General features: G+C 48.9%; 6 protein-coding genes, 1 long non-coding RNA gene and 1 other non-coding gene across 10 annotated transcripts; 4 read left to right on the plus strand and 4 right to left on the minus strand.

Annotated features, from left to right (window-relative positions):
• Positions 1 to 13414: 13414 nt before the first annotated feature.
• On the minus strand, positions 13415 to 24602 carry LOC144269608 (uncharacterized). Its single transcript, XM_077825386.1, has 4 exons — positions 24110 to 24602; positions 22165 to 22494; positions 21796 to 21962; positions 13415 to 15961 (listed from the first exon to the last, which is right to left on the minus strand). The coding sequence occupies exons 1-4, from the start codon at positions 24600 to 24602 to the stop codon at positions 15917 to 15919; spliced, it is 1035 nt and encodes a 344-aa protein (XP_077681512.1). The 3' UTR covers positions 13415 to 15916.
• A 42825-nt stretch (positions 24603 to 67427) lies between these two features.
• Positions 67428 to 190591, plus strand: TESK2 (testis associated actin remodelling kinase 2). Of its 3 annotated transcripts, XM_077825442.1 has the most exons (12): positions 67428 to 67642; positions 68276 to 68370; positions 82863 to 83173; positions 102925 to 103046; positions 115664 to 115712; positions 151632 to 151778; positions 165903 to 165985; positions 167984 to 168059; positions 169835 to 169918; positions 173459 to 173545; positions 181231 to 181378; positions 185430 to 190591. In XM_077825442.1, the coding sequence occupies exons 3-12, from the start codon at positions 82952 to 82954 to the stop codon at positions 186431 to 186433; spliced, it is 2022 nt and encodes a 673-aa protein (XP_077681568.1). In that variant the 5' UTR covers positions 67428 to 67642; positions 68276 to 68370; positions 82863 to 82951; the 3' UTR covers positions 186434 to 190591. The 3 variants fall into 3 exon arrangements, with proteins under 3 accessions (XP_077681568.1, XP_077681567.1, XP_077681569.1); XM_077825441.1 differs by lacking the exon at positions 68276 to 68370; XM_077825443.1 differs by lacking the exons at positions 68276 to 68370; positions 173459 to 173545.
• Positions 102440 to 102544, plus strand: LOC144269703 (U6 spliceosomal RNA). Its single transcript, XR_013347009.1, has one exon. It is a non-coding gene; the product is annotated as a U6 spliceosomal RNA (small nuclear RNA).
• Positions 172263 to 181082, minus strand: LOC144269640 (uncharacterized). Its single transcript, XR_013346962.1, has 3 exons — positions 176831 to 181082; positions 176397 to 176545; positions 172263 to 173385 (listed from the first exon to the last, which is right to left on the minus strand). It is a non-coding gene; the product is annotated as an uncharacterized LOC144269640 (long non-coding RNA).
• Positions 190592 to 202276: 11685 nt separating the features above from the next.
• Positions 202277 to 209429, minus strand: TOE1 (target of EGR1, exonuclease). Its single transcript, XM_077825387.1, has 6 exons — positions 209375 to 209429; positions 209141 to 209181; positions 207590 to 207748; positions 206269 to 206528; positions 204945 to 205116; positions 202277 to 203125 (listed from the first exon to the last, which is right to left on the minus strand). The coding sequence occupies exons 1-6, from the start codon at positions 209427 to 209429 to the stop codon at positions 202277 to 202279; spliced, it is 1536 nt and encodes a 511-aa protein (XP_077681513.1).
• A 551-nt stretch (positions 209430 to 209980) lies between these two features.
• On the plus strand, positions 209981 to 227401 carry MUTYH (mutY DNA glycosylase). Its single transcript, XM_077825444.1, is given in 21 exon segments — positions 209981 to 210103; positions 212115 to 212230; positions 212233 to 212628; positions 212631 to 212671; positions 212673 to 212731; positions 213826 to 213941; positions 215391 to 215524; positions 216897 to 216936; positions 217489 to 217562; positions 217736 to 217777; positions 217881 to 217952; positions 218181 to 218294; positions 218757 to 218854; positions 219848 to 219992; positions 221933 to 222020; positions 222657 to 222851; positions 224844 to 224989; positions 225432 to 225605; positions 225913 to 225963; positions 226203 to 226374; positions 227191 to 227401. Coding segments are annotated over 20 exon segments (2340 nt in total). The 5' UTR covers positions 209981 to 209990; the 3' UTR covers positions 226329 to 226374; positions 227191 to 227401.
• A 2129-nt stretch (positions 227402 to 229530) lies between these two features.
• HPDL (4-hydroxyphenylpyruvate dioxygenase like) lies at positions 229531 to 230775 on the minus strand. Its single transcript, XM_077825417.1, has one exon. The coding sequence runs from the start codon at positions 230773 to 230775 to the stop codon at positions 229531 to 229533; it is 1245 nt and encodes a 414-aa protein (XP_077681543.1).
• A 7224-nt stretch (positions 230776 to 237999) lies between these two features.
• LOC144269469 (selenoprotein Pb-like) lies at positions 238000 to 243073 on the plus strand. Its single transcript, XM_077825167.1, has 4 exons — positions 238000 to 238208; positions 238531 to 238743; positions 241051 to 241186; positions 242783 to 243073. Exons 1-4 carry the CDS (start codon positions 238000 to 238002, stop codon positions 243071 to 243073), a joined length of 849 nt encoding a protein of 282 aa, XP_077681293.1.
• Positions 243074 to 274657: the final 31584 nt, after the last annotated feature.

Raw genomic sequence — 274657 nt, forward strand, 5'->3', positions numbered from 1 at the left:
AACAGCCAAGGAAATAAATAGCCTGTTAATGAAATTCATTGTTGGTGCTAAACTGGGAATAGCAGCAGCCAGGTGAGTCATCGAGGAGAAACAGAGCAGAGACACAGGCAGAAAGTGCTCCCGCGTCAGTTAGTTCGTATACTTGGGGAAGCGTAACCACAGTTCCCACCCTGGAAGGGCCAGGAAAGCTGGGCAGCGGTGACCCTGCTAGAGACCTATTGTGGTGAGAGTGGATGCCATGTTTAGCATGATCTTGCAACAGTGGATGGCTGCCAGAAAGGCTGGTGCAGGATGTGAGTGGTCCCTCTCTAAGTGACTCTGGTATGACCCCAGTCACCAGACTGGAGTCAGTGCTAGACATCTCCTTACCAGAACTTTATTCCCAACCTGGTAGGAGGTCAGAGAGGAGCAACGGAAATGAAAAGGGGCTGCGGGGACTGACGGAGAAGCAGAGGTTAGCTCTGCGAATGAGGCAGGGCTTGGCTGAGTGACGACGGGTGGGGGGGGTGGAAAGGCAGGAATTACTTCAGGCACTAATACAATGTGCCTCTCACGGTGGTAGCTACATCTACTTTAGAGATTAGGCTGAGAGCAGTCAGCTTCTCCTAAATGGGGAGCAGCTGCTTCCTAACTGCCCAGGACCCAGCTCTGCGTCCTTGGGGAGGACCCCAGGGAGTGAATGGCAGCTACTAGATTCTGGTTGGGATACCAGAGGCTGCCTGGATGGAGGTGAGCCTGGTTGGGACTTGCTGCTGTCTCATGGCCCTGGATTCTAGAAACTAAAACTGGACAAGACCCTACGGAACGATCGTGCATTGCCCAGCACCTGGGCTGGATGGTCTCAGAGCTGGCCTACAACTAGGCTGCCTGAAAAACGAATGGGGTGGTTTTCCCTGAAAGCTCTGCACAGTCCCTTTGGGAAGATGCCTGATTCCCCTTCCCTTCCACCGAAGCAGGTGCAGACAGTGTTGTACGGGTCTCTAGTATTTACACCTATGGAGCTCACAATGCTTTACAAAGGCAGGCAAGCATTTTCAGCCCCCTTTTACAGATGGGGAAACCAAGGTACGGAGCAGTTTACTAGTGAGTTGGGGCAGCGCTATGATTAGAACCTAGGAGCCCTGCACTAATTTCAATTGTCTATAGCTGCGTCCGATAAAATACTTCTTAACGAGTTGCTGAGTCACACTAATGGCTTAAAACTGACTGAGGGATGCATTCCAGAGTGTGCGAGCCTTGTCTTGTTCCATGCCCAGCCTGTAATTTAGCATCTGGAGTTTTTGTGGTGCTGACACAACAGGTTGTTAAGAACACATCAAATAGGGCTGATGGCTCTCGTCTCCCTTCAGCTCCGGGGAAAGCCTGTGTGAACGGGGACACTCGCTCTTGCCTGCCAGAACTGCACGGGGCAACCAGCGTGTCCAATTTCAGGGGAAAAGTGCTTCAAAAGAAGAGAGGATTAAAAGCGGGGGAGGGGGAAATTAGCCTGTGGGAGATTAAGTCAACAGATGTTGCATTACAGTTGACAGTATTGGTAAATGGCCAGTCCTGCAAGAAAATATTAATTCTGGGCAGTTTCTAACAGGGAGACCTGGTTTACAGCTGCAGGAAGTACAGGGTAACTTATTTACTTCTTCCTTTACCTGAGCTGGGCTGGATCTAACTGCAAGTTCAGAGGAACTGGGAGCTCTGCAGAAAGTGTCTTTAATCCCTTATGGCTGTGACTGCCATTGCATCTGTGATCAACACCGTGCTGGATTTGTGATTGAGGGGGCTACTATGTGAGGAAATGATTACAGATGAAATGAGGCTAAAAATTGTTAACTACTTCCGTGCGTGTGTGTGTGTGAAACAGCTGCTAGCCCAGGGCCCTGTCTGTGCTCAGATCAGAACGGTGCTGACCCCCATCTTATTTAAACATGGTTATTTCTAGTAAGGGCCTATTGATATTGCAAAATCAACCTTGACAGGAGACCTGATCGCAATCTGGGTGTCACAACCAACATTAAACAGGATTCCTGTTGTACAATGAACAGAACTAAGTGCTTGAACCATCTTCTCAGATCATTCTAAAGTCAGCTGCCAGACCTGGCTGATTCTTGTAGCCAAGGTGGGAGCTAGCATGCCCTCCTCAGCAAAGTGGCAGGGCAGCAGGACTCGTCACTTAAATGCAGGAGACCCAAGAGGGCAGCGCTAGCATAATTGGCTCACAGGATTCTCAATGCAACAACAACAACAAAAAATCCATTCCCATTGATCAGGATCTGTGAGCATTAACGGTCTAACCCTGAATGCAGCACATAAGAGTTGGGGCCTGGGGCTGATAAGGCCCATTGTTAGGCCATTGCATTTCTCCATCTTTGTTTTAAGCGTTGGCACCCGGTCACTTGCTGGAAAATCAGCCTGGTCACTGGTTTAGTCCTTTTACAGATTATAAACAAATGATTCCTTCTCTGTTTTACAGGGGATGTGGGGAAGAGCAACCCTCTTAGTCCGTGCTGCAACTGATCAGAGTTATGTCAATTACATGGGGAAACACTGACACAGGTTGGGCAATCTTTTTTTCCTGAACCCACATTTGTAGAGGGTTCAGGAAAAGGGAACAGTATAGTGCTGCTGTCCCCAGATTTCCCTTTGGGCTTATATGAAATAGTGCTGGGAATTCTCCATGCTCAAGGGAAAAACTCTATAGAGTAAGAGCCCAGAGCTAATGGCATGGTTAAAAAGTCCTGCATTTCACACACATTCATAGGACCGAACAACAAAAGGAAAGTTCCCTACTTTGCCTCTCAATCTGGTTTGAGCTCCTGCTCCCTGAAACAGCAGTGCATGGTAAATAGGGCAGAAACGCTTTTATAGTTTCGACCCTCAGCATTGATCTGTGGCTGTGGCTCACAGGAGGAAGACTCTGTATTTGTGACACTTGCTCACAGGACAATACAAAGAAGAGGTTACTCACTTTGTGTAGTAACTGCAGTTCTTTGAGATGTGTGTCCCTGTGGGAGCTCCACTTAAGGTGTGCATGGGCCTCAAGTCCTTGATCGGAGATTTGTCATCGGCAGTGTCCATTTGCCCCCCGCCCCACACACACACTCTGTACAGCGTCACCCCAAGGGTACATAGCGCTGTACAGGCGAACTGCCCTCAGTTCCTTCTCTAGCCAAACGTCCAACAAAGGGCAGTCCAAAGCAGAGGGGACGGAGGGCAGTTAGTGGAGCACCCATAGGGGAGACCTCTTGAAGAACCACAGTTACTGCACAAGATGAGTAACCTCTTCTTTGAGTCGTGTCCCTGTGCGTCCTCCACTTTCAGGTGACTCCTGAGCAGTGTCCCCCACAGGGAGGAGAGAACTTTGGAACGGAGTCCCAGACTGAAGACAGTACACCGGTACCAAGCGTCGCATCGGAGCTGATGGCATGGACTGAGGCATAATGTTTAGCAAGAGGATGCACTGTGGCTCGCGTAGCCGGCCTGCATATCTCCAAGACTGGCATGCTGTTGAAGCTGTGGCAGCTGCGTGCGATCTGGAAGAGCGTGTTGTTATCTGGGGTGGGGGTAGAGCATCGTCTGCGTCGCAGCAAGCGATGATCCACCCGGAGATCCGCTTCCAAAGTCTCTCTGCAGAGATCGTGGACCCATGGATCTCTCTGTGGTGCAGACAAACAGTGTAGATGATTTCTGAAATTGCTTGGTCCTATCTAGATAAAAGGCCAATGCCCATCTACCACCTAAAGTATGACAGGAGGTTTCACGCTGAGATTTATGTGATTTAGGTGTAAGCAGAGTCAGGGTGGGCTCCACCCTGACATCTGGTGGTGAGGTGTGGCAAGTTGTGGAAAAGAACTTCAGGGGCTGATCTCATTTGCATAGGCACACCCACCCCGCCTAGAATGAGGCCATAGCTGCCCAAATGGTCACTTTGGCTGCTGTGGGATCCCCAGTGTCTCTGTCATTGGGGCAGGAAGAATAAATTGTTATTACCCTGATTATGGGAACTGTGCTGGGAACTGTACTCGGCCTTTTGTTATGATGGAGGGACTCACCATCAACTAAGTATCACTCACTAGGCAAGGGTCATGGGTTCCAAAGCTCTGTGAATTGAGAGAGGCTGGGAACAAGTATTAATACTTGATGGCAAGGGCCCCTTGGTGAGGGCCTTACATGCTAATTGCACTTTTTCTTCTCTCCACTGTGGAATATCAGAGCTAATTTTGATTCCATTAGGAGTCTAGTTACAGGTTGCTGAGCTCACTTTGGGCTGACAGTGCACCAGCACTGAGGCTCCCCTACTACAAGCTGAATTCACCAAAGAGCTGAACTGACTAGGAGCTGAAATCAATGAGTGTTATGTTAAGTAGTGGGGGAGCCTGAAGATATATGCAAAAAGAAAAGGAGTACTTGTGGCACCTTAGAGACGAACCAATTTATTTGAGCATAAGCTTTTGTGAGCTACAGCTCACTTCATCAGATGCATACTGTGGAAACTGCAGAAGACATTATATACACACAGACCATGAAACAATACCTCCTCCCACCCCACTCTCCTGCTGGTAATAGCTTATCTAAAGTGATCACTCTCCTTACAATGTGTATGATAATCAAGTTGGGCCATTTCCAGCACAAATCCAGGTTTTCTCACCCCATGAGTTTGTGGGGGGGGGCAGAGGGTGAGAAAACCTGGATTTGTGCTGGAAATGGCCCAACTTGATTATCATACACATTGTAAGGAGAGTGATCACTTTAGATAAGCTATTACCAGCAGGAGAGTGGGGTGGGAGGAGGTATTGTTTCATGGTCTGTGTGTATATAATGTCTTCTGCAGTTTGGTTAGTCTCTAAGGTGCCACAAGTACTCCTTTTCTTTTTGCGAATACAGACTAACACGGCTGTTACTCTGAAACCTGAAGATATATGGTGGAGCAGTTTGCAGGACGGCTGGAGTGCCTTGTGGACAGGCTGGTGGAGCCGTTTGTGGGACGGCGGGAGCTGCTTGTGGGACGTGGAGCAGAGCAGTTCGTGGACCGGCTGGTGGAGCAGTTTGTGGGACGGCGGGAGCTGCTGGTGGGCAGCGGAGCGAAGCCGAGCGAAGCAGTTTGTGGGGTGGCTGGTGGAGCTGAGCGAAGGCCTATGGAGCTGTGGGGTGGTCAGCTTCAGATCATGTAAGGTGCCCCTTACCTCTCTCCCCCCCCCCATCTCCACTGAGGTTGGGAGGTAAAGCTCTGCAGATAAACTTTCGAACTCTGGGGCTCCCCTGACCAGGGAAAGAGACTTTTGGGTCATTGGACTTTTGGGACTTTGGGTGATTTGGGGTTGCTGGACTCAAGAACCAAAGGGAAAGAACATGCCGCAATTTGCTTGGGGTGGGTTTTTGCTCATGGGTTGTGTTACGAATCCTGTTGGTGGTGTTTCCCCAACATAATGCCACATTGTTTCTCTCTGTTATTAAAAGGCTTTTGCTACACTCGGACTATATGCTTGCGAGAGGGGAAGTATTGCCTCTTGGAGGCGCCCAGCGGGGGTGGTATATATTTGTCCCAGGTCACTGGGTGGGGGCTCAAGCCGGTTTGCATTGTGTTATTGGAATGGATCCCCTAGATACTGAACCCGGCCCTTGTTGCTGCCAACTCTGACGGGCAGAAAGGTTACATAGGGAAAAATACTGGTAGATGGATGGCCTGGTTAAGATGTAAATCTGACAGCACCTTAGGTAAGAATTTAGGGTCTGGCCATAAAAAGACCTTGTCCTTGGAAAAATACCATAAAAGGGGATTCTGCCATCAAGGGCCCCATCCCTGTAAGTTGACGTGATAGCTTGTACAAAAGCTGTCTTCATAGATAAGTAGGGCCCTACCAAATTCATGGCCGTGAAAAACGCATCACGGACGGTAAGATCTGGTCTCTTGTGTACTTTTACCCTATCCTAGACAGATGTCACAGGGGAGACCAGCGTTACTCAAACTGGGGTCCCGACGCAAAAAGGGGTCACAGGGCGTTGCAAGGTTATTGTAGAGGGGTCGTGGTATTGCCACCCTTACTTCTGCCCTGCCTTCAGAGCTGGGTGGCCAGAGAGCGGCGGCTGCTGGCCAGCTGCAGCGCAGAAGTGAGGGCGGCAATGGGTGGCCGGAGAGCGGCAGCTACGGGCTGAGGGCCCAGCTCCGCAGGCAGCAACTCAGAAGGAAGGGTGGCAATCCCCTACCGGGCCATCCTTACTTCTGCGCTGGTGGGGGTTGTTCTGCTGCCTTCAGAGCTGGGCTCCCGGCCAGCAGCTGCCGCACTCCGAAGGCAGCGCCCGTCAGCAGCAGAGCGGTAGTAAGGGTGGCCATACCGCGACCCCCCCGATAATAACCGTCTGCCCCCACCCCTACTCCTCCCTTTTGGGTCAGGACCCCTACAGTCACAACACCGTCACACTGGTGGAAGCTGCCAGATGAGCTAGTAGCTATAAATGGTTCCCTCCTGTAGTTTGGGACTGCCTTGAATTGTCATGACCAGATTTGCCAAGGTCATGAATCTCTCCATTGGAAAGAAGGCTCTGGCTGCTGCTGAATCCAAGAACACCCCTTGTATTCTCTGTACCAGAGCTAACACGGATTATTTACATTTAGTTGGAGACCCTAGTCCTAGGAGAAAGCAAGAGATTTCTGTGTGGAGGTCAGTACTGCTTCATAAGATTGGCCCTTGAGTCATGAGTTGTTGAGATACGGGAAGGCTAAAATTGCCTCTTGCTGAAGGTAAGCAGCCACTACTGCTAGAACTTCTGAGAACACCTTTGGAGCTGAAGAGAGGCTGAAGTGAAGTACTCAGTATTAAAAATGCTCCTGTCCCATGGTAAAACAGTTATTTCCTATGTGCTGGGTGAATCGCTACATGGAAATAGACGTCCTGTAGGTCGAGGGCCAAAAAACAATCTCCTGCCTCTAGAGAAGGAAATATAGCTGCCAGAATCACCATCCGGAACTTCTGAGACTTTGCAAAATCTTCCTCAATGTCCTCCAGTGGGGAGGCCCCAGTAGAAAAAGGAGGAGAGTACTGCAGTACCGGGAAGCAACAGTAATCCAGAGACTGGGGTCTCGGTACCAATAGTCATTCAGTGACGATACCCATAAACAGTGACGACTCCGGCTCGTCTAAACCTGACAAGTCCCTGGTGCAACAGAATGCCTGTGGTTACCAACGAAGCAGTTGAGTTGGATGGTATCGTTACCTGGAGCACATAGATGCTGGGGCCGAAGGTGTCCAGCACTTCAATTTTTCCCAGTACTGACAGTGCCAAGTGAGAAAGCACCGATGGTAAGTCTGATATAGATGGTGCTGTTCTAGAGGACTGTCTGTCCTGGACCTCGTTGTCCTTCATACGTGGTACCATATGTGGTACCAGGGGCCTGCTGGAGCTGTGCTTCTCCAAAGCATTCTGGGATCTCCTGGTCCTGCCAATACCAGAGGAAGAATCCTTTGCCTTCACGGTACCAAACCAAGAAGTCGAGGCCTCCAACAGCACAGACTTAGTGGGAGATCAAGGCCTTCTGGGAGCCGCCATCTGCCGGTGGGAGACTGAGCTCCTCTTCTTCAGAGCTTTCCCTGAGTCCTCTGAAGTCTTCACCCTCTTAGGGGAGACTGGAGCCAAGGTTGAAGGGGCACTGGATCCTGTCTGGAGACAGATATACAGGGGACGTGGGGGTGAGTCTCCTGACCTGACTCGGAAGCAGGTCAAAGGGAGCATGCCATCATCAGAACCTCAGTTTGGTCTCCCGATGCGTCCGTGCTCTAGATTTGAGATCTAGGCGAAAGTTACACTTTTGACAGACATCAGACTCTCCCAAGCAACGGATACACTTAGACTGCCCATCACAGATGGGTAGCTTCTCGACAGGAGAGGTAGTGTTTGAAGCCTGATGAGCCAGGCATGCCCAGCCAGTCCAAATAAGCTTCCTGGAAAAAGGAGAGGGGGAAAAAAACCCAAAGCACTCATTGTATCTAATTCTATACTGGCAACTAACAGTAACTAGACACATGAAACTAAAAGAACAACTGTAGAACACACTCAGGGACACACAAGGCTTCATCTCAGGCCGAGGCTGTAGAGAAGGAACTGTGGGCTGTTCGCCCGTGCAGATCTGTATACCCTTGGTGTGCAGCATGAGGTTGTATAGACCGTGTGCGCGGGCAGAACCCAAACTGCTAACAGCAAATCTCCGATCCAGGGCTCGAGAGGCATAGGTGTGTCTGGAGTGGAGCACCCATCAGGATGCTACTCGAAGAGCCTGAATTTTATATCACTTTTAATTGGAAGGAGTTTTATAAGCTATACACTGTGATCGTATCCCTGTTACAGACACCCAGAAACGGGAGAGGAAAAACAACCATGTAACTGTGAATTGTATTAGACAAATCTACCAATTAAAATTATATTTTAATTATAATTTAGTGGATAAACAGCACTAGGTCACTACTCCCATCCTTGAGCAGGGCAGGATTGTTCCCTACAGCCTATTCATAGAAAAGTAGGGCTGGAAGGGACCTCAAGATGTCACTTAGTCCAGCCCCCTGTGCTGAGACAGGACCAAGTAAACCTAGACCATCCCTGACAGGGGTGTGTCCAACCTGTTCCTAAAACCTCCAGTGAGGAGGATTTCAACCTCCCTGGGAAGCCTGTTCCAGAGCTTAGCTCCCCTTAAGAGTTAGAAAGTTTTTCCTAACATCTAACCTGAATCTCCGTTGCTGCAGATTAAGCCCATTGCCTCTTGTCCTGCCTTCAGTTCCTCTTTGTAACAGTTCTTAACACACATGAAAATTGTTACCAGGGCTTTGTCCAGCCTTGTTTTAATGGTGAACTGTAAAGGAGGGGGAGAGTGGTTGTGCTCTGAAACCTGTGCTCCTTTTGTGTCTTTATGATGCGGTAACAAGAGAAGGGTGTTCTTATTTCCCTTTGTGAAAGGGGTTAGTAGTTCGGGCTGTTTACCTGTGGTGTTGCGTGGGTGATGCAGGTCAGTGTGAATGATCACAGTGGTCCCTTCTGGCCTTATAATCTATGAATCTGCCCTAGAAGCTGGTATGGCTGGGTGGAGAACCGGTAGGATTACATCACGTATGCCCTGGCAGGGAAACCAGACTGAACGGGGGTGTGGGCGTGTGAATATTTCTGTTTAAAACTGAGTGTGCTTTGTTGCTTGAGAGAGAAATTCTCCCTGTTAAGGATTCAACACCCTGTTTCTTCAGTTAAGCGCTGGAAGATCTCCTGGTCTGCACGTCTGACTCGCCAAACACGTCTTCAGACCAAAAAAAGGGGGTGGGGGTGGGGATGGACATTCCTGTTTTTTTTTAAAACTCTCAAGCCTTCATTCTAACTCCTAAATAAAAGTCACCCACCCTGCACCCGTATTTCCTGCTGTCCTGTAAAGCTTTCAAGCGGTGTTGCCCATTTCCCTTGGGAGACCCTCTCAGTATAGACAGTCTTGCCCTCTGCAGGTACTTCCTAATGTGGAGCTAAATTGCTCTCTGCGCCATCAAGTCTCGGTAGAGCTCCTATGCTCACCTGGAACAACTTCTCTACAGTCTCATTCACAGGTTTCTCTTCTGCACGGTCGCAGGGCGAGACATGCTCGCTTCAAACTTACCTGCAGCTGGTAAACTCTGATGGGCAGCCCATCATACAGGCCATTGGTGCAGGAATCTCAAGCCCTACAGCCGCACAGGGAGCTATCCTTTGACCAAGCACCTTTCAGGACTAGTTGGCCTTTTCCCCCCTCCCTTCAGAAAGTGAGCTCCCACCAACAAGCAAGGGAGGCGGGTGGGTCACTGAGGCTCCAATCTCTTTTATCTGCACTCCATCCCCACTTCGGCTTCAAACGTAACTGGCCTGATTGATTTCTGGCCCCTTGCTACAGAACTATATCGAAGCCTGGAAAGTGCACAAACCAAACCCAAAGATGCCATCGAAGGCCTGTGCTGTGTGCAAAAAGACACACACAAGCTGGCATCATCAAAAAGCTTGCTCAGCTGGGTGGGGAAAATCAAGCCCAAGAGGCCCCCACATGACTCATCCCAAGGGGCTCACAGCACCAGAAACTATCTAGATGCTAAGTGGGAGGCCCTGAATCTGGTGGGTCACAGAGGCAGAGTCTCCATGCCTTGTGGAGATGGTTTCCTACAGGTCAGGACAGGGGGACACTAAGGTGGTAGTAAGAAGGAAGCTTGGTCCACTGCTGCCCTGTGGCACTTAGTCTGTGGTTAAAGGTTCAGTACCAAGGTCTTTCAGGAAGGCTGAGATTTTATCTGCATTGTGAATTTGCCCAGATTCTAGCCCCTGGTGTAGCTGCCCTCCTGCAAACCCCAAGCATAGCCAGAAGCAGCCATCCGGTGCTCTGGGGTACTTTAGCGCAGTTTCAAGGGTGGCTATTTAATGGGGCAAACCCCAGCATAGACTGGGTCTGAGTTTGTTCATTCAAGTGCTGGCTTGGGACCTGCAAGAACTTCTGGCTCACTGTGGTGTCTGTCTGCACCGTACACTAACTCTCACATTCTCAATGTCTTTATTCTTGCTTGTGCCCTAGAAACCTACTAGCCCGATTCCCAGCATGACGTCTTATGTGCAGTGGCTTGCAGGGAGCTGTTTAAAGGGCACCTGGAAGCCCAGTGGAATTGTGGCAGCCATTTCTCCAACTTCATTCCAAAGTGTCAGAGAATTGGGTGTTTCTGACCCCTGAGTCCAGGAGACTCAGAATTTCTTCATCAGCCCAGGTGCTCCCGAGTGCTCTCCTGGGCCCAACCAGCAGCATTGGCATCACGGCCTCGTTTGGGGCCATTGTTAAATCAAGATGAGTTGCAATCACGGATGGGAGAACTGGTGAGAAATCATGCACGACAGGATCCCAGGGGCAAGGCTTCCAGTTAACGGGATGCCAGGACCGTGGAGTTCAGTAATGCAGACCACAGCAGCCCCCAAAGGTGTGACCAGGATATTGTAGGTCACGAGGGGATGGGGAGGAGGAAACCAATTGCAAGATGTGAGCTAGTGGGCTTGTGTGTCTTGTCTCCATTAGCGCTGTATGGCTGCAAGCTAGCACACAATGAGACTAGCGTAGTGAGATGATCACACCAGGGCTAACCAAGGTATAAAGATGCCGTTAGAATGTTGCAAAAAGAAAAGGCGGACTTGTGGCACTTTAAGAGACTAACCAATTTATTTGAGCATAAGCTTTTGTGAGCTACAGCTCACTTCATCGGATGCATGCAGTGGAAAATACAGTGAGGAGAATTATATACATAGAGAACATGAAACAATGGGTGTTACCATACACACTGTAACGAGAGTGATCACTTAAGGTGAGCTATTACCAGCAGGAGAGCGGGGGTGTGTGTGTGTGTGTGTGACCTTTTGTAGTGATAATCAAGGTGGGCCACTTCCAGCAGTTGACAAGAACGTCTGAGGAACAGTGGGGGGTGGAGGGGGGGAATAAACATGGGGAAATAGTTTTACTCTGTATAATGACCCATCCACTCCCAGTCTCTATTCAAGCCTAAGTTAATTGTATCCAGGCCTGTCCTATAGTAGATGACTTCTGGGTACTCTTCTGGCTCTGTCAATCTGTTTCTTCACTTCAGCAGGTGGGTATTGTAGTTGTAAGAATGCTTGTGTGGTGTGGTCTGGAGGAAAGCTGGAGGCATGTAGGTAGGAATAGCAGTCAGTAGGTTTCCAGTATAGGGTGGTGTTTATGTGACCATCGCTTATTAGCACCGTCGTGTCCAGGAAGTGGATCTCTTGTGTGGATTGGTCCAGGCTGAGGTTGATGGTTGATCCCACCATCCAGCTCTTACCCAGACCACACCACACGATCCATTGTCTACAGCCAAGCTCTGCGATACAACCGCATTTGTTCCAACCCCTCAGACAGAGACAAACACCTACAAGATCTCTATCAAGCATTCTTACAACTACAATACCCACCTGCTGAAGTGAAGAAACAGATTGACAGAGCCAGAAGAGTACCCGAAGTCACCTACTCCAGGACAGGCCCAACAAAGAAAACAACAGAACGCCACTAGCCATCACCTTCAGCCCCCAACTAAAACCTCTCCAGCGCATCATCAACGATCTACAACCTATCCTGAAGGACGACCCATCACACTCTCAGATCTTGGGAGATAGGCCAGTCTTTGCCTACAGACAGCCCCCCAACCTGAAGCAAATACTCACCAGCAACCACACACCACACAACAGAACCAGTAACCCAGGAACCTATCCTTGCAACAAAGCCCGTTGCCAATTGTGTCCACATCTCTATTCAGGGGACACCATCAAAGGGCCTAATCACATCAGCCACGCTATCAGAGGCTCGTTCACCTGCACATCTACCAATGTGATATATGCCATCATGTGCCAGCAATGCCCCTCTGCCATGCACATTGGCCAAACTGGACAGTCTCTACGTAAAAGAATAAATGGACACAAATCAGATGTCAAGAATAATAACATTCAAAAACCAGTCGGAGAACACTTCAATCTCCTCTGGTCACTCGATTACAGACCTAAAAGTTGCAATTCTTCAACAAAAAAAACTTCAAAAACAGACTCCAACGAGAGACTGCTGAATTGGAATTAATTTGCAAACTGGATACAATTAACTTAGGCTTGAATAGAGACTGGGAGTAGATGGGTCATTACACAAAGTAAAACTATTTCCCCATGTTTATTCCCCCCCTCCACCCCACCCTGTTCCTCAGACGTTCTTGTCAACTACGGGAAATGGCTCACCTTGATTATCACTACAAAAGGTTCCCCACCCCCGCTCCCCTGCTGATAATAGCTCACCTTAAGTGATCACTCTCATTACAGTGTGCATGGTAACACCCATTGTTTCATGTTCTCTATGTATATAAATCTCCCCACTGTATTTTCCACTGCATGCATCCGATGAAGTGAGCTGTAGCTCACGAAAGCTTATGCTCAAATAAATTGGTTAGTCTCTAAGGTGCCACAAGTCCTCCTTTTCTTGTTGCGAATACAGACTAACACGGCTGCTACTCTGAAACCTGTTAGAATGTTGGATGCCTGTCTGTTCTTTATCCCTCCTTGTTTAAAATACCAAAGGGATAAGTTTCAAAGGCACAAGGGGCTGTTAGGTGCCCACTTCCACTCACTTTTAGGTGCCTTTTGTGCTTATTACAAAGTCCCTGGTCCCTAACTGCCCTCTCCCTCCCCCGCCCCGGGACCAGAGCAGTCAGAGACTTTCCTTAGCTTTGCTTATCATTGGTTATGTTGCCGTCTGCAAATTCTTCTTGCCCTGACGAGATGTCATTTAACCATCCCAGGGTTTGCTGTGGAGCGGATGATCGACTCAGAGCAGTTGCTGGAGCTACGTGCAATCACCATACATGAGGCCTTCAGCATTTGTAACTTTATTGCAGAAAAACCCACTATTAACATATTTTACAAAGAAAGTTGCACTTTGGTGTTTGGCAAGTTCTGTTCCCCCATCATTGGGGGGCAGAGATGCAGCCGTGCCTGGGGCAGCCAGTCCTCTCCCTTCAAGCTGTGTGCAGAGCGTCTCGTTCTGACAGCAACAGCTCCATAGATACCCATGCGCCAGTTCCAGCCAGGAGGAAGTTCCGCTATTTCCATCAGCACTGTCCGTGCCTCTGTTGGTGCTAAACATTGGCCGCACCCTGCCCCCCGCCAAGGAAACAAGGCTGCAGCGTCAGTGAAATTTCTGTGCGCAGAAGTGTTCCGACTTGGCAGTTTGATGCCTGTGGAAACTGCCCTCTAATTTTCACACAACGAGAGGGGGGGGGAAAAATCACATATATTCCCTCCTGCATTTACTTTTGGGTGTCTCTCATCACAGGTAACAGACCCAAGTTTACAGCCAACAGGAAAACCCTAACTACTGCATGATCTCTTCATCAGCTACTCCCAAAGCCACAGAGCAATGCAGGGAGTGGGGAAGTCACCTTCTCCAGCTCGTCTGCCCTGGTTCCAGACTACCAGTTCTCTGGCTGCATGGCCCAAATAATCTCCATTAAAGCCAACGCTAGGACTTATATATGTCCTGCTGGTGGGAGACTAGGCCCTCCCGAAAGCTAATGTGGGCACTAGCATGGCTGTGAAAATGGTACAACTTCATGGGGCAGGGGCCTCACCGGAAGAGACGCAGGCTGCCCACAACTCCCCCAGACTTTGCTGGCCTGAGGGAGCACAAGCGCTGGCTGCTTCGAACCAAGACAGCAGGCTGAGACCTGAGGAAAAACAAGGCTTTTGTTTTATACCATCTATCCCAGCATCACTCTCAACAGCGAGACCTCTCCAACCGCTGCCCCCAGGTCCAGCTGAGCGGGACCCCAGAGGAGCCTTCAAAAGGCGAAACAAGATAGGAAGTAGAAATAAGCAGGAGCCACTGTATGGGAAGAGAGAAGACCCAGAAACCCCAGTGAGTGAGTGAGTGCGTGTGTGTGTGTTGGAGAATGGGGACAGGCGGTAACACAGAACAGAAAAAAGACAACCACACAGCCTCTCTTCAGCTGCACCCACGGAAGAGACGCATCCTGCCCCACACACTAATGTCGGTCCCTAGGGTGCCCAAAGGCAGCTGGCTGTCTCCAGACCCGCTCCTGTTTGTTTGCTTATTATGCAGCCGCAAAGGCACCCAGGAGACGCAGGGGCAGAGCTAGCAGCCACTGAGATTGTTCAAGGAACTTGAGAAGCAGGGAAGCAGCATTTCTTGACCTCCAAACCCAACACACCGGCCTTCGTTTATATGAATGAGAGTTCTGAGGCGGGGGGACAAGGCACAAAACAATGGCAAAGGCTGGTTCGGGGGCGTGGAGCATAAAGTGTCCTTGAGAGCCACCAAGCAGCCTCGGCAAGGCCCTTGCCAAGGGGCAAGGCTATTTCGATGGTGAACTAAGGAGCTCCCAGCTCGCGCTAGCGGGGAGGGAAGTCACGGTGCAGGCTGGGCAGGGCAGCCTCCGGCCGCCAGAGCTCAGAGCAGGTATTAAGTGCAACAAGTGACTCTGATACGCAGGAGAAGGGCCTGCATGTTCCCTTCCCACGCTGAGGCGACCGCGGGCCAGTCTGCCTGCGGGGAATGGGTTAGGCTTGTGCAGCTGCCTCGAGGGAGAGAACAAGGGATTTTGTTTTCTTTTGAGACAGACAGGAGAGTCCCACCCAAGACAAGGCTACACAAGCCCCAGTTACGTTTGTTCCTTCCCTCTGCAGCGTGATGAAAAGTCTCCAGCCTACCCCGCCCCTAGCAGCGCGTTCTCCTTTCGCAGCCACGGGGCTGTTTTTCTGGGCGGCAAGGAGGGGAGTGCAGTTTACCGCGGTCCTGCTAGATTCTCTGGGAATTCAGGAATGGATCCCACTGCTGAAGCTGAAATAGAAACAACATGTGCAAAAAAACCACAAAGCAAGAGGGAGCCAGTCTGCTCCCCACCCTCGTCTCCCAGTAGGAAGTAACAGTCTCCTTTGCTTGCCTTGTGAGGACCGACACCGCATCTCCTGACACAAGACGCGCTTTGAGAGCAGTAGCTTCTGAGACTTCCAAGCGAGTCCTCTCCAGAGATTGTCAGCTAAACATCAGCTCAGCCACCAGGGTAAAATGCAAAGTGAAAAGCCCCTCTCTTGTCTCCTCAGCATTTTGAGGAGGGTCAGGACACTCGGCGTACGGAGAGCAGAGGGAAGGGCCAGTGCTGGGCTCTAACTGGCTCCAGCTCTCGGATTAAACCCTAAAACCAAACTTTTACAAAAGTTTTTAAAACAAACCAACCCACCCATCTGCAATGAGTGTTTCAGTCAAGTGCAAAATCAGAGCCACCTTCCCTCCATCCTCAGGGGATCTTCCTGGACCAGATCCTCAGGGGCCTACTGCTCAGGGAACTCCAGCGCTCCCCCAAACCTGGATGGAGGGTCCTCTTCTTGCTGCCTAGTAGCTGTAGAGGGAGAGGGGCGTATCCTCCATCATGTCGTCCTACGAGCAAAGGAGAAACACACACATTAGTATCTGTCACGTCATGGCATGAAGGGGGGACTGGTTTAGATCTGGGGTTGTTCTGGGACCAGACTCCCTTTCCCTCATCCCACCCCCTCAAGGCCACCACCAGTCCAGCCAGGGAGGTCCCCCACCAGCAGGATTCATCAAACAGAGGGGTGGTCTCTGCGGAAGGACGCAAGGCAAACACCACATCGCTCCCAGGCCAAGCCGCGAGGTCCTAGGATGGTGAACATATCACTGTTCCTCTGTGGCATCACTAGGCTGGACGACTGGTAGGAAACAGTTACTTACTGTTACTGTGGTTCTTCGAGATGTGATGCAGCCATGTGTTCCACTCAGGTGTGTGCACGCCCAGCGCACCAGAGCTGGAGAAATTTGCCTAGCAGTACCCGAGGGGGCAACGCTCACGCCTTGTGGCCATAGCCCCTCCCCTGGCTACTCTCCCTCAGTTCTTTCGCACTGAATGCCAGGGCCCGAGAGTCCAGTGCAGAGGGGATGGAGGGTGGGTTGTGGAATACACGCCTGCATCACATCTCAAAGAACCACAGTGACAGTAAGTAACCGTTTTGTCGTCTTCGAGTGGATACGGATGTGTATTCCACTTAGGAGACTCACAAGCAGTACCTCCCCCCTCATCCCCAGGAGGTAGGGCTCAGAGTCTACCAAAGCCTGCATCCACCCTGGAAGATGCAATTACGGTGTAATGGTTTGTGAACATACGTATCGACGACCACGTAGCAGCCCTGCCAACGTCCAATATGGAAATGTCACTGAGGAAGGCTATGGGAATTGTTTGCACCCGAGTAGAGTGAGTTCACACCTACTGATAGCCTCAGCTCTGCCCCCTCAACGGCTATTTCATAGGCTGTCTTGATGCAGAGTGTTATCCATTTGGAGATCATCTGTGAAGAGATCACTTGACCCTTCATGTGATCTGCATATAACACAAACAGGCAGACGAAGCACGAAACGGTTTAGTCCAGTCCAGACAGAAGACTAGACATCACCTGACATCTACAGTATGGAGACATTGCTGCTCTGGAGACGAATGCAGCTTAGGAAGGAACACAGGTACTGCCTGGTTCCAATGAAACTGAGAAGCCTCTTTAGACAGAAATTTTGGATGTGGTCGTAACGTCACGTTGTCTTTGGAGAATTGTGTATAAGGAGAATCTGCAACGCTCATGCTCTCCTTATGGAGGTCCTTGCTACCAGGAATGCAGTTTTCTGACCCAAAAGTGGGACAAGATGCTAGGGGCTCAGATGGAGGTCCCATTAAGGCCGCTAGGACTGAGTTAAAGTCCCACAGAGGAACCGGCTCTCGGACCGGGGGATGTAGACGAAGGAGCAATTTTAAAGAATCTTGCTACTATGGCACGGAAGAAGACAGATCTTCCCTGAATGGGGGGATGAAATGCTGATCCTGCTGCCAGATGTGCTTTCAATTAACTAAACACAAGCCGGAGTGACTGAAGATGCAGCAGGTGCTTCAAAATGTTCCCGATAGAGACCAGTGATGGTTGGATTCTGCGAGCTAATGACCACACCAAAAATTCCTTCCATTTAACTGAATAGGCCACCCTGGCCACAGTCTTCTACTGTTAAGGAGGACTTGGACAGCTGCCGAATGCTGCTCTTTCCTCCCACACTGGGAGATCCAGGGAGCTGAGCACTGGATGCAAGGCGTGGCCTTGGTTCTAAGTAAGTTGGGATGGGGAGGAAGCAGTATGGGAGGCTGAATAGACAATGCAGGAAGGTCGGAGAACCTGCAGTCTTGGCCAGGCCACGGCAATGAGAATAAGCTTGGCCTGATTGGCCTTGAGGATGACCTCAGGGATGATCAGGATCGTGGGAAAGGCATACAGGATAGGCAGCTGCCAACTAGATGGAAAGCGTCAGACAGGGAACCTGTCCTCCAAGGCCCCCCTTGAGAGCACAACAGATGACATTTCCTGTTGTCCCTTTTAGTGATCAGGTTGATTGTCGGGATGCCCCAAGCTGTGAAGATGACCCAGAGAACACTTGTCTTCGAGAACCACTTGTGATTCAGGGAAAAATACCCCCTGAGACAGTCCATGAGATGATTCTGAACCCTGGGCAAGTGAACGGCTATTGGATCGTTCTCCTTAGCACAGAACTGCCACAGCTGGTCACCTCTAGGCAAAACAACCTGGAGTTTGCTCCCCCTTGTTTGTTCGCATAACAGATCATTGTGGGAACTTTGGGAATCTCTTGATAGGCATAGCATGCACTGTAGATGGCCCGAAACTCCAGCACATTGATATGAAGCGAGGTCTCCCGCTCCAACCACAGTCCCTGTACTTTCAGCGCTCCCAGGTACACCAACCCAACCCATCAGGGACGTGTCAGTAACAATCGACCTAGTTGGCAAGAGCCAGACAAAGGAAACGCCTTGGCAAATGTTCTCTGGACACATCCACGACTGCAAGGAGTCCAGGACCAGTGGAGGAAGACAAATCAATCTATCTAGAAGGCGAAGAGCAGGACAGTAACCTTGCAAACTGGACCACCTGCGTGCAAGCAGAGAGGTGACCCTACAGCCTCAGACACGTTTGAACTATTGCGGGAGGCTGAGTCTGCAGACGAAGGCAAAGATGGCAAATTGCCTGAAAATGGTCGGTTGGAAGAAACATTCTCGACATCGTGGAATTTAACAGGACCCCAATGACCTCGATTTTCTGAGTGGGAGCCAAGGTTGACTTTCCAGTGTTTAGAATGAGACCCAGCTGATGGAGGAAGCGCACTGTGATGCCAACGTGAACAAGAACTTCCCCTCCATAACCAGCCGTCCAGATACAGGAAGATGTGAATTCCCTTCTTCCTGAGAGATGCTGTAACAACCACCATGCATTTGGTGACAACCCGGGGGACAGAAGAGAGGCTGAATGGAAGCACTGTGCACTGAAAGTAGTGTTTCATCACAATAAACCAAATGAACTTAATGTGGCTTGGCAAAATTGCCACATTTAAGTAGGTGTCTTGAAGGTCAAGAGCAGCAAACCAGTCATTCTGAGACCATACAGGGAGAATAGTCAATAGGGACCATTCAGAACCTCGTGTACCAGATATTTGTTGAGGCTGTGAAGGTCGAGGATGGGTCTTACTCCTCTCATGGATTTGGGTATCAGCAAATACTGGGAGTAGAAGCCATGACCCTGGTGTTCCAGCAGAACCTCCTCCACTGCTCCTAAAGCCAGCAGAAAATGAATCTTATGAGACGGTCCCTGAAGAGGGGTGGGAAGGAACTGGATAGCATAACCCGACATGACGGTGCTTAGGACCTAGCTACTGGTAGCAATCGAGCCCCAAGCATTGTGAAAGTGGGCCAGCCTGTCCCCAAAGGGGGTAGACGAGGAGGGAGGAGCAACCACTGGAAGAGTGCTCTGGACCAAAGGGTTCCAGAGACGGCATGTGGACTGGCCGAACCCTGAGCCTGACTGCTTCCTCCTGTGGGAACTATGCCCCTTTCTGGGGTAGCCCCAGTGCCTTGGAGGAGTGAAAGTCTGCTGCTGGTGTTGCATGTCTCTGGATGATTGGCCCCCAAAGACCGCAGGGAAGTCCTGGAGTCTCTGAGGGAGTGCAGCATCTTGTCAGTTTTGTCCAAGAATGGTGTTTGGCCGTCGAAGGCCAAATCCTCTATGGATTACTGGACATTGCGGCAATGACCAAATTCTGCTTCGCCACAGGCATACCGAAGCCAGCATGCTTAGCCTGTTCAAGGAGCGTATCGCTGATAGGGAGGATGAGTCTCCCAGGGGCAGATGGCTGCAGGATGTCCACCAATTTGTGAGTATTCTCTTGCACGAACTCCACTTGGATACTGCAGGAAGCAGCTACATGCCACAAAAGGTCTTGGCACACCTTAAAATCCTCCGGTATTGAAGGCAAGGATGAGCCAGGCAACACAGCATTGTCTGGAGACGGAGACAAAGCCCTCAACTGAACCAAAGCTGGATCCTGTTTATAAGGCTGATGGACCTGGATGGGACGACTACAGAGGCTATACTGGTGCTTGGGCCTGCAGCAGATCGACAGTCACCACTGCAGGCCTGGCCAGTGATTTCGCCTTCAAGCAAGACAGAGTGGGACCCCCGCAAAGGAGGAGCGTCCCAAGGATTCCATGGAGGCCACTGGCACGGATAAGGCATTGGTAGCCAGTAGACACCGGGCTGGAGAAGAACGCCAATCTTGGTACCCATAGTGGTCTGTCAGCGGTCCCCAGTGCTGGTCCGGTGATGGAGCGCGGGAGGATGACAGCGCCAACTCGGAGCTTGGGGAGCCTCGGGATCCCGGTGATAAGGGTGGAGCGAGACCAGAAGACGCGAGTAACCGACTCGTCCATTGCCCAGAACGAGGCAGGAAGCGGCACTGCCCATGGAAGTGGTACTGTTGGCACTGAGCATGCTGGTGCTGGAAGCAGTGTCAATCCCAAAGGAGAGGTCGGGACCAAAAGGCAAAGGCGGTCTATAGCTGCCTGGAATGCTGCTGACCTGGAAACAGCCGGTACTGGCATCTCCCTCTTTGGTGCTGGACTCAAAGGACACCCAGGGGCCAGAACCGGAGTCAACGGTCCAGGGTTTCCAAGTTCCCCACTCAGAAGGGTTAGAAGTACTCGCGCCATCCCACAGGCCGGTACCTACTCCGTGCCAGTCCATGCTTTTCTTGGAGGAGGCAGAAGAGTCACCCCGAGATCTGGAGCAGTCCGGATTGGTGGTATGCAACCTTTTCCTTGGCACAGGAGACAGGGAAGGGCTCCTCTGTTTCTTCGGAGAGGCAACTGCTCCGGAACGTGAAGCAGCAGCCCTTGGAGTCCGCGGGCACTCCCAGCCCGGCATGCGCCTCGGGACCGAAGCAGGTGCTGCGTCAGGCGAAGGTCCCAAGCCCCTTGAGCCTGTCCCTTGAACGATGTGCAGATCGCACAACGCTCTTTAATGGGGGCCTCGCCAAGACAGAGCAAGCACCGTGTGTGAGGATCACTCCCCCCGCCCCCCTCGAAGGACAATGTTTAAACCCTGGTGAGGGCATCATCGTGGAAAACAAACAAATACAACTAACACGAAGGGTACTATCTATCTATATATCTATCTAAGAGAAAAGCTAAACTTATTGAGAGGTTAAGACGGTTAAGCTCTGACTCCAGCCGAGGGGGGATAAGAAGGAACTGAGGGAGGGTCAGGGCAGCGCTGCCTCATGTAGCCAGGGGAGGGGCTTTGGCCATGAAGTGTGCGCCTGACCCCTATGGGCACTCCTAGGAGTGGAATACACGGCTGCATCTACTCGAAGAAGAACTTTGTATCTCAAAGGCTACATAGAGTGTTCGCTTCACCCACCATGGAAATGCAACCTCCTCTGGGGGGGGGAAACATAGCAGCTGTTTAACAGCCGTCCGGGAACACTGCATAACACATCAGGGCAGGAGTGAGGAAGAATACTGAATCTACTTGGAACCCTAAGGGAACCATGGCACACGATGTCGGGCTGCCTTCACACGGTCTGTCTGTCTTCTGGAACAGGGCTGGCAAGGTGGATCCTGTTGCTAAATCTCATGTCACCTGACGTCATCCTGGCAATGAACCTTGGAGGAGGCTCTCCAGACCCCACCCCACACTCCCCTCCCAGCCACAGGTACCTCTTCCTTTGCAAGAGGAATGAGCCGAATTCCCTCTGTGCGGCTTGTCTAGCAACGGCTGGAAGGGGAGCTGCACTGTGGCCTGGTCACACAGCTGGGAGCCAGCCAGCAGCTCCAGGCACAAAGGCCCTGGGCACGGCCGGCAGGGGGCATTGCTCACCATGGGCAGGTCCTGCAGGCGCCGGAAATCCATCCGGCTGTTGCGCTGCCGGTATCTCAGGAAGCCCACCAGGGCCAGGATCCCCACCATGACGACGAACATGGAGATGACACCGATCACCAGGGGGTCGGCCCCCATCGCGCCGGCAACAGCGGAGCTGGGCAGGTCTGCAGGGAGGAGGAGACGGTACCGAGAGGGTAAGGTCCTGGGGCAGTCAATCCCAGTCTCTCCCTGGGCTCTGCCCTACCGCACCACAAGGGGCTCCCCCCAGCTCAAACGCCTCTCCCATGCCCCTGCACTTGCTGCGCTCTCGACAGCCAGTTAGGGAGAGCAGAGATCGGCGCACGTGGGAGCCTTGAGAGCATTTACCTTGACCATCGTCGTCTCCCACATCCAACACAGAAGCCTTCTCATGCACAGGATCGGCTGATGGCTGCATTACAGCTGTTGTGGCTGCCCTGGTGGTGGAGGAAGCTCTGGGGGTCACCGTGGTGGTGCTGGGGGTGGTAGCTGCAGGTGGGCTCCCTGTTGTCATGGCAGCAGGCACAGTAGCGGGCCCTGCGGTGCTCTCCTCTGTGGCGTTGTCCTGGGCTGTTTGTGGCGTGGGTTCAGGGCTCTCTGCGGTGGGTTCAGGGTTCCCTGTCGTGGGCCCCAAGGTGCTGAATGCAGAAGGCTCCAGTGGGGAGCTGCCCGCTGTTGCTGCACATAAGAAAAAGAGGCAGTTATCTACGAGGCAAAATCCTGCGTCTGCCCATCCCCACCCTGCATGGCCTGGAAAGGGCGGTAGGCATCCCTGCTGGCACCTAGGGGACATGCCCAGCTCCTGGCATGAGCACAGAGCGCTCTCTGCTCCAGGTTCTCCCTGGGATCCTCAGGGAGGCAGCGGAGAGGCCCTGAGCCCCTGCTGTTCTGTGTCGAGCTGTTCAGAAGGCCACTAACTGGAGCCCTGGAACGTGGGCAAGGCTTGGGAGGGCATCTCAAGCCTTTTCAGGCTCGCGGCCCGATTCCCCCATCAGAGAAGATTCTTTAGCACCCCTGAAAATTTACTTCTTCAGCAGGTTGAGAGATACCTGAAAAGGCCATTAACCCTGTCTCGTCCTCCCTGTGGCTACATCCCATCACCTCCACATGGCCACGCAATGGTGCTCATCTCCTAGCAGAGGAATCCCCATGACAACGCCTCAGAAGGAAGAGCAGGGATCCCCGCTAGCCTGCGGACATGCCTGACAGCTATGGCCCTGAAAAGGGCAATAGGAATAAACTCTACGAGCCAGGACAGCCGGGGCACTTCCCTCTGGGGTGCCTGCCCGCTGCTCACAGTGACAAAGGCCGTACAGATTAATCGACAAATCAGTTTGTATTTCACAGCCTGTCAGAGCCAGAGAGCCCTGTCAGAGCCCAGGGCGTGTCGAGGGGAAGGTCTCTGAGCTGAGAGCCCCTCTCCAATCAGCAGCAAAGCCCAGAAAACCAGGTCAGTGAGAGTCCCCATACCAGGCAATGGGATTTTAGGGCAGCGTGGCAGACCAGGGCGCTCTTGGCCACCCTCCCCTTTAACGCGAGGCCGAGAAGCAACAGCAGTAGCCTCCCTGGAAATGTCGTCAGGCCAGAGAAGAGAGATTACGCTGGCAGCTGTGCCCTGCCGCCATTAAGGATCCCAGCATTGCTCAGAGCCACCTAGCCACACTGCATGCTGGGATTTTTCTCACAGTTTCTGGTTGATGACGGAGGGTAGCTTCTATCTATCCCATGCTACGGAAGTTAGGGGTTGCTCGGGCAAGCTGCCAGCCTCAGCTACCGGCTGGGTAATACTGCTTTAAAGCCAGCCGGGCCAGGTCCTGCTCTCACTGATACCGGTGTGACATCACCGCGGTCAGGAGACCTGCTCTGGATTGACGCGGGGTTAAAGGAGAGCAGCGTTCGGCCCCTGGGTGAGTGTGCATGTGCCTCGGAAGGAAAGGGTTAATTTGTACTTTTGAGGAAAGATGTAAGGGCCTTTAGCAGCAAGGCTCCCCCTCGCAGGACAGCTGGCTGATGTGGTAAAAGTCAGGGAGCAGCTTCCCTGTCTGCATATGAGAGAGGAACCAGCAGCTGCTGCAAACCTTTCCCGCTTGCCCTAGCGCCAGGATCCTGCTTTCACTTACCACGGGCCCAATCGTGTGAGGTGCTGAGTGCCCCCGACTCCAGGCGAAGTCAGCGAGAGTAGAAAGGCACTCGGCACCGCAGGGGCCCAGGCCCTAAGTCCCCAGGCTGGGTGTGCTGTGGGAGAAGGTGCCCCCTACACGCGGGTGAGCAGCGGGGTAGCGAGAAGCCTCACCCAACGCGTCCTTTGGTGGCAGAGACGTTGGAGCCATGGTCGCGGCGCCAGTCGGCCCCGGGGGGCTGGAGGGCTCGGTTCCGTTTTGGCCAGGCGGGTTTGTGGTGTTGCCAGCCAGAGCCGGAGAGGGGAGCACCGACAGGTTCTGATTCCGAGGCCCTGTCATAGCATCCGCTGAGACGGCTGGGGCAGAAGTCTGCAGCCTGGTGCCCTTGGTGGTGGTTGCGTTGGGATCGGGTGGGATGGACTCGTCCAGCTCGACAGCGCGGGGGCTGCTAAAACTGGGGTGCGGGGTGGCAGCCCCGTCCTTATCGGCGCTAGTCACAGGAGGGGCAGTCGCCTCTGGGCTGAAGCCATCAGCCTCATGGAGTGGAAATGAGCCTGGCTCGGTGCTGGGCTGAGCTGGGGATACCACCCGGTCAGTCGGGGTCTCCTGCCCGTCTCCTAGTGCAGGAAAGAACGAGAGAGAAATGCTGAACGGGGCGATGTCCATGCCACACGAGAGGGGACCAAGGGTGTAGGCGGGCTAGGGCGGGAGGGCAGGAACCAATCCCCAGCTGGCCTATGCTGCATACAGCATCGCACAAACACCAGGGACCAGAGAAGGGGTCCGGGCGCAAGCCTGCCTCTGGAGCAGCAGGCACTGGTCTCTACTGAAGGCAGGATGCCTGAGCAGCTGGAGCCCCATCAGCTCCACTGTCAAACCTCCCGCTCCCATTGCACTGTGCAGGATGGGCGTGACTCTGAAACTTCTCCACCCTCACCTCAAAACTGGGAGTTCAGTAAGAAGAGTGTGTCCGAAGGCCAAAAAGCCACACTTCCAGTGTCAACAAAGAGGATGACCACAAAAAAAAAAGCCCACCCTGGTTCAATAGGGAAGTGAAGGTGAAGGTACAAATAAATTAAAAAAAAAAACGTAACAAAAGGACAAAAAGGGGAAGTAGATAGCAATCATTACAAATCAGAGGTTATGAAGGGTAAAATATTGATAAGGGAAGCTAAGGACACGAGGGCGAAAAATTAAAAAGGTGTCTAAATATATTACAAACAAAAGGAATCTTCACAATGATAGAGGTTCATTACTACTAGATGGAGATGGTAATATGAGGATCATAGGAGGATGATTAACTACTTTCCAGGCCTTTGGTAACTGGGGAGGATGTTAGCATCTACGAGTAATAGACATTTTAAAATCAGCAGTACCAGATACCTTGCATCCAAGAATTCCAAAAGAGTTGACTGAGATTTCTGGCCCATTAATGTTAAATTTTAATAAATCTTGGAATAGCAGGGAAATTCCAATACTTGAAGAATGCTAATGTTGGGCCAATACTGTATTTAAAAAGGGCAAGTGGGATGAACCGGTTTACTATACGTTGGTTAGCCTGTCATCTATCCTGGGCAAAATAATGGAAAAGTTGATGCAGGATTCAATAAATAACTAATGGGAATATAATTAATGCCATTCAACATGGTTTTATGGAAAACAGGTCTTATCAAAATGAAATCAGATTTGTTTTGACAAGCTTATACAGTTGGTTGATAAAGACAACCATGCAGATGTAATAAATATGTTTTGTACTGCATTTAATTCAGCATCATGTCACTCTTATTAAAATATTAGCACTATACAATATCAAAACACGTTAAATGGTCTGAGAACTGACTGACAGATCTTAAAACACTGGGGAACTATCATTGACTGGGGGTGTTTCAGGGTTCTGCAGGGATCCGCTAGGCCTGATGCTATTCAATATTTTCATAAATGATTTGGAAGTAAATATAAAATCACTGTTGATAAAATATGCAGATAGCACAAAGACTGGCAAATGGCAAATGATGAGAAGGACAGGGCAGTCATACAGAGCAATCTGGATGACTCAGGAAGCTATTCTGTGAAAACAAAATGTGTTTTAATACAGCCAAATGCAAAGTTGCACAGCTAGGAACAAGGAATGCACCCTATACCTACAGAACGGGGAACAATATCCTGGACAGCAGTGACTCTGAAAATACTGCAAATACTTATTCATGCTCTTAACTTTAAGCACATGTATAATACCTAGGGTGACCAGATGTCCCGATTTTATAGGGACAGTCCCAATATATGGGGCTTTTTCTTATATAGGCACTTATTACCCCCCAACCCCGACCTGATTTTTCACACTTTCTATCTGGTCACCCTAATAATACCACTGATGCCAACTGCACATACATATTTGCAGTATTGCGGCCATAGAGGGAAGCCCAAGTGGTGCACCGTACATAGTGAGTGGCCAGACGATGTAAGTTATACTCACATAGGTCTTGCCCTCATTCCAGCCATCAGTGGCCTGGCACCAGTACAAACCCCTAGTGTGGGTAAAGCTCACTGCAGTTTGCATCAGTCCAGCTTTGGCTGGTTTCAAGAGCTTAGACCCCCCGCCCGCAGCATGTCTCCCTTACAAATCTGGCTCCCGAGAAACGCTGCCAGCATCGTGTTGGGATCTCTTGACAGATGCCAGTGACTCTGGTGACGCAGCAAGGAGAGACTGCATGTTAAGAAGGCATGAGAGAGAGAGAGTGTGTGTGTGTCCCCAACAAAAGGCACCAAGCTGAGGCCTTAGAAGGGAGAGGCTGATGGAGCTAAATTTATACAGGCTAAAGGAAATGGTATTTATGGGATTGTGAAAGCCCTATAAATATCTGAAGGGAAATACACGGCAGAGGATGAAGATCTAGTAATAACAGGGGTGAAAAATACACCGGAGTAGTAGGGCTTAGAGACTGGCAGATGGACCCGCTAAGCTCACTCTGTGGGACGATCTAAGACAGCCCAGGGGCCCCCTGACAAGAATCAAGCTGGTGTGTGCCTACCACTACCCCGCCCTACTCATAAGCACTAAGTAAGAGGCCAGAAGCTCCTGAAGCCATGCTAGGCAGCTCTCAACCATCTAGCCTGGAAATAAATAGCTCTTCCCATCACCCACCCACTTCCACCCACACCGGCTCTGAGACGGCACTGTAAACAGGCCGTACTTGTATGGGGGCAAGAGGAAGGGGTGAGAGAGGAGAGGGGCGGGGGGGCCAGCTCTGCAGCGGGCTCACAAGGCCTGTTCCCCGTTTGGAAGCTGCTCAGGGATGCATGCAGACGCTCACCCAGCCGGCTAGCAGGAGAAGGGGGAGCCGAGGGGGCAGGATCGGCTTTTCCTTTCCAAGGACAGGGCAGTCTCCCAGGTGGAGGCCAGAAGAGCAAAGTGCCCCTAGAGCCCAAGCTTCAGAGAACCAGCCCGGACCAAAGCAGGGTGCGGGGTTAACCCACGACCTCCCGCCTCTCAGGTGCTGGCTGCGCAACTGTCCAGCCCTCATTGCCACTGCTGGCTGGACGAGCCCTGCCTCCCACGGGAAGGAGCGAAGCTGCGTGCTGAGCTCCCGGGCCCTGGGGCTGAGTTCCCCAGTGCTAGGTTTGGGTGCTGTGGTTTCAGGGAGGGGGGGAGGCCAGGAAACAGTTTTGCTCTCAGACCGGACGGGGGGAGGGAGTCAGGGCACAGCGCGGAGCAGCCGTGCTGCTGCTCTGAATCTTGGAGGAAGGCCTAAGCCACTTGAGGCTGGCTGAGCCCCTCTCGGAGTAGGGAAAGGGACAGCCTGACTCTCGTGCTTTCCATGGCAAAGCATGCTGGGAAAGGAGCGGAGCTGGGGGCCCTTGAAATACCAGCTCCTCTCCCTTCTTTTCAGCCAGCTGTAGGGAAGTTGGCACCGGGGGCTGAGGGTGTTGGCTTGGCTGACCGAGCTCTTGGGAGTCAGCAGGTGTTTGGGGTGCAGGTAGGGGCTTGTCTACGCTAACAGCCTTCGGGTTTTAGCTGCTGCTGGGCTGTGGGAGCTCCTGGAGATTTATATTGCTTGGGGGAGCGGGTCTCTGCTGTCTCATGGTGCAACAGATTCCTTGGGTACAAGAAACCTCTTCATCTGTCCCTGTGTACCCCCTGCCCACTTCCACGGCGGGCGGGGCCCTCCTGTCACTGCTGGGGGTTGTGCTGTACCCAGGACACAGAACTTACAGAGTCTGTATCCCTGGAGAGAGCCACCTGGCTGTGCTGAAGGAGCAGACGGCTCTCAGCAATACCCCCCCTCCCCCCCACACAACAGCTGGAGGGGTCCTCACCTCCCTTCAGGAGCTCTGCCTGCAGGCCTCCCTGGGGAATATGGAACTTGCGGGGTGGGTCTGGATGAGACGGGCTGGGCTTTGTCTCTTCTTGCTGCCCCAGCAAGATCACTGAGGTGTATGGCCTGCAGGGAGCTTAAAGGTGCAACCGTCTTTGAGGGGCTCCGTGGTGTTAGTGGGAACCTGCCCTCGGAGCTGTGGTTTAGAGGGCATGGTACAGGGAAGCAGCACGTAAGGGGCACTTGAAGGCATTAAAAAAAGCTGTGTGTAGCTGGAGCCGCTGATCCGTTCAGCTGTCCCGGGGGTGCACACCGAGGCTACTCGGAACGTCAATGCGCAGCCAGGGCAGAACTCTGAGCTGTCTGCTCCAAGAAGCAGACCCCTGGGCCCTGAGCTACAGGAGGGGCCTTGCACCACCGACAGCAAAAAACTCAATCCTGCTCCTAACCAGTACACAGGTACAGCCAGCTCCTAGCAAAGCTGGCTGAGCAAAGCACGGCCTTTACCCTTTAATGGCATGCGGTGGCCATTAAGGCCAGACGAGATAGTTTAGGAAGAGACGAAGATGGTCCTGGGGGCACTTGGCATCTGGGAGAAGGAAGGTACAGGGCAATCCCAGACAACTGTTCCCATAAGGGCCTGACACCAGGAGCTTTGGAGAGAGGGCAGGGCACGGCTCCCCTCTCTCCCAGCCAACACAAACAGGAGTGGGGTTATTAAACCCACCTGGAGAGCATCAAGAGACTGACTAGCTGACTGAGTGGGTGACTCAAAAAAGGAGTCTCCAAGCTAAGCCAAGGAAGAAGCTCCTGAGACCAAGAGGAAGAACTCAGCCAGGCCCTGAGGGGAGAGGCTACAGGACAAGAAGGGCCAGGACCGGAACTGCACAGACCCAAGGAGGAGGGCTGTGAAACCCTGAATCTATGGGTCTGTCTATACTGCAGCGTAAGCCCAGGGCTAGCAATAACTTCAGGCAGCAGATCCAGAGTTTCTTAACCCAGGGCTCTAGCATCTACACTGCATTATTGGGCCGAGTCCCACTTCCCATGTCCCAGACTTCCTCGCACCCTTCCAAGATGTGGCTGCTCTAGCCCTTTGTTCGTGGTGCAGTAAGTGAAAACTTGACTGTCCAGAGGCCAAAGGAGAATCAGCCTGTGGGATACTCTTGGTGGACTCCAAGAACACGAGTCCAGTGGGGCCGCACCTACACTGCAAAGCAACAGGGCTTGAGCCCTGGGTCCCAGCTTGACTCTGACTCAGACCCTCCACCCTCATGGGGTCCTGGGACCCTGTGTCGGAGTCCTGGGTTACAGTGATTTGTGTGTAGACAGAAGGGGGGTTAGGCTTGAGCCTGAGTTCAAACTCTGGGCTTACACTGCAGTGTAGACATACCCTAAAAGGGAGCGAGAAGCTGGTTAATCTGAATCAAATAGTCCCAAGGCGGGGGGAACATTGTACTCTGGATGTAGGTGTGTGTAAGTGGGTTATTCTCAGAATTGAAGGGGAAACTGAGGCAGGGTGCCTGCAGGGCCATTCCAGACCCTGAGGCAGTGCTCTGGGACTGCACCTACCTACGACACGCAACGCTACAGCATTTCTGTCTGTAATGTGATCACTTCTTAAAACTGCCTCTGATCAGTTTGGAGCAACAGCTCAGCAGCATAACAGCTGCCCCACTCATTTCACTGGACATTAACTCTGAAACCTAATGATGACCAGTCAACTATTTTCTGTTGAATACTAAATGTATTGTAGAGCCCTTCTCCCACTACTGGGTTCAGCCTCTCCCTTCGAGGAAAACGGCACTTCAGGAAAGGCAAAGAGCATATCAACACAAGCAAAGATGCAGCTCCTTGCAATGACCTCCGGCTGGGGAACCAGAGGGGATAGAGCTTCCAGACCAAGAGGAGCCCTAGAGGAGGAGGGTTGTAACCATCTGAGAAAAAAAATGCACCCTGTTTCAGACACTGGTGGGAAATGCACCCCACTCCACGGTGAGAGGCGAGGGCTAGCTGCTAAGGCCAAGAGCCATCTAGGTATTGCAGACGGCTCTGTGGTGCAATGCTGCTACAATACTAGATCTCCAGCATGAACCTGAGCTGACACCAGCTCTGAGGCGAACACCCGTAGTACAGCAGAAGAAAACAGGAAGCCAGCTGAACAGGAGGTGCAGAGGCTTAGCTCAGACTTCACAGCTGTGCAGTGCGCCAGGCTCAGTGATTGAGGGGTTTCTGAATACATAAGAATCGGTAACCAGCTCCAGATCTAAACTGCCTCCTGGGTGAGGCTGGAGAAGTCTGCACCAGGGGCATGAGCAGAGCTGCTGCTGGGCCTTGTCCTGAAGGCTTCTGCTTTGCGCCTGTGCTTCCCTGGAGAGTCCAATGTAAAGCGTGCTTCATCCCCCATCTCCCAAGGTCTGCAAGGCCATTCCAAGGACAGGGAGGGCTGCTGTCACACAGGGACAGACGGACTCCCATCTGTGTGAGGAACCAGAACCCGCCACCCAGTTCCGTGGGCCTCGTCTCTGAAACAAGGCTACGGCTCTTGGAATCCCAGTCAGGAGCCCCCCTGCTCCCTTTCGGGAGCAATTCATCAGCCAGATCCAAAGCTGGAAGAGCCACGCTCTGAAGTAAACTACAGAGTGGCCAGCAGCAGCTGGGCCTGGACTCAGGGCTCCCTTCCCCAGCTGAGAAGACCGAGGAAGCAGGGTCCCCCTGTGAGCCCTTTGATATTGAGCGGCCTGGGAGGCACAGCTGGCTCCAGCCTGCAGAGACCTGGTCTAGATTTAAACGCAACCGCTGTCAGAGACTCTCAGGACACCCAGCATTCTGCTGACAAGCACTTAGCAGCTCCATGGGACCCTTCAGCCCCCGAGCAAGGCCTGTGCCCTCCCAGCTCCCTAAGTGAGGGACAACGGACTTGGATCTTCCTCCAAACGTCAGGGACCAGGAGTAAATCCCAACAGACCCTCATGCAGATATTTCCAGCTCCAGTCAATAAAGCACCAGCAGCCCGGTGCAACCCCAATGGATCAAACACACAGCAAGGGTCGGAGGGACTCCGATGTGTATCTGTTACACGGGGGGCAGGTGACTGACTCATCTGATGGGTTTATGGGACCTTCAGTATAGAGTGGTCTGAGAGCATCTTTCTCTTGTTCGGAGACTCTTTTGTTCTCTAAGTTCTTCCCATTGGAATCACTGCTGGGGACAGGTGCAGGCTTGTCCCCTCTTTATCCACCGTGCAGATACAGCACATGCAACGGCAGGGCAAGCGGCCTCTATGCTCCCCCTCCCAGTGCACCTCAACCCTGCCCTGGGAAGACCACGCACAGGGATGCGCGAGGCGGTCAATCTCCTTGACCCATTCACTCTGTGGCACTTCTTCTGATTCTGCCAAGGGAGCCAACTGGTACCAACTGAGATGGGTTGTTAGAAGGGACGCCTGCCCACCAGGCATGGACCTGCCCCAACAGCTCCTGATTTGGGGGACCTTTGGGAAAGCTTCCAGGCACTGCTGGCCCGGGCTGGATTTGAACTGGCAGCCTTACGGCGAAGGCTGCACGTGCCCTCTCCTTTATCTGCAGCACCGAGGTGCTTAGATCTGGAGGGTTTCAGCAGGGGGAGGGCAGCACACGCACGGAGTTCCCTCCGAGACTTCTAGCAATTGCAACTCGCCCCCTCCACCCCACCCTCCACGCTTGATATGCTCCTGGTTACCCAGGCCAATGATCAGTGGTCATTAAAGGACTATCCAGTGCTTTCTCGGGGTCCTCGCTCCCCTGCCCAACCTAGGAATCTATCAGAACAGGCCACTGCTAGCCCCCTGCCCATGAGCCCAGGAAGCAGAACAGACCCAGCCCCTGCACTGTAGCACAGATGGGAATACAGCAGCTGGCTCTGAGGAAACCCCATCACTCAGCATCAAGATAAGTAAGTTAAACCTCGGGCAGCAGCTGTGCTGGAGGAGTTTGTGAGCATCAGCAGCTGGCATTAAGGAGCCTGGGCATGTGCAGGAAGTCTCTGTGCCTCTTCTTCCTCCCCCGCCCCAGAGCTCTGCTTCTCCTTCCACCTGGAGCTCTGCCCCAGTCTGGGGGAGGAGCTGTGGAAGTGGGGGCCGGTATAGACAATGGCAGGGGCTCCTGGCGAGGGTTTGCAGGTGGGAGTACTGGACTGGGGATGAGGGTGCAGAGATGTTGGCAGAGAATGCTTGACCAGTCCCTGGCAGGCAGATAGCAGATGTTGGCAGCTGGGGGCTGTGTCCAGCGGGTGCAGGGTTTCACAGCCTTCTCCCTCAGAAGGTGATCAAGGAGTCCATGCCGCAGCCCTAGGATTAAGGCTCTTCTGTCAGAGAATCCTGCTTTAGTTAAAGGTTGCGTCAGTAACCCTGCACTTCCTGCAGCCCATGGTAAACATACAGCTCAGTATAACTAGTGAATGCACAGCCATTCTCCCCAACCCGCCCTCCCCCACACCAGGGGAAGTCAGCGTTCAAACAACTCTAGCTGGCATCCTATACTCCAGCCCTAAAGACACTTTCTGAACCTGACCACACTTGCCCAGACAAGGTTTCCTGCGTGTGCAGCCTGCAGCCAGGAAGGCACTAGCTGGCACAGCGGGGAAATGCACCACCTCAGGCTGCGTGACCTGCTCAGTGAGGAGTTCAGTGGAACCGGTCTCGTTTCCACTGAATCCAGCCCTCAAACCAAAGGCACAGGGTAAAAGTGGCCGTGTCTGCTCAGAGCCCCGGCACTGGAATAGCAGGGTGGGCAGGGACGGAGGCACACGGGAGAGCTGCATATCAGGAAAAAACCTGCACACCCCTAGAGCCAGGCCACCAGCCCCTTCCGTTCATGGGCACTACAATTATCCAAGCAAACATTTAATGAGATGAAGACCAGGCTAATGAGTTACTCATAGTCCTAATGAACCAGACACAGCGCCTGGGCTTGACGACAAGCCCGGAAGGAGCAAGCATAACAGGCCTGGGAGGGAGACAGTTCACATATGTGACAGTCTCAACAGCTGCTGAGTGGAGATCCAGGAACTGTCTCCTGACAATGGCAGGGTAGCGCCTTGTAAAACCAACAGCACCGGTCCCCCGGGTGCTAACGCACCCTCCCAGGAAAGCTCACAGCACGCAGGGGGCCTGGAACAATTGGTATCGTGGGGGTGCTGAGAGCCATTGAACCAAACTGTAAACCCTGTCTATGATGGAAACCATTTCAAGCCTGGGGATGCTACCACACCCCCAGCACCCCTAGTTCCAGCACCTGTGTCAGCACGCTTGCCAGCAGGAGAGTCTGACTTCCTAGCCGGCGCCTACAGGAAGCAGAGTGCCAGTGGACAGCCATTTCCCCTCTCACATGCATTTCAGCCCTGGCTGGAGGAGGTATCTTGCACTGAGCCCTTCCAGTGGGGTGCCAACAAAAAAAGACAAGCGCCAGGGACCAGCCTAGAGACACCAGCGGTCTGATCGGGTATGGAAACACTCAGAGGCGGTGTCATGGGAAGAGCAAAGCTCAGAAGCTTGTTTGCGATGCTGAGCACAGGTGTGAGGGTCAACAAGTATCGCTTCAGAGGAGGATGCAATGGCTTAGCAGGTGGAGACCCCGCACCTAATGCTGAGATGAAGGATGGGAAGGCCTGGCTCAGCGCTGCTCTCGTTCAAGTGACGTCCTTGCTGCCAGTCAGCAAAAGATCCCGGGAGAGCGTGACGCCCTGCTCCTCACAGGAGACGGATTCTGGGAATCTCCTCTTGCCAAGCCTTGCACGACTGTTTAGTTCACACCTGGGTACTGTCCATGGGCCAAGTCATAACGAGTGGGCTCTCTTCCCCACAAGGGACTGCTGAGATTGCACTCCAGGTGCCCACCCAGCTGGGATTTTCAAGTTGGTTCTTTGTTGCAACTTGCAAGCTTAATCAATCTAAAAGTAGACAGAAGACTTGGCGTCAGCTGAGACCTGGCCTTGAGTCTTAAAATACAAGAGTCAGAGCCACCAGCAAGAAAGCATTCGGAGTGTTACCAGAAAACTAACCGCCACAATGGGGCCCCTATGCATCAGCAGGGAGGCCAGCCAGCTATAACTCTGCATCCAGCACCACAACAAGTACAAGTCTCACCCACCCCCCCACTACAAAACCAAACCCCAGCAGGGGAATGGGATGATCCAGAGGGCTAGGGGACGGACTACAGCATCAGTCACTTCTTGACTGCTGCTCCAAATCCAGACCTGGGTGGTAAGGACCAGAGGTCACTACCGTCTGATGGCTGCTTGGGGACCAGTGTGAAATGAGCTGGTGGTTTCATAAGGGGCTAAGTGTCCACATCACAAAAACGATCCCCGCAATTGGCAACCTTGCTGGTGTTTCCCACAATGGTGGCCAAGGGTTTCCTGAGCCGGGCAGGCAGGGGAAACAGTCTGCTCCTCGGCACTAATGCACTTCTCATCAGCAGATCTTCACGTGCTTTACAGTATCCACAGCCCCCTTTTACAGATGGGCAAACGGAGGCACCGGAGGTAAAGGGGCTCACCCAACATCACACAGTAAGTCTGTTGCTACCTAGCACGGTGCCCCCCTTAAATTCTCCTGTTCCCTTGGAGCCCATCTCAGCTCACCCTGCAGTGTCACAGGGTGGGGTCCCTGCTCCCCAATCTTACTCCGAGCTCCTTCTTCCTCCACCTTTGAGCACTGCTCGCTACCCAGACAATTCTGGTCACTTCCCTCACTAAGACATACGCCGTGGGAGGAGGGCTGACTAGCTTTAAAACAGCACTAGCCTTAAAACAGCACTAATAAATTTCACTGTTAAAGGAAACACTGGTCACCCTTCATAACAAATCGTGATGGATTGATTCAGGGACGGCAGAGGGGTTACAGCAGAGCCACTCGCATCTCCCACCATCACCGGCCCCCTCTACTATCCTCGTCTCTGGAGAGACTCTCTTGCAGAAACGTTCCTCCTGCCCGCGCACGTGCTAGGTTATTGCTCCCTGTGGAGAACGAGGGAGCTTTGCGCATTAGCTCTGAAGTGCCTCAGTTTGCCTGTTGGAGGTTATCCTGTTTGATGGCAGGGAGCTAAATTAAAGGAGGCAGTTAGGAGGAAGCGAATCAATGACAAAGATGTGACACAGGCCAGAGAATACCAAGGGTCACAGAGGAAACAATGGGGCAGGTATTAATTGGGAAATGTCCCCTGCCTGACTAGCAAGGTGTATTCTTCCCAGACCTGAAGCTAGGCTCAGAGGGGTCACGCAAACCTTGGAGATGCTGGCCCAGGGAAGAAGGGAGGGTTCAGCGGGCTGTCAGCAGCTGCTCCACAGGAGATGCTGGCAAAGGCACTAACTGCAGCCTAGCGAGGCAAGGAACGGCTGAATGGGACTTTCTACAGTGTGCAGTGAATGACTAAGGCTTACCTAAGGGGAAAGAGGTGGACCGGCCTTGCTCTGACTGCCATGCACGCTGGGTGAATGAATGAACAAGGCTTTGTTCTGAAGAGGCTGTTTGAGTCCCTTTAATCGGCTGCTGTCACAGGCTCCTGGAGGGAAAAAGGCTTGCAGGTGCAAACTCCCTTGGGCCTGTCAGTTTGACAGTTGGTGAACAGGGGGTTGGAGCCCACAGAGCTAGCCTAGGACTGGTAGGACCATGTGGTTTCCACCCAGAGAGAGAGGAAGGCAGCAAAGGGGTGCCCTCAAGGGGGACTAACAGGATCTAAAGTGCAGCCTCACCCTGTAACGGTGAGCCTCCCCAAGTGGAGTTTTTAGAGCGGGACTCTCTCTCTTCCCTTCCTGGGGGGTAGGGGGGGCACATTCCTGCCCTCCAAGATAAGCTCTTCTGTCTAGGCTGGGCTGTAAACTCAGGTTGTTGTAGATCACAGGCCTTCCACCTCCCTTGCAGAGCTGGCAAGGTGAGCTAGCGCTGCCCGTTCCACCTTAACTACTGTGCACAGGACTCGTCTACGTATCTCTGGCCTCAGGGCAGCAATGAGACCGCATGGGAGGGAGCTGGAGCTGTGACAATCCAAGCTTTATGCATTGCTGCTGCCCCTAAGGCCCAGACTGCTCGTGGAGACTTCTATCCTGGGAGCAAAACAAACAAAGCAACCCCAACACAGCCCAAGGTGGCGGGGGGGAACAAGCTGGCTTCATGGACCAAAATACTCTACAGATTTATTTTTAAAATCAAGCCCAGTGCTGCTGAAGGAAGCGGATTTCCAAAGGCTGCAAAGAAAGACACTATTGAAAGAAGCTAACGCAGGCCAAATCCTCGCTCTCTCAGCAGAGAATGAACGGATGAGTTATAACAAATCGCCCGCAGCAGCCGGAACATTTCCAGAGGGATCCTCCCAAGTCCCTTGGTTTTTTAACAAAAGAAAGAGGTCTATAAATGGGTGTGCATGCAGGTCTCCAGTACTTTAAATATCTATCAGCGGGCAAAAAGAAAAGGAGGACTTGTGGCACCTTAGAGACTAACCAATTTATTTGAGCATAAGCTTTCGTGAGCTACAGCTCATCTGTCCTATCTCAGGGCCTCTCCTTCTGCCCCTCCACCCCCACGAACATGATACAGTTCCGTAAAAAGAAAAAGGAGGACTTGTGGCACCTTAGAGACTAACCAATTTATTTGAGCTGTAGCTCACGAAAGCTTACGCTCAAATAAATCGGTTAGTCTCTAAGGTGCCACAAGTCCTCCTCTTCTTTTTGCGAATACAGACTAACACGGCTGTTACTCTGAAACCTGTCAGCAGGCAGACTTTGCCAGAGTTCTAGCTATACTGCAGGAAGGGGACCGGATAGGTACAAGTGTTCCTACAAGTGTTAGCCATGTAGGAAGTCCTTGGTTAGGCACACGGGCTGCTGCCCCAGCCATATTTACAAGTGCCATGTAGCCCTGCTCAGCTTGGTCTCGGGCAGAGGTCTCAAACACACAGCCCGCAGGGTTATTTTCTGCCCCCCCCCGAGCGCTTACCTAGAGCAGCTCCGGCCTGGCACGCACCGGGGGCAGGGCAGGTTCCCCACCTGCCTGTCCTGCCCCCGCGCCGCTCCGGGACCTGGGGGGAGGATGGGGAGGCACAGGGGTCTGTGTGTTGCCCTGGCCACTCCCCCAGGTATCTCCCCCAAAGCTCCCATTGGCTGTGGCCAGGGCAACACACAGACCCCTGTGTCCCCCTGCCCCCACCCAGGTCCCGGCCGCTTCCTGCCTGCCCTGCCCCCGGTGCACGCTGGGCCAGACCTGCCCCCCCCAACCCTTCCTGCAGCCAAACCCCCTGCCCTGAGCCCCCTGTCGCACCCCACACCCCTCCTGAACCCCGACCCCCTGCCCTGAGCCCCCTGCCGCACTCTGTGCCCCTCCTGCACCCCAACCCTCTGCCCTGAGCCCCCTCCCACACCCACACCCCTCCTGCACCCCGACCCCCTGCCGAGCCCCCTGCTGCACCCCGCACCCCAGCCCCCTGCCCTGAGCCGCCTGCTGCACCCTGCACCCTGACCCCCTGCCCCACTCTGCACCCCAACCCCCTGACCTGAGCCCCCTGCCACATCCCGCACCGCTCCTGCACCCCAACCCCCTGCCGCACCCTGCACCCCTCCTGCACCCCTTGGGGGCAGGGAGGGGGCAGAGTTGGGGTGAGGATTTCGGGGAAGCGGTTGGAATGCGGGCAGGGAAGGGGTGGGAAGAGGCAGGGCCTCATGGAAGGGGTGGAGTGGGGTGGGGCCGGGGCAGCGGGGGGTGGTGGTCAGTGGTGCGGCCCTCAGGCCAATGTGCTACTCCTCACGTGGTCCTCGTGGTCATTTGACTTTGAGACCCCTGGTCTAGGGGGAACATGACAGAAGCTCCCAGGGCCTGGTCTACATAAACTTTGTACTGGTACAACTATGTCAGTTGGGGGGGACTTAACTGAAATACGTAAACCAGTAGAAGCCCTAATGTGGACACAGTTACATGGACATTAAGGTGCCTTGCACCAGTAGGTTATTCTCCTTTCCATACAGGAATAAGCTATAACAGTGTGAATTTGTGTGGGGGGGTGGAGGGTGAGAAAACCTGGATTTGTGCTGGAAATGGCCTAACCTGACGATTACTTTAGATAAGCTATTACCAGCAGGACAGTGGGGTGGGAGGAGGTATTGTTTCATATTCTCTGTGTATATATAAAGTCTGCTGCAGTTTCCACGGTATGCATCCGATGAAGTGAGCTGTAGCTCACGAAAGCTCATGCTCAAATAAATTGGTTAGTCTCTAAGGTGCCACAAGTACTCCATTTCTTTTTGCGAATACAGACTAACACGGCTGTTACTCTGAAACCTATAACAGTGGTGAGGCACTTTTATACCAGTATAATTTTGCTCATGCTAAACCTTGTACCAACACAGTTAGAGCAGAAAAACTCTTGTGACTAGACAAGCCAGAGTCTCGCTGAAAAGTTCTGCAAATGGGCATTAAGGACTTTAGAAAGTTTCACCCCGAAGAGCAGCACTTAGCACCTGCCGAAGCCTCACCTGCAGGAGGGATCCCAACATTGCTCGTGCTGGTGGAGTGGCAGCAGGGTGACGACTGCTGGGAATTTTTAGAAAGTTTCCTTGGTGGAAACAGGGTCACAGAGGCCAAGAGGTTCAAAGGAGGTTCCAAAAATCCTGACTTCTAGATGACACGCACTAAAACCTACATTAAAAGAACATGAACACTGCAAAGCCAAGAACTCCAACGTTAGGAAAAGTCAGAATTAAGGCTGCTCATGCAGCGTCCTTGTGCAGATGCGTTACGACACAGTCTTCACTCACATGACCAGACATAATTTTTTCCACAGGACCTCTGCCTCATTCAGGGCACAGGACGGATGGCGCAAAATCAATGAACAGCTATTCAATATTGTTTTCTCCTTATTGTTCAATGTATGGCCCTGGGCCTTATTTACTGCACACTATTCAAAGCCTGCTCTGAAGACAACATTATTCATTTCCTCGTGGGCTCTTCTGTGATGCCCATCAGTATGGCATCTGAGTGCTTCACACACTGCAATTACTTTTCCCAACCCCTGTGAGATGAGGAAATGCTATTATCCCCATTGTAGAGATTACTCAAAAAATATCAATTAATTGAGATGCCTAGCATGATATAGCACTTTGTGTGTTCAAAGCACAGCTCCCACTGACTGCAGCTGCAACTGCTTAGTCCTTCAAATCAGACCCCAGGGTCTCAAGTCAGTTACCCAGAAAATGAGGAACACACGATTAGTGACCTCCTGTGAAAAGTCTGGTTTAAGGTGATTTGACTAGCATCCCATAGGCACACAGAGGCAGGGATAGAATCCAATTCTCCAGGGCAGCATTCCACTGCCTTAACCATGACACCATCCTTTCTCTTCCTGCATCCCCTGCCGCATCACTACAGACCTTCCACAACAGATGAGGCAGGGATCCTATAGACAACAGCCTCCTTCACGCACAACTCTGCTCCACCCCAGAGCAGGTCCATTCTGCGCAATGAATGAGGCAGAGGTCCCATGGAAAAAATAGCACACAATTGTGTAGTTAAAGAATGGATCATAAAGCATACACACAAGAGGACTGAATTATGGTTGCATGAACAACTAAATAAGCAATACTGCCAAAAGGGGTTTTTGGTAATATAACCGAGTCTACACTAGGGGTTTTGCAAGGACAGCTGTGTCGGTTCCTCAGGTGGTGACATTTTTTCACATTCCCAACCAAAGCAGCTATACAAGCAAAACGTTTATGTGTAGACGGGGCCCGACTTTCAAGCTCACACGGGAAATCAGTGGCAGAGCAAGAACTAAATAGTTTCCCCCAAATCCGAGACTAGTACCTTCGCTGCTGGAACGTCCTTTATCTCATTCACAAGCTGTCTAAAAATCCTGCCTGACGTAACGATAAACCTTCCTGTCCAGGTCATAAGCTGACCAGTGGCTAACTGAGAAAGCAGCTAGTAGGAAAAAAGCCTCCCATACAGACAGGTTATTCCATAACTGTCCACCTCAGGATGTGTTGCAGGTCCTTTGAAGCAACTGGAACTGGCAACTGTCAGACAAGATACTGGTCTAGATGGCCACCGGCCCAAACCCATATGACAATTCCTAGGATTGTGAGAGGAGCTTGGTAGCTTACCATACTCCCCCAGACACACTACTCTGATGTGGTTATAGCCGATACGGGTCAATGCATGCACACAGGACTTTTTCCCAGTGCAACTGGGCATTGGCCATACACCCACCACACTGTGTAATTGTGCTGGTGCATTCTGGGAAAACACAGGCAGTTCTCCTTTACTGCCTCAACTGCGGGGGCCAAGGGCAGAGGCCTGCGGGTACCTCCCACAGTGGATTCTTTTCAGGTTGTCCCCCTGCACAAAGAGCTAGGACACTCTCACCTCACTACCCAGGCACTGTTAGAAGGCCGAATTCGTAAGGCAGCAGGGCTGTTAGGACCAGGATGCAGCCTGAGCGTTGTGCTACGATTATGCCATAGCTGCATGGTTAGGAGGCAGGTGTTAACATGGATCGTGTGTTAAGTCAACCAAGTTACACAGTCAGGCTATGTCTGCACTGCACAATTAATCCACTTGGATCAGCTGCCTGGTCCAAGCACTCAAGTTAGTTTAGGCCAGGAGTGAATATTCCCACTGCAAAGCCAAACCCATGTTACTACGTCCTCCCATCTCTGCGCCCACCAAGGTGTGTCTGAGGGCACTGCAGTGAGGACCAACAAGAAGAATTACACAGATCTAAGGTAAAGAAGGCTCAGCTGAACAGGGCAGTTTCTACATGCAAGTTTCTGATAGCCCTGCAATTCTACAGGAAGTGAAAAGTAAATGGGGGGAAGTTTTTCTCCCCCCGACAACTGCTTCCACATCATGCAAGGCACAACCCAGTGTCCTCCTCAGTAGATTTCTCCTCCCCAGGAGCCTCAATTCTGAGCGACCCCGCATCAGCCACCACACAGAAGCACAGTTTGGCAGGGGCACGGAATGCACAAGTCACATTTGGGGCAGGGGTAAGTAACAAACAGCTTTTCACTCGGTCCAGCGTGAGGTAGGAGAAAGGTGTGACATCCCTTCTGGCAGAAAATCCAGTGAGACAAGCTCCTCCTCTGACAAACGGAGCATCCGAGACTTCTGGGGGGTGAGGGCCCCTTGCACCAGTCGGGGCTTGGCCCCTTGACGTAAAGATGGCCCAAACTGCAAAGAAGTTTGGAACCTAACCAGAACTTCCCCAAAGTTCAAGAGATTTGCATCTCAGATTCTGGTTAAGGATCCAGGAACATAGAACCTGCCACATTCAAACAGACACTGAGGCAAACTAACCGAGGCTCCAACAGTGGCCGAAAGCAAATAATCAAAAGAATGAAGAATGCCACATACTGTACCTGGCTGTAGCCCAGAAGTGGAGATTTTTCTGATCTCCAGCTGATCACCCACTTACACCTTGAAACAGGTTACCAAGGAGCTAGGGAGGAAAGAAGCCTCATGTGATTGGGTAACTACCCCACACTGGCATTAAAAGTGTTAAACTGGAGCTAGAGAGCTTAATGAAGGCACCAGGTTACACCTGGAGGGTGGGCTGGGCAGGCCCACCTGAAGATGAGGCCCAGCTGCAGGAGAAGGTGGGTGATGAGCATAAAGGGAAGAAGCCCAGAGGAGAAAGGATCCTATAGTCTCTCCCTAGCGGCTAGAGATTGAAGGAAGGGCCTTAAGGGAAGCAGATGTACAGAAGCCCAGGAAGAGGCCATGGGGAAGGCCACAGGAGGAAGAAGTCAAGGGAGGCAGCAGGAGCAGACCTCAGCTGTTCACTGCAGGGTCCCTATTTGGACTGGAACTCAGGGGAGAGGAAGGAGCTGGGTTCCCCTGCTGACCACAGGGAAAGATGGTACAGAAACAGCCTGATGGGGGAGAAGCACTGTTGAATTAGGAGCTGGGCTTCAGGGAGAAAGCCCTGGGAGGTGTTGCTCAGCACCACGCCAGGAGACCAACCCTGCAGACTAGAGCCCTACAGAGTCTGCCAAGGAGTGAGCCCTACTAAGGGTGAAGAGTTATGTTTGAGTCTAGGTTATTGGCCCAGAAGAGAGCAGTCAAAATCTGACCTGGCTGGATGGCTGGCATGAGAACACTACAGGGCCATAGCTGCTGTCAATGGGGAGCACTAGATGGGGGAGAGTCTGCTGTGCTATGCCATGCCCAGCTGTGGGGGGTGAACGTTCCAGTGATGTGTCAACCCATCCATACCCTCCTTTAGCGTTATGTGTTACACACGCCACCTGTCATTTCAGCACATTCGTGGCTTAGGACCAGCTCCAAAGCCCACCGAAGTCAATGGAAGACTTTCCCCTGACTTCACTGCGCTGAGGATCGGGCCCTCGTACTTCTCCATCTCTGCCACATCTTCTTTCAGAAGGCCCACAGAGACCAAACCCTTCCCCCAATCATTAGCTTCCCCGACAGCGTGAGCCCCTAGGGTGTGCTCTGCTGATTACTAACACACGCCCAGGCAGGGCTCTGATGCTGTGGCAACGAAAGTTCTCTGAATGCTTAGATCCAACGGACAAGGACAAATCCCACTACTGAAATAGTGCTTTAAAAATTTATTCTCCCTTCTGGAATATGGAAACCTTCACCTAACACTTAAGTAGTCTCACTGATATGGGGTCAACTTATTCTGTAACATACAACTTTTAACAGTGATTATTCATTCACCATGAGTTTTGGGAGTACCTGGTAAAAACTGCAAGGACGAAAGAATGCTCTCTAATACGCATAGACATCGAGCACTTTTTTAAAATTAGCATTCCTGTTTTTTATCCCCTAGGCGTAAGAACTACATACAACTCTGAGTGAAGAACGCTGGTCGCTTTTCCAAAGAGTTGGGTTTACTTCACCCCAACTCTGTGCTGGTAAATGGTGGGTATGGGATCCCCTGAAGGGTCCACGCTGGCATCGCAGCAAGCAGAGGCAGGTACTTCAGTTATTGCTAATTGTTTGGCCCTTCTATAGAACCTTCAATCCACAGACTTAGTGAAGGTGAATGACTCAGCCCTGTTAAGATACTGTTCCCACCCCCACAGATCGGTCCGGCTGGACCTACAGAGAACTCATGTCTCCTAACCCCGCAACCCCAGCCTTGTACTCTAACTGCAAGAGCAACCCCCCCTTCCAGTACACTGAAGGGACACACATGCTGTGTTTTAGGAGGCATTCAGCATCACATGAAGGTTTTCTTAGCTTTGTTGATCCCCCTTTAAACAATTTGTATTTGACATTTTAAAAGCCTGATCCATGGACCAGGACATCACTGTGCCAGGCGCTGTACAAACACAGAGCAAAAAGCCACTGCCCCAAGGAGCGCACAATCTAAGAATAAGCAAACAGGGGTGTACAAGGAAACAAGCGGCAGGCATTGATCAGCCCCATGAGCAGCAGTGTCTTGTTCGGCACTCACTGATGTATGTTGTAAGAAGTCCAAAAGAGTTGCAAGAGGCAGGGGTGAGCACCCTGGGGCAGAAAGCAGAAGCAGCAAAATCTATAGACTCAGCCCCAGAAGGATCTAGATCAGTAGTTTTCGAACCGGGGTACGCGTATCCCAAGCGGTACAGAAGCTCTTGGAGAGTACACAAGCAAAATCCTGTAATGGCGGACAACGCATGGCATGTAGTAATCACAGGGTCACAACAAGACACCTATCTCCGATGTGGGTATGGGGTAGACTGCATTATTCGGAAAGGTGTACACAGCCCAAAAAGTTTGAAAACCACTCATGTACACGTCTCAAAGGATGGCAGGGCCACCTAAGAGGTGGAGAGACATTACCAGCAGGGTAGTGACTGGGCCAACCTCCCAGCGGGAGCTTGGGGGGAACAGCCACTGGCCAAGGGAGCCTGATCCTGGCCTCCTGGTGGCGTTCGCCAGGTGACCCGCGTACACGCCTGCGTTGCAGGAGGGGACTGGACCCAGGTGATGGGAGAGCCGCGCCAGGCACTCGGCTCTGGCACCCCGTGCACGCATCGCTGGAGGGGAAGCCCCAGGCCCGGTGCAGACCTCGGGGGCCGGCCACCCACCCAGCGGTGCAGAAGGCGGCAGGCTGCACTGCCTGGAGCTGAGGCAGTGGCTAGGGCTCAGACCCACAGGGGTGGTGAGGGCACCGGCCCCCAGACCCACACCCCCGGCAAGCCCCCTGGAGGCCATGTGACTGCCATGGCCGGGGGAGGAAGGAGAGGGTGCCCCTCCAGCCAGAGTGGGGGGGAGCCTGGCCGGCCAGCCAAGGAGTGGGGAGGGAGCCGGCGGTGCCCCCCCCCGCAGGCGGAGAGAAGGGGAACCGGCTGGCTGGGTTGCCCCCCCCGGGCATGGGCGATGGGGGGAAAGCCGGGCGGGGGGGGGGGGGCGGCGGGCTGGGTGCCCCCCCTCCGGGCACGGGGCCGATGGAGGGGAGCCGGGCAGAGTGGGGGGGCCGGCTAGGTGCCCCCCCCTCCGGGCACGGACGATGGAGGGGAGCCGAGCGAAGTGGGGGGGCCGGCTGGGTGCCCCCCCCTCCGGGAACGGGCGATGGAGGGGAGCCGGGCGGAGGGGGGGCCGGCTGGATGCCCCCCCCGGGCACGGGCGATGGAGGGGAGCCGAGCGAAGGGGGGGGGGCCGGCTGGGTGCCCCCCCCCTCCGGGAACGGGCGATGGAGGGAGCCGGGCGGAGGGGGGGGCCGGCTGGATGCCCCCCCCGGGCACGGGCGATGGGGGCAGCCGGGCGGAGGGGGGGGGCCGGCTGGATGCCCCCCCCGGGCACGGGCGATGGGGGCAGCCGGGCGGAGGGGGGGGGGCCGGCTGGGTGCCCCCCCGGGCACGGGCGATGGGGGGAGCCGGGCGGAGGGGGGGGGGCCGGCTGGATGCCCCCCCCGGGCTCGGGCGGAGGGGGGGGGCCGGCTGGATGCCCCCCCCCCGGGCACGGGCGGAGGGGGGGGGCCGGCTGGGGCGCTGGCGGCGGCGGTACCTGGCAAGCGGCAGCAGCAGCCCGGCGAGGAGGCAAGCAGGCGGCGGCGAGGCGGAGCAGGGCGCGGCCGGGCCCCTCCATGCCGGGCTGGGGGGCGGCGGGCGGCGCGGGGGCGACAGGGGACCCGGGCGGGGGCGCGGAGCCCGTCGCGTCTCGGAGCCCGGCGCTGAGTCAGGGGCAGGCGGCGGCTGCCACGTGGTTCGTTCCCCAACACGCGGGGCGTGTCCGCGCTCCCCGCCCCCCGGGCCGCGCCCCCTGCCCCCCCCCGTGCTCCCCGCCCCCATCCTGCCCCCGGACAGCCCCTTGTACCCCCCGGGGTCCCCCGCCCCCATCCTCCCCTCCGTGCTCCCCGCCCCCCGGGCCGCGCCCCCTGCCCCCCGTGCTCCCCGCCCCCATCCTCCCCCCGGGCAGCCCCTTGTACCCCCCGGGGTCCCCGCCCCCCATCGTCCCCCCGGACAGCCCCTTGTACCCCCCGGGGTCCCCGCCCCCATCCTCCCCTCCGTGCTCCCCGCCCCCCGGGCCGCGCCCCCTGCCCCCCCCCGTGCTCCCCGCCCCCATCCTCCCCCCGGGCAGCCCCTTGTACCCCCCGGGGTCCCCCGCCCCCATCCTCCCCTCCGTGCTCCCCGCCCCCCGGGCCGCGCCCCCTGCCCCCCCCGTGCTCCCCGCCCCCATCCTCCCCCCGGGCAGCCCCTTGTACCCCCCGGGGTCCCCGCCCCCATCCTCCCCTCCGTGCTCCCCGCCCCCCGGGCCGCGCCCCCTGCCCCCCCCGTGCTCCCCGCCCCCATCCTCCCCCCGGGCAGCCCCTTGTACCCCCCCCGGGGTCCCCGCCCCCATCCTCCCCTCCGTGCTCCCCGCCCCCCGGGCCGCGCCCCCTGCCCCCCCCCGTGCTCCCCGCCCCCATCCTGCCCCCGGGCAGCCCCATTGTACCCCCCCGGGGTCCCCCGCCCCCATCGTCCCCCCCGGACAGCCCCTTGTACCCCCCCGTGCTCCCCGCCCCCATCTTCCCCTCCGTGCTCCCCGCCCCCCGGGCCGCCCCCCTGTCCCCCCCCGTGCCCCCCCCCGTGCTCCCCGACCCCATCCTCCCCCCGGGCAGCCCCTTGTACCCCCCGGGGTCCCCGCCCCCATCCTCCCCTCCGTGCTCCCCGCCCCCCATCCTGCCCCGGACAGCCCCTTGTACCCCCCGTGCTCCCCGCCCCCATCGTCCCCCCGGACAGCCCCTTGTACCCCCCGGGGTCCCCGCCCCCATCCTCCCCTCCGTGCTCCCCGCCCCCCGGGCCGCGCCCCCTGCCCCCCCCGTGCTCCCCGCCCCCCATCCTCCCCCCGGCAGCCCCCTTGTACCCCCCGGGGTCCCGCCCCCATCTTCCCCCTCCGTGCTCCCCGCCCCCCGGCCGCGCCCCCTGCCCCCCCCGTGCTCCCCGCCCCCATTCCTGCCCCCGGACAGCCCCTTGTACCCCCCGGGGTCCCCGCCCCCATCTTCCCCTCCGTGCTCCCCGCCTCCCGGGCCGCCCCCCTGTCCCCCCACGTGCCCCCCCCGTGCTCCCCGACCCCCGGGCCGCGCCCCCTGCCCCCCCCCGTGCTCCCCGCCCCCATCCTGCCCCCGGACAGCCCCTTGTACCCCCCGTGCTCCCCGCCCCCATCGTCCCCCCGGACAGCCCCTTGTACCCCCCGTGCTCCCCGCCCCCATCGTCCCCCCGGACAGCCCCTTGTACCCCCCGGGGTCCCCGCCCCCATCCTCCCCTCCGTGCTCCCCCGCCCCCCGGGCCGCGCCCCCTGCCCCCCCCCGTGCTCCCCGCCCCCATCCTGCCCCCGGACAGCCCCTTGTACCCCCCGTGCTCCCCGCCCCCATCGTCCCCCCGGACCAGCCCCTTGTACCCCCCGTGCTCCCCGCCCCCATCGTCCCCCCCGGACAGCCCCTTGTACCCCCCGGGGTCCCCGCCCCCATCCTCCCCTCCGTGCTCCCCGGCCCCCGGGCCGCCCCCCTGTCCCCCCACGTGTCCCCCCCCCGTGCTCCCCGACCCCCGGGCCGCGCCCCCTGCCCCCCACCCCCGTGCTCCCCGCCCCCCGGGCCGCCCCCGTCCCCCCACGTGTCCCCCCCCGTGCTCCCCGCCCCCGGGGCCGCGCCCCCTGTCCCCCCACGTGTCGGCCGCCCCCCTCTGCCCCCCTGTGCTCCCCGCCCCCATCCTCCCCCCGGGCAGCCCCTTGTACCCACCGGGGTCCCCGCCCCCCGGGCCGCGGTCCCTGCCCCCCGCCCCCATCCTCCCCGTGGCCACCCCCCTCTGCCCCCCCCGTGCTCCCCGCCCCCATCGTCCCCCCGTGCTCCCCGTCCCCCGGGCCGCCCCTCCTGCCCCCCCGTGCTCCCCTCTCCCATCCTCCCCCCCGTGCTCCCCGCCCCCAGGCCGCCCCCCTATCGTCCCCCGTGCTCTCCGCCCCCGGGCCACCCCTCCTGCCCCCCCGTGCTCCCCTCTGCCATCCTCCCCCCCATGCTCCCCGTCCCCCCGGGCCACCCCTCCTGCCCCCCCCGTGCTCCTCGCCCCCTGGGCCGCCCCCCTCTTCCCCCCCGTGCTCCCCGTCCCCATCCTCCCCCCGTGCTCCCTGCCCCCCGGGCCGCCCCCCTCTGCCCCCCCGTGCTCCTCGCCCCATCCTCCCTCCGGGCCGCCCCTTGTCCCCCCCCGTGGTCCCCACCCCCCGGGCCACAGCCCCTGTCCCTCCCCCGTGCTCCCCGCCCCCATCCTCCCCCTGGGCTGCCCCCTGTCCCCCCCGTGTTCCCCGCCCCCTGTCCCCCCCCCGTGCTCCCCGCCCTGCAGGCCGCCCCCTGTCCCCTCACCCCAGGTTTACACTGGCCCTGGACTCCTCTCTCGAACCTGCCCCTCACCCCCCCCCCAGCTCCCCCTCCCTCCTCTGCTGGGGCCTTCCCTGCACTGATCTTCCTCCCCCCAGCGCCCCAGAGGGCAACCCCCTGAACTGCCCTCCTCACCCCACAACCACCCCTTATGTCCTCCTGTTCCACCCATCACCTTTTCTGACCCCAGGCAGGCCGGGCACTTTGCCATTGACCCGAGCTGCCTTAATTGCCGAAGCCGGGGAAAGCCCGAGGTGTTACCCCCTGGCCCTGACTATATTATATAAGGCTTGGCTAAAGTGAGGGGGGGTGGACACTTAGTGAAGGGGTGAGATAGGAGCCTTATTACGTGCCAATGTTTCGCCCATTGACGGCCCCCTTCCTTTCTTGGGGTAGAGGAACAAGGATACTTGTTGCACAACATTTTGACAGAATGCTCAACGTCTTCAGAGAGATCTTCATTGGCTGACAGGGTTCCGTGTAACGTATGCCCCTAGCCCTCTTCATTCCCAGATTATTCCCCAGGTCAACGGACACATTTAGCTGCCCTGGGGCCAGGATTTAGAAGGTGGTTGTGGTAGGGTTTTTCACCCCATCTCCCATCTTATAGGAGAGATCCTTTGGGAACAGATCTCTCCCACGCCCTAGTTATCTGCAGCCAGGATTTTCACAAGTGCTCAGCACCTGCAAGTGGGGATCCAAATTCCCACTGAGGCATCAAAATAAGTGAACATCTTTTCCAAAAAGAATGAGGAGTACGTATGGCACCTTAGAGACTTAACAAATTTTTTTGGGCATAAGCTTTCGTGGGCTAAAACCCACTTCATCGGATGCATGCAGTGGAAAATACAGTAGGAAGATATATATACACAGAGAACATGAAACAATGGGTGTTGCCGTACCAACTGTAATGAGACCAATTAATTAAGGTGGGCTATTATCAGCAGGAGAAAAAAAAACTTTTGTAGTGATAATCAGGATGGCCCATTTCAAACAGTTGACAAAACGGTGTGAGTAACAGTAGGGGGAAAACTAGCATGAGAAAATAGTTTTTACTTTGTGTAATGACCCATCCACTCCCATCACTGTAGAGACCCACATCTCTCTCCCTCCTGACCAGGGGTTTTCCAGGCTGAAGGGTTCCCTGCCTACACTGGGATTTCCCCGCAAGCCAGACTGCCCTAACAGGCCAGTGTCTGCACTTTGCTTTCTCTTTGCAACCTTGTGAACAGCAGAGTTGCCAGCTGTTATAAGTTACCACACAACCCTTTCTAACAAAGCACAAGTTATTCCTGAGGTAAAAGCGTTAGACAGAAAACATATTTAAATACAAGTTCCTACAAGCATGCTAAAAGCTTACCAGAGGTCACCCATTGGTCTTAGGGGGCCTCTGTAGGCCAAAGACCTTTCCAGGAAGAATTGGGGGACAACTTGGACAAAAGGTCCTTTCCATTGGCTGGATCAGAAAGCAGGCCCCCATGCAGTTTAAACTCAGGCTATTTGTCCAATGCTCATTTCTTTGTCTGTTGGTCTCTGGAGAATCCAGTGTGAGCCAGTCTAGGCAAGTCTTTCCAGGTGCCGGGACTTCGCTGGAGGCGTTACCGCCTGAGTGAATTTGCCTAATCACCTCCCAACTTTCTTAGTCCCTGGAGAAGCCCTGGTTCCCCTCCCACACGCAATCATGTACAATCCCTGACTCACAATGATACGTAACCTTCATAGGGTAAGATCTCCCACAGATATGGCAGGAAACTGCCCTGTTACACCATGTATGTGCACCACTGCCCTCTACTGGATGTACAACTTTGTTTGATGTACAACTGGATGTACAACTCTACTGCCAGCAGCTAGTTTGTAGTTTTGGAATGACAGCATCTGAATTTTTTCCACCCCAGTATTCTGAGTGGTCATGGTGTGCAACATAAGGACATCTAGGTAGATGATTTAAGATGGATTCAAGGGCAGATTTTTCCTAGGAAGTCACTGCCAAGGATGACTGTATAAGGCTCTTCTGCCTCTAATACCCGGTTCAAATACGTGCCAAGGTCTTGCAAGCTCCTGACTCCTCACTTCTCAAGAAGGTGGTCTCTCTGGAGACACTGAAACTATATACGTCACAGCTGTCGTATGGACAGAGAGGCCTTCGGTTGTCCAGGTTACTAGTCCATTTGCTTTAATTAAACAGTGACACTTGGTACAAGATATTTTCAAGAGCACAGAGATTATGGAGAGCCTTATGCTGCTGTCGTGCCCTAGAGGCAGGTAAAAAATATCCTGAAAAACATGTGCAAAGGAGACCCCCTACAGGTCACTGCTAGAGTTTACCAGTTCTGCTCATTATTAATTATTATTAATACACATAATTGAGCACTCTCAGTATGTAGAATACAGAAAGTACAAGGAAGCTACTGTACCGAAGTAACACCACCTTTGTGATGACACTTACTGCTCTTCCGTCACTGGAGAAACACTAGAAAGCTATTTTTCATTCTATTACTGGTGCAGAGGTAGTTATTGTGATTCAATAATATTATCATTAGATGTTACAAAACAGCACAGTAATCAGCAGAAGATACAAAGGAACGTGGAAGCTACAGTGAATCTAGTCTGTCCTTCCATTTAGCAGAAGACTGGGAGTTCACAGCTTGAGGCAGGTAGAACGACAATGTATACAGAGAAAAAAATATCATGTGGTCTTCGAAGGAGCTTCTAAAATAGAGTTACACACGCAATGATCAATGCATTGACTCCTGCCAAAGTCATGCAACAAGGGAATTAGAAAGAACAGGAGAGAGACAAACTTACCAGGGTGTAACTATGAGAGACACATAAATACAGTGGTGTGACACTGGCTGCTATTGGAATGGTTCAGCTGTGTGTCACAGGCCCCCTACAGTTAACAGTTATAAGATATTTTCCTTCATCACAAGCAGAGCTGAAGACACTGAGTGTTATTCTCACTGCTGTCGTGAAATTCCAAGCGGTCACTGAATGCAACTTAATGACAACTGTGAAGTCCTCAGTGGCCACAGATTGGTTGCACCACAACACACAGGACAGCTGTTCAGACATCAGACATGGAGATATTGTCAGGGACAAGATCAGGATAGGAGGCTGCATGGAAGAAGTGGGGAGAGAGAGCATTTGGTGCATTGGCAAGGAGCAGCAGTTCCAAGCACTAGACTGGGATTTAGAAGATCTAGATTCTATTCCTGGCTCCGCCGCTGACCTGCTGCATGACCTGGGGCAAGTCAATCTCACTGTGCTCTATAGCTATATAGATGAATGAGTGGGATTCTATTCTGCCTCATGTGCCCTCAGTAAAATTATTAGCTCCATTCTCATCGCAGAATGGTTGGTGGCAATCAGGATTCATCTTTGATCAGACAGACATAACGACGTGGCACCCAAACTGTGTGCATTACATATCCCTTCTGGAGGTGCTATTCAAAAACCTGGGGTGCTACTCAAAAGTGGGACTGTTTATGGCTGAGTTATAAACCCTCTGCAGATGGGGGATTCTGTTAGCAAAGGGAACATTGCTGGTAGCAGAATAACAAAAGCAGAAAAGATAGCCCAGGTGATTATTTTTTGCAGGGTCAGTGCATAAGACAAGAAAGTTTTGATAAGTGGCAAATCACAACCCCGGGAGAGGAATTTGTCAGAGAAGGGAAGATGCTCCCAGGTCACTAACAGAAAAGCAAAAGGGAGCATTTCCTCTGCATTTTCCCAGACTATTACATCTCCTCTGTCATTGCCTCTGATGTGGAGAGAGATGCCATTAATCTATTTTTGATAACTGTGACGCGAGCAGTCAGCCTGGCTACAAGGCCTCTGTCTATCTCTCCTCATGCATCTTTGTCCCCACAAGGACTCTTCATGGCTGCGTAGTCTAGGGGGAAGGAAGAATGGATAAAAGCAGTTAAATAAAAGAGATCAGACAGAATAGCTCCAGAGTAATACTTGGAGGGCTATAACAAGCATGGTGGCTCTGATGACTCAGGGGATTGGACCTGGGCTAAGCAGCTGGCAGGCTGGGGGAACACGAGGTCTGGCAGCTCAGCCACAGGATAGGGTATCCTTTTCCTCCCTACCCTTTGGGAGGAAGAGCAGGGGAGTTCAGCTGAGGAACCGCTGTGTGGTGCTTTTCCTCCTCAACTGCACAGAGCTATGGAGGAATCCAACAGCAGCAGACCCTAGAGACAGACAACAACTGAACATGTTTGGGGCAACTAACATCGGGTCAGGGTTTGGATTCGAGCGACTTGCGGCAGTGCAGCCTACCAGCCCCTCTTGCAAACTGCTCTCTTGTTCTAAAGAACCTCAGCTTTCAACTGGAAAAAAAAAGTCCCTAGCTGCAAAGAAAATGTACCGAATGTGAACAGAGTGCAAGGAAAGCAGACATGAGTCTACAGACAGCCTTTCAGAGTAGCAGCCGTGTTAGTCTGTATTCGCAAAAAGAAAAGGAGTACTTGTGGCACCTTAGAGACTAACCAATTTATTTGAGCATGAGCTTTCGTGAGCTACAGCTCACTTCATCGGATGCAGACTGTGGAAAATACAGAAGATGTTTGTTTTTATACACACAAATCATGAAAAAATGGGTGTTTATCACTACAAAAGGTTTTCTCTCCCCCCACCCCACTCTCCTGCTGGTAATAGCTTATCTAAAGTGATCACTCTCCTTACAATGTGTATGATAATCAAGGTGGGCCATTTCCAGCACAAATCCAGGTTTTCTCCCCACCCCTCCCCCAACCTCCCCACAAACCCACTCTCCTGTTGGTAATACCTTATCTAATTACAGTGTGTATGATAATCAAGGTGGGCCTGCAACCCTGACTCTGAGAGGTGGGAGCTGCCCCCTTCGTCTCAGAGAAGTGTTAATTCAGCTGATCCCTGGGGAGAGTTTAAATCTCAACACTGTTAACGATTCCATTCCTCGTGTGCGAAAGGAGGAGCAGGTGCCCAGACCGCACCATGCACTGACTCCCCTCTCAGCGTGATGCCATGTGGTGCTGGGGAGTTACCAGCACTTACTGTCTTTCCTCCAATCGAAACGCTGCCAAGCCCAAGGAGCTCTGCCGAATCCATGGGCACATTCAGGCCTCCCAGGCTCGGGGAGCCCAGGGGAGCTCAAGAAGCTGCGTGACCATCCTTGGAACGTCCACACAATCTATGGCGACTCATATGGCAGAGCATGGGTGGAGCTTGGAGAAGTCTGTTTCCGCTGCCGTTTTCCCTCCAGTTTGACCCCTGCATGGGAGAAAGATTCTGCTCCTAGCCTCGGGGGCTTTGAGTCAGCGAGAATTCCTCTTGGAACGTGCACGTGGTATGGCAGGTCCACCTTGGGAAGGGTGAAGAATGCTCCTCCTCTTGTGCCTGGCCTCTTCTGCAGGCTAATGGAGAGGGTTGGGGCCATGCCCCCCTGCCACCATCCTTCCCTCACTGCTTACAGTGGAAGTGTTAGCAAACACATGAGACTCTGGGACTCTGGCTAGCCCCTGAACAGGAGCTCAAAATAGAGGGTGAGGTTTTTGTGCCCTCACGTACACCATGAGGTTGCACCAAAGCTGGCTCACGGATATCACTCCCCTGCTGTGACGTTTCACTGCCCCAAGCTGAGCAAAGCGCAGACCATAAACCGCATAAGTGGTGCAAGATGATATCTGCTTTTTCAAACTCCTTCAGTCGAGATCATCTTGGGTGTTATTGGTAACAACATTTCAGACTTCTAACCTGAACATGTCCCATAAAATGGGGTGAGGGAGAAATACAGTGATCCTAACCCCTATCAAGAATACATTGTCTCAACCCAGCTGATGTTATTGCATTTTAATGTATTATTTGTATTGTGGCAACTCCTAGGACCCCCACCCATAGACCAGAACCCCCTTGTGCTAGGCACTGCACAGACAGATAGTCCTTGCCTCAAAGACCTTACAAGTATAAGACAAGAGACACCAGATGGGTCTGACAGAACACCCAGGGGGAACACCAGGAAACAATGAGCAAAAAGCCATGCTCACAACACACCACTTGCCTAGCCATTAATGACAGGTTTCAGAGTAGCAGCCGTGTTAGTCTGTATCCGCAAAAAGACCAGGAATACTTGTGGCACCTTAGAGACTAACCAATTTACTAATAAATTTGTTACTCTAAGGTGCCACAAGTACTCCTGTTCTTCTAGCCATTAATATCTATCTGCCCAGTAAGTTCTTTGTTTGTTTCTAATCCAGGCTTTCCTCACACTGCAACAAACCTCTAGCTACCCAAGGCAGGTCTGTAAATAGAAAAAAAAAAAAAGTCCTGCAGCAGCAAATCTCAGAGCCTGGGTCAACTGACTCGGCTTGCGGGGCTAAAAATACCAGTGTAGATGTCTGGGCCTGGGCTGGAGTCTGGGCTCTGAGCCTCTCCCCCTCACCGGGTTTCAGAGCCCAGATGCCAGACCCGAGTCAGCTGACCTGGGCTCTGAGACTCACTAATGCAAGGCTGGGTTTTTTTTGCTGTGTAGACATATGCTTAGGGCTTGTCTACACTAAAAATGCTACAGTGGCACAGCTGCGTTGCTGTAGCCCTTGAGTGTAGACACGGCCTACGTTGACAGGAGGGGTTCTCCCGTTAGCGTGGGTAATCCACCTCCTCAGGAGGCGGTAATCAGGTTGACGGATGAATTCTTCCATTGACCTATTGCTGTCTACACCAGGGTTAGGCTGGTATAACTACGTTCCTCAGGCGTGTGGGTTTTTCACATCCCTGACAGAAGTAGCTATGTAGATGTAAATTCTAATGTAGACCAGGTCTTAGGCTTTTCTAGACTAGGGGAAAAGGAGCGTTGTTAGAACATGTTCTAACTAGTAATATGTGTGAAAAGTCTAGTGTAGACAAGGTGCATTGCCTTTAACATGTGCTAAACCAGTTGAGTTAAAGTCTACTTTAGGCCTGGTCTACACCAATGTTCCCACTAATTTTTGACAGGCCGTGTGCGCAAAAAAAATTCTGTGCAAATTGTTGTGCTTCTGTGCAAATGTTTGTGCGCGTGGTGTTTTGCCGTGTGCGCAGGGTTTAGGATCTGTGTGCATATGCACACGCGCACAGCTTAGAGGGGACAGTGGTCTACACTAGGAAATTAGGCTGGTATAAATACATGGCTCAGGGGTGTGAAAAATCCACACCCCTGAGTGAGGCAATAAAATGACCTAGCCCCTGGTGTCGACAGCGTTATGTTGACAGGAGAATGCTCCCATCAACCTAGCTACCACCTCTTGGGGAGGTGGATTACCTATGCCAACAGGAGAACTCCTCCCACCAGCATAGGTAGCATTCGCTGAAGGGTTACAGCAGAGCAGCTGCACTGGTTTTAAGTGTAGATACACCCTTAGCATGTGCTATGCTGCCTTCCCCACACTGGACTTTTCAAACATGTTAATTAACAAATGGTAGCTTACACCTTCTATCATCAGAGCTGTAAATCCAAGTCTATAGAAGGCCCACAGAGGAAAGAACTCAAACTGCCAAACAAACTCAGAATTGTTCATGTGACTAGAAACATGCAAACATCAAGATAACTAGGCAGGGTAAGGAGGACCAAGTGTTGCATCAGCTCTGAGGTCTACCACTTGAAAGCAGAGTGGGAATTCTTCTTTGTCTGCAAATAAATCTCATCTCATCTGAAAAGCTCACCTGGAATCACATCAAGGGATGTGGAATACATAAAAATATCTTCCAGAGGAACTCATCAAGAAGGCTTTTCAAATCCTGAGAGTTTGATCTGTTGCCTAAACCCTGCAGGCTTAATTCCCCATGCTGTCCTATTTGATATTCAGCAAGGACAGCAGACAGTAAAAGAACAATGTCAAAACAAACGAACAAAACAAAACAATCAACACACCACATGGACCAAATTCTTCACAGATGTCCGGGTGTAAATCTATTGGCTTCAATTTAATTACTCCAGATTTACATTGGTGTAAATAAGAGTGGAATCTGACCCATTACATTTAAAAACAAAATATTCCTTAACAGTGTTTCTTACACAGAAGATTATCCCATAATAAAATCATGTTAAAATGTTGATTTTCATCACTGAAGGCCATGATGCCTCTGCACCTCTTATGTCCCACTACAGGTCTCTGCACAGGAACGAGGTGATTTTCACCTTTTGTTTGCTATTTACACTTCCCTCAGCTTGGTCATATGGAAACCAGATTAGTCTGTTTTTAGTCAGTTTCATTTTGTGATGCACACTCACTAATACAGTGCTGTGGTGTGCTGGTTGCAAACATCCTATGGGGATATTTAAAAACCTCTTTCTCCCCCAAAATATGTTTCCACTGCGGGGGAAGAAACAATTTTCATTAAAATGTGTCTGGTCTTATTAGAATTTATAAATACTACATTTTTCAGTTGCTTAGTACAATGATTCTGGTCCCTGTTTGGGATCCTTAGGGCCTACCCAAATAGAAATAATCAAGAGCAATATATGTTGGTTCTAAATTACTTTACAATGTCTGTTTAACATTTTTCCATTGAATTGGGCCTGTTTACCTGCGGAGAATTTTTGAGACGTCTGAGTGCCGTATTGTCCCCTTCTGTGGAGAAGTCCAGGAACTCTCGGAGCTTTCATTCCTAGCTTGTCTATATGGGGAGGTTATCCCAGTATAAGGTAGGGTGTGAATTTAAAGTAAAAAGAAAAGGAGTACTTGTGGCACCTTAGAGACTAACCAATTTATTTGAGCATGAGCTTTCGTGAGCTACAGCTCACTTCATCGGATGCATACCGTGGAAACTGCAGCAGACTTTATATACACACACAGATCATGAAACAATACCTCCTCCCACCCCACTGTCCTGCTGGTAATAGCTTATCTAAAGTGATCATCAAGTTGGGCCATTTCCAGCACAAATCCAGGTTTTCTCACCCTCCACCCCCCCCCCACAAACTCACTCTCCTGCTGGTAATAGCGTATCCAAAGTGACAACTCTCTACACAATAAGAAAAGGAGTACTTGTGGCACCTTAGAGACTAACCAATTTATTTGAGCATGAGCTTTCGTGAGCTACAGCTCACTTCATCAGATGCATACCGTGGAAACTACAGCAGACTTTATATATACACAGAGAATATGAAACAATACCTCCTCCCACCCCACTGTCCTGCTGGTAATAGCTTATCTAAAGATATCTTTAGATAAGCTATTACCAGCAGGACAGTGGGGTGGGAGGAGGTATTGTTTCATATTCTCTGTGTATATATGTAGTTTCCACGGTATGCATCTGATGAAGTGAGCTGTAGCTCACGAAAGCTCATGCTCAAATAAATTGGTTAGTCTCTAAGGTGCCACAAGTACTCCTTTTCTTTTTGCGAATACAGACTAACACGGCTGTTACTCTGAAACCTCTCTCTACACAATGTGCATGATAATCAAGGTGGGCCATTTCCTGCACAAATTCAGGTTCTCTCACCCCCTCACCCCCCTCCAAAAACTCTGTGTGTGGTTTTTGGAGGGGGGTGAGGGGGTGAGAGAACCTGAATTTGTGCAGGTAATGGCCCACCTTGATTATCATGCACATTGTGTAGAGAGTTGTCACTTTGGATGGGCTATTACCAGCAGGAGAGTGAATTTGTGTGTGGGGGGATGGAGGGTGAGAAAACCTGGATTTGTGCTGGAAATGGCCCAACTTGATGATCACTTTAGATAAGCTATTACCAGCAGGACAGTGGGGTGGGAGGAGGTATTGTTTCATGATCTCTGTGTGTATATAAAGTCTGCTGCAGTTTCCACGGTATGCATCCAATGAAGTGAGCTGTAGCTCACGAAAGCTCATGCTCAAATAAATTGGTTAGTCTCTAAGGTGCCACAAGTGCTCCTTTTCTTTTTGCGAATACAGACTAACATGGCTGTTACTCTGAAACCTGAATTTAAAGTGTAAGTCTCCATGTAGACATTCCTATTCCCATTTACAAGTGCTTTTTTTGGTGTCGTTTAGGTTGCTTTGGCTCAAGCTAAACTGAAAAAATAGAACTCTCTTAAACTGGACTAAAAATGTCTACACAGGGAGTTATGTTGGTATAACTATACTGGTATAATTATACCAGTTAAACTGGTAAAACTTTCCTATGTAGATAAGCCCTAGCTAGTGGTGCAGTTATGTCAGACATAAACAGACACCTCATTTTTGGGGAGTGATGGCAGAATTTAATCTGAATGAGAAGCATTCAAGCAACCAATTCAAATTAAATATGACACCCTCACCCCGGCCTTCAGTACAAACGTTCCCCTTTTTCAGGATCTGAACACGTTCTCTTAACTTTTCACATCATTCATTGCCATTTTTGTGCATCTCCCCAGTTTCTGGTACCAGGGCAGGGACTGTGGGATTTCTCTATCTGCAGGGAAGTGGAAGGTCCAAAATGCCTGGACTCAGGTTTGTTCTCATGGTACTTCCAGCCCAGCTGGAACCAGGAACCACCATGGAAATCCTGTGTCCTTGGGAGAATCCTGTAAACCTGAGAGGCTGGCAAAGCACCTGAACTTACCCAAACAGAACCTCCAAACTTTGAGGTTCAGCTGCCACTATTCCATCATATAGGTAGCTACAGAGACACTGTTTTTGAAGTAAGGCTCGAGATCAAAGGGAGGTGAGGTGGTCTCATGTTCAGAGCAGGGGCTGGGAGTCAACACTCCTGGATTCTATTTCCAGCTCTGGCACCCCTCGGCTGTGTGAAAGCAAGTCATGGCCTCGCTTTGTGCCTCAGTTTCCCTACCAGACAAATGGGAATACATACCTACCTTTGGAATACATTCCAGATATTTATATAAAAGGTGTTATATGAATGCAAAATAATCATTATTTTAACAACTCCATGGCTACTGATGACTAGTTACTACTGTGGTCATTGGTGATTTTGTGGCAACAGCAGGAATAGAACTCAGAGTTTCCTGGTACAACAGCGTAGGCCCCTGCCATTTGAGCTAAAGGAAAAGTGCATTAGCTCTTAGTAGTATAGGATCTATGATACAAGCTGAGTAGGTCTATCCAGTACAGAGTAATTCTGACAGACACTTATTTTTAACTTGTTACTCCTCTGTCGGTCTGTCTGTATCCATCCATTGTCTCGTCTTATACTTATATTATCAGCTCTTTGGGGCAAAGACTGTCTTTGTGTTCTGTATTTGTACAGCACCTAGCACACTGGGGTCCTGGTCCATGACAGGCTATGTGACAGAGTACTGAGAACCAACAGCTGAAGCACACTGGTCACTGTAAATCCAATTAGTTTCTCCGAGAGCTCCTGATTGAAGGGCGGTTAATTACTAGGTCAGCCTGACCCGGGGAGAGCTAAGGAAAGAATTAGCCCATTAACTGAAGAGTAGAAAAGGAGCACAGGAAGGCCATGCAGGAGAGAGAGGCTAGCAGGGGTAGGCTAAAGTGAGAGCTCAGGCAAAAAGTAAGGATGCTTGTATGACTCTGTAAATAGAATTGCGTCATGGGACTGTGAGAGGGGAGTGGTTGGTAAAACACAAATAAAGTACCCAGCAGTGGTTACAAACCAGAGGTGTCAGAGCTGTTTGTGCAAGAAGACAGGAGTGGAGAGCCGTGGCTCCTGGGCATTACGATAAAACAAATATAATAATAATAATTAGTGAGTTTATTATAGACGTGATCCTACAATGTGCTGAGTGCTCTGGCCCCCATCCAGCAAGGCACTTATGCAGCTGTTTAACTTCAAGTACATCTTAAGAGCTTTGCTGGGTCAGGCATGGCAGCATCATTTAACGCAAGTGGGTTTGTGATCACATCTACAGTGATTAGGATGTTGTGGTATCACTCCAGGATACACAGAGTGTAGCTGTTATGATTACCAGAAGTGATCTCCTTCTATTAAGAGATTTTCAAGGCCTAGAAGGGACCACTACAAGAGATCCTAACCCAGTGGGTCCCGTATCATGCCCATCACTTTTGGTTGAGCTAGCGCTGATCTTTTTAGAAAGACATCCAATTTCCATGCAAAGATTTCAGCTGATGGGAAATCCATCACCACATCCCTAGGAAAGTTATTCCAAAGGTTAACTCCCTCACTGTTAAAAATGTGCACCTTATCTCTTGCTTTAATTTGTCTGGCTTCAGCTTCTGGCCATTGGAGCTTGTTCTGCCTTTGTCTGCTAGATGAAAAGTGCCCTTTACTATCAGAAATTTTCTTCTCATTTAGGTACTGGGATCAAGTCAGCTCTTAATCTTCGCTTTGCTAAGCTTCTTTCATTTCTCACGAATGAAAGCACAGTTTTCAGACCTCAAATCATTCTTGTTGCTCTTTTTGGAACCTTTTCCAATTTGTCAATATTCTTTACGAATTGTGGACACCAGAACTGAACACAATATTCCAGGAATGGTCTCACTTAGACAGCGGTAATAACACTTCCCTACTCCGGCTTAGTATACCCCCCAGCTTATGCATTCATGTTAACAGCCATCTGGAATTTATGGGTAGTCAGAGATTTGATTATTTTGTAATGAAGAAAAGTCCTTCTTTCATCCCCCTCTCCCAGGTGCATTTCAGATGCTCTGAGGCAGGGAGTTCCTCTCCTGTCTCCTATTACCAGAGTTCTTTTTATGTCTGTTTTTAGTGCCACTGGGTGCGTTAACCGTTGCCTGCTCTTTGCAAGGCTGTGACACTCAGACAGATACAGGGATCTCTCTGGGGAAGGCAGTCATACTGAAAGAAGAAAGACCTAAACCACAAACCACAGAACTGTGTTCTGGAGTATTTGATCTTTAAGTAGGACAATCGACACAAGAGCAGCAGGCGGGGGAGAAGGGGGAGCACCCATAGTGAACAGAGCTTCCTGTAGTGGTGTGTTCAGGATGTGTAACTCTTGCCTGTTCTTCCTGAATGCAAACAAAAGATCATTACAAGTAAAGCAGCACTGTGATCTCTGCAGACCTTTCTCTTTGATCTCTTTCCATCCAACCTTAGTTTTCCTCCTTCCAGGAAACAATGGAAAGCTCTATAAGCCATTCACCTTCTGCAGGCTTTAGTGCCAGAGTTTTAAAAGTGTCGCTCAGACCTGTTCACCAGGGGAGCTGCAAATAGTCAGCATGTAACTTTGGTTTCAGACAAGGCTGTCGCTGTTGATTTATGTACACATGTGGTCATCAGCTAAACCCACACTCTTCTGCTCCAGGCCTCTAGCACTTGAGGTAAAGAAGAGTTTCCTTTATGTGTCAGCAGTCTTGGGGCTCATAACAATATCCCCTTTTTAGGTCCTCTCACAAATGTGGATCATTTCCTCATGTAATGATGAGCATAATGCCACATGTGATGGGCACATTAAAAATACTTAGATAGAGCAGGGGTGGCCAACCTGTGCCCTGGAGCCACATGCGGCTCTTCAGACGTTAACATGTGGCTCCTTATACAGGCACCAACTCTGGGGCTGGAGCTCCAGGCGCCAACTTTCCAATGGGCCAGGGGGTGCTCACTGCTCTACCCCTGGCTCTGCCACAGGCCCTGCCCCCACTGCACCTGTTCCCGCCCCCTCCCCTGACTGCTGGGAGTGGGGTGGGGGGGCAGGAAAGAGCTGATGTGGGGCTGCTGACATATTACTGGGGCTCTTTGGCAATGTGCATTGGTAAGTTCTGGCTCCTTCTCAGGCTCAGCTTGGCCCCCCGGAGATAGATGAACAGTGTTTCCACAAATGAGGCTTGTGATGACTAGATTACACTGGCATAGGGTAGTAATGTTACTCCACAACCCCAGTTCATATAAGTTTCAGCACATTAAAGTTGCCAACAAAGACATCTGTAGGTATATTAGAGACACACATTGAAATCATGTTGAAATACAGCAACTGGGTGACATTTTTGGAAGGACAGAGTGGGTGAAAGAGAATGTTTTTGCTTCAGTATAATAGGCATGATATCCCAAATAGCTGGAATGGCTACCACAAGGTGTCACCTTGGAGCAAATTAATAACAGCTTTAAAATACCAATTGGTATAAGAGAGTTCTGGGGAATAGCTAGATTAAAAAAAAAAATTGTCGCAGTTAGTTTCACTGAGAATGAAGCAGCAACGAACACTTGATTCTAGAGGATTCCCACCAGGCTGAATATTCATGATCTGCTGCATGGACATGAAAACACTGAGATGTTTAAGAGTTTGGTGTTCATATTCTTTTAAATGTTGAATGAACTGTTCAAATAAACTGCACTTGAATTTAAAGCCCCAAAATGTAACTTAAGGGAATTTCGTTTGAGTAAAGGGGCCATTCTTGAGCTCATGCTGCCAAGAGGGCAAACGCTTGCAATTTTGCTACAAAGGCATCTATCTCCTAGACCTAGAGCATCAGAAAACAGAAATAGCTGACAGATCTGAGTAGTTCTGTCTGCTTTATTGGGACAGCTGAATTAGGTTCTGATGAAGAACTTAATAATTCTCTATGTTTAATTGTAGAAATTGGATAGTGCTCTATGGCTGAGAGGTTAGCAGAATAGACATTGGGGTATGTGGGGAATGTGTGAAGTTTTGAGTTTGTGGTGACTGATTTGGTTTTTTTTAGCTAGAGGAATTCAAAAGAAAAATGAGGAAAAATAAGATAAAATTTCAAAAAAAGAGAGTGCTTTAAAAATGTCTCCTCTGCAAAAGTTAGTAAAGATTTTTCCATTAAATTTACATAGAAAAGTCAATTGAAAAGTTGTTGTGCAAAATTTGGAGACTAAATTTAGTTAGTAAAGTGTAAAACAGACTTTAATCATGCTTTAAGTGTAAATCTCAAAGCAACTTGAACAATGGAGTTGCTACTGATGGTTCCATTATGAATGTGAATCGAACTATTTTTAGACTAAATTAGAAAGAGTAGACTGTACTAACAATACACAGAGAAAATATCATATATTGTAGACAGAATTGATAGCATTGCGATAGTTATGGTTGCCTAAACAACGAGGAGTCCTTGTGGTTCCTTAGAGACTAACAAATTAAGGTTGCCTGACACTTCCTGTTCTGAGATGCTTTTTTAACTTGCTTGTAACTTTGCCAAACTTGAACTGTTCAGGCTGAAATTTTATGTTGTTTATGCATCAAAAACAATTAACTGAAACCCAGGACAGGTAGGTCTCCATTAAACTGTAATGAAGTGACATTTGTTGAGAGACTAGCCCTGCAGAAGTCATTCAAAAAAGAATTAAGCAGTGAAGAGGTTTTTGCAGTCAGCTTTTCCTTTGGTTTAAATGAGTGTGTATGTTTATAATATTTTGCCTTTGTGAATTTGTGAATGTCAAATCACTTTATAGACATTAATTAATTAAAACTTACAACCCATTGTGAGGTTGATAGGTGTCATAATTCCCATTTAACAGATCGGGAAACTGAGGTACAGAGGGCCAAATTTGTCCCTGCTATAAGTCCAGTGAAGGCAATGGAGGCAAGACTGGGGGAGAGCTACTCTTCACAGCATCATGTCCCCACAACCTGAACAGATTTTTACAGTGCAAGCTAGTACAGACTCTGTATTACTCTGTGCATGTTTCCCTCTGTGCACAAAATGTCCACTTCCAGGTTGGTATTTGCTATCAGGCAAAATTTCTTCCCTTGCTTCATGTGTCTGACTACTCCCAAAATGCTGAAATCATTACATTCCCCTCAGAGGATGGCTGATATGTGACCTAATACATCTCTCCCCTCTTATTTTCTATAAGAGAAAAGGAGTACTTGTGGCACCTTAGAGACTAACCAATTTGAGCATAAGCTTTCGTGAGCTACAGCTCACTTTTCACTTTAGATAAGCTATTAGCAGCAGGAGAGTGGGGTGGGAGGAGGTATTTTTTCATGCTTTGTGTGTATATAAAAAAATCTTCTACACTTTCCACAGTATGCATCCGATGAAGTGAGCTGTAGCTCACAAAAGCTTATGCTCAAATAAATTGGTTAGTCTCTAAGGTGCCACAAGTCCTCCTTTTCTCTTTGCGAATACAGACTAACACGGCTGTTACTCTGAAACCTATCTTATTTTCTATGTAATTTCTGTCACCACAGATGTTCATTTGTTTGAGCACTAGGTGTCACCATAACTTTATACTCGAGCCAGGATACATGTAGCTTGGCACACGTGGTAGGAGTAAATACCCTCAAACAGGGGCATCTAAATTTTGCTCACATAATGGAACCATGCTGACAATTTTGCAGAAGCCCAACTAACTTATGTAAAAGGGATAAGGCTGCAGGTATTCTGATATTTAAAGTAGAGGTACGGCCCTATGGAGACAACAGGTCCTGGCATGCAGAGCTCTGTCTCAATCTGAGCAGAGATGTGGCCCATAAAGATGGCAGGTACCAGCAAGCCATTACAATACTTCTGGCTTAAATGCATCTGCCTGTGCCTTTAGGAGCTGTCTGCAACAAGGATAACAGCCTGCTACCTGCTCATAGCTCAGGGAACTCTTGAACTGAACTAGTAGAGAGAGGTTTTGGGAGCTGAATGATCAGAGTTCAACCAGGGGTGATTTACCACAAGATGCACCAGCAGGGATGTGAACTAGTAGGAACCTTCACCACTTGGGACCGTGTTGTCTGGGGAGAAATATGTGATAACCACGCATAATGTAGTGTATGTCCCCTGGGATTATAACAACTCACGGATTGCTAACACTCATTTAGCACAAAAAGAAAAGGAGGACTTGTGGCACCTTAGAGACTAACAAATTTATTTGAGCATAAGCTTTCGTGAGCTACAGCTCACTTCATCGGATGTAGCTCACGAAAGCTTATGATCCAATAAATGGGTTAGTCTCTAAGGTGCCACAAGTCCTCCTTTTCTTTTTGTGGATACAGACTAACACGGCTGCTGCTCTGAAACCTGCCATTTAGCACAGGTGCTACTCAGCCTTGTGTGTTTCGCGCTGAAAGTCACAGGACTGAGCCCTGCAGAAACCCCTGGGTGCTTGGCCAAGGCCAGTTACACTGGTAATCCAAACAGGCGGCTTCCCTGTTGTCTGAGGCAAAGTGCATCAGGGCCCCCCCGCAGGTCAGGCCCTGTCTCCCTCTGTGCCCCCCCTTGCACAGACCATGTCTCCCCCTATGCCCCCCCACAGGTCAGGCCCTGTCTCCCTCTGTGCCCCCCCCCTGCACAGACCATGTCTCCCCTGTGCCCCCTCCCCCTGCAGGTCAGGCCCCGTCTCCCTCTGCACCCTTCCCCCCCCCGCACAGACCCTGTGTCCTGCTGTGCCCCCCCCCCCAGGTCAGGTCCTGTCTCCCCCTGTGCCCCCTCCCCGCACAGACCCTGTGTCCCCCTCCCCCCCTGCAGGTCAGGCTCTGTCTCCCCTTGTGCCCGCCACCGCAGCTCAGGCCCTGTCTCCCCTGTGCTCCCCCCCCCCGCACAGACCCTGTGTCCCGCTGTGCCCCCCTCCCACTGGTCAAGACCTGTCTCCCCTGTGCTCCCCCCCCTGCACAGACCCTGTGTCCCACTGTGCCCCCCGCACAGGTCAGGCCCTCTCTCCCTTGTGTCCCCCCCCCCCCCGCAGGTCAGGCCCTGTCTCCCCCTATGCCCCCCCCCGCACAGACCCTGTGTCCTGCTGTGCCCCCCCCACAGGTCAGGCCCTCTCTCCCCTGTGTCCCCCCCGCACAGACCCTGTGTCCCACTGTGCCCCCCCTGCAGGTCAGGCCCTGTCTCCCCCTGTGCCCCCCCCTGCACAGACCCTGTGTCGTCCCCCCCGCAGGTCAGGCCCTCTCTCCCCCTGTGCCCCCCTGCACAGACCCTGTGTCCCCCCGCCGCAGGTCAGGCCCTGTCTCCCCCTGTGCCTCCTCCCCGCACAGACCCTGTGTTCCCTCCCCCCCCGGCAGGTCAGGCCCTGTCTCCCCCTGTGTCCCCCCCCGCAGGTCAGGCCCTCTCTCCCCCTGTGCCCCCCCGCACAGACCCTGTGTCTCCTCCCCGCAGGTCAGGCCCTGTCTCCCCCGTCCCCCGTCCCCCGCCCCGCAGGTCAGGCCCTCTCTCCCCCTGTGCCCCACCCCGCACAGACCCTGTGTGCCCTCCGCAGGTCAGACCCTGTCTCCCCCTGTGCCCCCGCCGCACAGACCCTGTGTCCCCCCCCGCAGGTCAGACCCTGTCTCCCCCTGTGCCCCCCCCGCACAGACCCTGTGTCCCCCCCCCCGCAGGTCAGACCCTGTCTCCCCCTGTGCCCCCCCCGCACAGACCCTGTGTTCCCCCCCCCCCCGCAGGTCAGACCCTGTCTCCCCCTGTGCCCCCGCCGCACAGACCCTGTCCCCCCCCCCCGCAGGTCAGACCCTGTCTCCCCCTGTGCCCCCCCCGCACAGACCCTGTGTCCCCCCCCCCCCCCGCAGGTCAGACCCTGTCTCCCCCTGTGCCCCCCCCGCACAGACCCTGTGTCCCCCCCCCCGCAGGTCAGACCCTGTCTCCCCCTGTGCCCCCCCCGCACAGACCCTGTGTCCCCCCCCCCCCGCAGGTCAGACCCTGTCTCCCCCTGTGCCCCCCCCGCACAGACCCTGTGTCCCCCCCCCCGCAGGTCAGACCCTGTCTCCCCCTGTGCCCCCCCCGCACAGACCCTGTGTTCCCCCCCCCTGCAGGTCAGGCCCTCTCTCCCCCTGTCCCCCCCCGCACAGACCCTGTGTCCCCCCCCCCCCGCAGGTCAGACCCTGTCTCCCCCTGTGCCCCCCCCGCACAGACCCTGTGTCCCCCCCGCCCCGCAGGTCAGGCCCTCTCTCTCCCCCTGTCTCCCCCCCCCCGGACACAGCCTGGCTGCCTCCCCCCGCCCTTAGAACGGGGCGGCGCAGTGCATGCTGGGTCCTGTTCGCACCACAGCTCCGGACCAGGCTCTCGCCCTTCACCCCTCCCACTCTCCCTCCCGCGCCATCGATGCACGGGCCCTGTTGACAGCTTCACGCCACTCACCTCAGAAATAATTTCTAATTGGCTCTCATACTTGTCAATCACTGTCAGTCTCACTCTCATTGGACAGTCTTTTATTTACTCCCGCCTTCAACTGCTGGCCAATCGGTTTGAGGCGCCCCTAGCAACGCCCCCTCCATTCCCTCCCACTTTCTTCTCCTTCCCTTACTTCCTAGTGGGTCCGGCTGCTGCCGGAGTTTTGTTGCGTTTCATTGTGGACGGCCGAGAGGGCTGTCAATCAAATAATTTTGTCCAACCATCAGGGGGAACTCTTTGATTGGTCCAGCCGGGCCTGTCCATCAAGCATCCAGCGGTGCCGATTGGACGCTGTGGCCGGGGCGTTCATCGATGGGGGCCGCCCCCTGAGTCGGGGTCTGGCTGGCTCGGGCTCGGGCGCGGGCGGGCCCGCAGTGGCGTTGAGGCGAGGGGGGCTGGGCCGACGCGAGGCGCTGGCGGGGTGGAGGCTGGGGGTCAAGGCGTGAGCGCAGCGGCCCCTCCCCTTGGGCCCTGCTGGTGGGGGGGCTCGCCCCACATGGCCCCCCCTCGCGTGCGGCGGGGGCCACGGACCCTCCCCGGGGCGCTGAGGGGCCGGGGGTGCCGGCGCGGGACGCGGCGATGAGAGACCTCCCGGCGCGCGGGCCCCGCTGCCGCCCGGGCCTCGCTGCAGGTGAGGGCGGGGAGCTGCCGCTCGTGTCCCTGCTGCTGCTGCCGGGGGAGCCGGGGTGGGGGGTGATCTTGCAGCCGGAGGGGACAGCTTGTCACGCGGCGTGGGAGCAGGAGGTTGGGGGCAGATTGGGGGGGAGCAGGGGGAAGGGCAGCTTGTCATGGGGGTGGATTGGGGGGAGCAGCTTGCTTGACATGGGGGCGGATTGGGGGGAGCAGGGGGGAGCGCAGCTCGACATGGGGGCGGATTGGGAGGGAGCAGGGGGGAGCGCAGCTTGTCATGGGGGCGGGGGGGGGGAAGGGCAGCTTGCTTGTTATGGGGGCGGATTGGGGGGGAGCAGGGGGGAGCAGCTTGCTTGTCATGGGGGCGGATTGGGGGGGAGCAGGGGGAAGGGCAGCTTGTCATGGGGGCGGATTGGGGGGAGCAGCTTGCTTGTTATGGGGGCGGATTGGGGGGAGCAGGGGGGAGCAGCTTGCTTGTCATGGGGGCGGATTGGGCGGGAGCAGCTTGTCATGGGGGAGCGCAGCTTGTCTCGGGGGGCGGGTGAGAATCAGTGGGCCCCGGGGAGCAGCTTGTCCCCACGGGTTATTTTGTAGTCTGCTGCCGAAAGCCATAATACTGGGCTTGGTTAACCAGGTGCACGTGGATCTGTTTGCGCCAAGATATTTCGATGAAAGGTGCTATTAAAATCCATAGCATTATAGTGGAAGCTTCTTAAGGAGCTAACTAAGGTACGAACACAAATCCAGTCATTCTGGTAGGGGGAGGGTTCATCGGAGCCGTCCTTGGTGCGGGTTTCATTGTTAGTATTCTTTTCTGTTGTTCTTTCCCTACAGCTGTAGCTCACGAAAGCTTATGCTCAAATAAATTGGTTAGTCTCCAAACTTCTGTTAATGACAGACTCGGCCATGCAGGTGTATGTTTATATATTTGTTTTATGGTTTTCAGATAAAAGATGCTTTTTAAATTTAAATGATAATTCTTAGTGTATGCCATTCCAGTTAGTGTGGAACTTTTAAGTGCTCAGCTGAATACTGAGTCTTGCCAGTTGAAACAATTGCAGTTGTTGTTTGATGGAATTGTTTTTGTATCTTATCCTGAGTTCTCTGAGACTTTTATTTGTATTTTATGTATGGTAATAGGTTGAAACTTATAACCATTATTTAGGATAATATATGAACTATTCTTTAAAAATGAACTTTACATATCCTCTGAAGTAGTAATCATTTTTCATAATCAGAGATCAGATTTCTAGCATCTCAATCTGCGGATCAGTAAATTTATAATCTGCACATGGATGCACTGGAATTTATAACTTTAGAAAAGTGTTTTATGGGAAGGTCTGACATACCAGTGAATGTTCCATAGACATTTGTACTAAGTCTTTTTGGCTTGAAAATGTGTGTATTGTATAATCTGCTAAATCAATAGAAGGTGTGTGACTGCTGTCTGGCCCTTACTGCCTGGCCACAGACATCTGCTGTATAATTCCACCTGCACTAGTTCTGGCTTCATGTAAACAGCTGCATATAAAACACGTTTAGTTTGTACTGCCGATCTTTGTGGCATTGTCCAACACTTGATGGAAAGTGTATGCTGTCTTTTTAAATTCATTGTGCTAAGCCATTCTTGTGCCAGTGGATCACCTGTTTCTACTCTGAAGGGTTGAGGTATGGGATGGGGGAGAAATGAGGATCCCTATTTCTTGCTTCAGTGTATAATATAGGGAGGCACATGGAAAAAATGAAATTAACCAACATTGAAAGTATGCAGTGCCTGTAACTTAAAACATTATCCTTTATAATAATGATGAAAAGGTTTTACTATTACAAGATCCACTGCATTGAAACATGTATGTTTATAATTGTGGCTTTTTATGCAACTGATTATTACAGGTCACTGTTTTGCAATGAATGCAAAAATGACATGCTTTTGGGGGGAAAACCAGTAATATTTGTGTAGAGCTCTGAAAATGTAAATTATGTAAGCTAACCTCTGCTCTGGCCTTCATTCTCTCTCCAGATTTTAATATATTATAAAAAAGGAACTAACCAAACTGCATATGTAGCAATAAGTATATCTCATGATTGGTCACTTGTATCCCTCCCACTATCCCCATCTGTTGTCTAGCCTCCCTGTGTTATGTCTGATTTAGATTGTAAGCTTCTTGTCACAGGGACCTGTGACTTTTTTATTGCATACCTACCATGCTAAATAAACAATGTTCTTTATTGTTTTTATAGTTGTTGTAAATAGTTGATATGCAGAATTTCTGTGATCTCTGTAGCCACAAGCTAAATAACTAAAACTGCCTGTGCTTTTCAAGGCGTGCTTTTGAAGGCATGCTTTATGTGTTTCAGCTATGTGAGTTTATAAATGACATATAAAAGCCAAGTCTGCATTAGGAGTGAAATCAGGAAGGCCAAATCACACTTGGAGTTGCAGCTAGCAAGAGACGTTAAGAGTAACAAGAAGGGTTTCTTCAGGTATGTTAGCAACAAGAAGAAAGTCAAGGAAAGTGTGGGCCCCTTACTGAATGAGGGAGGCAACCTAGTGACAGAGGATGTGGAAAAAGCTAATGTACTTAATGCTTTTTTTTTGCCTCTGTCTTCACAAACAAGGTCAGCTCCCAGACTACTGCACTGGGGAGCATAGCATGGGGAGGAGGTGACCAGCTCTCTGTGGAGAAAGAAGTGGTTCGGGACTATTTAGAAAATCTGGAAGAGCACAAGTCAATGGGGCCGGATGCGCTGCATCCGAGAGTGCTAAAGGAGTTGGCGGATATGATTACAGAGCCATTGGCCATTATCTTTGAAAACTCATGGTGATTGGGGGAGATCCGGACAACTGGAAAAAGGCTAATGTAGTGCCCATCTTTAAAAAAGGGAAGGAGGAGGATCCGGGGAACTACAGGCCAGTCAGCCTCACCTCAGTCCCTGGAAAAATCATGGAACAGGTCCTCAAGGAATCAATTCTGAAGCACTCAGAGGAGAGGAAAGTGATCAGGAACAGTCAGCATGGATTCACCAACGGCAAGTCATGCCTGACTAATCTAATTGCCTTCTATGATGAAATAACTGGCTCTGTGGATGAGGGGAAAGCAGTGGACGTGTTATTCCTTGACTTTAGCAAAGATTTTGACACGGTCTTCCATAGTATTCTTGCCAGCAAGTTAAAGAAGTATGGGCTGGATGAATGGACTAAAAGGTGGATAGAAAGCTGGCTAGATGGTCGGGCTCAACGGGTAGTGATCAATGGCTCCATGTCTAGTTCGCAGCCGGTATCAAGTGGAGTGCCCCAAGGGTTGGTCCTGGGGCCAGTTTTGTTCAATATCTTCATTAATGATCTGGAGGATCAGCAAGTTTGCAGATGACTCTAAACTGGGAGGAGAGGTAGATACGCTGGAGGGTAGGGATAGGATACAGAGAGCCTTAGACAATTTAGAGGATTGGGCCAAAAGAAATCTGATGAGGTTCAACAAGGACAAGTGCAGAGTCCTGCACTTAGGACGGAAGAATCCAATGCACTGCTCAGACTAGGGACCGAATGGCTCGGCAGCAGTTCTGCAGAAAAGAACCTAGGGGTTCAGTGGACGAGAAGCTGGATATGAGTCAACAGTGTGCCCTTGTTACCAAAAAGGCCAATGGCATTTTGGTATGTGTAAGTAGGGGCATTGCCAGCAGATTGAGGGACGTGATCGTTCCCCTCTATTCCACATTGGTGAGGCCTCATCTGCAGTACTGTGTCCACTTTTGGGCCCCACACTACAAGAAGGATGTGGAAAAATTGGAAAGAGTCCAGCGGAGGGCAACAAAAATGATTAGGGGACTGGAACACATGAGTTATGAGGAGAGGCTGAGGGAACTGGGATTGTTTAGTCTGCGGAAGAGAAGAATGAGGGGGGATTTGATAGCTGCTTTCAAGTACCTGGAAGGAGGTTCCAAAGAAGATGGATCTCGACTGTTCTCAGTGGTGGCTGATGACAGAACGAGGAGTAATGGTCTCAAGTTGCAGTGGGGGAGGTTTAAGTTGGATATTAGGAAAAACTTTTTCACTAGGAGGGTGGTGAAACACTGGAATGCGTTACCTAGGGAGGTGGTGGAATCTCCTTCCTTAGAAGTTTTTAAGGTCAGGCTTGACAAAGCCCTGGCTGGGATGATTTAGTTGGGGAGTGGTCCTGCTTTGAGCAGGGGGTTGGACAAGATGACCTCCTGAGGTCCCTTCCAACCCTGATATTCTATGATTATTGTGACATTAAGTAAAATCATCTGTTTCAGCCAGCTTCTTATTTTCTCTGTGGCTGAAATGTTAGGAGAGATTTTAATCTTATGTTTCTATTCTGTACATTGAAAAATAAAAGTTAAAATGATTATCCCTCATGAATGGGAATAACCTAAAAGACCTTGTGTTTCCGCCCTTTTTACACTCAGGGATACATACGGGTACATCTCTTCATTTTATCTTTCCCAGCATTTATTTATCTTTTGTTCCTGCCTTTGTTGTGCTGGATTCTTTAATGCCTTATGGCTCATTTGCATTGGCTGATGCGAAGGGGCTGCAAAGTATCTGAAAGCTGCTTCCTATTTCCTGAGAATACTCCAAATGCAGAGGGGGATAGCCCCTAGTGAAGGGGTGGGAAGGCATATGGCCAGTGCATTCCTAGGCCTTGATTATTAGGGGTCTTGGCCTCCAGGGCATTATTTAGAGCTACCCTAACCTGTGCTGTGCCTAAGGAAGCCCCAGCAACTCCAGAATCCAGGAGGCAAAAGCAACTTCCTCTCAGTAAAAAGAAAAGGAGTACTTGTGGCACCTTAGAGACTAACCAATTTATTTGAGCATGAGCTTTCGTAGCTCACGAAAGCTCATGCTCAAATAAATTGGTTAGTCTCTAAGGTGCCACAAGTACTCCTTTTCTTTTTGCGAATACAGACTAACGCGGCTGTTACTCTGATTCCTCTCAGTACTGCTCTGAGCTCTGCACTATCTATGCTGCTTTGTGTAGGGAGGGACAAACGGGTCATTATGCCTTCTAGACCTTTCCTGCCTCTCAAAAGGGATATGTACCTTGCCTGAAATGGATTATTTAAATACAGCAACCATGTGTTGTAACCAAGCTAAAGCAAATCATATACCCGTCTTTAGTCTGTTTAGCATAAGGTCTTGTGTATGCTACAAAGTGGAACTGTTACAACCAGGTTAGGGGACTGCAGGTGGTTACCAAGTCCCTTAATGGGGTTACCTTTAAATTAAATGGACCTTAGAAGTTATTGGCAGGAACACTAAGGACAAAGCATTTAGTATTTCAGGGTTGTTGTTGTATTTACATTTCCTGAATGGGTGTTAGATGCTTAAAAATGTTTGTGACCATTGTACTTGGGCTTGAATGCCAGGTTCTGTGTAAGGGGTTAAGGACCAGTCAGTCCCGTTTACTGAATTCAGACTTGGCTGGATTCACAAATTAGGTGAGAGGTTTGTTTCAGTTCAGCCTCTTTTGGAGGTGTATTGGCATCACAAACTACCACGCAGTTTAGCCAACTGACAGTCTCTGGAGCAGGGGTAATGCAGGTCACTTCTGAGGAACTTGTGGTCTTTTTGTGGAAAGCATACATTATAATAGCATTGACTAGAGTCAGAAAGTGGCTCTTTCAGGAACAACGAAGATCAGAGAAATATAATATGAATGTAAAATTAAAAATCCAGGATTTAGCATTTTTTCAAAGCTCAATATCCTGAGTTCATCAGGGCCGAATGTCTGATGTCCTATAGAGCTAATGGTGGCATTTGTGTATATTTGCACTTTAGTGGTTTTACAGTGTTTTGAAAATAGAACTAATTCTCACAGCCCCGTGTGAAGGAGTAAGGTAGATATTATCATCATTTTACTGAGTTGGGGGTGGGGGAAAAGAGACAGCAGTTAAGTTACTTCCTTGCATGGCCACTGACTGGATGTGCCATTTCAGCAAGCACGCTTGAACTCCCAGCTTCTAGTTTCATGCTGAATCCACTACAGTATACAAGCTTCTGTAGCTGTACAATCAGGGGCAGCCTATGGAAATTCAGTGACACTGGAGCAACATTCTCAGTTCTTGATGTTAAGTCTACCATATTTCCAGGTTTGACATGCAATTAATTATGCTTTACTAACAGATGTGGACCACTAATATTGTGGACCAATGTTTGGGCTGCGTGTGGTGATGCATAGGGAAGAAGTCACTGCTAAATCTTTGCAAAGGTAGTTGTGTCTGTGTTCCCATAGCTAAGGACTCTGCTGCAAAACAAGAAGTGGATGGGAATGACGTGCATCCCCATGTCATCTATGGAGGCAGCTGAGGTGATGAGAGAGGAAATATCCTTGGGCTGTCTGATCTAGGAAATTTATATTGTATTAGAACGCATTAACTAACATGATGTATAACATTCAGTGTAGACAAGTGCTCTTGGGTTAAATGTGACAGCTCTTGTCTACATTATGTATTTTAAGTCATGTCAGCCAGCCCAGTGTAACTTCCTAGTGTAGAAAAGTTCCACAGAGCCCAGTCTATTTCCCATTACAGATTCCCATTGACTTCAGTGGGAGTTGGGTAAGGCCTCAGTGCTGTATGAACTTTGCCTGATTTCCCCCTGCCCCTGGTGAGATGGCCAATATTATTTTCATTTTACATACTGGGAAAATCAGACATAGAGAATGACTGTCACACAGGGAGTCATTGGGAACAGAATTCTGGAGTTCCAGGTTCTGAGCTCTTTTGGTCTCTTATGCTTTACCTCCTTCCGCTTCTCATAGATTTAGGGAACCAAGATCCTCAAAATGCACTTCTTTTGACTTAGTTGATGTGTGAATTTTGACCCCCTGTACAGAGATTGCTTTTTTCCCTTATAGATAACATTGCTAAGTGACCCTTGGCTACCTGCTTCTTGTATGTTCTGGTAGCACTGTGGATTGAAGTTGGATCAGGAACACGGTTTTAGAATTGGGAGTCTTGTGTCAAAGCTTGGGCATCTCATTCTTTGGAAAACATTTTAAAATTAATAACAGGCACCTACCAGATCTTCTCCTTTCCAGGCTAGATGCCGAGCGACAAGTCCTGTATGTGTGTAATATATAGACATGTCGTTAATGGTTGCTGCTGTGTAGTTAGAGAGAGCAGTCAATTTTCTAGTAGAAATTGTGTCTTTTTAAGATTGACGTGTGTAAATGTGCACATGCTTAAACTTGCCTGAATCTTGTAGTAGAGACAGGCCTGAACCCGTTTATTTGGGAGAGACTTTGTTTTGTGTCTTGAGGCATTAAAGGGACACTGTCAAGGTGGGAGGCCTGAAACTTGACCTATTTTATCTCTTTGAAAAGAAATAAAATGCAAAGCACTGGGTTATTTAGTCTTTTGAGCTGCCTTGCAAGTGCCCTGGGAGATAACTCGATGTGACATAATGGGCTTTTCTGTCGATATTTTTGAAACAAAAGCTTATGTCTGTAAACTCAAACCTCAAGTGAAATAAATACAAACAAATTCTGCAATCTTTTGTAAGCAACCCTACAGTAATAAATTGGTGAATTAATGCAATGGAGGCAAATGTTGTAGTTATTTAAAAAAAATTCAGTTCAGGCTTCCAAAAGACTTTGAACTGATACATAGTTTAAAAAAAAATAATTTAAGATACCTAGACAGTGTCTTTTTTAGCAAAATGATAGATGGTTGGGCAAGGCAAGGAAGCATTCTGGAAGACAGATATTGTAGATATTTCCATACCTAAAGACACTGACTTGGGGTTGGGTATTTCTACCCTCACCAAATGTATAAGAATACCAAAGACAGGAGTTTGAAAGCCAGCAGTTAAGCAGAAAACACTTATAGCATGTTCAGTGTTTTAATAGGCTATTGAGCACAGTTGAACAGTTTTCCAGGCTGAACGTTAATATTAAAAATGCTCTGGTTTTGCAACGGGATTCTTTTGGATTCTGTTCAGTGCACTTTAATTTACTACTTGCTATGGTTAATTAAAGTACGTCAGACTTACTAGACAGTTAGTTAAACCTTGGATGATTTAATTGAGAATGTGATCATTAGTATAATTGGCCAAAATGACACTAGGCCTGTTTGGAATGCTTCCTGCTTAAATTTTTCCTCTTTCTAATGCTGCATCTACAAACCTAGTGAGAAAATGAGACTAATACAATTCCTACCCTAGCAATTTCCATGGATATTTTTTGCACTGAGTAACTGTCTGGAAATTAGACTAGCTTTAGCTGGCCAAGATGAAGGAATGGGTTACTTGAGAATCCAGATGGTAAAACTTTTGAGGTTTTAATTTTTCAGTGTGGGACTTATATAGACCTTCTCTAACTAAGTTCATCATGTGATTTCAAGTAATAAAGGATGGTGCATGTGTAGTTCTTTTTTTAAAAGAACAAACTAATAGGGAAAGCATAGTGAGAGACTGATATTTTTTTTTTTTTCTTTTACCCCTGGTTGGATTTTGTTCACAGAATTTTCAGGTTTTTTTTTTTTGTACCCAGTTGCTTGTGGGTTTTTTCCTGTTTCTCTCCTGCTTGATCAGACATCACATCTGTTGTGCTTGATGATTGCTAGCATAGGGGACAACAGTACTCTCCTGTATCTTTTATTTTTACACACACACAGTTTCACCTATGAACTTAACAAACCATGTCCCTGAGCCTGCGAGGAACTCCAGTGGATGGACCCCTGTGCCCAAGTGGTGCCTGACTGAAGTCTGAAGAGCTCTGTGGGTATGTATGTGCTGCAATTAGACGCCCATGCGAGTTGACTTGGGCTAAGGGCCTGTTTAATTGGTGTAGACATTTGGGCTTGGACTGCAGCTCAGGCTCTAGGACCCTGCAAGGGCCCCAGAGCTTGAGCTCAACATCTACACCACAATTGCATCTTAGTTCAAGCCCTGTGAGCCCCTGTCAGCTGGAATGGGCCAGACGCAGGTGTCTAATTGCAGTGTAGACATAACTTGTGCAAATTCAGGGGCTTACTTCATGTGAAATCCACTGAAGGAGCGGGGCTTTGGTTGTAAGCCCTTTGGGGTAGGAACTGTGACAATCCTCTGTTGAGAAAGCACCTACCACGTTATGGGTGGGACTGCAGCATAAATAAGTCATACCCCAACTTTGTGACTTCCTCTAGTGCTATTTTATCTAGTCCTTCTCTAAAGATGGACTCTGTCTGAATAGGAAATATAAATGAGTTGCTGTTGCATTTCCTCTGCACCTTGTTCGCTGTTCTTGAGCACCTTCCTCTTCATCTACTTTCCTAGTGCTTCTTTAAATCAACAAAATGTTTGTTCAGATCTCAGTTGGAGCACTAAGAGTTATTATTTATTTTTAACCTATCTCAGAAATTGTGTCGGGGCATTATCCTTATTATGGCTCGGGGGGGATGGTTTTCAGAGGTGTCGGTGCTGTTCTTTATCAGTTGCAGTGATGCCAGACGTCATGCCCGTGCTGCTGCTTCTGTAGCACTTCCAGACCCTAATAGCTCTCAGAGCAAGAATATGAGGTTAAAAATTGAGCCTTGATCTCCTGCATATCAGTGGGCCACCACAGCATGATAGTCAATGAGCACAGAACCCAAGTGTGGTCAGCTTGCATATGCTGTGGGAATTTGCATGGTAAATTCAGCTTAGGAAAGTGTTTATAGAGTTCTATAGGAACACCACCATATCCTGCATTGTGGAGATCAAGTAATCCCTAGCCAATGTTGTTAATACTTTCTCCCTGATTTTCAAGGACTTAGTCAAATACGTGGTAGGTACCTGAGCAATGCAACATATTTTTTTTTATTCTGTAACTGCTTCTTTCCTTTTTCTTGAGTGTAACCTGAATGTTGTTTGGCATTGCAAAATAAAGTTCACTATTGAACAGAAAAGGGGTTACCATCTGTTTTGTTGGCATTTTGGCACTGAAGTAACATCTATGAACTAAGACATGCATTGCATACAAAACATGCTTATAAACAATATTGCTGTGTGTCCAAGGGACAGCTGGTGAGCCTCTGTTTTTTTGAAATGCTCTTTAAAACTCAATAGACTATTTTTAAATTGTCATTTGTAACTGTTTCAGGTTTAGGGCTCCTACATCTGTGTAAATAGAAGTACAACTGCCTCATCTGTTCCTTGTCTCATTAGTGACTTCACTTGTCCACTTTTCAATATAGATCACTGTTTTTTCTGCAAAAAAAAAAGGAGTACTTGTGGCACCTTAGAGACTAACCAATTTATTTGAGCATGAGCTTTCGTGAGCTACAACTGTTTGAAATGGGCAGGAGAAATGTTTGTCAACTGTTTGAAATGTTTGTCAATTGTCATTGAAATGTTTGTCAACTGTTTGAAATGGGCCACCCTGATTACCACTAAAGTGATTTTTCCTCCTGCTGAGGATAGCACACTTTAATTGATTTGTCTCATTAAAGTTGGTAAGGCAACCCCCATCTTTTCATGTTCTCTCTCTCTCTCTCTCTGTATCTTCCTACTTTATTTTCCACTCCATGCATCTGATGGAGTGAGTTTTAGCCCACGAAAGCTTATGCCCAAATAAAGTTGTTAGTCTCTAAGGTGCCACAGTGGGGGGGTGGAGGGTGAGAAAACCTGGATTTGTGCCTAACCTGAAGATTACTTTAGATAAGCTATTACCAGCAGGACAGTGGGGTGGGAGGAGGTATTGTTTCATATTCTCTGTGTATATATAAAGTCTGCTGCAGTTTCCACGGTATGCATCTGATGAAGTGAGCTGTAGCTCACGAAAGCTCATGCTCAAATAAATTGGTTAGTCTCTAAGGTGCCACAAGTACTCCTTTTTTTTTTGCGAATACAGACTAATACGGCTGTTACTCTGAAACCTGTTTTTTCTGCTTCAGGCTCCCCTCTTTTTTCCTTCTCTTTACCCTTAAAAATCTATTCACTCTGTGATGAACTCAGATTCTCCAAGGACACACTGAATTGCTGTAAATAAGCAGTTAAATATGAAAAGATGAACAACCTAGTGAGCCTAAAGGTTTAAACAAAAAAGTAGGCCACCTGTCAAGTTTGCCAGTGCAAGTTTGGTTTGATAGGCTCCAGAGTCATCCTGATTACTTCATTGTCCTCTTTAAAAAAAAAAAAAAAAAAATCCGTTACTGGTGTTTTTTCCTTTTCTACTTGGCAAACATACAGTAGTGTATTTTCTGTATTTTGAATTGAATGTAAATTAATGTAGCTTTAAATAAAGGAAAAAAGAACCCCAAAACCACTCTGGAACTTTACCTTGAGTGGGAACATCATTGATGTTATAATAGACTTGGGGCTAAATCTTCAACTGTCATTGCTCTGTTGACTTCAGTGGAACTGTGGGCAGGTCTACACTATGGCAGGGATTGAAGCTCTGAGATCGATCCACCAGCAGTCGATTTAGCAGGTCTAGTAAAGACCCGCCAAATCGACTGCAGATCACTCTCCAGTTGACCCGTGTACTCTACCCCCAACGAGAAGAGTAAGGTAAGCTGACGGGAGATTTTCTCCTGTCGACCCCCTGCGGTGTAGTCCCCGTGGTAACTCGACCTAAGGCATGTCGACTCCAGCTATGTTATTCACATAGCTGGAGTTGTGTAGTGTAGGTCGACTTATCGCGGTAGTGTAGACATAACCTGTGTAAGTTATCACAGGTTGAGGGACTCAGAGTGGTAGCTGTGTTAGTCTGTATCAGCAAAAAGAACAAGGAGTACTTGTGGCACCTTAGAGACTAACAACTTTATTTGGGCATAAGCTTTCGTGGGCTAAAACTCACTCCATCAGATGCATGGAGTGGAAAATAAAGTAGGAAGATACAGAGAGAGAGAGAACATAAAAAGATGGGGGTTGCCTTACCAACTTTAATGAGACAAATCAATTAAAGTGTGCTATCCTCAGCAGGAGGAAAAATCACTTTTTTAGTGGTAATCAGGGTGGCCCATTTCAAACAGTTGACAAGAAGGTGTGAGTAACAGTAGGAGGAAGAATTAGCATGGGGAAATAGATTTTAGTTTGTGTAATGACCCATCCATGTAAAGTACACAATTTACAAACTAAATTACACAAACTAAAAACTGTTTCCCCATGCTGATTTCCCCCCCTGCTGTTACTCACCTTCTTGTCAACTGTTTGAAATGGGCCACACTGATTACCACTACAAAAGTGATTTTTCTTCCTGCTGAGGATAGCACACTTTAATTGATTTGTCTCATTAGAGTTGGTAAGGCAACCCCCATCTTTTCATGTTCTCTGTGTGTGTGTGTGATATATATCTTCCTGCTGTATTTTCTACTCCATGAATCTGATGAAGTGGGTTTTAGCCCATGAAAGCTTATGCCCAAATAAATTTGTTAGTCTCTAAGATTCCACAAGTACTCCTCATTCTTTTTACAGGTTAAGGGTGTTGGCTCTGAAGTTGTAGTGTATGGAAACCTGAATAAAGGATGTAGGTGCTGCTACTGACAGCTAATGAAGATCGTCCTTTATCTGATTTTAACGTTGTGCTGTGTCATAAATATAAAGGGAAGGGTAACCACCTTTAAATCCCTCCTGGCCAGAGGAAAAACCCTTTCACCTGTAAAGGGATAAGAAGCTAAGATAACCTCTCTGGCACTTGACCAAAATGACCAATGAGGAGACAAGATATTTTAAAAGCTGGAGGGGGGGAACAAAGTGTTCTCTCTGACTGTGTGATGCCTTTGCCTGGACCAGAGCAGGAATGCAGGTCAGAACTCCTGTAAAAAGTCAGTAAGCAATCTAGTTAGATTCTGTTTTGTTTAAAGAAAAGGAGGACTTGTGGCACCTTAGAGACTAACCAATTTATTTGAGCATAAGCTTTTGAAAGCTACAGCTCCGATGAAGTGAGCTGTAGCTTACGAAAGCTTATGCTCAAATAAATTGGTTAGTCTCTAAGGTGCCACAAGTCCTCCTTTTCTTTTTGCGAATACAGAGTAACACGGCTGCTACTCTGAAACCTGTTTTGTTTAAATGGCTGATAAAATAAGTTGTGCTGAATGGGATGTATATTCCTGTTTTTGTGTCTTTTTGTAACTTAAGGTTTTGCCTAGAAGGATTCTCTGTGTTTTGAATCTGATTACCCTGTAAGGTATTTACTATCCTGATTTTACAGAGGTGATTCTTTTACTTTTTCTTTAATTAAAATTCTTCTTTTAAGAACGTGATTGGTTTTCATTGTTCTTAAGATCCAAGAGTTTGGGTATGTGTTCACCTATGCAAATTGGTGAGGATTTTTATCAAACCTTCCCCAGGAAAGGGGGTGTAGTGCTTGGGGGGATATTGGGGGGGGGGCGACGTTTCCAAGTGGGCACTTCCCCTGTTCTTTGTGTAACACTTTGGTGGTGGCAGCGTTTAACCTAAGCTGGTAAGAATAGGCTTAGGGGGTCTTTCATGCAGGTCCCCACATCTGTACCCTAGAGTTCAGAGTGGGGAAGGAACCTTGACATGCTGTTTTTGGTCCAGGGATCCTCAGTCAAGTCTTAGCGCAGAGTGGTTTTCTTGTGGTGGCAGCAGAATTATGGGAAGTGTTCATTAACTGTTACTCTAGTATGGTGAAGCATAAAACATTATTTTTCTCGCCGGGTTCCTAAAACTAGTCTAGTAACTCTTCATTTAAAGTTGGCCTGGTTAACGCTGTTTCGTTGCTGATCAATTAGAGAACATGCTCATTTAAAGTTGTGCAATGCTGCCTTATAATGTTGTTTGGCAGCCATCTGCTTTGTCACTGCTTGCAGAAAGAGCAGCCTGTTGGCGCTAGCTGGTGGGGGCTTGGAACCTGGGTGGACCGTCGGCCCCCACATCAGCTTCTCGCTCCCCTAAGTTCCCTGTGCGGCAGCTGCCCAGCAGGCTATCAGTTGCTGGCAGTTCAGCTGCCCCTCCCCCATGGCCATGTGCTGCTCCTGCCCTCTGCTTTGGAGCTGCTGGTGGGAGCCTCCTGCTTGCTCTCCTGCTGGTAATAGCCCATCCAAAGTGATAACTCTCTTCACAGTGTGTATGATAATCAAGGTGGGCCATTTCCTGCACAAATCCCACCTTGATTATCACGAAAGCTCATGCTCAAATAAATTGGTTAGTCTCTAAGGTGCTACAAGTCCTCCTTTTCTTTTTGCGAATACAGACTAACACGGCTGTTACTCTGAAAACTGTGAAGAGAGTTATCACTTTGGATGGGCTATTACCAGCAGGAGAGTGAGTTTGTGTGTGGGGGCGGAGGGTGAGAAAACCTGGATTTGTGCTGGAAATGGCCCAACTTGATGATCACTTTAGATAAGCTATTACCATCAGGACAGTTGGGTGTGAGGAAGTATTGTTTCATGGTCTCTGTGTGTATATAATGTCTTCTGCAGTTTCCACGGTATGCATCCGATGAAGTGAGCTGTAGCTCACGAAAGCTCATGCTCAAATAAATTGGTTAGTCTCTAAGGTGCCACAAGTGCTCCTTTTCTTTTAACAGTGTGTTAACCCTTGAGGGCTCAGTTGAGTGCTAGTTCATCATTTAGCACTAAGGCATTATCCGGGAAATATCCCACCCTCTGACTCCACCATCTTAACCAAGCTTCACAATCGTCATTGCTGTGTACTGTATTAAATTGTGAAAAAAGGTATACTGTATGTATATATATAGTGTGTGTGTATATATATGTATACTGTGTATGTATATGTGCGTATATATATATAAAACTTTTTGTCTGGTGAAAAAAATTGTCCTTGGAACCTAAACCCCCTCCCCATTTACATTAATTCTTATGGGGAAATTGGATTCGCTTAACATCGTTCCGCTTAAAGTCAAATTTTTCAGGAACATAACTACAACATTAAGCGAGGAGTTACTGCAATATTAAAAAAATCTTAGTGAAATAGAGAATGTATTTTATTTGACTAATTTAAAAAAAAACCTTGTGTAGGAATAGAAGGATTTTTCTAACTGTGTTTGGGGCCCAATACTTTCAGTATGTGTCTCTTCAATCTTATAGCCAGAAATATAAGGTATTTCTGGAATCTAAAGACAGAAAAGGCCATTTTAGGCGGTCCAGTCCATCTCTATGTTGTTCCCTTTTGTATGCTTACTAGGATTCTGATTATTTTTCCTAATGAGAGTTAAATTTGTCAGGCTAAAGAGGTGTGACTGAAGAGATGGACTCTTTTTGGGTATGTCCCTGATAGTAGTAGCTAATGAAGTGTTTTTCTTCTTGTTTTCTAGCATCCCACCAAAGCAGAAGAAAAACTACTTAAGCACCTAAGATGTGAGAAGATCCTTCCTTTTTCAAAAGGAACCATTTATTTTCCATAATGGATCGAAGTAAGCGGAATTCAATAGCAGGATTTCCACCACGCTTGGAGCGCATTGAAGACTTTGATGGGGGTGGCGGAGGTGATGGGACTGTGTCCCAGGTGGGGAGAGTTTGGACCTCTTCGTACAGAGCCCTGATAAGTGCCTTTTCCAGACTTACACGTCTTGATGACTTCACCTGTGAGAAAATAGGCTCCGGTTTCTTCTCTGAAGTGTTCAAGGTGGGTGGCTAACCTTAGTGATTCTCCTCTTTCAAGTCGATGATGCAGTATTTTGTACAGAGGCTGTTTCCTCGTTTCTGAATGGGGGCCTCTCCTGGTCTGTTAATCACCTGAAGTTTTTGTATGTGCTTTGCCTAGGGGTGGGTAAGTGGTGGGGATCTTGGCAAGTAGCATAACGTTTTCCCCAACCACTTACAATATGGTGTGTCATTTATTTTAGGAAAGTTGCAGAGGAGGATGTGGGAAATGGTGGAAAATTTTTGGATTGGCTTTTTGTTTCTTATCTATGTTTTAGTCAATGCATGCACACATTAAATATTTATCTCTTATACGCCGGGGAACCTGTGGTCTGGATGTTTTCCATTTGGCTTTCTAATTGGGCCTGCAGAACTGCATTTGTTTCTTTAGTACAGGTTGCTGATCTTCTTTGCTTCCTAACAGGAGAAGTAGACATGTTGTGATGTTGGCACATAATTGTGGAATTTGAAACAACATGCTGTAGTTTATTGCACAATGCCTTTGTACCCTCCTCCTCTTTTCTGTTTCCATCTCTTCATTCCCTGCTTTCTTTTTCTTATTCAGTTTTTCAATAAAAAGAATCTCTTATTCTTTGAGCAGATCTGTGGTTGTGGCAGTCACCTGCTTCTTCTCAGTGTTTACAGCGTCTACTGACTTTCCAAACTGTAAAGCCAAGATGAGATTGTGCAATCTCAAGTTTGTGTCAGCAGTGTTCTGCCGTTCTGGCTCTTCTAGTAAGGTTTATAGCCATTTTGATTTTTGCTAGGTATTAGGCCAAGTAAAATATTTTTAAAGCTCTTAACTTTGCTATAGGGGAATTGATAAATGCATTGACTTTTAGACTTTAAGGTGTTGCAGAGATTATTGGCTTCCTTCCCCGATTTTATGGCTTTGAATAAAGTCATAGTCCAAATTGTATTTACATCTCTGTGACATGAGATATAGCTTTTCCAGATGTTACATTAGTGATGTAACATTTCTTTTGTACTGTATATTTTAAAATTGTAAAAGCTCCTAATTCTGTGGTTAAATGCTTAAATTACAAATTTAAAATAAAGATTACATTACATAAATTATGATTTTTAAATTTTGTTTACACCTCTTTGCCCAGAAATGTTCAACACTCCATATGTAGCTATCTGCTTCTGGTGCAAAGGCATAGCAGTGCAAGGAGTAGCCTCTCAGTAACTGGAGAAAGTGAATTCATGTTATAACGGTACACAGAATGATGCTGTTTCTTGTTTGCATTTCTAGGAGCTAATGTAATCTCCGGCAGGCCCTGTATGTGCTGTGCAAACAGGCTTTTTAGATTAAATTGATTGTTCTTAATCTACCAGCCAATATTGATGGATTTAATGGGAAAAGTTTCACAAGGCGGAGAAGGCAGATGTTCCAGGTGGAAGAGGCAGTATGGAAGAATGTCAGGAAACAAAAGTGGGTGAGGGCTTTAGTGGGAGCAGTTAGGAGCAAGGTGTGGGCAGAGGAAGGATACATTACCAGCATATGTGCTAGTTGATCTGCTGCTTTAGTTTTCTAGAAGAGATGATCTTATCATGACAGGCCACACGGAAGATCTTTGCTTCTATATACAGTTTAGTGAAGGCAAATAGTAGCTGCCACTGAGCTTCGTTTTTAACAATCAATGTGCTTGACATTCTCTAGTCCTTTGTCAAAGGTATTTAACTTGTAACTCCACTGCAGAGTCAGTCTCTTGAATGAGCATGTTACATTAGGCACGTGTTTGACCTATGGTGGTGATGTGGTTTTAAAATGTAATATCTCTGGGATCTGTTCCTCCAGAAGTGATGGCAGATCATCTGCAGGGAGTAAAGGATGCCAAAATGGTGGAGTCTGGTTCACATTCTCTTCTCTTCTCACCCCCTCCCCCCCAAAATTACTGTGGAGCAAAAGGGATGAGAAATGTTTTAAGATGATATCCTGTGATGCAGTTTTAGTGCTTACTTGGGTGATAAGTTTGTGCTCTGCTATGATGTCAGTAGGGCCACCTATGTTATTAACCTAAGTTCACTGGTGCTCTGATTTCATATTAAGCTTCTTGATGTATGTCCAGTATGGAGACCATTTCATGGTTCAAAGGACTAGAAGTTCATCTTGGTATGCGGTCTCTAAGGTGGAAAATCAAAGTCAAGAAAAATCCAAGATAATTCTAGTCTTTTTTTCTGAGGCAGCTTTGTGAGTGGGTAGAAAATACAACTTTCTAGCTTAATGAAATTATATGAAATAAGAGCTTTGGTGACACCATTCTGAAGTATTCATCAAACATTGGATTAAGAACATAAGAACGGCCATACTGGGTCAGACCAAATGTCCATTTAGCCCAGTATGCTGTCTTCCGACAGTGGCCAATGCCAGGTGCCCCAGAGGGAATGAACAGAACAGGTAATTATCAAGTGATCCATTCATTCCCTGTCACTCATTCCCAGGTTCTGGCAAACAGAGGCTAGGGACACCATCCCTACCCATCCTGGCTAATAGCCATTGATGGACCTATCCTCCATGAATTTATCTAGTTCTTTTTTGAACCCTGTTATAGTCTTGGCCTTCACAACATCCTTTGGCAAGGAGTTCCACAGGTTGACTCTGCTTTGTGTGAAAAAATACTTCCTTTCGTTTGTTTTTAAGTAGGCTTTGTATCTGTAACACAACCAGGGATACTTTGAAAGGCTAACTGGTTGCAATATGGTCAGTTCATTTTATTTGTCTAATTTCTGTGATTAGTTGAAAAAATTCTTTTCCAAGTACAATCCATCACAGTGGATGCAATTGCTTGCTCTTAAATTGGGGGTTGTAATAAATACTAGTTTAAAAGAAAGTACCTTTATGTATAACACCTATTAATGCAAAATCATGAGAAAAACATAACTAGCAGCAAGTACAGCACATGTTGGTTTTGTTTTCTATTAATGGTTGTGTGCCCAGGCAAATCTTAATGCACTATTGAATTCTTGTTTTATACACTTCCTATAATAATTGCAGAAAAAATTTCTAGTGGAACTTTAAGGGCTTTTAAGTGACCAATGCATCTGAAGAAGTGGGTTTTTTTTACCCACAAAAGCTTATGCCCAAATAAATCTGTTAGTCTTTAAAGTGCCACCGGACTCCTTGTTGTTTTTGTGGATACAAACTAACATGGCTACCCCTATGATACTCAATAGTGACAAGTTACTTAAATCCAGATGGATGTGTTTTGGGGTTTACACAGCATGGAGTATTAATCTGGCATATTATTAGCTAGCAGTGTAGCAATTCTTGCATCCTTAACATCATATAATATAAAATTAGAGCTTAATATTTCTCTGAGCTGTCATACTGAAATAGCTGGTATAGTTAGAAGTAGTTGGCTAATAATTGGCTTCTGGCTTAGACTCCAAAGGCCTGTGCAGAACATGAAGGACGGTTCTCAAATTGGGCTAGGCATGAAAAATCTTTTATTAATAAAACAAGTTTTAAGTTTCCAGCTAGGAGGCAAGTGTACGGCAAGACCTTCAGGTACTGACAGAGCTATAATTCAACGTGGGGGAGATGTGCGTCAGACACTGAAACTAAATCCTACACTATGAAACACACGCTGTTCATTATACAATACAGTAAGACTGAAGTGAACAATTAATTTGTCTTCTGTTCAGAGCTCCTTCTGCGAAAAGTGTTTTGTGCTGTTAGCTTTATACAAGGCCTTATGTATTCTGCAGCAAGCTGTACCTAAACTCTGTGGTAAGGCTCCTGAATTCTGTGACAGACTGGAAATTCTTCAGCCGCCTTGGGTGAATTTTAAAATCAGGCTTTTTTCTGACCAAAATACAGTATGAGTAATACAACTAGCCCAGAATGCCCTGGGGCATTCATTTTAATATTGATTCTATTTAATTCACTCTGCCCATGAATTTTCAGTTTCCAATGTGTGGAAGATTTTTGTATTGACAACATAACAAACTGTCTTGTGGAACCTGTTATTAGGATTCTGGAGTTTTGGGAGCTATGAAGGGACAATAGAGGGTTTTGGAAGCCAGGAAGGAATGAGAAGTAGATTGGGATTGTGGAATAAGCACACTAGCTGGGTTTCCTTGCTAAAATGATCTTCAGTGAAGCAGTTAATGTTGACAGTTAAACACCTTACAAATGTCTACATTACATCTATGCAGTTACTTTTATCAATCAAACTTGTAATCTCTTCAAAGAATGAGATCAGGTTTGTTTGAAAAGACCTATTTTCCATAAAACCAAATTGACTAGCATTAATTACATTCCTATCCTTTAAGTCTTTATCAGTTGAATCCCGTATATTTAGCTTAAAATGTTGCTCTTGAACAATCTGCTGAGGTTTCAGTATATTCTATGTCATACTGGCATTTGATACCCTTCTAGATTAATTTAAAAGATATAATCTTCAGACATATTAGTTTTTCCTGGTAATCCTTATTACAGCCCTCCTGGTAATCCACCCCCTCGAGGGGAATAGTTCTGAGCACTGGGAGCCTGTCCACACTCGCTCTTTAAAGCGCTCAGACTTGCTGCGCTCAGGGGGGTGATTTTTTACCCCCCTGCCCTCCCCCGAGCCAGCAAGTTAGAGCGCTATAAAATGTAAGTGTAGACAAGCCCTAAATGTCACTTAAAGAAGAGCATTCACAAGGACTTCCTTTAGGTCTAAGCTAATACATACTAGATACACATACACCCAGTGCAGTCTGGCTATGTGACTTCCTTATAATTCATACAGAAAGTTTGTAAATCTTTGATAGTTCTCTTATACGTAGAACTAAAAAGAAAGTAAATTTTGTAATTTATTTTGTTCATGCTTTATTTTTGTATATATGTATAGGCACATTCTTGCACCTCTTGCTGAATCCATGAATAACAGTGTACGTTCTTTGAGTAAAAGCAAAGGACTAATCAGTTTCGCTTTCTAATTCCATGATCTTATGAGTTCGTAATGTTCTTTTATTTTGAAAGTAAAGTGGCCATATGATCTGGTGGCTGAATCCTCTCAGATGCCATGGTTATTGGTGCGGCCAAACATGGGACTTGTAGCATCAAAAATGAGAGGCCTCTAATACCTGTTCCATTATTCAGTGTGTCACTCTCCCCAGCTTTCGTGAGCTATAGCTTACTTCATCGGAATGTAGTTCACGAAAGCTTATGCTCTAATAAATTTGTTAGTCTCTAAGGTGCCACAAGTACTCCTTTTCTTTTTACGGATACCGACTAACACGGCTGCTACTCTGAAAAATCTCCCCAGCAGGCTGACAACTCAAGCCAAGGCAGCAGGCTAATTCACTCACATGCGAATAGAAAGAAAAGAAATGTTAAAAGGTCATAGTGTGTTCAAGCCGATTCACTTATTAGAATAGAACAAATGAGGATGTTATCACATTACATATACATGGCATATGCCTGATAATTACATTTGCCCTAAATACTTGAAAACTAGTGAAATGCTAATGTTGTTCTCTTCACTCATCTGAAACTTGTTGATTTACATTGCAGTTAGTTAGCTCTAAATCAAAAGGTGTGTTAGCATTAGGAAGAGAATTTATTTAATATGTAATACTGCATGAAAACTAATGAAGGATTGTTTCTGGCTATCTCTGTTCCTGTAAACTAAGAAAGTTTGTCTGGGTGGGTGTATTTAAATGCATTATATATGTGTCTGCAATGGGATTGCCCATAACTGGAACAGAAGCCTTAGAAAAGTAAATAAGCATGCTAACTTCAAAGCATGGGTCCTTACATTCAACAATGGGAAATCTACAAACCCATGCTGTGGTGGGATTATATGCCAGATTGCTTTCCAGGGAAGACAGCTATCAGAATAAACCCTGGGCATGATCCTGTATCTCTGGACTGATGATTCTGAGTGAATACACACAGGTCCCCAAAGCCATTTTCATAGAAACGTAGGACTGGAAGGGACCTTTGAGAGGTCATCTACTCCAATCCCCTGGATTCGTGGCAGGACTAAGGATTATCTAGACCATGCCTGACAGGTGTTTGTCTAACCTCCTCTTAAAAATCTCCAGTGCCAGAGATTCCACAACCTCTCCAGGCAATCTATTCCAGTGCTTAACCACCCTGACAGTTAGGAAGTTTTTCCTAGTGTCCAACCTAAACCGCCCTTGCTGCAATTTAAGCTCATTGCTTCTTGTACTATCCTGAGAGATTAATTAGAACAATTTACCTCCCTCCTCTTTGTAACAAACTTTTTTGTACTTTAAAACTGCTATCTTGTCCCCTCTGTCATCTCTTTTGCAGAGTAAACAAATCCAGTTTTTTCAGTCTTCCCTCATAAGTCATGTTTTCTCGACCTTTAATCATTTTTGTTATTTTCTCTGGACTTTCTCCAGTTTGTCCCGATCTTTCCTGAAATGTGGCACCCAGAACTGGACACAATACTCCAGTTGAGGCCTAATCAACGCAGAATAGAGCAGAGGAATTACTTCTTGTGTCTTGCTTACAACACTCCTGCTAATATATCTCAGAATGATGTTTGCTTTTTAAATTTATTTAGCAACAGTGTTATACTGTTGACTCATATTTAGCTTGTGATCCAGTATGACCCCCCAGACTTCTTTCAGCAGTACTCCTTCTTAGGCAATCATTTCCCATTTTGTATGTATGCAACTGATTGTTCCTTCCTCAATGGAGTACTTATTGAATATCGTCTTTATTTACTTCAGACCATTTCTCCAGTTTATCCAGATCATTTTGAAATTTAATCCTCTCCTCCAAAGTACTTGCAACTCCTCCCAGCTTGGTATTGTCCACAAACTGTATACGTGTACTCTCTATGCCATTATCTAAATTATTAATGAAGATATTAAACAGAACCAGAAGTACTGGAACAGGGGACCCGGGGGCCACGGCTCCCCCAGTTTTTAACAGCTGGAAGGGTGAGCAATGCGGGGAGGGGGCAGAGAGGTGTGAGTGGGAAATGGGGTCTTTGGGGGAAGAGGTGGCATGGGAGTGGTGCCTTGGGGAAAAGGGCCAGTGTGAGGGCAGGAGCTTGGGGAGAAGAGGCAGTGCGGGAATGGCGTCTTGGGGGGGGTAACGTAGGGGGTGGGGCTCAGTTAGGGAGCCTGTGGCCTCCCCACTTTTAGGAGGCTTCCGCCACTCTGAACTGGACGCACAACCGATCCCTGCGGGACTGCACTGAATATGCCCTTCCAGCTTGCCTATGAACCATTAATATCTACTCTCTGGGAACGGTTTTCCAACCAGTTATGCACCCACCTTATAGTAGCTCCATCGAGGTTGTATTTTCCTAGTTTGTTTATGAGAAGGTCATGTGAGACCGTATCAAAAGCCTGAATAAAGTCAAGATACAACACATCTACCACTCCCCTCCCCCCCCGCCCCCCCCCCATCCACAAGTGTTACCATGTCAAAGAAAGCTATTAGGTTTTTGGGCAACCGTCAGAGACTTACAGGTACTGGCAGACATTACATCTCTGTTATCAATTGAACTTACAAACTCTAACTCACCTGTTATATATTTTACTTGCTTTAACCTCTCAATACATCTCATTTCTTTTCTTAGCTAATAAATCTGTAGTTTATTTTACTAAAGAAATTGGCTGTCAGCATTGTTTTTGGTGTGAGATCTGGCGTATCCATTGACCTGGAGTGAATGACTGACCCTTTGGGGTTGGAAGAACCTAATGAGTGGTGAATTTTGGTTTTAGTAACCTTTCATCATAAAGTTCATTTTGTCTGAATGGTAAAGAGGGGCTGGAGAATTGAAGGGGACTGTCCGTGGCTCCAAGGTAAGACTAACATAGTAGTCCAGGAGTGCACATTTGTTATGGGCTTGGTGAAATCCCCTTCCTTAGAAGTTTTTAAGGTCAGGCTTGACAAAGCCCTGGCTGGGATGATTTAGTTGGGATTGGTCCTGCTCTGGGCAGGGGGTTGGCCTCCAGAGGTCCCTTCCAACTCTGTTATTCTATGATCCTATGAAATCTAATTATAGGATATACCACCAATTTGGGGTGTCTACCTTTTTTGAGAGTCTGACCTGAGATTGGCGCTCTTAACTGTAAGCCATACCGTGACCCAGAATCTTAACAGAAGTGAGAATTTTCTTTAGATCAGGTAGTAGACTCCTGTATTTTTGGTGCTGGAGGTTCTGGGTTTAATAGATGTTCATGCTCCTGGTGTCTGTATTTACACCATCTTTCTTTGTTATAAATGCATAGCATAAGTACTAAATATTACTTATCTGTCAGGAGTCTTACATCTTGCTATAAAGTACATCTGTTTTAAAAACATGCTTTTTTAGAAAAACCTTTCAATGCTCATCTAGTATAAGCCTCAAACCATTAACTGAATTTAATGTTCATTTAAGGTGCTGGATTGACAGTTATGGAGTCCTCTATTCATAGAACTCATTGCAAACTTCCGTCCATTCTAACCCTTCTTTCCCTCTCCTCTGATGGCCCTGCTAACTTATCTTAACCCTGATTTTGAAGGGCCATGCTATGTATAAGACTGCAGTGGGACCCAGTTAGAGCTGCTTCCGGGGCTAGCTACATGTGTTCGGCTCAAACAGCAGGCTGCCTCCAGCCCAAGCTTCTCTTTTCCTGAGATGTTCAGATCAACTGTGCAAGATGCCAGTGGATGTCCCCAGCAGATGTCCCCTTCCAAAAGCAATAATGTGACCTTCATGTTTGCCTGGTAGGAAATAAAGGAGGAGTCACCAAGTGAGCAGAACTGTGAACAAATATCGGGGGGGGGGGAAAATAGAAGTGCAGAGTGTGTGTGTGTGAGAGAGAAACAAAACAAAAACAAACACATACAGAACAAAAAGGACAAAGGGGGAGAGAAAATGGACGGAAAGGAAAGGCAGCGACAGCAACATGTGAACTAGGGGTACAGTACAAGAAGACATGGGTGGGAGGAGTGAGAGGATATCTAGCCCCAGTCTATTCAAAGGGGAAAGAGTTTGGAAACCACTGACGTGGGACATTTCAGGGAGCATGCTTCAAACTTGGAATCTTTAATTAACCTTGCCTGTTGGCAGGTAAGTAAACAATAAATCGTTTGAACCTTCAGCGTGTTTTAAATACAAATATAAGTCTGCACATGGTTGACAGTCTCATCAGAAAGGCCAAAGATGGAATTGACATGGAGACTGAACAGCACTGTCATCACTGGAGGTGGTCACATTGGCTGGGTGATAAAGCTTTCATGGCTGCTCTCTGTGTGGCACCTGTTCTCTGCATAAATAGGACTTCAGTCTCCGGGGTGGTCAAGCCAGCACCTTTAAGCTGCACTGAATTAATTTAAAGGCTTTAAAAAAAAACCCAAAAAAACCCAACCTACTAAAAAGGAGATTCTGGGAGTTCAGAGTAAATGTATCATTTTGTGATTTTAAGAATATATTTAAAGTTTAAATAAAATGTGAAAAATAAAATCTTAGATGTTAGGATTACTACAGCATTTGAAAACAAGTTAATGCAAAAGCTAAAGTGTAATGAGACAAATCCAGAACTAGTGCAATTGTAACGGATTTAAAGGAGATTATAGGATGAATTTGACCCAGTGTCTAATACTGAGTTGTATGGTTGTATGTGTTTTAATAACCTCTACCACGCTTTTCTCCCCCCACCCCCTGTTTTGTCTTCACATTTGAAGCCATGGTTACATTCTTGAAGGTGGTGATAATTAATATTCACGCACAATCATTAAGTAAGAAGAGTACTTATTTATAATTTTCCCTTTATAGATAAAGGCAGGAAAAATGCTGGTTTTGAGCATATTAGCTGTTGGGATATGAGGTTTACTGATGCTAACGACTTGTAACCACAACTTGTTTCATGCTGCTTATGCTAGTTCATGTTTTTGGCTTTCTGGGGTTGCGGCATACTTAGCAGACAGTTTTTTTTTTCCTGTCCTTTTTTGTACATTAGACACTACTGCATTTAGTTTCTCCTAAGAACTAGTCTTTGTATTGGCCACTAGATATAACCGCTCTTTTCAGTTTTACCTTTACTATGTTTTTGTTTGTACAGACTTAAAAATAAAAAATATGCTTTCTTTTCCACCTAGCATGGTCCTTATAAATGCCACAGATGATGTATCTTTCTTGTACCTCCCTTGGTTCATATTGCCCTTCCAAAGTAAAATAAGACCTTGTAAGGGGAGCCATTGGGCAGAGAGTGGCTCCCTAACCAATTTCTATCCTTTATATCGTCTAAACTCTTATTTGTTGCTCTCTCCTTAAAGTTGGTTCTTAGCTGCTGCTGTAGCCGTCAAACACAGGTGATGCAGTGGAGGTCAGATATTGAGGGAAGATTTTCTTGTAGAAAAGTATTGATTTCAGCCACTCACCTAGGGAGCTGACTCTAATAATTAATCACGAGTGGAACTAGTGATGCAAATGAGCAGTCTTCTACATCAGCAACAGTAAAGGTTTGTTAAAGTCCCCATCCCCAACAAAAACCTCAGAAATTATTTGATTACGCTTAGAAATAAGACTGCAAAATAGGAGGCAAGCAGTGAAAACCCCTTGCCTAGACTCATATCTCAGACATTTTTTCTTTCCCCATTTGCAGTTACTGAGCAGAGTCACATTTGTACATTATATTCTACCGCTTCATATGCGTGCACCTAACTTTGCGAAACTCTAAATCTGCAGCAATTAACGTAGTCACATACAAATGCTAAGGAGGCATTTCTGAGATGCTATATGAAGCACGCTGATATGTTGCTTTCTGGTATATCTATATGTAAAGGGACCCTGCATATTTTCTCTGTTTGGTGACCTGTCCATGCTTTGTCCTATTTGTGGAAGACTTGGCAATTCTGTCAAAATGTTTGAAGGACTGGTCATGCAGATCTACAACAGGACAGATTCTGTTTTGCTTTCATCCAGACATACAGGTGTAACTTCTCTAGGTTTCTTTTCAAGCACACTAATAACCTACAAGGAAGCACTTCTAATAGTGGGTAAAAATAAAGGCAGAACTGCAGTAGAAGTCAGCTGATATCAGCTAAGTCAGCTAAATCACACAGGAAACCTCAAACCCACATCTGCATTTTCTGCTTGTCACTACTTAATCTAAAGGTGTTCTCTATCATTTTCTGACATGTCCTTCTGAGCAGCACTATCACTCGGCCTGTACTAGGAAGATGAATTTGTTAGTTGCATTGAGGAATGTTCTTTGAGTTAGCCTGAATTAGTGTAACTGATGGAGTAGTTAGTCTCCGAACACAGCTTAAAATGTAGAGGTGAGGATGTACAATACCCTTGGTATTTGTGGGTCCTGCATAAATCCGTTTAACTAGGGTAAAGGACTTTATTTTATATAGATTCTTATAAATGTTAAGAGGGCACCTGTTCACATACTGTTAATACCCTTGACATAGCATATTATTTGTGATGTATATAAGTACTGGAATACTGTGTAGATTTTTAGTGTCCACATTTTAAAAATGATGTTGAAAAATGGGAGAGGGAGCAGAAAACAGCCGCAAAAATGAATTGAGGGCTGAAGAAATGCCTTACAATGAGGGACGTAAAGCTCAATCTGTTTAGTTTATCAAAAATGAGTGAGAGGTGACGTGATTCACAGTGCATAGGTACCTTCACAGGGAGAAAATACTGAGTACTAAAGGGCTCCTCAGTCTAGCAGAGAAAAGGAGCACAGGAACCAATGACTGAAAGCTGAAGTCAAACAAATTCAAATTGGAAATGAGTCACAAATGTTTAAGAGGATGATAAGCCATTGGAACAAACTATGAAGAGAAGTGATGTCTTCAAATCAACACTGGATGCTTTTCTGGTAGACGTACTTCAGTCAAATACAAGTTTTATTGGGCTCAGTATAGGGGTTACTGGGTGAAATTGAATGGCCTGTGATATACAAGAGGTCAGTGGATGATCGAATGATCCTTTCAGGCCTTAAAGTCTATGAATAAGTTAATTGTAGCAGTAGAGTTCAGTATAATAACCATCACCACCAGCACGCCATGCAATTTAATCTACTCTCCCTCCAACAATTCTCCTCCCTTACAATTTCCAATCCACTGCACTCCCATTTTCAGATGCTTGTGGAAAAAAGGGGAGCATTGCAAAGTGGCCGGAAGGTGACTCGACTATTTCAGATTAAGTTGGGGGAGTGGTGCAAGGTGATCTGGTTCTGGCTGAAAGCAGAATCTGCATTTGACCACTTCGCTGTTTTCTGTGTAATTTGAATTGTAGCCTTGCTCATCTGTCTCACTAGCTATACTGAATTATCCTCTTTGGCTTTGTTTTAAGGGGAAAAATAGGGTACGTTTGCCATCATATTAGCTCAGTTGAGTTAGCTTAACATAAGTGAAAAACCTTGTTAAAATTCAGGCTTTTCAGTTGCTTTATGCTAACCCGACGGAAATATCATGATGGAAAAAACACACCCTTTTTGCCCATCAGGACCTACACACACCCAGTAGCTTACAGAGTATCTTTTATTGTGCGTTGTCCCTCACTCACAGAAGTACTGGAAGGGTTAGGCTATAACTAATAACTAGAATTTTTAAAAATGTAAGCGTTAAGGAAGATGTGTAGAAAGAGTACTACAAAATAAGCAAAGGGCTTTTGCATGTTGACATGAAGTGATATTTGAGGAAAGGAACCAGTCTGTCTGCCTGATCTGGATGCCCCTTGAACTGATAATGGTTTTGCATTTCTTTAATGCCTTTCAACATTCAGATAGTTCCATAACCTCTTTGAGACAGGTGAAGGATATAGAGGGATCCCTTGACCTATTGCTGAAATGCAGCCACTGTTAACAGTACACAGCAACACTATGCAAACACTTAGGGCAGGCAGTGAAATATATTACTGTATCCAGATGGAACTGTAGTGAGAATTCAGGGGAATTTGGCCAGGACACTGAGAGGCAAAACAAATAGTAAATATAAAATATGCATATGGGCTCTTTAATGACCACAGGTAGTGATAACCTCAGTTTTGCTCAGCTCATTGAGTAAAATCGTGATCCCCTTAATATCATCCTGGGACAATGATTCATTATCGAGCTTGAGGGAAGAATTCTATCTACTACTGTAAACTGCCAGGGCTATTTTCTGTAGCATCCAGATGTTCAATGGAGACCTCCCATCCAAGGCATTTTTCTCCTTTACAGTGACATTCATGAGTCAACAGCTTCGGCAGCTGAAGAATTCCATTAGGATCCTTACCAGTCCTGTTGCTTACAGATTGTAAATGAATAGAAACATGGGTGGTTCTTCAAATTACTGTCCACATGGATTCCACATATGAGGCTCATGTGTGTGAGATTGGAGTCTTTTGGCCCGCAGTGTCCATTAGGGCTGTGCCTATGGCCTAGATGTCCTTGCACCCCCCACCCAAGAGCATGAAGTGCTGAGTGAGTCTGACTTTCCCTCAGTTCCTCCTTGCTGCCGGTGGCAGTGAGACAGAATCCTTGCTGTGTCCTCCTGCTGCTTTGCATGCTGTGCTGGTTTACTGGTCTTGTTGCTCGTTGGTAACACTGACACCCACTCACCAAATTGCTTATTTTAGTCAGGTTCTGGTTTTTAGGCTAGGAACCCCAACCCCTCTCTCCCCTGATACCGAGGCTCTATCAAAATGGCAGAGGCAAAATCTCTAGGATTAAGAACCTGCCCCTGATCTGACAGTTCAATGCCACTCAGTGATGGGCACTCTCAGTGCCTGTTTTGTTTGGGAGGGATGTTTTCTTGCACTTTGTACCATACGTACATACCTCTGACAGACAGGAAGGAGCAGTGCTCCAGAATTGAGCTGCTAAGGCATAGGAGAAACTGTAGGCCAAGTGGAATGGGGTGTGTGACCCTAAGAGCATTCCAGGGCCAGGGGCTCACTGACATCAGGTTTCAGCAGGCCTGACCAATTTAGTGAACCCCAACTCTCTATGGTTACAATCTGTATCTAAAAGGTGTCAAGTAATATGTTGTTGGAAAGCTAATAACTCACAGATCATTAATATTCTTGCATAATCTATGTATGCAGTGTGTGTTAAAAGTTATGGGTATATGGTGCTGGGGTCAGAGTTGCTGCAGCGATAAGACACTCAGTGCATGGAAGCCAGGTTAGGGCTGTTGTACTGTAGGCGGGCTGCTGGCGTCAGTAGCCAATCCAGGGATGCACAGCACACAGAGACTTAGGCTTGCTTGTTGCTGACTCTGAATGTCCCAGGCAGGCATAGTAGTAAAGCTTTTTAAGGCACATTAGGGTTATGGGGCAGGCAGTGACACAACTGCTCACTGGTCTGGATTGCACCCCCAGAATGTTACAGGTGGAGGGGAGAGAACAGTGGTGGAACAAACTTTTTGAGACTGGTATCCAAAATCAATTGTTTGATTATTATGTGGGCCATGAAAGCTTAGAGAGAGGTTACTGAGATGTGTATTTAGTGGTCTACTTGTACCATCATAAGAACATAAAAACGGTCGTACTGGGTCAGACCAAAAGTCTGTCTAGCCCAGTATGCTGTCTTCTGACAGTGACCAATGTCAGGTGCCCCAGAGGGAATGAACAGAACAGGGAATCATCAAGTGATCCATCCCCTGTTGCCCATTCCCAGCTTCTGGCAAACCGAGGCTAGGGACAGTTTGGATATCGCTTGAATGTTTCTCTTAAGCAGCCACCACACAGCAGAAAGAGAGAATCCAACAGCTTTATCTGATTAGTAAAATCTCTGATATGTGGTAGTCTTGAAAAAACTTTAAAATATCAACTTGAACATCACATTTCTGTTTAGAAAACTTTGTACCTGCTGCTGTTACAAGTAAGACTTAATATTACTGTGACTGAGAGAAATTAGCAAAAAACATTATTTTTTGAGTTTTTCCCCTGTTTAGTCAGTCAGCTTCTTTGTGGCTGAAAAGACCTTCCTCAACAACAAGAAGGGAGCAGAACAGCTATTTCAATCTTAAAAAATTTAGGGCCCCGCTATTTAAAAAATGTTTAGTGAGAAACTTTTTTTTAAAAAAGCTTCAATTAATTACATAAATATTAACGTTATTAGCCACATGGAAACTTTTCTAATTGTTTGACCTTTTAAAACTTCCTATGCTAAATTGTTGGTGTATTGCAGTTAAATAGGGTACTTAATTACAAGATAATAAAGGTGTTCAGAGACTACGGGCTTGTCTACATTGGCACTTTACAGCACTGCAACTTTCTCGCTTGGGGTGTGAAAAAACACCCCTCTGAGCGCTGCAAGTTTCAGCGCTGTACAGTGCCAATGTAGACAGTGCATCAGTGCTGGGAGCTCTTCCCCGTGTGGAGGTGGGTTTTTTAAGCTGCAACTACACAAGCCACGTTAAAGTGAAGACGTGCCCGTAGGCTAACAGCCAAGACGGAATAAACTAGATAGTGACTGCACTTCTGGTTGATTGCAGTGATTTCTTCTTCTTCTTTTTCTTTTTTTTTGGTCATTTGTGAAGTGTTGGGCCTTGCTTTCCTTCTGGATGAAAGGGCTATGTCAACATGAGTCATTATCATTGTGTGGTTTTCCAGTAGAAAAGCAGGTGCAAGACTACACTGGCATGAAAATATGTCTCTTTCGTCTTAGACCTCACAACTTTTCAAGCACATTTAAAATGATCTGTGAGCTTTCTGTTCTGGATGAAGATATGCTGGGCTGGTTGCACTGGGATTTTCTGATTTTTGCCAGCTGGCAAAACATCCATGTTTATGTAAGCCCTTTCACAGCAGGGTACTGAGGGAAAGGTGCAGGGTTCCTGTTATTCATATAAGTGGGACACGCTGGCATACTACCAGTATTAATGTGAGTGACCTTATGGACGAGAGTACATAGCACAGGAGGATCGCTGTGATGGACCTATTATGTGGGAATTTTTAGTTTGTTTCTTGTAGTGACAATAGAACAGGGAAATAGGATGCCTCTCAAATGGTGGATTTTAATGGTTTGTGGCTAGTGCCTATCTGTGTGCAAAAGTGATGGAGCATGTTTGTGTGATTGACGAATATATCAAGTATAGAAAAGAAAAGTTCAAAAACTATTGTGGATGTAGTAAATTGAAACCCTCTCCTTTTCCATCCCAAATGCTTAGGATATACTTTGACCTGGACAGTGGATGTGAAGAAGCTGGGAGGCGAGGAGAGAATTCCAAATTGCTTCTATTTAAAACTCTAGCCATCTTCTGTCAGTCAGGTCCAGCTTTCTGTCGTCAGCAGATGAGTAGTTCTTTTTCTCTTTTCTGAATTTGCTTGATTAGGCCTTCTATTTGTTGGACTGTTGTGGGCGGGTGAGTGTTTGAAGAAATGGTAAAGGTTAGTGAGAGGACTGATAGAAACTGGTCTTGGTATGTTTGATCATCTCGAGACAGCTGATTGTGTCGGTGGGCATGCATGTGTGTTGGAAAGATGAATGTTACAGGGACATTGATCTGAGCTCATGTAGACTGTCTGCCTCAGTGTGCTGGTGGTAATACACTTTTTCCCATCCGTTCCCAGTGTGCAGTACAGTGCACTGGAAGATACTGTCCCAAGATGTTTCATGGGATGTACGGTAACTCCAGATGTTTATAACATTGGGAGTTGTGTGGCTAAATTGTGGCTCTCCATCAAGAAAACTAACTAACTTGGAGGCTGTATCATAAAAATACTTAACATAAAATTGTGTTAAGAAATTTATTTATAACTTCTTAAAATTAAAATGTCATTGTGGCACTATAGAAAGGTCTTCAGGAAGATGCAAATTTAGATGCATCAGTTCTACTATCAGTTACATGATTTTTATAACAAAATTGGGTACAAAGGAATGGCAATCTTCTTCTCTCATCTGAGGCTCTGGCGAAATCCTAAATCTGTATTTGTGATATCAGTCACTTCTGTAGCAATGGACTGGTATCCTAAACACAAGATCATGATTTCACTGCAGGCTCAAAGAGGAAGGAGAAGCTTCTTAAAAAAACACACAAATGTTTTCAATGATTAAAAAGGAATGCAGGGGAAATGCTTTCAAAGCAAAACTTTTTTTGATAGAAATGTTTCCTCTTTACATTCCCCATGCAGATTCTGAAAAGGAGATCAACAAATAAACTATTTTGGGGCACCTCATGACTAACAAGTTTTGTATGCAATGGAGAGAGATGATGGTGTGCATTTGAGGCCAAATCTTGTGCTGTGACCTATTAGAGAAGGGATAGCTTGTGTGTTCTCTTATCAAAGTACTGGTACAGAAACTCAGCTGTTTTAACTTTTATTAATCTTAGAAAATTTCTGTAGCTTATGTAAATACCGTAATAATATTATAAACATTTTGGTTATACATTATAAAACCAGAGCAATCAAGGGAATATTTAGCAGATGCTTTAACCTGGGTGGTGAGATGATACTGAGTAGTACATGGACATCTTCAGAGTGCTCCACAAATTTAAAGTTCTCAACACCCCGGGCAGGTAGGTAAGTTTAATCATCTTTGTTTTATAGATGGGGAGACTGAAGTGTAGAGGTGAAGTGACTTGCCCAGAACTACTCAGTGAGTTAGTGACAGAGCTGACATTAGAATTTGGGAATTGACTCTCAGCCCTATGCTGTCTCAGCACACCTTGTTGCTTTCCTTATCTTGGCTTTGTCATGACTTTTATACCACAATGAAAAATTAAACTAACTCCCTGGGTTTCTTTTCTACTCCCACACCCCTCCCAATTGCCACTACTGAGTCTGAATCTGAGTTTGCTCACAAGTCTTTCAGGGCAGTTTTATGTAGAACATTCTGCTGAATTAGGTATAAGATTAACTCCTACCCCCACCCCCAGGCTGTGCCTGCTTATATCTAATGCCAAAGTCTGGAACAATAGCCCTCTGATCGAACTGTGTGTTTTCTCTCAAAATAAGACACTAGTCCCTTTTTGCTTTCTTCATTTGACCAAGAACAAGCTAATGAAAGGGAAATATGCACAGTTCTGTATCAATAAATTAATTGTAAAAAAAAAAAAACAACCCCATACCTACTGTATTGTGGGCTCTTGGTTCTAAATTTACAGTGCCTAGTGGAGACAAATGTAACACTAACAGAAAAATGAAGTCTTTTTTTTTTTAAAGCATATAATGAATAGATTTACAAAGTAATAGAAATTTTATTTCTTTTTCATTAGTTGTAAAATTTAATTTGGTTTGCTAAAGAAATATTGGGTAAAACTTATTTGTCCTTAGGTGTAGAATATATCACAGTAATTGTAAACTCGCTGCTTTGCAGAACCAGCTATATGAAGTAACATTCAAGTTGTCAGACATGGCTTTTGGCTTAGTTCCTAATAACCAGCCTGCGTGGTACTGCAGCAGTGGTGGGCAGCCCGCGGGTCGCATCCTGCCCGTCAAGGTAATCTGCTGGCGGGCCACGAGACCGTTTGTTTACATTAATTATCCGCAGGCATGGCCGCCCGCAGCTCCCAGTGGCCGGGAACAGGGAATCGGGGCCACTCGAAGCTGCGGACAGTCAAAGTAAACAAACTGTCGTGGCCTGCCAGCAGATTACGCTGATGGGCAGCGTGCGACCCGCGGGCTGCGCACCACTGCTCCAGTACCACACAGACTGATTATCTGAAGGTGAAACTGATTTTCATTTCCCAACCTGAGACAGATGTGAAAAGTAGAAAGCATAAATGATGACGAATGAATTGGATTGCTAGCATTTGCTCTTAATATCTGTTGTGTAGTGACACAGGTAAACACTTGTTACAACTCAAGTTTTTTACCTTGACAGTGTGCTATTAGCAGCGTAAGAGGAATGGTTGTGGAATTTGATAATGTAAAGGAGAATTTGTTTATTGCTTGGTAATAGCCGTTTTGGGGGGGCGTCAGGCAGGAATATATGGCTGATCTTGCTTTTCTACTCCCATTCATCAGTTTGGCTAAGGTTTTTTTGTGTGTGTGTTTTCTTGCTCAAAAAAAGTAAAAGCTTAACCTTTTTCAGAACTTCTAGTAATTAGAAGTGGGAATGGAGCCAAAATCTCGTGCAGGGGTGTGTGTGGAAAGAACTTGTGTAACAAAATGGAGCTGCTTTGCAATATAGATGAAGAGTTCCTCTCTCTGTCTCTGTCCTGATATCCAAAGACCTCTGTAGGGTTGGCTCTAGCTAGCTTCCAGATCACCTCTGGAAGATCATCAGTCACCATGATTTCTCATGACAGCAGCCTTCCACAGGAACAATGAAATTGTCATCACTGGTGGAGGAGGAGAGGAGGGGTATTGTGCATTGGAGACAGCTTTCACGGGACTTAGAGTGTGGAACTCCCCCTCTCAAGAGAATTGGAACGATACAGAGAAGATTAGCATGGCCCCTGCGCAAGGATGACACGCAAATTCGGGAAGCGTTCCATATTTAAAAAGAGACTGAGTGACCATGGAAATAACTACGTTTGGAGCTAAATAAAAAAATGCATTTCTTCAGTGTACTTCAGTTTCTTTACGCTTGCTCATACAAATATGAACAAGCAAGCAAACCCTCTAAACTTAATAAGCTTTTTCTCCTACAAATAGTGACAGAAGGGGGAGAAATGATGATTTTTAAATACTTGGGAGGTACTCAAGCACTCTGGTAATGGAAAGTCATGTTATAGGCTAGAGATGGCATAGTTATCAACTTGTTTCAGACATGAAGACCATATGTCCTGCTGCTTGTCATATGCTACTCTGTTAATGGCTCATTGACCTTACATTTCCTGCCATCAAAATGTCATCTGCTCATTTTGCTTTTATTCTGTAGGTGAGACACAAAACTTCAGACCAGGTGATGGCTTTGAAGATGAACATGCTGAGCAGTAACCGAGCAAATATGCTGAAAGAGATCCAGCTCATGAACAGGCTCTGTCATCCAAACATCTTAAGGTGCTGAGTTTTTTTCTGTTGGGTAGTAAGAGGGTGAGAGAGGGTTCCTAAGAACCTTTTTTTAGAGGGTTTTGTGTATAACTGGAACTTTATGGATCCACAAGATAGAGAGTCTCTAATTTTAAAATAGGATTTTTCATACTAGAGCATATTACCTAGATTGGCATTTTGCATCCAGTAATAAGCAATAACTGTTTCCTCAGACAAACATTAAAGTCTTCATAATGTAATTGTCCCTACAATCAATCAACTGATATGAAGGAAGAGATTTGATGTCCACTTACTGTCTTAATGTGCATAGGTTAAAACTATTGTGAAGGGTCACATAATAATCAAGCTTCAGGACTGAAGAATAGAAAGTAGAATTAAATTAGTCTGCTCTGATTAATACTTCTCCTTTCAAGGGTAAATCATCCAAATTTTGCAATAGCTTGTCATATGTCATTTCCAAATACTTCTAAACAGCTATTATTGTTGCACCCTTTGTTCCTTTTCAGTCTCAGACATACTTTCCTGAAGGTTAGGTGACCAGCAAGAGGCACTGTATGCATCCGATGAAGTGAGCTGTAGCTCACGAAAGCTTATGCTCAAATTTTTAGTCTCTAAGGTGCCACAAGTACTCCTTTTCTTTTTGTGAATACAGACTAACACAGGTGCTACTCTGAAACCTGCTTCAGCTGAGGCTGTAACATTGTTAGAATCTAATATGATGATGATTATCATTTGCACAGTGTACCCAAGTAACATGGGTACACTGTACAGATGATAATCATCATAACATCCTGGCAGACATCCTGACTGAACTATGATGATGACTGAAGTTTTTCCTTGGGGAGTCCATCAAGCTCAGAGCCTGTCAGTGTTGTAAGCAGTGTAGGCTCATTTTGCCAATGTGCATTCCTTTACATTTACACATGGTTAATTTATTGAACCATTACTTTGCAAAATGCCCCCAGAATGTCTAAACCTGTAATACTTATTAAATTGAAATGACAGTTTCCTCTTCCATATTTTTAAATAACTCTGGTCCCAGTATCAAACCCTGGAATATACTCACTGTTAACTTTACTGTTCTTTGGAACAACTCTTAACCAATTATTAATGCAAGGCAATATACACCTTACTCCTTTACCTCATTTTCCCCCCTTAATAATCACTCATGAGGAACACTTATCAGAAGTGTTTGAAAATCCCCATGAAGTACCCCTCCAGTTCATGTCAATCTATTTTATTATTTTTTTCCAAATAACAGTTTAGAGAGGCACAATTTTTTCTTACAGTAGCCATGCTGGTTTGACCTTATTAGATTATACTTATCCAAGTGCTGTACTAATCTACCCTTAATCAGACTCTCAGTCCTTCTTTTTCTTTACCAAGGTAGGGCTCACTGGCCTAATTCCCAGCATTTCTGTTGGTGTTCTCTTTTTTATTTATATTTTTTAGTGGCATCATGTGGGCAACTTTCAGTTCTTCGGGAACAATAACTTTTATAAAGAATATTCCTCACTTCATTTCATTCTGAATACTCAGTTGTGCGGTGTGTGGTCCTCCTGGCAGCTGATAGAGTTGCACTGGAATACAATTTGGAAGAGACTTTGTTTTACAATCAGTGTATCTCAGTGCTTTCCATATCAAGTTTGCAAAACAGATGAATGTTCTAATTGCTAGTCTGTAATAGAGCCGGACTCAACCGGCGGCGCCTCCTGCTGGTTGTCCTTGGGAATTAGCTCATCCACCTCTGGAGTGTCCTCTGCTGTCTGGTGATCCGCCTTACTGCTGGCCCCAGTCCCTCCCAGGACCCGGTGCCGCCTCCCACTGGGGTGCTGCCCCCTGGCAGTAAACCCCAGCAATCCCTGAGGGTCTCCCTTCCCTGGGGAACCCCCACCCAGCCTCAGTCTCGGCTACTGCCAGTCATCTCTTAGCCCTGCTCCCTGGGACAGACTGCAGTGTATCAGCCACTCATCACAGGTGAGGGGATTTGGACCTGCTGCCTCTGTCTACCTGTGGGCTGCCCCCTTGCAACCCCAGTACCTAATAGGCCCTAATCTAGGCCTCGCAGCCTGGGGGTTTCCAGGCCGGAGCTCCCCTGCTCCCAAGGCCTTTCCCCCTCAGCCCTCCTCCAATCTAGGTACTCCCTCAGGTCCCTGCAGCCAGGCCCTTCCCTTTCTGAATGCAGAGAGAGACTGGCTAAGCTTCAGCCTAGCAGCCCCTTTATAGGCCCAGCTGTGGCCATTTCCCCAATCAGCCTACCTTTTCTTGCTCTCAGCCCTGGCTCTCTCCCAGGGCTGGCTCTCAAGCCCCACAGGGCAGGAGTGGGTAACCACCCCGCTACACAGTCCTACAAACTTGCTCTGAAAGTCAACCTGTTTCTTTTCTGGCTTGTGCTTTGTCATCACCAGTAATAGAGAATCTGTTGGCCAAATGCTGAGTTCAGTTACATCTAAGTAGCCCTGCTGCTTTTGGTGGGGTTGCACAGGTGTCAGTGAGAACACAAGTAACTTGGGTCTAATACGGGGTAACTGGGTGAAATGTCCTGTGACGCAGAAGATCTGACTAGATGATCTGATGTTGCCTTCTGGCCTATTCATTTATGAATAATTTGAGAACAATGGTGTTGCACAGATTGCTCTGAAATGGAACAATAATTCTGTTGATTATATGTGAACCAGAAGATATTCCAGTTTGCTCTGCCAGTGGGTCTGCAGAGCTGACAGTAATAAATCTTTATTCCCTCCCACTCAACTTAGGTAAGCACATACAACTCTGATTATGTAAAAATGACCCCTTCTTATTCAGCTCACCTGTCCTGTTGTGTGTTCACTTTTTCAGAGTAGAATTCACTGAAGTTTTTCAACTTGCTTGATTTGAGGCTTCTTCCTTGGGGAAAAGTCACTGTCTATTAAAATTGCTGACTTTATCTTCCCTACTGGAAAGTGCCCTTGAAATAGGAATTTCTTCATTGTCTACAGTAAATTCCAATATAAAAATTGTATTTCACTTTGCCAGTTCTTCATCTGTCTCACACTTACTCCATGCCGATAGTTTGTTTTTTCTTTCCATTTTAGGTAATTGATATTTTGTGTTTGTCCTCTTCAATTTTAGTTCAGAATTGAGCCCTACCTGGCACAGTGTATTTTCCAGTCTCCTAAGGATGATTGCAGCAGGATTTCCACCTTTTAAAAAGTTGTTCCTCTCTGTCCCCCAACTAATAATATGAAGTGCTACTCTGTTTAACCATGTGTATTTTACTTTACTCCTTTTCATTTATATATTTTTGTACAGATGTCTATACTCTATCTGTGCCTCTAATTCATTGTTGTAAGAAATGAGCCTACAGGCTGTTAATCCTGTTTGTTAAAACTTTTTTTGTTCATGTATGTATTCATATCCAACATGCATTTGCTTTTGCAATATTTAGTGCTGAGGGGAAAAACCTCACATGTAAGTCTCATCTAACAGTAGCCTGGACCACTATCAGATGTAGATCCTGTCATTAGGAGAATGTTCTACAATAGTATGTTTATGTTGAAAGGTTTTCTGGGCTGACTTTCTGGGATTCTTATTTGGGTTGAAAGAGAACCGTTCTTTCCTAGTAAATTTTAAGTCTTTTGAATATGTAACTTTTCCATTCCAGGGATTTAAAGACTATTCTGTGCTTCAGCTTGCTTTTAACACTCTTTTCTTCATCACTTTTTAAATCTGTCCCCTAAAATTATCTTCCTTTGTTATTGCTAGGGAAGGTGTTCTCTCTCACGATATCAAACCTAATTGTGCTGTGGTCAATGTTTAACTAATGCAGCTTCTTCACTTGACTCTCAGGTGAACTTTGGTCTTACGTAATAGGTAATTATAAGTCACCTCATCTCTAATAGGTAAATATAAGTCACCTCATCTCTTATAAGCTCTGATGTGCTGTGAAAAGCAATTGTTTTATGGCAGTGGTTTTCAAACTATGATCTGTACATCACCAGTTGGCCCTCTTCCTTGTGTTCTGCAGACTGAAACTTTTTGAGAGCCGTGCTGTGGGGGGTTTTTTGTGTGGTTGGGAGGATCTTTTTCTTAGGAAGTGGTTTGCAAAATTATATCTCTGTCCTCTCCACATTAACTTGTCTTCCTGGTGTAGTTAGTAGCCAGGAACCTCTTTATCTCATTGATGTTAATTGTTCTACCCTTTGTCTGACACTAAATTAGGTAGGTTCTTTTCACAAGCATTCCTGTTAACTCACACTTTAGCTTAAATATTCTAATATAAAGTTACTTGTTTTTTCTTTACTGATCAAATCACTGTCATCACTAATATTAATTAATTTCATTTGGTTGAAATTCTGCTTTTGCTTGTCTGCTGGCTGTATTGCCCCATCCTTATTGCTGGAAATTCCTGGCTATAGAATCATTTGTTGCCCCTGGCTCTGGGCATGGAATAAGTAGTCTAGCTGTGTTCTTTGTGTCTTGCATATTGTCACCAATATTAAAAGATTCCGCTGCCCAAACTCTCCACTTCATCTGACCCAGCTGTGGTAGCTTGCTGGCTCAGGGCAAAGTTAAAACTGGGTCTCCACCTGTTGGAGACAATGCAGCCCAAGCTGCCTTGCTGTCACCCCGGTGACCTCATGTATATGTTGAACATGAGAATCTATAAAAATAGAATCTTTGGGTCTCCAACACAAATGTACCCTTGAGGAAAATGAGAAATTGCCCGTGCTACCCTATGGATTATCTCTGCACACACAAAACATAAAACAAAAATGGAGCCACTTTTTTCATCTCTCCAGGGGATATTTTTGAATATATTTTGTCACCTTCTCTTGTAGCTATATTGGCACGGTGGAGCTAACAGAAATAAAAAGCGGTATAAACTTAGTTCTGTCATTAAAGTCATTAGGCATGACTCTGAACACACACTGGGAATAGATCTCTTGAGTAAGAAGGTGCCATTTTTGCATAATCATTTTCTGGGCCCTAACTTACATCATTCAATAGATGGTTTCAAGTTAACCCTTAAAGAGAAATGTAGGAGAGAAGTCTTGGTTGCTGATATTGACATGCATCATATCCAGGAGTTCCTACCCAAGGCAATCTATAGGACTCTGATCCTTGTGAGATCAATGCTCTTTTGTCCTGCTCTGTGTTCTACGGTGCTCACTGATGGAGCAGTCTGTTAACCCAAGTCCTTCCTCTCCTGTGCTGTCTTTTAGATTAGTGCATTTTCAGTATGTGATTGAATTTCAGGCTTTAATATCACTACTGTTTGCATGAAAAATGCTTCTTTATTTAATAAGTACTTTAGGGACCTTTATATATAAAAATATTCTAGACACAAAGTCTTAGCTCATGTCTTAAATGTCCTCATGGGAGCACTTTAAAGTATTGCTGTGTGTTTGGCAGCGAACATGCAGGCAGATTGACTCATTGATTAAACCCCACCGTCTGCAAATGTAATAAAACTAAAATAAAGTCTGCGTATGTGTGTCGTTTGAGCTTTCTTGAAGGAGAATTTTTCATCTGCTCGCACACATAAATTCAGCATCCTTGAAATATAATGCCAATCTATTTCCTTTTGCTTCAGTTGGTCCCTGTCAAGCCCTCCCATCAGTGGAATAACTTGTGATTTGAGTATGTTATCATAGGCTGACTGCTGGCATTGTTTTTAGCACACTCAACATGTTTATGCTGAACAATGATTTGTAATTAACAGATGGGAGTCGGAAAATGATTTAACAGGTTTGTTTTCCCCTATTACCTGGATCCTCAAAAGAATTCTTTTAGAAATGGTTTGCACATACTGGTGTAACATATATAAATATAAATAAAAATTTATGAAGCTGAAAAAGGACTAGTTGAGATGACTTACCTTTGGACTAAAATGTGATATGGATTACAGTGTCAATGTAAAAAGTTGTTAAAATGCATTTTTATTTAGTAGCATCTAGTACAACTATGGAAGGTTTTAGTGCAGATTTACTGAAGTCATTCCCTGTGTTCGTTGTCACATTTTTGGGGTGCAATCCAGACCAGTTAAAGGTTGTCATCTCGTGCCCAGTTACCCTGGGTGCCTTAAAATGCCCTGCTGCTGTAGCTCCCTTGTCTGGACACTCCCAACCAGCCAGAGACGGCTCTAGGATTTTTGCCGCCCCAAGCAAAAAATTTTTTGGCTGCCCCCGCTTTTTTTTCGTGCCCCCCGCCCCTGGCTCCGCCACAACTCCGCTCCTTCCCAACCCCTTCCCCAAATCCCCGGCCCTGCCTCCTCCCCTGGGTGTGCTGCATTTCCCCCCCCCCATTGCTTCCTGCGGCTCCCCCCCACAACCCCCCACCCTAGCTCACCTCCTTTCCGCCTGCTCCCCTGAACATGCCGCCACTCCGCTTCTCCCCTCTCCCTCTCAGGTGAGGGAGAGGCAGTGCGTTCAGGGGAGCAGGCGGAGCGGAGGTGAGCAAGGGTGGGGGGAGTGCAGGAAGTAACGGGGAGGGGGTAGAGGAACCGCTCCCCACCCCAGCTCACCTCTGCTCCACCACTGCTGCCTCCCCCGAGCGCGCCACCACTTGGCTTCTCCCTCCCAGGCTTGCTGCCTGAAACAGCTGTTTCGCGCGTGGCAAGCCTGGGGGTGGGGGATGGGGGGAGAAACGGAGCGGTGGCAGTGCGCTCAGGGGAGCAGGCGGAGGCGAGCTGGGGCAGCAGGGGCACATTTCTAGGGGCAGCATGGCTGGCGCCGGAATGACGCCCCTAGAAATGTGCCGTCCCAAACACCTGCTTGTTTTGCTGGTGCCTGGAGCTGGCCCTGCAACCAGCAAACAAACATGCACTGAGTCTGTGTTGTAAACAGCCCTGGTTCAGTAATTCTGACTCTAGCAGCTTGCTTGTTACACTGGTTTCTGCCAGTCTTGGTTACTACTAGCCAAGTGACCCCAACATAGCCTCAGTCCTGAACTTTCCCCAAAACTGCCTGTCTGCCAGCCAGCCAGAGGCTCAGAGGACAATAATAATTTCACATGTGGCATTGTTATATATAATATATATTCCACAATGATATTAATGACCAATGTGGTGTTTAGTTTTCAGACGATACCTCATGAGATTCGTACAAATATCTTTGAAGTAGTGTGAGTAGGGTTTGACTACAGAGTGCTTAGGGTCATAGCCATACCCTGCTCTCCACAGATATTCAGTGCCATGGTACAAGTATATTTATATAAACCCTCATTTTCTCAGCACTGAAGACAGTGCATCTCACCAAGAGGAATAATCCTTAATGGATCAGCAAGCAGGTCTACTGCCTATCCAGATAAATGGAATCTCACTCGGGGCAAAGAATTTCTAAATCTAACTAAGTAGTTGTATCTTCTAAATAGCAGCTGCCTATATTACCTTCAGCACAATTATTTTTCAGCAGTATTTGGGTTAGCTCGGAGGCTCACTGTTGCCTGATACAGCACCCACAGGAGCATGTTATCCAGGAATTTGGATTGGTGGAGCTATGTCTGTTAAACCTGTTTTCCAGATTTTCAAAAAGAGTTGCATTCTTTGGTAATGATTAAATGATACAATTTATGTTGCTTATAAATATATTAACAACACTGTCTTGGTTTCTTTTTGCTTGCATGGCAGTTTCTAATAGTGTGGGGTTTTAGAAATCTAGCCTGTTTATGTGAGCTCATAGCTACTAAGCCTTGTTTCAGTTCTGTTTAAGGGGTAGAAACATCTTTATTTCCCAAACAGAAAGCCAGTGTTTCTCATTGTTTGTTTTTAATTTTGTTCTTGTTTCTAGGATTTTGAACAGCTGCCTTAGGGTTTTGAACTGCTGCCTATTCCTGCAGTATCTGAGTGCTCACAGTAGTAGGTTGCAGAACATGGCATCTTTTTCCGTTTGTTTCTCTCTCTGATAGAGACACTGTCAAATCTTATTGGCCTTACCTTACTTTAGCTTTTATACCTTCCAAATGAACAGATGAAATTAGCTATTTTTTTGTCTCAAACTTTTCTTATTTTTAATAAATCTGTCACATCAGTATCTTAGTGTTTCACATTTACTGCTTTCTATTCCTCTTCAGCCTAAATGTGGGTGTGTGAACACCCACTAAATGGCTGTTTCAATTTTACTAATGGTTTTAATATTTAAAAAACAAAAAGACCTTTGTGAAAACCTGCGGTAGGTTACTTTTGATATAGACTACATTTTTTACTATAATGGATGTGGAAAGATATATTAAATAAGACAATTGGAATAAAATAATTTGCTGGTTTGATACTGAGACCTCCTGTGACCCAAGCAGTTTAGCTGAAAAAATTTACAAATTCCATCAGAACTGGCTAACATCATTGAAACTTCTGAATTCTACCTACTTTTTTGCCAGTTATTTTTCTTCTGTGGCCTTCACCATTCCCTTCCACAAAGAACAACCTTGTCTCACAAACATCTCGTTGGATTAACATCAGACTTTATTTACATACATTTAAAAAACCTGTTCTTTTCCAAAAGACCTTCGTCTGTCATGAATGTGTAGGGTTAATTCATTCTTTTTCTGTGAAATGTTTGAAGATTCTTAGATGGAGGTTCCACATTTAAAAAAAAAAAATAGTTGTCAGGATTTTGTGTGTCTGAGTGAGTTAGTGTGTGAGCTTCTGTTGGAAGCTGTTTTACAAATTTAACTATAGAATTCCTACTGCCTAGGTGTACTGTATTATCTTCTATCTAAAATGATAATCTGAGTCCAGCTTCTTTTGTCAGATATATTGCATAAGCCATGAGACTTGTGTTCCTAGTACACACCATTTGATTCTTGTCTTGAAAGAAAAGGGAGTATAGATTCTTCATAGCCTGTTTTAGATATCTGGGTTGATTGAAATGTTAGTGTATGTATTTGCCACAAAGGTCAACTTTTTTAACTGAGCAAAAATGTTGCAATAATAAATGTTATTACCAGCAATATATCATCAATCTTCTTTGTTTCACAAAGGACAAAATAAATTTTCAAGCTCTCAGAACTTGTGCAGGAGTAGCCGCTGGAGTCTAGGATCTAAATGTCCTGGAAGACCAGAATCGCATATCAGGCTTCATTGTTTTGTGAATGAAGCTGTAACTCTGTGTGGTGCAGCTCAATGGCCTTAGTTTAATCAAGTGTATTTCAGAGTTCGCCTGCATAATGTCAGTCACTTCTTGAACAGATGTATTTCTGACCTTTTAACGGTTTTTAAATATGAATGACCTATTTACAGATTTTCTTTTAAGTAGTTGCCCTTAGGAGAGAAGAGGCAGCAGTTTTATAGACTGGATATCCAAAAATCTCTATTTCTGATCTCACCATAGTTCTGCATTATATGAACCAGAGAGTATTCACATTTTCACTTTTTTTCCCCATGATAAAGATAGATATCATATGGGGCAAGAGCGGTGGAACAGCAGGTTTTATGGAGCAAGTTCCATTTTTTTCCTCCCAGTTACAGAAAACAGATTTTCACAGCTCAGCTTATGCAAAGTCCCTTATCTATATTGTTTTTCTTGGGTTGCCTGTAATTTACCAGTCAGCTGTTAGACAAAAGAACAGTAAGGATCATTCATTTCTTCAAAAGCAGCTTAGCTTAACTAGTAATACGTGTCCCTTGCATCATTTTGCTTTTAAATACAGAAGTGTTTTAGGATATAAAAGGTCATTATTTCTACAAATCAACCTTCACGAGGTTCCTCTGTCACATCCAGAATGGTCACATTTACTGAAATCATGCATTTCTGCTCACACACTTTTTTTGGGGGGGGGGAATAAGAGAGTGTGTGGAAGAATTCCTCTGTCAGCCATTAACACAACTTAATAGTCAACATGTTTTTTACCTCTAAGTGATCAAATTGTAAATGATACAACTGCAAATGGTTGTATTATGAAGCACACACCTCGTATGACAATGGTATGGAATCAACTGTACACTTCTGGAGTCTATATAGTTGTAAAAAGTCAGGCTTTAATTTAACTTTCTAATGGGAGACAGTATTACATTCTGCTTTACTAGTCTTCATTCACATTTTGCCACACCCAGGGTGACCGCTGCTACACAAATTGCCCGTTTGTGGTGAACACAAGGAGTTTAACCTGGAGGGATGGGGGAGGTGAGGTGTGCAAATGAGATTCTGATTGCACTCCTGTAACCTAAGGTTGAATGTTTAGCATGCTATTCTCTTCATTGTGCTTAAAAACTAAGAATGATAGGTGCTTTTGTAGTACCAATACTAGGAGCTCCAGTCATGGACAAGGGCCCCAGTGTGGTAGGTGCTATACAAACACACCACAGAGAGATGGTCCCAGCCCCAAAGAGCTTACCGTCGAAGTAGTTGATTACAGTCTGAGTGTTTTGAAATCAAATGATGAAATAGTCATTCAGGGTAAAATGTTCACTTGCCCTATGTGACGGTGCAAGAGAATGTGGGAGCATAAGATGCTTCTCTTCTCCCCACACCTTTCAATAGCAGCTAGCACAAAGTAGTCAGTCCAGAAGGGGAAGTAATTTGCAATTTGTATTGGCTTGTAGCTGATTATTCAGCTTGGCTGTCCCTCCCTGAGTAAGTACGAAGCAAGATAATTAATTGTGACTTTGACCCCTTTCCTTTCCCCTGGTGACATAGCTATATGTTGTCCTTTCCTCAAGGCTTGGAGAAAATGAGACAATTTACCCCTTAGTGAGTAATTTTCCACTTGAGTCTGAGTCTTGTCTCCTGAGCTCTATTGAACTGAGCATTCAAAATATTGTACCATAGCCCCTCACCCTTCTGTTAAGCTAGGATCATAGAATCATAGAATCATAGAATATCAGGGTTGGAAGGGACCCCTGAAGGTCATCTAGTCCAAACCCCTGCTCGAAGCAGGATCAATTCCCAGTTAAATCATCCCAGCCAGGGCTTTGTCAAGCCTGACCTTAAAAACCTCTAAGGAAGGAGATTCTACCACCTCCCTAGGTAACGCATTCCAGTGTTTCACAACCCTCTTAGTGAAAAAGTTTTTCCTAATATCCAATCTAAACCTCCCCCACTGCAACTTGAGACCATTACTCCTCGTTCTGTCATCTGCTACCGTTGAGAACAGTCTAGAGCCATCCTCTTTGGAACCCCCTTTCAGGTAGTTGAAAGCAGCTATCAAATCCCCCCTCATTCTTCTCTTCTGCAGGCTAAACAATCCCAGCTCCCTCAGCCTCTCCTCATAAGTCATGTGTTCTAGACCCCTAATCATTTTTGTTGCCCTTTGCTGGACTCTCTCCAATTTATCCACATCCTTCTTGTAGTGTGGGGCCCAAAACTGGACACAGTACTCCAGATGAGGCCTCACCAATGTCGAATAGAGGGGAACGATCACGTCCCTCGATCTGCTCGCTATGCCCCTACTTATACATCCCAAAATGCCATTGGCCTTCTTGGCAACAAGGGCACACTGCTGACTCATATCCAGCTTCTCGTCCACTGTCACCCCTAGGTCCTTTTCCACAGAACTGCTGCCTAGCCATTCGGTCCCTAGTCTGTAGCGGTGCATTGGATTCTTCCATCCTAAGTGCAGGACCCTGCACTTATCCTTATTGAACCTCATCAGATTTCTTTTGGCCCAATCCTCCAATTTGTCTAGGTCCTTCTGTATCCTATCCCTCCCCTCCAGCGTATCTACCACTCCTCCCAGTTTAGTATCATCCGCAAATTTGCTGAGAGTGCAATCTACACCATCCTCCAGATCATTTATGAAGATATTGAACAAAACCGGCCCCAGGACCGACCCTTGGGGCACTCCACTTGACACCGGCTGCCAACTAGACATGGAGCCATTGATCACTACCCGTTGAGCCCGACAATCTAGCCAGCTTTCTACCCACCTTATAGTGCATTCATCCAGCCCATACTTCCTTAACTTGCTGACAAGAATACTGTGGGAGACCGTGTCAAAAGCTTTGCTAAAGTCAAGAAACAATACATCCACTGCTTTCCCTTCATCCACAGAACCAGTAATCTCATCATAAAAGGCGATTTAGATTAGTCAGGCATGACCTTCCCTTGGAGAATCCATGCTGGCTGTTCCTGATCACTTTCCTCTCATGCAAGTGCATCAGGATTGATTCTTTGAGGACCTGCTCCATGATTTTTCCAGGGACTGAGGTGAGGCTGACTGGCCTGTAGTTCCCAGGATCCTCCTTCTTCCCTTTTTTAAAGATTGGCACTACATTAGCCTTTTTCCAGTCATCCGGGACTTACCCCGTTCGCCACGAGTTTTCAAAGATAATGGCCAATGGCTCTGCAATCACAGCCGCCAATTCCTTCAGCACTCTCGGATGCAACTCGTCCGGCCCCATGGACTTGTGCACGTCCAGCTTTTCTAAATAGTCCCTAACCACCTCTATCTCCACAGAGGGCTGGCCATCTCTTCCCCATGTTGTGATGCCCAGCGCAGCAGACTGGGAGCTGACCTTGTTAGTGAAAACAGAGGCAAAAAAAGCATTTTAATGCTTTTAAATGATTTTAAATGTTCCGACCTGAGATGTACAGTTTTCACCACACTGATTCTTGCTTGTTTCTCATGCTTGAACATTGAACCACCTTCTCTTTTTACTTCTGTTGTTTTTATTTATATATTTTAAAAAACCTTTGTTCTGTGTTTTGTAGGTTTATGGGTGTCTGTGTACATCAAGGACAACTGCATGCACTGACTGAGGTAAGAGTGTTTTATGTTCAGTACTGAACTGTTTGTTTTGTGTACTCCCCTGGGGCTAGATTCTACATTTTGTTGAGTAGCAGTTACTTATGCAAGTAGTCCCACTGGCTTTGATAGGATCACTTACTGTAAATGTTACAGAATCAGGCTTCTTAATTATGTTTCAGTAATAGACTCCTAACACCCAGCTTTCAAACACTGACCCTTAATTGGATGAAAAATCAACATTTAGGTATGTAAAATGGCCATTAACAGAGTATCCAAAAGAGTATCTAGGCCAAGACTATAACAGGGTTCAAAAAATAACTAGATAAGTTCATGGAGGATAGGTCCATCAATGACTATTAGCCAGGATGGGCAGGGATGGTGTCCTTAGCCTCTGTTTGCCAGAAGCTGGGAATGGGGGACAGGGAATGAATAGATCACTTGATAATTACCTGTTCTGTTCACATAAATTGGAGCACAGAACACTCGCCCTGGGAGAGTTGGGAGTTGACTAACTTGTATGATAAAGTATCTTCTACTAAACTAGGTACTGTAATAAAACTAGACATGAAGTCATATTTGGAGGATAAGTTTCTACATGAGATGTTGCAGTTTTTTCTTTACATGATACTGTGTTTTAAAAGAGAAACTGGTACCACATTTCATGTGGTGGGGGAGACATAGCAATCCTCATAATTCAGGTTTGCTCCTTTCACACGCTGATTTTGTTGTGCTGTGCATATGATGTATACAAGAAAAGTACTTGACTTTTTTTCCCCAGTGACAGAATTTTCAGAGGATATTGTTTCATTATGACATTTTGTTGAGTGTCTTGATAAACTCCCACAAATAACTAGGGTTTTTTTTATGTGAATAATAGAACAAAAGTTTTCTGCTTAGCAATCTTGCATGAACGTCAGTGCTTTTAGAATATTTTTTTACAGGACAAAAAGTATTTAAAACTGCCTAATATGAAAACGTGCAAAAAGCCACAGTACTGTCAATGTAATTTTATTTGTAACTTTGTTTTGCTTAAAAATGTATGTTGCTTTTTAAAAAAGGTATGAGTGAGATCACCTTTAATTATTATTTACCAGAAGGAATCTGCCCACCATAACCATTTGTGAAATATTTTTTATAGAATGCAGCCAGTTATTAGAGAGAAAAAAAATATTTCAAGAGGTTAATACGCATGATTCCATTAATGATTAAAATGGGGAGGAATATCTAATAATACTTTGTCCTGTCATGAGTGCAGGGGACTAGACTAGATGACCTCTCAAGATCCCTTTCTGTCCTATGATTCTATGATTGCCCTTTATCCAAAGGGACTTGGCATGCATGCCTTGGAGTCTCTGTAGAAAGGGAAGATTGGGTAATTGTGTGTAAAACAATAGTAACAAATAGAGAACATAACGGGGCCAGTCAAAGGCATGCCCACAGTTTGCTGCCTGCCCAGTTTGCATGTGTAGTCCAGACTTGAATAGATATACACATTGGCTTTGAAGGTCAGAATTCATTGGGGGTGAATGGGGTAAAGGAGGGACAAGATGAGTTCACACCTTTGTTGCTCTCTGGCTGAAGCACATTAGCAGACTTTAACAGCTGTATTTTCACAATGGAAAAGAGATGTTTTTTTAAAATGAAAACTTAGACTTTTCAGAAAATTGCAGGATGCAGCAGATTTATGAGAAGACCTTCAAAATGTGAGATGGACAGTTTTCTCAATCTTTGTGATATTCTCCAGTACCCAGCAAAGTTGTTTTAAGAATTTTTTCTCTGTGCGCTTAAGTAAAACTTCATGCCCATTACCTGATCATTAGTGCTTGTCTCTTTTGGGGTCTTTGATCAGGCTAAGCAGGGAGAATGCCCCCTCCCTGCCCCTAAACATGTCCAAAAAGTAATTGGACTTCATTATGCTCTACTAAAATCTTAGCAGATACTACTGCGCATGCTCAGAAATGACATTTTCCTCCCAGATGCTTATCATTTTAAACACCTCTTCAAAAGCAAACAAGCGAATAAAAACCCAAGAGAAACTTCCTATGGAGTAGTAGCTAAGTTTGCAGATGCTTGCTTTCTTCAGCAATTTCTGAATTCTTGGCAAGCGAAATAGGCAAGCTTTGTTTCCTCTGTTTTTGGTCACCAGTAATTCAAAATAATAGAAGAGAGAATCCTAAGTCTTTCACAAAACTTTACCTTTGGATTGAGGCAAAAAATGTTTCAGACCCAAGCAGAATGTTTTAGAGTTATGACCAGACAGAATAGGGGAGCTATGATGAAATGTTGTATCTAACTTTAATTATAGTGTTTGCTACAGCCCAAGTGAGAACTCAGGTAAATTTAATTTACAGCCGAAATAATAAAATTGCTATATATGAGCATATGGTCATGGAAGCAGTGAGCATGTGCAGGCATTCATTTAATACAGTAGCTCTTTTGTGGTGTATTAGTTCATATTTGTACAGTGCTCTGAAAATGTAAAGTGCTATATAAGTTCTGAGTAATATCAGTATATAAATTCTGAGTCCAAGTTTTGCCAGTTATACTGTCATTCCCCCTTCTGGAATATTGTGAACAATACTGGTCATATAGCTTAAAGGAGTTTCTGGGGCTTGGGGAACAGGGGAAGAAGTGAACGGCTAAGGGAATTGGTGGTAGGATACATATTCTTTACCTCTAGTGCCACCAGTTTCAATACAGCCCATGGTGACAGTAGTAACCAAAATTAAACTACCATCTGGTGGCTCTTCACTAGGTTATATGAAATAAATTGGTGTCATTCCATTTTCTGGTTAATGGATTCCATCAACCAGAAAATGGAATCAACCAGCGTGGTTGATTCTAACCTCTGTCCTTATTGGCATTCCCAGGAGAGCTGTCCAGGACTGAATTGGACGCAGAGGTTGAACTATGTTATCTCAATAGGCCACTGCTTTCTAGGGCATGGTTGAGGCAGTGAAAGCAGAATCTTCCATTACTGCAGCCTAGGGTTTCCACTTTTCTAATAGCTGGTAACCAGACTCCCAAGGCCCCACTGCTGCTCCGCCTCTTCCCCCGCAGATTAAAAAAAACTGGACATCAGGACTTGTCAAATGGCACTTGGACACAGAAACTGAAACTCGGACTGTGTGGGTGAAAACTGGATGGGTGGCAACCCTACTGCAACCTGTGCTGGACCTGTTCTTTGGATAGATGGAGGGCTTCGGACTCTGACAGCACTGAAGATTTTTCTAAATTAATTAAATCTATTTCCAGACTATGAAAGCTGCTTAAAAATAAATTAAAATTTGTTGACATGAAATCTGTTTAGTACAGAGGACCTACGCTTTTACTGTGGTTGGGAACAATGATGTTTTCAGAAGGATAACAGTCTGGAAAAGAGAGTCTGGAGAAGAGAAGACTGAGAGGGGACATAACAATTTTCAAGTATGTACAAGTTGTTACAAGGAGGAGGAAGAAAATTGTTTTTCTTAACCTCTGGGGATAAGACAAGAAGCAGTGGGCTTAAATTGCAGCAGGGGAGGTTTAGGTTGGACATCAGAAAAAAACTTCCTAACTGTCAGGGTGGTTAAACACTGGAATAAATTGTGTAGGGATGTTGTGGAGTTTCTATCATTGGAGATTTTTAAGAGCAGGTCTCAGTGGTTTGAGCATTGGCCCGCTAAACCCAGGGTTGTGAGTTCAGTCCTTGAGGGGGCCATTTAGGAATCTGGGGCAAAAATTGGGGATTGGTCCTGCTTTGAGCAGGGGGTTGGACTAGATGACCTCCTGAGATCCCTTCCAACCCTGATATTCTATGATTCTATGAAACACCTGTCAGGGATTGTCTAGATAATACTTGGTCCTGCCACAAGTGCAGGGGACTGGACTAGATGGCCTCTCGAGGTCCCTTCCAGTTCTGTGATTCTGGAGATTTAAAATTAACATCTGAACAAAGAATTTAATCGTGTCTAATTTATTTTTGTATGTATTTGTTCCTGTGACAAATAGTAATCTGAAGAAAGCTGAGGCCTTCTAGCAAATGTAGTGTATTGTACATGAATTTTCTTGAGGCATGCAAATACCATCAAGAGGGAGGAAAGTAGCCATAAAATCCATTCGACTAGCTCTGAGAATTTTAGAGGTCGTCATCTGGCTGTTCAGGATTTGTGTTACCGGTATCTAGCACTTTACTCCTGGCAGGTGGCAAGTAGAGTGTTACATTTAACAAAACTTTTTCCACATGTCTGAGCATACAAGAATCTGAGCATGCTGAGATCTGCAGAACATAAGTTGTCTGCTTCTGGAAAGTGTTGATATTCTGGTGCTTGGTTTTGTTTTGTTTCTTTTCCTTTTGGCAGCATTTGTACTCGTTTTTAATTGTCCCCCTCAGAAACGGGTTTTGTTTGAAAACTGTCTGGCCAAGAAACAGCTTAATGCATGGGGTTTCCAAAATATAAAAGTGGAATTAATTGGACTGGACTGGGACTCTGGATATGTTATAATTCCACAGCATAATCAATATTGAATGTGTTCAGTGTGCTATTCAGACTGGAAGCTGCGGCATCTCTCTCTTTTGAGCAGTAATACAGTATGTACCCTTGCAAACACACCATTAAAAACATTTGGAAAGTGGAACTGATGCTTTAATACAACAGGGCTGTAGTGTGCAAAGGGGGACATCTGGATTTGCTTCATTCAGTAGATAGCAGCCACTCATTAAGTGTTCACTGTCCTTGTACAACTTTTTCCTCCAAGTCCCTCTGAGGAGGCTCTGAGTAAGGGACCAGTAAGATTTTTGTAAAATGCTTTTCATGCTGAAGATATATGAAACCATTTTACACACAGTCTGAGTTTTATATATTCATGGTGCAGAATTGTTGAAGGGAAACCAAAGCCCCAGCAGCCTTGTGTACGTCAGCTGAAAAAATATTGCTATAAACTTGGTTGGGACGTCCTGAGCTTGCAGTGTCTGCACAGTGCCATGCAAACACGCAAATGCCATCCCCAGATATTTTATAAGTGTTGATCGTGCTGGATGGTAGCAACACTGGGCTTGTTACCACCAGCCCAGTGTACCGAAATTTCTCTCCATTGTGCTGTTGCTACACTCATTCAGCCAGTCATTGTAATTCCATCCTCCAATGTCTGGGGAAATTCCCTGGAAGCCCGTACTGTTAGCATCCGTACTAGGCCCTATGCGTTAGGTGTTTCAGGAATCCCAGATCCATTGAGGCAACCGTGGCTGTAAGATGCTGTGTATGTATCTGCTTACAGTCCTGAGGGAAAAACTGTGGGAGATGCTGAACAGGAAAAGTAGGGAAATAACCCTTCTAGTGCAGTTGATGTCCCTTCAGTGGTTCCCTGGCTGAGTGTAGATTCTACCTCTGCTCAGCAGTTCTTCACACCAATCACTTTGTGTAGTATGCTTTACAGATGTTGCACACTCAGGTTCCTGGAAGAGTGTTGAAGTGTGAAATGCTTCCTGAGTCCTCCACATGCTGCCGCACTGCTCTCTGCTGCAGTATGTGCTGGCAGCCTGCAGTATGGGAAGATGGGGTGTTAATGCGTGTAGGTGTGCCAAAAAGCATTACATGGAAAATATATTAAGTGCTGCTATGGACATTTCTTTTGTTTAAAAAAAAAGAAAAAGAAAAAACCTAAAGGGATTGACTGAACCTGTGCAGAGTTTCAACTTAAGGAGGTGTTTTTTACAACTGGGTACTAAACTTCAGGAAAAACAGTTTACAATGCAAATACTTCCAGACACGTTAATTTTCAGCTCAGACAAGGGGATTCCTATTGGATTGTTCTGACACATTATATTTGAATAGCTTATTGAACAAGACACTGCTACTTTTACTCCATCAATCATCTTCTGTCATTGTCTTGAGAAGGATGCTGTTATGTAGCAGTTCAGAATCTCCCCCCTCCCCCCCCCTTGCTCTGTGGCTCCTTATTTTATATTTTGTGCTCATAATTCCAGCTAGTGCTAATGGAAGTTTCTATTGCTTTGGTAGGGAATTTTTTGTCTCCAGTGTGTCTGTCTGCATTGACTGGAAATTACTTTCCCTCCCCCATGCCCACTGTAGGCAAATTTTAAATGCAATCAGTGGGATTTGAGGTCTCGGGGGAGTAGTTTTATTTATAGTACTTATAATATACTGCTGGAGCCAGGCCCTGATTGCGAGGAGAGAATGTAAAAAGCTCCTAGTTCCCAGAATTGTTGTTAACTTAAAAACTAAACATCTAATAGCCAAGGCGTCCATGCTGTTTTCTGCTTCCACGAATAAAGATGAACCTGCAACTGATTATCCTCCTCAGGCATACTTCCACTTCCCCTTGAAAAAACGTTGAATGGGGTTTTGGCTCTGGTTTGGGGAGACAGCTAGGCAACAATTCCTTCTCCGTCACTCCAAATCCACAGGATACAGCGGAGTCATGACAGGTAATGCAATTCTTAGCAATCATTATGCATCTCGGGTGGCTTTGAAAGCCTGAAACTCTCAAAATTTTTTCGTTTCCTAATACACAAGGATTCCAAGAAAGATCTACAAGTATGAAAACCCCTGTGGGTCTGCACTAGTTCTGGGGCCATTCTGTGTGAGGGGTTCTAGAGCACATCAACATCCTTAATTTGCCCAGTGACCAGGGAGATTGGCATACATATTTGGATGTCCAGATTGACTGGATCTGTGACACTGTCTCAGGCTTTCTCTGCTGGCCACCCACATCACTACTGTGAAAGGACCTATCCACTGTGTTCCACTTTCAGACTCCCTCATCACTTAAACATACCCTCTCCCAGAACTCCACCCCAAGGTGAGTGCTTTCTGGTTTGCTGTTTAACTCTCTTCAGGAGGCACGTGGCAATTGTGAAGCATATAACTCACACAGAGACACTTTGCACAGATTCTAATACCATTGCTGTATTATACTTAGTCATATAAAGCACAAGACAGTAGTGATAATTTAGAAAACAATATGCATCCTAACTGTAATATCCCTCTCAAGCACACCCTTCCCTTGGGAGTCCTTGGGGACCATCTGGGCTCAGGCAGGCAAGAAGAGTTTCCCCTGCCTGCCTCAAGGCTGCATCAGCGCCTATCAGCTTGAACTGATGAAAGTGGCCAAAGATCCCTTATAGATCTGTTCTTCCCTTCAAGTCTTCTCTATCAGGTGACTCTCTTTCCAGCTTCCCCAGGTGACCAGAGACCCCTGCCAGGCGATTTTGTTGCCAAGGCAACCTCTTCTCAGACAAACCCAGCTCCTACCCAGGAGAACTATCTTATTCTCTAGAGCAATTTCATTTCTGTGGTAGAGTATTTCAAATCAATTACTCTCTCTTCTGTTCTGCTTTTACTATTTCAGCCCAATGTGGAGGCAAACAGACAGTAGAGAAGGTAAAAGGTTGCACATACAAAATGGAGTTTGCTGCTTGGCAGAGATACATACAGAGTTCGTAATCTCACACAGAATTCATAGATCATACAAACAGATTCCCCTGTTGGTTACAGTCAGTTCGTAGAAAAGAAGTAGAATCCACAAGGGCCATCATTCTTGCTTAGTTCTGGAGGCACTTAGCATCACTGGATCTCCAGCACCCTTCCCTCCATGCCTGATAGCCAACTATTTACCAAACAGTCGAGGTTTGTGTTGTGGAGTATTTCCTCTGCAGTACCGAAGGAGCCTCTCCTTCAGGTTAGTATTAGTTCTTCAAAAGGGTGGCAGTGGTGTTTCTCCAATAGAAGAGAGTAGCAGTAGTTCCCTGCTTCAGTGAGGTTAGCCCACAGTATTGCAATAATAATAAAAAAAGAAAGCTAGGAGGTGGCAAAGGGTGGAGACCAAAAAAGGGAGATTAAAATGGAAGTAGAGACACCCACATTTACCCTGTTAGAAATATAGTACTTGTCCGTAATGCACTGAAAGCTCCATTTCCAGCAAAACCAAAATGACAGAAGGGGAGGGTCCTTCACTTGACCCTTCAGTAAGATTAAACATCTAAATGTTACCCTTTTAAAACTGTCTTTTTTTCCCCTTCCCTGGTGAAGTAATATGCTACTCTGACACATTTTTGAACAGAACCCTGACTCATAAAATAATCACATCAAAAAGCTACCATGTTACTGCAGTAAACACACATTCCTCGTTTGGCGTGAATTTTCTCTTTGGCTTGTGCAAATTGTCTTTTTCCAGTGATCCAAGTGCTTAGTAGTGAAATCTCTTGAGATATTTTAGCACATATTTCATGCAGCTAGTTTTAGTAACTGCCAAAGCCTTTTGAGAAACAGGAATCTAGTGTTTGGCAGTCATTATCCACAAGTAAAGGATGAGTTTTTGTAACTTTTATACATGGCATTGATTCTTTTCCTCCTGGCTGTGCTTGCCTACCGTCAGTCTGTACTGATATAAAGCTTGCAAACTAGAATTAAGACTCAGTTTGTGTATCTTACTGTCTTGTACTTTTAATTAGCCAAATGACTTGGAATCTTTAGTTTGAATATACTGGTTTGGGGGAGTTGATACCTTGTTTTCTATCTAGGTATTTATACCATGTATTCCTCAGTACAGTGTCTGAGCACTGGTTCACAGGGAAATGTTCTTCCATTTTCTTGTACATTTTCCCCACCAGTTTTGGTGCCCTGTCTTATTTGTTCTTATGAGCTGAGTTTTTAAATGAACATTTTTATTGTGTGTGCATATATATAGTTTTATAAACTGTGGTAGTTTTAGAGATTTGACCAGTGTGGCAGGATGTCTACCTTGGGGTGTCATGGATTTTTGCAGTTGTTGTGGATTTAACTAATCCAAGCTCTCCCCTCTAGGAGGAAAGGGAAGATTGGCTATGGAAACTTTCTCTTGGAACTTTTTGCTGACTAAACTATGAGAATTTACCTGTTAAACTAAATCGAAAATGTTTAGGATTAAGGGAGTGAATTTTGGATTACAGTGTTCTAAAAGACAAATTCCCTTAAAAAGGCTAGGAATAGCATACAGTGCTGCTGCCAGAGGGCAGTTTGTCTCCTTTTTTTTTTTTTTAAATGCCACCCGGTTCTGTGATGCCTCAGAGGAACTGCTGTACAAGTTCTGTAAAGAGTTCTTAAGTATGTGTAAAATTCTGTTGATTAAATTTGGGATTAAAGTGATCCCTATGATCTACAAGCCAATGAACAGTGTGAGTTTTGGATTAATAGTGTCAATCTTTATTTGCATACCCTATTTTTTCTTTGATTCAGTTCTTTCTAGGTTTCCTGTTACAGTTGCAGTTACTGTTTGTGTTTTTATTTCTGTTTTTCACACAAAGGGAAACAGATAATCCCTGAACCTGGTACAGTAGCAATGGCACTGGTGGTTGGGTGTGTGTGGCATAGACCAGTATCTATAAGAAAACTATGTCTCTTCAGATATGAACCTGAAAAGCCTGTGAATTCTGACACCAGGGTGATAGGTGTGATCTGAGAGAGGCAGGTATTTGTTAAAATAGTCTCTAGTGCAGTATGGCCATCTTGTATTGCGCCTCAGGTGGATTCCGGCCATAGGGCAAGTGTATCTAGTTCTAGGAGGATCATGTCTGTGCACTGGGGATCTTGTGGTGGCACAAAGTGGGAGTAGCTGCTCCTATTCTGCCACCTCTTCCTTCTGCTTCCAGCATAGGGCTGGAGGAAAGAGGGTTGTAGCAAGATTACTCTTATGTTGTGTCAATCCTCCACTGCTGTTTGGTTCCTCTGGGGTCATTAGGAGCTTGTGTAAGAGAGAGCAGCTCTCAGGCTGCTCTACCTCAGTACAGAGGGTTCACACTTGCACATAATGGCTCCAAGATCAGATGAGCGGTTTGGCTAGACCCCAGGGTTTGGCCCTATGGCGAGATTAATGATAACTTTGCATGAAGCAGAATAGTTAATGTATCTCATGACAGCATTAGGATGGAATCCGGAGACTGCAGTTGAGAGACTCTTCTGCAAGCCGCACTAGGCCTTCCTCTACATCCACGTACGGGCCTGTCGCAATCTGGTCTTAAGTGAAGAAACGAGCAAATGAGATGACAACACAAACGTGTGGGAGAGAAGGGCAAGAAATATGCTCACTTACAAGTTCTGAGGGTAATACACATTTCTAATGTTCAAAAGAGTAGCTGAGTCATTTAATCTCTCTCTGACTGTCTTCCCTGCTGTAAAATAGGATTAATGCCTCTTCCAGTGGTACTGGAAGAGTTATTTCATTGTTTTGCAAAGGGCTTTGCACTTCTGATAGCACTTTCCATCAGAGAATTTCAGTATTATGATTATTGCAGTAATTTTTTTTAAAGGAGCAATTTTTTTGTTACAATAAACGGATGTAAATGTTAGGACATCTTTAGTTCTTTAGTCTAGTCTAGTCTTGTTTTATTTACAAACCTGAAGTTATTTAATTTTACTGCAGGAGTAGTAGTAAAGGGAAAATGAACCTACAAGTCATAATGCCTCTTTCACTAAGTACTTGCTAAGTCTGTCCTGTGTGAACGGTTGTACAATGTTGCTATAAAAATATACAGAATGTATTTCCATCTGCCGTCTGTGTTCTCCACTTCCTGACTAAGAGCCAGTATCGGTGCACAATATTTAAGATTAATCTGATTAAGTTTTGGCTAACAAAGAAAAGAGTCTTTAATAATTGATAGCTTTTTTTGACACCTTTAAAAAGGTAGGTGTGACTCTTGAGATTTTTCTTGAGCCAATCAATCTGAAAAACGAAAAGGAGTATTTGTGGCACCTTAGAGACTAACAAATTTATTTGAGCATAAGCTTTCATGAGCTACAGCTCACTTCGCTCATGAAAGCTTATGCTCAAATAAATTTGTTAGTCTCTAAGGTGCCACAAGTACTCCTTTTCTTTTTGCAGATACAGACTAACAGGGCTGCTACTGTGAAACCAATCAATCTGAAGTTTCTTTTAATTTCATTTTTGCATAAAAAATGCTGTTAACTTGATTTTCAAACCAAAGCTTATCTGAAAATTCCTTTTTGAGTATGTGGCAGTGTGGGTCCCACTATAAGTGTTCCTGCGTGTGAGAGGAGTGACTTTTCAATTGCAGTGCATCACTTTTTGACCTGGGATAGAGTGATGCACTTTCTATATCCTGGAGTCCTCCCTCATACGCTTGCAGGAATGGATATATACTGCACTTTAGAAAGAGGAAAAGATTGCTCTCCCCAGTGGCATCCCTGGTCAGGCCCCTGCCACTGACAGGGTAGAATACCAAGAACAGCCAGACCTAATGCCAGAGCAGCAACATCATCCTGTTTCACCACCTAAATACCTTTCATCCTCGTTGCCTGATGAAGACGTCCTCTTGGCATAGGTACCAGTGCCAGATAACTCCACGCTACTTATGAGAGAGAGAGAGATCTATATCTGTATCTCTGTCGTGCAAGAAACTCTCATAGGTTGTTATACATATTGACAACATTTGGCCTGGGCAGGATCGGACTCCCAGTAAATGACGGACTGCTGGGGCCTGCGTCAAAAGCCGACCACAATACCACCAACCTTAAAGAAAGTAGAGAAGAGGTACTGAGTTCCTCAGAAAGGTTTCGAGTACTCCTGCTCCCACCCTGACGCACACTCCCTGGTTGTCGGCGTCCTTGACCCACTTGAGACAAAGAAAACTGTTGCGATCACACGAGACAGCCTGATTTTCATACCAAGAGAAAAACCCTCAGTACAGCAGGACTCCCCAGCTGTCTTTCTCCTTACTAACACACCCTGTTCTTGCAGCAAGTCAACACTGAGGGGACTGTCGGGAGCCACGTTAGACCCAGTTGACACAGCATGACTTTTGGAAGCCTCTCTGCCCTGTCCACCAGGCGTAGTCTGCCATGGGTCCTACAGAGATCATTGCCAATAGCAACCGATCCAGTTTGCCTCTTGACCCCCGTACCCATCCTCCTTCCCTCTCTTACAAAAAGAAGTGGCTTTGGTGCTTCGTCTAGGTACCGTAGGGGAAGTACCACCAGAATTCTGGGGAAGAGCCTTCTATTCTAATATCTACTTATAGAATTATAGAAATGTAGAGCTAGAAGGGATCTCGAGAGGTCATATTGATCAATTCCTCCCCCCCAAAACACACACACACACAGAGGCAGGCAGGCAGGGCCAAGTATGCCTAGACCATCCCTAACAGGTATTAGTCTAACGTATTCTTAAAAACCCCCAGAGACTGGAATTCCACAACCTCCCTTGATGTAACCTAATCCAGTACGTAACTATCCTTATAGTTAAAGTTTTTCCTAATATCAAACCTAAATCTCCCTTTCAACCAATGAATCCCATTACCTCTTGTCCTACTTTCAGTGGACAGAATCTGGAGAACAACTGACAACCTTCTTCTTTATCAGAGCACTTAGCATAGTTGAAGTCTGTTAGCAGGTCCCCCCTCAGTCATCTTTACTCAAGACTAACTATGCCCAGTTTTTTAACCTTTCCTCATAGGTCAGGTTTTTGTTGCTCTCCTCTGGACTCTCTAATTTGTACACATCTTTCTGAAATTTGTGACTTTTGGAACTGGACACAGTACTTCAGCTGAGGCCCTACCAGTACCAAATAGAGGAGGACAAATAACTCCTGTTTCACATATGACACTCCTGTTAATACATCCCAGAATATTAGCCTTTTTCACAGCTGCATCACCCTGTTTACTCATATTCAGGTTGTGATTCACTATAACCCCCAGATCCTTTTCAGCAGTATTATGGCCTAGACACGTACTCACCATTTTGTAGTTGTTTGATTTTTTTCCTTCCTAAGTGAAGTGTTCTGCATTTGTCTTTATTGAATTTCATCTTGTTGAAATCAGACCAATTCTCCTGTTTATCTAGGTCCTTTTGAATTCTAATCCTGTCCTCCAAAAGCTTGCAACCCCTCCCTGCTTGGTACCATCTGCATATTTTATAAGCATGCTCTCCACTACATTATTCAAGTCATTAATGAAAATGTTGAATATACCAACCCAGGACAGACCCCTGTGAACCCCACTAGATACTCACTCCCAATTTGACAGCACACCACTGATAACTACTCCTTGAGTACAATCTTTCAACCAGTTGTGCACCCACCTTATAGTAATTTTCATCTAAACCACGTTTCCCTAATTTGCTTATGAGACTGTCATGGGGGACTGTGTCAAATCCTTTCTCAAATCAAGAGCTATCACATTTAATGCTTCCCTCCTATCCACTGAGCTAGTAATCCTGTCAAAGAAGGACATTAGGATGGTTTGGCATGATTTGTTCTTGAAAAATCCATGCTGGCTTTTCCTTATGACCCTACTATCCGCCAGGTGCTTATAAATGGATTGTTTAATAATGTGTTTTAGTATTTTTTGAGGTATCGAGGTTAGGCTGCCTGGTCTATAATTCCCCAGGTCCTCTTTGTTCCCCTATGTAAAGAGAGGCACTATGTTTGCCCTTCTCCAGTCCTGTGGACCTCTCCCCCTTCTCCATGAATTCTCAGAAATAATTGCCAGTGGTTACGAAATTGCTTCACCTAGGCTTTTAAGTACCTAGGATGAATTTCATCAGGCCTTGTTGACTTGTATATATCTAATTCAACTAAATATTTTAACCTGTTCTTTCCCTGTTTTGCCTTGCTTTCCTTCACCTTGTTCTTAATATTAATTGTGTTGCATGTCTGCTCACCATTAATGTTTTTAGTAGAGACTGAAGCAAAATGGGTATTTTAAACACCTCAACCTTCTTGATAACATCCATTATTAGCTCCCTTGGTTTCCTCTCCAAGTAGTGGACTACACCCCAAGTTCATACCTTAGATAGTCTCATAATAAATTAACTAACTTGCCAGTCATCTTCCTGAAATTGCACTCGACAGTGGGAGAAAAGGAGCTATGTACCTTGAATGTTTCAAGAGCTCTGCTTTATTACCTTAGCAGAGGTAAGCCTTTAAGGCTGTTTTCCCCACCTCTTTTGGCCGTATCCAGACAGTCAAATAGTGATTCGGTGAATACAGCTGAAATTCCTCATTCCCGTCATTCAGAGGGGATGCTGCTTGCCAGCCACCTGCACTGGGATACTCATTATGTACTCAAAAAAAGGTACTAGACCTATGGACTCTGAAGTTATTTTCAGATACCAAAAGCTTCTTTTAAAACAAGAACACCCTATTAAATTTTTGTTTTGAGGAAGCATGTGTAATCTGCATGTTTTTGTCCATTTGGAAAATCAGTGCAGGGTGTGAATTATATAATTACTCTTGTTCCCCTTAACAGCACTTGTAAATATCAAGGAGGTGAGTTACCATCACTTCATTATTTATCTCACAAGAGGTACTGGCATGAGACAGTGTTTGGGGAAGTTTGTTACAAAAAAGCCTGAAAAAGAACACTTTGGCTGACTTAACTACTTGCCACGTTTTTTCTTCAGAGGGATGGACAGTATCCTTGTCCCTCATTTCCTCTCACCATTAACTGAGCAGTGTTTGAGTGGCCCCAAGTGAAGTTAGTGTAGCTATTCAGGGATCTAAGCCATGCTGGATTTTTTTAGGGAGGGCAAGGGGGAAGTGGAGGTTCTTACTAAAAATGTGATAATTAACAATATGTATTCCCCTGTTTTTTAGATAAGTATTGAAGCATTGTACTAGTACATGAGAACTTGAGTGAAATTGACAAAAGACAAAAGTGAAGGTGACTAATCTGTGTTCACTGAGAAATGCAAACATTAAATCTAAACGTGATATATGTAAATTAGATTTGAAAACATCTACTCCATGAAATTATTGATTATTAATTTGTATTCTACCACCTAGTAGCCCTAGTCATGGATCCAGGACCCCATTGTACTGGGCACCGTACAAATTGGACAAAAAGCTCTGCCTGAAGGAGCTGTCACTCTAAGCATAAAACAAGAGGAAAACGGATATAGACAGACCTACAAGAAAGTACAAAGAAACAGTGAGGAAAATATTGGTCAGCATGGTAGGCAGTGGTCTCAGGGCACCCATGGCCTAACTGGTGTCAAGTTTTTGTGTGTGTGAAGGCATCATGGCAAAGGAGAGATTTGAAGGAGAACAATGAAGTAGTGTCGCTGATGGTTTTTGGGGAGAGACTCCCAAACTTGTGCAACAACATGGGGGAAAAACACACAGGTGATTGTTTGAAAAATCTGGCCCCATGAGCTGATCGCATGTGGGAGCTGACATCTTGATACTGAGTGAGGATGATGGGTAGGGTGAGGGTAGGCTGTGAAGGACCTTGAAAGTGCACACAAGTACCGTATGTTTGATGTGATGGAGAAGGGGGAGCCAGTGGAGAGATGCAAAGAGGGGTGACACAGTCAAAGTGGTGGGTTAGATAGAAAAATGATCTTTGCAGTGGCCTTCTGAGTGGATATAAACAAGGCAAGATTGCTTTTGTCACAGTGAGAGTTGTGTGGATGGATGGGAAGGGCTGTATCTTAGAGATGTTATGCAGAGAGTATCTGTTATGCAAAATTTAGGCACATCCTGGATGTGAAGACCTAAAGAGAGGTCAGAGTTGAAGATGGTGCCCAGGTTATAGGCCTGAGTGACCGGCAGGATGGTGATGTTCGTCACAGTGGTTGAGAAAGGAAGTAGTGAGGGGAGGATTTAAGGAACGTTAGGAGCTCTGTTTTAGCCGTGTTGACGGCTAGACATTCACAAGAGGATGTCGTGGCTAGGATTGTAGTTTGGACAGAAGGAGACAGTTCTGGAGTAGATCTGTAGATCTGTGAGTTGTCAGGGTAAGCTGATAGTTAAATTTGGGATTACAGATGAGATTACCCAGAGAGAAGGTGTAGAGGGAGAAGAGACTTGGACCAAGGACAGAGCCCAGGGCAATTCCCACAGAAAACTGCAATAGGGACAAAGCGGGTTGTCTAAAGGATACGCCGAAGCTAGAGAGATAGGAGAACCAGGAGAGGACAATCACGGGAGCCACGGGCGGACAAGATTTCAAGAAGAATATGTTCAACTGTCGAAGCCAGCTGACAGGTTGATGAGGATGGAGTACTGGTTCTGACATTTGGCTAGGAAGAGCTCCTTAGAGAACTTCAGAAAGAGCAGTTTCAGTGGAATACAAGGGGGTGGGAGCCAGATTGGAGAGGGTCCAGGATGGAGTTGGAGGAGAGGAATGCCAGACAGCGATTGTAATCAGTGTGTTCAATGAGCTTAGACATGAAAGGGAGATGGGGTGGTAGTTGGCAAAGCAAGTGAGGTTGAGCGAGCTTTTTTAAGATAGGAGAGATTATAGCATGTCTGTATAGTGAAGGGAAAGAGCCAGAAGAGAATGAAGTTAAGGAGAAGAGGGTTAAGAGGGAGGGATGAGAGTTGGCACGAGGGACATCAGGAGATGAGATGGGGTCACTAGGGCAAGTGGAGAGGTTAGAAGAGAGCAGGCAAGAAACTTCCTTTCCTGTTAGACACAGGAGGAGAGAGAAGGAGGAATGGGATGGCCGTGTTGTATTTTGTCAGTTTTCTCTTGGAAGAAATTTCTGTAAAAAAATTTCTGTGTGGAGAGAGAGGTGGTAGTAGTAGAAGGGGGGAAGGGTTTTAAGAGTGACTCAAAGATGGCAAAAAAGGGCTGAAGTGAAAGGGGCAGAAGTGGTGGTCGGGACTGGTGAGAGAGATATGAAGAGAATGGGGATGGAAGGAGGACTGCATTTTGGGCAAATGTCACCAGACCTGAGGAGGCAGAGGATGGTGTGGATGAGAGACCTGGATTTGTGTTGGGAGGAAGGAGGAAACTGGGATGGAGAGAGAAAAGATGCAGGTAGAGCTGGTGGGAAATTTAGCAGGATGAGGAGGACTAGGGTGGGAAAGTGGAGCAAATAGCAAGAGGAAGGAGGTGGACAGATACTGCCGTGCAAAAGAGGAATGTGGTGAGCTGTGGGTCAGAGGCAGATGGACAAGGTTATAAAATAAATAAATAAACTTAAGGTCATGCTTATGGGAGCTGCCCCTCATATAACTGGAATGTGCTGTCCCACCCTGCCAGGGATGGGGGAAGAACGTGCCTGGACTCCACCACTGAGAGGATCTGGGGTGGGGGACACACCGGGATAAGAGCAGTTCCCTGGTGTTTGTAGAATTCCCCCACAGGTAGCTAGAGTGCATTGTCCCACCCGCCAAGAAGGGGTATTGGTAGTCCACAGGTAAAAACGCTTATTTGTAAAACATGACTTTTTAAAACTGAACAGTATACCTTTAAATCTTTCAGAGTAGCAGCCGTGTTAGTCTGTGTTCGCAAAAAGAAATGGAGTACTTGTGGCACCTTAGAAACTAACAAATTTATTTGAGCATAAGCTTTCGTGAGCTATAGCTCACTTCATCGGATGCATTCAGTGGAAAATCTTTAAATCTTTGACTCGTTTTGCAACACAGAACAACCACAGTGTGTCTAATACAGTGAAGTGTTTTTTCACAGTAGTTAAGACAAAGTACTTTTTCTCTACTTCGTTTATATTATTTTCCTTGGAAACCAAATATTTTGTGAACTATTTAAAAGAAGGGGGAAAAAAGACTTCAGTCCCCAAACACAGCTTGATACGCTTCATGTGGTTTTAAATTGATGTTTTTGGTATGTGAAGTGTCCAGGCTTTAACTAACAAAAGGCAGGAAATTCAGAGTTCTGGCTGAAACTCTGTCTTCAGTTCATCCCCTTGCACCCTGATGTTGCAGCATGCGCATAATCCCTGACCCTGCAGTTCTCACGCAAGGAAAATTGACAAAGGTGTCTGGGAGTTTTGACTAAGTAAAGTCTCTGCAGCATTACTATCACCAAGTGTTTAAGCATGACAAGTCAGACCCTCCTCCCCACAAAAAAAAGCATGTGGTTGGTTTTTTTAAAAAAAATTCATGATTTAAAAACAAAAACAGGTTGTTTTATTTGACTTCTGGGTTTGAGCCCTTTACATTTGAATCACATTTTTCCAGTTTTTTCCACAATTATGAGGCTTAAACATAATTTTTCCTAAAATTGAAAGTTAAGAATCTCAATTCCAGGCCTTGAGGAGCTGGGACTTGAAGAAAAACACCAAATATTGCATGAGTTGGTCACATTGGATTGGACCCCTGGTATGCAGAGTCACTTGTTGCTCAAAGCTCCCCTGGTGTAGCTATAGGAGAGCTGCTGTGCCTGGTCTCAATACCGTGATTTTGAGGCTAGAAAGGCATTTTAGGGCTTGTCTATACTTAATGCTGCAGTGTGGAGCTGCGTCGCTGTAGTGTTAGTGAAGATGCTACTGGCACTGGTGGGAGAAGTTCTCCTGTTGGCATAGGCACTCCACCTCCCCGAGAGGCAGTAGCTATGTTGACATAGCGCTGCCTACAGTGGGAGTTTGGTCAACATAAATGTGTCGCTCAGGGTGCCACACCCCTGAGTGATGTAGTTATAGCGACATAGGTTTCTAGTATAGACCAGGGCTTAGTCAGAATTCTGAGTTTCCTTCTATTTGTTAACATCAGTCAGATTCTCAGTGGTGTTTTTCACATCCCACATATGTTAGAGTGTTTCCTTGTAGTGATGCTGATTTAAAAAAAATTATACAGAAGTGCACAAGATTGATTACAATGCACATTGCAAAATTAATTGAAACTATTCTTATGAAGCCATTGGTTCGTTGTGTGTATATCTGTTTTGACAGTTTAAGGCCTGGTCCTATTTAAGCTTGCATGTAGTCACATTAACTTCTATGGATGCGGATGCTTAAAATTAAACACGTGTATAAGTGTTTTGCAGGATTGGGCCCAAATCATGGTTCTCTTAAATACAAATGGTTTGAGGTTTCTTTCGAGTAAAGCACCAAAGCTGTGTTTTGGGGAAGAAAGTTGTAAATTCCATCTGTATTTTCTATCCCTTCAGTTTTTCCTTCTCTCACTTGACATGACTTCATTACTAATTCATTCTTCCTCAGAAAGCAGGACACTACGAACTAATAGCCTGCAAATTTAACAAACCCCAAAACACAAACTTTGCATTGTCCCATTCTCCTAAAGGTGGAATGCTCTGTGTTGGCCTACAAGGGACTCCAATTTGATGTCTAGTTGCCATCTGCTCCCTGAGCACCATAGGGAATGGGAGCACTGTCAATTCAGAAAGCTAGTGGGGAAAGAGGAATTCATACTGTCGGTCAGTAGTGACCAGCTGTTTGGGTGGCATAAATGGACTGAGAAGAGTTGTATCCAATCTCCTTGCACCAAAAGGATGCAAACCATCAAGCAGGCTGAGTATAATGCTGGAGTGGAAGAAACAAGGAATCAGCAAGGCTCAGACAAACTTGCAAGACCTGGCTGGGAGTGGGGAGAAGGAAGTAGATTATAGTAAAGAAGAAAAACTGCTTTAAATTGAAAACAGCATAGAATGAAAGCATTATAATTGGACACACTAAAATAACACTGACTTGAAGACAGGAGCCAAGGTTTTCAAAAATAGGAGCCTAACTTTAGGCTCCCAAGTCCATGTTTAGGACAATTAAACTGATTGTTTCAGGTCAGCCTTAGAAAATGGTCAAATATGCCTAAGTGAAGGTGACTGGATTTTAAGTTCCTACTTGCTGAAGTTTCTTGAAAATGAGACCGTCTCCTTGGTTACTTTTAAGTAACAAAAGTTTTAAAAAGTCCAATTTTTAGCCACCCTGGTAGAAATTACCAATAAGATTCTGGGGCAGAAATTAAATCTTCCTCTATTTGTACAGTGCAGGGCACAATCACTGCTCAAGAATTGATACTGCCTAGTGGGAATTAATACGCTCTGGGTGTAGACTTTGGACTCTGCTTCTGCTGAATTGATTGAAGTCTCACTTTAGAGTTGCTCTTGCTATTGGCTGTGACAGCAATAAGGTACTTTGTTTCCTCCATGCATATGCAATCACTCCATTCCAGTATTAGTTTGCAGTATCTAAAGTTCTTATTTTCATTGTGCCTAAATCTGGGTTGTTGGTGCACATGGATGGTGCATGCAGTTTATAAAGTTTGTTTCTGTTGGTTAGACTGTTTTTTCTTTCTGTTTTTCTATTACTATAATGACAGGAAAAATGGTTATCAAGGTCAGTTGCATAAATACACTGGGAGTGTTTTCCGGCTCCAGCAAAATAATCTCATTTCCTGGAATATTTTAAGCATGGATCTGAATATGTAGTGAGCTTCCTCAAGCCTTTCTTCAAAAATGTACATTGCAGTAGCACATTGTTATTACCATACACCAGCAGCTGAAACCTAGTCTATAGTAAATTGTTTCTGGCTATCAGGCCAGTAAATGAATAAACACATTTTAGTTAGCTGGAACATCATGGAAAAAGGGGAAAGGATGGAATTGGACAAATCTTGACCAGAGAAGATATTGGAGCTATTGAGCAAGGTGTAGGAAGACACTTTTCTTTTTCCTTTCCATTCCTCACCTTCCCACACACTTTTTTTAAATCTGGGTGCTGACTAATGTTGCCATTATGTAACCCTTCACAGAGCAGTGCAAACTGATTTGTGTGACCCCCTTGTAAAGTAGATACCCTCCACACGTGTGCACACACAACTACCTCTTTTAGAGATGGGCAAAAGACAGAATTTGTGACCTGACCAAGGCCACAGGTGAATTGCTGGCAGAGCTACAGATATACCTCTGGATGTTCTGTATTTTGGTCCTATGCTCAACCACTAGGTCACATTGCTTGTCTGATCACACCAGAAAGTTTGGCCAACTACTATAAATAGCTGCAACTTCCTACAGCATACTAGGACTGTGGGCTCGATAATTAACTTTTTTTTTTAAATCCCCTGATTGGGCCCCTCTATGATCCCTTGTGCAGGGTCTCTTGAGCTTCATATTTGAGAGACACTTGCCTGCTCCACCCCATTGCTATAATGTGCTCTGTTACAGTTCTTTTCATGACTTCCACATAGGTAACTTCATTACATCTTTCAGAGTAACAGCCGTGTTAGTCTGTATTTGCAAAAAGAAAAGGAGTACTAGTGGCACCTTAGAGACTAACCAATTTATTTGAGCATAAGCTTTCGTGAGCTACAGCTCACTTCATCGGATGCATACTGTGGAAACTGCAGAAGACATTATATACACACAGACCGTGAAACAATACCTCCTCCCACCCCACTCTCATGCTAGTAATAGCTTATCTAAAGTGATCACTCTCCTTACAATGTGTATGATAATCAAGTTGAGCCATTTCCAGCACAAATCCAGGTTTTCTCACCCTCCACCCCCCTCCCCTCCCCAGACTCACTCTCCTGCTGGTAATAGCCCATCATTGTAAAGAGAGTGGTCACTTTGGATGGGCTATTACCAGCAGGAGAGTGAGTTTGGGGGGGGGGAGGGTGAGAAAACCTGGATTTGTGCTGGAAATGGCCCAACTTGATTATCATACACATTGTAAGGAGAAAAGGAGTACTTGTGGCACCTTAGAGACTAACCAATTTATTTGAGCATGAGCTTTCATGAGCTACAGCTCACTTCATCGAGCTGTAGCTCACGAAAGCTCATGCTCAAATAAATTGGTTAGTCTCTAAGGTGCCACAAGTACTCCTTTTCTTTTTGCGAATACAGACTAACACGGCTGTTACTCTAAAACCTGTCATTGTAAGGAGAGTGATCACTTTAGATAAGCTATTACCAGCAGGAGAGTGGGGTGGGAGGAGGTATTGTTTCATGGTCTGTGTGTATATAATGTCTTCTGCAGTTTCCACAGTATGCATCCGATGAAGTGAGCTGTAGCTCACGAAAGCTTATGCTCAAATAAATTGGTTAGTCTCTAAAGTGCCACAAGTACTCCTTTTCTTTCATCACATCTGATGCCCTGCAACGTACTTGTGTAACACACACGCTCAGCAGGGGGTTATGCAGGTCCCTCCTCATCCCTGAGTGACCTGGCACATCCCAAGTTCAAACATCCAATGTGTGCTTTTCAACCTTGATTATTTACTATTTGTGTGGTGCCAGCAGTGTGGTAGGCATTTCTGACATGTAAGAGATAAGACCATTGCCTTGAGCAGCTTGGACTAGATGGCTTACATACGCATTTTAGTTTTAAATTGTACATTTCTTAAATAATAATGCAGAGCTTTTTAAATTAACTTTAAAAACAGTAAAACCAACCCTGTAACCTGAGCTACAGCATGGCAATTTGCATTAGCTGATATCTGAGCTTATGCTAAAATTGTGTTTTGGTATTCCAAGCCTGCGTATTTGGAGCTGATAAAGCAGTTATAAAAACTGGTAGGTGCCCAGTCCATAGAGCTAGTTATGCCTGCTGGGACAGAAGGGTAGGTTGGCTGGCTAGAATAGCCTAGTTTTCTTGCAGACAAGAGTCTTGAGCAGGTGTCTCAAACTCAATTTACCTTAGGCCCAGTGCCAGTCCTGCGATCCTCCCAGTGGGCCAATCACATCACTGAAGATGGTGTTCAGAAAAGAAAACATTTATATTGTATTTTTTATTTTGAATTTTTTAGAAAATAATAAAACTGTCATACAACTTTATACAATTCTTCACCTGCCAGAGAGTTTTTAGTGTTTGCCAGACACCTGGCAATGCTTCAGTTCTGTCCGTTTGTTGATGTTTGGCCTCAGTGACCGAGCAGTTGAAACCTTCAGGATTGCAGCAAGGTGGGCATCAGATAGTTGGGTTGCGTATTTTGACTTGTTTATATTCATTGTGGGGAAAAAGTGACACTGCCTCCATGGCTGATTCTGCCCGGCAACTAATGATGCTGCCTCCATGGCTGACTCTGCCTAGTGATTAGTGATGGTATCTTTGTCCCTCTCCCCCAGCCAATGTGGGGGGGGGAGGGGGGGCGGGAGGGGAGGGCACCTGCAGCAGTGGGGAGGTTCTCGGGCCGCAGACGGCCTGTGGGCTGGGACTTTGAGAACCCTGGTCTTGAGTCTAGTCAATCACAGAGGCTGATGAATTTGATGGATGTCTGGTTAAAATATGGAAAGTGAACACTGTGCTTGGTTTTCCTTTAAAATGGGCTATTTTAAAACTTTTTTTGATATTCATAAAGTCCAGTGTGTAAAAAGCTGATCTTACCTTTATTATTAAACACAAGGATTAATTGTACTTACCTCTAGCATTAGGAATGATGTGGGTCTGCAAGCTTCTTACCCTTGATGCTGCCAGAATCCTGGGCCAATGCCTGTAGTTCTTTGGTTTTATTATGCTTGCTTGCCCAAATCGATGCTTCAACCTCTCCATGCTGTTCCATATCATGCAGTCAGGCATTATCTTTAACATCCCTTTCTTAGTTTACCGTCTCTGTTACACTGTAAGATCAACTCTATCACTCAGTTTGGTACCTCTCTCCTCCCCGCCTCCCTTCCCAGTCCCTCGATTCAGTTTCTTGCTGCTATTCATTCTGCATCTGCTATTGCTAAATGTTTTTTTTTCTTCAGTTCTCATTCTTCACTTCTCACCCAGTTCATCATTTTAAATGTCCTTTCAAAACATATTGTCCTTTTCCCCACCTCCTTAATGCTAATGCTGTACTGCATTGACATTTTTGCTACCAAATGGGAAATACTGTGTTTGTACCATTGCTTGACTTGCTGCTCTGTTTCCACGGTAATCCTCACCCAATACTTTTGTTTTTAAGGTGTTATATAAATAAGGTTTGTTGGCAGTGTTGTGTAGCCATGCTGTTCCCAGGATCTGAGCGAGACAACGGTAGGTGAGGTAATACCTTTTATTGGACCAACTTCTGTGCATCAGATGCCTCAGTAACAACTATATGGGTGAAACCAGACAATCGCTATGCTCTTGAATGAACTTGCACAGAAAAATAAGACAAACACCCATATCACTCCACATCTGATCTCTCAGTTCTCATGTTCAAATGAAACCTGCATAATACCTTCAAAACATGAGCCTGAGAATTTAAATTCATAACTCTGCTGGAAACTAAAAATGTGGACTTCTCAGAGACACTGGTTTTATGGCTCATTACAACAATTTGTAACTCACCCTACTGCCTGCTATCCCTTAACTGCCCAGTGAATGTGAACCCCTTATGTTAACAATCAGTCTCACTGTGTATTTAGTTCAGACACTTTGGTTAACTTCCCCATACCTGAGGAAGAGCTCTGTGTAGCTCGAATGCTTGTCCCTTCCACCAGTTGGTCCAGTAAAAGATATTACTTCACTTACCCTAAGTTACATTAGACACAAGGTATGTCTACACTATGAAATCAGGTCGAATTTATAGAAGTCGGTTTTGTAGAAAGCAGTTTTGTACAGTTGACTGATTGTGCGTGTCCCCACACAAATGCTCTAAGTGCATGTAGTCAGCAGAGTGAGTCCACAGTACCGAGGCAACCGTCGACTTCCGGAGCGTTGTACTGTGGGTGGCTATCCCATAGGTCCCGCAGTCTCCGCCACCCATTTGAATTCTGGGTAGAAATCCCAGTGCCTGATGGGGCTAAAACATTGTTGCGGGTGGTTCTGGGTACATATTGTCAGGTCCCCGTTCCCTTCCTCCCTCCCTCCGTGAAAGCAGGGGCAGACAATCATTTTGCACCTTTTTTCTTGAGTTACCTGTGCAGACGCCATACCACGGCAAGCATGGAGCCCGCTCAGCTCACCGTCACCGTATGTCTCCTGGGTGCTGACAGACGTGGTACTGCATTGCTACACAGCAGCAGTTAATTGCCTTTTGGCAGCAGACAGTGCAGTATGACTGGTAGTCGTCATCGACGTAGTCCTGGGTGCTCTTTTAATCGGGTGCCTGGGCAAACATGGCAGTGACTCAGCCAGGTCATTTCCCTTGTTTCGTCTCGTGGCGATTCAGTCCTACTGGCAGTGTGCTGTCTTTTAACCTCCAGCCAGCAGAAGATGATGGCTAGTTGTCATACTGCACCGTCTTCTGCTGAGCACCCAGGAGGAGATAATGGCTAGCGGTCATACTGCACAGTCTGCTGCCAGCAAGATTATAAAGATAGATGAAGTGGCTCAAAACAAGAAATAGACCAGATTTGTTTTGTATTCATTTTCTCCTCCCTCCCTCCTTCCCTCTGTGAAATCAACGTCCTGCTAAACCCACTTTGAGTTCTATCCTTGAGGGGGCCATTCAGTTTCTCGCAAAGCCACCACCTTTGATTTTAATTCCCTGTAAGCCAACCCTGTAAATCATGTCGTCAGTCGCCCCTTCCTCCGTCAGGGCAACGGCAGACAATCGTTCCGCACCTTTTTTCTGTGTAGACGCCATACCACGGCAAGCATGGAGCCCGCTCAGATCACTTTGGCAATTAGGAGCACATTAAACACCACGCGCATTATCCAGCAGCATATGCAGCACCAGAACCTGGCAAAGCGATACTGGGCGAGTAAGCGACGTCAGCGCAGTGACGTGAGTGATGAGGACATGGACACAGACTTCTCTCAAAGCACGGCCCCTGGCAATGTGGGCATCATGGTGTTAATGGGGCAGTTCCATGCGGTGGAACGCTGATTCTGGGCTTGGGAAACAAGCACAGACTGGTGGAACCGCATAGTGTTGCAGGTCTGGGACAATTCCCAGTGGCTGCGAAACTTTTGCATGCGTAAGGGCACTTTCATGGAACTTTGTGACTTGCTTTCCCCTGCCCTGAGGCGCAAGAATACCAAGATGAGAGCAGCCCTCACAGTTGAGAAGCGAATGGCGATAGTCCTGTGGAAGCTTGCAATGCCAGACAGCTACCGGTCAGTCGGGAATCAATTTGGAGTGGGCAAATCTACTGTGGGGGCTGCTGTGATGCAGTAGCCAACGCAATCAAAGATCTGCTGATATCAAGGGTAGTGACCCTGGGAAATGTGCAGGTCATAGTGGATGACTTTGCTGCAATGGGATTCCCTAATTATGGTGGGGCCACAGACAGAACCCATATCCCTATCTTGGCACCGGAGCACCAAGCCGCCGAGTACATAAACTGCAAGGGGTACTTTTCAATAGTGCTGCAAGCACTGGTGGATCACAAGGGGCATTTCACCAACATCAACGTGGGATGGCCGGGAAAGGTACGTGACGCTCGCATCTTCAGGAACTCTGGTCTGTTTCAAAAGCTGCAAGAAGGGACTTTATTCCCAGACCGGAAAATAACTGTGGGGATGTTGAAATGCCTATATGTATCCTTGGGGACCCAGCCTACCCCTTAATGCCATGGCTCATGAAGCCATACACAGGCAACCTGGACAGTAGTCAGGAGCTGTTCAACTACAGGCTGAGCAAGTGCAGAATGGTGGTAAAATGTGCATTTGGATGTTTAAAAGCACGCTGGCGCAGTTTACTGACTCGGTTAGACCTCAGCGAAACCAGTATTCCCACTGTTGTTACTGCTTGCTGTGCGCTCCACAATATCTGTGAGAGTAAGGGGGAGACGTTTATGGTGGGATGGGAGGTTGAGGCAAATCGCCTGGCTGCTGGTTTCGCACAGCCAGACACCAGGGTGGTTTGAGCACAGGAGGGCATGGTGTGCATCAGAGAAGCTTTGAAAACCAGTTTCATGACTGGACAGGCTACGGTGTGAAAGTTCTGTTTGTTTCTCCATGATGAAACCCCCCGCCCCTTGGTTCACTCTACTTCCCTGTAAGCTAACCACCCTCCCCTCCTCCCTTCGATCACCGCTTGCAGAGGCAATAAAGTCATTGTTGCTTCACATTCATGCATTCTTTATTCATTCGTCACACAAATTGGGGGATGACTACCAAGGTAGCCCAGGAGAGGTGGTGGAGGAGAGAAGCACCAGGAGGGGTGGTGGAGGAGGGAAGGACAAGGCCACACAGCACTTTAAAAGTTTAAAACGTTAAAACTTATTGAATGGCAGCCTTCTGTTGCTTGGGCAATCCTCTGGGGTGGAGTGGCCAGGTGGCCGGAGGCCCCCCCCACCGCGTTCTTGAGCGTCTGGGTGAGGAGGCTATGGAACTTGGGGAGGAGGGCGGTTGGTTACACAGGGGCTGTAGTGGCGATCTGTGCTTCTGCTGCCTTTCCTGCAGCTCAACCATATGCTGGAGCATATTGGTTTGATCCTCCAGCAGCCTCAGCATTGAATCCTGCCTCCTCTCATCACGCTGCCGCCACCTTTCAGCTTCAGCCCTCTCTTCAGCCCGCCACCTCTCCTCACGGTCATTTTGTGCTTTCCTGCACTCTGACATTGTCTGCCTCCACGCATTCGTCTGTGCTATGTCAGTGTGGGAGGACAGCATGAGCTCAGAGAACATTTCATCACAAGTGTGTTTTTTTCACCTTCTAATCTTCACTAGCCTCTGGGAAGAAGAAGATCCTGTGATCGTTGAAACACATGCAGCTGGTGAAGGAAAAAAAAAAAGAGGCAGTGGTATTTAAAAAGACACCTTTTCTAGAACAATGGCTACACTCTTTCACAGTAAACCTTGCTGTTAACATTACATACACAGCACATATGCTTTCGTTCCAAGGTCGCATTTTGCCTCTCCCCCCCCCCCCCCATGGTTAACAGCGGGGAACATTTCTGTTCAGCCACAGGCAAATAGCCCAGCAGGAACGGGCACCTGTGAATGTCTCCTTAAGAAAAGCACCCTATTTCAACCAGGTGACCATGAATGATATCGCTCTCCTGAGGATAACACAGAGAGATAAAGAACAGATGTTGTTTGAATGCCAGCAAACATACACTGCAATGCTTTGTTCTACAATGATTCCCGAGTATGTGCTACTGGCCTGGTGTGGTAAAGTGTTGTACTATAGTGGGTGGAATAAGGCTGCCCTCCCCAGAAACCTTTTGCAAAGGCTTTGGGAGTACATCCAGGAGAGCCGCAAATGCCACGGCAAATTAATCATTAAACATGCTTGCTTTTAAACCATGTATAGTATTTTAAAAGGCACACTCACCCGAGGTCCCTTCTCCGCCTGGCGGGACCAGGAGGCAGCCTTGGGTGGGTTCGGGGGGCACTGCCTCCAGGTCCAGGGTGAGAAACAGTTCCTGGCTGTCGGGAAAACCGGTTTCTCTGCTTGCTTGCTGTGAGCTATCTACAACTTCATCATCATCATCATCTTCCTCATCCACAAAACCTGCTTCTGTGTTGCCTCCATCTTCATTGAAGGAGTCAGATAACATGGCTGGGGTCGTGGTGGCTGAACCCCCTAAAATGGCATGCAGCTCATCATAGAAGCGGCATGTTTGGGGCTTTGACCCAGAGCGGCCGTTTGCCTCTCTGGTTTTCTGGTAGGCTTGCCTCAGCTATTTATGTTTCACGCGGCATTGCTTCGGGTCCCTGTTATGGCCTCTGTCCTTCATGCCCTGGGAGATTTTGACAAATGTTTTGGCATTTCGAAAACTGGAACGGAGTTCTGATAGCATGGATTCCTCTCCCCGTACAGTGATCAGATCCCGTACCTACCATTCGGTCCATGCTGGAGCTCTTTTGCGATTCTGGGACTCCATCATGGTCACCTCTGCTGATGAGCTCTGGCCAGCATGGCAAGCTGCAGGTGACCATGCAAACAGGAAATTGAAATTCAAAAGTTCGCGAGCCTTTTCCTGTCTACCTGGCCAGTGCATCTGAGTTGAGAGTGCTGTCCAGAGCGGTCACAATAGAGCTCTCTGGGATAGCTCCCGGAGGCCAATACTGTCTAATTGCATCCACAGTACCCCAAATTCGACCCAGCAAGGCCGATTTAAGCACTAATCCACTTGTCAGAGGTGGATTAAGGAAATCAATTTTAAGAGCTCTTTAAGTCGTAAAAAGGGCTTCATGTGGACGGGTGCAGGTTTCCATCGATTTAATGCTGCTAAATTCGACCTAAACTCCTAGTGTAGACCAGGGCTATGTGAATAACGTAGCTGGAGTCACCCAGAAGAGAACTCACGTTGAGACTTTAGTCTTCTTGTCTGGGGTAGAGTACAGGGGTCGACTGGACAGCGATCTGCAGTTGATTTGGTGGGTCTTTACTAGACCCGCTAAATCAACCGCCGGCGGATCAATCTCAGTGCATCCCTGTGGTAGTGTAGACCCGCCCTGAGGCGTAACATAAGATCATACCATAAGTGAGTAGTGTAACAGATAAGAGTGTCTGGGATGGCCTTGCTGAAGGTGACTTAACTGAATTGTTCTGTGAACAGAGACCCTGAATTCAGTCTTGGACCACATTTGTGTGACTGCGGAGGGAATCAACAGTGCAGCAGAGAACAGTGTTGAAACTCACTGTGCTGCTGTTATAGCTGCTAGACCTGCACTTTAAGTGTATTTTAGTGGGATGATCTGGTGCGTTCATTTTTGCTTTCCTGTGTGCACCCTGATTGTGTCTGAATCAGACACTCATGCTGTTCTGTCAAGTGTTGCCAACTCTTTATGATTTTATCCAAATCTATCAATATTGGTGTCTTTATTAAAGTCCCAGCAGGAGTCATGTGATTGCCAGGTGCTCTGTTCTCAGTTAGATTTTTTTTTAATTGTTGTTCACAGGGGAAAACCTTGAAAACATGAACCCTAAAGGCTAACAACCAGAAAGGTTCTGTTTATTTGCCAGCACTTAATATTTTTCAAAATCTCATGGTATTTTAGGGCTCGACTCATGACTTTTGAATGCTTAGGGTTGACAGTACAGCTATAGATAACCTGTAGGGAAGCAGAACGACTTAAATTGTGCGCACGTTATCCCTTGCTGCAGTGCAGTAAAGGATTATTTTGCTTGCTCTGTCGTGTAACATGAACCTTTGCTATCGCAAGTCTGACCAGGAATCTGAGTTTGAGCCACAGCGGGTACAGGCTTGATCATGCTCCTGCGCAATTGATATTTTGAGGAGCCTACCCTCTTGGGACTGGGATGAGGGAAGAACACTAAAAAGAGGTGTAATATAAACTTGGTTCTGTTGAACCATCATGCTTAGCTGTCACTTTGGCGGCAAGACCATGGCTAGATTTCACTGTGAATAAATGTGTGGGAACAGGATATTTTTACCTTAACTGCAATACTAGGATCTGTTTCATGCCAATGCTAATCTTGTTGCATTGAGTCATAATGAAGGGAAAACATATGAAACTAAATAACTTCTTTGGATATCTAACAAATGAGTTTAACAGAACCCTGCTCTCTTGTTACTGTTAGTTTTGTAATCTAATTATGATCAGTATCTCTTGCGCTGCAGGTTAATGATACAGAATTTGAATATCTGTCATGATATTTCTCAGTTTTGTTGTGAGGTCTCTTTATAAAACTTCTCCCAGCAACATCCTTTCCTTTCATGCTCTCTCACAGCCTGACGTGATCTATCCCCCACTTGCATGTACACACATAGGATATATGTACACTACAGTTAGACTCCTGCGACTGGCCCAGGCCAGCTGACTTGGGCTTAGGCTGCAAGGCTATTTAATTGTAGTGTAGACATCTGGGCTCTGGTTGGAGCCCTGGCTCTAGGACCCTGTGAGGTGGGAGGGTCCTAGGGCTTGGGCTGCATCCTGAGCTGGAAGCCTATGCAATTAAACAACCCTGCAGCCCGAGTCAGCTTAATTGCAGCGTAGACATACCCATACGTACTGCGGTTGTTCCCCTGCAGTGTTGCTTTGAGACAACCGCTGTGCTGCAGCCACACTCATTTTGTGTCGGAAAGTACTGGCACCAAAATATTTCGGGGACATAATGAAGTCCAATGTTCCTCAAGTAAGAAGGACTTTTCTTCCTTCAGCATATTCTTATCACACAGAGCTTGTTTGTGGTTGCAGCAGGTGTGATAGACCCAGGCCAGTTGGATACAGCAGAGTAGCCTTATTGGGAACCAGGAAGTGGGCGGGCAAAGCCCACCCACTGCTAAAGGATCCCCCCCAGCCTAAGGGGGGGGGTCCACAGGACCTGGAAAACCAATTAATTATGGGGGACAAATAATGAACAACAGGGACAGGAGTGCGGTCAAAGGGTTAAACGGAGGGAACCTGACAGGGACACCGAGCAGAGAACCCTGGACAGCGCCCACTGCTCCTCAAAGGCGTCAAGGGAGTCAGTGGACGCCGCCCAGAGGAACTCTGCCCGGAGGCGTGAACGGACAGAGGATTGGAAATAGGCCCCACAGTCGCAGGAGACTCCATCGGCCAACCTCCTCACCCTGGTTTTATAGATGGCCACTTTAGCCAGGGCCAGGAGTAGGTTGACCAGGAAGTCCCGCGACTTAGTGGGGCCACGGACAGGGAGTGCATAGATAAGGAGGTGAGGGGAGAAGTGCAACCAAAATCTTAACAAAATATTCGTGAGGAGCCGGAATAGGGGCTGCAACCTGGCGCACTCCAAGTAGACGTGCGCCAGGGTTTCCCTCACGCCGCAAAAGGGGCATGTGTCCGGGATTGGGGTGAACCGCGCCAAGAACACGCCCGTGCTCACGGACCCGTGAAGGAGCCGCCAACTGATATCCCCGGCGGGCCTCGGGACTAAGGTGGAGTATAGGCTGGCCCACCGGGGGTACAGCAGAGTAGCAGAAGGCAGATATACTGGCCACTGGCTTAACAGTTTTCTGTTCCCTGACTGACCAGAGCAGGGGCTGCTCCAGGCTAATGAGAACACCTGACTCCAATTAACCTGCAAAGAGTCAGGTGAGGCCATTAAGCTAACGTGACCACCTGACTCTAATTAAGGCCCTCTGATACTATAAAAGGGCTCACTCCAGTCAGGCAGAGGAGAGCCAGAGGAGAGGAAGTGCGGCTGAAGGGCTGGTTAATGGAGACACCCTCAAGCCATCGGTAAGGGAGCCCTAAGGTAAGGGTGAAGAAGAGAGGAGCGGGAGAGCTGTGGGAAAGTGGCCCAGGGAAATGTAGCAACTCTGGCAGTGAAAGGTCTGCTGCCAACAGCTGCTACCATTAGGGCCCCTGGGCTGGAACCCGGGGTAGAGGGCGGGCCCGGGTTCCCCCAACCTGCCACTGCAGAAACACCTCCTGGGAGGGGAAGACAGGCCCCTGTCAGGACAGGAGGCTAAACTGTTTGGGAATAAGCCCATAGGGACAACAGAGACTGTGGGAGTTCTCTCATCAACCTCCATTGCTGGCTTATGATGAAAAAGGCTCAGTAGACTGTAATCCTGGCCCTAGAGAGAGAAGGGCTACGTGGAGGGTCACAGTGAGCCTCTGAGGCTAGCATAAACTGCCTAGAAGTGTGGGACCTACAGGGACAAGGACGGAGCTCTGCCACACAGGGTAAACAGCAGGTCTCTGGGACAAAGCTTCCTTTTCTTTGGTCGCACTGGCAAATCGGATGTAATGTTTGTAATTCTTTGTGTATACAACAGACCAGGAGATAAACACTAAAGGCTAAACAGCATTGTTCGGAAATGACCGGTAACTCTTGATTGGGGATGGGGGGAGGAGGGGGAGCATGTGACCCCCACACATCGCCTCTGGGCTGAGGAGCAACAGCAGAGCCAAGAACGCCAAGGCAGTGGCGAACAAGCGCCTCAGGGAGCATCTCATGGCAACTGTGCTCCACATGCAGGGGGGTCGCTGGCTGGCACCGGGCTACTTTGGGGAAGAGACAAGAGTGTGTCGGGGCGCAGCTTGGAGCTGTGCTGCCTGCCCGCCCTGCCTGCGGAGCACCAGCCATGCAGAGGCGGCCCAGCTCAGGGAGCAGGGCAGGGAAGGCTGTTGGGCAGCCAGCTTTGCTATGGCTCCCACAGCGTGGAGAGCCAAGAGCCAGAGCGGGCTGGGTGGCTCCCACCAGCTTCTGATTTGCCTGCTCCTGGCAGAAGGCAATTGGTGCACCCCACAGTTTGAAAACCTTTGTGCTAATTGGAAGGCAGAAATCTTGGGGGGGGCATGGTCATGTGCCCTCCTCACACTCCTTCATGTTGCCTCTAGCATTGCTGGAGGGCTTTGGAAACTAGGTCGTCAAGCTGGCCCTGCTGCATTCCCAGCCTGGTCAACCCTAACCAAGAGGACGGCAGCTCTGTCTTCCTCCCTCTAATTAATTTTGGCCCCTCCTAGTCCCCACATCACCACTTTACCCAGATATGTTTGGGGTATGATGGAGATACTTTTGTCCAGTCAGGAGGGTGTGATAGGCTGTGCTCTATTTGATCAGTGCCGATTTACACATTAGACCAGTGGTTCTCAACCAGGGTACATGTACCCCTGGGGATACACAGAGGTCTTCTGGGGGTACATGAACTCATCTGGAGATTTGCCTAGTTTTACAACAGGCTACATAAAAAGCACTAGTGAAGTCAGTACAAACTAAAATACAGACACTGACTTGTTTATACTGCTCTATAGACTATACACTGAAATGTAAGTACAATGTTTATATTTATAATTATATGGTAAAAATGAGGATGGCAGCAATTTTTCAGTAACCGTGTGCTGTGACGCTTTTGTGTCTGATTTTGTAAACGAGTAGTTTTTAATTGAGGTGAAACTTGGGGGAGGCAGGGTACACAGGACAAATCAGACTCCTGAAAGGGGTTCAGTAGTCTGGAAAGGTTGAGAGTCACTGCATTAGACAATCAAGATAATTAAACTTTGCTCTCCTTTAGCACCTTCCACCCCAGGATCTCAAAGACACTGGTGAACTCTGCCTCACATCCCCCTTGTGAGGTAGGTAAGGAGCATTACTCCAGTTTCCATGTAGGGAAACTGAGGCATAGAGGCTGAAGTGGCTAGGACACACAGCAGAGTAGGATTAAATGATCAGTTTTCATCTTTGCCACAAGGCACCATGAACTCTTAAGTCCAGTGTTTAATGTATTTTAGTGATCTAAAAAGGGGGGTGATTAGTGAGATAGCGAAATTTGCAGATAGTTATTTAGGTTTGTCAGAACCAGAGGGAACTGTGAGGAACTTGAAAGAATGAGTAACAGGATGGCAAACAATTCACTACCAATAAATGCAAAATAATGCACATTGGAAGGGAAAATTTAAACTACTCATACACCTCACTGGGTTCTAAATCAACTATATCAATTCCAGAAAGGAACCTGGGTGACACTGTAGACAACTAAGTGAAGACCTCTGCTCAATGTGCTGCTGTGATATTTAAAAAAAAAAAAAAAAAGGCTAATAAGATATTAGGCTGCATAGGGAATGGGATGGTGAATAATAAAGAGAATAGTTTAATGTCTTCACATAAATCAGTGATTTAGCCTTATCTGGAATATCTCAAAATAAAATTGCAGAACTAGATGGGATTCAAAGAAGAGTGAGAATGATCAAGGGCCTGGAAAAACTGTCCTATGAAGAGAGTGGAAAAATTTGTATTCCTGACCTTAGAAAGGAGACTAATAAGAAAGAACATGATAAAACTATATAAAATGTGTGGCCTAGAGAAGGTAGATTGGGAACTTCTTTTCTCCCTGTCTCATAACAATAGAACAAAAGGATATTCAGTGTTGTTAATGCGGGGGAAACTCAACACCGATAAAAGGAAATACTTTTTCTCACATATAATTGAACTGTGGAACTCCCTGCCACAGGGAAAAGTTGAAGCCAGGAACTTAACAAGATTCAAAAAGGGACTAGATATTTATATGGATGTAAAGAATGTTCAGAGTTGCTATAATTAATGATTTTGTGGAAGGGATATAAAATCTCATGCTTCAGGTCTTAAATCAATCTCTAACTCGGAGATCACGATGATGTGGGGGGCAAATTACCTCATGTCTGCTTCCTGAAGGGTTCTTAAACCTTCCGTTGAAGCATCTGATGCTGGCCAGTGTTGGAGATACGAAACTGAAGTAGTTGGACTGTGGGTCTGATCCAGCCTGGCAATTCCAATGTTCTAAGGTTACACAGAAAACTAATCTCTGGGCTGTGAATAGAACCCAGCAGCCCTGACTCAGTTTGCTCCTCTAGCCATTGGACCAAGTATTTTCCCCTTCTGATTTATTTTTTTATCAGCATGTTAAGACCTGTCTGACTTGAGCTTGAAATGGGATAGACATTTTGTTCTGCAAACTGGTAAACGTGCCAGTAAACTATGTGGACGGGTTTTTAAGTCCTGATTAACACAAGGGCAAAGTTGCTGAGAATTTCAGTTGTTACACTTCCAGCAATGTAGGATGCATTCTTCCACCAAACGGGTATATACAAATGAGCAACCAGATAGTGAATTTTTAAATACAATTTTAGTGACACTTCTCCCTTCTCAACACTTCCTTTCCTTTTTGATGATGTCCGGATATTAAAGCACAGGTACTCTTTGCCTGTTTGGTCTGGAAAAGGCCAACGTTCCTGCAAAGCATTCTCCCTTGCCTTTATATTTCTGTCCCTACCCACAACTTTTAAGTCCCTTTTTGTTCCTTTCCTGTGTACATTAGCAGTCATTCTCTGTTGGCAGCATTGGATATTATAATACAAGGTAAATAATATCACCTTTCTCAGGTGATGAGATGACCTAAACTGGCAAAAATCTGTGTCCTAGACCAATCCCATAAATGGCGAACTGGTCCGCTTTCGTGAGACGGCCCGTCCTGACATGAGAAGATGGGAAATCAGTGTGGGGGCCCAAGTTGTTAAGCACGAAGCCAAAGAACTTTTTTTTTTCTTTAATTCTTTTCAGATCTTTTAACTAGATTGGAAAGCTAGAAAATAACCTCTGTGTTCACGCTTCATCCTGATTGTTGCATAAGAGTAAAACTGAATTAATTGCAAGTTCAATACATGATGATGCATTGGCATGAAAATATGAACCTTTGGCCAGAGCATATTACAAGAGAAAGCAAATGCTAGGGAGAGACTATTGCGTGTGTGTACTCATGCCAGGTGCAGGTGGACTTCTGACTCTCAGGGCTCAGCAAGTGCAGTGAAATTAATTGACACTGTTTCTGTGGGGGTTCGCATCCCAGCCTAGCAGTAGAATTTCAACTGCCATATGCTGTTCTGAGTCCATCTTTTGTCTCCAAGGACAGGTAGATGTGTTGTCTCTTAAAAAAACACGCACCATAAAACTCTAAACTGAACTGTTAACATTTAGGTTATCTGTTTAAAAAAAATATTAATGGCAACTCTTGTTTTGTTTCTTCAGTATATCAACTGTGGTAATCTGGAACAGCTGTTAGACAGTAACCAGCATCTGCCCTGGATGGTGAGGGTGAAATTGGCATATGACATTGCTCTGGGACTCGGTTATCTTCACTATAAAGGCATTTTCCACCGGGATCTTACATCAAAGGTACCAAGTATATAACTAATGGAACTAATTTAAGGGATATATTGTGCTCTAAAAGCACCACTTTGCTGGCTAATATACTCAGCTCTTCATCCCCTTCCAACAAAGAAGCTCTGTTACATAAAATGTCATTTAAAGGATTGTGAGAGAAAGTTGAAACAGTTTATAGGATTAAAATTATTGTACAGAACAAATGATGTTGAGAACAGTTTGTCCAGAAGCCTTAGAAGTGAGGTCACTTGTAAATGAGTTTGGATTAGGGTTTCTGAGAACATGGCTGCAGAGCTCAGTTTTTAATTCCTAATTATGTTCAGTAATTTATTTAAAACCCTGGGCATTTAAGCATAAAAATCTAACAATTGGAATTGGATTAAAATCCTATAAGGAGTTAAGGTAGGGTGACCATATTTCCCAAAGAGAAAATGGCACACCCCCAGCTGCTTGCCCGAAGGCTCCCCTCTCCGCACGAGACCGTTTCCTGGTTGCTGGAACCCTGCAGGGGTCCTGCATGCTGGAACGCTGCTTTCCCCTCCCCCCAGCCCTACCTCCCGCCTGCAGGGGGCTGGCATCTCCACTTGCCCCCTCTGTACCACACCCCACTTTTTGACAAAAGTGGCATTTGTCATGTTTGCTCTTGCCAACTGATCAATTCAGCAAGAGCAAATGGGACAAATGCTTCCTTTTGGGGGGGGGAGGGGGAGTTGGTCTGGCCGGGATAGGGCTTAAAAAAGGGATTGTCCTTAAAAAAGGGAAGTGTAGAACAGTATTGGTCTCTCCACAGCTTTAACCTTGGTTATCTTCTTTACATCTCATTTTCAAACTTCCCCTTCTCTCCACCTAACTTCAGCAAGAGCAGACCAGTCTACCTAAAATATCACATGCTCTGGAATGAGCTAAATAGTCCTATGGGGAAGAAGGGCTTAACTATGGGGAAATAGTGGGAGGAAGTCACATGTGGAGTCAGCAGGCCCTGGGAAGGAATAGTGTCTATATGGTATGGCTTGCAGGTCTGTTGGGACTCCTGTCACTGAACTACTCGCTGATTTAAAAAATAAATAAAATAAATTCCCAGGTGAAAATAAAACAAAACAAAACTTGGAGCTAGATCTTTTTTAGACATATCACTTCAACAAAAAACTCAGAGTACTGCCAACTTCAAAAGATCAAAAAATGAATGAGTCACACCCCAACAAATCAGGAGATTGGCCCTCCCAAACATGTGGTTATTTACAAAGAGATTATATTATTTTTTTCTGTCTAATGATTGGTGAACTGCCCCTGTCCCTCCCCAGAGCAAGAGAATATGTTAATGCTGCATGCTCCCAAATGTATTGGCTATGAGGATTTTGGCCCTTGCTGCAGGAGTTCTCACCCCCACATCTGCCTGTCTGCTGCCCAGCAATAAACTGTGTTCCCCTCCCAACCTCCAAACCAATCTTGTGCCCCTAGTTTCCAAATCAGTTCTGCTCCCAGTCCCCATCAGTTCTGTCCTCACCCTCAACCAATCCGGTCCCCATCAGTTCTGCCCCACCTCACACCCAGTCCCGAGCCCTCAGTTCAGTCCCCCCGCCTCACGTCTGCTTCTTCTGGGGTTCTTCCCTCCTCCTAACACTGGGGGGCTGCAGCAGGGTCCCCGCTCTCCTTTCAGGCTGGGGAGGGGCTCCAGGGCCTCTTGTAGAATCACAGAATCATAGAATATCAGGGTTGGAAGGGACCTCAGGAGGTCATCTAGTCCAACCCCCTGCTCAAAGCAGGATCAATCCCCAATTAAATCATCCCAGCCAGGGCTTTGTCAAGCCTGACCTTAAAAACTTCTAAGGAAGGAATTACTCCCTAGGTAATGCATTCCAGTGTTTCACCACCCTCTTAGTGAAAAAGTTTTTCCTAATATCCAACCTAAACCTCCCCCACTGCAACTTGAGACCATTACTCCCTTGTCCTGTCCTCTTCTACCACTGAGAATAGTCTAGAACCATCCTCTCTGGGACCACCTCTCAGGTAGTTGAAAGCAGCTATCAAATCCCCCCTCATTCTTCTCTTCTGCAGACTAAACAATCCCAGTTCCCTCAGCCTCTCCTTATAAGTCATGTGTTCCAGACCCCAATCATTTTTGTTGCCCTTCACTGGACTCTCTCCAATTTATCCACATCCTTCTTGTAGTGTGGGGCCCAAAACTGGACACAGTACTCCAGATGAGGCCTCACCAATGTCGAATAGAGGGGAACGATCACGTCCCTCGATCTGCTCGCTATGCCCCTACTTATACATCCCAAAATGCCATTGGCCTTCTTGGCAACAAGGGCACACTGCTGACTCATATCCAGCTTCTCGTCCACTGTCACCCCTAGGTCCTTTTCTGCAGAACTGCTGCCTAGCCATTCGGTCCCTAGTCTGTAGCTGTGCATTGGGTTCTTCCGTCCCTGCACTTATCCTTATTGAACCTCATCAGATTTCTTTTGGCCAAATCCTCCAATTTGTCTAGGTCCCTCTGTATCCTATCCCTGCCCTCCAGTGTATCTACCACTCCTCCTAGTTTAGTATCATCCGCAAATTTGCTGAGAGTGCAATCCACACCATCCTCCAGATCATTAATGAAGATATTGAACAAAACTGGCCCCGGGACCGACCCCTGGGGCACTCCACTTGACACCGGCTGCCAACTAGACATGGAGCCATTGATCACTACCCATTGAGCCCAACAATCTAGCCAACTTTCTACCCACCTTATAGTGCATTCATCCAGCCCATACTTCTTTAACTTGCTGACAAGAATACTGTGGGAGACCGTGTCAAAAGATTTGCTAAAGTCAAGAAACAATACATCCACTGCTTTCCCTTCATCCACAGAACCAGTAATCTCATCATAGAAGGCGATTAGATTAGTCAGGCATGACCTTCCCTTGGTGAATCCTTGCTGACTGTTCCTGATCACTTTCCTCTCATGTAAGTGCTTCAGGATTGATTCTTTGAGGACCTGCTCCATGATTTTTCCGGGGATTGAGGTGAGGCTGACTGGCCTGTAGTTCCCAGGATCCTCCTCCTTCCCTTTTTTAAAGATTGGCACTACATTAGCCTTTTTCCAGTCATCTGGGACTTCCCCCGTTCGCCACGAGTTTTCAAAGATAATGGCCAATGGCTCTGCAATCACAGCCGCCAATTCCTTTAGCACTCTCGGATGCAACTCGTCCGGCCCCACGGACTTGTGCACGTCCAGCTTTTCTAAATAGTCCCTAACCACCTCTTTCTCCACAGAGGGCTGGCCATCTACTCCCCATGTTGTGATGCCCAGCGCAGCAGTCTGGGAGCTGGCCTTGTTAGTGAAGACAGAGGCAAAAAAAGCATTGAGTACATTAGCTTTTCCTACATCCTCTGTCACTGGGTTGCCTCCCTCATTCATTAAGGGGCCCACACTTTCCTTGGCTTTTTTCTTGTTGCCAACATACCTGAAGAAACCCTTCTTGTTACTCTTGACGTCTCTTGCTAGCTGCAGCTCCAGGTGCGATTTGGCCCTCCTGATTTCATTCCTACATGCCCGAGCAATATTTTTATACTCTTCCCTGGTCATATGTCCAACCTTCCACTTCTTGTAAGCTTCTTTTTTATGTTTAAGATCCGCTAGGATTTCACCGTTAAGCCAAGCTGGTCGCCTGCCATATTTACTATTCTTTCGACTCATCGGGATGGTTTGTCCCTGTAACCTCAACAGGGATTCTTTGAAATACAGCCAGCTCTCCTGGACTCCTTTCCCCTTCATGTTAGTCCCCCAGGGGATCCTACCCATCCGTTCCCTGAGGGAGTCGAAGTCTGCTTTCCTGAAGTCCAGGGTCCGTATCCTGCTGCTTACCTTTCTTCCCTGTGTCAGGATCGTGAACTCCACCAACTCATGGTCACTGCCTCCCAGATTCCCATCCACTTTTGCTTCCCCCACTAATTCTTCCCAGTTTGTGAGCAGCAGGTCAAGAAAAGCTTCCCCCCTAGTTGGCTCCTCTAGCACTTGCACCAGGAAATTGTCCCCTATGCTCTCCAAAAACTTCCTGGATTGTCTATGCACCGCTGTATTGCTCTCCCAGCAGATATCAGGAAAATTAAAGTCACCCATGAGAACCAGGGTGTGCGATCTAGTAGCTTCTGCGAGTTGCCGGAAGAAAGCCTCATCCACCTCATCCCCCTGGTCCGGTGGTCTATAGCAGACTCCCACCACTACCTCACTCTTGTTGCTCACACTTCTAAACTTAATCCAGAGACACTGGATTTTCCCCGGCTCTGGCCTATAAAAGTGGGGAGGGGCAGAGGAGCTGACCTGTTGCTCACAGGATGGGTGGGGGAAGGAGAGGGAGATTGAGCTCTGATTGGTTTCTCTGCAGATGGCCAATCAGAAGGCGGCTTCCCCCCTTCCTTTCCCCTCCCACTCGTCTGCGCTGCAGACTAAAATTTGCTATCTTAATGTCGCTTTGGGGAATGGAATGTGATGCATGTATAATATTTGAAAGGGGCCTCATCCCTGAAAGCAAAAGTACAGAATGTGATCCAGCTCCAACACTAATTAAAATACAAGAGAAGGGTTTTTTTTGTTCTCGCATGTAGTTTTTTCAAAAAATCCTGCAGCACACCTGTTCAGGCCTGATGGCACACCCTAATCCTTGTTTGGAAAATACACCACTCTAAGGAGTGCCTGGTGGTAGTGCAGCAGTAAAACAGTCTGTGATGATGGGATATGGAAAGGGCTACTGTAAACCATCGGAATTGATCCACAAAACCAGTAGGTTTTATTTTTAAAGCACAAAAGGTAAAGTTCATTAATAGGTCACAGTGGAGGTTGGCAGGCTAAAAGCTTGAGCCAACAGCTGTATTGTGAGCAGGCGAGCAGTATTGTCTCTCATTTTCTTCCAATTATGTAGTGAAGGGAGTAGGGGGTCACACAAATACCTAGATAGGGTCCTTGCCTTCTCTGTTCTTTGGAGGAGCAATGTACAAAATTCCTGCTCTCAAATGGACAGATATTTGTGAATTTCAAGACAGTGACTTTTGTTTTTCATGTTGTATTACTGTGTGAAACATACTTCAAATTGAAACTAAATGCTATGAAAATTATTGGTTTTGACTGTACACCCTGCTGGAAGAGTGAATTTTGCTTTGGAGGAGGAATGTGTTCCCGTTGTCAGATTTAAAAACATAAATAAATCAGTAACTGCAGGAGACACACGTCAACTATGTAGGCCAAGTGGCTTTTGGCTACTGCTTTGAAGACATGGCTAACATCCTGTGGTATTCAAGTGGCTTTGGATCGATGCCAGGACACTTACTGCAAATTCAGGGAAGATTTGACATGTTTTAGCCTTAGAATGGAAAGACTGTGGCATGGCTTGGATTGTGCAGGTATGGGATGAGCAGAACCACCATTGAATGCTGTTTTTTTAACTGCTCCTCTTTCTTCAGTGCACAATGATCCCTATAAATCAAATGAGGACAAAAACGAGGGATTCAGAATATTTGAAAACACCCAAGCAAGCAGTGAGGATAAGGGATGTAGTTTCCAGAAATCTGCTGGAGTCTGCTATTAATGAGATTAAAAGTCAGTTACTGTACAATGAAGCAGTTTCTTCTTTCTTTACCTATTATGCTCAACTGGGGCAAGAATATCCCACTACAAGAATTACTTTTAATAAGGGGTTGTTTTACTATAGGAATTTGGCATGAATGGAATCCCCCTACAGATTTTTTGCTTTTTTTTCCTTTTGGAAAACCTTATTTGATTCCTTATTCCTTTCATAGTGCAGAAATCACCATAGCTACATATAGTTTACTCCATTGAGTATGGTTGCAGGAATGTGCACTATTCTGGCAATAGTGTGGTGCGTGGCAGTATATTAATGGTGTTAAGACCCACAAAAATGGAGACTTTTTACAAGAAAAAAATCCTGAAGTGAAACTGGAATTTTTTTAAAATTAAATTTTAAAATGTAGGATTATATGCTCCCTTTCATTTACACAGTGTGAAGAGCCACAGAACGCACAAATCCCATGGAGGGAGGGTCTGGGTGGGAAGCTCAGCTCTGCATGGTTGAGGAGGTACAATTAGGGGGCAGATTTAGGGAAAAAGCCTAACTTGAACTCCATCAGAAGTTGAGGTCCCTTCCTCCCTCCCAAGTTATTTTTAGACCATGGCTGGTGTGTGTGAACAAGAGTCAATGCTAGGGTGACCATATTTCCCAAAGGGAAAACTGGATGCCGTGTGGCGCTGGCCCAAGCCACTCGGCTGAGAGCCCATCCCCAGTGTGGAGCTGGCCTGAGCCACTTGCCTGAGCCGCTCCCCAAGCCCCATGTGCGGAGCTGGCCCAAGCTGCTCACCCAAGATCTGCCTACCCCCCATGCGAGGCTGGGGCTGGTGTTGCTGCTTGCTCAAGCCCTCCCTGCCCGCCTCCTGAACCCTCCCTCTCTCCCACATGGGGCTGGCATCGCTGCTCCCCCACCGCATGTTCCTCCTCAGTCCACTTCTTTGACAAAAGTGAGCATTTGTCCCTTTCCTCTTGTCAACTGATCAAGTTGACAAGAACAAACAGGACAAATGCCTACTTTTGCCAGAAAAGTCTAAACGGCCAGGTCTTAAAAAAAAAAAAAAAAAAAAAAAAAAGGACTGTCCTGGCCAAAATGGGATGTATGGTCACCCTAGTCAATGCTGTAAGTCAGAGGAGGGGACATGAGAGAGGCTAAGGCAGGGTATAGACGCCTGGAAAGACTACAGGGCTAATCCCCATGCATGGCTATTGCAAACCACTCCCTCGCCCAAATCTACACCACCGCAGGCTGTACCTCTCAGCACCCGTGAATTTGTTCTCCCTTTGGACACATTTTAAGATGAGGCCCCCTAATTAATGAGGCTTTTCTCCAATAGATTCTAACATTTCTGAAGTAGGTCAGATTATGCGTCTGAACTGTGGCCACTCTCACTCCTCAGGCTTCTAGCCCAGCCGATCCTAGTTCCTGCCCCTCCCCTGTTTCTCAGTCTCCATCTCGCCACCCCAGACTCTTTGTCCTAGAGTGCTACTCACTTCTGGTCTCATTGCCTAGCCAGTCCCAATGTCTGCGCTCCTGGGTCCCAGTTTCCCTCAGCCAGCCTCCAGTCCCAGGCTCCTTGTTCCAGTTTCCCCTCTCCTCCACAAGCTCCTTGTCCCAGACTACTTCCCCCAACCCCCTCCAGTCTGGCTCTTGTCTCCTTAGCAATCAAATCAAGCAGCTTCCTTCTCCATAAGAACAGCCATGCTCGGTCAGACCAGTGATCCATTTTGCTCAGTGTCCAGTCTCTGACAGTGGCCAGTGCCAGGTGCTTCAGAAGGAATGAAGAGAACAGGGGAATTTTAAGTGATTCATCCAGTCCCAGCTTCCGGCAGTTGAAGGGTTAGGGAAAGCTGGAGGATGAGGTTGCATCCCTGACCACTGAGGCAAATAGCCGTTGATGGACCAATCCTCCATGAACTTCTCATTCTTTTTTTTAACCCTGTTATACTTTTGGCCTTCACAACATCTGGCAACGAGTTCTACAGGTGGACTGTGTGTTGGGTGAAGAAGTCTTTCCTTTTGTTTGTTTTAAACCTGCTGCCTATTAATTTCATTGGGTGACCCCTGGTTCTTGTGTTATGTGAAGGGGTAAATAGCATTTCCTTATTCACTTTCTCCACACTAGTCATTATTTTATATTCCTCTGTCATTTCCCTCCTTAGTTGTCCCTTTTCCAAGCCGAACAGTCCCCGTCTTTTTAATCTCTCCTCATATGAAAGCTGTTCCATAATTCTAATAATTTTTGTTGCCCTTTTCTGTACCTTTTCCAGTTCTAATGTATTTTTTGAGATGGGATGACCAGAACTGCACACAATATTCAAGGTGTGGGCATATCATGGATTTATATCATGGCATTATGATATTTTGTTTTATTTCCTGTCCCTTTCCTAATGGTCCCTAACATTCTTTTAGCTTTTTTGACAGCTGCAGCACATTGAGCAGATGTTTTCAGAGGATTATCAAATGACTCCAAGATCTTCCTTGAGTGGTAACAGCTAATTTAGACCCCATCATTTTATGTGTGTAGTTGGGATTATTTTTTCCAATGTGCATTATTTTGCACTTATGAACATTGAATTTCATCTGCCATTTTGTCACCCAGACACCCAGTTTTGTGAGATTCCCTTTGTAACTCTTCACAGGCAGCTTTGGACTTAACTGTCTTGAGTAATATTTTTATCGTCTGCAAAATTTGCGACCCTGCAGTTCACTTCCTTTTCCAGATCATTTGTGAATATGTTGAACAGCATCGGTCCCAGTACAGATCCTTGGGGGACCCCGCTATTTACCTCTCTCCATTGTGAAAACTGACTGTCTATTTCTACCCTTGGTTTCCTGTCTTTTAACCAGTTACTGTTCTTTGCACACTGGCAGGGGTCATTGATAGCACAAGGGAAAGAGAGGCACTCTGCCCTCAATTTCAGTACCTGGGCTTGACTTCAGTCACAGGGAAAGTCCTGTTCGGACTGAGGCTGGAGCATGCTCAGAGCAGACAGTTTTCAGGGAATTTAGCTGTAAAGCTCTAGGAAGTCTCAAGTGAGCATGTGCAAACTGCAATTTTTCAAAGGCTTACAACTTTGTCAGATTTGGTTGGATTATCATGGGGAAAGCAAAAGAGACATCCCTGACATGCAGGTCACTGCCTGCCAAGCTTCAACTCCCTGCTCCAAAGCATGGGGATGCCAGAGTTTCTCGACGAAAAAGTTACCAGTATTTAACACAGGCAAACAACATATTTTCCCTATGTCTCTTTCTTGGAAACAGCTGAACAGTTTTATCTGAAATTTTTCAAAAAAATTCAGCCTGAAGCAGATACCTGGTGTGGAAAATTTCAGCCCAAACAGTTATTTTGACAGAGTTACAAACAACTGAAAACAGGGTCTTAGAATGGGAAATGTCAGGCAGTCTTAACAGGTAGCACTACCAGCCTCACCTATAATAAGCTGTGGGAGGAGGAATCATACTTTTCACCCTGTATTGCTTGTTTCTTTTTTAAAAAGAAACTAGGCAGTTCAGTTTCAAATTTTGTTTTATAGTCATTTTTTGTCCTCGCTACTGTCTGGCTCTCTTGTACTAGCAAAATGATGGTATTTGGATCCCAACACTGCAGGGCAATGTTCACATGCACAAAGTTGTCTTTCAGTGTGAATAATTCTAATGCAGCTTTGGTGTACAGTCTTATTTAAATGCAAAACATAATTTTTGTCTTAAATGAAATTGTCCTTTGGAAAACATGATGTAATTTTAAACTTTGCCTACTGGGACTATGAAGTTGCTGTTTACATTTCATTGTCAGCATTGCTTTTGATACTGATAGGGTGGCTCTTTAAAACCAGCTGACACATCCCAGTTGACTTAAGTATTTTAACTAAGTAGCAGTTGTCATAGGATTGTAAATGAGTAACATTCCTGAATTTTTCTGTATGTCATAGACTCGCTCTGTATCATAGTGAAAAATAAAATGGTGGAGATGCTTGGTCTGAACAACTTATTTTTAACACTGAAGTTTGTGAATCTATTTATTTTCATCCGTGTTTATGCAAAATAGAAGGTTGCATTTTCCCTAGTAGGATTATGCTGTGCAAAGCAGATATTAAGCTCCCATAACATACAAAAGGGCCTTTGTGTTCTCTCACATCTGTCTCTGCATAAACAGCTATGTTAACCCTTTAGGGCTGTACAGAGTTCCTTTCTTTTATTGAAGTGACTGTCTCAGCAAGGACTGAAGTCTCTCCATTTAAAAAAAAAAAAAAAAAAAAAATCAAAATCCAATATGGTGGTGTTGGGTTGTGTAAACCTCCAAAAGAAACAATGAGTCTCTTTATGGAGGAGTCCCACAAGAAAGCATAGAGAATTCATGTTTTATTGCATTGCGTCTTACACAAATAGTCTAGTGGTAGGTTGGAAGAACTTTCTTAAAGGCCATATTGTAAAGCAGCCTGGCATTTTATTTCTTCGGCCATTCCTGCTGTCAGCCTTTCCATCAGACAGGGGTTTGAACTCTATGTTATTAGTGGAACTTGGCATAAAAGTTCTTCTCACTGATGTAATTGCTTTTCTTTGCCTTCTCCAGAACCTGAACAATATCAGCTTGGTCAGGTGTTAGAGTAACCGTTCTCTTTGTGTTGCACTCTCTTTACTAAATAGTTTCTCTCTCTTAATTTAAAGTCACTTTTCCACGTGTTAGCCTATATTTTGTGTTTATCTTAAATTAATTTGGAAGTTTAGAGTGCGTGCATAGCGATGTGCACTCTGAATGCAGCTCCCATCATCCTTATTTCTTATTGTGGGACCAGCAGGAGACTTTTCAATAATTGCATCAAAGGTCCATTAACTATCTTGTGTATGTTGTGGACTGCAGTGAAGCTTGGAGGATGAAAATTAATTCAGTGGTGCTGTGAATATTCCTAAAACCTTATTTGAGGTCTGGACCCAAGTATCACATCATAGAGCAAAGCACATCAGTGTGGAATGCTGTTTTTTTTTTTTTTTTTTCAGAAAATTGTTCTATTGTTTGACATGAATCCAGGAAACTCTAAGGGTGAAATCCTGGTCCCATTGAAACCAATTGCAAAATTCCCATTGGGTCTAGGATTTCACCATAGGTGGGGTTTGAAGACTCTCAGGGCTTGCTTGCATACATACAAACTTGCACAGATTTAATTAATCACTTTAATTAAACTAATGTAAACCTCTGAATGGACACCCTTATTTTGGCCTGAGTGTCGTATTTCACCTGTTCCCAATTGACTTAAGCAAAACTAAAAAAGCCACTTTTGTACAGAAATACGTGTATCCCTATGGGTTTAACTATAGTATGTCTACACTGCAAAAAAAGGTGTGGACTAACCAGAGTTGAGAAAACTTGGGTTAAAATAACAGTTGAAGATACAGCAACTCAGCTTTTAACTTGGGTAAGCAGTCTGAGTACAACCCTGGCAGTCCTATATGCTTGAACTTGGGCTGCTAACCCAAGTTAAAAGTTGAGTTCTCTCCCCTTCACTGGTATTTTAACCCAAGGTAAGAACACACCTTTGTGCAGTGTAGTTATACCCTCTCTCTGTTTAAATTCACACCTCATGTTCTACCAGGGCAGCTTTCCCAGATAGACAAGGTCTCAGACGTCTACCAGCAAAAGCAAGGAAATTTAGGAGTCCAGATGTCTTCCTGGATTTAACTCTGAGCAGCACAGTGTGGCAGCACAGTTGGTAAATTCTTTGTAGGTAAAATCTGAGGCCTCAGGCTGCTCCCACTGCCTCCTGGGATTATGGAGGAGCTCACTGGCAAAACTGTCAAACCTAGAGCTGAGAGGCGCTGCTACCATGGTGCAGTGCCTGGTTGGCTTCCCTTCTTAAAATGCCACCTCTCAAGCCAGCCTTTGCCTCAGAGAACCCAGTTTGCAAGTTTCGCAGATTCTCCTACATATCAGTGAGTTTACAGCGGTAAGAAAACATCAGCTGGGAGCTATGCTGTGTTACGTGTATCACACGGGTGGGTTATTAACTGGTAATATAGACTAACAGACTAGTGAATACCCACTTCGTCCGATGCATGTAGTGGAAATTTCCAGAGGCAGGCATTAATATCCCTGCCTCTGGAAATTTCCACTACATGCATCCGATGAAGTGGGTATTCACCCATGAAAGCTTATGCTCCAGTACGTCTGTTAGTCTAAAAGGTGCCACAGGACTCTTTGCCGCTGTTACAGATCCAGACTAATACGGCCACCCCTCTGATAATTGGTAATAGTTGCACTTGGGAGTTGAGGTTGATAAAAATGCCATACATCTTCATTAAGAAAAGGAGGACTTGTGGCACCTTAGAGACTAACCAATTTATTTGAGCATAAGCTTTCGTGAGCTACAGCTCACTTCATCGGATGCTGTAGCTCACAAAAGCTTATGCTCAAATAAATTGGTTAGTCTCTAAGGTGCCACAAGTACTCCTTTTCTTTTTGCGAATACAGACTAACACGGCTGTTACTCTGAAACCTATCTTCATTAAGGAATTTCTTTAGACTGAGAGTTGGTACATATTGCTGGTATAGGGACAAGTTGTGACCAGGGCACTCTGTCACGTTGGCAGAGGTTTTGCAAAACCTAAACCCAGTAGAAATGTTTCCATAGATCTCTAATTCCAGTGAAAACATTTTTTATTTGGATTATTTGTTCCCCTGCAATGTTTCTAAACCAAACTTTGGAGCTTTGTGCTAGTGCATGAAAACCAGGTGAAACAAATTAATCCATTCTCGCTGACCAAGTTGAGTGAAATACAAAAAGGAAAAAAAAAAAAAAAAAGTATTAATGGCAAGAAGTAAAAACTAGATTTTAAAAATTCCTTTAATATGAATAATTGAACAGGTTAGAAGACTTGTTGGAATTTATAGAATGATTTTTTTAAACCTGACATTCTTTTTAAAATTTGATCTTTGAATATTTATTAAAATTCAAACATGACATTTCACTGCATCTACCATGGGAAAGAATTGTACTGGTGAATTTTCTAGTGTCGGCACATGCTTATTTCTGTACAGAATACAATGAAATTCCACCTCAGTTTGAACCTTTACAGTAAGAGTTGAGAAATGTTTTATCCCTCTAGGATTTAAATGAATTTTACAATGAACAAATGCTTAAACATTTGGCAGAGTGAATGAATGTGTGCTTTGATAAGAGATAACAAAGGCCATAACTGAGACATTAAAGTGCACTTTGGGTCAGTGTGGTTCACTTACCCTTGTAAAAATTTATGAATCCCAAGGTGAACTTTATTTATTATAGTTCAATCACATTAAACAAATAGGACTTTGGAACTAGGAATCTAAAGCACCATTCAGCGTTTTCGCTGCATGTTCATGAGAGCAGCATACTTAACCTTTTAATGAGAAGGAGGAGAAATGTATTTACTTTATGGACTGGAGTAGTGTCAGCTCTGGATAGGTAATCAATGGTGACCTGGACTTGATCTTTCAGACAAGAGAATCACTATCTTCAGCAGTTGCTTCACTCAGACAAGCTAACATGGTGGGGATTGGTGAGGAGTTTTTGTGCATCCAAGCACTATAAAGCTAGCGAACCGAGTTTCCTGACGCTGGCTGATACTGCAGAGTGTCACCCTAGAGAAGTCTGCAGAGGCATTGCTAGCTATCACTGCCCAGTGTATCTTTCTGTGGGCGCACGGAGCAAGGAATGCAGAAGTGGAATGAATTCTTCTGCAGGGAGCAGGGCAAAATGAGGAGTTCAAAGAAACTCAGGAAAAACAGAAATCAGCTGCCAGTTCTTTCAGTGAGGAGGAAGATATCTTGCACTGATCCTTTCATTCATTTTCTCCCCCAAAACAGTGCCTGCGCTCCGATGCTACGGGTCCTGAGTCAGCGAAGCACGTGCTTAAATGTTTTGCTGAATGGAGGCCTTTGAAAGGAAAAGATGCTAAGTCTCTGATTAGCTATTTCCTGCCAACTACATCCTTTCAATATGCAGTGGGACTATGTATTTGACTTGATTTGAGACTTAGCAGCACATTCAATTTCCTGTAGCTTATTTTCTACCAGAAACTGTTGGTGTAAATCAACAAGTACCTTTAAAATACAATTTTGTAAATGGTTAATTTAGCAAAATTACAATATGAAAATATTTAAAGGTCATGCTTTTCCTCAGGTACTGTAAACCATACTAATTGGTGTATTGTGTTCTAGTCCTGCCTGGCATATCCTATAGAGAATCCCAAAGAGTCTTGTTAAGCAGTGTTTGTTTCAGATTTTACCAGTACAGGGACTAAACCATTTTAGCTCTTGCTGAAGCCCAGATACTTGCTGCCTCTGGTTGTCTGTTGCCTCAGCAAATTTGAGTGGATTATTAACAAAATATAAAACTGGTTGCATCATCTGAATCTTTGATGGGCACATGCCTGACTTTGGTGCAGAATTTGTGTGTAGTTGGGTACAAACAAAAGTCTCCCATAAATGAGTATCTTTAAAACAAGCTTTAAAAATCTTGCTCCAAATTTGAAAACAGTATGGAATTTCAAACCCAGACAATATTTTAAACTTTCCTCCTTTCTCTTTAAATTCAGAACTGTTTAATAAAGCATGATGAGAATGGTTACTCGGCAGTGGTGGGAGACTTTGGTTTAGCTGAGAAAATCCCTGATTGCAGGTATGTGGATTCTTCAGTACTAATCCAAATGAAGAGTCAGTGTGCTGCAGTTCTGTGATCTATGGAACTGAATGCCTGAGGGTTGTTACGTTTTGCTAGAACTCACAGAAAACAACCACTGATTTCAGTCTGAAGCTACAAGCTAGATGGAGACTTGGATAGTGGCACTTTTTCTTTCAATGTTCCAATTATCAGAGAGCTCGCCCAGGCATTTCAATAGGTCTCCAAAGCAGGATAGATTTACTTTTATATTTTTGTAAAGAACTCTGAGTGACTTATACTGAATGCTCACTTCACTGCTTCTTGGTTTCACAGCCAGTGTCCAAAAACATTAAAGTAGAGGCCTCTTTCACCTCTGGTCTAGTAGTTGAAATTCAGGGTTGTAACTATCTGATGGCTGTTTGGCCCATTGTGATGATCTCCGTCCATTTGAGGAATGAACAGGTGACTGAATCTCACAAAACACGATCACAATTGGCAGCTGGCCTTTTTTTTTTTTTTTAACCCATCCATTGTAGAGGCCAAGGATTTGATTAAGCTGTCGCCCCATCTGTATATAGTCCTGTGTGTTCAGGATTCTGGGACCATGGAATTTGTCAAAAAATTATGCCTCAGAATTTAAGCTCTAATTAAAATAGCTTCTAGCCTGTATGGCTGTAAGGAAAACATCAGGAACATAAACAATATGTATTGTCTTACTGAGACTGCAAACAGTCTAAAACAATAGTTCAGGGAGTTGTGAACCTCCCCATTCATCTCAATGGGATGCTGACTCAAACAATTTTAAATGTCAACACTGTTAACTTTTTCTACTATTGATAAATTCAGCAATAAATCCTGAATTTATTTCTCAATCCCTCACTACTTCCAATTCCTTCAGATGCCAGAAGCCTGAGCAGTCTATTACCAAGTCACCAAAACTTCCAGCTTCCCTTTCTCTTACAAAGTTGGTGGTGCAGTGATGCATTTTCAGCACACATTTTTGAGATACATTGGAAATCAAGAATGTAGGAATAGCCTAAAATAAATGTAACTTAGTATCAAAACAAATAACACAAGAGCTACTGTACTGATTGCATTATTCATTTTTAATTAAAACTTTAGTTTTCAAATTTGAACAGTGCAGCCATGTAATGTCCCATTTGCTGACCGCTGTGCCCTAGGGCTTAAGGGAGTGTGCCGCAGAATGTAGATACCACTAACCTCAGAGACTCAGTTTTTAGAGGTGGTCCTTCAAAATCAGCGTTGCAGCAAGCTTGCACTGCTGCTGTATGTGTTCATGAACAAGACTGCAGTTTCTGAATGTGTGGAGATATTGTAGATCAGATTAATACAAATTAAAATCACCTCTGATTGACTGCTTCTCTTAGGTTTTGCTCAGTGGGATTCACCAGATAACCCTACTTAGTGAATTTTTGAAAATTTTAAATAAAATTTGCAAGTCACTTTTCAAGGTTTTTGTTTCTATTTATTGTGTGGGCCTCAGACCAGACTGACTTCTTTCAAAATGGTGAGCAGAATCTTTCTAAATCTTTACAGCCTGTCATCACATTGTCAGGGATAAGACTTCCTGGGTGGAATAACTTTCAGAACTGCTCACAGAGAGCCCTCCAGTCACATAACACAAGAAAAGTCTTTCCCTCTTTGAAAATGTACTTGAAAATAAAGATCTCTGTCAGCCCCTGCACAGATCAGGGGACCTACTCTGCTAACAGCTTGGATGCTGAGGGTCCAAAGACTGATGGCTATAGAGTCTAGAGCTATTGAGGGGGCTTACAGAAAATGAAATTAAATAAATGTTGTTTCAGCAAATTGTAACAGCCTGCTCCTTCATATACTGTCCTGGGACTCTCAGGACCTTTCCATGTACAAAAGAGTAGAATCCAACATGAATTATATGGAAACCACTCATACTGTCTTTTCTATGCTGAAAAGCTGCTCGTGAAATGTTTTAACCTTTTTCTCTCTCTCTCCCCCATCCTCCTTGAATGTGGAAAGTGAGAAGCTTCCAGTGGTAGGCTCGCCCTTCTGGATGGCACCTGAAGTTCTCAGAGATGAGCCTTATAATGAAAAGGTGGGTATGTTTTTAAATGGAGCGTGGTTATTGGTTATTTCTTTTCAGTGCAGCCTTGGAGGTTTGGGAATATCAAGAGCTTTAAAGTTGTCTTGCCACTGTGACTTAGTGTTTCCTTAGAAGAGTTTGTCGTAAAGGATTCTGAAAAAAGAATGTTTTCTACACTTGAAGCGAGGGTACCAATTCTGACTACAGCTCAGTAGAAACCTAGATAGAATTAAGTGGTCCTTGTGGACTTATACAATTATTTTTGAATTGAAAAATAAAAGATCCACATTTTAGGGTAGAAATTCTACATTTGACATGCCCAGATAAAAGCTGCTAGGGAAAATGCTCGTAAGTTCCTTTCTTTTGAGGCATTGGGAAATGGCTCTGTCAAAGGAGAGCAGTGGAGAAGAGGGCAGTGACTGGGACCTAGAAAACAATATTTTCAGCCAAGCTCTGCTTAACACAGCTTTGTCCACTTGGCATCCCAGAGAAGTTTGCTAGCTGTTAGCTGATTTCCCTCCTGTGAGCGCCACTCTCTGGGGTAAAGTCCACACTCTGCTAGCATTCAACACCAGTGTGCCTTGTGTGTCCTCCACCTTTAGTTTGCAGAACTGAAGCAGCTGCACAGACATTAGCACATCAAAGCATTATCAAAGTTCCATCTATTTAACTTGTGTTTGGGTGTTCTATTTCTAATTCAGGTCATGTCTATACATACAGCGGTGCAGCTGTACGGATAGAGCTGCAGCACGTCTGGTGAAGATGCTCTATGCCAACAGGAAAGAGCTCTCCCGTCGTCCTAAAAAACCACCTCAGTGAGCAGCTGAAGCTATGTGTGGGTGGGAGAAGTTCTCCCGCTGACACAGAACTTGTGCACATGAGCGCGTTTGTCACTGTAACTTGCGACACTCAGGGGGGTGGAATATTCACACCACTGAGTGACATGAGTTTTGCTGACAGAAACGGTAGTCTCAACATAGCCCAAGAATGCCACTTTACCCAATCTCCTTGGGGCATAAAGGTCTGAAGGAGAAGCAATTGTAAGTTAGCTTTCCCACCAGTGCAGCTGCGCTGCTGAAGGCCTTGGAGAAGAGGCTACCTACACAAACAGGAGACCTGCTCCATCGGCAGAGGTACTCCACCTCCCTGAGAGGTGGTAGCTGTGTCGAGAGCAGAAGCCCTCCTGTTGGCATAGTACAGTCTACACCGGGGGTTAGGTTGGCATAGTTACGTCACTCAGGGATGTGGATTGCCACACCCCTGAGCGATGTAGTTATACCGACATACATGTGTAGTGTAGACCAGGGCAGGGCTAAGTGTCACGTAAGTATGCCTTGATCCCTGAGGGGGACACCCTGCTACTGCTCTGTAGACCTGGCTTCCATGTTTGCTCAGGTTTAATAACTTGGGCAAATGCCAGATGGCAAGAATCTGTGAAACTCTGACTCCCTGAGAGCAAGTGATAAATGAGTCTGTCTTGTGACTGAACACTGCGTCGGGAAAGGGGAGCAGGATTTCATTTGTCTTTACACTGCCAGCGCAGCAGTGTCTGAAGTAAAATTTAACACTCCATTGCAGGAATTTTATTCTAACCGCACTGTGAGCATGTTTCCACTCAGTGAAAATGTGGGAAATGTTACTGTCAGGTGTTCGTCATGGGGCTCTGGGGGTGGATGGCTGCTGTGGACAGCCTTTGAAAATCACCCTGTGGTCAGGAGAAACCCAGTGGCAGATAAGAAGGCTGAGTGTTCATAAATAAGCTATGTGGTTATTTTTTCCTCTCTCAGGCGGATGTGTTCTCCTACGGTATAATTCTCTGTGAGATTATAGCCAGGATACAGGCAGATCCTGACTATCTCCCTCGCACAGAGGTAAGTGGTGAGCATGTATAAGGGCTGTGGGAGGTGGGGAGTGCTCATGAGTGATGTTTGGTCATTAATAATTGCAGCACGGCTGCCAAAGACATGACGAATGGCTGTTACAGTTAAGGGGGCCTCTAACAAAGCATCTGTCCTTTTGGCAGAGCTTCTTGCAGAGAATGACACTGAGACCACATTTTTAGCACAGGGTTACTCAACCTTCCTCCAACTGAAGATTGCATTGGAAACTTGCCAGGAGGCCAAGAGCTGCACCTAATTGGCATAACATGGAATAGATTGCAGCCACCTTCCTGTTTCATAAAGAGGGGCAGCTTGAAGAGGCTGCCAGTTTCAGCAAGCAGCGCTCCATTATGGATCAAGATGGAATGCTGCATGCTGGGACCAGCATTCTCTGTGGGCCACTCCTCTTTATTAAACAAGTAAGTGGCCATGGGACACATTTTGACCCAGCCCTGTTTTAGTTTATACTGTATTAAGCACCATGAACCTGATCCAGAATCTTTTGAAGTCAGTGCAAATGCTCCCATTGACTTCAGTTCCTTCAGGGCAGATTGGAAGAGGCCCTGGAGGTTTTTCGCCTTCCTCTGTAGCATGGGGCACGGGTCACTTGCTGGAGGATTCTCTGCTCCTTGAAGTCTTTAAACCACGATTTGAGGACTTCAGTAGCTCAGACATAGGTGAGAGGTTTTTCGCAGGAGTGGGTGGGTGAGATTCTGTGGCCTGCCTTGTGCAGGAGGTCAGACTAAATGATCATAATGGTCCCTTCTGACCTTAGTATCTAGGTCAGGCCCCATCTGTTGAGTAGTTTTTGGTCTTCTTTGGGCTGATATGAAATCCCCTCCCCCTTCTCCAGTTCAAAAAATTTACAACTGCTCAGGATTTAAGCTGTTGTGAAGCAGGTGTTTTCCTTTCTTCCATCTCCCTTCAGAAGGGGACACCTTGAGGGACCTGATGATTTTGCAACTAGTCCCAATGCAAAATATTGCAAAGTTGACCATTTCATCAGTTGGCTGTGATGAAAACTTAAAGTTTCCGGTTTCGTCACAGACTAACTATGCAGTTCATTTACACAGTTTGAACTAATGATGGGCAAACGTAATAATACAGGATAGAGCTCCCAGAACCACATGAACAACATTGTATGTGAAAATCTCCTTTGTATTAATTAGTCTACAAACTGTGTAATGTTCTCTCCACTGATGTGATCAGTGGCATAGCAGCATGTGCCATAAAATCACCTTGAATAATAAAATGTACTACAAAGCTCTCAAAGGTAGGACCAAATCTGAAAAGTAGTGCTTTTAATTTTATATATTGCCTCACTGGAGCTGGACCAAGCCAATAACCTTAATTTTTTAAACCCATAGACATGATTCAAAACATTTTAAACATGGTGAATTCCCTTCCCTGATCAGCTTTCAGGTTTTGGCAGTTGTTTCTATCTCTCATTCACTCTACCTGCATGGTGTCCCCCCTCCAGACTTTCCCTGTCTCTAGAGGCTTCCTGTTCTTTCTTTTCTGCACTTTGATTCATGGCCTGTTAAGTTTTACTGTTCATTTTCGTCCCTTTTCGGTCTCATATCTGGTTTCCATGTCCTATTGTCTTTATTGCTCTTGCAGCTGCTGTTTTTTTCTCCTTCTATATCCCTTCTTACCTTTCAGTTTATTTCCTCTTATCTCTCCATCCTCTGCCCACAACTTTCATTCTCCCGCTCCCCCTTTCTTCCTGTCTTATTTTTCTTGCCAGTAACAGATGCTGATTAGTCAGTAGCATGTGTTCAGATCACTGTCAAAGGGCAGTCTTCTGGATCCCTAGAGTTTTCACTGGATGTTGAAGGATCCGTTAAGTCTCATTTTAATATTGATTGAAACCATTCAACCAGTCCCAAATGAAACAAACGAAATATGGTGTGACATTCACGAAGGTACAATCTGGACAGCTGTGTCCCCTCTAATCTCCAATCTGGGATGTCTTTTACATGGCTTTACTGTGAGAACAACCACTTCTGGTCCTGCTCTCACACAGCATCTAGCATGCAAAATCACTCCCAGCTGAATTGTATGAGTGTTCAAGCCAACCACTCATGAATTACATTACAGGGTGACACCAGTAAATTCCCAGTCCCAGACTTGTCCCCAGAAATGTGCGTGTTGTACTGCCTAGCTCTTTTCTTCTGTGCAGTACAAGCTCACAGAAAGTCCATTTCAGTAATAGAAGATGATATGCAAAATCTTGTTATCCCAAATGGAGGTTCCCAAACACTTCAATCCAAACATTGGTTTAGATAAAAGAAGCTTACTAACTACAGAAAGAGAGATTTTAAGTCATTACAAATGAGGCATAAAAGTTAGTATTGGTTACAAAGAAAATAAAAGATAATATGCAAACTAATAACTAATTTAGCAATAAGAACAGGAGGACTTGTGGCACCTTAGAGACTAACCAATTTATCTGAGCATGAGCTTTCGTGAGCTACAGGTGCCACAAGTACTCCTTTTCTTTTTGCAAATACAGACTAACACGGCTGTTACTCTGAAACCTGTAATTTAATTTAGCTATCTAAATGTATTCAAAGCAAAGGCTTTTCTCACCTCATGCTTTTTACAGTCTTCACTGACAGAAAGCTTCCCAGCCAGGACCCCTCCCCCAGTTCCGTTTCTTCGGTCGTTGTTGCTTCCATGAGCAGAGAGAGAGGAATGGAGAAGAGAGGTGTTGTGTGTCCTCTATTCTTATATCTTTCTCTCCTCTTCGAGGAGTACCTCCAGCTGGGGTACAGGCGACAGCCAGTCTGTCACACAGGAGCCCCCAGCTGTTTCATTGCCAAAATGTAAATTTCTCATTCATACCCTTCTTCCTGCCAAAGAATGGCCATTTTCCCAGGTAATAGACTATTTGATTATTCTGACACCTGGCTGAGATGCTGACTAGCCTTTTGTCTCCAAGGAACTGCTTTGAGCTGCTTTTCAAACCTTGGAACATGTCACAAAAGTGATATACAGTAAAATCTTATAACTTTACATACAATGCTGCTACACTAATTTTACAATAACAGTAATGTTCAGTAGGTTGAGTTTTCAAATGATACCTCACAAAGCATACTTTGTACAAAATTTATCGTAGTCTTGTAAAAGTGTTGATCATACATGCACAGTCTGTCACAAATGGGTCCCTTCATAATTGCCTCCTGCTTTGAATAGCTGTAAACTAAAATAATAGATACACATTGGAATTGTGCAGACATCTGGAACTAGAAGGTAATGAATTATGACCTGGTTCAGGAAGAGTGATGGCTTTGAAGTCAAATCATTCTCCTGAAAGCCTCTTCTAGCAGATAATCCCCATGGGAAATTCAGTCTGCCCATTGCAGTGCACGAAGTTTTCTCACACATACTCGTTTCCCTGTGGCTGCTCGCAGAGGTGGTGTTAATGGTTATTCCTGATAACTGTATGTAGCAACCTTTGAAATGAAGATGGTTGGGGAAATAGAGGGGAAATGTACATCAGGACCACTCTTTGTTCTGTTTGTGCAGAATTTTGGATTAGATTATGATGCCTTTCAGCACATGGTGGGAGATTGTCCACCTGACTTCCTCCAGATGACCTTCAACTGCTGTAATGTGAGTACTCTGCTCAAAGGGGAAGAGCAAAACCAGTGCCCTCCAAAATGCATAACTACAGTTTGTTTTAAACAAACAAATTAGTGCTTACCCAGCTTCCTGAGCCAGTGGGACTGGTATGCAGAGCAACCTCTAGCAGACTGCCCCTGTGTGCTCTGGTCAAAACTAGTTGTGTTTTACTAGCATTACTAGGGTAGTGGACCCCTTAGAATCCAGCCTCCATAGTGCATAGACACACTGATTTATTAGAAATTAATTCTCTGTTGTCTTTCTATAAAGAAGGCAGGAAAGAAGCTTGAAGAATCACTGAAATCTCCTAATATTTCTTTGTAGCCTCTTGTGGGAAGAGAGAAGATGACAAAATCCTGATTAGAGCAATTCTCTGAATGAATGAATTTAGGAGGACTGTGTGAAGTGGAGCAATGTGCAATAAGCTTTCAGCAGCCATTGGCATAAAACTGTAACGATACTTAGCTGTGAGGTAGCACTTTACATTTTCAAAGCACCGAAGAGACACTGATGCTTAGGTTCCACTCTCATTTTTACAGCTAGCAAAACTAAAGCACAGAGAGATGAAGGGCCAGATTTTCAAAAGTGACCGTTTAATACTTCTTTAATGTCCCTATGAGTGTTCTGTGTCAGGATGCACATGCCCATGCGCTCTTAATTGGAGATTTTGTCAGCAATGTCTGCAGGTCCATGCCTGCGCCCCAGAGACCTTTGTGATCTGATCTGAGGGTGTATAAGAAGGGAGTGGACCTGCCACCACTCCAGTTCCTTTTCAATCACCTGCATCTTGAGACAGAGCCTTGTGGTGTCCTTAGCTAGCTATGCAGCGTGCTACCGCTCTCAGTGAACCTTGTCTTTCCTTTGGTATTTTCTTTGTTTATAGTTATTTAACAGTTTGTGCTTTTATGACAGGGGTGTGTTCCCCTTCCCCTCTTCACTTGCCTGATCTGTGCCTGGTTTCCCCTCCCCCCTCCCCCCCCGGCCTTGATCTGTGGGCTTGAGTACAGGTGATGCTAAGACCTGAAGCTTCAAACCCTGCCAGACCTGCTGCAGGTCTCTTCCATTCAAGGGCCTCAGGTGGTTTAGTGACATCACAGACTGGTCCCTTTGTTCTCTTTTGGGCACCTGAACACCTGTGACAAGTAGAAAATACCATAGATTGCAGACAACTCAATGGTCTCACCAAATCCAATACCGGCCCATAGGACCAGCTGAACCCCCCTGGAAGAAACCCAGGTTCACTAAGAAAGGGCTGCCTTTTGGAGTGACCTCACAGTCAGCAACACCCTGAAAACAACTGCTTTGACCATTGGTCAAGGGTCACAAACTCTCCCACTGCAGATCCTGTGCTGCACCTATCCCGCCTCCACCTTTACGGGGATAGTCTTTCCCATTTTCTCTTTCTGGAAGCACATCACCTTAGACAGATGGATCCTGGAGGTGAGTTCTACTGGTTACTTCATCCAGTTCAGCTTCTTTCTGACTTCCCTCTTCCCCCCCCAGTACCTCTTCAGGGACCCTTTTCACAAGGGTCTCTTGAGGCAGGAGGTACAATCCCTCCCCATGCTAAGGGCAATCAAAACTTTTCCACTAGGCTTCATCAGAAAAGAGTTCTAATCTCTGTACTTCCTGGTCCCAAGGTAAAATGGAGGGTGGAAACCAATTCTGGACCCCAGGACTTGGAACCCCCTTGTCTGCTCTCAGTGATTCAGATTGGTAACCCCAGCAGTGATGATTCCCTCTCTGGACCTAGGAGATTGGTTTGTCTCCCTTGATCTTCAGAATACTTATTGTCATATTGTCACACACTTCTCGCCCAGACGTGTGTGACTTTTCATGGTTGGCAGGGACCACTACCAGTATAGTATCCTACTCTTCGGCCTTTCCACTGCCCCAAGGATCTTTGTTCTTGGCTGCTGCAGCCCATCTTCTCCACATGAGAATAATAATCTTTCCCTACCTGGATGACTGGCTCCGGAAAGGTTGCTCATTTCTCAAGGTACAGCCAACAGCAGTATGACCCTGTTTCTGTTCCACTTACTGGGCTTCCTTCTCAACACAGAAAAGTCTACCCTTCCACCCGCTCATCAAATAGACTTCATCAGGGCCACTCTGATCTTCCATCACTACCAGAGCATACTTGCCCAAAGACAAGATTTGTCACAATGTCCAACCTTGTTTCAACAATACCACAGAGCCTGCAAACTACAGCAAGGACTAGCCTGCACGTCCTGGGCCACATAGCAGTCTGTATGTTTGGGATACCCTTAGCAAGACTACGCTCTCGGTGTCTTCAAGCCTGGCTGAGAAGCATCACTGCCCCAACAAGCACAGTCTAGCCAAGTGGGTGCCTGTACTTCAGAGGGGCCTTGATTCTCTAAACTGGTGGAAAGACCCAAAAAAAGTGTTTGAGGGAGTTCCATTTTTTCAGCTTCTGCCCACAAGGATGATCACTACAGACTCCTCCTTGATAGACTGGGGTGCACACTCCCAAAACTTCACAGCTCAGAGCAAATGGATCCCTCAGGTGGCGATACTTCATATCGACATATTAGAGCTCAGAGCTGTTTGTTACACTTGCCAGCATTTCCTAACCCACATCTGGGGCCACCTGATCAGAATATTGCTGGACAATAGAGCAGCAATGTATTATATCAATTGACAAGGAGAATCATGGTTCCAGTCTTTATGCACTAAATCAATAAAACTATGGAACTGGTGACTAGCACACCACATATGGATCTCAACAGTTTATATACCAGGAGCACAGAACACAATGGTGGGTTTCCTTATTGACCATGAGCGGGAGCTGAACGACGAGGTATTCTCAGAGATGTCTCACCTAGGGTCATCCAGAGAGAATCTCTTTTCGTGTCGCCATCCAGTGCAAAGTGCAGACAAGGGGAGTGTTTCCACAACTTGACTCTAGTCATCCCTTGGCCTGGCATATTGCTATATGCTTATCCCATGATGCCTTTCCTGCTCAAGGCCCTAAACAAATTAAACAAGAAAAATGAGTAACCTGTCTCCACTATGACAGTGCTAAGAGGATGGTGTGGTTCCCAGAGCTGATTCATATATGTCTGTCTGTAATCCCTTCTCCACCTTCCCTGACAGCAAATCTCCTCGTCCAGGAGTCGGGACCCATCCTCACCTCTCAGCACTTCACCTCAAGCCATGGCTACTAGATGACTCTGTGCTACAGAACAAGTCTTCTCCCCAGAGCCACAGACAGTGTTGCTTAATGATAGAAAACCTTTGACAAGACAGACTTACCTCCGGAAGTGGAAACGCTTCCAGACTTGGTGCAGCCAGCAGTCTATATCTCTGCTCGAGTCCTGACACTCATTCTGGATTACCTGCTGAATTTAAAAACCAAGGCTTATTGCTGAGCTTCATTAAGGTTCACCTAGCTGCCATCACAGCTTTTCACCACTTCCCCCATCAAGGGGTTTTCAGTCTTCGCGCAGCTGATCACTGCAAGGTTTATAAAAGGCCTGTTCAACCTCTTCTGTCGTGTCAACTTAGTCCTCCATGCACTGATGAAACCCCCATTTGAACCTGGGCGGGAACTGTTCCTCCTTCATTTGTCCCTTAAAACCTCGTTCTTCACAGGGGAGGGATAGCTCAGTAATATGAGCTTTGGCCTGCTAAACCCAGGGTTGTGAGTTCAATCCTTGAGGGGGCCATTTAGGGATCTGGAGCAAAAATTGGGGATTGGTCCTGCTTCGAGCAGAGGATTGGACTAGATGACCTCCTGAGGTCCCTTCCAACCCTGATATTCTATGATTCTATCCCCTTAGCCAGGAGAGAGGGGAGCTTGGAGCCTTAATGGGTGACCCACTAGTGGTCTCTTGTGGTAAGGTGACCCTTCACCCACACCTTCACTTCCTACCTAAAAGTTCTTCCGAATTCCACGTTAATCAGGAGATTCACATACTGGCGTTTTTAAGAAATGTGTCTCCATACACTGGACGAAAACAGAGCTCTTAGCTTTTATCTAGACAGAACTAGGCCCTTTAGAGATTCACCTAGGCTTCCATCTCAGTCCTAGAAGGAATGAAAGGACAGGCGATTTTCACCCAAAGACTGTCCAAATGGGTTCCAGGATGCATCTTAGTTATGAAGCCGGGGGGCGGGGTGGGTTTGTGTCCCCAGCCCCATACTTGTTCCACCAGGACTCCAATCTACACCTGTGGCCCTACTGAAAAACATATCTGTCTCACACATCTGCAGGGCAGTTACCTGGTATTTGGTGCACGTGTTTTTCCACCTCTATGCTCTTGTGCCTTCTTCCAGAGCTGACACAGCTTTCGGGGACACTGCTATACAGTCCCTACTGAATCCATCTCCTTGGCACCCTCCTTGTCACTGGGGTACTGCTCAGGAATCTCCTGATGCGGAGCATCCATAGGGACACTACTCAAAGAAGAAGTTACTTATCTTGTACAGTAACTGGAGTGCTTTGAGATGTGCATCCTTATGGGTGCTGCACTACCCACCCTCTGCCTTGGAGTCTTTCATTGGATTTTCATGGTTGAGAAGGAACTAGAGTGGCAGCAGGTCTGGCCCTTCCCTACATACATAAGGCTACGCAAGGGTGTCTAGGAAGCAGGTGCAGACCCACAGACTGCTGATGAATATCTCTGATCAAGAGTGCCTAGCCGTGCCTACGTTCTGACATGGAGCACACCTAGGGGGACACATCTTGAACTCCAGTTACTGTACAAGGTAAGTAACCTGCCCTTGTGGCTGTCTCTCTTACTAGGTGGCCAGCTTACAGTATCTTTTAGGCATGATTTTGAGGTACCTGAGCACCTGAATAAATTCAGTTGGAAATGTGGGTGCTCCCAATGAGTTCCGTTGGATGTGGGCCCTCTGCTGCTTTGATAATCAGATCCAACAGCGTCAAGCTGCACACCCAAACTTAGAGGCCACTTCTGGAAATGTTGGCCTTCAGCAAGCTATTTTAGGACAAAGAGCAAGTTAGTGCCAGAGCCAAAAGCAGCCTGGTCTAGAGGAATTGGCATGGGGGAAGGGAGTCAGGAACACCCAGGTTCTGTTCTTGATGCTGCTAGTGACTTTGCCCTATGACCACGGGCAAGTCACTACACCTCTCTGCCTTGGTTTCTCCATTAATTCAGTGAAGAGAACACTTCATGGGTTGTTGTGAGGATCGATTAATGTTTATTAAGTGCTTTGAACATTTGAAGTATTCTATATAGTGAGTGCTAAATAGCTTTATTAGAGCTAGGGTTAAAATGTGAGAGTTCCCAGGGCTAGGCTTAGTCAGTTAGACCATGGGGCATGATTAAAATCAGCTTCCCAGCACTAGATGGAATTCTTAGTGGGTGAAGCTTTTCTCTGAGAGGGGAAATGACTTTTATATTCTCATATAAGAATTAGCTTTATTTACAGAGGGAGAACTGTTACTTATCAGCTAGCACCAAATGTGCTCCCCAATTAAACATTCCTTCCCTGAGTGTGACTGTGGGCCCAAAAGCAGCACCAGGAAATACACTGAAACAATTGGCCCATGGATTTAACCATTAACAAAATTCCTTTCACTGTAGGCATGTTGTAATACATTCAACAAATACACTTGGTGAAAAGGAACCCCGATAAGGTTTCCTTGTATCTTTACACACTCTTTGTGCTTTGCTAGTAAGCGATCTTGCTAGTATGTGAGCTATATCTCAAGGTCTGCACTGAGGGTGGAAGCAATCATATCTCATGTTCTTATTATTTCAAAAGTCAGCAAACAGTAATGGAAACTGTATGGCTCAGCGTAATTAGCTGCACCATAAATATGCAGAGACATGGTGTTTCCTGCAGCAAGTGACAACGTTTAAGGCTCTAGGGAGAGCAGTGTAAACAGAAATACAAGTTTAGTGCATAAAAAAACTTCTGTAATTCACTGTTATGGTTGAATTTAAACATGGCCAAGCCAGGAAATCCAAAATCAAAGTCCCTACTGCAGCTATAAGTCACACTGCATGCAGACTTACAAATGAAACCATGTGTGTTCATTCAAAAAGTTCCATGGGTATAAGGTGGGCTGTGGGATCTACAGTCTTGAGGGCTGAATCCTCAGCTTCACCAGAGCAGATTTAGAGCAGCTGAGGAGGCAAAGGTGGCTCTAAGTTACCTTTCTGCTGCCTCTACCGCTCACAGATCCTGGCCTAAGAGTTGTTCTGATTTCTTACAGCTTGCGGTGGGCCCCAGGGTCCATTACATAGATAAGGGTTCCCAAAGCAGTGTGCTCTGGCGCCACCCCTTCCCACTCTCTGTGGCATGGGGAGAGCACAGAGCTGGCTATGCTGGCTTCACGCCACCCAGATATTCTCCTATGTCAGAAATACTCATCTGCCCTTTTGTGCCATTTAAAGCAACCAGAATGGGGCTGAGGATTTGGTCATATATTCTATATTGTTGTATGTCTGAATTCTCAGCCATAATGTTGCATTCCTGGCCAGTGATTTTAGTTTTCCTCAGTCAGTTCCATCTCTTAGGAACTGCAAGGCAGCTTCAGGGAAGCCTCTGAAAGCCTTTTACAAAGCATTGCTGCCTCCTGAGCATTGCGTTGTGGGTGGGATCTGTCTGAGGCTATCTGTACTGCAAGGACTCTGATTTCGGAGTCAGGAATTTCTTCTCTGTTTGCTTCTAGCTGATGGTCTTCCTTGTGTTTCTAGCTTTGTATTTAAGTTAATTTTTATCTGCGGAATTGAACCTTTTTACATAGAGCAGCTTAACATACAACCTGTGCTAAGGCCCTGTGTCTAGTAGGCAACCCCTGTCTTGAGTAGCCACTTGAAAGGGTCACCATGGTTTCCCATACAGTTCGTTTTAACCTTTACCTAGAGACTTATTTCTACTTGGCAACAGATTTTCGCTGGCTCAGTGGTGCTCCTGTAAGATGCTGTTCACAGCGTATTGGCTTTATCTACCTATATACAGTCTCGCTTCTTGTCTGCTGCAGGAATTCTGTAGTAGAGATCCAGGACCAATCACACTGGGCACTATGTGGAAACGAACAAGGGCAAAGTGGAAAGCAATAATATTTAAAGGTGTCAGATTCTTGTCTAATGAGCTAGGCTGTCTGGGCAGCTTTTCATAACAGCCACTAGTAGTTCAAGGAAAAATTTAAAAACTTTTTAAATAGTGACATGCCTACGTAGGAACAAACAGCTCTGAGTATAATTTGCACTGATCCAGGCATCCTTTGAAACTGGATGGCTATGTAATCCTTCAGAAGTTACTGCGATCCAGAAATGAGATCCTTGCACTATGAACTCCCCAATACAAATAGGAACGTTGCACTCCCCCTTAGGGAGTTTAATTAGGCTCCAGATCGTGTCCACTACGTCGGAAGCCTGAGGCTTGACAGTTAATTGTGAAGTCTTCTTTGTAATTGTAAATCAGCTCGGCTAAGATTTACTAATGGACATAGGCTGTGATACGGACTTGCTGTTTCCCCCCCCCCAACTTTCGGTCACAAAGTTTGCACTGGGCATGGAATTATGTTCCATTTTCTAACCCCCCCCCCCCCAGCCCTTCCCCCCAATAATCTGAATTTACTAAATTCCTGAAAACTGTCCCTTCATCTACACAGCTCTGTAGATAGGATGGCTTGGAGGAGACTACTTGATTTATTTGGCTTTTGCATACATTCACAGATGGACCCAAAATTACGTCCTTCATTTGCCGACATCGTCAAAACACTGGGGGAGATTTTAAACCGCCTGAGAAACGAGGAGTCTGAAAGAGAGAGGAAGTTGCTGAATCTGGACGGCCCAGAGAGAAAACCTATCTCGATTTCCAAAGGTGTGAGTGAGGGGGATACATTTCTGCAAAGGCTGTTAGAGATGACTGTAGTGAAGATAAAGTGCTTCATGTCACAAGGGACAGTTCCTTCTGCCCACTTCCTGCAAAAAATGTAAAAACAGAGAAGTAAGATTTAAGACTTTTTTTATTTTCTCCCAGTTCCTTCAATGAGCTCCATCTTGAGCAGTGTGCTGGAAAACACTTGCTGCAGTATCTGATCATAAAGGGAATATAGAAGCTCCTGCTCTGAGACGGACTGATAGTCTATCCAACAATGTCTGTCTGTCGCTCAGGTATTTCAAGCACCTGACAAGAAAGTGCTGATACGGCCCATATAGAGGAAGATGCTACCCCTGACAGGCACTCTTAATCACAGTGACCTCTATATCTCCTGCCACAATACCACACATTCCTTACAGACCATGTTCCAGAGAGAACGACTTCAGACAAAAGTTACTGGCCCTTTTTGTACGTTTCCTTCCTTCTGTAAAGCCAGATGCCTTAGTACCACGGGTCAAACTGTGCACAGGCCTCTGAGGGAAAGGGCATTTTTTAGATACCTCTATAACCAATCAAAAAGCTGTACCTCCTGCTATTACAGTTTTAAGCTCTCAAATTTTGCAAGTAGCCAGAGCTACAAATAATTGTTGCCTCCCCTTGTAAAGCAGTGATGGGGTTCCAGGGACTCTCAAGTTGCTGAAGGGTGTCGGATGGCAGAATTAATCCTGGCAGAATTGAATTTGGAGGTAGACAGTGGTGCGTGATAAATGCAATTTTTCATGTCTTGTCAGTGTGACACATGGCTTATCCCCACCACACCCTGGTATAAACAGAGTACTCTGGTGTATGTACACGTAGCATTTGTGCAGTGCTTTGGGATCCTTCAGGATAAAGGGCACAGTAGATACAAGATTTGTATCCCTTGCCCAGAAATGCTGTGAGCTCTGGAGAAAAGACTGTAACTGAAACCCAGTGGGGAATGTTTGGTGGCCTGGAGTGTCTTCCTGTGCAGTGTCATAATGCCACCTAGTGTGTGGAGGGATAGGACCGCTTGCTGCAGGATAGTGAGAAGTCTGACTAGTCTGCTGCTTTTATAAAGAGTTGGCTTTTGGGGTCGAAACCCAACAGTCCACTTCTAAGAAGCAAGAAGTTCTACACTGCAAACAGTGGAAAAACAAGAGGGTGTGCACCAGTGGGGTGCTGGCGAGGGGGAAAGCCTGTCCCATGGGAAGCTCCCCTTCTTACGCTGACTCTTTCTTCCTCCCTCTTTCCCCAGCAGCTCTCAGGTTCCCATAGTGATGGGGAGATGTTACACAGTATTCTTTAAAAAAAGAAAAGGAGGACTTGTGGCACCTTAGAGACTAACCAATTTATTTGAGCATAAGCTTTCGTGAGCTACAGCTCACTTCATCAGATGCATGCAGTGGAAAATACAGTGGGGAGATTTATATACATAGAGAACATGAAACAATGGGTGTTACAAGTGAGCTGTAGCTCACAAAAGCTTATGCTCAAATAAATTGGTTAGTCTCTAAGGTGCCACAAGTCCTCCTTTTCTTTTTGCGAATACAGACTAACACGGCTGTTACTCTGAAACCTGTCACTTAAGGTGAGCTATTACCAGCAGGAGAGTGGGGGGGGGGGGGGGCCTTTTGTAGTGATGATCAAGGTGGGCCATTTCCAGCAGTTGACAAGAACATCTGGGGGTGGGGCGGGAGGGAATAAACAAGGGGAAATAGTTTTACTTTGTGTAATGACCCATCCACTCCCAGTCTCTATTCAAGCCTAAGTAAATTGTATCCAGTTTGCAAATTAATTCCAATTCAGCAGGCTCTCGTTGGAGTCTGTTTTTGAAGATTTTTTTGTTGAAGAATTGCCACTTTTAGGTCTGTAATCGAGTAACGAAAGAGATTGAAGTGTTCTCCAACTGGTTTTTGAATGTTATAATTCTTGACGTCTGATTTGTGTCCATTTGTTCTTTTATGTAGAGACTGTCCAGTTTGACCAATGTACATGGCAGAGGGGCATTGCTGGCACATGATGGCATGTACATTGGTCAAAGTGGACAGTCTCTGCGTAAAAGAATAAATGGACACAAATCAGATGTCAAGAATTATAACATTCAAAAACCAGTTGGAGAACATTTCAGTCTCTTTGGTCACTTGATTACAGACCTAAAAGTTGCAATTCTTCAACAAAAAAAACTTCAAAAACAGACTCCAAAGAGAGACTGCTGAATTGGAATTAATTTGCAAACTGGATACAATTAATTTAGGCTTGAATAGAGACTGGGAGTGGATGGGTCATTACACAAAGTAAAACTATTTCCCCATGTTTATTCCCCCCCCCTACCCCCCACTGTTTCTCAGGCGTTCTTGTCAACTGCTGGAAACGGCCCACCTTGATTATCACTACAAAAGGTCCCCCCCCACCCCCGCTCTCCTGCTGGTAATAGCTCACCTTAAATGATCACTCTCATTACAGTGTGCATGGTAACACCCATTGTTTCATGTTCTCTATGTATATAAATCTCCCCACTGTATTTTCCACTGCATGCATCCGATGAAGTGAGCTGTAGCTCACGAAAGCTTATGCTCAAATGAATTGGTTAGTCTCTAAGGTGCCACAAGTACGCCTTTTCTTTTTGCGAATACAGCCTAACACGGCTGCTACTCTGAAACCTGTCAGTATTCTTTAACTGACCTCTTTCACTCTGGACCAGTGATGTCCTTAAGAGCACAATCTAAACTGTAGCAGGGTCTGAAGGAAAAGGAGGTATCTATATGTGTCTATCCCGCAAACAAAAATCCCAAGAAGAAAATATTCCACTTCCCACCTAATCAGTCAGCATTGCCCTGTGGTAGCTGAGGGGGACTTTCAGAGGCCCCAAGCAGAGAGAGGCTCCCAACTCCAATTGAAAGTCAATAGCAGTCAGGTGCTAACTCTCAGGAGAGCCTTTTTTAAAAATTTCCTCCTGAATAATTGTGAATATCTCTTTCCACCCTGTTTTAATGATGCAGCTTTTATTACACATATTTAAACAGTGTTTATAATCTCTTGTTACGAAGTCAAACTATTGTCTCCCTAGTGTCTGAAATGTACTGTGTGAAGGCTCATATGGAATTTAATCTCTCCACTTCCAGAGGGATGTATTGAATTTTTTTTTTTGCCTTCACCTTTCACAGCACGGGGGTATCTTAAGCTTTTGTGAAAACCTCACTCATCGCGTTTTTGTGTTAGTATTTTGTGCTCTAACTTTTTTAATGGTAAGTTTCCTCAACAGATCCTGCACTTGAGTTAGTTCTGCTAGTATATGGAACACAAAAGAGGCTAGAAAAAGAGAACACCTACTAACTCCCCCCTTCAAAAGACCTGTTCATTGGCCTGTCAGTTTACTGACATAGGACTTGAAGGGCCACTCAAAATGGAGGGTTTGTATAAAAATTTTAAAACAGATGAACAAATTTTCATTCATATCAAAGTTTGTAGAACCACCATCTCCTTTGGGTTTTCACTTCCCTGCTGTATTGCCGCTAGAATTACCTCTAGTGTGGACGGATTTGACGGTAAATAATAGTTAAACCAACCAAGCTGAGTTAAGTGCAGAAAGTAAAACCGCACCAATGGTGAAAAGCAAATTCAAACTTCAGAATTATTTCAGTTTAAATAATTTAAGAGGTTAGTAGCACAAGGAAGCAATACTTTTAAATGATTATTTCAGTTGTCCTTTTTAAATTAAAAAAAAAAGTTGCAAAAGGACATGGCTCCATTTTAGGATGCTAGATGTGTATCACTCCGTGTTCAGAGCATACGCCTGCACTTGGGAATGAGGGGAACAAAACTTCCCAACCTTCCTTGTTCGCAGGGATCCCATACAGGAACGTGCAGGTAACCCAAGAGCGTGTGTTTGTGGAGGATGGTCCCTGTAAGAGAGCATCACTTAAGTCGGGAGTCTTCCCCCTTCCTTGTAAGGTTGTGATTCAGACGGAGTGAGCCAGGCCAGCAGCATGTCTGGCCACAAAGCTAAAGGTGTTTCTCTTCTCCTATTCAGGGCTGAGTGAAAAAGGACAAGGAATAAAGCGATTGAGTTCACTGGATGACAAGATCCCGCCCAAGTCACCCCGCCCACGCCGCAACATCTTGCTGTCACGCAGTCAGTCAGATATCTTCTCCCGCAAGCCCTCCCGGAAGATCAATGTACAGGACCCCTACTACACACCAAGCAAGGGGGCGGCGCGGAAAGTCAACCCCTTCAATGCCAGGGAAGACCTGAAGGGGGGGAAGATCAAATTTTTTGACATGCCAAGCAAGTCTGTGATCTCCCTTGTGTTTGACTTGCACTCCCCAGAGGCAGAGGACTGCCTGAAGACTAGCCAGTCCCTGTCCAGGCAGGTTTATAGCACGGACTGGCAGGAATTCTCTTTCCCCCCTGGGAGGCGGTGCAGATCTCTCCCAGTCTCTCCCGAACTTCTGCATAAAGATTATGTCCCTTTTGGGGGTCTGTGTTCAACTGTCAGTAGGTGTGACTCGACCCAGCTAGGGGCTGAGATGCGGCAAAAACTCCTGAGCAGCAGTAAGTATGGAGTATCAGAAATCCCTCCCTTTCAGGCCAGATCTCACAGGCAGGATTCTCCTTCGGTGCCAGAGCAAGTGGAGGACATGGACTACTCCGATTGGCCAGAGTCCCAGGAGGAAAATGGATTCTGTCCTGTTAAAAACACAAGTGAGGATCCAGGATATAACCAACCGCTAGTGCAGGCTCAGTCCGAGTCCCTAAGATACAAGGGGCGCTCAGCCCAGAATTCAGTCAACTCTGAGGAAGGCAGCTCCTTGAGAGTGTTTGCGAGCTCTGAAGACATGGAGGTGGAAGATGAGATCCGGAAGAACTTACTGCCAGAGGCTTCCAAATCTCCATTCAGTGTTAACCCCTCTGTGGAGCTGGGCAGAGAGACGTTGTCATTTGAAGTGCTGGATATGGACAGCTCTGCCCCACTTTCACTGGCACCTCCTAATACGTCAGCATCTGGTGGCACACAGTCAAAATGTGACATTTAAGGAGAGGGCTTAAAACCCAGATACATTCTTGTGGGGACAGGCTGTCCCCATTCACTTACTTTTTAACTTTTTCCTGTAGTGCTAAGTCTTGGATATTTCAGTGGATCATAGAAACCGGCCATCAAACAGGAGGCTGCAAAGCGCATCTGAAGAGACAGTTGTTTTTTTTTTTTATTTTTAAATGTGTCCATCATCCCTTAGTTCACTACAAGAGGCAACTACTGCAACCAGCATCGGGCAGGATGCCCACAAGGTCCCATAATCATTGCAGGGCTGTATGCAGCAGGAGCTTGGTAGTGTGTAAGTGATTTGAACCACAGCCCTGCATCTTTCACTTTAGCACTCTGTCTAGCTGGTGCGTGTGAATTCAGTTGGGAGCCTTGTCTAATATTGGAAGAAAGGCTCTCTCTTGGACAGTGCTAGGCAGATATAAATGCCTTCAGAGCTCTAACAGGATCTGCAGGCTCACAGCACACTCTTGAACAAACTGATCTCAAAAGCAAGGAAAACACAAATCTTCTGCTGGTAGCAGTCTGAAAACTTAGCAGCACGCCAAGTACCTGCTGATTAACAGGAGGAAACTATTCTCTTGTATGCTTCTTGTGCCCTGGGGTTCAGTTTCTGATACAAGGATCTGTTAGTCCCAGTGAAACACGCTGGCTCAACAGCCTTGGAGACTGCAGACCCGTGTGCATCCCTAGAACAGATACAGCACAGGCCACAACACTTTAGGTTCTCCCCATACACGCAGCTATCTGTGTATCTTAACCTGCCACAGAGGGAGATTACTGTAGGGTTGAAAGGGGAGCTCAGACACCAGGCACGTTCATTCACTGGCCTCTCATGAAACTGCAAATAAAAGCTTTGTGTTGTGGACACTTGTCCATGAGGAACTGAATTGACACCATCAACTCTTTCCACATACACTCACCAAACAGCACTCTGGGAACAACTCGGCACTCACTGCTGACTTGGCCAGGCTCGAATCAGTCACCCAGAGACAAAAGGGTCCTGTTACCCTTTTCCCGTCCTGTCAAACATCCCATTCCTCCTAATGTGATGCTGGTGTAACTGCAATAACAATCTGTCCCTATTTACACCAAGCAGCTTGATTGATAAATTTGTCAAAGAATAAAAACCCTATAGTGCAATGGATGTTGGCAGCAAAGCTTTCAGCGATGTTCATGCAAATCTAAAGAAGCTTTTCACTGAGAAGGGGATTAGGACAGACTCATGATAAAGGCTTTCAGCTTGTTAGAGACACTGAAGAAAATCAGTTTCTCCCCATAAATTCAATGTTCTGTATTGCTTTGGCAAAGAGAAAGTAACAGGCAGGTGTATCTCCATTTGCTTCTGAGTGCAGTTTTATTTTTCCACCAGAATGTAAATTTGAAAGAAACAATAGTGTGTTTAAAGCCAGCCACTGTCGGCACATTTGTGTGTGTCTGAGAGGCAGGTGCTAGCCCTGTGGTAGATAGACATAGAAAGCTTGTCCTGTGGTTCTATTTACACAGCTTCCTGTATGGTCCTTTCACCTGCACTTCCTGAGATTAGAATGTGTGGGGTTTTGCCTGCATTATCATTCCGGGCTCTCACAGGGCCACATATCAGCTTATCTGTAAGACTGACATTTACAACAGGCCCTCTGTATCACTTGATGGCCCCTGGTACTTGGGAATTTCACCCCAAGTACTAACGTGGAAACTCTTGTTTCCATGCAGCAGCCTTGGGAGAACTCAGCACTGATGGTGGGAGAGGAAATATAAAGCAACAGTGTCCCTTGATGGAAATTAGGTTATTCCTCTGCTTGTCTCACCCCAAAGAAATAGAGGATGAGGAAGAAGGGGTTTTAGAGACCAGCTAGGAAAGTTGTTTGAGAATGAGGGATGAATCCTGGGTTTGTGGGGTGGTAAATTGCCTCCTGGCCCATGAATTACTTAAGATTTCCTCTCTCAGTGCTTGTGTGAAAGTGGCCAGCAGCATTGCCCCTTCCCATTGGCTGTGAAGAATTAAATAGGAATCCCTGGGCCTCCTTGAATTCCTTAGCACAGCCCTTGCCAGTGGGACAGGTCTTGGTAGCATGAAAGAAAAAATGTGTATCCCTAATAAGGTCTTTTAACCCTTCTTTGCTCCTGTACTCCCCCTCCATCAAAGAGGTGCTGATTTCTAGAGCAGTCCTTTTCCATTCTTCTTCGGCAGGTTTTCTGTCCTTGTGCATCCTCTCGGGGGGATGGGGGGGGTTGGGAGGCGACAGAGTATGGAGCTTCTTGGCTGGCAGGTGCTACCCACTTACATGCAGTTTCTGTTCAAGGCTGAGAAACTATCTAGCTAATCAAAGTAACAATCATCCAGCTGATGCTTGTTTTACAATTGTAGCCATTCGCAAAGGAAACCATCCTCACCAGCTGCTATTGTCACAAGGCAGGGTTAGGTTTGTGACTTCAGGCAAATGAGCAATAACAAGAAGTGTTTATATTTGGAAGCTTCACTGGATTGCAGGGAATCTAACCAGCATCCTACTTCTCCCTTCAGTCCCAGTGGAGAGACTGAGTAAAGAAATCACGCCTCGTTTGCTTTTGTGTTTGTTAGATCTTAAAACAATGATGCTGTTGCAACAGCATCTCGCTGGGGATGCCTGTTGCACCGGAAGCTCTGCTTTCAGCTCTTCTGTTAAACTTGACTGTGAAGCTCTTGTGTTGACAGGCATGGGATACATCCATGGCTCCAGTCAGACTGACTTTTCCTGCCCTGGGTGAATTGCTTCCTTGCTTCAGTATCTTTTAAAATCTGTATTCCCCAGCTGTTGTATAAACACCATGGCTAAAATAATTTTAGTTGGGGGGAAAAGTATTCCACTTTTTAAACAGAAAGCCAGCTGTGTTGTGTAGGGCACGGCCCTGTCGCTTCCAGCCCGCGGTGCCAAGTTGGAGATAGGTCACAGAGATGGAAATGCCAAGGAATGGTGCTGGACTGTTAACATGCCGTCTTTCCCAAGTACCAGGTTATGTGTGGGAGTGGCACGTGAATGGAAGTCTGGTTTTTCAATTGGTAAGTCTCTCAGAAAACCAAGTCTTTCTGCGGTCTGATTTGGTTAACACTAATCGTTAACTGTCCATCTGGCCACGCAGAGCCAGACTAGATTGGTTAGATGGAGCTTGGTCGCTCGTCCCTCCACAGATGCTGTTGTCCTACGTGGAATAACTAGTAGCCCATACTGTGAGGCAGCTTCTCCCAGCTACTGATGACCATTAATACAAACTGCTAAAAATGAGTTCAGGCAAACCCCTCTTTTTACAGTAATGCGATTAAAAGTTGTTTTGTTCCGATTGAATTTTATCATGTTTTTGACTTTTCTAATAGATGCAATTCTGGCTTTTTAAACTATTTCTAGACACTGCTACGTCTCCTTAAGAAATCTAACTTAAATTCACTTTAGCTGTTTCTATGTTGGATTCATTTAAATGTCTGTTATAAGCTATTTTGTTGTTGATTGGTGACATACAAGAAAGAGAGCACATATGGTAAATTGCTGCCCCTGACAAGAAGCAGATGCAGGGCAAAGGGCTACAATAGGTTTATTCTGCTTTGTTGAAAGGTGTTGCTATACAGAACGTTTCTTGCCAGTACAACTAAAGACACTTGAATAATTCCTGTTTGCACTTAATGCTATTGTTATACCGCATGTCACTACATTTCTATGCAAAAACAAATAACCTTTTTGGGCAGGTGGATATTTGATTAAATAAGTTTAAAGATCTTTGCAAGATGATCTATTTTCATATTTATGAAGGAGTTTTATGTCTTAATATTTTGCAGTCTGTAAATAGCTAAACTTGTAATTAAAGGCTTAGGAAGAAGTTTGTAGCCTGTGTACAATAGTAAGTTAACACTGCCAGAAAAAAATCTTTGCAAAACAAGTTTTTTCTAATATTGGGGATATTTATGAATATGTAAAGAAAGCAAATCTTGTTTTTATGTTGATTGATCTTCTGACTTTTGATGTTTTTTGAACTATGGAAATGGTGTATGTTTTATTGGAACTGCAATAAGAAGTAACCAAAGATGAATCTAGTTAAATATTTTCATAATTTTTTTTCTTGGTCAGTTTTTGTAAACTGTTTCCCAACTTGCTTTCAAAATAAAAATAAAAGAAAACAATGATTCTTGTGGTCAAGAGGACAAAAGTGGAAAAACTGACTATCCTATAAGCTCATTAAAGTGTTCACAGTTCCTAGGTATGAAATACAAATTTGGTTTCATATAGCGCCTTTATTTGTAAAGTGCTGAGTTACATGCAGTGGTACCAGAAAAAAAAAACAGCCTCCCACGTGCATCCTACGCAGGGCAATGTTGGCGTCCAGGTTACTTATCCATTGTCTCTTCCCGAAGTGTCTTATGCTGCTCAGCACCTGGAAATGGACTGCCCCACAGCATTAGCAGCCTACCTTGTTCTTTGGCAGACAGCGATGGTATTGCCAAAGGACAGAAAACCAGGAGCATGTATGGTACTGTAGAGGGATGAAATGAGACAAGGGCCTAGATCGTCAAAGGTATTTAAAAGCATCTAACTCCCATTGATTTCAGTGAGAGCTGGTTCATCTCCTCAAAGGCACTTAACTCCCATTGATTTCAGAGAGAGTTAGATGCTTAAATACCCCTGAAGAACTTATCTACAATAGAAATAAGACACCTAGACTGCAGTAAAGCCAGGTGAGGGATGCTCACTGTGGTAGGTGTTTTGTGTATGTACACGTGGGGTTGTGATCACTTAGTTGCTGTTTTAGCCTTTATAAATACATACGCCCCAAGGGAAGTGGTGGAAGCAGCAGGGCTTTGAGCCATTTCAGCACTAAAGTGGACAAGGCATGGCTCTGTCCTAAAGCTTTGTATAGGCACAGGCATAATCTGGAGATGGGCTAGACCAGCGGTTCTTGCATGTGGCCACCAGGGGCTTTTCTAGTGGCCACAGCTGCCTTGGTGGGGGGCAAAGCAGCCACCCCTCCCTCCCCCAGGGTCACTAGCAGGGCAAATCCCGGGCCCCTTCTGGAACCACAAACACTGTACCAGCAGGCAACCAGTGTGAGTTTCCCACCTTCCCGGGGCGGTGAGGCTTGGGCTTCAGTGGTAGGTGGCAGGCTCTGGCCATGTGATGGAGGGCTCCATTCCCAGCCACAGGGCTTGGAACAGAGGGCTCCATTTCCAGCCACACACCCCCGCCCCCCGTTGCCGCTGGCCCTCTGCCTCCTTATCCACCTCCCCATCTAGGGCTTAATTTGTCCCCCAGCTTGCCAGGGCTGAGTAAATCGGCTGTGAAATGTGGTATTAACAAATATCACTTTTCACAATAGCGGATTTACTAGCTAGCAAGTCTCCAAAATAAAAAATCATCAACCCAAAACAGCAAACCATGTCAAGCACCTGTTTCTGTTTAGGTCCAGTAAAGAATAGGGACAACTGAACGTTATTTTTGAGTCTGCAAAAACACCATGCTTAAATAGATTACAATGGATTGGACTCGTCTACGGGCATATGTTAGTTTTTCCTAAAGTTTTAAGTATTTTAGGAAAAATTGTCAGAGCGGCCACCAGCAAGAGTCGGTGGCCACACTCAGGCCACCAGAACATTTGTTGAGAGAACCCCTGGGCTAGATGCCTTGGCAGCTAATAGTGTTTTAATACACTCACAGTATTGTAAGGTATTTGATTTGGTACCACATAACGTGATACGGCATGCATTCAGTAGGCTAAAAGCTGGCTGATAGGTCTCAAAATGGAATTGTAAATCAAATAGGTGTGTTTCTCTTGAGTTCCTGCAATGATCAGTTTTTGGCCTCATGCTAGGTCATATTTTTATTAAAGAAAACAAAATTATCACAAAGTTTGCAGACGACGCAAAAACGGGGGCAGGAAGCGGTAAATAACAGGACAGGTCACTTTACACAGTGTGATCTGGATTGTTTGGTAAGCTGAGTGCAAGCAAACAATATGCATTTTAATATGGCTAAATGTTACAGGCTGGGGGATTCTCTCTTGGGAAGCAGTGATTCTGATCTGGGGATGGATAATCAGCTGAACACGAGCTCCCAGTGAGATGCTGTGAACAAAGAGCTGATGTGATCCTCAGATGCATAAATGGGAACTTTGAGTAGGAGTAGAGAGGTTATTTAACCTCTGTATTTGGCACCAGTGTAACCACAGCTGGAATTGTGTACACAGGTCTAGTGTCTATAATTCAAGAAGAATGATAAACTGGAGAGGGGTCACAGAAGACCCACAAGAATGATTAAAGGATTAGAAAACCTGCCTTACGGTGATAAGCTAAATAGAGTAAGCTCTTTGAGACTAACCAAGGAAAGGTTGATGGTTGCTTTGATTAGAGTCATAGAATATCAGGGTTGGAAGGGACCTCAGGAGGTCATCTAGTCCAACCCCCTGCTCAAAGCAGGACCAATCCCCAACTAAATCATCCCAGCCAGGGCTTTGTCAAGCCTGACCTTAAAAATATCTATGGAAGGAGATTCCACCACCTCCCTAGGTAATGCATTCCAGTGTTTCACCACCCTCCTAGTGAAAAAGTTTTTCCTAATATCCAACTTAAACCTCCCCCACTGCAACTTGAGACCATTACTCCTTGTTCTGTCATCAGCTACCACTGAGAACAGTCTAGATCCATCCTCTTTGGAACCCCCTTTCAGCTAGTTGAAAGCAGCTATCAAATCCCCCCTCATTCTTCTCTTCCGCAGACTAAACAATCCCAGTTCCCTCAGCCTCTCCTCATAAGGCATGTGTTCCAGTCCCCTAATCATTTCTGTTGCCCTCCTCTGGACTTTTTCCACATCCTTCTTGTAGTGTGGGGCCCAAAACTGGTCACAGTACTCCAGATGAGGCCTCACCAATGTCGAATAGAGGGGAACGATCACATCCCTCGATGTGCTGTCAATGCCCTTACATATACATCCCAAAATGCCATTGGCCTTCTTGGCAATAAGGGCACACTGTTGACTCATATCCAGCTTCTTGTCCACTGTAACCCCTAGGTCCTTTTCTGCAGAACTGTTGCCAAGCCATTCGGTCCCTAGTCTGTAGCGGTGCATGGGATTCTTCCGTCCTAAGTGCAGGACTCTGCACTTGTCCTTGTTGAACCTCATCAGATTTCTTTTGGCCCAATCCTCTAATTTGTCTAGGGCCCTCTGTATCCTATCCCTACTCTCCAGCGTATCTACCTCTCCTCCCAGTTAATGTCATCTGCAAACTTGCTGAGGGTGCAATCCACACCATCCTCCAGATCATTAATGAAGATATTGAACAAAACCAGCCTGAGGACCGACCCTTGGGGCACTCCACTTGATACCGGCTGCCAACCAGACATGGAGCCATTGATCACTACCCATTGAGCCCGACAATCTAGCCAGCTTTCTATCCATCTTATAGTCCATTCATCCAGCCTATACTGTAGTCTATAGGAACCTACAGGGGAAAATACTATATAATGAGTTCTTCAATCTGGCAGAGAAAGGTATAACAATCCAGTGGCTGGAAATTCAAACTAGACAAAGTCAGATTGGAAATAAGGGGTAATTTTTTAAGACTGAGTAATTAACCACTGGAACAATTTACTACTGACCATTTGAAAATCAAGACTGGATGGTTTTCTCAAAGCTCTGCTCTAGGAGTTATTTTGGGGATGTTCTGTGGCCTGTGTTGTACTGACGGTGAGACTAGATGATCACAATGGTCTCTTCTGACCTTTAGAATCTGAATCCTGCTCCAGTGAGAGATGGAGAAGCCTACTGTTAGGTAGGGGTTGACCACAACTTGGCTGCTTTAAAAATCATTCCTTCCTGCTGAACTGTACCAGGCTCTTGCTGTATTTGGTTACTCTTGACCAGTGTCCATGGGCCCTGGGTCAGTATTTTCCCTATTTCCCACAACAGTCTTCTGCTACTGTAGCACAGTTGTGACCTCCCAAGAAATGAAATTCAAGACCAGATGAAACACTGGCTAAAATGGTGGGAATAAGAGTGAAGGAAAGATGGTAGGACAAGAATAGAGAACTACTCTAGTTATAATCAGCAAGGAAGAGCGCAAGCTGGCTTTGTGCTATGATAGGGATGTACGCCTCTTTCTAGACATGGATGAGGGCCTTTTCCCAGCAGGCCCTTTCTGGGAAGTGCAGCATGGTCCAGTAGGTGAGACTTAAATACTTTAAGTTCTCTTACTAGTTATGCCTCAATTTCCTGTGTAGCAGAGTCACAGCTCTGCTTTACTTCAGGTTGAGTGTCACTTTCTGTTTAAAGGGCAACTATTCAGGTGCTCTAAAAGCCACACATTACTCATAGACTTTAAGGTCAGAAGGGGCCACAGAACTTCACCTGCCCATTCCTGAAATAGACCCCTAACCTCTGGCTGAGCTACTGGAGTCCTCAAATCTTGATTTAAAGACTTCAAGTTAGAGAATCCACCATTGACACTGGTTTAAACCTGCAAGTGCTCCGTGCCCCATGCTGCAGAGGAGGCAAACCCCCCCCCCAGGGTTTCTGCCAATCTGACCCAGGGGGCAATTCCTTCCAGACCCCAAACATTGCAATCAGTTAGACCCTGATGAGGTGTGCAAGACCCACCAGGCAGTGAGAATTCTCTGGAGGGAATTCTCTGGAGAGAACTCAGAGCCCCCTCCATCGCCTGTCCTGTCTCTGGCCATTGATGGATTTTTGCTACTGGCAGTCACCAGTGAGCCACATGCCATTGTAGGCAGTCCCATCACACCATGCCCTCCATCAACTTATCCAGCTCAGTCTTGAAGCCAGTTAGATTTTTTACCCCCCACTGCTCCCCTTGGAAGGCAGTTTCACTCCTTAAAAACCTTCACCTAATTTCAAGCCAGAACTTGTAGATACCTGTTTATATCCATTTGTTCTGGGGACCACATTGGTGCTAACTTAAATAACTCCTCTCCCTCCCCTGGTATTTATCCCTCTGGTGTATTCATAGAGTGCAATCATCTCTCCCCTCAGCCTGCAAGCTCTCAAGGTAGGTTTTTTCCTCAGATCATCCAGCCCTTCTTTGCACCTGTTCCAGTTTGAATTCATCTTTCTTACACATGGAGACCAGATCTGCACCCAGTATGCCAGGTGAGGTCTCAACACTGCCCTGTCTCTACTGGAAATACCTCACCTAAGACTATTTTACAGCCATATCACATTGGCAGCTCATAGTCATTCTGTGATCAACTAATACACCCAGCTCTTTCTCCTCCTCTGTCACTTCCAACTGATACATCCCCAGCTTATAGCAAAAATCCTTTTGTTAGTCCCTAAATGCCTGACCTTGCATTATTAAATATCATCCCATTTCTTATTACTCCAGTTTACAAGAAGAAAAGGAGTACTTGTGGCACCTTAGAGACTAACCAATTTATTTGAGCATGAGCTTTCGTGAGCTACAGCTCACTTTATTGGATGTAGCTCACGAAAGCTTATGCTCAAATAAATTGGTTAGTCTCTAAGGTGCCACAAGTACTCCTTTTCTTTTTGCGAATACAGACTAACACGGCTGTTACTCTGAATCCAGTTTACAAGGTCATCCAGATCCTCCTGTATGACCTCCCAGCTTCGTCCCATCACAAATTTTATTAGCACATTCTCACTTTGTGCCAAGGGCAGTAATAAAAATGTGAAAGGTTGGTCCCAAAACCAGTCCCTGAGAAATTCCACTAGAAACCTCCCTCGAGCCTGACAGTTCACCTTTCAATATGGCCCATTGTAGTCTCCCCTTTAACCAGTTCCTTATCCATCTTTCAGTTCTCATATTAATCCCCATCTTCTCCAATTTAACTCCAAGTGAAAACTGTATCAGACGTCTTACTGAAATCCAGGTAGATTAGATCTGTGTTTCCCTCGTCTACACAATCAGTTCTCTTCTCACGATCTATCTTTTGTAAAACCACGTATTTTATCCCACTCACTGTTCACCTCTATGTCCTTAACTACTTTCTCTTTCACAATTTGTTCCAAGACCTTCCATACAATTAAGGTCAAATTAACAGGCCTGTAGTTTCCCAGCTGATTTTCCCCCTTTCTTAAAAACAGGAACTATTTTAGTGATTCTCCAGTCATAGGGTACAACCCCTGAAATAAGATTCATTAAAAATCCTTGCTCTTAGACTTGTAATTTCATGGGCCAGTTCCTTTAATATTCTTCGCGATTATCCACCCTCCACAGTACTGTTAAGCTGTTTGAGTTTGACTGCCACCTCGGCTGTGGTAATTTCTGCCTCTGTATCCTCGTTGCCATTAGGCACTATGCCACTACCCCTGAACTCTCCACTCGCCTCATAAAAACCTGAGGCAAAGTATTTGTTTAGGTGTCGGGCCACGCCTAGGTAATCTTTAATCTCTATCCCATCCTCAGTGCCGAGCAGTCCCCCCACTTTCCTTCTTCGAGAGGGCTCCAGAAGCTTTTATTATTGGCTTTAATGCCCTTTGCAAGGTCCAGCTCTGCTTGGCTTTTGGCTGTGCCCTTTATCCCTACACTTTCCAACCTCCAAGAAGTAGCTTTCCTTGCTGATCCATCCCAGCTTCTATTCCTTGTAGGCTTTCGGCTTTCTCTCAATCACCTGTTTGATGTGTTTGCTCATCCAGCTTGGTCTGCAAACATTCCCTAGGAGTAAGGCTACGTTCTGCTCACGGGCATTTTTAATAAAAGTCATGGACAGGTCACAGGCTGTACACAAAAATTTACCGCCCCTGACCTGTCCATGATTTTTACTATATACCCCTGATTAAAACTTGGGCCAGGAGCACAGAAGGGGGTGGGGGTGGCAGGCTCCCTACCTGGCTCCAACTGGCATGTCCCTGCAGCTCCTAGGGGGAGGGGTGGCCAGGGGACTCCATGCACTGCTCCTGCCACAAATGCCTGTTCCACAGCTCCCATCACAGCCAATGGGAGCTGCAGGGGCGGCGCCTGCAGTCACAGGCAGTGCACGGAGCCTCCTGGCTCCTCCGCCTAGGAGCTGCAGGGGCATGCCTGTGGGAGCCAGGGACACCCCAGGTAAGCGCCACCCTGCCCCTCAACTCCTTGCCCCAGCCCTGAGCCCCCTCCCACAAACCCAAACTGCTGCTGCTGAGCCAACCACACTATCCCCTGTAGAAGTCATGGACTCTGTGACTGACATGCAGTCTTATCTACGATTTTTTCCCCCTTGCTTCAGAGAGCTTCTGCAACTTTGACAAAGTAATTCCAAGCCTCCTACACATTCAGATCCCTGAGTTTTTCAGTCCAGTCCACTTCCCTGACTCAGTCCCTTAATTTTTTTTAAGTTACCTCTTTTGAAATCCAGGACCTTTGTTGCAGACTTGTTTTTGTTTATCCTTCCATTTAGTCTAAACTGAATTAGCTCATGGTCACCCAAACCAAGGTTGTCCCCTACGACCAGTTCTTCGATGAGGTCCTCGCTCCTCACCCATACCAAATCTAAAATGGCATCACATCTTGTTGGTTCAACAACTATTTGGTGAAGAAATCTGTCAGCCATCACATCCCAGAAAACCTGGGCCCTACTATTATCAGTAGTACTTGTCCTGCAAGCTACAGCTGGGAAGTTCGTCTCCCATAATCACAATTCCCAGGAGTATTTATTTCATTAAAAACAGAGGTTTTGATCCATATATAAATCAGATCCTGGTGGTCAGGAACACCCCAACACTGTATTAGGGGACCCTCCAGTAACTTTCTTCCCTAATGTGATTTTGGCCCAAACAAACTCTCTCCTCTATTTCATCACTTCTAATTTCTTTAGAGTCTACCTCAGCATTAAGGCTCTGTGTTTGTCACCGAGGTCACAAAAAAGTCACGGATTCAGTGATCTCTGTGACTTCTGCAGCGGTCGGTGCACCTGGCCCGGGGGCTACCTGAGTGGCTCAGGCGGCCCCCCGGCCAGGCACACCCACCACTGCTGGGGCAGTCTTGGCCCCCTCCGCCCCCCCAGCAGCAGGAGTTTGGGTGTGGGGGGCTCAGGACTGGGGTGCGGTGCTTACCTGAGGAGGGGGCTCCCCGAAAGGGTGACAGCAACTCCTTTCCTTCAGCTCCTAGCTGCTCATGCTGCCTGTGCCCGCAGCACCGCCCCCACAGCTCCCATTGGCCGTGGTTCCCAGCCAATGGGAGCTGCAGAACCAGGGCATGGGGTGGAGCAACACCTGTTGCTGGGCTTGCTGCTTCCCAGGAGCCAGGTAGGGAGCCTGCCCCAGTCCCCCCCCAATTGCCCCCAAGCACCTGCAGCACCGTGCCCCCCCTGGCCATGCCCCCCCATAGCAACCCCCCCCCCCCATTTTAGTCAGGGGTATATAGTAAAACTCATGGACAGGTCACAGGCTGTGAATTTGTGTTTACTGCCCATGACCTGTCCATGACTTCTACTAAAAATAGCCGTGACTAAAACATAGCCTTGCTCATCATTAAGATACAGTACTAAGCCACCACCTAACCTGTGTCTTTCCTGAAGAGCACATACCCCTCGATCCCTGTACTCCAGGCAGGACAATTCCACCAGCTTGCTGTTATCCTTAGAACACCTGGTTTCACTTCCTGCACCAATAGCTCCGGTTCCTCCATTTTATTACCCAGGCTCCTTGCACTGGCGAACAAACATCTTAACTGTTGCTGCTTGGCTCCACCGACATTCCTCGCCCGGTTGGGTACGGTCATGCTACTGCCAGCGTCACCTGACTGGTATCAGCACGGTCCTTCATCTTACCGTCCATTCTCCTACCCACTGCTGTTCCTTTCTCCAGTGCTGTGTCCGTTCTTACTTGATTTTCCTCCCTCCCAATGTTAAAATCGGGTGTGGAGATCATATGAGCATCGCCCAACTCTGAGTTCCTAGTTTAAAGCTCTTTTAATGAGTTGTCTCAACCTCCATCGCAGAAGTCTATTTCCCCCCCTACTCCGGTGGAGTCCGTCCCATGAGAACTGTCCTCTGACCAGCGGTCAAACAACCCAAGCCCTCCTTATAGCACCACTGCCTGAGCCATCTCTTGAGAATCATAATCTTGTCTCGCTTTTCTCCTCCTCCTCTAAGGACAGGTAGAATCCGACTCAAAGTCACCTGAGCCTCCATTTCTTTAAGCATCGTCCCTAGCCTGGCACAGTCCCCCTTGATACGTTCCAGCGAGAATCTAGCTGCCCTTCATATGGGAACAAATGACACAATCAGTGGATTCTTTCCTGCTCCCATTAGATTCTTCTTCAGCTTCAGGACCACATCCTGTATCTTAGCAGATAGCTCAGCCTTCTGGTCTCTGGATCAGCTCTGGTGCCAGGCCTCTGTATGCTTCTTAGTAGAGAGTCCTCAAATCACATGGACCTGCCTTTTCCTGGTGATGGCATGATTCTCCAGCCTTCCTCCTGTCCTTCCTGGCTGTGACTCCTTGTCTTTTATTCTCCCTTGCCATTTTCTGCGAGTCATTCTGAATCCCCCTGGAGCTCTGAACTCTGGGTATCTCCAATGGCTCTTCCCCTCTTCTTACAGAACTAACCGCTCTGCTCTTCTCTTCCTTGCCCTCCTTCCTTCCGTTACTGGCTGCTGTGCCCCTTCCTCATTTTCCAGCTCGGCAGACCTGTTCCTGATCTCTAATTTTCCTTCCCTAGCTGGTCTTTTCCTCTGCCTGGTTCTTGTAGTAGTCGCACGCTTCCACCACTCACTTTCCTCACCCAGCAGTCTCCCCATTGAGTTCTTCAGTCCAGCTGGCACCTACAAGTCTTGACTCATCCCTTCAGCCTTCTTGTGCCTTTGCTCCATCATCTGCTCAAACCTCCTTCGAAACTCAACCATCTTTTCCACCTGATCTCCAAGCCTTGGATCTTCTCTTCCATCAGCTCTATCAGGCAACACTTCATACAAAGCTCTTTGCAGGTACCTGTGCTGGGATCATGTACATCCTGCAGCTTCCACATCCGGTCATCTTCATCGTCTCTTCCATTGCTCGGGTCACTACCTCTGCTGCCGCAGTAGCTGTAACAGCTTTCCCACCTGAAGTCCTGCCAAGGAAAAAGAGAAAACCACCCAAAACACCCCTTCCCCAAACTCCCATTTACAGCTCTGTGTGCTGGCTGCCTTTATAGGGCTCTGCTCTCACCTGCCCCCTCCCCAATGCTACACACTGAACGAGGAAAAAACACAGTGACAAAGTGGGAATGCTCTTAATGTTTTGTCTGAATACCGTGCTTGTACCTCAGTTTCCCCACTGTATGGAACAAGTACCTTGGTGGTGGAACAAGGGGGTGTGATTGTTGCAGATTCCAGGAGGGCAGGTGTGACTGATGTCTGGCTGCCTGGGCACAGACAATGGCCAACATTCTGTAGCCTGGCAACTGATGTCTGGGGCCCCGCTGCTCCAAGAATCAGCCGGAGGTGTTGGAGAAGGAAGTGAGGTGCAGGCCAGGTGACCTGGGGGAGAGAGACAAAGGAAGGAGGCAGGGCAGCAGATCATGGCTGAGGCTGGACTGTTGGGGGAGCTGGTCAGTCTCCTGGTTTGGGACTCAAGGGGGAAGCCCAGGGGCCTGGAACCCCAAGGATGGCTTTCCTGTGTTAACGTGCAGCAAGCTAAAGGGTCCTACTAGCTGTAGGATTTTCAGGAAGCCCCTGGGCACAGCAACTGGGCGGCTCAAGGAGACGTGCTGTGGTGATTGTGCCAATGCTATGCCCCTACTCAGCGATCAAGCCCTACCCTTGGCAGGGTTGGGAGAGTGTGTATTGTGTCCCTTACTCTCTGCCTCCAGGCTGCAGGGGCCTGTTTGGAAGCTTTGCCCTGAAATGAACATTTCTGTTGAAGAGCTGTATTTTAAAGTGCTGAACTCCCCCTGAAGGCTCTGATTTTACTTTCGAAGAATGGTTGTAGGAATGTTAGTGTTAAACATCTTCCTTCTGAAACAAAGGAATTAAGCTAAAGAGAGAAAAGCAGGTCATTTGGTCAAGGGGTTCCTAATGCCCAGTTCCTTTCCCATGAGCTGTTCCAAACACTTCCACATTAGAATTTCTTTGCAGAACTAGGGAATACTCAGGGTGGAGGAAGGTCAGAGCAGTGTGGGGAAGTGGTTGGGGAGTTCAGGCCAGAGGGGCCCTGTAAGCCCCACCTTGTCCCTGCCTGTTTGAACAGCTTCCCCCTTCCCTTTGCCCTGGCTGGGACAGGAGACATGCCACCCACTCACAGCCCCATCTCTCAGGGACATGAGTGAAATATCACCTCACACAAAAGGGAGGAGAAATGGGGCAGCAGGAAACCGCCAGCCCCAGGGAAGGCTGGAAACCCACCAGGTGAGATGGGAAGATATTTGCCCCCAACCCATGAGCAATATGGGAGCTGGGGTGTCCTTCCTTCTCTACCTTTATGAGGGAACCCAAACCTCTAGAAACTAGAGTCACAATTCTGGCTTCTTACTGCCCCCTCACCTGCAAGAATGGGTTTAGCTAAAGCAGCCTCCCTCTTCCTCCATTCCCCTCCCCTTGCAGAGGAAGAGGCAGGCCACCTATTAAAGCTACCCCAGGGAGTGCTGAGCTAGGCTGTGTTTCTTGAAAGATGCAGCCCCAGGCCATCTAACTGAAAGTCATGGCAACATTAGAACAGAGCTCCCACCCATTTAAAGCAAGAGCTAGCCCATGCAGTCTCAGACCCACAATGCTGCTGCCCCTGTGCAAGGAAGACCACACGGGAACTCAGGTAGGGAGCAATTTAATTGTACAGAAATAAAACATGACTAAGAACTTGCTCCCCTCCTGCTAAATTCTTCACGTACAGAAAGAAGAACCTTCACCTGCTGGAGGAAAACACAAAACAAGAGTCTCCCAGTTCTAGCCACTAGCCCAGGCCAGCTTCATTTTCTGGCTGTGGGCTTTGGAGGATTTAGAAAACAAACTCTTCACTATCTGAAGCGGCACCGATTTCCCACTGAGATACAACTTATTGTGACAGTCTGGCAGCCATGGCTCAGAACCAGAGTCTCTGCCCTCTCCTTTCTTAAGCATCCAGACGTAGGCCATGATATAGCCAGTCATGAAGGCATCAAAGCCGGCTCGATGAATGCCCCCTTCCGAGCGGCTCTCCTGAGACGCCGCACGCTTCCCGGCAGAGGATGCAGCTTTAGACTCAGAACAGCTCTGTGGGTGGACAGTTGAGCTGTGCTCATCGGTGCCCAACTGCTGCCCTTTCACTTGGTCGCTGTCCACGGTGTTTCCTCTGGCAGCGAGACCGACGTCTGTTTCTACTGGGGGGGCAGCGGGGTGAGTGGTGCTCTGCTGGTCTGTGGCACCCTCCAGATCCTCCTCCAGCTTGACATCTGTTGCACTGTCAAAGCCAGGCTCATGGTCCATGTCAATTGGACTCTCCACCTCCAGGAGGGGGCCCTCCTCACTGGACATGTTCGCTGCTGCCTCTGCCCGAGCAGGGACCCTCCCAGCAGGCAGACTGCCATGACAGCTTTGTTTCTGTGGGGGGCCTTCCTCCCCATTCTGAGCCACCTCCACGCCCTTCCCCATTCCCTGCTCAGACTCTTTCATGGACTCCTCCGCATTCTTCCGTCGTCTCCACCTCTGCTTCCGCTTCTTCCGCTTCTCCTCTTTACACTTCTCATCTTCGTCGATGATGAGGTCGATGTCGTGAGACCGGGAACACTTCACCCCGTTCGGACACCAGCCATAGGCCTAGTGGGGAAGGCACACGTCATAAACCATGACAGGAACCAGCTTCGTGTTTACAGCTGCTTTACCCAGCACGTGAGGAGCAGTGGGTACTGCTACCAGCCGGACGCTGATGGCTCCCGCTTCGGCAGCGGTTTGGGCTGTGGTCTGAACCATCAGCGATCCTTCCCGATGGGCTACTGAATGGCTGACAACCAGGGAGCGGAATGGAGGCCAGGAAGGGATTCTCTTTAGGAAGTGGTCTGCACAAAGAAAGCTAGGCACGCAAATGTGCACGGTGGGATTATGTCTTCCTGAAATACACCAAAAACTGGCCATGGTTAAGGTTGCGAGTCTGTCACGGAGGTCATGGATTTCGTAACTTCTGCAGCAGCTGGTGCTGACTCAGGGCTGCCCGAGCTGGGCAGCCCCTGGGCGAGCAGCAGCAGTTTGTGTGGGAGGGGGCTCAGGGCTAGGGGGGGCGCTTACCTCGGAGTGGGGGGCTCCCTGGTTCCCACTGGCATGGCCCTGCAGCTCCTAGGCAGCAAGGGGCTGGGGGGGTCTCCGTGCCACATGCCGCCTGTAGGTCCCGCCCCCACAGCTCCCATTGGCTGTGGCTCCCGGCCAATAGGCGCTGTGACAGAAGTAGTGGAGCCCCCTGGCCCCTCCACTGCCTAGGAGTTGCAGGAACATGGAGCCGGGTAGGAAACCCCTGCCAGACCAGCCAACCCTCCCCCCAGCACCAGCAGGCTCCAGCCCTGCCCCTCCCTCCTCCCCCTGAAGCACCCACAGCCCCCCACCTAAGTTTTAGTCACAGTGGGTATTTGTAGTAAAGTCACGGACAGGTCACAGTTCCATGACCTGTCCGTGACTTTTACTAAAAATACCCACCGTGACTAAAACGTAGCCTTAGCCATGGTCAGGCTGGAGCTTGTGTGTCAGTGGAGTTACACCAAGGATGAATTTGATTTAAAGTATAGGAGTCTGTAGACTAGCTCAGGCCAGTGGACAATCTAGGTCAGTAGCCAGCGGACAGTTCCTTCTGCCTGCAGGAAGGTATCAGAAACCCTTCTGGAGGCAGCGGTGGGGTACACTGCCCACAGAAAGTTCTTTTAACCCCCATTAGTTAGAGGCTGGCTTGTTCCCTGAAGCAAAAACGTGTTTATATCCCTTTCGGAACAGTTAATCAGTGACACTCCTATTAGCCACGTAAGTGTCTAATCCCTTCCTGAATCAACAGAATTTATGGCCTCACCCTCTGGCAGAGAGTTCCAAAGGCTAATTGTGGGTTGTGAGAATGTTTCCTTTTCAGTTTTGAATTTGCTACATTTCAGGATACAATTAACTTAGGCTTGAATAAAGTCAGGGAGTGGATGGGTCATTACACAAAGTAAAACTATTTCCCCTTGTTTATTCCTCCACCCCCCATTGTTCCTCAGACATTCTTGTCAACTGCTGGAAATGGCCCACCTTGATTATCACTACAAAAGGTTTCCCCCACTCCTGCTGGTAATAGCTCACCTTAAGTGATCACTCTCCTTACAGTGTGTATGGTAACACCCATTGTTTCATGTTCTCTATGTATACAAATCTCCCTACTGTATTTTCCACTGAATGCATCCGATGAAGTGAGCTGTAGCTCACAAAAGCTTATGCTCAGATAAATTGGTTAGTCTCTAAGGTGCCACAAGTACGCCTTTTCTTTTTGCGAATACAGACTAACACGGCTGCTGCTCTGAAACCTACGTTTCAGTGTCATTGTATTATGAGACTGGGTGACCAGAAGGTCCCAGTCTATCTCCCCAACTTGTGGCTGCAGGACCTAGGTGCTAATGCTACTCACCGAGAATGTTTCGCAGACGTGGACCTTATTTGTATCTGCCACATTGTGATCAGTGTCTGCCAGGGAGCAGTAGCGATAGTCTATGTAAGGAGACATGCTTTCGGGGTAGTTACAAAATTCAATAGATAGGTGCTGGCTGCTGGAATCCTTCCGCTTGCAATTCTCTCGTTTGCTGGAACACACAAAGATTCAGTTAGGGTCTTTGCAGAAAGCCCAGGGCAGAGTGGGGGGAGTCCAAAGGGAACTGTTCTCAGAGGCAGCTTTTCACTATTTTTCTTGTCATGAGGCATGTTTAATGGTTCCTTCTCTTCACACCTAGAGAAGGGTTCTTTCCATGTACAGTGATCTCAGGGCACTTGGCTAAAGCTGCTCAGAAGGAGCATGCAGAATTCTGACACAGCACAGGAATAACTTAAGGGATCAATTTTCAGTGTGGATGACTTCCATTAGCATCTGGATGAGTTCTGATCAGAGGGAAGAAGAGATGGCCTCAGAACAGAAAACAGGGAAGTCAAAGAGCTGACCTAGAGACTATCCAGCAGATTCCTGCAGTTCTTGCCTCCTAGTTCCCAAAACAGGTGCTAAAAACAGATTTAAAACCACTGGGTGAAGTTTAGGGGAGAGATTCAGGTGGGCTGCACCACTGCCAGTCATCTGGTTCAGGGCCAGATTCCTACTGCAGCTAACGCAGAGGTCAGAGTGTGTAGCAGCTGCAGAACTAGGGCCTTTAGCCATGGTAGAGATAGACGAGACCAATGCACGTGGCTGCTTCCAACTCAAGTCTGCCAGGAAATACCCCCAGCAGGAGAGAATTCTGGGTGGGATGAAGAAGGGAATGCTTACACCCTGGAACAAGGAGCACGCGCCCCTCAGTGGGAAAGTGAGACACGATAGTCACAGTTAAAGGGAAGGCCACAGTAGAGAAAGTGCCTGAGCACTGCGGAGCTGACGCCTGTTTGCCATGGCAGCGGAAGGGCCATCAGCAACCAGTCTGATTTTAACACCAATATTTCAATTCCATTTATAGCTGCACTGACTCCTCTGCTGGATTATTTAACAAGGGGAATCTGCAGAGACAGCATCTTCCTTGCTTAGATGTTGGTCTTCATGGTATTTGTTCTCCACCTGAGCTCTAAGGAAATCAGAGCTTGTCCTCATGCCACCATCCTCAGGATGGAACAACAGGGGAGAGGAATAGAGCAGAAAAATGTGATCATCTCTATGGGATGCGTGAGCAGGGCAGTGTAGAAAGACCCCGATCTGTTGGTGTCTGGAAGACAGTGAACCTCCCCCAAGCCCTTGAAGTGCATGAAGTGTGACATACCACTTCTTGTAGGCGTACTCAAGATAGGAGGCTACGAAGCGGGTCTCGAACTCAGAGGCGTATTTGGTATCATATATCCCAGCTGGGAACATCTCCGAAAGGTCAGCAGTGAAGGTGCCAAGACTGTCAGGGAGGTGCGCGTAGAAGCACTGGTACAGGAATACCAGATCGATCAGGCCATTGTGCAGAATGAGGGGTTTCTTTGCTCGGATCAGCTCCAAGAAGAAAGCACGAACATTCTGGCTCTGGTTCTCGTTGCCCTGGTAAGGCAAGGGTTAAAGTTAGTGAGCCTCAATCTGCTCTCTTCCATATAGCCACCGTGTGCCCTGTGCCAGGAGGCCCTTGTCCCCAGCCTCTGCTACTGAAGCGAGACCCACCCACTGCTCATTCTGGATAAGAGTGGCCCAGTAGCATGGGGACAGTGGCTCCTAGCCAGATGCAGGCTGGATGTGAGGGGAGAACAGACAGTGCAGTCAGGATCCCTGGCCTGGCCCTCCAGCACCCTCTCCTGGCCCTGGGGATTATGGCCCTGCTCCTTGCCCCTAGCAGCACTACTCAACCCACAAGGCATTTCTGCACACCAGTCCAGGAACTCCAGAGGATCGTGGAAAATGAACATCTTCCCATCCACCAGGCCCTTAACAACGTCCCTCACCACCGTCTGAAGTCATGTAAGCCCTTTCGGACCCACGCATTTAACCTTCAAGAATGCAACTACAACCCTGATGAAGCTTGGAAAGCTGAATGAAGTTCACAAGAAGTCACAAACACACACCACATGAAAGACTCGACACAGTAGATCCCTGTGATATCCCACAAAGCTCACGAGCAACCGTAAACCACATCCGCCCAAGCCATGGCAGATGCGGATACTTGCTGCACAAATGGAAAATTAAAGACCCTCCGGTATGCGACTGTGGTCGCTCAGAACAGACGATGGAACATAGAACAACTCAATGCCCGATTCACAAATACTCCAGACGCAATTACCTGGCTTAACCATCTAAATTGTAAAATTATAGTACTTGCTCTACATTCACATCAGCCACGCGAAGAAGAGTGAGAAGCAGTTTGGAACTCCTTACTGGATCAGCACAATCCACTTCCCGCTCAAACGTCATGCAGCCCCAGCTCTGTAACCCAAAGATCTCCCTTTGTGAAAGCCTGGAGCAGACAGGGCTGGGGATCAGATTTCCTCCTCCAGCTGGGAGGGTTGTGTCTGAGCAGCCACTAGAGCAGAGCTTCCCCTTTAATTACCGTGAAGTGGAGGATAAACAGAGGGGACCTTGGGGCTGGGAATCTCCCCGATGCACAGAGCTACCTTGTCATTGCCCTTGTGGTAGGGAATCCCCTGCGAGTACTGTTTGTTGAAGTCAAAGCCATGTTGCACCAGAAACTGAACGGATTGAGGTTCGATGATATAGTCCTCCATACACAGCAGGGTCAGGTTGTAGATTTGGGAGAGGTACGTATTCTCAGACTGAAGAGGCAAATCAACAGGGGAAAGTTAGAGAGGCCAGTAAGACAAGTCATACAGCCATGGCCTGGGACTCCCAAGCAGGTGTTTCACTAGCGGCTGGGACCGGAAAGAAAGATATGGGAACTCAAAGCAACATCTCCCACCACTAACCTTCTACAGCCCAGCCCAGCCAAGGGCTCGGACCTCCTGCAGCGTTGCAAGTGCCTTTGACTTCAGTGAGAGCTGGAGCTGGGCTCCTCACTGTGAGCCCCTGCAGCAGAAACTCTGCTGCCTACAGAAGGGTGCCCTATCACGACAGACCTACTGGTACATGAATCTCTAGCACAGCCATCCCCTGAGAACCAGCAGCATCATATGAAAGGCCCCTTTAGCCAAGTCACTACCTTGTAACTAAGACACTGGCTCCTGCTACGCTTTCTCCAGCTATGACGACAGACAGGAGTGGGTTGAGCAGGCAACATACCTTGTCTGGGAGCTGTTTGAAACAAGCAATTCCTAAAGACAGGACAGAGCGTGTTCGGGCAGCATTGCAGACCGCTTTGTATCTCTCTTCAATACATCTGCATTGAGAGAGGAGAGGTCAGCTGGGGCAGCAAGAAGCGGTCTCAATTCAATGACCACACACAGTTTACTGTTCTCTTTGAGGCACAAACCGCTACCGATGGCAGCTATGGGGGCTTCAGGTTCTGTGGCAGACTCGTCTCCCCCCCCCCACACCTTAGTGAAGAGCCCTTATTCGGGGCTCCAGGGTTGCTGTTGCTGCTCCTGTCTCCCTTTCACTTTGTACAGTCTCTGCACCAGGGAGATCAGACTGTTCCCACCCCCATTTTCACAACTACCAGCAGCTCGAGGTCCAGGACAGGTGAGAGCACAGGACCCACCTAACTGGAAGGAGGTGGGTCCCAGTTGGTACCTCTGCATTCTCAGTATGGTAAGCCTAACCGTTGCCTGAAAAGGCTGGAGATCTCAGGTCCTATATAAATTCAACTACAGAACAATCAGAACTTTCAGTTCTGTGAACGACATAGTAGCACCACCTACACCACCAGAAAGCGTCAGACTGCAACCTCCGCAATCCCAAGTCTGAGGCCTGCTCTCTCCCAGTCCCACCAGCTGGAATGTTGCTTTCAGCTGAGTCTCCCAGTGACAATTTCCAGAAGGAACTGTGCTTGCAATGTGGCTGCTAGCCTCGCTCTCTTCTACCAGCGGGACAGAGCAGCAGCAACAGCAGCAAGAGGAGGTTCCATCCCTAACAGCAGGAGTAAAACCCCTTTGGCAGGAAGGCACCCAAAGAGATGCTATTTTAAGACAAGTATGAAAATGAATGTAAATTTGAATACAGCACTCCATCTAGGAGCAGGGTTTGGCATTCAAGAACAGCACGTTACTTACTGGTTTAGCAGACTCTTCCTCGCCCCGAGACCACTTAGCTCCTGCAGAGAGAGGGGAGATTTGGTTAGTAATCTTCATGTTTCCTCCCCTTAAAGTCCAATGCGGAGATTAACATCTCCTCAGAGTGAACTAATTACTCTCTCACAATCGGTTAGGAAGCAGCTAAACCGAAGAGCTAGGTGCCAATTTAAATCCTGCTGCACGTTTGACAGAAGAATGCTCTCCTCCACCTACCGGCAGGTACTGCCTCCTGCAGCACACAAGATCGAAGGTGCTTCACATCAACCATCAAGTCCTTTGGGATGCAGGAACTGAAAGGAGCTAAACAAGGACAGCTCATCTGGGATATCGTACACAAGTCTGGGCAGTGTATTGCAGAATGCACGATGAAGCAGCTGGCAAAAGGGGGATAAAAGGTCTCCTGGGTCCTATGACAAGAGGCTCGTAAACTAAGGTTTATATTCCCTGGTAAGAAGATTCAGATGGGCCCCTACTGAGGGATACCCTGGACATTCAAAGAAGGGGGAAACCTCAAAAACACAAGACTAACAAGTTTACATCAAGGAGAGGATCAAAATGAAGCAGGAGGAAGATTGGGTGGAATTCTGGAGAAGCCTCCCTACTCCAAGGATAATGAAGTGTATGGAACAGACTCCCAGAGACAGCCACAACCATATCAAATAGGCACAAGCATAGTGGGGACAAATGGATCTGACAGTGCAGAGACAAGAGCTAGAGGGCCAGAGACAGCCCTCATCTTCCATCCCCAAGGGTAGCATTCAGTTAAAGAGTTACACATCTTTGATGTAGAAAAGTAGTGCACCTCATCCCACTCACCGTGTCCACAGCTATGAAGCTAGATGTTTTTATGGCCAGGAGCATGGACGGCCACAGCTCCTTGAAGTTATCATTCTGGACATCAATGACAGGTACTTTCAAGCAGGTCATCTTCATGCAGGTCATGCTGCTTCCAGAAATGAGAGACACAAAAACTCAAGTTATTTAAAACTTCAAGGAGTCATTGATTAAGGAGAGTCTCCAACACGCTGGCACCTAGCTGCCAACACGATGGACACATTAGAAATGCCGACCATTATTGGGGGGAGGGATAGCTCAGTGGTTTGAGCACTGGCCTGCTAAACTGCGGGTTGTGAGTTCAATCCTTGAGGGGACCATTTAGGGATCGGGGCAAAAATTGGGGCTTGGTCCTGCTTTGAGCAGGGGGTTGGACTAGATGACCGGCTGAGGTCCCGTCCAACCCTGATATTCTATTTTGCAAAGACAACAGAAGAGCCAGCTATGCTCTCCACCAGGAGCTCCCACCAATTTCAACAGACAATTCAGCAAGGCAGAACCAAACCCCAGGAGTCAGTGGCAGAGTGTACCCTCGGGAAAAAGCACAGTGCCCAGAGCTTCTGCAAGGGTCGGCCTTTTGTTCACAGATTCTTTTATGAGCAACTGTGCACTGTTCAGAGCGGAGGTGGCATGGCGAGTACAGCTATGCAGCGCAGATCATTATGTGCCATTCCTAGCCCGCCTCTGCCTAGAGCCACAGCATCCCCTGCGCTCGGTACCTGGGCAGAGAGCTGCACCTCTGGGCACGACTGTCTCCGCGTGCTGCTGGCCTGGGCAGGGAAAGCACTGAAGCCCAGTACCTGGGCCCAGCAAGTCCCACAAGTCACATCTGCCCCCCCCCTAGAATAAACGCCCCCCCCGGGGATAAACGCCCCCGTCGCAGCCCCTCTCTCCCCCCTCCCGGGGATAAACGCCCCCGCCCCCCCCCCGCAGCCCCTCTCTCCCCCCTCCCGGGGATAAACGCCCCCGCCCCCCCCCCCCCGCAGCCCCTCTCTCCCCCTTCCCGGGGATAAACGCCTCCGCCCCCCCCCCCCCGCAGCCCCTCTCTCCCCCCTCCCGGGATAAACGCCCCCGCCCCCCCGCCGCAGCCCCTCTCTCCCCCCTCCCCGGGGATAAACGCCCCCGCCCCCCCCCCGCAGCCCCTCTCTCCCCCCTCCCGGGGATAAACGCCCCCGCCCCCCCCCCGCAGCCCCTCTCTCCCCCCTCCCGGGGATAAACGCCCCCGCCCCCCCCCCCGCAGCCCCTCTCTCCCCCCTCCCGGGGATAAACGCCCCCGCCCCCCCCCCGCAGCCCCTCTCTCCCCCCTCCCGGGGATAAACGCCCCCGCCCCCCCCCCAGCCCCTCTCTCCCCCCTCCCGGGGATAAACGCCCCCGCCCCCCCCCCCCCCGCAGCCCCTCTCTCCCCCCTCCCGGGGATAAACGCCCCCGCCCCCCCCCCCCCGCAGCCCCTCTCTCCCCCCTCCCGGGGATAAACGCCCCCGCCCCCCCCCCCGCAGCCACTCTCTCCCCCCTCCCGGGGATAAACGCCCCCGCCCCCCCCCCCCCGCAGCCCCTCTCTCCCCCCTCCCGGGGATAAACGCCCCCGCCCCCCCCCCCCCCGCAGCCCCTCTCTCCCCCCTCCCGGGGATAAACGCCCCCGCCCCCCCCCCCGCAGCCCCTCTCTCCCCCCTCCCGGGGATAAACGCCCCCGCCCCCCCCCCGCAGCCCCTCTCTCCCCCCTCCCGGGGATAAACGCCCCCGCCCCCTCCCCCCGCAGCCCCTCTCTCCCCCCTCCCGGGGATAAACGCCCCCGCCCCCCCCCGCAGCCCCTCTCTCCCCCCTCCCGGGGATAAACGCCCCCGCCCCCCCCGCAGCCCCTCTCTTGGGGATAAACGCCCCCGCCCCCCCCGCAGCCCCTCTCTCCCCCCTCCCGGGGATAAACGCCCCCGCCCCCCCCGCAGCCCCTCTCTTGGGGATAAACGCCCCCGCCCCCCCCCTCGGGGATAAACGCCCCCGCAGCCCCTCTCTCCACCCCCCCGGGGATAAACGCCCCCGCCCCCCCCGGGGATAAACGCCCCCGCCCCGGGTCCAGCCGCAGCCCAGGGGGCGCCCCAGGCCGCGGTGCACGCCGGGACTCACCGCGGGGCCCGCACGGGCGGAGGGGCCGCAGCGCTCACGGCGCCGCCATCGTCCCGCTTCCGGGACTGGGGACCGGGCGGAGCTGGGGCCGGGCGGGTCCTTCCCTTCAGGCGGCGCGTCGGGCTGCCCGGGCAAGCGCCTGTCCCCGACTCACTCCACCCGCCGCTCTGCGCCCTCAAGGCCGCTCCCGAGCGGCGGCTCCGCGCGCGCAGCCACGCGCCGCACGCTCCTAGGCCGACGAGCGTTTTTGTTTATCAGGCGTTTGGAAAGGGCAGCCCCGAGTCCGAGCGGGGTCCTTGTGAGAGACTGGACGGGGGAGGAGCCCGGTCTTCTCGGACACGCTGATTGGCTAGTAACCGCTGATCCCGCCTCGTCGGCTGATAGGCCAGACCTGTCGTGGCCAGTCCACACGAGACGAGAGGTACTGGGCGCGAGGCGGCTCCCGGGGCCGCGCTCTGATTGGCTCCTGCGCGCCCGGGAGCGGGCTCTGATTGGGCCGCGCGAGAGCGAAGCAGGGCGCGCGGGGTGAGTGCGGTAAGGGAAGGCTCCGCGCGCGCGGCTCTTGCTGCAGCGCGCCCGGCTGGCGGCAGTGTCCGGAGGCTCCCGCCAGCGTGCGAGGTGCGCGAGGTGCCCGGTTCAGACCCCACCCCCCCCGCCCCACGGGGTGCACGAGGTGTCCGGTTCAACCCTCCCCCCGCCCCACGGCGTGTCCGGTTCAACCCCTCCCGCCCCCCACGGGTGCACGAGGTGTCCGGTTCAACCCCCCCCCCGCGAGGTGTCCGGTTCAACCCCCCTACACAGACATCAGGTACACGGAGTCTCCGGTTCACATGCACACGAGGTGCATGGGGTGTCCAGTTCAACCCCCCCCCCCCCACACACACACACAACCGGGGTGTCCAGTTCACTGCTCCTCCCGCACGGGTTGCCCTGTCCCCCATCCCCCCCCCCGCCATGATACGCTTGCCTGCCTTCCAGGATTGGCCTGGAGTCTCCAAGAATTAAAGAATAATCTTTAATTAAAGAGCATACCATGTGATTCAATCTCCAGGAGTATGTCTAACCAAAATTGGCAATCCTCCCCCCCATGAGGTGCGCGGGGTGCCCGGTTCTCACCCTCCCCCCTCCCCCATGAGGTGCGCGGGGTGCCCGGTTCTCACCCTCCCCCCCCCCCATGAGATGCGCGGGGTGCCCGGTTCTCACCCTCCCCCCCCCCATGAGGTGCGCGGGGTGCCCGGTTCTCACCCTCCCCCCCCCCCCCATGAGGTGCGCGGGGTGCCCGGTTCTCACCCTCCCCCCCCCATGAGGTGCGCGGGGTGCCCGGTTCTCACCCTCCCCCCCCCCCATGAGGTGCGCGGGGTGCCCGGTTCTCACCCTCCCCCCCCCCATGAGGTGCGCGGGGTGCCCGGTTCTCACCCTCCCCCCCCCCATGAGGTGAGCGGGGTGCCCAGTTCTCACCCACACGCACCACGAGGTTCACAGGGTGTCCGGGTCCGACCACCCTCCCACGAGGTGCACATGGTGCCCGGGTGTCCAGTCCCCCCCCCCCCCCTCGCAGCATGCAGGGTGGCAGTGGCAGGGCATGTGGTGTCCGTGGTCCTGTGGGGAGGTTGGAGTTCTGGGAGTGGAGAGTTATTGCAGCAGATACTCAGGATGTGAGGGCCCTTGAGGGGGTCACCGTAACAGTACCCCATTCGCTCTTTTTTCCTCAGCCTGGCGATGAGTAAACTCCGGGCAGCAGCTCGCAGCGGGCGGGGACTCCAGCAGGGCGCAGGGGATGTGAGGAAATCCCCAAGGAGGTGCAGGGAGAATGTATCATCCCATAAAGGTGAAACGCTTCAGCTACAAGGATCTTAAGGACACTGCAGTAAGGGTGACACCGTGACGATAGGCACAGTGTGAACAGCTAGACACATACCAAACAAGATCAGGAATGAGCCTGGGTGCAAAGGGACGCAGGCAAATAAACCCATATTTTATAAATAAAACGTTTTCCGTCATTGGGACTGCACGTTATTCAGTCTGACCATTGAATATAATAATTCACTGCTGATCCTAATATTCTACACTTGTACAGCACCTTCCATTGCCATTCTCAATGGAGTCCAACTCTCTGAACTCAAACCTGCACCTTTCAATGCTAAAATGGCATTGTGAAGCTCCTTGTTTCTTGTCTCTCAGTAACTGCAGCTTAGCTGTGCTCAGTTTACAAGTACATATACATTTCCTCTAACTGCCAGGCCTGCAAAATCACCTCTGGGACGTGAGAATCAATCTGAGCTTTTTCTTCTTCATGCGTTAGCAATGACCAAGATTTCACAAGGTGAGCTTGGTTAACTACTCTGCTGATGTTGTGTGAGAAGGCTAGATTGCAGTTTCCTCATACAGAGGTGGGTGAGTTCCGCAGGGCTAAGAGCAGTAACAGGTAATTGAAAGTTTACTTTAGTCACTGAAATCAGACGACTTGGCCCTGATACACGCAGGGAGTTGACAGTCACGTTTTCAGAGACATACAACATTTTAACCATAAGTTCGTGCTGCTTCTTTTTTTCAACACTGTTTGTTGTTGCACTTCCAAAAATAGACTGGCTGGTTTCTGGTCAGTTTCTCTGCCTCCTTCTCTGCTGGCCCCATGTTGTTTGTGTGGGCTTCCTCACCCCTGACGTAAACTCTACACTCTGTAGTAGACATGATGGTTGAAATCTCTTTGCCAGAAGCTTATTTTGGTTAATGCATTCAGTGGAGGACAGAGAATACAGGCATCGAAGTGTGTACTAGTTAAGTGTTGGCCTGCTCCAAGTTGTATGAGACGTATGGAAAAACAGTTCCTGCCCTGATGAACATACAGTCTATGAGACGACAAGATGCAATGGGAGACTCAGCTAAGGGTGGTAAATTAGAGGAACTTTTTTTTTCTAATCTGACACATCTCTCCACTTCCGTAATGTTTAGGAGGGGAAAGCATTTGATGAGGGCCAGTATTTGTGAAGTAGGCTGGTAGAAGTGAGGCTTTAGGGGCGAATTTGAGATTGTAGAGGTCTTGCGCACTGGGACCGGGTGAATCTTAGAAACAGCTGGTGAAATCGTTTTGGGGCCACACACCCTTCAGGGTCTAGTGCAGGCTTCTCCAGGCTATTTTCCTTGTTTCTAGTGGTTTGTGTAGTCTGATGGAAAGACCTCCTTTGCCTCAGTAATGAAAGGGCAGCCAAGCCCTCCCCCACCAGCTCCTTTAACCACTGGTCCTGTCTTCTGACTGGCATTTAATGTCTCCTTGCAGACATGCTATCTCCAGTGTCTGCCGAACAGTCTGCGTACCATCTCTTCAGCCACCCGGCAGAAACCGAGGCCTTTCGGAAGAATTTGCTTGCCTGGTACGACAAATGCAAGCGTGACCTTCCCTGGAGGAAATTGGTACGGCAGGAGTGGGTCACCACAATACGTGGTTGGGTTCCCCCAGTTTAAAAGATGCTGCCCTGATGACCAAAGCACTGTCTTCCCCTATGAACCTGTCAGATTGCATTGAAACTGAAGGGGCATCTAAAATCAGATTGTATCTTCCTCCACTAATGTGGTTTGTTTCCTTCAACTTGGTCCTACCTGAAACTAGACAGGTCAGTTACACTGTGTGTTTCTAGTCAGTGTCAGCTTTTCATCCTTGGTCTCATCTATTGGGTTTGAGCTTCTAGTGCTGCAGGAAGGTTTTTATTTATCCTTAGCCACTGACTGTTTGCTTGCCTGTTAGTTTGTATTCCCTTGTTGCTGCAGAATGTTCTGTTGTTCCCACTCTGTGCCAGCCCCGGCTCTCACCTCTGTCCTTGCTAAGCCCACAGCGGTGAATGGTGACAGTGGATTTGCCTGTTCCATGGTGGAATGGCTGGTGTGGTCAGAGGTGAACTTTAGCTGCTATGCTGAGAATTGTATGGGGCCACCATTGTCCCATTTAAAAATCTCCGGTGCTGGTACCTCTGTGCAGGGTGGGGTGGGGGTGTCCTCAGGGAAGGTTTCTCTGTTGGGATTCTAAACTTTCAGGATAAACTTTAGCTGGAGAAGTGTCGAAGAAAATGTATGAAATCCCTCATGCCAAGATCAAGAGAGATTGCAGCCAATTTTGTGTTGGCTTTCAATTGGTCAGACCAAATTCAGCATTAACGGAAACTTTTGGGGGCCAATCTTTTCTTTAATTAGTATCTAAACAGCGTATAGAAGACAGGTAGTTGCTCACCTTTTCTTATTTGCATATGCAAATATGTGTTTTGCGTGTGTTTATGCAAATATTTCCTGTGCATCTTAGGCCCCATTGGATGAAAAAATAACCCTAGTCCTGACTCTCTAACATGGTTGGGCATCTGACCTTCCTAAGAAACTCTGCAAGAACAAAGTGCTTTCCAAGGAAGGTTTTGGTTAGAGCTGTTTTCAGGTGGCCAGTAGCAGCTTGAAGCTGCAGATCCCAGGTCTCCTGGGAGTCATATAACTCCTCCCATTTAAGGAGCTCTTATATCTAAATTGAGTTACGCTTACAAATTTTGTCTTCTGCCAGTATTTGAACCAGGGCTCAGATATCAAAAACTGCCCAAGAGGAGCTGCTCTCTGCAAGCTAACTGGTGTCATTCCAAATGCTGGTGGCATCTCACCAGTGCTAAATTTGACTCTCTCTCTTGAGTGCAAATTACCCTATCCGAACAAGGTGTGCATCTCCTTTCCTTTTCCCCATTGCTCCCTGAGCAGGGTCCAGAGCTGAGAGCTCTGTCCTCTCCCCTGAAATTCTCTCTGCCGTCTCTTTCAGGCTGCAAGCGAATCAGATACTAACAGAAGAGCATATGCAGGTGAGACAGAGAGAACACAGGCTGTCTGCTTGGGCTTCTTTTCTCAGAGAGAAGGTTTGTCACGGTGTGTCATCTGTGTCTAGCACTGCAGAGTTAGCAGGGTGCATTGTGCAGCTTCACTGTGGAGAAAAATACTCGGAACAAATCACGCTGCTCTCCCAAAACCAGACGCAGCCCAAAACTCCTCTAGACTCTTTCTGAAAGAGGCCAGCAGCGTGGCACTTGCAAGGACCTAGCATCACAGGGATGAAGCTGGACAATGATGGTGCTGCCTCCTTAGGCTCAAACGGCCTGGTCTGAGAGATGCATGGGAGCAGCATGATACAAATGGGGAGAAAACTGGTGGCCACTGGATCTTCTGGGCAGTAACTTTGGGTACGTCAGTGGCCCCAATTCTAAGCCTGCTTCAGGTGTAAGGGACTAGTGCAAGCCATGGGAGGCTCCGCCTTCCCCCCCAGAGAGACCTCGTGCAAAGGGACAGGGCAAAGTGTTGAATTGGGAGGGGGCCTTCCAGTCCACCATGATGCTCTTGCTTTTCCTTTGTGCCTGCAGTGTGGGTGTCGGAGGTCATGCTCCAGCAGACGCAGGTGGCAACGGTGATTGACTTTTACAACAGGTGGATGCAGGTGATTGTCCTTTGTCTCCTCCTCCCACGCCCAGAGCCCTGAATTTCTGAGGGTGTCTGAAACCTCGGCCATTGCACGTCTTGTCCCCAGCCTGCGGGTCAGCCATGCGTTCGTCGCATTCTGCAGACCCGTCCCGTGCCAGCGAACAAACCTCTGTTTCCTTTGCAATGTAGAAATGGCCGACCCTGCAGGCACTCGCCAAAGCTTCCCTGGAGGTGAGAATCCCGCATGGCAGGGGCCTGAAAACACCCCCATTGATCTTTAATCCCGGGCCCTTTGCGACTAGTCGTAACCCCTGGCTGTGTGTCTTGGGAACAGGACGTGAATGAGCTGTGGGCAGGACTTGGCTACTACTCGCGAGGGAAGCGGCTGCAGGAAGCAGCACAGAAGGTATCCTGGTAGGGGGTAGTTGTGGAGGGATGGGGTATTTCCTACGTTCCCTCCTCTCCACGCTAGCGCCCGCTGGCTGGTGAGCGGGAAAGCCCGGTGCCACGGCTCCGTCCCCAGATTTTAGCCAAAAGCTCCAGAGTGGAGTGTGACTGATTTGCCCCACTCACGTTGGGAGACACCAGGTCCCTGCTGTTTCATGTGGATTCCCGTTTATCCCTCTCCCCTCAGGTGGTTTCCGAGCGGGCAGGTCAGATGCCCAGGACGGCCGAGGAGCTGCAGAAGCTTCTGCCGGGAGTGGGGAGATACACAGCAGGAGCCATTGCCTCCATCTCCTACGGGCAGGTGAGGAGAGACCCGGCGCTGTCCGTGTGCCCGCATTGCTGCAGGTGTGTCAGGCTGTGCTGGCCTTGGGGTCTGTCGGGTTTCACGGGCGCCTCAGCCGACGGGAGGTTCGGGGAATGTGCCTCTCCCTGTGGCTGCTGTTAGCCGCCCATGGCCCCTCTTGCCCCAGGGCAGTTCTAGTGCTGCGTGCAAAGTTCCTCCTGCCTCGCTGAAAGCTGGGGTCTCCCGGGGGGATCTGGGCACTGAGAGGAGCCTTGTGCTGCTGCTTGGGCACTGGGAGGCCAGACCAGCTCCAGCCATCCGTGGTGCACCCTTGGCCTGGGGATTGCTGGGCCTCCATGGGGGAGGCTGGTCCCTCCAGTTACCCCTCCCTGGGACCGGCCTGGCCGACTGCCCTAGGAAGGGCACGAGCACGCACGTTTCCTGAGATGGTGACCGCGGCTCTTCCGTCTCATGGGCCAGGTGACGGGAGTGGTGGATGGGAACGTGATTCGAGTCCTGTGCCGGGTCCGATGCATCGGCGCCGACTCCAGCAGCCCGGCTGTCGCCAACAGACTCTGGTAGGGGATTTTTCTTGTCCCAGGAGGTGAGGGCGGGTTGTAATACAAACAGGAGTAAAGTACACCAGGGTGGCCTGGGGGGATCGGTCATGGGAGACAGCTTTTCATCTCTGCTTACGAGGTCGTTGGGACAGTCAGTTGCCTTGTAGCCCAGACAAGCACTAGCCCAGTGAGCAGGAAGTCGCTCCCTTGCAGGTCCATACAGGGCATAGGCAGGGATTGGATCAGCCCTGGAGATGAAATCCCCACCTCCCCCCGGCTGCAGTACAGGATCGTGCCGATGGGTGTGTGCAGCAGCCTAGTCCCCTAGGCAGCACAGGAGACCAGAACTTGCCGAGTACTGTCCAAGCGCCAGCGAGAACTGTCACAGGAGCGGCTGCGTCGCTAAGCAGGGGCTGGGATTCTCGGCCAGTCTAAGCGGAGGAAGAGCCTGCGTGGGGTGGCTGCACCTGGCTTTCGGGGGTCACTGACCAGTCGCATGCTCTCAGGTGCTCGGTGCGGTGAGAGGCGCCTTGGAGAGTGCGGGCTTGCGGCCGTGTCTGCTCGTTGCACCAGGGGTTCCCTGGCTCTACAAGCCAATGCCAGCTGCCTCTAACTGCCATGAAGGGACTTGGGGTGCGGAGCCCCCGATCTCCATTGTCGGAGAGAGCCATCACTGGGATGAGGCTGCGGGGAGGTCCTGGCCCTGTGACTCCAAGTGGCTCTAGTAAGGTAGGAAGAGGGATCCTGAGCACTAGTCACACTAGCCCAACATACTAGAACAGGAGCAAGCCCCAGTGGCCGAGAATGGCCTGAGCCCCCTCCGCCCTGGGTCTAGCTGGTATCAAGGTTCTGAGCCTCTCCCCAGCTGCGGGGAGGGCGAGTGAGTGCCTCTTTGGGGAGGGCTGTTCCTCTTCCCAGCTCATGGGACCTGCCCCCCGTGTGTTGTAAGGAACGCTCCTCTGGCTAACCATGCCTGCCCAGCCTGCCACTTCTCGCTGCTCTTTGTCGTAGGGATTTGGCCAATGCTCTGGTAGATCCAGCCCGGCCAGGGGATTTTAACCAAGCCATGATGGAGCTGGGAGCTACTGTGTGTACCCCCAGGGCCCCACTGTGCATGGAGTGTCCTGTGAAACACCACTGCAGGGCGAGTTGCCGGGTAAGTATTGCATTTTCCTGCATTCAGCTCAATCCCAGTAGGTCAGTGGTCTGTATGTAAACCCCACACTTCATAAAAATGTGTGCTGTTAGGAAGGGTGGGGACCCACCACCTCCCTCTGGACCCCGAGCAAGTCACTTCCCTGCGTTGGGATTCCTCCGAGACGGCTTTCCCCTCAGCTTCCCAAGAGCTCACTTCGACTCCAGATTCCGTCACAGATTTCTCACCTGGATTTGTGCTGGAAATGGCCCAACTTGATTATCATACACATTGTAAGGAGAGTGATCAATTTAGATAAGCTATTACCAGCAGGAGAGTGGGGTGGGAGGAGGTATTTTTTCATGCTTTGTGTGTATATAATAAGATCTTCTAAACTTTCCACAGTATGCATCCGATGAAGTGAGCTGTAGCTCATGAAAGCTCATGCTCAAATAAATTGGTTAGTCTCTAAGGTGCCACAAGTACTCCTTTTCTTTTTGCGAATACAGACTAACACGGCTGTTACTCTGAAACCATTGTTTCCAGTGAAATGCTACCTATAAACCATGGCCATTAATGGTATAGATTCATGGGGCCAGAAGGACTATTCCACTGGATCATCTAGTCTGAGCTCCTGTCTAGCACAAGCCAGTGAATCTCACCCGGTCACCCCTGCTCGAGCCCAGCCAGTTGCGTTTGACTAAAGCGCACTTTGGTTTGAGTGTAGCCAGCTGTTCTGACTGCACTCGCGGTATTCAGACAATACGTTTGCCTACGTTTGGTCTCTTGAAGACAAAATGGTGCAGTATAGAAAGGAGACATACGCAGCCTCTTTCCAGGGAGCGGTTTGTATCTGGCAGCATGCTCACTTTACGCAGAAGTGTGCTTCGGAAATGTGCATTTAAATGAGCTCTCGTTACAGTATGGCTTGACAAGTTACAAAACTCAACAGCACTAAAATCCAGCACACCTTGGTTTGTTCTGTCCTTTCCCTGTCTCTCTTTTGGATGCTACGCTCTGAACCAGCTGTCTTCAAAGCTGCCTGTACTAGGATATAGAACAAACATTTCTTGTCTTTGGCAAGTTCTCTATTAGCTAATGCCAAAGCTGACTGTGGCTTTGCAAAGGGTCATGAGATACTCAGCGTGAGTGAACAGAATTGTAGTAAGACCATAATACATTCAGTTAACATAACTTCCCAACACACATATAAAATGAGTATTATATTAATACTGTGTACATAATACCCAGACTATGCCTAACTATATGTATTGGCCAATAGCATCTTCTGGAAAGGCATCCAATCTTGATTTAGAGACATCAAGAGATAGAGACCCCACCGCTTCCCTTGGTAGTTTGCTCCAGTGGTAAATCACCCTCACTGTTAAAAACTTGTGCCCTGTTTCTCATTTGAAACTTCTCGCTCCCTTTTACCTGGCCTTCCCCGGTTCCCCTCTCCCCATGGGGTTTACCCCCCTTGGATGTATTGTGTACAAATTCCCAGACCTGTTCACACGTGGGCCAAGCTCTCTTCTGACTCGTGGCTGCAGTGTCTTCGGGTATCCACGTCTTGTGACATCTCATCAGGGGGCAGTTTGTGGCTGGTGCCAAATGCAATATGTGCTGGCAGGTCTGAAATGGCATAAGAACGGCCATGGTGGGTCAGACTAACGGTTCATCTAGCCCTGTATCCTGTCTGCCAGCAGTGGCTGGGGCCTGATGCTTCCGAGGGAATGAACAGAACAGGGAGATTTCGAGTGATCCATCCCCTGTCATCCAGTCCCAGCCTCTGGCAGTCAGAGGTTTAGGGACACCCAGAGTGTGGAGCTGCATCGCTGGCCCTCTTGGCTAATAGCCATTGCTGGACCTGTCCTCCATGAACTCGTTATCTAATGGTGATAGGGTTCCGGGGCGGGGGAATTCCAGCTGAGACCTGTAGCTGACCCTGTCCTCTTTTGCAGGTGGAGAAGGAGCTGGAATTTGCCTCCAGGAGGCTGCTGGGACAAGCTGCCTCCAGTTTCCCCCAGGCGCCTGACCTAGAGGAGTGTGGTAGGTGCTGGCCGGGGATCCCCACCTCTCACTGTGCTCTCGAGGCTCAGCCTCATATGGAGAGCACCTCTTGACCCCTTAGCCCCAGGTGAGCTCTGAGCCGGCGGGGAAGCCTCGCCCTGAGGCACAGAGCTCTGGGGGCAGCGCGGCGATAGGCTGTTAGAGCGGCAGGGGCCAGGCGGTGCTGCCGTGAACAGTAGGACTCCTGATGGACTCCCCTGCTGGCCCGTGCAGCTGGGGAGCCCCAGCTCTGCTGGGTTACACTATGGGGATTAGTGTCGCATGGAGGCTGGTTTGGGATGTGGGGGTGGGAACATGCAGTGACTTACACGCAAGAAGGAGACGTTAAGGGAGAGCTTCTGTTGCCCAACTTCTAGGGGGTCCCCCCCAACACCTCCTTGGGGCACCTCATCTGGCTGATCCTGGGCTGAGATGGTGCCTTCTCCTTGGGAGCCCCATGACCAGCTGCTGGAGGAGCTGCTCTCGGTGCTGGGGTAAATGCATCAGCAGCAGGTGATGGGGACCCCCGGCCTCCTCTCATGCCGTGAGCAGGGCAGGGGTGCAGCCCTTGAGCGCCAGGTCTGAGGGGGCCGGTGCAGTGACAGGGACTGACCCGCTGCCGTGTCTGATTCACAGCCGCCGCCGCCACAGGCATCTGCTCCTTGTGCCCCCCTGCCACGGAGCCCTGGGACAGCAGCCTTGGCGTGGCCAACTTCCCCAGGAGAGCTGCCAAGAAGCAGCCCCGGGCGGAGCGGACGGCCACGTGTGTGCTGGAGAGGAGAGGCCACCGCAGGGAGCCGGAGTACCTGATCGTGCAGAGACCCAGCTCCGGTAACTCGGGTGTGCGCCAGGGTGGAGATGGAAAGGGAGACTGGGGTGGGGGGAGTTGGTGTCTGTGGCAACGGAAGATTCGCTGCCCCGTGGGAGTGGGAATGCGGGGGGGGCAGGGCTTACTCATCCCAGGGGGCCAGTGTGAGAAAAAGCACCTCACTGCTGACTGACCTCGACAGGCATCAAACTCCCACAGCCAGCCCTCCTTGGCTAGGGGGAGGCGGGAGGGAGCGTGGGAAGGATCCCTGTGGGGGGACCCCTGCTTGGAGCTCTGGCTGGATTAGAGAGGTGAGCATCTGAAAAAAAAACCCAGAAACGTCCAGGAAAAAAATGGTTCTTTCCTAAGGCCCGATAACGGGAAAATTGGAAAGAAACTGGTGAGATGAAGTCTGTGCTCTGAGTCAACAGGGACAGGATTACGAGGGGGATGCTGTTACTGACGTGATCAGGACAGATCTATTTCCATACTTCTTCTGTGCCCAGAAGACAGAACCTTCCTTTCGGTTTACAACAAGACTGGTGCGTTCTGTGCTCTGTATTTTATACAGTAAAAGCTGTTTTATCCAGCACTTCACCAGCCGGAAAGCTCTATAAACCAGCATTTCTGATCTTCCTTAAAATCCTGGTTTTTAGTCCGGTTGGTGCAGGGCCAGCAGGGGGTTGGAGCACAGGCTCTGGGAGGGAGTTTGGGTGCGGGGCGGGGGGTGCAGGGTGCTGGATCCAGGGGCCGCTCACCTTGGGCGGCTCTCCGCAAGCGGTGACCTGTCCGGCCGCTCCTACGCGGAGGCACAGCAGGTAGCTCTGCACGTTACCCCTGCCCCTGCCCCGAGCGTTAGCGCTGCAGCTCCCATTGGCTGGGAACCGTGGCCAATGGGAGCTGCGGGGGTGGAGGCAGCGTGCGGAGCCAACCGAGGGGAGCAGCCCCTGAATCCGGCCCCACCTACTCCCTCCCGCTGCCCCACGTCCCCGCCCCAACCCCCTCCCTCTTAGTTAACCCGCATTTTTCACTTATCGGCACCCCCCTTCCCCCAACATGCTGGATAAAACCGCTTTTACTGTATATTTTTTTCCTATTTGGCAACAGGCAAAAAACGATACCTGTAAGTACCTTCGTGTGCAGCTACAGTCCCTCCCCAATGCTAGGTATATTTGTCACTGTTATTTGAATCAAAGCTAAAGAATTTATACTTCTTTATTTCATAAACATACCAAACAGGACTTTCTCATGTGCTAACTAAATTGTACTTAATACATTTTGCGTTCTTAAAAAAGTAAGTAAAGTTTAGTTTTGATTAACAAATAACTACTTCAGATCTTTTTCCCCTCAAAGTTCCACTTTTTTCCCACCCCTCTCCCCAATGGGTTTTTTCCCCATGGCTTCAAAATTTCCATAAATTGTCCATCCCCAGTCTGGATACAGCAGCGTAGGCGGAGGAGCTGTGCCGTGCCTGACGGTGCAGCCGTTATGTCAGTAACGATCCTGGCTGCTGAGCAGGAGGGGTGATCAGTGGTCACGGTGCCCCAGATCCAGCCACTGGCAGCACGACAGCTCCCCAGTGCCTTGGGCTATCTTCGGGGGCTCCTTGCACCCAGCTTCCTGGGCCTGAACCTGCTGCCTCTTCCCCTCTCGCTTCTTGCCTGTTTGGCAGAGACTTTACAACAGCAGTTTAGCCCCCAGGATCGATGGCTTGAGCCCTGTGCCTGGTCTGAGCAATACCCTCAGGCACCTCGTGTTGCAATTGGCAACTGGGGTGGAGGTAATCAGAGGGACGTGATCTTGAAGGGACAATATCCCGCGGCCAGCCAGGGCAGGAAACGCTTGGACGGGCCAGTCGAGACGCTCTGCCCCAAAAGGCTTTTCCAAGTCCTGACCCTGGCCTGTGAGCAGAGGAACGTTGGGCACTGGGTGTGGTGGGAACACAGCGCCCTTTGGAGATGGAAATCTGGCTGTGCCGAATGTGGCCTGGCTGCCCATTCCTTGCTCTCTCCCAGGCTTGCTGGCGGGGCTGTGGGAGTTTCCCAGCCTGCCCTGGGGGCCGGAGCAGAAGGACAAGCAGCAGACGGAGGCGCTGTTGGGTCACGTTCAGGCCTGGGCCGGAGAAGCCGTGGCCAGAGGATGCCTGCGGTATGTTGGAGAGGTAAACAGGGCCCCGCGTCCGTCCTGGGGTGGGTAAAGGGTTCGTGGCGAATGGGGCAGCTGACGGGAGTGCAGACCGGGCCTGCCATAGGTCCAGGGCATCGGTGGACAGATGGGGAGGAGCGGCGGTGCTGGGCTCTGAAGCAAGTCCTCCGCCTGCAGCCAGGAAGATTATGCCCAAGATGCGTCAGCTGAGGGCCAGGAGGCCAGGGAGCGGTGTTAGGGAGTGGCAGAGCAGAGGGTCCCTGGTGCCCTCACCTGGTTGGTTGTTCTGCTGTGCCTCCCCCATTATAACCCCCTTACAGCCCCTCCCCAGCTACTGTCACCCTGTTGCTGAGTGTGGACGGCGCTCGGCTTGCTTGTGGTGCAGCCAGAGGGGTGCGCCGTCGAGCAGCAAGTGTTTCCCCCACCTGGGACTGCAGATCTTTTCCTCTGCATTCCAGGTCGGCCATGTCTTCTCCCACATTCACCAGACGTACGTGGTCTATTCGCTGCTCCTGGGCGGGGACCCCGAGATGGCCTCAGGCGGGCGGGACAAGGAGCTGGAGCGGCCAGCGTTCCGGTGGGTGACGCAGGCTGAGTTCCAGAAATCGGCCGTTTCCACTGCTATGAAGAAGGTACTCGACCCCACCCCCTGGGATCCCTGGGAGTGCGGGGAGGGGCTGAGCCCTGTGCATCCCCCACAGGACTCCTGGGAGTAGCAGGGAGAGAGCTAAGCTTTTGCATCCCCCCCCTTGGGATTGCTGGGAGGGAGAGGGGCTCAGCCCTGCACATGCCCTGCCCCCACTAGGGTCACATGAAAAGGGGCTGGGGGCCAGCCTGGCATGTCTCCCTCGAGCTGTGGGAAGGGGCTTGTGGCGTGTCTCCACCCTCCAGTGCTGTCTCTCCAGGGGTTAGCCCAGCTCTGTCTTGTGCTTCCCCTAGGTCTGGAAGGTGTTCGAGCAGCAGAGCTGTGAGGGGAGGGGGCCCAGCAAGGTGAGTGCGTCCGCATCTGCGAGGAGGCAGCTGAAGCCGCCTGGGCCGGCCCTGGAGCCCGCAGCCCCCTCATCGTGCAGGGCAGGCTTCCCCATGATGCTGTGCTTCCCCATGATGTCAGTCTCCAGCTCCCCCCAGGCATTGTCCTCCTCTGGGGCTGTCAGCTGGAGGGCCCCCCTCCATCCTTACCAGGCTCCCCGGGCCAACAGCAGTAACCCCACTTGTGTCCATCCCTGTAGGGCTGCAAGCGGAAACGGGGCGCTGATCCCTTGCACGCCGGCCAGCTGAAGGTGGAAGCAGACTGCAGCCGCCCCCTAAGGCAGCTCTCCCTTGAGGCCTTTCTCAAGGCCCCCACTGGGGAATGACTGCAGCCTCCTGCTCCGGCTGGACCCGCTCGGACTGCACCCAACGGTGAGGCCCGTCTGGAGGGGAGGGAGGCTCCATACTCTGCATTGCTTGGGCTGTTCTGTCCCCCCCAACCAGCTGGCAGCTCCACCAGGCCTGCAGTGACTGGCACCCGGCTGTCGGGGTCAACACCGAGTCATGTAGACTCAGCCCACATAGGAGGCCCCCCACAGTCCGTTGTTCCCTGCACGTCTTTCATCCAGCCAGCCCCCTGCAGAGGGACCCCCTCTAGTGCAGGCTCACTTGTGTTACCACCATCCCCACAGACCACTTCCCTTCCCCCTGGAGGCTCCCGCCCTGCAGAGCCCTTAGCAGCGACAGTGGGGACGTGGGGTGGAGTGAGGAACCTGCACCTGCCTGGAGCGGTCTGCCTGCATTACACGGGGAATTACAGGGGACGTCCTGCTGGCGTGATAGCCTGGGGCCTGGACTTCTCTGCTCATCCCCAGGGCAGATACAGCATGGGGGTCTGACTGTTTCTGAACCCTGCAGATGCATGTCCACTGAGAACTGGGCCGGGCTCCTGGCTTGCTTCCAGGGCCACCGAGCGGCTGTCAGGTGGGGCTGGTCTGGCTCAAGCCAGCATCAGGTGAATGGAAGGCGCGATACATTATTCCCTGTGGGGACAAGATCTGGGGCCCCCGCTGCAGCCAGGGACAGTTCTGTCCAGTCAGGGCATCCCAGCGTTCTGGCAGGTGCTGTTCGTGGCCGGGGTTGCCCCTTCATGGGTGAGGGAAGCCGATACTCCCACTGTCCCCTGAGTAATGGGGGAATCCACGACTCTAGATGCAGGACAAAGTGGAACTACTGTATTTCCAACAGCTGCCCGTCTCCTCCCACCAGCCCCGTCCCGCTGCTCCTGGGACATGGAGGGTCATGAGACCCAGCAGAGCCAGAGGGCGATGTCGGATGCCGTGGGGCAGTTTGCTGCTGGCCCTGCCTCGTACGTTGGCTCCTTTTCCACCTGCTTTTACTCACTCTCACAGCTGAGGTTTTAATAAATCTGAACTTTTTCTACAAGCTTTTAAAAGCAGATTTTGGCTCCATTTCTGTGTAGCCACCTCCGGAAACACGCTCCGGCATCGCCGCAAAAGGGGATGCGAAGGGCCTGGCCCCAGCTGCCAGGCAGAGGTTGCTGGGTGACCACTGGAGCCATGGTGATGGACAGGAGGGGGTGGGAGATAAGTGCAGGAAATGGGGCACCGGTGATATGAGCAGCAGGGAAGGAGCTTCGTGTGCCCTGAGTGCCACCTTTTTTTATAGAGCACGATCACCCAGTGGCTCCATCCCACCTGTGGGCAGCCTGGCAGTGCCCCTTGAGCAGCCTGCCTAGGGTAGAGCGGATCTGCAAAAACCGATCAGCGGTGGCACCCGCTGGCAAAGGGCAGGAATTTTCTGCTGAATGCATTTAGCTCAAACCGGGCAACATTTTGGGGCCAAATCGTTTCCTCGCCAAAAAATGCCATGTGGGTTGACCTGATCTGCTTTGGAAGTGGGTCAAGCTGAATCAGAGTATCCAGACAGAGAGCTAGGCCAGAGTCCTTAGTCCAGTCAATTTCCCATCTAGACAAGCCCTTAGGGTCCCTCAGCGAAAAACCCCAGTCCCCATCCTTGGGGGCTGTTAACGTGAGCACCTCTGCTGGTCAGCTGTGGTGGTGTAGCAGAGGTGGACTGGGTGGGAGCTGGGCCTGACATCAAAGAGATCTGCATAGGGCCCCAGCAGCACCCCTCAGGACACCCAGACTCTAACTCGGTGCTCAGATGCAGTGTGAACTCCGTGGCAATCCCCGCTAAGCAGGCAGGCCGCCCTCTCCCGCGCTAGCCAGGGTGTCCTTCAGCCACAGCCCCTCGGAGGCGCATTGCAGGGCTCTGCGCTGGGGTTGAGCTACTTGGTAGCACAGACCTGACTCTGCAGAAGTGATCATGTGAGTAAATGACACGCCAGGGTGCGGCCCACCCCCTACCGCCAGCAACAGGTCACGGAACCGGGAAAATCAGTTTTCAGTTTAATGACTAAATTCAAGTGAACAATAAGGCACTCACCCCCCGTAAGCGAGTATCCACTCGCAGCGAGAGCGGCAGGAGTGTGAGGGAAACCCTGGCTGGGGGAGAGTCTTGTAAATCAGACTGAAAACCATGAACCGAACAAGACCGAGGGAACAGCTCATTCACGAGGGGCGGGTGCCTGGCTGCAGGGAGAGCCAATGCACTGGCCCCGGTGGGGACACCACATGCATGCTCCAGCCAGGGGCGTGGCACGTGGCGTGTGGGGAAAGGGAGAGGATTCCCCGGCAGCTGCCTTCGGAGAGCTAAGTCCCTGCAGAGCCACTTGGGAAGCCTCAGTGCAAAGTGAGTGAGCAGGGAGGGGGAACTGTCCTGCCCTGGAGGGGAAGAGGGTGGAGCAGACAGGACGTGGGATCTCCAGTGGCCAGCTCCTCAGAGAGACGCCCCTCAGCCCCATGGCCCATCCAAAGGCTTACAAACATGAATAGTGCTGAGATTAATGCAGAGCCAGTTCTCAGGCCAGCTGGGATATCTGCTCCCAGGGATGCGCCCTCCCTGCCATTCACCCCGTCATTCCCCTTTGACTCTGCCTCCCACCCACCCCAGCCCTGTTGCTGCCACCTTCCACCCCAGGGGTGGCGCAGCGTTTGCTGGGCTCACGGTCCCTAAATCCACCCATAAAGCTTGTGGGGTCCAAAGCTGCAGGATGAACGTTGGCAGTAAATCCAGCTGCTGGCCCAGGGAGCAGGAAATCAAAATGAGCCAATCCAGCCGTGCCGTGGGAGGGTTGGCAGAGTGGGGCTGGGGGAGGGGCCAGGGTTTGTCTCTGGGGTGGGAACAGTTGAACTGCCCCATGAATCCCACCCATCAAGGCACACAGCGTGTCCCAGGGAGCTTTTAAGTAGCTTCCACCCTCCCGCTCTCTGACCGAACAGCTGGTCTGGGTCTGTCCCCTCCCTCCCTCCCACCAGGGCAGGGCCATCACCTGGGCATGGAGCACTGGGTCCACCACTAGCCTGTCAGTGCAGCTCCCTGGGCAGCCAGCTCCCGTCACTCAGGGGAGCGTTGGCCTCCCATCGTTCCCCAGCAGGAGCGGATGGCCCTGCTGTGAGACCCAGCCCACCAGGGGAGAAGACGAGGCAGGCGAGGGGGGGTTCCCTACTCCTTGTCCAGATAGGCCTGCACGGATTTCCACAGGGCCCGGATGTTGCCCTCCCCAAATCCTGCGGCTCCCCGACGCTCAATCAGCTCCAGGAAGAAGGTCTCCTCGGGGAAGATGGGCTTGGTGAAGATTTGCATCAGGTACCTCCTCTGGCGTGGGCTGGAGCCCCTGCCACCTCCCTCCCCGTCCCCAGCCAGCTCACCGTCCAGCAGGATGCCATGCTGGGACAGGAGCCGGGGGTCCTGCCCAGCCTCCCAGATCTCCTCTGCTTTGCCCGCCTCGCTGTAGTAGGCCCGGGGGGGCTCGACGAACTGCACACCGGCCTCCGCCAGGGCCCGGGCCGTGGAGACGATGTCCGCGGTGTAGAGCCCAACGTGCTGGATTCCAGCTCCCCCGTGCTGCTCCAGGAAGGTGTCCACCTGGTTCTTCCCTGGCTCCGGCAGGGACTCGGCCAGGACGAACTTGCAGTCGTCAGCCAGCCCGGGCTCGCTGCCCTTCCCGTACCGCATGGCGGTGAGCCGCAGCCCCACGCCACGCCCGCGGATCCGGTAGCCCTCGGCCGCGTCCTCCTGCCTGTTGATGACGAAGCGCTGGAAGCCGAAGCAGCGCTGGTACCAGTCCAGCACGGCCCGGGTACTGCCCCGCGAGCAGGCGTAGGTGATGTGATCGAAGTGCGTGGCCTCAGCCGGGTCCCGCGGCCCCTTGGGGACGTCCCCAGCGGTGCGGAAGCCAGGCAGGAACGCCCCCCGGTAGCGGGAGCGATCCAGCAGGGTGTGGCTGACGTTCCCCACGACGGATATCACCACGCAGTAGGTGACGGAGCCGTCGTCGTCCGTCACGTCGGTGGGCGGGATCGCCAGGGGGCAGCCCCGCTCCTGGAGGCGTCGGGAGACGCTGGGTACGTCCTGCACCTCGAAGCACACGTTGGAGGCCGTGCTCACGGGGCGCGAGGGGCTGACGTCATAGAGGAATTCCCCGTCGCCGTGGCCCAGCGGGGGCTGCTGAGCCGGAGCGGGCCGGGTGGGGTCGGACGGGAACGTGTGGGCCGGGGGGGCCTCCCCCAGCCTCTCATTGACGAGGAAGACAGCAGCTCCTTTGCGGAGAGCCAGCTGCCGGGCACACGCCGTCACCCGCGACGCGAACAGGTGAAAGCGGAACTTGTCCACCAGGTCGCTGACCAGGCCCGTCCCGGCGGGGACGTGGAAGGCGATGTGGGACAGCCGGCTCAGAGGGGCAGCCATGGCGCAGTGGGGTCAGACCCGCTGAACTCTGCGAGAGAGAGAGAGAGACTAGAGCATATAGCCCAGCACCCAGGAGGGAGCGAATCAGTCCCCATTGTGCTGTATGGGCCTGGGGCTCTCTGCCGCCCCCTGCTGGGGACAGAATCAACCCCCAATGTTTTTCAGGCCCCCCCGCAATGCCAATTAATATAGGGGACGCTGACGTCTTGCCTGCTGCACAGAAGCAGCCAGTATTAATGTCAAAGGAAGGAAACCCCCCCCCCTCGCCCCACTTCAGCTGATGCAAGCACTCCTGATGAGGACGCGCACTCCTGCCGTGTGGACATGGGGGCTGTCACCACTGCACTCCAGGACCGTGTCCAACTTCCCAGCAGCAGCGTGAAACCCACCAGCACAGCCGCTTTCAACCCTTTCCTTTGCGGACCCTGACAACATTTCGACTGGAGGCGCAGACCCTTTGGGAAATCTTGGACACCATCTGCGGACCCCCATGCAGAACCACCGACAGAAACACACCGCACTAAATGTTACCAGTGCGGTTCTGATTCTGCCCAGCAGAGAGCAGCGCTATTCATACACAGGGGACTGTAATCTGAAATTTAAAACTAATAATAAACAGCAGGGACTGTCTCTTACTCTGCATTCATTCTACGGCGTCCAGCCCAGTTATTACTTTGCATTATGATAGGGCCTAGCAGCCTCAGCCACGGACCACAACGGGGCCCAGATTTCAGATGTAGTCTCTAGAAGCAACCACACTACAAATCATCATAAAATCCCAACTTTCCCCCCTCCGCTTCCCTCCCAGGCCGTCTTGTCTTTCCAGAATCTCCTGCTTAGACTGGAAGCTCTTTGGTGAGGGACTGTCTGTCTAGGGCAGCGGTTTGCAACCTTTTTTCATGTGCGGGCCCCTAAAAATTTTCGACTGGAGGCGCGGCCCCCATTGGACATGTTAGATACTGTCTGTAGACCCCCACGGGTCCACGGACTACCAGTTGAAAAGCACCGTCCTGGTGTGTCTCGCACAGCTCAAATGACAGTATCAATCCGTAACGGACACTGATTCATCCAGCTTCACCATGGCCTCCTGCTTCCTTGGGTCAATGAAATCAACGCTGATTCCCACCCCGCCCAAACCGGGGGTCTTTACATCACCAGTGCCTTTGATCAGACTGGCTCCGCCACCCGCCTCCTGACTTGCACAGGCTGGTCCTGCTGGGAGCTCATTCACTGCAAAGCCAGGATCTGTGCATGTCTCCGCTCGCCTGACCCGCTCAGCATCCCTTACCACCTCACCTGTGATGAAGTACCAAAGCCCGGCAATCGCTGGTGTCATGCCTGGCTGCCTAGGCGAGGGCCAGCACTCACAGGGCAGCCCCAGCCACGTGCTGCAGGCAGAGAGCAAGGAGGAAATGCCAGGGAAAGAGCCATTCTGCGGCACAGGGCAGGGGAGGACAGGCAGGAAATGGAGCAGGCTGAGTGTGTCCCCCCCCCAGCCTTGAAAGGAGATGGCTCAGGCCCAAGTTTAAAGGGCCCCAGGGTGAGGGCGCTGGCTGGCTTGGGCGGGGGAGAATTGAGAAAGAAACAACCCAGGTAGAAAATGGAGCTTGAAAAGAAATCTGTGCCCAGGATTACACGATGGGGCGGCCTGGGCTCGCAGGGGGCTGGACTCAGGGCCCAAGGATGATCCTTCCAGCTCGGATTGGATGTTGTTCCCGATAAGCTGAATTTCCTGGTTATAATACACCTGTTATGCCGGGAGGTACCAGTGAAATCCTGCCCGGCTGCCCCAGTATAAGAACAAGGTTCACATTCAGAGCGGCAGATTGGAAGAACAAGAGAACAGGTGTTAGCAGGGACGTGGACTCATAGCCCCAACAGGGGATCGGGTTTAAATGGAAATGTAGGAAAATGAGCTGGGGGGGGGTGTCGCTGCCCTCTTGTGGTTGGAATTGCGACTGCTCAACTGTGTGCTATAGACCCTGCACTGCTACCAGCTAGGGGAGATTCTCCTTTAGCCCACGTGGTGGGGGGCTTGGAGAGCCGATGCTTCCAGAGTAGGAGGCGCTGAGTCCCAATGGAGGTCTGAGTGGCCCTGCAGCCTGGCAAAGGGGTTGGCAGGTCGGGGAAGCGATGGATTTATTGTCCCAGTGACTGTCAGACTCCCCCATGGCGTTGGTGCTGGGTGCTCTGGCTGCTCGGGGCGGATGGAGCTGGAAGGAGAAAGCCGAGGGGTTGCACCCGCCATTAGCAGGAGCCGCGAGGGCTTGTTCTTAAGGCAGCGGTAGAGGGTGTTACGGAGGAGTAAGCAGCTTTATTGAGAGGCTAAAGCCCTGTCTGGATCTGGCTAGTTACCCCTTCTGCGCTGCGGCGCTGGTGGTGGGGTGGAGCAGGGGTGGGGCAGGGGACCGCTGTGGTAGGGGGCCTGCTCCTATTAGTGGTGGGGCTCGCTCAGTGGATTGTATGGCGGGGTCAAGCCATTCGAATGCTCTGGTCGTCAGGGTGGCCCTGGCAGGGGAGCTGGGCCTGTCCTGAGACAGACCTTTGACATTCCCCCCAGCTCTTGCTCCTGCTTTGAGATCTGGGGGACTGGGGTTCATTGGAGATGCTGACTGCACTAGGACAAGCCAGAGTAGATACAGCTCACCTCAGTTCTGACCTGAAGCTCCCAACCCCTGCTCTGCAAGGCCAGTGCTGGGTTCCCCTCCCCCAGCTCTGAAAATGCCCCTCCTGCGACCCATAGCCCCCCTTCTGTTTGCACCCTGGCCTCCACCACCCAGCTCGAGGCAGCTCCGGTTTGACCTACAGCCTCTGTGCTGCTTAGGCCAAGCAATGGGCACCAGCCATGCTGACCTGCGAGGCGGTTTCCACTTGGCCCTGGCTCTGCTGGGGCCGGGGCCCTGGGAGCACATGGCAGCACGTACTGGCCCGTGCTCAATGATTAATCCGAGCCTGGACTGAGCCGCGGCACCTCTGGGCCTGGCAGCCCCGAGCCCCCCGGCCTTGCCACAGCAGTTATGAAAGTAACAGAACTCGCTCGCACCCCGCCCCGGTTTCAGGACGAATTAAGCACTGTCTACGCTCAATATGTCTCTGCGTGCTCGAAGTCGGAGTGACGCGAATCCTCCACCTGGGAACCCTGTCCCTTGCCTGGGCTCTGTTTGTCCTTGCAGTCAGGGGAGCTCGGGTTCAGAGCAGAGCCCTTCCCCCACTTATCATGGTTTTGCACAGAGCCCCCTGCGATAGCTGCTCAAATATTTGCTGAGAGCTCACGGTGTGTGTCCCTTTCCCAGTGTCCAGGCAGCGAGTTTCCCCGCTCTCTTCCCAAGCGCGGCCATTATTCAGTGGCCTGCCTGTAAGCTTCCTTGCTGAATTCCCCCCCAGGTAACGAGAGAAACACTGATGGGGGGGTTCAGTTAGGTGCTCAAAAGAAGGCCCCTGGTCATGGGTTAATGCACTGGCAAAGTGGCAGCAGATCCGTGTTCTTATCCTGTCTGACACGCGTGTCTTGGAACGTGGGGTAACAAACAGCCCCTTTGCCTCAGTTTCCCCACCTGAGTCTGGGAGTAGCGCGGCTCCTGGAACGGGGGGTGGGTGGGTGTGTGCTTTGAGATCCTTCTGGTACAGATGGGGAAACACACTCAAAGGTTAAGCAATGTCCCCAAGAGCATGCAGTGAGCCTGACTCCCAGGCCTGAGCCCCCCCAGCATTTTGTCAATAGCCTTCACCCTAATTGGTCCCTGGGCCAAGTCCTCTCCCCAGCCAGCCGGCTCCCTCCCTGCTAATAGCTTTCTTCCCAAGCAGGCAGGGTTGCTCTCTGAGCAATGATGGGCCAACCCAGCACCCACCCCCTAGCAGCCCCCCCAGTTTCTCTCTAGCAGGCCTGAGGGCGGAGAGCGCGCGGTCTCGCTACCTGGCGAGGCAAACCATGCCAGCCACACACAGCAAACCGCCACCACACGTCCCTCTCTCCAGCCCCGTTGAGAGCAAAGCCCTGTACAAGGGATTACGTCACCCACCACTGCTGTGCAGCCACCTCTGGGGCAAACCAGAGCAGCTGCTTGGGAGGGGAGGCAACAGAGAAAGCTCCTGCCTGGAGCTGAAACTGTGGGTGGGGGCCGGCTTGAATTGCCTATGCTGGGGCACCAGGTTAATGCTCTTCCTCTGATTGCCAGCAGAAAATTGAGGTATCTTCTTGGTGCTGGCTCCTAAGACCGCCTGCTACTGGCTCAGCGATCAGGGCCTGCTGCGGGATTGCCTCCCAGCCGAGCAGTGATACCCCCCACTGATCTGGGAGGAGCGTCCCCCTCCCAGCCTGGTGTGTGTGTGCCGGGGGCGGGGGGGGGGGGGGAGTATTGACTTGTCTGCTTTTACAGCAACATTGCGCCTTTTCCCAATGGCGCTGCCGGGAGGGGCTGTGCCCCGGGGGAGCTGGCTGTGACCCCGAGGCCCAGCCGCTGCAGGGGGGCCTGGCAGGGGCCTTCGAGTGAACAAGGAGCGGGGCTGGCGGTTGGCACCGGTAGGCCCTGGCTGGCTTGTTGTTCCCCACTGTGTGTGTTGGGGGGAGCTCTGCGGCCGCCCCCAGCCTCCTCCCTCTCTCCTGGGCGGAGCAAGCCGGGTGAGGAGATAAAAGGAGAGCTGGGGGCTGGAGGGGGTGTCTCGCCCGCCCGGGAGAGCACAGAGCACGGGACAGCGGCACTGGACACAGGCGAGAAGGCAGAGTATCTCCGGCCGGTTTCTTTTGGGGGGGAGGGACCGGGCAACTCTGAGGATGCTAGGGGTGAAGGGCCTGATCCTGAGAAGTGCAGGGAGTTGTGGGTCCTGTCAGGGTGAGGCCAGGGGTGTGCTCTGTACACATGGCTTGGAACAAATTCCTGGCTTGGGGTGGGGAAGGGGGTTGGGGGCATTACAGGGCCAAGAGAGAATTAGTACAAAAGGGATGATACTACAAACCGTCTCTCTGTTCTCAGGCCAGTGTCCGGGGGGGGGCCTCTCATCAGTCGAGACTGGGGGGGACTATGGGGCTCTGCATTCGACGAGTTGGCTCAGCATGGCAGAGGTGTGATGCAGGGTTAAGCATCGGGCCGGGCTGGGTTTATTCCCCACAAGGGAACTCAAAGGCAGAAAAGAGCTGGGTGAGATTTTTCCCAGTGGAAACGGCAAGATATTCCCAATGCTGCCCCACCCCCCCAAGCATCATTAAACGCCCCCCTCCTCCCCCATTGCATGCAGCGGGTTCTGTTTGCCTGTCTGCTGGAGAGCAGTAACTGTCAGGCCATAACATGCTGTAGATGCAATTGCCTCTGGGGACTGGTGCTCCGGGTTCCTGGCTGGCTGGGTGTTTAAAATCTTGGCTGAATCATTCCATGAGCTGCAGCTGTGGACATTCACCAGGAGTAAACAGGGCCGTGTGGGGAGGAAGACTGGGGACAGCTGTAAACACCAGTAACCAGGAGACCTTTCAGGACAGGCCGAGTGAGGGGAAATGGCAATTATTGGGCTAAAAACCTAGGGACAAGCCCTCCCACTCCGGGCTGGTGGGGGCGGGAATGAGCGGTTTGCTTTGAATGGCTTTTTATACTTTGCACTCACTGTATTGCGTGGCTGTCCATGGAGTGTCTGTGCTTCACCAGCACTAATTCATTAGCCCTAACGACCCCGCTGCAAGGTGGGTCAGACTAGTTATAGCTTCCGTTTTACAGGTGGGGAAACTGAGGAACAACGGTATTGTTACTGGCACCCTAAAGTTGCAACAGGTAAGTGAAGGGATTTACCCAAGATCCCATAGCAAGTCACTGGCAGGATTTGGAACAGACTGCAGGAATGCTGGTGCCAAGTCCCTGGATCTAGCCACTAGGCCCCATTCCCCTTCCAGAGATGGGAACAGAACCCAAAAATCCTGACTTCCAGTCCCCAAGCTATCCACCAGCCCCAACTCCCCTCCAAGAGATTGGACTAGAACCCAAGAGTTCTGACTTCCAGGCCCCTAATCTATCCACTAGACGCCCCCCCCTTCCAGAGATCGGACTAGAACCCGAACCCTGGCTCCCCTTGGCCCAGGCGAGCCATTTGAACACTGCCTTCCAGTCAAGCACGTGCACTGAACGGCTGCACTTTTGTATCGCTCCCAGGAAAATCAATGCAGCTTTGTGCTCCCGGGCAAATGTTGCAAAACCCACCACTTGCTCGCTAGCCAGTACAAACAGGGACTTATCACGCCACTGTAACAGGCAGCTGTTCTACACAATGGGCAAAGCTGAGCCTTTATGTCAGTGTGGGGGGCTGGGACCGGGTTGGGTGGGTTTTGTTTTGAAGTGGCAGCTGTTCCTCCCCCCTACCCCATAAAGAATATGTACGGGCTGAGGGATGAAGGGGTTTGATAGCGGGTCCAGGGAGGGCCCCTATTTCTAGGTCCCCTGGAGAAATAGATTGTTTGTTTATGATGCACAGTAGCGTGTGGAACTCACTGCTGCGGGATTTTATATAGGCAAGAAGCTTGGTATGATTGTTATAAAGATCAGGCTCCTCTAAAGATGGATCACACCTGCACTTACATTAGCTGAGGTACAAGTGACAAGGGCTTTCAGTCCACACGGGCTGGTGCAGCGAGGGGCTTCCTCCCTGTTGAGTTGGTGCTGACTCCAACACCCCAGCACAGCACAAGGTGCTGTATTTCAGCTGAGACTTAATTTAGAGCTCCCCCAGCACTGTCCCCAAGAGAAGGGCTGTTAGCCGGAGTGGCCCAGCCGGCAGGTAATTAGACTCCGCTCTTTCCACTGAATGTGGAATTCTCCCTTCTGTTGGGTGGCTTTGCTGTGGGTCACAGATGCTGCTTTCCACCCCAGAGATGGCTGCATTTCAGTGCTGGGCGAACAATGCCTGTATTTACAGCGTTGTTGGTCAAGTGCTTTGGGATGCTTCTGGGCAAACAGCGCGGTGGAGATGGAAGGCGGTCTGCTCAGGCTCCTTGGGGATTGTGGGGGAAAGGGTGTGGAGGCGTATGCCCCTGCATGGGTCTGTATCAGGAGCTTGTGTCTGAGCTAACCTGGAGTGTCGTCCCCGCCACCCCAGCTCAGAGGAGCTCCGCTGGGGGAAAAGTGGGTGTCTAGCCAACCCCGTCTCGTGTCTCAGCTGCTCCCCTTCTGATCATGCAAGAGCGATGGTCAATGCCAGCATGTCTCTACCACTCCTCTCGCTCCCCAGGCCGAGGAGGGGGTGGCTAGGATGGGGCTCCCGACCCTAGCCCTGGCTACCCTGCTGGGGCTGGTGGCGGCCACGCTGGCAGAAGTGGCCGAGAACAAGACCCGGCTCTGCCAGCCGGCTCCACTGTGGGAGATCAACGGGACGGCCCCGATGGCAGGGGCCCTGGGGCAGGTGACGGTGGTGGCCCTGCTGAAGGCCAGCTGACAGTTCTGCCTGAAGCAAGCCAACAGGTGAGCAAAGGCGGGGGCGTGCACCACAGGGTGGGGAGCAGAAGATGGAGCTAGGCAAGGGGGAGTGGGGAGCTGGGGGGTCTCAGTCCATTTTCCAGTGGGCAATTGCCACTGCTTAGCTCTGGCCCCTTTGCTGGCAGCCTCAGCAGAGGGATTATGGAGGCCCATGGACCCCCCCGCCCCTTTCATCCCCAGAGGGCAGGGGCAGCAATCCGGGGCAATGTCACGTCCTTCCTCTTTGGTGTTTGCGCCGGGGGGTGGCGGGGTGACCGTGACACAGAGCATTAGCGAGAGTTCACCCCCACTCTCCCCACCTCCCCAGTCTCGGGGGCTTGCGTGAGAAGCTGTCCCAGGACGGGCTGGCCAACATCAGCTACATGATCGTGAACGAGAAGGCGCCGCTCTCCAGGGCCATGTTCTGGGAGCTGAAGCGCCTGGCCCCAGAGGGGGTCCCCGTTTACCAGCAGGAGATCTTGGAGCCGGATGTCTGGCAGATCCTGGACGGGGACAAGGACGACTTCTTCATCTACGACCGGTGAGTGCCTAGGACCCGGCAGCCCCTCCTCAGGGCTATCTGCCCCTCTGGGGCGCACACCAGCCAGTCTGCCTTCGTTTCTAAGGAGCAGGCTCTGAGTGTTTAACCTGTGCCCGGCATGTCTGAGCAGCCTTGATCCGATGGCTCCTGGTCAAGGAAAAGAACTCGAAGCTTTATGGAGCACATCCAGCCAGGCTGCAGGGCTCCGGGGACCTGGCTAACCCCCCAACTGGCCTCGGTGAAACCTGGTCGGGGAGGGTGGGGGAATGTAACACAGTGACACACATAGGGAAGGAGCAGTCAGGACTCCTGGGTTCTATTCCTGGCCCTGAGAGGTAAGCGTGGCCTAGTGGTTATTGGACTGGGAGCCAGGACTCCTGGGTTCTATTCCTGACCCTGAGAAGGCAGCATGGTCTAATGGTTATTGGTAGGGTTACCAGCTAGCAACTGTGAAAAAACAGGACGGGAGGGAGTAATAAGCGTCTATATAAGAAAAAGTCCCCAAAATGGGACTGTCCCTTTAAAAATGGACGGCTGGTCACCCTAGTTATTGGATTGGAGGCCAGGACTCCTGGGTTCTATTCCTGACCCTGAGAGGGGAGTGTGGCCTAGTGGTTATTGGGTTGGAGGCCAGGGCTCCTGGGTTCTATTTTCAGCTTCACCCCTCATTTGCTGTATGACTTCTAGGTAGGCCACTTAACTGCTCTGCACCTCACTGCAGGGGACATGAGGTTAACTCGTGCCAGTGATGCACGTGGGGATCCGGGGAGAACAGAACTAGGGAAAGGCCAAGTGATGGTGGTGGCGTGTTCTCCTACTGCTCGCGCTACCGCTGCTGAGCCTAAATGGTCACGTAGCTGCTGGCCGAGGGGGCTCTATCCTGGCCTGCTGGTACCACCACCCACCGCCCCAGCTGTCTGCTCTGCTGAAGAGCTGGGACCGAGCCAGCCAAGGCCTACCCCATGAATGCCCAAGGGAAGGAGGATATTGTTCATTACTGATTGCAATGCCCACAGCTTTCCAGGCATTTTCCAGACATGCCAGCGGGGGCCATCCTGCCCTCAGGCGCTCACAGTTGGAGGGTAGATGGACAGACAGACAAGCGGAAGCCAGGCAAGGGGCATAGCAAGGGAGTCTCTGTACAAATCCCTGAGAGTCACTTCACTCAGATCCTGATCCACTGATTTGGGGGCTGGCCCCAGGATCTATCACCAACCAGACTAAACCCCCTAGTCCCAGGCAGCCCACACTATGGGGATCCAACTTCCCTGTTTCTGTGCCCATCCCTCTGCCCCCAAGGCCCTCCATTTCCCTGCCCCTCCTCTGCACCAACGGCCCCCGCCCGGCTCGGTCGTGCAACTTGCTCCCTGCCTTGTTGTCTTAACCCTCCGATATCGCCTGCTCCAGGGACCCTTGAACTTTGGCCGGTGGAGGGGCCAGCCGGAAAGCCTGGGGACGGGGGTGCTAATCACACAGCACAGTCAGCAACCTGCCCTGGGATGTGCTGGGGCAGCGCAGTGGGCTGGAGGGGCTGGGAACTGCCAAGAAAAAAGGGAGGGATTCAGACTGTGAAGGTCACAAGCCCTTCCTGGAGCCGTGGTTTTTCCCACCTGCCGTCAGTGTCTTTCTCTGGAGCTGGCCTGTGTGTCTCCTCCCCTCAGTCCAGAGGCGCTGGCCTTTCCCTGGCTCTGCCACTGACAGTAGCTGAGGGTGGAAGAAGCTCTGCAGCCCCCAGAGCCCCCTCCCTTTACCCACAGCTATTGTAAAGCAAGGCAAAGACGCCCCTCCTCTGCCCCGGATCCTTGGTGGGGTGCTGGCTCTGGAGTGCCGGCCCCTCTGGGTCCACACCCACAACCTTGTACCCCTAGGGTTGGGCGTTCCACTAGCCAGGGTGGCGGAGAAGCATTTCCCGAGGCCCATGTGTGCCTGGGAACAGGGAAGGGGTGTTAGCACTGATCCTCCTCCCCCTGCCAGTCCTTCTGCCCAGCCCCACTTGGCATAACCCAGCTGTGACCCCATACTACACAGTCAGTGGTATCGAACGCGGGCCTTGGTGCTCTCCCCAGCCTCTATCCCCCGAGCTGCAGGAGAATCGCCAGGGTCTGTTTGTAGCATTACGGCTTTTATTCTTGTCTCATGCCCGTGGCCACTCGCGGGTGACAGAGTCACTAACATGTGAGCGGAGCCGATTCCTTCCAGCAGAGGGCAGCAGCGCACAAACACACGTGTCTCGTGCATTCTCGTGGGGTTTGTCCTGCTCTCTGGGGCACCAGCCTCCGTAACTGATCCCCAGGCTTTGCTCTGCAGGTGTGGCCGGCTGGCTTTCCACATCCCGTTACCCTACAGCTTCCTGCACTTCCGCTACGTGGAGTCGGCCGTGCGCTTCACCTACGCCAAGGACGTCTGTGGCAACTGCTCCCTCTACTCCAACAGCACCCAGGAGGTAAGGAGCAGCTCATGGGGCAGGCCACAGGGTCGCATGGGGGTTGAAGGCCTCATCTGCCCCCATGGCGTTTGAACTGACCCATCCCCCTGACCGAGCCACCTACGGCTTCATGGTGGTCGCGATACTGCACCCCAGGGACTCTCAGGGCAGCAGCAGGGAGAGCTGCCGTCCTCCTGTTCCCCTAGCACAGCCCCCTGCTAACAGCAGGAGATGAGACTCCCCACCCTCTGTTGGCAATATAGGGGTTACGGTAAGAACATGAGTGGTCGTACTGGGTCAGACCAAAGGTCCATCTAGCCCAGTGTCCTGTCTGCCGACAGTGGCTGGGGCCTGATGCTTCCAAGGGAATGAACAGAACAGGGCGATTTCGAGTGATCCATCCCCTGTCGCCCAGTCCCAGCCTCTGGCAGTCAGAGGTTTAGGGACACCCAGAGCATGGGGGTGGGGCCCTGACCACCTTGGCTAATAGCCATTGATGGACCTGTCCTCCATGAACTTATCACTGATGTTGTGAAGGCCAAGACTAGAACAGGGTTCAGAAAAGAGCTCGATAAGTTTATGGAGGATAGGTCCATCAATGGCTATTAGCCAGGATGGGCAGGGACGCTCACAGGTGCCGACATTTCAAACAGCCGGGAGGTGCTCGACCCCCGACTCCAGTCAGCATCTATGGGGTTGGGGTCCCTAGCCTCTGTTTGCCAGGAGCTGGGAATAAGCAACAGGGGATGGATCACTTGATGATTCCCTGTTCTGTTCATTCCCTCTGGGGCACCTGGCGCTGGCCACTGTCGGTAGGATACTGGGCTAGATGGACCTTTGGTCTGACCTAGTATGGCTGTTCTTATATTCCTGTGTAATTCTTTTTTGAACCCAGTTATACTTCTGGCCTTCACAACATCTCCTGGCAAGGAGTTCCACAGGTTGACTGTGCATTGTGTGAAGAAATACTTCCTTTTGTTTGTTTTAAACCTGCTGCCTGTTAATTTCATCAGGTGACTCATAGCTCTTGTGTTATGAGAAGGAGTAAATAACACTTCCCGATTCACTTTCTCCACACCAGTCATGATTTTATAGACTTCCATCGTATCCCCCTTTTGTCATCTCTGAAACATGCCACTTTTTAATCTCTCCTCATATGGAAGCTGTTCCATCCCCCTCATCATTTTTCTTCCCTTTCTCTAGACCTTTTCCAATTCTTTTTTAAGACAGAGCAACCACATCAGCACACAGTATCCAGGTGTGGGCATACCATGGATTTCTAGAGAGGCGATATGATCATTTCTGTCTTATTATCTATCCCTTTCCTCATGGTTCCTAACACCGTTCACTTTTTTGGCTGCCGCTGCACATTGAGTGGATGTTTTCAGAGAATTATCCGCAATGACTCCAAGATCTTTCTTGGGTGGTAACAGCTAATTTAGACCCCCATCAGAGACTCTCCACCCCCTTTTGGCAATATAGGGTTTATGATCCCACTCTGATTCTATCCAGTAGGGGGCAGTGGTGACACAGACCCCCTAGCCAAGTCATTCCAAAGCAGTGTACATGCATGTCTGTCTGTGTAACACACCAGCCCTGATGTTACCTTCCCAGGCAAACGGCACAGCAGAGGGACCCAAGAGTCTCAGCCAGCCTCCTGAGCTGGAAGAGAAGGAACAGGAGCTGGCCCCCCACGAGAGCAAAGCCCACCCTGAGCTGGAAGAGAAGGAACAGGAGCTGGCCCCCCACGAGAGCAAAGCCCACCGCCCTCACCACCACAGAGCCAGCAGCAACAGCGATCCCCAGGCCTCCTCCCCCACCCACAGCCACCACCAAGAGCCCCCCCAGGGGCAGCAGCCGGAGGTGCCAGCACCCAAGGAGGAGGAGGAAGGGGATGTGGCATAAAGGGGGTGCCGCGTGCTGTGGAGATGCCACAAGCTCACCGCATGGCAGGATGGCCAGGTTCATTCACCAGTGTGGGACTCTGTCTCCCACGCACAGATACCCCCGCCTGCACAGCGCTCCCCGGTGGTGGTGAATGGCATAGCGCTGCTCAAACAAAACCTCGAGTGTAGCACAAGCCCCTTTGGCACCAGGTACGGCCCTGCTCGGCCCCCCACCCCCGAGGCCCACCCGCGCCTTTCCCTCTGCATCGCAGCTGCCCGCGGGGAATATCCCCCGCCCCCAACACATGGAGGCACTGCAGTCTCCCACCTTGGGGCCGATTCTGATCCCTTCCTCCACAGATCCCGCTTGTCCGCGCTCAATGAAGCCCGTGGCGCAAACCGGGCTCCCCCGGTCACCACGGGCCGACGCTGCGCAGAAAAGCATGTCAGGGGAGTGGGAGTCGGAACCGTCCTCTGCCAGCGGGCAAGGGGCTGCGGGGGTAGGGCTCTGGTCCTATAACCCCGAGCCCCAGTCCCGTCCCCGCACCTGGATGCTGCTACCCACACTGCTCCTGAGAAGGCAGCCGCTGGGGGACGGCATGGGGCCGGGGGAAGGTTTGCTGTGACGTGATGAATGGGGCAGGAGGGTGGGATGGGACAGTGGGCCCTACCTGTCAGCCCTCCCTGCCCCTCCCCCTACTCTGCCCCTTCCCAAAGCTCTCCCAGCCCCATACATCTGCTGTCCCTATTTTTCTCCCCACAAGTCCCAGCCCTCCAGCTTTGGCCCTTGCCTCTCACAAACCCATCAGCCAGGGTGGCATCCAGGGGCTGCTACATGGGGGCAATTCGGGGTCCCAGACAGCTCAGCTCCTCGAGCCAGGGGAGCCGACCCCCAGGGGCGAGGGGGTGTGAACAGAACAGCCGTGCAAATAAACCTCTCTGGTGTGAACCGGGCCCAGTCCTGCTTTCCACGGCACCTGCGCTGGGAATTCCCATTTCACAGGCTCCTTCGCCAGCAAGCGGGGCGAGGCCAGGGCTCCCCCAGCCCTGTGGGGTCGTGGGGAGGGCAGCAGTTAAGGACCCCCAGCAAGGAACCAGTTGAGCTCAGGATCTTCTCCCCTCTCCATGCTGTGTGTCTGGGGCCCAGCGTCACAGCACCCAAGCCAGGTGCTCCTGGGGGTGGGCAGGGGGTCGGGACAGGAGAGAGGCCAGCTGCAATTGGCCATCTCCCTCCAGGGCCAAGCACTCTCCACCCTGCTTCTGTAGCAAGCGGTGGCAAGACCACATCCTCTTCCCCTCTCTCCCCCAGGGTCTGGGGGGTGAGACGGCCTCTGTGCAGCCTGATGCACCAGGAATGCAGCTCCCTGGCTTTGCAAGCTGGGCGGCTGCAAGAGGGGACGTTCTCCTGGGCTTCTGGTCATACCCGGGCCCCTGCGGCAGCACCAGCTGGGGCTGGAGGGCAGCTCCCTGTGGAACGTGTCCTGTGTACGTGCCGAGAGGGGTCTGTACCATATATGCTTGTGGTAGCTCCCCAGACCTGGGAGCAGCCGCTGGACCCCTGGGCACGTCTGCTGCTTTGGGACCAAACAGGACTTGTCGGTCCAAAGCAGCCGCTGCCTGGCAGAGGGCTACTGAGGGAAGGAGGCCAAGGGAGTATGGCTCAGAGACCAAGACAGGGATAACTCACTAGGGAAGCAGGGGGAAGAAACACGAGGGCCAGAGAGCTGGGATGGCTGGAAGACGAGGCAGGCTGGAGGCTGACAGCTGCTTGGCTCACCCAAGGTGGCTCGCCTTTGTCTTGGCCTTAGCCCTCCTGAAATTCACTCCAGAGCACGACCTGCCCTTGCAAGCCGAGAACAGTCCCGCTCCCCCACCCCGCCGCTTGTCTTCTAGCAAGCAAATGCCACAGCAGCAGCTTTATACTGCGCATTCAGGGACCGAGTCTGCGCTGTCTCTCCCAGGAGGCCCAGCACAGAAGGTGCAGCCCAGGAGAGGCGCAGGCTGGGGGCAAAGGGCTATGGCCGCAGTTGTGGCCCTTTGTGAGGGGAGCAGCACCAGGGAGTTGCAGGGGTGGGACTGGAATCTCCCTGAGTCTGTCAGTGAAACCCCGACTCGCCGAGGGAGGGTTCAGCTGCAGGGAGGAAAGGGCTGTCCTGCCTCCCTTGTGTGGCTTTAGGCTTTACGGCGCTCCTGGAAAAATCAAACCACCTCCCTGCCGCAAGCCGCGTGGCCACTAGTTGCCCCGTGGGCGCTGCCTCGCAGACAGAGGTTGCCCTGCCGCACCCTGGCTCGCTGGCCACCGCATCTCTTCAGAGGCCCTTGGAGAACTCCCAGTTCACACCAGAATTTGAAGAGTCCCCAGGAGGGATCCTCTTTATTTAGTCCTTCCAGCACGCAGCCCCTCCGGCCCCCAACGCTAGTTCAGTGTCTCTCTCCCAGCAGCCAGCACAACGGCGTTGAGAGTGAACAGACTCGTGTAGGCTTCACCCCAGCTGGCCACAGCCCTCTCCTGCCTCAGGGCCCCGCAGTCGGGCTCTCCCAGCACACATTTCTCCAGCTTCCTGCACCTTCCCCTCTGCAGGGGCTTTCTTGCTCTCTGCACCCAAACTGCTGTTTCCTGGGCCTCCCCTGTCAAGGTTCCTTCCCCGCTCTGACCTCTAGGGTACAGATGTGGGGACCTGCATGAAAGACCCCCTAAGCTTATTTTTACCAGCTTAGATTAAAACTTCCCCAAGGTACAAACTATTTTACCTTTTGCCCCTAGACTTTATTGCTGTTACCACCAAGTGTCTAACAAATATATAACCGGGAAAGAGCCCGCTTGGAAACGTCTTTCCCCCCAAAATCCCCCCCAAACCCTATACCCCCTTTCCTGGGGAAGGCTTGATAAAAATCCTCACCAATTTACACAGGTGAACACAGACCCTCTTGGATCTTAAGAACAATGAAAAGCAATCAGGTTCTTAAAAGAAGAATTTTAATAGACGTAAAAGTAAAAGCATCACCTCTGTAAAATCAGGATGGTAAATACCTTACGGGGTAAATACCAGGCGTGATTCAAAACACAGAGAATCCCTCTAGGCAAAACCTTAAGTTACAAAAACAGGAATATCCATTCCATTCAGCACAGCTTATTTTCTCAGCCATTTAAAGAAAACAGAATCTAAGGCATATCTAGCTAGATTACTTACTAAGTTCTAAGACTCCATTCCTGTTCTGTTCCCAGCAAAAGCATCACACAGACAGACACAGACCCTTTGTTTCTCCCTCACCTCCACCTTTGAAAATATCTTGTCTCCTCATTGGCCATTTTGATCAGGTGCCAGCGACGTTATTTTAGCTTCTTAACCCTTTACAGGTGAAAGGGTTTTGCCTCTGGCCAGGAGGGATTTTAAAGGTGTTTACCCTTCCCTTTATATTTATGACATCCCCTTTTTCTGCCACTTCCCGCTCTTTTTACCCTGGGAGCACCTAATTCGACCCACGTGTAGCTCGTCCTCTAATCAGGACTGGTTTAGCCCCAGGATCTCCCTGCCAATCCCTTCAATCCCGACCTGCTGCCCCTCTGCTGTTCCAGTCCCGGGATCTCCCCACAGCTCTACCAATGTCTTTCAATCCCAACCTGCCGCTCTCCTGCAACTCCAGTCTGGCTTCCCTTCCTGTTCAGTCCCAGGAATGAGCTCACCAAACCCTTCCAGCCGTACTAATGCATCGCTAGTTTGTGATGAGGAGGCAGCTCCATTGTTTGTATTTTTTACATTGCTTAAGATGCTTTCAGCTGCTTCTTAAATCTGGGGCTGGGGAGGTGGGGAAAGAGGGGGAGTCAGGGTGACGAATGGTTAGAGCAGGGGACTCCAAGCCAGGACTGTGGGCTTCTCTGCCCTATTGTCCGACTGAGTGGCTCGCTGACCTTGGGCAAGTCCCTTCACAGATTGACTAGCAAGTCACCCCATCGTTTCTTGCGGGGCTAATTGCTGAGTCAAAGCAACACAAATAAAGGTGGCAGAATCTAGCCCTTCATCTCTGAGGGCCTCAATTCCCCTCTCTGTAAAACTGGGATGATAAGACAAACACACATCTGCACGCCTCCCCTTCGCAAAGCCCTTTGAGAGCCTCAGCTGAAAGTGGTGTAGCCTGGGGGTAGCCCTGCGGGCCCCAGGATATTAGCAAGACAAGGTGGGTGAGGTAAGATCTACTATTGGACCTACTTCTGCTGATGAGCGAGACCAAATGTTACCTCACCCCCCCTTGTGTGTACTGAGTGCCAAGTATTCACGAGGGGTTAATTGGCTGGGAGACGTGAGGTCTGGCCCAGACCCTCCCAGGTTTGGGAGTTAGGCACCCCAACTAACTTGCGGCTCTGGGCCTTGGTGCATATGCATCTGTAGTGCAATAACTTCTGAACGCCGGGTCCGATCGATTCCAAAACACCAGGGAACATTCTAGGCCTCAGTGGGTACCAGACTCCCGCAGCTTCACCCAGGTCTGTGCTTGGCTATAGATCAAAGACCCAGCCGACAGCTGGCAATACCGCCTTCCAGCACAATACCAGCCTCCCTGTGCTGTGCCCAGCCTCCCACCCGAGTTCACCATGTTACACCGCGAGAGACGTCTCTCCCAGACTGAAAGAAATGAGATTGGGGAGGGCAGAGGGGAATGGGGGTGCATAGACATCCCGTGGTCCAGGCAGAATGGGAGGGCATACGGAACCCCCAGTGTGGGGAGAGGGGAAAAGGGGGGGAACTTTGTATGGGGGGGAAAAGGGGCATAGGGAGGATGGGGGGATTGGGGAGAATAGGGGACATGCAGCCTGGGTTACGATGAGACACAGAGCCCTTGGCATTAGGGGTAGGAGCTGTGGTGGGGTATACACCCCCCCACTGGCACTGACAGTGTTAAGGAGCGTTTGGGAGCTCAATTAGGGCAGGGTCTGCACTGGTAGCAGGAGAGACCCTGGCCCTGACAGAAGGGTGGCCCTAGAGAGGCCATGGAGCCTGAGGTGAATGCAGGTCTCCAGCGGGCCCCAACTCCCTCTTACAGATGCGCTCCTGGTCTGGATGTGATCCAGTCACGATCCCTTGTCCCTAAGCTGCCGTTCATTGTGAGTTCTGGGATCCGTTCCCCCTTAGCTGTCAAGACGAGGTGTGATACAGAATTCCCCGGTGTCGTCATCTGGAATGGTTAGAAAATCAAGGATTTTTAGGACTGGCGGCCTGAGACCTCCAGCACGTCTCATTCAGACTCAAGTCCCCCGTGATCACACGGCTTTTTTTTCCGGCATGATAGAGACGAGCCAGTCACCCTGCTCCCTGGTGTGACTGGGGATCTGTAGCAGACACCAACTGGCACCCCATCGTGAGCTTTATCTGTTAGGATATCGGTTCATAAGCTTTCAAGATCACTTTCTTGCAAGTCAGGGGAGGCCAGGCGCACCCCACTTTTCAAAGTGGGAAGGCTAGCCCCTCCCACTTTTAATCAGCTGTAAGGGTGAGCAGCAGGGGGTGGAGAGGATTGAGTGTCGGGGGGTGAGGTCTTGGGCGAAAGAGGCAGGGCAAGAGTGGGGCTTCGGGGGAAGGGGCAGTGTGAGGGTGGGGTTTCAGGGGGAAGGGGAGGGGCAGCACAGAGGGGCCACAGTTCAGGCATTGGTGGCCCCCCCGACTTTTAGGGACCTTCCACCGCTCCTGTTCCGAGTTAGCAGTGACTCGGAAACAAGTGATGCCCCAGCCCCTTGTGTCAGCTCAATCCTTCCTGCCTAGGTTATAACCAGCGGTGCTGCCAATCATGGGTCAGCAATACTCAATCAGCCCCCCACTGCAGCCGCCACAGGTGTGGGGCTGGAGGCGGGAGCTGAATGGGAAGATCCTGCCCAGCCCAGCTGGGTGCTGACTGGGAATGGGGAGTGGGGCTGCAGCTCTCTCTTGGGAGAAGCCAGGACGCTGAGCCAGACGGCGGCCCGTCAGAGCCTCCTTGAGAGACGGCAGGCCTGAAGCAGGGAGCCCTGGCAAGTGTTAACTAGAGAAGACAGGCCCTGAGTGGAAAGGCTGGGTCCAGCCAGGGACTGGGATGGCTGCCCCTCCTTGGTTTCTGTTATATTTGCTTGGGAGCTTGGATCCTCTGGAAGGGGTGGAGCCTTGGTGTGACTAGCTGGTGGGGTAAGTCAATGCTGGGCTACATGGGAGGTGGCTATTTGACCACTGATGGCCCAGAGGGAAACCGAGGCAGGGTGTCTAGTACCTTACGAAGAGAGGGAAGAGCATCTTTGCCAGCAGGCTGGCTAACCTAGTGAGGAGGGCTTTAAACTAGGTTCACCGGGGGAAGGAGACCAAAGCCCTGAGGTAAGTGGGAAAGCGGGATACCGGGAGGAAGCACAGGCAGAATGTCTGTGAGGGGAGGGCTCCTGCCTCATACTGAGAATGAGGGGCGATCAGCAGGTTATCGCAAGTGCTTATATACGAATGCACAAAGCCTTGGAAACAAGCAGTGAGAACTGGAGGTCCTGGTGATGTCAAGGAATTATGACGTGATTGGAATAACAGAGACTTGGTGGGATAACTCACATGACTGGAGCACTGTCATGGATGGTTATAAACTGTTCAGGAAGGACAGGCAGGGCAGAAAAGGTGGGGGAGTTGCACTGTATGTAAGGGAGCAGTATGACTGCTCAGAGCTCAAGTACGAAACTGCAGAAAAACCTGAGTGTCTCTGGATTAAGTTTAGAAGTGTGAGCAACAAAAGTGATGTAGTGGTGGGAGTCTGCTATAGACCACCGGACCAGGGGGATGAGGTGGATGAGGCTTTCTTCTGGCAACTTGCAGAAGCTACTAGATCGCACGCCCTGGTTCTCATGGGTGACTTTAATTTTCCTGATATCTGCTGGGAGAGCAATACAGCAGTGCATAGACAATCGAGGAAGTTTTTGGAAAGCGTAGGGGACAATTTCCTGGTGCAAGTGCTAGAGGAGCCAACTGGGGGGGAGCTTTTCTTGACCTGCTGCTCACAAACTGGGAAGAATTAGTGGGGGAAGCAAAAGTGGATGGGAATCTGGGAGGCAGTGACCATGAGTTGGTGGAGTTCAAGATCCTAACACAGGGAAGAAAGGAAAGCAGCAGGATACGGACCCTGAACTTCAGGAAAGCAGACTTCGACTCCCTCAGGGAACGGATGGGTAGGATCCCCTGGGGGACTAACATGAAGGGGAAAGGAGTCCAGGAGAGCTGGCTGTATTTCAAGGAATCCCTATTGAGGTTACAGGGACATACCATCCCGATGTGTCAAAAGAATAGTAAATATGGCAGGCGACCAGCTTGGCTTAACGGTGAAATCCTAGCGGATCTTAAATATAAAAAAGAAGCTACAAGAAGTGGAAGGTTGGACATATGACCAGGGAAGAATATAAAAATATTGCTCGGGCATGTAGGAATGAAATCAGGAGGGTCAAATCGCACCTGGAGCTGCAGCTAGCGAGAGATGTCAAGAGTAACAAGAAGGGTTTCTTCAGGTATGTTGGCAACAAGAAAAAAGCCAAGGAAAGTGTGGGCCCCTTACTGAATGAGGGAGGCAACCTAGTGACAGAGGATGTGGAAAAAGCTAATGTGCTCAATGCTTTTTTTGCCTCTGTCTTCACTAACAAGGACGGTTCCCAGACTGCTGCGCTGGGCATCACAACATGGGGAATAGATGGCCAGCCCTCTGTGGAGAAAGAGGTGGTTAGGGACTATTTAGAAAAGCTGGACGTGCACAAGTCCATGGGGCCGGACGAGTTGCATCCAAGAGTGCTAAAGGAATTGGCGGCTGTGATTGCAGAGCCATTGGCCATTATCTTTGAAAACTCATGGCGAACGGGGGAAGTCCCAGATGACTGGAAAAAGGCTAATGTAGTGCCAATCTTTAAAAAAGGGAAGAAGGAGGATCCTGGGAACTACAGGCCAGTCAACCTCACCTCAGTCCCCGGAAAAATCATGGAGCAGGTCCTCAAAGAATCAATCCTGAAGCACTTACATGAGAGGAAAGTGATCAGGAACAGTCAGCAAGGATTCACCAAAGGAAGGTCATGCCTGACTAATCTAATCGCCTTCTATGATGAGATTACTGGTTCTGTGGATGAAGGGAAAGCAGTGGATGTATTGTATCTTGACTTTAGCAAAGCTTTTGACACTGTCTCCCACAGTATTCTTGTCAGCAAGTTAAAGAAGTATGGGCTGGATGAATGCACTATAAGGTGGGTAGAAAGTTGGCTAGATTGTTGGGCTCAACGGGTAGTGATCAATGGCTCCATGTCTAGTTGGCAGCCGGTGTCAAGTGGAGTGCCCCAGGGGTCGGTCCTGGGGCCAGTTTTGTTCAATATCTTTATAAATGATCTGGAGGATGGTGTGGATTGCACTCTCAGCAAATTTGCGGATGATACTAAACTGGGAGGAGTGGTAGATACGCTGGAGGGGAGGGATAGGATACAGAGGGCCCTAGACAAATTGGAGGATTGGGCCAAAAGAAATCTGATGAGGTTCAATAAGGATAAGTGCAGGGTCCTTATTGAACACTACACTACAACTGGTTAGGACACGACCTGCGTTTGATTCCCTGTTGCGCTACAAACTCCCTGTGTGACCTTGGGCTGTCCCTTAGTCTCTCATGCCTCAGTTCCCTTACCTGTACAGTGGGGATCCAGCCCTTCCCTCCCGCCCAGGGGTGCGAGAGGATAAATACAGTACAGCCTGCGAGGTGCTCAGGGACTCTACCCATCACCACTGGTCAGGTCCTGTCGTTCCTGGTGCAGTTCTTTGAAACCCCAGCAGGTGTCCCTCCAGGTGCAGCTGGTAAATAACTTGCCTCCTGGCAGACTGGAGGTGCCGCAGGTAGGCACCGGTTTGAATCCCACAGAGGACCCTAAACGGCCCCACCTTGTTCCTCTTCAGAGCGAGGCAGAGAAGCTGCAGTCCCTGAGGAGAGGGCTCCAGGGAGCAGCTGGAAACTTGCCAGAGAACAGGAGACTTCAGCCGTGCAGCCGATGGCTGCGAGTGGCGCGGGACCCTCTGCAGCACCGGGGGAATCTCTCTTCCCCCCATGCTGTTAGGAGAGACCCTCAAGGCAGCCTGTGCTGGAGGCATCCTTGCTCCCTCCTGTGTGGTTCCTGCTCTGCCCTGGGCTGGGAGTAGGGGGGACATTTCCGCCCTGCAGATATGACCTGATCCATTAGGCTTCACGGATCTCTTTGTGGTGGGGGATGTCCCCAGAACCTTCTACTGGATGGGGTCAAGACTGCTCCGCTGTGTGTCATGGGCCCTGTACAGCCCTAGGAGAGTTCACACTAGCTCCAGCGGCTAGGGGTTTGGAGCAGGAGAGCCCTAGCACTCTCCCCGCTGGTGCTATGTATCCTGCCTGGCCGTGGTGCACAGCGCAAGAGCAGTTCTGGTTCACCGCAGGTTTCCTGCAATGTCCCTGAGACTTAGTGGGGGCGGGGGAGTAGCAGGGCACATCCTGCTGTGCTTGTTTCCTGCACCAGCTGCTGCTGCTCCCTAAGCTAGATCCTTGCCCTGCTGCCTAGGAAGCAGCTTCCCCGGCAGTCAGCTGGAGAGGCAGGGCTGCCAGGAGGATGGATTCTGCACTGGGGTTCGGACAGTCGGCTGCAGGCAGCAGCCTGGCACGAAGGAAACAGGGACCCCTGTCAATCTCCCAGGGAGAGGAGCTGTTTCCAAGGGGGATAGATGCGGATGGCAAGAGCCCAGCGGACGCAGTGTCCCTTAACAGCAGCTTCATCTAGATCCCTGCGGAGGGACTGGTGTGGCCGCTGGCAAATCAGCCGCCGGCAGCATCCTCTTTCTACCAGCTACAATCCTCTCTACACTAGCCCGATCCGCAGCCCTAGAGAACCTCCCAGTTCTCGCTGTGCCCACATTACTGCGGCAGCCGCTCTGATCCTCCGACTCACGAAGCACCGGCTTCTCCTGCTTGCGCTAAAGGGGAATCTCCCCTAGCCGTCGGGGGTCTGGGACCCACAGCAGAGCAGTTCTGAGCCCAGCCAAGAGAGGGCAGTGATACATCGATACTCAGCAGTTCCTTACTACCAATCTCGTCGCCCCGGGCCAGGCCAACCAAGCTGTTGGCTTGTCTTGTAGAACATGCCCAAACTCCTGGGTGTGCCTCGATTGCCCAGCCATTGCCCTGTGGGCCAATGTGTGCCAGCTACTCCTGCTCTCCCAAAGCTTTAGTTTGTTCCCCTTCCTTCTCCTCCCTCTGATCCCCTATGCTGAGCAATCTGGCTTCCTTCCCTGTTCCCAGCAGCCGGCAAGGGCACCTCTATCCCCTGCTCCTGCCGTCAAGAGCGGGGTTGTCGTCTCGCTCCAGCAGCCACTGTAATTGAAACAAAGCAGGCCGGGCCTTGCGGGCCCTGCTCTCGTTACATATCTCGCCCACGCTGCCAAGACAATGAATCCATCTTATCGGGACACGGCTGGGCTCCTTGTCAGCAGAGCCAGAGAGTGGGTCCTGCTGCAGGGAGAAGAGTGGGGGTGTCTCCTTCCCCCGCCCACCCAAACTGAGAATGAGCATCCCTTTGGGGAGGGGAGAGAGGGTTCCTTGGCATCCCAGTGAGCAACCCTGTGTCTCCAGTAATGGAATAGGTCTCCCCCTGGATGAGTGTCTGAGGCAGCACCCCTGCAGGAGGGGGCAGCGCCCCGGGTCTTGGTGCTTGTCACCATCACAGCTTGTCACCATCACAGCCTTCCAGCTGCGACTGCTGCTCCCGAATCCAGTGATCCCAGCAGGCTCCAGCAGAGCAGCTGCCCCCAGGGAGCCCCAGCTGTCTGTAGAGGACTGGGAGGGATAGCTCAGTAGTTTGAGCATTGGCCTGCTAACCCCAGGGTTGTGAGTTCAATCCTTGAGGGGGCCATTTAGGGATCTGGGCCAAAAATTGGGGATTGGTCCTGCTTTGAGCAGGGGGTTGGACGAGATGACCTCCTGAGGTCCCTTCTGACCCTGATATGCTAGGATTCCTGCCCAGAGTTTGGAGACCCCCCCGAGCCCTCCCCACCAATGGGCCTTGGGCTCCCACCACCAGAGCTGTCAAGGTTCCTTCCCCACTCTGAACTCTAGGGTACAGATGTGGGGACCTGCATGAAAAACCCCCTAAGCTTATTTTTACCAGCTTAGGTTAAAACTTCCCCAAGGTACAAACTATTTTACCTTTTTGTCCCTGGACTTTATTGCTGCCACCACCAACCGTCTAACAAATATAACAGGGAAAGAGTCCACTTGGAAACATCTTTCCCCCCAAAATCCCCCCAAGCCCTACACCCCCTTTCCTGGGGAAGGTTTGATAAAAATCCTCACCAATTTGCATAGGTGAACACAGACCCAAACCCTTGGATCTTAAGAACAATGAAAAAGCAATCAGGTTCTTAAAAGAAGAATTTTAATTAAAGAAAAAGTAAAAGAATCACCTCTGTAAAATCAGGATGGGAAATACCTTACAGGGTAATCAGATTCAAAACATAGAGAATCCCTCTAGGCTAAAGCTTAAGTTACAAAGGATACAAAAACAGGAATATACATCCCATTCAGCACAACTTATTTTATCAGCCATTTAAACAAAACAGAATCTAACGCATATCTAACTAGATTGCTTACTGACTCTTTACAGAAGTTCTGACCTGCATTCCTGCTCTGGTCCTGGCAAAAGCCGACACAGACAGAGAGAACCTTTGTTTCCCCCCCTCCAGCTTTGAAAGTATCTTGTCTCCTCATTGGTCACTTTGGTCAGGTGCCAGCGAGGTTATCTTAGCTTCTTAACCCTTTACAGGTGGAAGGGTTTTTCCTCTGGCCAGGAGGGATTTAAAGGTGCTTACCCCTCCATTTATATTTATAACAGGAGCATTGCCTGGCAAGCCAAGAACCGAACTGCAGATGGAGAAGGGGGTTGGCGGGAGCCAGGTTCATTGCACCTGCAGCATCTCCCAAGCTCAGTAGCCATGAGCCACCCCTCAGATGGGGGAGGGGTGGGGGCACATCTGCTGAACTGCATTAAAAATTACATCCATTTCCTCTTCAGATCCTTTCTCCATAATAGATTGGGAGGCAACACACCCTGCTGTGCACAAGCAACATCCAAAGCCTAGGCGGCTATCAGGCCACACCCATGCGTGAACACCCAGGTAAGAATGCCCATAGACAACACGCGTGAGTCCGTCCATGCCTGCTTGAACACACATGGCAGCATATGCAGGTGCAGAGCCAACCCTGCACACACACCACCATGCACCCCAAGAAGAAAAATTGCTGAGTTATCTCACGTTATTAGTTTACGTGTATTTGAAGTCTTTGTCCCCTAGCCAAGTGGATTGTTAGTAGTTCTGGGTAACTAAACCCAGTGAATACCTGCACCAAGGCAATGTAGGTAAGGGTACTCTCTGGGTTTGTAACTATGCTTATTACCCTTGTTAAATAACTAAGATTTACTAAGTAATTTCCCAATATTTCTTGTGGCCTCCAGCCACCCCAGCCTGTGCTGCCATCTTCACGGCACTCCTGCAGCCTGAGCCCGGGCAGAGGGATCCCTAAGGAAGCTGCTCTATGCTACAGGATGTGGTCATGGTGTTTCAACAGGGGGCACCCTTTCCCCACACGCAGATCTGAACACGAGACTCCACAGGTGCCAGAGACCCCATGCTGCTGGAGTGAGGCACAAAACCACGGCCCATGAACACCAGTCCAAATGCGTGAGTCATTGCTTTGACCCCCTTCGCTGCAAAGTGACCTGTAAGCCGTCGGTGCCTTATTATTAATTACTCCGCCTACAATTGTGCCAACCAAGACTGGGGCTTCGCTGTTTCAGGTGCTGGACAATTCTAGAAGGAGTTCAGACATCATGGTGATGGGCATGAGATAGGAACCTCTGTGATTATTAAAGATCCCATGGCATCTTTTGCAAAAGTCGGGGGTTAACTCCAGAGCACCGGCAATTCCTGGCACAGATCAGTTTGATCTTGCTACCCACCACTGTTTTCATTCACTGCAACACTCTTCGCTTCATATTGTTATATGCTGATAAACAGCTGCTGCGGCTCACCTCCAGAGGTGGCTGCACTTCTGTGGGAGGTGGCATGATGATTGTTTTTAAAGCAGTTTGCGGTAGAGGTGCCATTTAAATGTGAGATCCTTATCAATGTGCTTCTCAGTAAATGCAAGTAAATCACCTCCGTCATCATTTTATTTTTTTTATGAATTAATAAACCACTACGTATTTTTCCCTTTGGGGGTGTGGGGGGGGGTGTGCTTCTAAAGGGCACTGCACTGAGCACGGACTGGCACCCAGGGGGGTGTGTGTGTGTGAATACTCAGGCATATAGGCAGGGTTGGGAGAAAGTCTTTCCCTTGAGGAGCCAACAAGATGCTCTTCTAGTAGCTTTTTGCAGGCTTCAATCTTTGCTAAACCAAAGTGCACACAGATCATCAACGAGAGGCAGCTCAACCTAGCGCAAAAGTGGGTGCATAACTGGTTGGAAAACCCTTTCCAGAGACTAGTTATCAGTGGTTCACAGTCGAGTTGGAAGGGAATAAGGAGTGGGGTCCCGCAGGGATCAGTTCTGGGTTTGGTTCTGTTCAATATCTTCATTAATGATTTAGATAATGGTGTAGAGAGTACACTTATAAAGTTTGTGGACGATACCAAGCTGGGGGGGTTGCAAGTGCTTCGGAGGATAGGATTAAAATTCAAAATGATCTGGACAAACTGGAGAAATGGTCTGAAGTAAATAGGATGAAATTCAATAAGGACAAATGCAAAGTACCCCACTTGGGAAGGAACAATCAGTTGCACACATACAAACTAGGAACTTTTTTCAGAGTAACAGCCGTGTTAGTCTGTATTCGCAAAAAGAAAAGGAGGACTTGTGGCACCTTAGAGACTAACCAATTTATTTGAGCATGAGCTTTCGTGAGAACTGACTGCCTAGGAAGGGGTACTGCAGAAAGGGATCTGGGGTCATAGTGGACCACAAGCTAAATATGAGTCAACAATGTAATGCTGTTGCAAAAAAAAAAAAAAAAAAAAGCAAACATCATTCTGGGATGTATTAGCAGGAGTGTTGTAAGCAGGACATGGGAAGTCATTCTTCCACTCTACTCCACACTGATTAGGCCTCAACTGGAGTATTGTGTCCAGTTCTGGGCGCTACATTTCAGGAAAGATGTGGACAAATTGGAGAAAGTCCAGAGAAGAGCAACAAAAATGATTAAAGGTCTAGAAAACATGACCTCTGAGGGAAGATTGAAAAAATTGGGTTTGTTTAGTCTGGAGAAGAGACGACAGAGAGGGGACATGATACCAGTTTTCAAGTACATAAAAGGTTCTTACAAGGACGAGGGAGAAAAATGGTTCTTCTTAACCTCTGAGGACAGGACAAGAAGCAATGGGCTTAAATTGCAGCAAGGGCAGTTCAGGTTGGACATTAGGAAAAACTTCCTAGCTGTCAGGGTGGTTAAGCACTGGAATAAATTGCCTAGGGAAGTTGTGGAATCTCCATCATTGGGGGTTTTTAAGAGCTGGTTTGACAAACACCTGTCAGGGATGGTCTAGATAATACTTAGTCCTGCCTTGAGTGCAGGGGACTGGACTAGGTGACCTCTCAAGGTCCCTTCCTGTTCTATGATTCTAAAGAGCTGGGAGAGACAAAATGCCAAGCCAGGCTCTGACACTGACACACGGGGACCTTGGCTCGTTTTTGCCTCAGTTTCCCCATCTGGGAAAGGGGGATAATGATGCAGTAGGGTGGCTGGTGTGGCTGCCTCTAATGGATGGAATCGAGAATGGCTCATTTGAGTCATAGTCCCTGTACTGCTAACAGTCATTCAAGAGCTTCTGGAGAGAGAGGATCTGAGTTCTCCACCCACTGTGGCCCTGACGTTTCAACGTGCAGCACAGATGTGACATTAACTAAGTTGCTGAATTTGCTGCAGTTTTCCTCTCAAGCAGCTGGAGGGTTTTGGATGGGTTCCGTGTCTCTTGTCTGTAAAGGGAAATGGGACGGTCTGCCTACGCGTTTGATAGTGAACTGGAGTTCTTAGTGGCTGGGATCTGTTGCTCTTGGTTAATATGTGCTCCCCAACGGCAGCCTGGAAGGGATGGAAATCTTCCTGGCAGGTGGCAGCCAGGGGCCGGAACGGTTTGTCTAAGACGCCAAAGGAACCCTGAGATAAAAGGCCTGGACTGGTCGGTCTTTTTGTCATCAGCAAGGACCAAGGCAAGAGGAGGTGGTTTCTGGAACACACAGGCCCAGGGCCCGTCAGACATGGTCTTGGCAGGGCCGTTTTGAATTCCAATTCTATCTTTGCTCTTCTGAATTTTTTATTCCCCGCCTCCGAAGCCTGCCGTGGAAAGGAGATTAAGAAATTCTGAGCTGGATAGTGCGTGTGTGTGGGGGTCACTACTGCCCCCTGCTGAATGGAACTGGACCTTCCTAGCCGCGTGTCAGGCGTGACGTGACTGAGGGCAATTCTCCTTTAGCTGAAGCAGCAGGGGCCTGTTGAGTTAAAGGAGTTAACACGACTCCGTCACTGTCCGACATTTACAGTATTAACCAACGTCCAGGGTCTGGCCTATAGAGACCTCAGCCTGCATAGTACCGGAGCCGACACCTGCTTCAAAATCCTTCTGACCTTTTATTAAAGAAACAGAAAAGAAGGGAACACAGTGAAAGCCTTTGCAATATAAAGTAATCAATAGGGCATTTATTTCATCACCAGCCCTTGTTCCCTCTCCCCTGAGTGGGAGAGTTTTTACAAGGGAAAACGGCTTGTCTGACAGTCTCTTAGATGCGATCAAAGATGGGGGGAAGGGTGGGGGAATAAGTTAGTTGAGCTGAGCTGCTGCTGTTAAAGTCTGAGCCCAATGATGGTGTTTGGATTGAGCTGGAACCGGCAGAGGTGGCCACGTCATTGGCTGGGTCTCTCTTTCTGGCCCCGTCTGGTCAGGACAGCTCTCAAGATCAGTATGACAAAGGTCCCAGGAGATGGTGAGGGTGGCAGTGAGGATGGTGAAACTTGCTCCAGTCACCAAGTTTTCTCCCCATGGCCTTTCTTTAAGGCCCCAGAAAGGAAGGGATGGGTGCAATAGCCCAGCCCCTCATTGTCTTGTCGACCCACTGGGCCTCGTTTCTGATGCAATGACTTTGGCTCACTGCTTTCTGCTTCCTCACTTTTCTTGTTCACCCACCATGATCCTACCACAGCCCTCGGGTTGTGTCTGGAGGCCTTTTTGTTTGGACTAATTCTGTCTTTCTGTCTCCCTTTTGTACCTTTTCCCAGCCATGGTTGTCGTTCTAGGTTATTGTGACGTGAACCTTCACGTGCTTTTCACAGCTGAGTCAGGGTCAGGGTCTGTTTGTCAGCCTGAGGCTCACAACCATCTGCACTTCTGGAGCAGGAGTATTGTCCCCCCGCTGGTGCTGTCAAGATCTGGGTGGCCTCCAGGTGCAGCCCAGTAACCCTCCAGCTATGTCCCATTTGGGGAGTGTTAAGCACTTGACCCATTTAGACACTAACCCTCCCAGCCCCTGGAAGCTAGGTCAGGCTTACACAGACGGGGAAACTGAGCCAGAGGGAGATGAAGTGTCTTGCCCAAGGTCATGCAGAGAGTCTGTGGCAGAGTTGGGAATTGAACCCACAACTTTTGACGTCCAGTCTTGTCCTCTAGGGATGGCACCTGTGTCAGCAAAAGCACCATCTAGTCCTGACTGGCAGCCTCAGCCCATAATGAGAGGCGCACATGCCATTCCCCACGACTCCCATGTTACGGGGCTAGGGTGATAATACAGTTACGGTAGCTCATCATTGACTCTTGACGTTGCCATGAAACCCCTTCTCCACATCTGCCCCCTTAAACCAGCACCCCCTGCACCTCCGAGGAGTAGCTGTGCCTTCCGGTTGCCGTATCTCCAGCAGCCATACGCCCCCCCTCCCCCCCCGAGGGGCAAAGCACAGCCAGGACCTTCCTCAGTGTCATTGGATGAGGCCCGAGGACCTGCTGAGGCCCTCATAGAAGCATAGGGCTGGAAGGGATCTTGAGAGGTCATCATGTCCAGCCCCCTCCACTGAGGCAGGACCAAGTAAACCTCGACCATCCCCAACAAGGATTCCATAATTCCCTATGATGCCAGCCAGTATCCCACAATTCCCTGCAGCCAGTTCCCATCAGGCAGCGTGGCAGGCGCTGAGATGCCTCCGCGTGGCACGCCGTGCTTGCAGCGATCCAGCCTGCTGCCGCGTGCACCGGCAGAAGGGGCCCCGTGCGAATGGGCACCCGTGAATCAGCCTTTCCCGCTGCAGGGGACGGCTCCATCCTGCCCAGGTGCAGTGGCTGCGGGTGCACGAGCCCTGCCTGATGGCGGCACAGCATCTCCCGCTCCTGTCTCCTCGACGCGGGGCCGAGTTGACTTGCTCTGCCGCTGCGGCGAAGGTATTAAAACAAATCAGCCATGAAATGAGCTCCTTCCTCGCCCCTTAATGGAGCTGTCCAAACTCATCCACAGCCAAGTCAGGGATTCAGACAGGGCTAATGGAACTTGGCTCCCTTCCGTCTCCTGCCCCCATGCAGCACGTACCCGCCTCCAGGTACGCCTCTGTGACTCCTGCCCCCTGTGCGTCCCACCACAGTGCCCGTTGCTTGGCCACTGCAGCTTGGAGAGAGACACGGACCCCCCTTCCAAAGCATTGCCCAACTCTGCCCCCGCCTGGGGCTCTGCCTACGTCTGCTCCCGCTTTGGCTCCTGACCTTCTCTATTAATTACTGCAGCTTTCGTTCCTGCTGCTTCCTGGGCTTGGATCCGCCGACTCTCTGCATGCCAAGCCCCCTTCTCTTTTCTCCTTTGTTCCCTATCAGCTCTGTGTTCTTGGGGAACCAGGGCGCAGTACCCAGCCTGTCTGACTCCCGGAAGACCTTCCCCCCCAGCCTCTGCTTGAACCAAAACCAATCAGAAGAAAGACTTACAAAAAGCAATGAAAAGGCTGTGGGAGACACCTAAACCCCTCCAGACAAGGGTGACAGGATTAAGGATTCGTCATGCATCCAACGAAGTGGGTATTCGCCCACAAAAGCTTATGCTCCAATACGTCTGTTAGTCTATAAGGTGCCACTGGACTCTTTGCCACTTTTACAGATCCAGATTAACACAGCCACCCCTCTGATACCCAGATGTGAACACCCCCAAACTCTGAAGCAGTTACTGGCCAGTCCACTTCTCCAAATCACAGTGGATCTGGATTGATTTACCCTCGTTTCTCCTATTTCCTTGTTGTTCCTCATTCTGCTTGAGGATGCAGAACAAGGCCAGTCACTTACACTTCCTGCACTAGTCCCCAGCTCTTGTGTTTGGATTGCAACCATTAAAGGGGAAAATCAGTGTTTAAAAAAAATGTATCCATTGAAACTTACATCTTTTAGCTATTGCAAAATCTTCTGATCCATACATAGAATCATAGAATCCTAGAATATCAGGGTTGGAAGGTCATCAGGAGGTCATCAAACCCCCCGCTCAAAGCAGGACCAATCCCCAGCTAAATCATCCCAGCCAGGTTCAACAAGGACAAGTGCAGAGTCCTGCACTTAGGACGGAAGAATCCCATGCACCGGTACAGACTAGGGACCGAATGGCTAGGCAGCAGTTCTGCAGAGAAGGACCTAGGGGTGACAGTGGACAAGAAGCTGGATATGAGTCAACAGTGTGCCCTTGTTACCTAGGGGGGTGGTGGAATCCCCTTCCTTAGAAGTTTTTAAGATCAGGTTTGACAAAGCCCTGGCTGGGATGATTTAGTTGGGGATTTGTCCTGCTCTGGGCAGGGGGTTGGACTAGATGACCTCCAGAGGTCCCTTCCAATTCTGATATTCTATGATTCTATGATTCTATGTTAAGCCTGACCTTAAAAACCTCAAAGGAAGGAGATTCCGCCACCTCCCTAGGTAACGCATTCCAGTGCTTGGCCACCCTACTAGTGAAAAAGTTTTTCCTAATATCCAACCTCAACCTTCCCCACTGCAACTTGAGACCATTACTCCTTGTTCGGTCATCTGCTAGTACTGAGAACAGTCTAGATCCATCCTCTTTGGAACCCCCTTTCAGGTAGTTGAAAGCAGCTATCAAATCCCCCCTCGTTCTTCTCTTCCGCAGACTAAACAATCCCAGTTCCCTCAGCCTCTCCTCATAAGTCATGTGTTCCAGTCCCCTAATCATTTTTGTTGCCCTCCGCTGGACGTTTTCCAATTTTTCTACATCCTTTTTGTAGTGTGGGGCCCAAAAGTGGACACAGTACTCCAGATGAGGCCTCACTAATGTCGAATAGAGGGGAATACAGTTTGAGAAAAGCTTTTTGCTAATTTTGAAACCTAGATTTTTTTGGTCCTAATTGTTTCATGTTCTGTGTTTTGGGTAAAAATGTGAGAGGGCTCCATGCTTGTCAGACTAAGCTGGCTCTTTTTCAGAAAACTATCTACAGAAGTGCTGCAGCTGCCATTCAAGCCATGTGTACACAGACTGACTTCATGATGGCTTCTCCAAACTCTTCCCTCCTGCAACACGTGCTTCTCCCTCCAAGTTCCATTCAAGTTGCTACACTAAGGGCAGGTTCACACTTAACATGCTGCATCAGCGCAGTTGTGTCACTGTAACACTTAAGTGAAGACAAGCCTATGCCGATGGGAGAGAGCTCTCCTGTCGGTGTAGTTTATCCACCTCCCCAAGAGGCAGTAGCAATATTGATGGGAGAAGGTTTCCTGCCAACATAGCACTAACACAATGGTTAAGATCATGTAGCAGGGCGGTCACCCCGCTCCGGCTCTGAAAGGGTCAAAAGCCAGCCCTTGGAGAGGGCTGGGGCTGGGAGCCAATCACAGAAGGTTGGGAGGCAGCCAATCAGGGCCAGGCTGGGCCCTATAAAAGGGCTGCAGGGCCAGAAGGCTGGCAGTCTCTGTACAGCCTTGGAGAGAGATGGACCTGACTGCCTGAAAGAGCAAGGGGGACCTTGGACAGAGCAGTGCTGGGGCGGAAGGAGCTGGGGAAGCTCCAGCCTGGCAAACCCCCAGGCAGAGGCCTTGCTGTCACGGCCAGAGGAGGTACTAGGGCTGTGGGGAGGCAGCCGGTCCAACCCCTTGGCCGATGATGAGTGGCCACTTCAGACTGCACTTTGCCCCTGAAGGAAGGGGCTAGATGAAGACTGGCACTAGGTCACTGCGGTGAGGTGGGATTAGGGGATTGGGGTTCCTCAGGAAGGGGAGGACCCAAGAGAAGAGGCACTGTGGGTGGGTGAGGGATGCAGGGCCTGAAGTCTAGTGGTGGAGATTCACAATGAAAGACAAGTAGCGACAGCAGGAGAGACACCAGCCAGCAGGAGGTGCTCTGAGGCTGGGATGAGCTAATTCCCAAATGACCAGCAGGAGGTGCTGTGGCGGTGAGTCTGCACCTGTTACAGGTCGGTATAACTATGTTGCTCAGGGGTGTGAATTTTTCACATCCTTGAGCAACGGAGTTAGACTGATCTAGGTCTGTTGTGCAGACCTGGCCTGAGAACACTCGCTTTAAAGGGACACAGGTTGGTCAAAACTCTGACTGATTGGCAGTGACAGAACTCAGGGCTGACAGAAATGTTTCCTCCGCTTTCATCTGAAATTGCAATGAGCAGCTCTGGTTTGTAACCGGACACATGGCATCCTTTCCTTGCAGCGTCCGCAAGCCAAACATTCCAGCGCTGAGCACCGGAACCTGACACGGCTTTCACTGATCGTCGTCGCCTCAGTGACAGATTCGTCTTGCCAAGAGAAAACCGGATATTTAAAATACTCATTTTAAATAAGCTAAGTTTTAAAAATGATTATTCTTTAGTGAAAGGCAGGGAAGGAAGCGTTGCCAGGTCACAGCAGGGTATTTAAATAAACAAGGGCCGCTTTAAAGAAAAAAGTTTTTTGTAATGTGTCCATTTTGCCAACAGATGGCAGCATCACAAGCCCTTGTCTATCAGCATCCACCTTTTGTCTTATACAGATAATAATCACATGATCAGGAAAATTTGGATAATAGGCAATACTGCCATCTGGTGGCCACATTCAATCAGTCCAACAGCTACAGTGTATTCGTCTTCTTCTTCTTCTTCTCTCTCTGCTAGCCCACGCCGGTCGCTGCTGGACTCCTGATCTGACTTACATCTTATTTTCTTGCAGTGGCTAAATGTATTGGAAAATGTGAAATAAAGAGCAGACAGGAGCTAAAGTGATGATACAGACTAACACGGCTGTTACTCTGAAACGCTTCCCCCCGGGCTAGGTTGGAGACTCTGGCAAGAAATTGCTCATGGGGATGAAGTCAAGTTAAAAATCCTATAGCAAAAATACTGCAGCAAATCCATGGCCACCTGGCATTTCACAGCTGTCCCAGTGCTGCTGCCAGCAGGGCTAGAACCTAGATCCTCCTGTTCCCAATGCACAGGTCCCTGCCACTCAAATGAGAATCTCCTTTAGCTGCTAGCAGTATGGGGTATATGCCACCTAGGTGAGCAGTTCTTATCCTGCCCAGTGGAGGACAGTGGTGCACACAGAAGGCACTTGTCCTTGCTTATGTGTTCAGGCGAGGGCAGGCTAGAGGCGCGGCCCAGGCCAGTCCTTGCCTACAGACAGCCCCCCAACCTGAAGCGAATACTCACCAGCAACCACACACCACACAACAGAACCACTAACCCAGGAACCTATCCTTGCAACAAAGCCCGTTGCCAACTGTGCCCACATATCTATTCAGGGGACACCATCACAGGGCCTAATAACATCAGCCACACTATCAGAGGCTCGTTCACCTGCACATCCACCAATGTGATATATGCCATCATGTGCCAGCAATGCCCCTCTGCCATGTACATTGGTCAAACTGGACAGTCTCTACGTAAAAGAATAAATGGACACAAATCAGATGTCAAGAATTATAACATTCATAAACCAGTCGGAGAATACTTCAATCTCTCTGGTCACGCGATTACAGACATGAAAGTTGCGATATTACAACAGAAAAACTTTAAATCCAGACTCCAGCGAGAGACTGTTGAATTGGAATTCATTTGCAAATTGGATACAATTAACTTAGGCTTGAATAGAGACTGGGAGTGGCTAAGTCATTATGCAAGGTAACCTATTTCCCCTTGTTTTCCTAACCACCACCCCCCACCCCGTTCCTCAGACATTCTTGTTAAACCCTGGATTTGTGCTGAAAATGGCCCACCTTGATTATCATACACATTGTAAGGAGAGTGATCACTTTACATAGAATCATAGAATCATAGAATATCAGGGTTGGAAGGGACCCCTGAAGGTCATCTAGTCCAACCCCCTGCTCGAAGCAGGACCTAGGACATATGCTATTACCAGCGGGAGAGTGGGTTTGTGTGTGTGTGTGTGCGCGGGGGGGGGGAAGAAAACCTGGATTTGTGCTGGAAATGGCCCACCTTGATTATCATACACACTGTAAGGAGAGTGATCACCTTAGATAAGCTATTACCAACAGGAGAGTGGGTTTGTTTGTGGGGGGGGAGAAAACCTGGATTTGTGCTGGAAATGGCCCACCTTGATTATCATACACATTGTAAGGAGAGTGATCACTTTACATAAGCTATTACCAGCAGGAGAGTGGGGTGGGGAGAGAGAAAACCTTTTGTAGTGATAAACACCCATTTTTTCATGATTTGTGTGTATAAAAACATCTTCTGTATTTTCCACAGTATGCATACAATGAAGTGAGCTGTAGCTCACGAAAGCTTATGCTCTAATACATTGGTTAGTCTCTAAGGTGCCACAAGAACTCCTTTTCTTTTTGCAAATACAGACTAACACGGCTGTTACTCTGAAACCTGTATTTTGGAGATACCTGTCCTCCCAGAAAACTCAGCAACTGACAGAACAGTTTGTTCCTTCACTCGTCCCTGCCCGCAGCAGCCTGGCTGGATGGGGCGGGGACTCTGGCTAGGTTTCCCTCCTGCTTGCTGCTCGGGACCCTGTAAGGTCATGGGCTAGGCTGAGAGAGAAAAGCCTGGATGTTCCTTCTCCCTGCTGGAAGTGGCCGTGTGGAGCTGTCATTCGACTGGCAGATACAGATAATGCTCGTGCCTGGGGCAAAGCAGATGCAGACACTGTAAAGGGGCAGTGAACCCAGGGTCCAGAGCAAAAAAGTGACCCTCCTTAAAACTGTAGCCAGTGAGGGCCAGATCCTACAATCCAGGACACCTGCTTGTCCTTTTAAATCCTCCACTCCATTACACAGACACTTAAAGGAGGGAGGAAGAAGCTACAGTTTGTGGAGGGTCTAGATAAAAGCAATGTTTTAGGCTCTTGGGTGCCCCCTGCTGGCTCTGCAAGGGCAGCTGATAGCAGACACTGTTCCCGGAGCAGTGCTGTGCCACGGTGGGTGTGCTCAGGGCTGCTACTGTAGGAACAAGACTGCAAAACTCACCCTCTAGATTTCAAGCTCTCTGGCGGTCTTGGGCGGAGGAGTGAGGGTGGCGAACGCGCGTGTGTGAGCCTGGGCTTGCCTCCAGGTGTGTGAGCCTGCACGACTTTGCATGCTGAGCTGTGTGCAAGTGTAGCTGTTCACATGGCTTAGTGTGAACGGGAGGACGGTGGTCCTGGCTATGGTGGAATGCCTCCACTTTGGGGAACCCAATGACGAGACAGCCGGGCCCCATGTTGCACCCTAGTTGTGTGTTGTAATTGTAGACAGGACCAAACTGTGCGATCATCCCATTAAGGGATCTCTAGCCCGGCCGGTGAATTCGGGGTGTGTGTGTGAATAACTGGGGGGGACATTTGTGTATCTGTACGGCGGTTCCTGTGTGTACCTACAAGTGTGTGGGCACGGACACTTGTGACTGGGCCCGGATACGTGTGCTGCCGTGTGCGGGGAAGTGGGGTTTCCTCTGGCTTCTCCATGTGTGGCGCTCGCTGGGGGAGGACAGCAGGCTTGGCATAGCGTAAATCTTGCAGACAGCTGAGAGATGGGAGCCCAGCCAGGCATGGGGCACGTGCACGGAAAGAGATCTTGGCAAAGGGCCCGGCCAGGGGGACCTGCTGGGAAGCACAGCAAGCTGCAGACACAGGCCAGCTGGGGGGGCGGGAGAGGGGCCCCTAGGCTATTTCCCTCCATCAAGGCAACCTGAGAAGAGGGGGCGTGTTATCTCCTTATCGCTTCTATCAACAGGCAAGGGCGGGAGAGACAGGAGGCGTCTGCAGTCTGTCAGCCCAAGGCCAGGGCCTGGGCTGGTGAGCTCACCCAGTGGAGGAAGGCAGGGCTGCGTGGGATGGGTTTTAACCAGGTTACAACTTCATTAGCCCAATGGCATCCAAGGTCCCCCAGCAGCACTGGCCGAGCCCCAAGGCAGCAAGCCCCCTGGGCCAGCATAGGAGAGACAGGGGGAGTCTAGGGAAACGGACCAGTCTAGTGGCAGGGATCGGGAGGAGATGGAAATGGTTAACAGCCGAGCTGGGCATTAGATTCCCCTTCCTGCTTCTGGCAGAGTAAATCCAGAATAACCCACTGAAGCCAGCAGGGTTACACTGGTGTAAGCAAGATCAGCATCTGGCCCTGTGTTTTCAGTATTACTCTCCTCTGGACGCAGTCCCCTTTAAAGCTAGGTGGCCCAGGGCTGGCCCTGCTGTGCCAAGGCCAGCCGGGGGCTCTGGGCCTCGCACCGCTTGGTCCATGTCTAACCTCTGTGGTCCTCTCCAAGTCGCTGTCTGCAGGGAGCCCCGCCGGGAGCCCGTCTCTCCTCCTCCCGCGCTGCAGAGAGAGGCATTTCCAAGGCTGCATTTTGGAGGAGGGGGGGCAGGAGATAAGGGCCCCAGATCCCCCTTTATCGCAGCCAGGCCGGGATCCTCACTGCTAGTCGAATGGGGCAGCAGGAAGGAAGTGAAGTTCCCACGGCTGACACCTTGACACGGCTGACACTGCTCCCACGGAGATTGACCATGCGGCCTCCGGAGCTAAAAGCACAAGGGGGCTACAGCTTGAGCTAAAACGTGGCGCCGTCCTGGGCGGTACCAACCCCCGCGGATTAGCCTGGCGGGCGACTGCAACGCCGCTTCGCCGGTGGGTTACGCGGTCCCGCTGGGAGTCCCTACGGGGAGCCTGGGGAGAAGAGCAAGACGGGGCAGCTAGTGATTTTCAGCAGGGACCCCGGCATGCTGCCGCCCACTCACGCTGCACGTCCTCCCCGCGGCTCTGCCTTGCCCCTCCTGCCAGCCGGCCTGGTCCCCAGGCTTTGTTTCTAGCTCTCAGACAGCGGCAGGCGAGCGGCCGCAGGGCTCGTGTGAAGGCCGCTGACTAGCTGGCAGCGCTGCCCTGGACGAGCTTTTCTGCCCTTGCATTTCTTGCCGCCACCATCGTCTGTGTTTCCTGAGTTACAGCAGATTGCTCTTTGGAGTCCCCCAGCAGCCGGCAGTGACCACCCCCAGTAACGCACGGCCGCAGGCGTCTCGCTGCTTCATGAGCAAAGCAACGATGGCCAGACACCAGTGTCCTCTCCTCAACCCAGCCCCGGAAGCAGTGCCAGCCAGGCAGGTCTCCTTGGAACCTGACCTCAACATGTGGCAGGGAACAGCTGGCGGAGCGGGGAGGGGGCCGTCCGAGCAGGGACATCAGGATTACCCAGAACGCAAACCCAGGAGCGCTTCATGCAGCTCGTGCATAAGGCACCTATAAGGCCAAAGTGAACTAGTTCCAGCCCTCCTCCCTTCGATCTCACAGGCCCAGGAGGGCTGGGCCGGGTCAGTACCTGAGACTGCCAAGGAAAAGCCGGGGGGCGCTTAAGGGGCACCCCTCTCCCCAGACTTAGTACTGGCCCCAGCATGGCAGTAGGTCGGGGGCACTGTGCTGCAGAGAGCAGGATGGGTGGGACACATGAGGGGCTCTCCCTTCTGGGCCAGCACTGGCCTCTCTGTCTCAGCATGGTGCCCGGGAGCGGGGCGGCTGATGTGTCTGGGTGGAGAGGGGAGAACCCAGGGAGATCTGCTCGGCTCTCTCCCCGCCCAGTCTGCAGGACCCAGCTGGCTTTGTTGTGGGCAGGCGGGTCCTGCTCCAATGGCACTGAGGTTTTGTGGCCGGCCCGACCGCATCCCAAGAGGGATTCCTGGCTGAGACGGCTCTGCCCCCTGGGCACACGAGTCTCGCTCTGGAGGGTGACGGGGCTGTTGTTCCGGGATCAGGGGAAAAGCATCTGTCAGGGGAGGCGATGCCCTAGGGAACTCTGGACCCAGCCCCCCGGGGCGGGGAAATGGCTATGTGCCAGGGACCCGCCCCGGAGCACGCCCCCATGTGTCACCGCATGGTCCTGCAGGCACCTCGTCCTCAGGTCTCTCCTGTGAAGAGCAGGATCTAAACTTTGAAGTGGACCTAACTTGATGGTGGCTTAGTGGCAAGGAGCTCTGTCATGGGCTGGCTGGCCCCTTTAAGGGGAGCTGGGGCCCAGTCTGCCAGTGAGGGGGAATGGCTGCTCGGAACCTAATTGATTAACGAGCACCCGGGCCTGATGAAGGGCTGCCAGAGCTCCGCTGAGGAAGCCCACATGGAGGGGAACTCCCTGAGCAGACAGGCCCCAGGAGAATGCTGAGCAGCTCTCAAATACATGGGGGATAATCCTGCTCGGGTTATTGCCCAGGGGGAGGTTGTGGGTCTCCTGAACTTAGGAGAGACCGGAGACCTGTTGGATTTGGCACCCAGGCTCCCAGAAAAAGGGTGGGCTGGAGTTTGCACCCTGCCAAAGCGTTAATAAATGAGCCACACTGAGGTGGGAATCCTGATGTAAGTGTTTGGTCCAGCAGACAAGCTTTGCAAGGCGGCAAGAGGGAGTGCAAGGGGGCAGCCGGCTTGCAGGGCCACCGGGTGCCAAGAGGGGGCGTGCTCAAGGGCAGTGCTGGCGGGTATGTCTACACTTCAAAAGCAGCAGGGCTGGGCTTGGCTCCAGTCAGCTGACTCAGGCTCCCTGGGGCCCAGACTGCAGGGCTCTACAATTGCAGTGTAGATGTTCCGGCTTGGGCTGGAGCCTGGGCTCTGAGACCCCTCTGCCTGGGGCCTGCATGTTACTGCAGGGAGGGCCTGACCCTGGGCCCCCCAATGGGCAACAGCTCTACGGGGCGGAGTGAAAATGGGGAGCTTCCTCCGGCTGAGCTGCAGTCGCCCCTGTGCAGATCGTGCGGCAGGTCTGTAGCCTGGGAACTTGCAGAACTCAGCCCTCTATCCACAGGCCGGGGCAGGGCAAGCTTCCCCCGGCTCCCATTGCGCTTGGGCCTGGCTCATCCCCAAGTCCCAGCTCTAGGGGCCAGAGGGGAACCGTGTCTCCAGAGCTGCCCCTCTCCTTGGCCTGTGTTCTCAGATCAGCTAGGATCCTGAGCCCCTGTTTCCTTCCTGAGCCCGGAGGATGAGAACAGCCCTGCCTGTAGGGGAAGCAGGGACAGGGTTCCAGTCCCGGGCCTGCCTCCAGCTGTGTTCTGCTGGCAGCTGTGAGCCTGTGTGGGGCCCAGATCTCTCTGCATTAAGCAGCAAATTGGGTATTTAATCCCCCTGTACTGGCACGGCAAGCAGCAAAAACTGGAAGGAAATCTCTGAAAGAATTCCACGTCTCCAGCCTGGGCTCCGTTCTCAATCCCTCGCCGTCCTCCTGCATGTTCCCTTTGCTGCTGGAGGCAGTTCGTGGGTCGGAGGAGCCGGCGGTACAGCCAAAGCGTTAGCAGTCCAGTACCGTGCAGTATCCTCTTCACATTCCTGCCTGGGCAATCAGCTGCAGGACGATGGCTGGAGTTAGTGGCAGGCGGAGCTGCCTGAAGGAGGATCTCGGTGGCGCAAGGCTTCTCTCTCTCTTGTTTGTGTGGAGGGGCATAGTTGTCACGGAGCCAGCAGCTGCCCCTGCGATTGTGGTGGCTCTGGGTTTCCAGCGTGGGACTGGGTCCTCAGCCATTCATAAAAACCCGACTCCCCTCGCTTGGCTCTGTTCCAGCTGGCGCGCCGCAGAAGGAGGCCAAGCCAGCCGTGCCCGCTGCTGACCACAGAGCACGTGTCACTGGCGCAGCCCGTTCATTAAGAGCAGATTTATGGGGAGCTTAGCGCCCGCAGTGACACCTGGCCATGGGGCTGGAGCGCAGAGCCGGCTGGTGCCCTTGGGACGGGCTGCAGCTGTTTCTCTGAGCTGGGGGCAGGGCTGCGGGGGGACACGCACGCAGCTTGCAGGAGCATGCCGTGCATGAGATGCCTGGAGGGACTTTCTAAATCCATGTCACTTCCTCTCTTCCTGCTGCAGGATGGGCTGTGAGTCTGGCCGGGAGAACTAGAACAGGCCCTGTGATGAGCAGTCATTCCTGGGCTGTGTCACCTTGTTGAAGCCCACATGACCTGCTCCCTCCCCACGGCATGGGGGCGCGTCGGGCTGGCCCAAGCACACGGTGCAGTGGGCAGTCATTGGCTGGCAGAGGAGTCCCTGCCCTGATGGGCTGGTCCAGGGTGCAAGTGGACACAGACCTCATAAATCAGGAGATTATTTTATTTATGGGTGTTCCAGAGAGACAGCCCCTCGCCTAAAAAGCTTATGGTCTAAACAGACCAGACCAAAGGTAGGAGAGAAGGAGACAGCAGATGAGCGGAAGATTGGGTAGTTGAGGCCCAAGGAGATTAAGTGACATGGGTATGGTCACCCAGGAGTCTGTGGCAGAGCCAGCAACTGGGCCTAGCTCTCATGACTCCGGGTTCAGGGCATTGGCCACGCCGCCATTATCAGCCCCGCAGGCTCTGTGGGTTTTGGGGAGGGTGATGCAGGGAGCCAGGCGGGACGATGGATGTCAGTGATGTAGGATGCAGCTGAGACTGGAATTTTGGGACAAAGGAAGCAGTGAGGAGAGGGGAGGGGAAGAGCATGGGTTAGGCAGTGTTGGTGGGGAGGGCAGTGCTCGCCACCACGGAGCAGGCGCTGGTGGGATTCAGGAAGGGGGTGACATGGTGAGAGCAATGGGAGAGGAAGGGGACTCTTGCAGTGGCAGATAGGGAGAGCAAATGGCATCGTGTCACTAAGGTGAAGGGAAGTGTTGGTCCCTTGCTTCCTAGGCCCCAGAGCTGTGTCCCTGGATGGGTTCTGCTACCACCGGTCTCGGTGTGCGAGGGGGTTGCCAGGCTGCGGCTGTCCTTGGCTCGGAGAAGCTTCTCCCCTGCCAAGAAAGGTAGCCCAATGACCGTGGCTCTGATCTCGCTTCCTTGACAATCTGCAGCCACAGTCCTTGATATCCTGGCCTTCCCTTGCCCTCCATGTGGCTCACCCAGCAAGGGCCCAGGATGGTTCCCTCAGGAGACTGGGGAACAGCAAGTACTAATGTCGGCAGAGGCTGGGTGAGGAATGGGCCCTGCTCCCCCATTCACCGGCGACAGGAGCTGGAGAGCTGCCGGCTGAGGCTGCTTTGAAGCCATTTCACTGAGGAGGGAGCTGAGAGACTGACAGGTGAATGGAAGAGGCCTGGTCTGCCCTGTGCAGTGAGCGTCTGCACTGCTGAATGGGAGGGGCAGTGTTTTATCCTCACTGGTGTAATGATGACACCAGGTGCCTGGCTGTGGGAGACCAGGCCCTGGGAGTTTACCTTCCACCACCTTTCATATCCCCTCTGGCTGATTGCATCTTCCCGGCAGACGGCTTCATTCCGTGGTGCCAGCTTGACTCAGAATCCCAGGCGGTGGGGATGCAACCGAGAAGGTGAGCTGGTGTGATCCTTCGTTGGCTAGAGCTGAAATGCGTTGACATCCCCAAGGGAAGAACCAAGTCCCCCAGCCCTGCGTGTGGCTGCACCATGAAGCTCTCCTGCCTTCCCAAGCAGCGGGCGTGGTGCTGAAACACATTCTGTCTACTTACGGCACCCTCTTCTGTCTCCTGCCTCCCTGCCCACCCGGCCTTGCGAGGCCCAGGGTCACCCACCTTTGTTCTGGCTCCAGAAATAAAGTCCATCTGGGAGAGTTCTCCAAAGTACTTCTCTGGAGTAGGCTGTCAGTGGGTGCCTCTCCCATACCCTTCTTACCTACAACAGGAGAGGGGAGAAGAAAGAGAGAGAGAACACTCAGCATAAATGTCTGGACCAGTTTCCTGACCCTAGGCTGTGGAGCAGCCTCCTGGCGAAGGACTGGGAGCTGCATGGCACGGGACATTTAAACCAGACTGGGCAGTGCCCGGGCAAATGTACTGTAGGGGACAATCCTGCACCAGCCCTGGGGGTAGATGGGATGACCACTAGAGTGGGCATCCTTCGTCTGTAGTTTCTCTGAGTCCGGGAGTTAAAGCGGGAGGGTGGGAAGAGTGTTTAAATCAATCCACTAACTTGCCCCTTGCCTGGTAAATCGTGTCCCCTAAACCTCTCTTTTCCTTCCGTCTCTAATTCAGTTACGCAAACGCAGCCTGTTCCCGCCCCTCCATCTAACGCTTCGGGAGACTGGAATCAGCACCGGCTCCTTTCCTGTCTGTTACAATCCATCTGGAGGGGGTTGATGATGTCAGCCCTGAACTTTCACCTCCGGAGCGCTTGCTTTGGCCCAGCCGAGCAGATCTGCAGCCTCTGAGTCCAGCAGCACCACGGATAATCAGAGGCGATCAGCAGTATCTGCTTCCCAGGAGAAGCCGAGTGAGTGTGGAGGCTGCATTAGACCCCCTTAGGGCCTGGCAGGTCAGCTTGGAGGTCGCTTGGGGAAGCTATGTGGGGGAACCGATAGGCACTGCACAGAATGGTGCTGATGTCAGGGAAACATGGCCATGTCTAGTTCGCTGGGAGAATCTGAACAGGAAGGGCCAAGTTAATTCCTAGTGTAAATCCTCTGCTGCCCAGGGTCTTGCCCTGGGGATGAATCATGCTGGTATGTTTAATGATGATGGTACATTTTATATTTACCTCCCAGTGTTGAGTACAAACCCATAGCTAATGAGCCAGTCTGGTAGATAGAGCCATGTTTACAGGACATGCTACGTGGCAGGAAGAGGGAAAGGATCTGTAGCAGGGTACACTAAGACTAGAAGGAGCCAGAAGACTAGGGATACTGGAATAAACAAAGGCCCTGGAAATGGCCTTGAAACAAGCAGAGACGACGTGATCCTGGGGAACTAGTAGTGGACTGGAAAAAACAGGACACTGTCCCTTTAAGGCCCTGAGACCAGGAGCTCTGTAACATAGGGTGGGGCGGGGCTCCCTTCTCTCCCACCAATCAGGGGAAAGCTGTCTGAGGGAGGGCTGTATATATGCTGCCTTCTCTCTCAGAATGGGGAGCAGGAAGGCTGAGCTCCCCCCAGGAAGGACAGGATCGGTGGCTCCGTGAAGAATAGTCTGGGGCCGGGCAAGAGCTCCACGTGCGGCAGAAGAGCCGGAGACCAGGATGAAATTTTGTGGGGGCCGTAATGCACTTTATTGCGGGGACACTGAGGACCATTTTGACAGGCTGTTGGCTGTTAAGCTGGCCCCAACGGGCGGTCAGTGGCAGTCCCGACAGGGGCTGTGGGGAGTTCCTGAGGGCCCCGTGGGGGAACGGAGCAAGGGCGCTGCAGAGGCACCACTGGCCATGAGGGGGTGCTCAATAAACAGCAACCC

This window comes from Eretmochelys imbricata, chromosome 8 (assembly GCF_965152235.1).
Source record: "Eretmochelys imbricata isolate rEreImb1 chromosome 8, rEreImb1.hap1, whole genome shotgun sequence".
NCBI lineage: Eukaryota > Metazoa > Chordata > Testudines > Cheloniidae > Eretmochelys > Eretmochelys imbricata.

Excerpts from the sequence above, each read along its gene's own strand:
- LOC144269608 (XM_077825386.1), bottom strand. The coding sequence starts at position 24,602 with ATGGACATCGCCCCGTTCAGCATTTCTCTCTCGTTCTTTCCTGCACTA. Across the intron at positions 21,963-22,164 it reads GGGAGACGACGATGGTCAAG|ACCTGCCCAGCTCCGCTGTT; the intron begins GTAAATGCTCTC and ends TCCTCCCTGCAG. Across the intron at positions 15,962-21,795 it reads GCCTGCAGGACCTGCCCATG|GACGACATGATGGAGGATAC; the intron begins GTGAGCAATGCC and ends CTTTGCTCGTAG.
- TOE1 (XM_077825387.1), bottom strand. The coding sequence starts at position 209,429 with ATGGTTGATGTGAAGCACCTTCGATCTTGTGTGCTGCAGGAGGCAGTA. Across the intron at positions 209,182-209,374 it reads GCAGGAGGCAGTACCTGCCG|GAGCTAAGTGGTCTCGGGGC; the intron begins GTAGGTGGAGGA and ends CTCTCTCTGCAG. Across the intron at positions 207,749-209,140 it reads AGGAAGAGTCTGCTAAACCA|TCTGAGAATACGTACCTCTC; the intron begins GTAAGTAACGTG and ends TTGCCTCTTCAG.
- HPDL (XM_077825417.1), bottom strand. The coding sequence starts at position 230,775 with ATGGCTGCCCCTCTGAGCCGGCTGTCCCACATCGCCTTCCACGTCCCC.
- TESK2 (XM_077825442.1), top strand. The coding sequence starts at position 82,952 with ATGGATCGAAGTAAGCGGAATTCAATAGCAGGATTTCCACCACGCTTG. Across the intron at positions 168,060-169,834 it reads ATGAGCCTTATAATGAAAAG|GCGGATGTGTTCTCCTACGG; the intron begins GTGGGTATGTTT and ends TTCCTCTCTCAG. Across the intron at positions 173,546-181,230 it reads TGACCTTCAACTGCTGTAAT|ATGGACCCAAAATTACGTCC; the intron begins GTGAGTACTCTG and ends ATACATTCACAG.